This window comes from Trichogramma pretiosum, unplaced genomic scaffold (genome assembly GCF_000599845.2).
Source record: "Trichogramma pretiosum strain Unisexual culture from Peru unplaced genomic scaffold, Tpre_2.0 scaffold1, whole genome shotgun sequence".
Taxonomy (NCBI): Eukaryota; Metazoa; Arthropoda; class Insecta; order Hymenoptera; family Trichogrammatidae; genus Trichogramma; species Trichogramma pretiosum.
This window is the reverse complement of record NW_019641703.1, coordinates 4,774,728-5,052,347: the sequence shown is the minus strand read 5'-3', so window position 1 is coordinate 5,052,347 and position 277,620 is coordinate 4,774,728. Positions and strand designations below refer to the sequence as shown.

Genomic DNA, 277,620 nt, shown 5'->3' with positions numbered 1-277,620 from the left:
CGCCGTGGGTTCAATTGTCTACAAATTACCAAGATTTTTTGTTCATTTACTCGTAAAGTTGTGATTCTATAGACATGCAATTTTTAATAAAAACAACATACCCATTAGAAAAAAAAACTTTTTCATTATGTCCAATTATTTAACATTTCATTACTTGATATCACGAATAAACTAATCAATCGTTGAACTTTAATTTTTCCGTAATAATCCTTGTCGTGAATTTTAATTTCGTATCTGGGGGTAGCAAAAGCTATTCACGGTATCACCAGGCCGTATCAGCATGGCGTCACGCATGCGTGTTCTCATCTACTTTTTTCAAAAGTGTTTAGCGCGGGCCGCGGCAGCGCGATGGACTTATCAATTCTTGGTCTGCAGTCTGCTCATTGATTTCAGTATCCCACGTGCTACTCCGCGTGGCTCGTACCGGCATCAGTTCCGTAAAAGTTTGACCGTGTTGGTAAACGTTAGATGCATCGAACAAGTTTTTATTTGAAAACTAATCGAAAAGGATCCACCGAATGACAGTTTGTCGATGAGTTTGTGAGTCGAAATGTTGAAAGAGAGCAGAAAACGGCAACGTAGCGAGTCCGTGGAAATAGTGGATGAAGCGACTAGTACCAAACAACCATGTTTACATGATTCGAATGAAGTTGAAACATCCGAAAATGACAATCTACTAAAATTGCAATATGAAGCTGAAAGTCTCATGCCAGCCGCGGGGAGTTGTGACTACTGTACACAACAAATATTGCTGTACATGTATAAACTAGACGTCTCAACTTGGTGTTACCTGAAGAGACGAGTCGAAAATAAAAAGTTGGATGGAGTTGGATTGACATTAGACAACAAAGATGTTGACAAGTTTTCCGATATAGTTATTAGGCAGAATGACGAGTCCATTCACGTGAACGTAAACTACACCGTAAGTCTATTTTCCGACAAGTTTATCACATACCTCGATTTGTTTGGGATAAAAAGTCCGTATTCTCTGAAAAATTATTTCAATAGTTGGGTCAGTTATGAGCTCAATAAGCCAAAGTACCAAACTTCGAAAATTAAGTATCTCGTCGTATTTTGTAACGACAAATTGGAATTATCGGAGGACAATAAGTTGACCATGTGCAGTTCGAAAAATTCTTACCCATTTCAATTTGAAAGTGTCGATATATGTCAAATTCCGGTGCTTCAAGATATGTTAGTAACAAACACTTCATGTAAATTTTATAAATTTGCGACTGATGATCTAACCATTGACCAGTTCTGTCAGCGTTTGATGTTGTCAAGTACAAATAAAAAGATGTTTAATAAGAAATTTTTAACTTCAGAGTTCGAAGAAGACTTGAAAAAAAGCTTCCTAAATAAGATTATATTTTTGGATAATCAACCTTGCAGAGAAAGTTTGAAAATAAAATTAAAGGATGAAATTGAAAAAAATGAAAAAGATTACTTAAAGTTACAAAACAGACTGATAAAATATACCTCGATAGCTAAAAAGAGTATCAGCAATGAAAATTTTCAATTATTAATGTCTATATTGAATGATATGTTTGTTCATATGAATATATCAGCAGTAAGTACAAAAAGTTATCACACTAGCAATGTAATTAATATTTTGTATAAAAAAAAAATTACATATCTGATAAACGTAGGCTCTGCTAATAATGCAAGGATCACATTTGATGATTTTTTCCCTAAGAAAAAGAGAGAGAAAAGTAATTTTTCATTGGATGACTTATACACTTTTTTCTGTAATGAGTACAGAAAAAATTCAAACATCAAATTTTTTATTATTTACACTAATTCAGAGTTGAATTTGACCAATAATAATCAAATTCAAAATAACAAATCTGAGAAATACTTTCCATTGAAATTGAACAAAATAGATGTAACTAAAAAAAGGTACAAAATATTTAAAAATTGCGCCAATTTAAATGAATCAATGTTATTTGAGTTTGCATCTAAAGATTTAGATACTCTTTTGGAATTGTTCAATCCTCCAAATAGTAATGAACAAGAGATAGATGCAGAGGAAGAAAACAAAATGAAATTATTATTTTTGCATACTCTTATCATTGCTACCGGACAAAAAAAAATTACAGATATTCCCCTCCAAAATGAACAGCAGCAACTTCCTTACACTTTTGACCAGTTACAAGAAGTAACATTACGATGGATAGAATATCAGAAGCATCAAATAATGACACCAAGAAGTATGAGGCTTATTTTAAGTGATATAGAAAATAGTAGATCAAGTTGCTTAAACTTGAATTATTTGAAGCTTTTAGATGAGTGGAAACTGTCCAAGTCTCTTAGCCGCTTCATGCCTAATCTAAGAAATGAAATATTTTATTATTTAACAAATGGTAAAGGAAAAGAAATTACCCAAAATTTTAAAAACGCTGGAATTGATTTAAAAAGTCTAGGCAATGTCATGGATAGTGTAACTAAGTATAACTTCTATAGTGCTATTGAAGCAATACACAAATTTTGGTTTGATGAAAAAGGAAATAAAACCAAAAATTTTTTACTATTGGAAAAAAACCATATGAGTATTAAGACAGTCTTATATATGGCTGTACGTGCTAATATTAGAGCAGTTAGTATTATTATGAGTCTATATGATTTATGGTTTGATAATTATGGCAATAAAACTAAGTATTTGTATTGTCTGGAAAGAGTAGGAATAAATTTTTCTATATTGGGAGCTATGATCAAGGGCTCTGGTTATGACACTCGATTAGCGCATGAAAATATTTACAATTTATTGTTTGATGAACAAGGTAACCAAACAAAGTATACGATAAATTTTCAAAAAAATAATTTACGTCTTTCTAAAATAGCTTATATTGCACTTGGTGGTGGAATAAGTGCTGCACAAACTATCAAAGATCTACACGACTTGTGGTTTGATGCAGAAGGAAATAAGACCAAGTATCTTTTAACTTTACAAAAGTATAATATTGATTTTCACAAGTTTATACCAGTCATATACGAAACTAAAACTCAAGCTGTTGTTTTATATAAAAAATTGTATTATTCATTTTTTGATAAAGATGGTAATCCCACTCAGAATCTTCAAAATCTAAATAATGCAGGAATTAAATTCACTACAATATCTAAATTGTTGCAAGGTTCTAGAACTAATATTTTACAAGTGTTAAATGAATTTTGCAATCTGTTTTTTGATAAAGATGGCAATAAAACAAAATATTTGGAAACTTTTGATAATCACAACATTAATATTGATGATATTTCTTGGATTCTTTGGGGACAGCCAGTCAAGGCATCTACAATTTTCAAGGATTTGTATAACTTATTATTCGATGCAGAAGGACAAAAAACACAATTTTTGAAAACTTTTGAGAATTATGGCATAAACGTCAAACATTTAGCAAAAATGATACGAAATTCAAACATTCATGCTACCAAGCTTTTAAAAGATCTTTTTGAGCTATGGTTTGATGATAATGGCAATAAAAGTTACTACATTAAACATTTTGAAAATGTCAACATAGACCTTATTAGAATTTTGAAATATTTACAAAATGCTCATAGTGGAACAGTTAGTTTTTTTAAAGCATTATATGAGTTTCTTATAGATGAAAATGGTACGGAATCATTCCATTTAAGCACTTTAAACAAATATGAAATCAGTGTAGATGATTTTTTGAGATTTCTTCACGGTACTGCTATTGATCATGTCAAGTATATTAATCGTGTCTTTTATATGTTTTTTGATAAGGAAGGAAATAAAACTCAACTTTTGTACAATTTTGAAAATAAAGGAGTTGATTTTGAATTGCTATCACTTCTTTTTACTAAGTCTAGAAGTAAAGGAATTCAAATTTTTCACGATTTTTTCTTTGATGAAAAAGGTCAAGATAGTGAAATACTACAAATATTGGAGAAGAAAAATGTATGTCTTTTTGATGTATGTAATATATTTCTTTCATGTAGCTCAAACACTCCGTTATATTTCAAAATGTTGTTTGAATTATGGTTTGATGAAGACTTTAAAGAAACTCAATATTTACAAGATTTAGAAAGGAATGGAATAACGTTAAATTGGCTGTGTCAGATTTTAAGAGGAGCAGGCATTTATGTATGTGAAGCATTCAAAGGAACACATAAATTATTCATAGACGAAGACGGACGTGCCAGTCTTATTTTACAAACTATGATAAAATACGTGGATTTAAAAAAATTACAGAATATCTTTCCACGTGGGGGTATGAGTTTTACGAGCTGTTTTCCCAAATTGTTTAATTGTTGGTTTGACGATTCAGGCGAAAAAACTCATTTCTTACTTACAATGGAAAAAAATAATTTTGACATCGATTTAATTTGTGACATTTTAAGAGATCGTGGTGGATATGCCAGTACATTATTTATTTCACTTTACAAACTGTTTTTTGATCCTGAAGGAAATCCAAGCTCATACATAACAAATTATCTCAACAACCCATCTATAATCAAGAGTGTCTCTAAGATCATTTTTAAAACTCGAGGAACATTTATACTTTTGATAAAAAATTTATATGCTTTGTGGTTCAATAAGTCAGATGGCAGCAAAAAAAACTATTTGTTAACGTTAGAAAATTATGGTGTAGATTTTGCGACTATACATAGAATGTTGATTGGCGTTTCAGTTGCAATGAGGAAGCCGTTTGTGAATCTATTTAAATGTATGTTCGGAAGCATATCTAAGCCAACAGAATCAGTCTACCTAAAATCTTTGCTAGGAATTGGTTTCACTGTACCCGATATAATATCACTACTAAGAAAATCAGGACCGAATGCTGCTAGGAACTTTATGAATCTATATTATCTTTTCTTTGATGAACAAAGGAAAATGACGAGGTATGCTGAAGTTTTGATCCAAAACCAAGTCGATATTGGGTCGTTTGTTCGAGGTTTAAAAGTTAAAAATGGAAATAAATTAGTGGACATCTTCAAAAGCGCATTCGAATTATACTATGATGAAAATGGAGTGAAGATCGACGTGGATGATGTTGAATGCATACCTTGTATAATAGTAGAATAAAAAATTGAATGTAAATGTGATATGAATAGAATGCAATATAAAAAGTTTATATTTTTTTTACAATTAACTCACGACTGTACACAATAAAACCTTACTTGTTCAAGGTAATCAAAAGACTCAATTGTAAAATTACTCAGTTGTTAAATTTATCACATATTTATATTTTTTATATAAATTAAAGTAAATTTTTCGCAACACTTGAATTTCTGTTTGTAAATAATTTTTTAAACACTTTTTACATATATTTTAAAATAAAAACGAACTTATTTCCAGAAAGAAGTTCTTTGGCAATGAAATAGCAGGGGATTATTTTGTTAGTAATTTTTGTCATAATTTTTTTCGATGAAATTACGGTTTTTTTCTACGGTAGTGAAAAAATTGTAGTTGTAGCTGATATTTGTGATAATACAATCTGGTCAGCAAAGTAACGTTGATTAATTTTATGGTATTTTTACTATTGATAAAGGAGCAGAATTGACCATTGACAACTGAGGTAAGTGAACGAGGCCGATTGGTCATTCGAGCGCAAAATCGGATGATCTACCATGGTGGTGGTGTTAAATAATATTGACAGCTAATTCTTTTCTTTAAGATTGTTATTAACATTTTATCGATGTCCATCCCAAAAAGGTTTGAAAAGTTGTTGGTATTCAGACAAAAATAATTATTTCTTTCAGTAAATGTTTTTTCAAAGCGAAAAAACCGGCACTTTCGGTAAATGAAAATTTATCAATTTTATAAGAGTTAAATACTTAAAAGAATGTAGTACTGTAATTCCGAAGTCTAATCGCATTTTGATTTTGACCTTTTTTAGATTTGTGAAAAATATCGTCGAGATCAGATCGACGCTTTTTACGAAAAGTAGGAAGTTTACATTTAACTTAACACGTAAACTTCCTACTTTTCGTAAGAGGCGTTGAGATGGTGTAGAGAAATGTAGTCTTATCGTGTTATCTGATGATTCTGGACGATAAACATTGTCGAGAGAAAAGAAAATTACTTCTTTTGCATCTTCACGAAAAGTTTTTATAATAACGATGTGGTATTTAACAAAATTCCAATAAAAAGTAACCGAGGGGTTTAACTCATAAGTTTTGCCTGCTCATTCGGTTTTATTCGTAGCGGTGCTCTATTGACCTGTATGTATCACTAGGAATTTCATGAATCTTTATCATCTTCTTTTCGATGAACAAGAGTAAATGACTAAATATTCTGAAGTTTTGTTCGAGATTTAAATGTTTAAAATTGAAATGAATTTACAATACAGAATGTACATACTACAAAATACAGAATTATCAGACAAAACGAAATTTAAAAAGTCACTCTGCAAGAATTAACCGAAGTATTTAGATTAACAAAGAAACTTTATAACAATTAAAACTTTGTAGTTTAGCTTTTTGTTTATTATTATATTTAAAAATAATGTTTAATTTTCTATACATATATTGCTAACGTTTCATTTTTATTATTCATTTGTTATACGTGTATTTACGTAGTAATTGACGAAAAAATGTTGAACTCTTTTCAATACTGTGGTTAATAAATTTTTCTATTTTGGTCATGTACAATCAAAAACATTGACAGAAAATATGTTTCTTTTTAGTAAATAATATATTTATATATAAAATTCTGGTTCAAATTTATAAAAATATATATAAATCCTTGTATAAAAAGCAAAGAACAAATGCGATATTGATAGACAAACTACTGCTTATAACACTCTTATGTAATAGATAATAACATTGATACAATTCATGTAATTACTCCCATTTAAATTTTGGCATCGGGGTGTCTTTCCATTAGCATGGCGATTCCCTGAAAAATGAATAAATAGTTATCAAAATTGGTATGAAATAAAAACAGAAAGAATGAATTTCCAAATTCGCTAGTATTTACCTGTCCACCAGCAGCACATGCAGCGATTAAACCAAATTGTTGATTTTCCTTGATCATTCTATTAGCAGTATGTGTTGCTAATCTAATGCCTGTAGCAGCAAATGGATGTCCAAGAGAAAGTGAACCTCCCCATGTATTCCACTTACTCATGTCTGGAGTACCTACTTTACTTGAACGCTTAAGGTAAGTTTTAGCAAAATAATCAGAATCTAAAGCCTTCAAATTGGCTAAAATCTGAGCAGCAAAAGCTTCATGAACCTCCCAAACTCCAATATCTTTCAAAGAAAGACCAGCTCTGTCTAAAAGCTATAAAAAATACATCAATTATTGTTATTGCATATCATAAAAGTAATAATATGAGAATCAGGGAAAAAAATGATTTTTACTTTTGGAATAGCATAAGCAGGTCCAAGAAGAAGTTGATCCTTTGGATCTTGAGAAACATATGTGAATGCTCTCATGAAAGCTTTAGGTTTTAAACCAAGCTGTTTAGCTTTGTCCTCAGTCATGATTAATCCAGCTGAAGCTCCATCAGTCAAATAAGAAGCATTAGCTGCTGTGACTGTTCCGTAAGGTTTTACAAAAGCTGGTTTCAACTTAGCCAATTGTTCTTTTGTTGAGACTCTTACTCCATTATCTTTGTCTACTACATTTTTTAGCCCAGGAACTAAATAATCAAATTAAATTAAATTTAAAATATTGAAATTCAAAGATTATTTAATTCTGTTATTTTTATTATTAAGTCAACTCACCCACAAATGGGATCATGTCGGTAAGATGACCATCTTGATGGGCTTTAGCAGCTAAAGTATGAGAGCGTAAAGCATAATCATCTTGCTCTTGGCGTGAAACATTGAATGCTGCAGCCAATCGATCTCCACTATGTCCCATAGTCTCATTCGTTGAAAATTCAGCTACAGCTGGCAACTACACAATAAAGATTGGTTTTTAGTTTAGATATAATTCCAAAATATATTAAATTTTTGTAAACTTACATCAGGAACAAAGTGTCCAGGTCTTATCGTGGCAAGTAGAGACAGTTTTTGCATTGGAGTTTTAGCTTTGTTAGCTCTCAGCATCAAGGATCTCATAGCTCTGCTGTGTCTGATTGGAATATCAGACATAAACTCAACTCCACCAGCAACTATTGTATCGTAAATACCAGAGTTTATCAGACCAATACCAGTGGTAAGGGCTACATTACTGCTAATACATGCCATTGTGACAGTATGAGCTGGAGTATGTTCGCTGTATCCAGCTGATAAAGCAGCCTCTCTGGCAATATTAGAAGTGCGTACTTCTTGCATAACAGTTCCATAGCAAACATAATCAATAGCGTCGGTCGGGATGCCGGTTTTCTTCTGCAAATTTCTGTAAAAAAGTCAAAGAATTGTCGTAAATCTATCAAGTACAAAAATCCTTTAAAACGACGATTAGACAGTAACTCACACCAAAGTTTCTCTAGCCAAGTCATGAGCCGTGAGCTTGCTGTAATCGGTATTCGATACTAAAAATGGAGTTCTCACTCCGTCGATGTAAACAATATTTTTGCCTCCTTGCGGCGATGGCTTTGATACGGCCGTGGCGTAAGACTTGCGATTGAAGCGAGACGGTTCCCAGACGCAAGCAGCTGAAAAATAACATCACGTTAATTTGCAGAAATCGATTTTTTGGCGTGAATAAACAATGAAGAGCAATCGATAGATCGTGATTGTTGCGTTTCAATAGAAAGCTCAACAAATGAACAAAACTCGAGACATCGATATTGTTGTTAATAGAAAATATGCATGACGCGCTATTGCTACTTCACGATGATTAATCACTTTTTCAATTATTTTCGAACGAGATGCCTGATACAGCGAGGACAATTGGGATATCTTACTGTCCAATACAGCCGCACAAGGGCAAACGATTGGAAAATTCATTCACGTACCTGGTGGTGCTATGTGATGAAATCTGGGCAGATTTTTTGCGACAAGGCCTGACATTTTGCTGCTGAAATTAACTCGACGGCTGCTCAATTGCCACTTGAATTCCGTTCGATTAAGGTTATACGCACTCCACAATCTGCCAATTTGCCGTAGTCGCTGGACTTTCTACAATGCGAAGATCGAGAATATAATATTCGCAAAATGGTTAAAATAAAAATAAGCACGTCTATCTCGTTTATCGTATGGCGATAAGTGCGAAATATATAATTATGTAAGCACTCGAGCCTACATAAATACAAAAATTTCTAGTACTGACCTATCTCTATACGTATGTAGCGCAAAACTGCTCGAGATCTGGCAGTCTGCTTCTGCAAAAAAATATTATGTCGCGGCGGCGGCGTCGCAGACTTGAACCAATGCGCACCAACACATACGCGAATACTCAACTCAAAGCATGTGATGCTACGGTATATTAGCCAGTCGAGTAAGCTTCTCTATATTATTAATAGTCGCGATTTTTGCACATGTGTGTGTTTGTATGTCTGCGATTACGAGTCGATCTCTGCAGACGTTTTGCGCGCTTATCCGATTGTGTATGCGTGTTATGACGAACTGCCGATGCATATGAAATTTCCGTTCGATTCTCCAGACGATTTTATATGCAGCAAGTATACGTAATGCCGATCGGCCTTGGGGTGAAAAAATATCGGACGCGACGTAATTATGCTGAAATGAAAATTCATGGAGGATTAGGATCGTAAATGACGAGAGCATTGGATTTTTTTTATGAAATACGTGTTGTTTTTTTCTTTTATTCTCGATGATCAATAAAATGTTACAGAATGCATATCATTACAAATCGCAGGTGTGAATTATGACTTTTTACTCTCATTATACATTAAGTTTTCTTCTGGTTATAAATTTTCTGGCAATTGATTTAAACTTTTTGCAACGTGACTTTTCTTTATATAAAAATTGTCAAACTTTTAACAAAAAAACGTAACGATCTTTATCGTATGAAAGCTCTATTATTTATCTAAGTAGTCTAATACACACTTGTATCAACTCTGTTTCTGTAATTATTTTCGTTCATTTATAATTTAATTATAATTTAATTTTAGTTATATCTTTTTCATCAATATTTTTACATAGCTTAACTGATCACATTAATTTTAATAATTTTTTTTGTATTGATAGATCTCGAATAAAATATTGCAAATCAAATGAAATGATTCTCTGATGACTTTTATTCATTATTTCATGTAGCAAAAGCTTCTTTGTTTGAGCAAAGAATAAATTTTGATTCAAATAAAAATTAACTTAGCCTTTTCATATGTATATCTATCTATTAATAATCAAAACAAAACAATAAATAAATAACCAACTGAGATAAAAAGAAGATAAGAAACTAAATTATAAAAAGTAAAGAAAAGTAAATACTGACTTGTTGGCCTATCTGAAGAATCAAATGAAATGTTTCTCTTTTCACTTAGAGTAAACTTTTTAATAACAATTTTTTCCTTAAAATACACTAGACAAACAATTTAAATTGTTTCAATTGAGTTTTCAGTCAAGGCTAACTTTTATATGCAATTAAAACAAGTAAACTACAATCATTTTACAAGATCCAACGATTCTATACATATTTATAAAATACAATATACTTTTGTATTAATTTTCTTAAAATGATAATCAAATGCCTTATAGTTGTTTGACTATGAGCTTTGGTTATCATTGTGATTTAATTAACCACAACCAACCAATATGTATAAAGTCGCGGAGATTCATCTTATTAAAATCTTGGCCTCGATTAGACTCTCTTATATTAAATTTTAAATACAGTAAATACAATATATGACATTATCGGATCGTATAAAACATGCAATTTACTTTCTCAAATACATAATATTCATTATAATATTAAGCATATTTTACAAGCCAAATAGTTAGTAAGGTTTATAAGAAATACGCTTTTACACAGTCGAAAGTTTAAATTTAGCTAAGGACTAGCGTTACTTTTCATTTATATTCGAGTCAAAGTTACGCTGGTCATGGCTCTGCGGTAATTTCTTATTACTACTTTACATCACTTTGTTCATCATTGCATCAACTTTAAACGATATATTTCGATTTTCATCCTTAAATAATAACTATACTCGTGTCCAAAGTAATCACATTTTACATAAAAAAACAATGAACCTTCGACTGTATTATTTTCCTTTTTTCTTTCTTTTTTTTTATAATATTAAATTACGACCCCGACCTTTAAAAATCTACTGGGTCAACGAGATCATGATCAATAAGTTAACTGCCCAAGTGTGTGAAAAATAATTTTCATGTAAATTTAATCATAAAAGTACAAAAAAAACAAAAATGTATAACTTTCATCGTATTTAATAATTTGCAGTTGTTTTCTTTATATGCGCTCTGTTGAACAAACATATTTAATGATACCAATATAGAAATGACTATTATACATTTTTCATAAACGTAATTATATGTATCAACGCATATAATACTTATATTTCTTTATTTTATTTAAATAGAAATATGTTTGCGGGTTGGTACAGAGTTTGGGTATCGTCAACCATTATCACTGTTGATTTGATAACTATTTTCTACTTATTCATTTTACATTAAAATTACATTATAAATAATGAAGAATTCATACAATATACAGGACTCGAGCATGTCTTTTAATACACATTTTTCTTAAGGTTTGTACACTAATTTCTTGCACTATACAGAAAGACTATGCCTCGAATTTTTCAGTAAAGTATCTCTTTTTTATATAAATCTAAACACTTATCGAATAACTTTGTTGTTTATCGTCAAGACTTGGTCAGTCTCAGTAAGACTATCTGAAGATTCAGTAATAATGTTATTTGTGCTGTCGATTGGCGCTGCGAGCTTTGCCAAAGTTTCTCGTTCTTTCTCACGGAAATATTTAGTCAGCAATTCTCTGGTCTCGAGCCACCCAAAGGTTGCGTGCTCATTGCATATTCTCGAGCATAAAGCGTCGATGTCGTTTTTGTATTTTACAAGATCTTCATCGGTAACGACAAGCACTTCGGATTCTTCGCCCGTTCCATTCGCGGGTTTGTACTTGCAGACCCCCGTAGACAGATACGTATCGACTAGAGGACTGCTGGGAACTTGTGCGGAAGGTATTGGAGTCTGAGGTGGCGTCGCTTGGATTTGATCAACCATAGGATTTTCGATTCCTCGATTGTTTGTACAGGTCTCGTAGTTCGGCGATAGACTGAGCATGTTTAACAATTCATCGTCCGATTCATCTCTACCTACAGTGACTTCGATGACGTTACCAGAATCGGGAAGTTGGTCTTCGCTGAGAACCACCAGAGATTCGCTGACTGTGTCGGATTTATCACTAGTGAGGTCCATCGTTGTGGGTAACAAATTTATTTCCGAAAATGGTGCGTTGATGTCCATGAAGTTGACTTTAGACAATACCATCTGAGCCAGGGAATGTGAAGGTAGCGATGGATCGAGATTTAGTCCCGTGATGATGGACGAACATAGACGCTGAATGCACCACAAGTAGCCGGAGATGGATGTGTGCTTCGTAACTTTGTGTTGATAACCGCTCTCTTTTAATCGGAATTCTTCGTCACATAGGAGACAGGTGATATCGTGCTCCCAGACGTAGTGATAACGGCAAGTATCGCGACTGGCCAAGTAATTTGGACAAATGTGACAGCACATCACTGCGTTACAGGATTTTCCCTCGAAATCATGATAAACCATGAGAGATTGTAATCGCTCTTTGCCCAGCAACTGCACAAGTTCTTCGACATCTTTGAGCGTGACTTCTTCCTCGGATGTAACGTTACTGAGGAGTTGAGCTTCTAACTGCTGTTGCGCTTGTTCTTCAGTCTTGTCGTCAAACATTAAGTGTGATTTAAAATTAGATTTTATGTGCGCGTCTATCATGTGACGTATTTCGGTGACATCGACGATCAGTTCATTGCAGCACAAACAGATGAAAGCTTTCCGGCCGTGCTCGCGTTTCAGGTGATTCTTCAAGCTGACTGAGGACGAGCAAAGCTCGTGACAGATGAAACACTCGAGCAATTTAAAATCCTCCTCTTGCGACTCCCGATTGTCCGACAGATCCTGCAATTTGCTCAAATCGTTGAGAGAGTCCTCTCTGTTGAGCGAGACCGAGGCGGCGCTTTGGTCCTCGTGATCGGCGATACTCTCGACGGCAGCGATGATCTCGGACGAGCTGGTCTCCGTCGTCTCGTGGCTGGCTTTGTGCAACTCCAACGTTTCGCTCGTCGAGAAGCAACGCTTGCACTGCTCGCAGACGTAGATGGTGTGGGCGGTCGAGTGGAAGGTGAGGCGACAGTGCGCCTCCATGTCAGTCGCGCTCGTGAATTGTTCCGTGCAGCCACCGCACGCGTAGGGTCCGTTGTCCGTAGTTGTTGGAGAATTGCTCAACGACTGATGCTGCTGTTGCTGCGATGAGTTCAACGCCGCTGCCTTGCGACCTCGAGTTTTTGGTAGTGGATCACATACCTCACAGAGAGGGTCCGGTAACTGTCTCAATGATGAGCGAATGTAAGGATCTGCGAAAAGTCAAAAAATCGTGTAAAAATTTTGTTTTGTTTTTTTTTTCGTAGAATTTAAAAAAAAAATACTTCATAGCATCTGTTACGGGTGAAAAAATTAGTAATATTATATTAAAATCACTTTATAATTTTTTTGAAAAATTATGATCACTTACCGATCGACACGGGTCGTTTGAAGTTTGATCTACACTTCGAGCACTCGACTGTCTCTTCTCGTCCCGACTGAATATTGGCGACGGCCGCTGCCTCTCGCGCCTCCTCCCTCTCAAGTGCAATCTTCTCCTCCGGCGTGAGTTCTTCTTCTTCAATGGTAACTATCTCGACGAGGGACATACCGTCGTTGTCGTAATGTCCCATCAGCATCTTTCTCAGCTCCTCCAGCCTTGGCATGTCGGTCAGGCCGTCGATGTACATCTTAAGCAGCTCGAGAGCCAGTAATCGCGGTCCCTTTTCGACGTGCGCCAGATGGTCGGCGATGTGATCGTGCAGGCTCTTTCTGTACGCGATGCGCTTCTGGCACTTGGGACAGGCGCGCTTTCGATGCTTGCCACCGATCATGTTGATGATCTTCGGTCGTTTGGCGGCTTCGAGCACTTGGCCATTGACGCCATTGCGACGTCGCATGCCGTTCTTACCCGAGGAAGCGGCCGCGGCCGCAGCGGCGGCGGCCTGCAGCTGTTCCAGCTCTTTGTCCTGCTCTTGCACGGCGGCAGCAACGTTGACCGGCAGAATGGCCACGTTCAGGAGCTTCTCCTTGCCGGCTATGGTGATGCCGCAGCACTGATGAACGTCGAGCAGGTGGCGAGTACGGAAGCAGAAGAGGCACCTCGGGCACGTAAACTTGCAGGCCACGGTGTGGGTGGTCTGCAGGTGCTCGATCACCTCCATCTTGTGCATGTACGTGTTTTGACAGATCGTGCAGGAGTATACCTCGTAGCCGGCCGATTCGACCTTCTCGAGGCGACGCATCGCGTTGGGACAGCGCTTGATCATGGCCTGGCGCTGCTGCGAACTGGCGCCCTGTCGCAAGCCCACTCGGCACACGCAGTCGGCCGGACACTGCATCAGCAGATGACGATTGAATCCGTTGTTGAAGCGCACGAGGATCTTGTGCTTCTGCTTGACGTGCTCGTTTAACTCCTGCACGCTGCCGTGGACGAGGTAGCAGCTGCGGCACTTGAGCGACGCCTGGAAGTACGTCGTGCGATCGGGCGACAGGTTGTGCTGGGCCATGCGCGCCCGACTGCCGATCGAGTACTGGCACTGCTGGTCGTTCTCGCACCTCAGGTGCTCCTGCGTGAGATGGTGCTCCATGCGAATCATCGGATGGCACGTGATCGAGCAGTACGGACAGCAAATGTTGGTCTTGTCTTCCTCCATGCTAAGATCGCTCTCTAATCGGCTCAGAACTTCCACGAGCTCGACGCAGATATTGCACGTGTACGAACCTTTCGTCGGCGACGTTGTCTGTTCCAATGACTTTGCCACTTTCGTCGGCGCGGAATTGATGAAGCCGTTCATACCTATGGTCGGCGTCGTCGGCGTTGGCGAATTGAAGATCAGCTGTTGCTTATTGGCAGTGGGCATCTCGGCGTCGGGCACCGGCTGAAAGTTCACCAGAGTAGCCGTGGGCTGCGCGTCCTTGCTCAAGCTCGTCTCGGAATTGTACATGGTGTCGGGAATGAACAGTATGCAGAACTGTTGCGGCGGCGGTAGCCCTTGGGCTTGAGCTTGAACTTGGGCCGTAGCCTGGACCGGTGCGGCCACCTGTTGCTGCTGAGCTGACTGAGTGGGTGGCACGACCATCAGTAACGGCTGAGCCGAAGCTTTCGCCGCTGACATCGCTTGAGCTTGCGGACTTTCGGAGCTCAATAATTGAGGATTTATTGGCAGAGCGTGAGACAAAACAACGTTCGAATTCTGTCCGTTCTTTCTGTGATTATTGTTGTGCTCCAATGCTAGCTTGCAATGGTCCAATGGTGGTTTGTAATACTCCTCGTGCAGAATACGAGGTTTAGCCTTTGGTCGTGGTTGCGGTGCGACGACCGCGGCTTGTTGCAACTGGTCGGTCTCGTCGATTTTTCTCAGCTGGACTACCAACTCCTTGGTAATGCCGTACTTGTTACTGTCCTCGGAACCCTCGGACAATCGACGCCTCTTATCGGCTTGCTGATCGAAAGTCGCTGTGTGCAGTTCACCGTTCATCCGTTCGTTGGCAGACATTTCATTGGCCAAGGCATTTTGTCTCGTTTTCACGAACTCGGCAAGGATAGAAGGCACATTTGGATTACTACTCGACGTCGTTGCGGAGGACGCGGACGTTGACGTCGTCGTGGTCGATGTTGCGGCGGCAGTCGGATCCTCGCGCTTGCGCTTGCGAAAAGCTTTCAAGGCTTCTGTGGTGGTGCTGGAAATTTTCGTCGACTTTGGCTGAACTACTATGGACTCGACGGGCTCGAAGAGCGGCTGATCTCGCCCAGGCGACGGCAGCCTCGGCGCGCCGTTGAACAAAATCTGCGCACTGGACTCGATTGGCACTAACGGTGGTGGATCCGAGGTATTCGGCGCTGGACTCACGGTGAAGACTATTTGCGCTGGTCCGATGAGCGTTGGCTGTTGTTGCTGCTGCTGCTGTTGTTGCAGATGTTGCGGAGGGACTTGTTGCTGTTGGCTGACGACGGTTGTGGAGCTCATGGTCGACGACGCGGCTGCTGCCATCTGCTTGGCCATGAGCTCGGATTCGGTGAAGATCGGATACTTCCTTGGTCTGCCGCGCTTCCTTGGTTTGAGCGACTCGTCGACGTCGGCCAGCCTGGTGCTGCTGTTGCCGCCCGACGAGCTCGCGGGCGACTCGCTGGGCACGCGATTCGAGCTGCCGTAACCATGATCCGATCCCTTCGGGGTAATTTTCACCTCCTTCAGGGGCTGCACGCTGTTCAGATCGTTGCCCATGAACTTATTCAGATCTCCGTTGGCCGTGGGTGGCAACTGATCCGGATACAGCTGGGACGGATCGATCGCTATCAGATTTTCTTCCTCCTCGTCCGCCTCGATTTCGTCGCGCATCGGCATGAGCGAGATATTGCTCGGCGCGATTATGTGCATGTTGTCGGACGTCCTCGAGATCCTCATGACGATACGATGCTCGCGGAGTTTGCTGAGATCGGCCGATTTCGACAGTTTGTCGTCGAAATTGCGCTCGTGATCTTGGACTAGAGGGCTCACGGCATCCACGCCGTCTTCCTGGCCCAACGTCGTCAAGCGATCGGCAAGATTCTGATCGCTATCCGTGTCGTCGGACATGCCCGAGTTGTAAGCGTCGTCCTGCTCTTGACGCTTGGTAAGATTCTCCTCGCACTTCTTCTTGAGGCCGAGCAACAGTTTGTGATGACGATCCTTGACGACCTCCTGTGATGCCGAATCCTCGCTGTTGGTCATCGACTCGCTCGTGTCCGGGCCCATCTTTTCCAAGATTATCGCCGTCTCGGCGAAGATGTCAGATACGTGGGTACTCGTCACGATCTCCGAGGGGAACGTGATCTTGTTGATGCGATCCTGCCTCCTGGCCATCTCGGCTTGATCTCCGGCCACGGTCGTCACGAGATCCTCGACGCACTCGGACACGTCGTTGTTGATCATGTCGTCCGTGTCGTAGCGACGACCGTTTGCTCTGAATCTGTGCGATTGTTGACTGTTGGCTGTCGCATCACTGTCGTCGTCGCTGTCATCGTCGCTCTCGTCGTCGTCCTCGCGCTCCTCGCGCTGGGTACGGAGAAAATTGAGAAAGGCGCTCTCGAAGGCACCTTCGGGACGACTGTCCGCGATCTTTTTCTGCTTCTTCGCCAATTTGGCGCGCTCGCGTTCGCGCTGCTGCTCCTGCTTTTTCAGCTGTCTGTCTCTGTAGTCCGCGAGCTTTTGAAGATACGGCGGCAATTTCAGGACCGGTCGTTCCCCGGGAGCAAGAATAATGGGTGCTGGTGGTGCTGATGGAGGTGATGGTGGTCTAGGATTTTTCGGAGGCCGGCCTCGTTTCCTCTTCACGATGTTAACGTTATCGGCGATAGGCACCAACTTGTTTTTGTAAATTTTGTTGTACTTTGATAATTTCAAATTTTTCAGTTGCTTCAGCTTTTTGATACCTTTTTCCGGTAGAGCTTGAAGCTGTGGAGCTTCACCGACGTAGCGTGTTTTACTATCATCGGCACTGGGAGCTTTATTTGTTTCTTGCAGTTCTCTCAGCCGAGCCTCTTGATCTTTCAGCCACTGAGGTTTACGGCCTCTTCGTTTTGGAAAAACAACCCCGTTGACCAACTTGAGATGATTTTGCAATTTTTTCACGACAAATCCATTCTTTATTTTTCTAATACCATTGGGTTTAATTGTGTTAATTCTATCATCATTGTTTTTAGAGATTAGATGTTTCCATGGCTTACGACCTCGTTTCTTTTTCACGACTTTTTCTGGCTCTGTATCTTCGGCTTGTTCTGTGGACGTTGAATCAGACAAATGCGAAGATTCATACTCAAGTAAATGTTTGGGTTTTCTTCCTCGACGTTTTGGTTTGTCTGTGTCCACCCCAATCGGTAGAGCATTTGAATTTTTGTTAATTAATGACTCGTTTTCACTCTCTGATTTGCGAGAATTGTCCAGGTCGCTTGAAGCAAAAATCTTCTTCTTTCTACCTCTTTTCTTAGGTGTGACAGAATCATCTGAACTTTTATTGAGCGTGTTATTCAATAATTTAAGTTTATGAAGAGAAGGTGGTCTGCCCCGCTTTTTAACAACTTTAACAATATTTTCACTGGTATTTACACTGGTACTTTTGTTTGCTTCATTGTTTTCAGTAATGCTCTCAGTTCTATCATTTTCAATTGCATTTTTTTCAAAAGTTTTTATGATTTCATTGTCTCCAGATTTGATATTAATTTTTAATGTATTTGCTACATTATTCAAACGAGGAGGCCTTCCTCGCTTCTTAGGAGAGATTTTTGGCTCAGCAGTCTCAATATTTTTTACCAGTGGAACTATTTGTTGTTCTGTGACAATTTTCATTTTTTCAATGCTATCATTAGGTAAACTATCATCTGCAAAAATCTTACAATCACTTTTAGCTAAATCTCCATTTGATTCAGATAAATTATCTATTTTATCGTCTTTGGTAAAGCTGTTGTCTTTGACAACATTTTCAGAGACACCAATTTCAGAACTTTTTTCTTGCTGGTTATTAATAATTTCTGCAGAATGACGTCTTGTGATAATTTTATTTTCAACTATTACTGCACTACTTTCTTCAGATTCTTTTTCATTAATTGAATCAGACAGAAAGTTATCAGTAGCACTTTCATCGCCTTTAGATTCCTCTATTTCACTATGAATATTTGTCAAAAGTGCAGGGACATTTAATGAAGGATCAAATATCTTTAAAGTAACCTGTTGTTTCTCATCACTATTGTCTTGACAAGAATCAGCTTGTGGACGATGATTTTCATTGATGGTTGAAGATTTAGCATTATCAATTTGTTCTAAAGAAATATTCTTTAAGGAACCATCGGTTGTGTTGTCTACCTGCTCTTTAATTTCTAAATTTTGACTACAATCAGAATTATGAAAAGTGTCACATTTTTCCTTTTGGTCATCTTGTTTAAATTTTTTTTGTATAAATTTTTTAAATCTTTGAACTTTATTAGCTATAACATTAAGTGTAGTTTGTTTTTCTGGTTCATTAGAAACACTTGAATTTAAAGAACTTACTGTTGACTGATCATCTATATTTGTTTTGTTATTTAGAATAGTTTGTCTAGTTGTTCGGTTACCACTAATACAACTATTTAGTAAACGGTTATTTTTATCAAAAGGCTTACTATTGTTTATTTTCTTATCACTATGTGGGCACTCTGTTTTTGATTCTTCATTATTTGTATCAAAATTTTTAGAAACACTCACATTTGTAGATAAAACACTGCAGTTATTAACACTTTCTATATTATTCTTAAGTTTTTTGGTATCTACATCACCACAATTCACTTCACCATTATTTAAAATGTTTGTATTCATCACATGTTCTGATACACTTATAGAACGTTCATTTCGGATTTCCTTGTTGCATGAGTTGAATTTTTCTACACTGCGTGTTCTTCTTTCATTATGGCTACCACTTTTTGAGCAAAGCTCACCTTGAATATTTTTATTCAAAGATTCATTATTGCTAAATGTTTCTGATTTATCATGACCTTGACTCATAGAAAATTTTCGATTTCTATTTACTTGTGATTTTTGAGTAATAATATAGTTGCTCAATTTACACCTTTCAACCCTTACAACAGCTTGATATTTTGTTATCTTTGGATCAGAATTTTTTGATAATAATGATACATCTGAAACTGTAGATACCTTTGGCTCTTCAAGGGTTTTATTTCTTATTTCCATATCATTAATTTCCTTACTGTCGCTTATATTGAGGGCATCTTCTAGTTTAGCATCAATTACTCCTGTACAACTATCTTTTCTTTTCTTAATTTCTAACCTTTTGAGTATCACAACACACACTCTATTATTATCTAGATGCACACTCTGTTGAAATTTATTTATAATCTGTCGTTTTATCTTGGGACCTGCAGGTGGTTTCTGGATGGCATTCGGTGGTTTTGATACTGGCGGCTTGAGCCTGGACTTCTGACGCTGTTTTTTGTGTTGTAGCTTATTGCTTACTGTACTGCCGCTGCTGCTCTCCATTTGTAAAGGTTTATCCAATGATATTGAATTTTTGCGACTCCCTCCAAAGGAGCGCTTACTATCCATTGAGCAGCTATTCATACTCATGGTGTTGGCAATTTTTTCACATTAACTCGGCAATTGAAAAGACTGAAATAAAATATTAAAATTTGATTAATTTAATGTAATATTATGCAATTTAATAAGAAAGTAAGTATTTAATAAAAGAATCCATCGCAAATGAAAGAAAGAACATTGAAAATTATATTTTTTCATATAAGCGTTACTTGTATGATGAAAAAATCAATAATTTTTACCCATGAATGGTCCTTCATGGTAAAACCTCCATTAGAACATGTCTACCGTTGTTGCTTTTGAATCTGTACATCAGTAATAGTTTGGAGGCAGCCATCTACACACAATAGATATTAATTAATATTCATTTCAACCGATCAATAAATACAAATCTTATCTAAAGTTATGGAAATGTTCAAACCAATGTGAAAATAAAAAATTTCAACTTCTCTTTGTTACAAAAAAAGAATCTGAAAGGGTTTGAAAATTTTCATTTTACAAACATGGTTCTATTTCTCCTTATTCTAACTCGTCCATTGTTGCAATGATAATTAAAACAATCGTTCAAGCATGGCACTAATAAAAGAATGTTCACTAATAGAAGTTTTTTGAAAATACAGGATCCCACTAACTAAGCGTGATTATAACCATTGCATGACACGTTTCACGCAGTCGGGAAACCGGAAAAGCCAAAAAAAAAAGTTCTAGAAGCACGAATGAAGAACTGCTTACGATCGACGCCGAATTTTACACCTAAAACGAGTTCACACTTTGATCCCTATTATTAACAATATCGCATCATAGTTTTACACAATGCTACTGTTTCAGTCTATCAAATGAGATGAAACTTCAACGAGACAACCTTTGAATCACGAGCGAGTCAAAACTGCGTAATGAAAGTGCATAATGAACACAGCCTAACCTCAAATGCAATCGATCGAATCAACAAAAACTCGAGACACTTGTCGAAGTACCGAATGAAACTCTTGCCCTCAACAAGGTCGTAGTAACTACTCGTCCATTCCAACGAATTTTACCTCAGCCGTTTCGTGTGTGTTGTATATACAAAATTGTTGATGCTACCGCGAATACCCTAGTACAGAAACGCCAAGCGTAAATAAGGCACGTACATGTCATTCAGAAAAGATACACGTTATATATAGATATAACGTGCTAGTGCAAAGTGTCAAAAGTAGAACGTAGAAGGAATAGAGTGAGAGGGAGATAGATAGAGGTATTTACCTAGAGCCAAAATTTGTTGTAATCGTGCACAATCCTTTGAACTATGCGATGAAAGTGAGTGATCGTAGTAGAAAAAATTCTGGCAACGGCGAATTCCAGCCTTAAAAACTCTTACACTTGTACGGGCATTAAGACCTAAAACTGACACGTTGATCGAGTTAAAACGCTAGCTACATTAAGATGCAGCGTACATGTGTCCGAGCTCGTATCAAACTAAAGAATAAGGCGTCCGATGACCAATGTAATAGGCGCAGTAGCACTCACGCATGTATGCACATGCGCTACGCACTATATAAAACATAGGCCTATTGGAATCGAGAAACGAGAGAAATAGATAAACTTTCACAATTCACGCCTCGTGCGTGAACACGAGGATTCGTGCACCGAAGATGACGACGACGTTAAGGAACGACGAATTAGATTATGAAATGATTCTCTTATAAAATTTGAATCAAGAATGACTGTTTAGAGTATAAGCCGCCGCTGCTACTATGCACTATTTTCATTCTCCTTACAATAACACAACTCGCACGGCACTCACACACGCGCGCGTGTTTGGCAATATGATCTCGCGCGGTGCGCCATGCCGAAATATGACACATAAGCGCGGGGATGTGCGGAGAAACGTCGCGAAAAGTTAAACAGAGACGGAGCGACGACGAAGACGATGTGTGGATATGTTGGAGATTTAAAGGTTTTTCTCTCCGGTCATTAGGTACACAGGTGTTCTCGTGCTATATAGGCAGTGAACGAGTGTCGAGGGAGAGAGAACTTGTATCTGCGCTTTCACTCGTTAAAAGATACTTATATTATACGCGTACGCAGTCACGCATTTGAAACAAAAAAAAAAAAACATAAAGGTCAAATTGAAGTTTCGCGTATGTATGTACTACTATGCGTGACCCCCCCGGGAGGCGTTAGTGATGCGACACCTCTTATGGCCGACCAGAAAAAAGATAGTAGCTGATTGTATATCGAGATGCTATTTAGGAAACTAAAATAAGATGATGCGACGATCTCTCTAGACGCGCATTTTACATACAAATGGTGGACCTGAGTCGTGCCGTTGACACGTACGGCCGAGCGAGACAGATAGATAGATGATCGCTGAGCTAATGCGTTGTTGTATATAGATATAGACAAGACAGCAGCAGCGTTTTAGCGCATGTACGGAAGGTGACGATACGACCGACTTCCTAATTGTTCCGAGCTCAATTTCTAACCCTACTACATGCGTGATGTGTGCATGTGAGTGTGTGGGTATATCGGGTATAAGTTACAACGGTCTGTCATAATTTCATCTATTTCACTGTTTTGCACGAATGTATACTCGCATTGTGCATGCCGTTTTGTAACGTGTACGAAATAATGGGCCTGACCAGAACGGTACATTTTCACCTATACACGCGACAACACAACGACGAAAGCATACGCGTTTTATCGAGGGCATTCGTTACACCATAAGCAAGATATATACTTACATTTTTTGCGCTACTCCGCGTTCGAATCGTGTCTTTTCTCCATGAGAACGAATTATATTATTAACTATAACAAATGATATGCACACAGCACACAGACGATAGAGCACTAAGACTGACACGCACTCGCTGCCGCAGTAGTAAGACACACTGAGCTCTGCTGCCTGTGTAGTAAGTAGCGTAATCGAAGCAGCAGCGCAACACGCCGCTGTCTGACTTGAAATGTATAGGTATAGATATACTACGTTGCGTCTTCGGCGGCTCCGATGTGTCCGTTGCTGCTGCTGCTGCACTTCAATTTGGGGCTGCTGCTACTGCGCTGTTACTACTGATGCTGTCGCTGTCGCCTGCCTTACAGTCGTGCGTGCTCTGTATAACATAATAATAGTATTGTTAGGGAAAGATTAGTTATTGTAAGCGATTACGAGATTATGAGTTTGCGTTATTACAGGTAGAAAAGATAAAAAAAAAGCCGAGTGGCATGCACCGATAGTAGGTAGTACTAATACTACTGTTGTCCGTACGTAATCGCGCCGCGACAATGGAGGAATCGAAGAAGGAGAGAGACACTTTCTCCGTGTGGCTTGATTAATTCTTATTTTTTTTTTTTATAACATGTATTATATATGTGTGTATAACATGTATATAAGGCAGCGAGACCAGCGGAGAGCGAGGAGAGAGAGAAAGAATACACACACTCACACACATGCACGTTGAAGTCGCGCGACCAAAGGAGGGGCGCGTCTTCTCTCTCTCTTTCTCTCGCTCTCGCGGTCATATAGAACTTCACGTATATATATATGCACACACAAGTAGTAGATATGGATGTGTAGGTGTACGTCACGTACGTTTTGTTTTTACCAGTGCGATTCGGATTATATAGAAGTGATTTCGGCGACATTTGCGACGAGCGTCGAGATTAACTTTTCGACGCACTTTTTTTTGTACATCATCGAACTAACAGCGAGTAATATAGCATCGATGATAAAATAACAACGCGACAAAAACAACGATAACAAACAACAGCACCAACACAAACAGCGCAATGACAAGCTACGAGCGCGCAGCGGAGAGCAAGCACACACGAGGTGGACTGACTCACAGTGGCTATATGGCGTCCGGTTTAGTGCGTCTTGACACGGATTTCTTTTTTTTTCTCATTTATACTTAATTATATAAAAAAAAAAAACAACCACGACTCGTCGATGATAAACCTTTTACGGGCTGCTGGCTCGTGTGCACTTTGCGTTCTCTCCTCTCCTCTTCTGTCTCACTCTCTAAGACGGCTGGGGGGGCACCGAGATAATATAATCCAATATACAAGAACGTTATGTTTATTTATTATTATTACATATATACGTGTATCACATGCGCTGCGCTGATATGTTTATAACGTTAAGTTGTCCGTCCGCGTTGCGTATGTATATTTATCTTTTATAAAGCGAAGAGAGCACGAGTCACTGTATTAACACTGCGTGCTGCACCGCGAAAGCTACTGCTCTCTGCACGCGAATTATGCTCGCGTTGTGTTTTGCCCACTCAGTACCACCGCTCTGTGTTGGCTTGGCTCGCGCACAGGCACACAACGAACGCTTATACGATCTGGCAGCAGCAGCTTGGACTGCTGTGGCAGACAGCAGCAGTACAGCAGGCTTCACCGTATAGCATAATATAGCAGATACGACGACACACAGCGAAATTCTCCCGGTGATGGCGCTTCGCTAGCGGCTTTTTAGCACGAAAAACGTTGCATCGGTGTGCGTTCGTATATATATATGTGTGTGTATATTATGCGTTTAAACGCAAGAGATGCGTGTGGTTTTCATTACCAGCTGATTGATAACTGCCGCTGTCACACGTGTGTACATATAGTAATATCAGCCAATAAAAGGCAGTGGTATATTACGATGAAAATGAGGCGACGTCGAGTGTGCTGTTGTAGCTGTATATAGTGCCCGCGCGCCGAGGTGCGAATTAGGGGTAAGTCGCGTTATAGGTAAGAGAACGAGAGCCGTGCAAGCAAGAGGGGTAGTAGTCGGAGCGAGATGATGACACAGTCGATGCGGGCTTATTGCGACGCAAAAAAAAGATGTCTATTTAGGCAGTTGTTATTCCTTTGTCTCTGAGTGAGTTTATTATACTCGCATTTGTTTATTTCGTTTGAAAAAGTGCAGGGGCTCGATCGTAATCGTTTTATAATAGTCTCGAGAGGAAAGCGATGAAATTCTGCACCGCTGCTGATCCGTTAATATAGACGTTCTTTTTTTTTTGTTTTGTAATTAATCTCGTGCGTCGAGCGCGAATGAAGCAGTTACTAGCCAAGCTATATATCTATAGGCAGGGTGACGACGATATGATGACACACAGTAGACGCAGGCTGGCTGGCTGGCTGACAGACAGCCTCGAGGCGGTTAATTAGGCCGCAAAAACGCCAGCGGAGCGGCTTGGCCTGCTACTATACCGCGCGCCGCTGAACTCTAATCGGTCGTTAAACTGCGCCGCGCTCGCGCGCCGCGGATTTGTATATTGAAACGCGATTAATAGGCGATAGATTACGCCATCCGCGGGGAGAGAGAATTGGATTTCCGGCTGCGTATATATAGTATAGATTGTGATACGAGTTATTATTATACAATTAAGAAGGCTGGACAAATGTTTTTTTTTGTTGCATTCACGTGCGTCGAGTCACGAGAGCTCGAGGACGATAAAAAAAAGCTAATCGCGTATCGCGTGCAAAATATTAAAAAATGACGTAATTTTATCAGGTACTTACGATCGGGCGTCGATGCGACGTGATTTCACGTAATATACGGAAAAACTTGAACTTGTCGGACGCGCCGTGAAACAAATCACAACGATGGTGGTGGTGGTGGTGGGCTTTTTTTGCACTGGCGCCAGGTGCAGTTTTACAGCATACGCGACATTCAACCAGCGGAGTCTCTATTTCGGATGCGGGTGAGTGACATTGCACTTCTTACGCAGCACAGTGACAGCAGCAGCAGCATCACGAGCAAAGTCGGGGGGGGGATGTCGGTGGTTATGCGCAGGCGTGTCGACGAGAATCAGACAAGTGATATTTACTTGTATATAATACATCTGGAGGGATGCTGCTGGGGTAAAGGGAGGTGTGTGACGGCTGACTATATAGTCTATGCTCATCAAACGAAGATGACGACGACGACGACGACTATTAAATCGAGGGGTAGAAGGGGTGGAAAAGATATAGAAGGGAGAAGAAGAGCTATATATTATAGGAGGAGAAAATTTCTCGCGGCTGATTCATGAATGGTATGCGCGCGAATTCCATAGACCATATACGTGCGATATATATGGGTGAATAGCATAAATCACACATTTTTAAAAATAATTCGGCAATGCGAATCTTTATAAGCCGCGAATATTATTATTATCATTATGCAGTGGAGCGTATGTACATTATAAAGCACCTCGCGAACGCGATTCGCGAAGAAAGTAAAAGTCTCGTACGCGCCGCGTGTCCACGAGTAATGCGAAAAGTGTGTATATATGTATACTTGATGCAGGTTGACATTCACTTTTGCCGATCACGTGAACACATATTATACGCATATCCTTTGAATTATTGCGTATTACAACGCACGATTCCTCGTTTTTTCCCCTCCCTTTTTTTTTGCTCGCTATAGAAAATTAATCTGTTTTCGCGTCGTTATATAGAAGAGACAAAAAAAAAACATCGCATACATTGTGTGCCCGCGCGCGCGCGTGCATCGTTGAAATAACACCGCTGCGCGAGCGCCGCTTTATTATTATCGGTTTTTAGCGAGCTGCTGCGATCGCTATACATACAAATACAAAGGTATGCGGCGGCGGCGGTGTATCCGCGAAAAGTCACTACTGTGCTTGGATCTCTGGTATATAATACGTATATATATTCGGGTTGACCTTGTGCGCCGAGTATATGTTTTTGTTTTCCGGTGTATGTATAAAAATGTGTATATGTATATGACACGAATCACGATGTTGGTTGGTTTGCACCGCTCGATTAGCTGTACCTGTATACATATATACGGATGGCTTTTACTGGTAAACCAAATCGATCGCGACGAAATAACTAGATCACTTTTGTTTTCTATCCCTTTCATATAGGCATCGAGAAAAGAATGGAGAAGCGATCGAACGAGTCGCACGGCTAGCCTCGCGTTTATTTATTTACGTTTTTTGCAAGAATATCGGTAGCACAGGCAAGGCATCGAAATTTCAAAACAATAGTCATGCCTCAATTTTATCTAACCGGAGATGACAGTGGTGTACAAGCAACTCCAGTATAAGCATCCACAAATACCGATCGCGCAAAAACTTTCTTTTCGCGCGCGGCGGCTACTTCGTTATAATGATAGCAACAACATTGGTCTCTCTCTCTCTCGAGAGCACAGCTACAATGCGCACAGCGACTTTCTCCGTTTTCGCGTGTGGCCCGCCGCCGCGCCTCATTGGAGTTGAGAGAGAAAAAGAAGAGAGGGAATCGCGTTGATTATACTCGCTGCGGACTCGATCGTGGACTTGGAAAGCGAAAATATCGAGATATGCTGTATACGGAAAAATAAGGTGTATGTTCGACATTAAAGCTGCAGCTACGACAGAAGCCGCCCTCCTCGCAGCTTCGATATTATTGTTTATCCGCAGAAAAATTTAGAAGTATGTCGTTGTTTATGTATACATAGCAGGTGTAATCGGATTGTACTATCGTGACGTAACTCTCGGACGCACGTTGCGCGCTATAAACCATTTCCTCCTTCCCGCGTATATTAACTATATAAAACTCAAAACCGGCATATACTTCTGCCACTCGATGATTGAATAGGTGTGTTGTACTTTGCGTTGTGGTATAATACACATACAATACATGCATATGACGCTCGTTATTATTGGGTCACGGTCGACGCGTGGCTCTCTTTTTATTTTTTTTTTCTCTTCTTATATATTATGTACGACGAGCTGCATGCTCTTCTCTCTCTCTCTGTGCAGCACAACAACGAAGTGCGAGAGAGAGAGAGAAAAAAAGCTCGCGCACACATTGTATGCTATACCGGTGCGCGCGGGGGCGGACGTCCCATTGTTAGGCTGTTGCTACTGATGCACTTCGTATTCGTAGAGTGTGCTCAGTGTGTGTGTGTGTTGTGCAACTTGTATGCACCGAGATTTTTTATATACACGTCATACGTAGAAATAAAAATATAGTTGGCTGAGCTTGATTCGCGTATATTGTACATTATTCCGGAACAATTTTACAAATTGTTTCGGAATTGGGTATTTGATGTAATAGTCAAGAAAAACGATGCCTAGTACATAGCTCATACGCCATACGGCCTCATACCGCTATAATTTTGCACGTCGTACGTGTTATATTTGAAAAATATATGTATGAACAAAATTACATTGGGCGCCTCGTTCATTTTCGTGTTACATCGTATACGTAAAATATTACAGTGTTATGGGCGCTCCCCTACACACTCCGACTTTTTTACTTTCGAAAAATTCGCTCGTTCGCTCGCTCAAGTACTTACTTGCAATTATAAACTTCGTTACACTTTTTTTTTTATCATTTTTTTTTCTTTTTCCATACATTGCGATATCTTAAGCGAGGAAAAGAATCGGGTCAGTCGCTTATGTGCGTATCGCAAACAGGCCTCTTCTCTCTTTCTCTCTCTCTCTCTCCTCCTCGTCGATGCGGTGCATACGAGCGGCAAACTTTTCATCGACTGTAACTGTTGTTTCTCATTCGCGCTCGCATTATAGGATATAGCAGTCTACGAAACCAATCGGCTAATGTTCATTATGGCCGTTGGAGAATTCGAACGCTCGTATAACTGCTTTACTCCTGCCGATATCGGGTTGAAAAAAGCTGAACTTGCAACGTGGTACATGCCTGCCGATCTTTTCAAGATCGATTAGAAACTGTGTCTATTTACCGATTTCATTTATCTTTCTTGCCGACAAAAGAGGCGTGAAAAAGTTGAAAGTTTGTTTAAATGCGTCTCGCTCGCGAGCTTTTTTCAATAATTTTTACTCTTACACGGATTCGGAGTCACGCGCAAACGTTCGAGCTATTATCCCTTTAATTGAATAATGACTTTTCTAAAATCGGATCGCGGAAATTATTCCCTCGTTAAATCGCACTTACGAATAATTACGCTTTTATAGATTTGTATGATCGCTCACAACCTATATCTAGCTACATACACTAATCACGATAATATAATTTACGTGCGGTCTAAACGATCTCCTATGCACGCGATGAAGCGCGCACAGCTCGAAACGAAAAAAAAAAAGAAAAAAATGTGTTACTATTTCACGCGAAACCACCAGCACGGACTTAATACAATACATAACGAATATATTTTTTAAGATGTGTATATTGTGCGCCTACTTTGTGCGGTAGTAAGCGTGTATTTTAGTTGCTTTAAATGCGACGGCGCAGTTTAAAAGCCACGAAACAAGGCCGCGTACAGTACGTTAACGCGTAATAATATGAAAATGAAGAGAGAGAGGAAAATTTAATATAACGCACTTAGCGGTCAACGGACGGCTATATACACAGCATTCTCAACGATATACAGTAAGTATTGTATATGTGGCTTATGCTAATAATATATTTTAACACGTATACTACTACGATACACGCCCACGAGATTCATCCGAAAAGCATCTCGCACTCGAGCTCCTCGTCAACGTTCTTATTCACATGAGTTAGGGAAAAAAACGCTTCCTCATTCCATATCAGTAACGAAATTGAGCTGAAAATTTTTATTCATTGTACAAAATCCATACGTAATTTGCACCTGTTCAAATGGTACATATTTAATGACGATATAAGGCGTCGCGCCCACACGTATGCATACACTATACGTACACTCTGGAAACGGACGAGAGGGGCTTTTCTCGACTCCCCCGCGCGCGTCGAGACCCTTTATGTAGCGCGATGCAGCAGCCCCCACTCGCGCCCGGCCGCAACAACTCCACGCAGCGACGCCGCGACGTGTGTTATACTGGCACGCACCTCGGTCGCGGGCTGCTGCATCGCGAGCACATTCGAGAGGGGTTGATCGCGCGGCCATCGCCCTTGTGTATACGTAAGCAGAGCTTTGAGCCCGCTGCAGGTGCGGCGACGCAGGTCCGCGTCCACCACTGCAGCCTGCTGTCATGTCGCTCGAGACCGATGTCTATATGCGTCGACGACGTCTATACTTCGATACATGGCGCGCGGCGGCCACCATTCGGCGCTGTCGGACACGAAATAATTATGTAGGTATACGCGAGTTTAGAGAGGCGAGAAAGAATTAGCAGCCTATCCTTTCTTTTCTCCAAGCGTCTATGATGGATTTCGCACCTGCACAGCCATAGACTGCGCTATAGTTTATGCAAATCTTAAGAATGACATACCTGATCCGTTGAGTTTATTTGCCATATCTCAAGGCGAAGCATCGACGTCGCACGCTTGACCTTTGTCTTCGTTCGATACATGTGGCGAAGCCACGAGGATTGAAGTTGCGGAAAATTTTTCAACATAAATAAAGATGTACGATCAGTATCTTTATTATTATTTTTTTTTGTTCTTCCAAGACAGCGCAAATGTTTTTCTTTTTTTTTCTTTTTATCTTCTGAGCATTTGTCATGCTTGTATATTTATGAGTAGTTTTACTAAGTACCTCTCTTTACCATGGACATGGCTGATCTAAGATGAGTACCTTTATTATTAGAGGTGGTAATAAATGCGAGGCAATCAAAATTTGACTATGATTTTACATAAAAATATAATTTATTCAATCATCGATGTGAAGCATACAATGATCTAAAAGATGCCATGAAACCACCAAGTGCCGAGCATACTTACATTGAAAGCAATAATTGCCAGGGCAAATAAATACGTAGAGCTTGAAAAGGAACACAAATATTCAAAAAATCGTACACATATAATAATTGTGATGTAAAACGTTGGAATGGAATGTGATGGATTTATTACATACTCCATCGATTTTTGATGTTTATGAATTAATTTTTTTAGCTTTCCGTAAAGAGGATCCATTGTTTTCTTTCCAGCTGTCTGAATCTCATGTTTAAATTCGATATCTATTTTTTTCATGTAATATCTATAAATATAAAAGAGTATTAATATATCAATTTTGAGATAGAAGTTACAATCATTAATCGAAGCAATAGGTACTGAAAACCGTAAAGACTGCCGATAAAAAATCCTGTGCCCATCCAAACGAAAGAATTTACGAGTACAAAAAACATAAGGCAAGTTGTTGAAAGTATAAATTTAAATGTCGGAATAACGTAGTAGAGACGATCATTTTCATTCATGAAATATACAGAATTAAATTATAAAAGTTTCGGGTGTTGATGTATTGGAAATATCCATGATTGAAAAATGGGAAAAAGTACAGGAAAAATGACGATGCTGTCATTAAATGATATAAAAAAGCCACTGTAAAAAAAAATAATTATAATTAATAATTCAACATTGACTGGCGAAATCATTACCAATATAAAAACGGCTGATGATAACCGAGTTTTTCACATTTTTTAAAGTTCTTTGTTGAGCCTGTATATCAATGTTCAAGATCACGAGCGAAAAATTTGAAGTTAAAAATAGAGATTTGACTACAGCAATGCCGTTTACGTCAACCTTATTGATTTCGCTAAACGATTTTAAACCCTGAAAATATACTTGTTCTCATAATTGAGATTAAAATTAATTCAAAACATTCACCATACATATACTAATAAAACTATAAAAAATAAAAGATAAGTGGAAGGAAAAACCTTCTACTAGACTTTATTTTTTATTTTGGAGCGGCCATAAAATGCCAATAAAATTCCAACGAGAGCAATATTTCCATCTCCTTAACGGTCTCTTCATTAATAGTATCTTCTCGTTGCATACACATTTTCGAATTTGAATTGGCAACTCATGATTTCTTTTACATTAGTGGTGATTTTTATGGATGAAATCGTTTGCATAAAATGTTAAGTATTTTTGTAATTCAGGCTATAAGAATGTGTTTAAATAAAAAGTGAATGTATTCATGAATAATAATAAAGAGAACGTTCTTTGTTGTCATTTCTTTGAAAAAAATAACATCAATCAATGTGGTATCTATGAAACTTGACATTCAAATTAGGTAAAAAAATATCTTGTAATTTCATACAAAATGCTTATTTTATTTGAAAAAAAATTTGGTTTGAAAAATCTGGTTTGCAATCTAGTTTCATATAATTAAAACATTCCATAGTTTCGGTACTCATTCTTCAAACTTGCAGTTGTACAATATTTTTCAAATGTAAAACACTCGTGGGCATTTCTGATCAATCATAATAATTCAGCTTTCTTAAGGGCTTACATACACCTTAAATTCAAACTTCTTTTTATTCAATTTTTGAATAGGATTTTTTCTCCCCTTTCCATTGCTTTTTTCGAAATTCCAAAATTTTGATTTTGCTCTGAGATACAGCTGTTTCCGTGAACCCTTTTCCTATACTTCGCGTGTTAAATTTTTTCTTCTTTTGCGTTTTCTGGCGAGTAATGTTTTTGGTCACTTGTCGTAATATTCAGAGGGTACCGATTGAGCTTTCTGCACCAGGGTCGCGTACACTTCTTCAGGACATGAATGGTTACGGACACTACCACGGGTGAGACGATTGAGCTCATAGATCATTTTCAAAACGTACTTTTATGACTTAAATTTTGGCAAAAACGAAAAATAAAAAAAAATGTGTGTTTAACTGTTCATGCAGAGCAACCTGTGTGTTCGGTCGTCTCACCCGTGGTAGTAGCCATAACCAGTCATGTTCTAAAGAAGTGTAACCGACCCTGGTGCAGAAAGCTCAATCGATACCCTCTGAATATTACGACAAGTGTCCAAAAACACTAATCGCCAGAAAACGCAAAAGAAGAAAAAATTTAACACGTAAAGTATAGGAAAAAGGCTCACGGAAACAGTTGTATCTCAGTGCCAAATCAAAATTTTAGAATTTCGAAAAAAGCAATGGAAAGGGGAGAAAAAATCCTATTCAAAAATTGAAAAAAAATTTTTTTGAATTTAAGGTGTATATAAGCCCCTAACAGAACTTTAAAATTCACTCATTAATTTAGAATAAATACTACAAGTACTTAACTCGTTCTTAAAGTACTAAACTCGTTCTTTAAAAGAAAAAAATTAAATCTATAGATATTGAAATATAACTTTTAAAAAGACAAAAAATAGAAATGACTGCTCAAGTAACATTTCAATCAAATGAAAACAAAATGTTGCTCCATCCAAAGAGTATTGGTGTTCCACATTGGATGTTCCACAAATGAAATTGATAGTAGAATTTTTCATTCAAAAACTTTATTTTCTAAAAATGCAAGAGCCACTGAAACCAAATAGCGAATTTATTTCATTGTGTATGTTACCAACATAATGCATACTTCGAACCTTATAGAAAATAAAGTCAATCTCTTTGGATGGAGCAACATTTTGTTTTCATTTGATTGAAATGTTACTTGAGCAGTCATTTCTATTTTTTGTCTTTTCAAAAGGTATATTTCAATATCTATAGATTTAATTTTTTTCTTTTAAATAACGAGTTTAGTACTTTAAGAACGAGTTTCCCTCTCAAATTTTCATAATACATGTATCGATTTTCTTAAGATTTTCCGATGGGTTGAGCTCTGAAAGATTTATTTATCCACGCGAAATATACAATGATCTAAAAGCTGTGATGAATGATACTGAATTGTTGAAAAACTGTGGAATTGAATAAATTAGTATAAATTATTCATTATATGTGGCAATATTTTACTCACGTTGCTGAATGTTTCGAAATTTAAGATGAATATTGGTCCCCCCACTAGCACAGGAATTTTCATTGCTCCATTCATTAACAATACCAAAGCAATCCTTGATCGTGGTGGATAATTATACCAATTGATCCTAAAGCTTAACAGTACTTGTAAATTTATTATGGTTAAATTTGCAAATATTTTGGTTGAAATAATTTGGTACTATTTACCAGTAATTGAAAAACTCGTACCCTGCATTACTCATCAACTGGCTTGGCATGCACGAAGCCAGAACTCCAATCAGAATAGAAAAGAAAAGTGATAAAAAATGTGCAGCTTCTTGTAAGTCTTTTTCCAACAATATCACAATCTAAAGGTGAATTCGCATAAAAATTTTCAGAACCTCACAAAGTTGAAGTTATTATTAAAAATATATTTTATGTTAAATAAACAGAAAAATATATAATTTAAATACCTTTTGTATGAAATTATTTATAAACAAACATAAAAATTAATTTATTTTCAAAACGATATAAGACGAAATCATAAAATATTATATTTACCCAAGTACCAAGCATAATTATGTTGAAGCCATTAGAAACAAGACTTATCATATATATAGGTCTTGTAAAAGAACATAAATATTCGAAAAACCTGCAACGTGTAATAATTTTGTTACATAAGGTAAAAATATTTATTGTCAAAATCAAAATTGAATTGTTTTTGGACAATAAATTTGACTATTGTGTTCAAACATACAAAAAAATACCAAAAAAAGATTAAAACCAATTAATACCACCGAATTTTCGAAAATAACTTTTTGAGCTCATACAAAGGAACATATTTTTTCTAGAAGATAAATACAGTAGCCATTTCATTACAATTGCTAATCAAATATAATGAAACTACTATTTTTGATGTGTTCACTTCGAAAATTTTTAGAAGGATTTTTTGATTCATCTATAACGTACTCCATCAATTTTTGATGTTTATGAATTATTTTTTTCAACTCGTTGTAAACCAGATCCTTGGCATTTACTTTAGAAGAATAATCATTGTGTTCGAACTCCATGTCGATTTTTTTCAAATAATATCTGAATTGTATTAAAAGAAATATTTATTTAGATTAGACCATATTAATATGTTATAAATGTAAGTAATACTCACTGAAAGCTGCAGAGACTTCCGACGATTAATCCTGTTGCTAACCAAACAAAATAGCTTGCAAATGCAAGAAATAGACAGCTAATTGTTGAAAGTATAAAATTAAATGCAAAAATAACATAGAAGAATTGGTTTTCATCCAAAAAATATAGCAAATTAAATTGTGAAGAAGATTTCGGTTGTTGATGTTTTGGAAATGTCCAAGATGACAAAATAGATAAAAGGACAGGAAGAATCACTGTACCGATATTGACAAATAAAAAAACTACCGCTATAAACAAATAAACGACACTTATTAAATCAAATCACGTTGAAGCAAGTAAAATTATTACCAATTTGAATGCGGCTTATAAGTAGAGAATTGTTGACTTTTTTTAAAATTATTTGTTTAGCCTGGTCATCATTGTCTTTCAACACTTGAGTCATTTTTATCAATATTGCTTTCATCTAAAAATGGAGTCTTGTCAAATTGGTGTATAGTAGAATTTTTCAAGTATGTCATAATTATATTTTAGGCAAATAAAGTTACGCACTTTACCATCGTTCAGGATTAAATAAGCATAAGCAAAGATAACGAGCGAAAAATTCGAAAATATGAATAAACATATGACCACATTACTGCCATTTACATCGACCTTATTGATTTCATTTAACAATGTTAAACCCTGAAAACATACTAGTTTTCATAAATGAAATTTTAATCTATTTAAATCACTTACCATGCATACTAATGAAACTATAAAAAATAAAATAAGGAGAAACCTTCCACTAGATTTTATTTTTTCATTTTTGAGCGACCATAAAAAAAATAATTGCATTATTCTCTTGACGCAAAAGAATAATTTTGGTCCAAGCAATATTTCCATCTGTCTGCTGAACTTCTCATCGAAGTTATTTTCACGTTGCATAGCCATAATTGTATTTCTATTGAAAACCGGTAATCTCTTTTGTGTCAAAGTGTCCAGTGTTTATGAATAAAATCGATACGAAAATATGTTGTTTCTGATATTGTTAAAGCTTTAAGCATTTATTTAAATAAAACATAAACGTCTTCGTGAATAATGAAATTTATATCGATTTTCATGGGTAGTTCTTGAAGAAATAATGAAATTTAAAAAAGTGACAATAGAACTTTTTATTCAAAATATGTCCATGACGAATCTTTTTTTTCTATGAATAAATTTTTTCCTTCTATTAAAAATGTTGGGGTACTACTATGAAAGCATTGCACGGAAGTCTTACAGTTCCTCAAGTTATACTATGTTTATCATGCTCAAGACCAATTGTGTTAAATCACAGAATTTCTGCTTTCTTAGTGTATCTCGAGAATCTGCTTATATCAAATATTTATGAATAAATATTTAAAAAAAAAATTATCAAAAATGGAAATCGGATGTCATTGCAAATATAGTTTATAATAGAACAAAAAATCAAAAACTCGCAAGTAAACTTTCAATCCGATAATAGTCAAATAAATCTTTATTAATAAAAGTTAGATGGTAATTAGGTGACGGAATTTATTTTTCAATAATTTTTATTCAAATTTTTCTTAGATTTAAAATTCTTTTTTTTCCACAATTTCCAGGTACGCTCAACTTTCAAATGAATGCGAAATGTACAATGATCTGAAAGCTGCCATGAATGATACTGAACTTTTTAAGATCTGTAAAAATAAAATACATTTACATAAGTATAAGTAATTTATGGTAGATAGGTATGGTCCAAAAGTATAAGTAAATATAAGTAAGTATAAGTAGTTAAGTAATATATGGAGAAAATTAGCTCACTTTGCTAAACAGCTCCAAATTTAAAATAAATATTGGTCCTCCCTTTAGCGCGGGGATTTTCATTGCTCTATTCATTAACATTAACATAGCAAGCCTAGATTTTGGTGGATAATTGTACCATTTGATGCTGTAACTGGATAAAATTTTTTAGGTTGAAATGATCAATTTAATACCTTAAGATATAATTAAATCATTTTTACCAACAATTGAAGAATTTGTACCCAGCGTTACTCATCAACTGACTCGGTATGCACTCATTAAAAACTCCTACCATAATAGTAAAAAACAATAATAACATATAATAAGACTCTTGTGAGTCTTTTTCCAGTAATATCACAATCTAAACAGAAATTCACAAAAAATCACCAGAGCCATATATTATATTTCAAAAAAATTACCAGAAAATATTTTAGGGACAAAATACCAGTAGATAAATATTAAATAAATGCAATTTTTATAGATATTTTGTCAATAGATAAAAAATTAATTGATACACAAGATAATATTATAAGAAATCATACAAAGTTATATTTACCCAAGTACCAAGTATAATTACGTTGAATCCATTACTAGCAAGAGTAAGAAATAACGTAGGACTTGCAAAAGAACAAATATTTTCGAAAATGCTAAAATAAAAAACATAAATTATCAAAATTGCTATGAAATCGACTTCGATTAATGATAAAATTTCCAATAAATTGAAATAAATTTAGTTTTACTAATACTTTTCCAGAAATTATTAAAACTAATAATTACTATTTCTCAAATAATTAGAACAATTAGGCGACTTGAGCTTATACGTGAACATATTAGTTATAAAAGTTTTCACATCGAAATTGAGATTAATTTTGTAGCCCAAATTTAATTATTTATAAGTATCACTTGACGATAATTATCAACCAGAAAATCTTAAAGTAATAGTATTTACAAATTGTTAATTTTAAATTAACACTTCAAGAGGAATATTATTCATTCGTTACGTACTCCATAAATGTTTGATGTTTATAAATTATTTTTTTCAACTTTTTGTACATCAGATCCTTTGAATTAGCTTCCGAAGAATGAATTTTATGTTTGGACTCTATGTCTATTTTTTTCAAATAATATCTAGATTGAAAAAAGATTTAAAATTCATTAATAAGAACAACTGTATTGATTAGATATTAACATAGACAATACTTACTGAAAACAAACTAGATTGCCGACAGCAAATCCTGTGGCTAGCCAAAGAAAAAAACTCACCAGTGTAAGAAGTAGAAAAAATATTGTTGAAAGTAAAATGTTGAATGATACAACAACATAGAAGAACTCTTTTTCGTCCAAGAAATATAGCAAATTAAATTGTAACGAAGATTTTGGCTGTTGATGTTCTGGAAATATCCACGATAAACAAATGTGTTTAAGCACAGGAAAAATTGTGGTGCTGACATTAAATAATAAAAAAACTGCCACTGTAATAAAAGCTTGTTACAAATTTATTTAAATTATTTTCACGCTTGTAAAAACATACCAGTTTGAATGCGGCTAATAAATAGAGAATAATTTACTTTTTTTAAAATTATTTGTTTAGCCTGTTCATCATGGTTTTTGAATACTTTAGTCAATTGTGTTAGTATTGCTATCATCTGAAAATTATATTGTATCAAATTGGAGTATCGTTGCCTTTTCAAATGTCATCATTATATTTTAAACAAAGACAGTATAACATTACGTACTTTACCATAGTTCATGATTAAATTAACATAAAAAAAGATCACGAGTGAAGAATTGGAAATTAAAAATAGAAATTTTACCACCATACTGCCATTTGCGTGTACTTTAATGATTCTGTCTATCATCATTAAACCCTGAAAATGTATTACTTTTCATAAATGAGATTCTAATCATGTTGAATCACTTACCAGACATACTAATGAAACAAAAAAGTATAAAATTAAGAGAAATCTTCCACTAGATTGTTTACTTTTACTTTGGAGTGGCCATAAGAATAAGATTTGCATTGGTATCTTGATCCAAAGGAAATTACACAATAATAATTTTTCCATACCCTCTATTGTCTCATTGATTATATCATCTTCTCGTTGCACAAACATTTTTGTATTTAAAATGCAGACCTACAATCTCTCTTACATGACGGAATGATCATTTGAATGAAAAAGCTTGCTGTGAAAAAATGTTACGTTTAATATTGTTAAAACTGTACGAGTGGGCCTAAATTAAGAATGAACGCCTTTATTAATAATAATACCATTTGTAAAGTATTTTTCACGGTCAGTCCTTAAAGATAAAACAATTGAAAAAGTAACAACTATACTTTCAATTCAAAAAAAGTACTATAGTGTCCATCAGTCGATTAAAAAATATTTTTTGTAATCATTTTTATCACAAAGTGCCAAATATGTCTTGACCTCTTGCGGATTTCAGAAATTTTTTATTATATTCGTCCCTTACTCCATGGATACGAGGTAAAAACAACACACATTTATAATGCAAAGTGTGATGTTATATTAAAATCAAAAAAACGTTGATACGTGCAGGAACAAAAAGAAAGCATTCGACTTTATAAATAAGTAAAATGTCAACATTCGTCGCACAACTCACCCCCTCGATCGAATTTCTATTCATAGTTTTTCGATGTTCGCACGCGCTTGACGCTAACGACATTGCTTTTCATTCTGTAACGGTCATTTTTACCACTTTTGATGTATGATCGGGACTCTTTCTCCGCTCGCACCGGGCCGATAAAAAAATGCAATACGCGCGCACACACCAATGACCGCGATTTAATCATGTTCATTCAATCGTTTGTCGGAGGCTATTTTTAATATTGTATATCAATTAATTGATCTAATGCTACCTGAAAGTCGAGATCGTCGTACTTTCCACTATAACATAAGAGTAACGTGCACTTGATAATTGTTTATCGCATTAAAATCACGATCACGCAGTGCCATAAAATAACTAGAACCTGCTGCAGTTTGACATTGCTCCGTTTATTCTATGACTACTAAAACAATTAATGCGCACGTCACATTGGGATCGTCATTGAAAATGCCGTACACTCGTTCGTGATACAAAGTTTTAATTGAGACAAAATAAAAGTTTTATCGTGGTTCGAAAACAAAACAATAGTCATCATCTCTTTCCCGAGTCTCTGGACAGTCGTAGAAGAAGAAAAAAGGAGGACGAATAAATTATCATCTTGTGAAAATCGTAACTTGGATCAAGCCATTACGGTCAGTGCGAACGTGTATATCGACAGTATGTAATTCAGGGTGACGCTGTACATCTGCATGTTGACTATCATGTTCGGCGAGTACTTGATTTTCAGGCTGCAGCAGCTGCGCGCGTGCACGATCTCGAGGAGTTTCAGGTATTTTCGGTCCTTGCGGCGATCGAGAAAATTGTCCAGAACGATGCAGTCGCCCAGTCGCGTCGACAGATCCTGGATCAGATCGCCGATGAAGCACATCAGGGACAGGCTGCTCGCGCAAACGATCATCGTTATGATGTTTCTGATCGCCAAGCCACCGTGGGTGCTCCAATTTATCTGATGTAAAATTATTATATGGAAAATTAAATGAAAATCGTCGTTTCGAGGGGTAAAATTACAACGCACGCGCGCAACAACGTTCTATATAATTTGAAGCTAAGACCTCTATATACTCGTTCTAAATTCATGTCGCTTCTTTACTCGTTGTAAATTTTAATATATTTTGGTCTTGATAAATTCATACAAACTTTACATAGACAATGCATTACCTGAGTCATGGCTATCGTTCCGAAAATCAAAAAAACGCCGTAAGAAGCGTGAACGACTCCGAAGGAGTAGCTCACGATGTCGCACACCTCCATGCCGTACGTCAAAATTCTGCTGTGCCTATCGATAACTCGATACAAATAGGACCTGTCTTTGTCACGTATATTCTGCATCGCGTCGTAAAACATGTCCAACTCTCGGCAGAGTGTGCACAGAAAGGTACAGACGTAAAAATCGACGGATATCCAGGGAGGTATGAATATGCACGCGAACAGCAACTGTAGGAAGTATATCGCGTAGAACCTGAACACAGTAAAATGTCATTTTTGGCGTAAATGAAGTGCATGGAATTTTTTCATTTTTCGTGCGATAATAAGTGAAGAAAAGAGAAATTGATTGGGGATAAATTAAGATATTTTTGTTCTTTGGTACACTGAAAAATAATTGGACACGGAAAGAATTTGTCGATAACAGAATATCACGATACCATCTGAAAAAGAAATCAATCCCTTTATTCGAATGAACGATATGGATTTATTGAAAAATATCTTACTTAGATTCTTCAAGTCCTTTCGTCGAGTAGCCAGGAAAAGGTAGCTTCGAAAAAAATATCGGTGGGATCAAGTACATCAAAGCTCCGACCCACACGCCGTAAATTGAAAACTTGGTCAGTTTATCGTGAATGTTTCGCCATTTTTTCATTATTTGACATTGGATGGAGCTTAATTCATCGGCTCGTCTCGTTTTTTCCATTTCAATCGTCTTTGAGACCAATGCGTGAATTTTCGGTCTTCAAACATTTTTCTCGTATCAGTGAGCTGGTAGTTGAAGTAAATTATCGATAAAGAGAATTTTACTAACTTCGTTAACGCAAGTAAGAAATTTCTTCCTGTTGCCGTTGTAAAGACCGATACAAAATTGATCACCCTTGAAACAAAATATAAGATAATTTTATTTGAGTAACTAATTTTGTATCAAGTATCTCTACCAGTGCTAAAACTTGAGAATCTATAAGAGATACATAAAAATCGATATTACTCTAATATATCTTCGACAGTTCTTGCTGTCATAAATCCGCTCAGATTATAAATGTAAAGGACGATACAGATGATCGGTGGCGACACGTGCAAAAATTTTCTCAGGATACCGTGCCGATGATTTTTTTCGTCCGGCGGCCAACTCCTGGCTACCTTGTGCAACAGTCGAGTCATTCGAAAGGGATCGTAATTCTCAAATTGGCCGTTATCCTCTCGCGGCATATTTGTTTTCACTTTGGCGAAAGACATCGTTGCCGAGTCGGTAGCAAAATCGAACTGTTCGCACGATTTTGTTACGATTCATCCATTAAGAATATTCGTGGCTCTAGATCGTGCAAAATATAAATGATTAAAAGTATAGACGCGCGTTTGACAAAATTATCAAGTAGCTGCGGATAAAAATTCGACATTGAGAGCGATAATGTTTCCACGAATTCTCCACGAGTGACAATTTTCAATATTCGTTATTTTGTCGCAACCTCGAGAGCTGGTTTATGCTCGAAGACTATAATTTGACGCGACAATTGCGTACATTAATTTTTCTCAAATATACTCGTCGCAGCGTTGATTCGACGTTAAAGTCGTGCCCTGCTTTCGTCTCTTTATTTTCTAAATCCATTTCTCTACATTTTTCTGAAAATAAAAGTCAATTATTCCAAACAAAACAATTTATCGCGATTCATCGTGTAAAAACTGATTGAAAAGCGTCAGTCCGTTGGGCGCCTATTCATTATCAAGAGCGAACGCTTCCATTTACATTGTACGCATGAATCGTGCCGGCCAGCAGCAGCCGCTGCATCAGCAGCTTGCCTCGTTTTAGCCGGCCGCTCTCGGCTTACGTAACACGGATACGGCCTATTGCACTTGCCACACATGCACCAGAGCTCTGCGGCGCACTTGCAATTCATGTTTATACATCAGCATGAGCGCAATGGATCCGAGAAGCTCGCACGTACCGCACAACGTGTGAGTCATTATCAACAATGTGTGCGCGGCATGCTTGCTTGCTCGCACGAGCGGCCGCGTGCATATTTATACACATGCATAAATGGTATACTACTTGTTGGAGGAAAAATATGAGCGAGGAAATGGAAAAAAATCTCGTCGAGCACGTGCCCACGTTGTCGTGGGTGTGTGTGCAGTGTGCGGTCGCGGCCCTCCTTATATCATATACAATTTATATATACGACGCATACGATACATGTGTGCACCGGGCAAAGAGTCATCGATCGATAATAATGAGGTTCTCTCTCTCTCTCTCTCTGGTGGCAACTGTGTGCGCGTGTGTGCCCATGTGTGCCAAGCCAGCAACAGCGCACAATTGTGTATTTTTAATCGATGAGTATACAGTCGCGTGCACTTAAATGACTCCGAGAGAGCTGCCCCGAGTAGCCGACAAATCTTACGTTGCATGTATAGACGAGCGTACGGATTATGTATGCACATTGGACTCGGTGCGACTTGTATTATTATACGCCATGTACATTATAATAACTGCACATTTATATATTGGAGACCGCGCGCGAGCTAGTGCAGGGTAGCTGTTTAAAAATTTTATGATTACCACCGCGGCGCGGCTCGGGTGGTCGAGGCGAGATCTGTGTCATAGAGTATCAGTCGCGAGCAGCTCGAGCCAATTGACAGTGCGATAACACACGATCGCGCGTACAATATATAGGATACGACACACATTTAAATGAAAACGATCGTCGCCGCCGCCGCTGCGGACCCCGCCGGCATGCGTCCATCGATTTTTACACGTAAATATAGCGCCCTACATTAATTCAGTTTTAAATGTGCATTTACAAAGATCGTTATCTCGTTCTCGCGGTGTAATGCAATGCAAATAGTCGTAAACGTCTACACGCGGCTCGCGAAATAAATAATCCGTGTGTATAAGTCTGACAATTTTCCTCCGTCTTTAACGATTACTATATCGTCGCGGTCGCAGTGTCCAAACACATCCTTCTCGTTCTCCTCTGCGCTCTCGTACATAATATACACGGCTCTTCGCACGACGTTAAATTGCTTCTTGTTTTTTTTTCTCTCTCGAGACGGAATTACTGGCGTGACGTAACATTTATATATATACCGCCGTCTATTTACCAAGCATTTACATGTGACAGCGCATTGCATTTGAACTTTCGAAGTGCACCGAAAATGACAGAGCGTTCACTCGCTTATGTGTGTACTGTGTGTTATGTACATAGTTTTTACGCAATTCAACTGCGATGCGCGAGATCTGCTCCCGTACATACAAATGTATAGTATACCAAGCGTGTGCGTGCATGTGCCTATAATGCACACACAGTCCGGCCGACAATGTTAATAATTATAATTGTACTCGAGAAAACGACTAACGTATTCATGAGGCTCGTCGTGTGTCCAATGAGGGGGGGCCCCTCGCAACATCATGTCGAAACTCGTGCACGCACTGCAGCGGAGCGAGCTCCGAAATACGCGGCATTCACTTTTTGCACGCGGCGTATTATCTCTGCGCCACCGCGAGTTTTTGCGGTTCGTGCTTCATTAATGCCGGTCGCGCGCGAGCGACGAAGAGAGAGAGAGAGGAGTCGCAATCCTGACTGCTGATAGTAGAACGGTCCGATTCTGCTGCGACAGAGAGATTTCATAAATGTGTGCGAAGAGTTCGCTCCGAAAAATGCCCTAAATGCCAAAAAAATTTTGAAATGATTTAAAATGTACGAGAAGAAATTAAATTTTCGATTACCCTTGACTCGAAGCACTTGTCGATAAAAAAAATAACGATTCGTGCTGAAAGTTACGAGACAAGCGCAGCCATTTGACATATGTTCGGCAACGGTCTGTCTCGGGACTCGGCGATCACGTGACACTGTTTACATTGAAGTAGGTAACTGCGGGCCGGATCACTGCAGCGAGACGCCATCCGGCGGACGATTTCAATACTGTCGCGAGCGGTCGGAAAAGAAAAATAGAACTCGATTACCTTTTCTTGTCAATGCATTTGAACTTGACTTTATTTGAATGAAATATCGTTTGAAATAATTCTTCTACAAACTAATCTACAAACAAAGTTTTGAACATCAATTCACAATATGCTTATACCTTATCGTTAGCTTAAATATAATTAAACTATATTGTTATACTCCTAATTTAGTTTTCTTTGTATTAAGCAAAGTCTTTTGTTTAGTTAGTTGCTGAATATTTGTCTGAATCATTTTATTCTCGTTCTTTATTTCTTGTATTTGTCTTTCGAGCTTCATAATTTTCATTGTATTGCCTTCTTTTTTTAGGATCAACTTATTTTTCTGATCTACAACTTGTTTCAGCTCAGTATCAATTTCTTTGATAGTTTGAGTTTTCCTTGTACCATTGAAAGTTGCATCGAGCCGTAACAAATACTTTTTAAATTTTATATCAATCCCTTTCAAATTATTTTCATCATTTGAGCGAGAAGATTTTCGCCACCTTTGCAAGAACTGAAAATACAACATAAATAAAGTATAACGCAATGAATAAAATAGTAATAACATTACATACCACTTTCCATGCATCTATGGACTTGACAGGTGTGAGACGATTAAGTTTCATTGTCAGTAATTCCCATAATACTTTCTACATAAAAAAAGATGTGAATTTGTATTAACTTAAGATATGACAGTTAATTATAAGTATTTAATTAACAAAATTTACCTCTCGTTCAGGGGTTGAATCATGTGTTATGATTTCTGGATTGTCCATAACAAACTCAAATATACATTGTTTTTGTTCAGTTGTAACTCTCTCTTTTGGCTTAATAAAAGCCGAAGAAGATGGTGGTGAATCACCACCGTAACCACCGTAACCACCGTACTGCATTATGAAACTACAAAACATTTCAAACAATGAATTTTATAACACCTATGTTTAAATATGAATCAACTGAGAATCGTTTTAAATAAAGAGATTTTTTAAAACCGAACGCGCTAGAATGTCGTTTTTCTTTATTTTCGCGACTACAATGGAAGACATTTCTTTAAAAACTTACATCTTAATATTTGTTTCTTTTTTATTACAAAAAAGTCACTATTACAACTTTAAGAAATTATAAATAAATAGATGAATAGTTTGCGAATAAACAACACACAACTCACATTGATTACAGAAACCTGGAGCAACGGTTAACGAATAAATAAGCTGCTGCTGCTCAGTTCAAACTATTTGCACGATATGAGCAGCGTTGTTAGAACGAGCCGCAAACATGGCTGCCTCACTGTTTTATCGACTCGACTTCGTTGACTTTCTACGTGTAGCCAACTTTGAGAATCACGAACATGTGCAGGTGTATATACACGCTCTTTTGGAAACAAAAGTTTAGAAATAAAGAAAACTCTTTGAATTCGTTTCAACAGCTAATTTATTTTTTTTTCATAGATTAATATATAAGCATCATTTTCAATGATTGTTTTTAACTGTTCAAAATTCTTAGTTTCGACAGTATCGTCATTTGCGTGATACCATACGTTTTCAATATTTAAAAAAGCCGAATAATGTCCTTCATTTATGGTGTAACCGTCGCTTGCGCTTTGAATTTTACTTTTTGTTTATACTTATCCCAAATAAAATGAAAACGAAACATTGTTTCTTGTTTAATGATAAAATTGTTGCATCCTTTATTATTCATTTCAGTTTGATAATTACAAATCCAAGTAGATCATAAGCAACGAAATAGTCGCGTGTACATGTACAAGTTATAGTGTATGCTTTACAAAGTATATTTGAAATTGCCCGCACTCATAAGTTGGCTACACCGAAAAAGTCAACGAAGTCGAGTCGATAAAACAGTGAGGCAGCCATGTTTGCGGCTCGTTCTAACAACGCTGGATATGAGGTGATCGAAGTTTGAACATCGAACACGAACGAACGAGTTTTGCTGATGGAAACAGTTTAGGCTAGCTGCAGATCGGCTTTAACTCGCCAACGGTTGGACTACCTTCTTATGTTTTTTGATGGCCCTGTGCGTGCACAGATAGAACTTCGTTTCGCGCCAACGGTTTTTATGCGACTTATTTTGAATTTTGTAATTTGTTGAGATTGGAACTGTAGTTGGTAAATATTATAATGATTGTGGCAGTTGTGCGCGTTGATTGTTAATCCATAAGTTTTTAATTTGAATTTTGAAGTTTTGGGTTCTTTAGTAATCTTCATTGAATGAGCCAAGAAATATTGAAAGGTATTTATAAAATAATAATAGCCTTATGAAGAGGTAAATTGTAGTCAAATAAAAATCACTTTTTCGTCAGAGTTCAGTCATTTATTTTACGTATGATAATTACTTTTACATAAAGTAAGCAAAATCTCACAATCGTTTCAAATCTTATACGGGTAGAAAACGAAATCCCTGCCAAATATCAAAATATAAATACCTTATAGACATCGGGACGTGCGTAGAATCTTTTTTATTGGCTATCGCAGTGCAATAGCTTACAAAAATGGACGGAGTGAAAAATCATACGATCATTATTGAGGTATATAAGTACGGACTCGGATTGAAATAGTGTTATCATTTCGTTCAATACATACGTTCGATGATTAATGAAATTATTTAGATAAATTGAAGCAAGAAAAGATACTTAAGCTTCGTTGTTATTTGAAATGTTTCAATTTACTCCAATTTTTTATCAAGACTCATCGTCGATTTTATCGTTTCTTCAAATCTTCATTCATTTCAAATTATTCTTTTGGGTTTTTTGTGCTTTTGAAATGAGCTGGATTTGTAAAAAAGATTTTCTCAGTTATGCTTTTATGCTGATTGAACTTTGATAATCGATGCAATATTACTTATATTAGAATGTTTAAAAACATTTAATATAATTTTTATATTATCACTTACAAATTTAAAGTCCGTGCATAAATAAAATAAATATTTCTCATTCAAAACTCATTAGGTACTTGAAAATGAGTTTTACCATAATTTGCATTATTTTGGTATTGCATTAATTACCTATGGCTTTTAAAAGCTTGCAATGACGATTTTCTATTTTCCTACGGTTGAGAAAAAGTAATTTTTTTTATAAATCTTGCAGTGCTCTAATGTTTAACAATTGGTGTATTGCATATTTCTTTAACTTTATTGTACTTTTGAATATTCAATTGAAAATTTATTTATTTTCAATGTATTGATATTATCTTTGAAAAAAGTTCCTACTAATTGTGAATTAAGAAAATGTTTAATATTAGTGAACTAGTGGAAAACTGTTCACATAAGAGTACTTGCAATCAACAATGCTTACACTGACTTTCTTGCACACCCAAAGATCTTGATTGTCTCAGCTGGATATAGCTCAAATCATGTTATTCATTACCATGTACTTCGTTACCCTAATTCATTTTATATTAGTACAAAATTATTGTTTATCAACTTGCGCTTACCAGTGAATCTTGCTAAGTTTATGCATTTGTCAATGGTTTTATAACTTGGGTGTTCTTAAATTCTTTTAAATACTTTTTGATGACATAATTTTTAAGATCATTAAAAGGTTCCTTTGTCAATTTGTAGTGCTCAAGATAATTAGAAAAAGCTTAATTTTTATAATTTTTTTTATTTATAACATTTACGATTATTAATTATGTTTATTCAAAATCTAAAATATATATTTTGAATCTCCTAAATTTAATTGCATATGCAAGATGCAAGTGTATACTAAATTAAAAAATCTTAAATCTAAATTTTTTCGCACTTGCAGAATACTTGAGATCTATACATTACAAGGTATGCAACTATAGAAATATATCTTTCGTTTATTCCCTAGTAAATATAATACGTAAATTCATTGTTTATTTATATTTGAATAGACAAATTTTTACATGCTAATAAGTATAAAAAAATTTAGATACATCAAAATAAAGTTATTCTACTTAATCGTGATTATATATTTTTTATTTAACGAGTACAGGACGTAATTTTTCTCGTGTTATACGATAGTATCAAAGATGATACATTATAATATAAATCAATTTTTACTTTAAGATATCTGTGTAAGATATATCAATAATATAATTAAAAAAGTTTTTGTTGACTAATTAGGATATAGATAAATCATTTTTATATACAACAGGCTAAACAATAACCTTCCCAAAAAAATTGAAAGTAAAAAATTGTATTTTTCACAAAGTAATTGTTAAATTTATCAAAATAATAAAAAATCTAAGTATTTTATTAAAAAAAAAATGCACATTTCTCTCTTAAAAATAGTTGATCATTTGATCATATTTTCTGTACACTTGGTTAAAATTGTTAAACAATAATAATTTCTCTGCAACTTAGATGACTACGGCCCTGTTTTACTTAATGCAATATTTGACAATATCTATAATGTAAGGTGGGATAGTTGCAAATTCATAATGTTATATTTTTGAGCATAAGCAAACAATAGGCGTTCTTGATTTTTTAAAACAATAAATTGCTTATTGCATGCGCATTTCCCATTCAATCTTTTTTTCACAATTTACAAACTTGGCACTCTTATCTGTGATGAAATTATATTCATCATTCCAGACGAAATTCATTCGGTGTTAAAATAAATAAATTATTATATGAAAATTCTTTTTGAAAATATCGTTCTCTAAAATATAATTTTTACTTGCAGCGCAAATGTATTAATGTGTTGCGGTGGTGGCCTTGGGTATCGTCATTATGTATAATCGTACATATAATCGTCGTCGAGTCGAACAAATCCACTCGACGCGCCCCAATCGGACTATCAGCTGTAGGGCCTATCGGTCAATGTCGAAAACAGAGGCAAAAAGAGATTGACCTTGGCGTCAGCCCTTACTCAGCCTGGTATTTGACCCGCAATGGTGCTTGGTCCTCCTGCTGGTTGCAGCTGAACGTCGTCCATTAATGTATGGGTCTCTTCCTCTTGATCGGACATTGGCAGGGCAGTTGAGACCTCGTCGATCTTTGACGCTTTCATTTGGCTTGGCAGCTCAGTTAGTACTGGCCCGTACTGCGAAGTGGAACCCACCAGCAAGTCAGTTGATGGATTTAACCCGCCCAACATCTTAGGTAGGTTACAATAGCAACAACGCGTTTTTCAAAACAAAATAAATAAAATAAATTTGGTGACAACTTAAAATGTAGATAGGAAAATTTGGCGTGGATAAAGCATGCGTGAGTTTTTAAATTAAAAAAAGCAATACGAAATCAAATTTCAAATAATGCTTGCAGTTACGTATATTGCATTGAAAGCGGATGATTTTTCATGACTTAAAGTTTCCATACTTGGATTTAATTTGTTATGATCAGTGATGATTCATGAGAAATGGTATTAGTTTATGAATTGCAATTAATGATGGTTTTTTAGTAAGTCATGAAAATCTAGAGTTAAACATACCTGACCACTGTTGCCTGTCATTCCTCCTCTAGGTAATTTACCATGCCTAAAGAAACGCATGTAGCCCCAAAGTATTCCCAAGCCAATACCTAGAACCATCATTGAAGCACCAGCTGCAATCGATGCTCTGCCTTCATTCTCATGACGTTCTTTTACTGCTGTTTCCGAATCTTTTGGTGTTTCATCATCAACCTAATATAAAATTAATTAAAATAAAAACAGTAGATATTCATCAATTGAAAGACAATTCTCCATACCTTCTGTGGCACTTCCTCTCCACTGTGAAATACATTTACAAGCATCATGGTGAGTCCAGCTGTAAAAGCTGCCAGAGCTACTGTGAACAACACCCATTCCAGCCAACTCCTTGTGCTAAACTTGTGCCTTGCCATGATCCTGGAAAAGCTTCTTCTGATTCCAAGACCGCCATCTCTCGTATCATAAGAATATCCTACAGTTGTGGGTTGATAAACTGCTCCACTTTCAGGCATCTTTCAAACTGTATTCTGAAACAAAATTTATTGCCAATTATGAATTACGATTCAAAAGTCAAAGCTGTCAGCTGACGTTACAAAGCGACGTTATAAATAGAAGTACTTTTAAAGACATGCAGATGGACAGTTCAGGCATGACTCACATCCTCGCACATAATAAAGCCATGCCTGAATGCAAATCAATTAAACATAAAGATAATCTTATCAATTTAATGAAATCAACTTCTAGAATTCACGCCTAAATAACTACGGAATTTCAATTGAGAAATAATTATCTCGAATTTTTTTTACCTGCGTACGAGAGGAGAAAAAAATACGCGATACCACACGAATGCGCGCGGGGACACAGCGATTTTGCGCGTCACAAAATTTTCATCGAGCGCCGTGCATTACGCAGGCAAATTATTGAATGAATCAGTTATCCGCGCGAGCTCGCTCGCTCGCGGGGCATTGTGTTTCTCTTTCTCGCTCTTTTCAAAGACACATAATCAAAGTCTCAAGTATGTTACATGATCGAAGCCTCTAGTTTACGAAGGCGGTTTTAGTTTTTTTTTTTTTTTTTTTTTATACACTACATCTGCTCGCGCGAGCTCGCGTTATGCACACCTGTTCTGCACCTATATACCTATGTATCGCTTCCTCTCTTCGAGTTGTTGTTATTTTGCAGAATTAATAATCGCGCGAGCCGTAAGCGTATTGCATTTAGCGTATATATAGAGATATTAAAATGCGGCGAGTGCACAGCAGCTCGCGTGTGCACCTTTTTTTTTATATCGAACGCCTTTGTATATAACACAGCAGCAGTAGCGTAGACACACACAAGGCTCGCTTATCGCACCTTATCACACGCTGTGTGCCGTGTGTCGGAACAACTCCGCGCTTGACCTTTAAAGGCTCGTTGTGTGCACACAGACACTTACACACAAAAACGTCGCGTGGTATACATTATTATACATACAACTTACTCATCGATATGCACACACAATTTCGCGTGCACTTTACATTATTATGCATGCATTAGACGTATAACAGAGGATGCGATAAATACAGCAATGCAGTTAAAGCAGAATAGAGATAGATAGATAGGTATAGACAGAGACAGACAGACTAGACACCTGAACGCGATGCTCCGCTTTTCGAAGAAAAAAAAATAGACGAGAGAAAATTAATCGCGTTACGATAACAAACGCACGTCGTCGAAAGAATGGCGTGCGGAAAAACGAACGATTGTTCGTTTCGCCTATACTACCTACTGTGCAATTGCAATGTGCGGGGGTACAATAGAAGGGGCCGCACCTTTAAGGTTATGAGAGCAATCGATAATTCCGTAAAGCGAATGCGCTATATATAGGTATAAAAGATAGAGAACACACACATGCTTATTACACATGCACGCGGTGCACACACGCTATATGCTACTACTCTCCATGTAACACCACCACCACCACCACTGTGCAGCATCGTGCAATTTTCGTTTTCGAGCGTTCGATATACAAACGCTCGAAAGCGTTGCCTTTTAACATGCCTTTAGAAAATATTATTGACCTCTCGTGAACTTACTTATTTGGACAAAAGGAAGCAAAAAAAATAAAACGAAGCGCCTCTTCTCCTCGATATACACACGAGACCGCGTTCACCCAACTCGTTTTCTTTTTTGGTCACTGCAGTCTGTCTCTCTCTCGTATACACACACGTCACACACAAGCACGTTATAAACAAGGGCTAGGAACTGTCGCGTAACACGCGAGAAAGTGTGCGTTTTTTTCTCTTCTTTTACGTATAAATAGTATAGATAGCCTCACATTTACGCCAGGCTCTGCCAACGATATAATAATATATATACCGTCCGCGCTCGATGCGCGATCGACTACGACTAGTGCTGCGCCAGGCCTTATCCGTATATAGTTGCGCTTTCGATGCGAGAATTATGATGATTGTTATTTCGCTCCAGCCGAGCCAGTATATATACCGTGTACGAATGACGTTGCGTCAACGACGCGGCGCGCGATGTTTGCAGCTGCTGCTGCTCATGCGGGCTGCCAGCGCACGAGGCGCTACTATAGAAGACAAAAGGCAGCAGAGCAGACTTTTGGAAAGTGTGAAACTCTCTTCTCCGCGATGCTCTCGAAGTATGCTTACACCTATTGTTTCGACGGTTGCACGCGCCTATAAATGCGCATGCATAAAAAAGCCCCAAAGTCTGCACGCCGCTGCTGCATGTCTGGATAAAAACGTCGCCTCTCTTTCTCTGTCTTCGTGTGTAGGTGGCGCGTTTCGTGACGTGCAGCCATATATTATATGTATGTAACGTTCAGGAATCATATTGCGTTCTTCTTCCCTTATAGACACGGCGGGGGCGCGCGGACGACATCATCGCGTGCAGTGTCTAAAAATGTGCACGTTTCCTATCGATCGGACTCATTGATCGGCTCGCCGCTATACGAGTCGGTTTATTTTCGAATGCATCGATGCCTCGGAATGCCGTGCGCCACTTGGCCTGTGCATGCATTGCTCTCGTTTCTATATAGACGGGTGGCGGCGTATTGTTATTTTATTTATCGGTTTTTTTTTATTCATTTTCATTTTCATTTTAAAGATGGGTTTTGCCTTTGTTTATTTCTCGCGTACAATAAGTTAAATGAACGAGCGCGTCGTTCGCACGCAAAAGAGGAAACGCACACTCGCGCGAGAGAGAGGAGATAAGCTCATGACTGGCGGGCGCGGGTATTTTTGGGATGACAATCGGCGGGCGGACGAACGAAAGGCGGAAGCGCTTTTAAAGAGCGTTTATTCACAATTATGACTAATCGAGCGCCCGCGGACTTATTCAGTAATTCCAATCGAATATGTGTATCGATCGGTGCGTCGTCGTCGTCGTCGTCGGGCGAAAATCGGCGAAGCGTAATTTTTGGACCTTTCTCAATTTAATTATATCGGTACGCTTTATACGTTGTATCTGAAACGAGGGAACGATGGGGCATCGATTTTCTTCGAGCTGTTTTCCAATTGGCTGGTTCATTTGGAATTATTGGTGGCATTGATCCAGTTGAAAATACATTATGTGCCATACGGCGCGAAATACCTATTTTTACGGAAACAGACAGTACGAAACTCTGCGTCTATATCTTATCAGCTTTGCTATATAGTTCGTGCTGTTTCCTCGTAGTTTATATTTATCTTTTATTATTATTATTATTTTTTTTTTCTTTTTTTCATTACATATTTTGGGTTTTAAACGACGTAAGATGCAACCATATCTATTCTTCTTCGACTGCGGAGATCTCACGCTTAGGTAGTCTGTTGAAGCAGATTGAATACCGAATAGGACGTTCTCAAAATCTGCGAACAAGCAACGTACAATTCATTACGTTCCGACCAATTATAATCTCTCTCTCTCGTTCCATCTCAGTCTTCCTCTATTAATCGAGATTGCGAGCAATCAATCCTCTCTCGTTTACAATATGCGACGACGACTTACTCGGCAGTAGGAATCGATGGACAGCGTAACGAGGAAACTGCTCGTAAACACGATCGGCCTGCGCACGAGCATCATAAACGTAACCAGCATTTTTCTCTCGTCGATCGGCATTTTCGGCCAGTTCACCTGGTACAGGGCGTTCCTCACGCTGATGCTCTGATGCGCGCCCGCGACGACGACGACGACGACGACGATGATATAATTTATAATTATTAACAATTCGTTGCGTCACGCGCGTTAAAATGGACTCTATATTATATACCTGCAACATCACCTCGTTGCCGTACCAGCAGAACAAAAAGATCTGATAGAGCATGCAGGACACGTAGAGCGACAGCGACATGAACTGCACGCTACCCATTCGCATTTTCGACAGCAGATAGACCGAGGAGCACAGCACGAGCGAGCTTATGGCGAACTGCACGAACAGCGTGACGTTGAACGTTCGGTTGAGCTTGCGGCAGAACCTGCGACATTACTATGGTTATTCGAAATTTTTGGTTTTTTATTTTTCGTATCGATACGACTACTACTACTACTACTACTCGGTTATTTTTCGATGATGCTCGAAAGTCTCGACGATCAGGCGTCTCGATGACGACGCGCCATCGCCACCGCCGCCGCCGTCTCTTTCATCCGACTCGCGGGCCCCGAGACTCGCCAGGCGCAGCTTGAGCAGCTCCAGCTGCGAGCAGGCCTGTATCATCAGTCCGCAGACGAGGGTCTCGTTGGCGATCTGCAGATTGGCCGCGCCGCAGTGCGCCACCGTCTGGTGGGCGAAGGTGAGCCAGTAGCCGGCCAGGCTGGCCCCGGCGTCGTACGGCATCCAGGCCTTGAAGGGCAGCGCTCGGCTGGCCGCGCCGAAGAACGTGCGCAGAGTTATCAGCGTGCAGGTGGTCTCGGTCAGGCCGCCGTAGCACAGCGCGACGAATCTATATATAACGTGCGCGCGATCGATTCTCGTGACGAAAAATATTTAATGATCATGCACTCCGGGATACAATTATCGCGATAAAAAATTTTCGTTGAAATTTTGTCGATTTTCGAATGCTTTTATTTTCGACAATTTTGATCGTATCGAGACGAGTTTTCGTATGGTTTGGGTCAATATCGAGGTTACTACTAGTATTTGAGCCCGACACTAAAAATTATTGAAAAAAAAATCGATTTTTTAAACGTGTACCTGGGCTGCACAGTCATTCGTTTATGCAAATCAAACATTTACCATCACAAAGTACTTTTTCGACTATAATAAATTTAAAAAAATCGTAGAGAACTCTGTTTTTTGCTAAGGCAATATCTTAAAATTTTTCTTGGAAAATTTAGTGTCTTTTTTTTGGTGAGTTAAAAATTGAGCGATTTCGCTAAATAACGCCGCTTCGACGGTGTCGATGAGACAGTTCAAGAATTTTGCACCATGTATGGCTTTGAACTATAATAAAATTTCCAAGAAAACTATAAAAATCGTCTCGATACGATCGAAATCGACGTAAATAAAAGCATTTGACAATCGATAAAATTTCAATCAAAATTTTTGTCGCGATCATTTTGTTACTTAGTACGTACTTGGCTCTCGAGTGAAATTTTTCCTGTAACTCGAGCTCTCGATCGTCCCGAGCCTTGCAACGATCGGCCGCCAGTATGGCCAACAGATCCAGAATGTCGCCGCGAAAGTACAGGATGTTGGTCATTTTGCAGCACACGTTGAGCATCGACAGGAGCATGAAGCAGCTGCCCGTCAAGCTCTCGAAACTCTCGGCGGTGATCGCGATGTCGATCAGGTGGCTGAGCGTGAACGACCAGATCAGCACGAACATGAGGCCCGAGTACAGATCGTAGGCCGTCTTGGCCAGCGGAGATTTCAGCGAGACGGGCCGCCAAAATCCGCACACGGTCAAGATGCCAAAGGGTATGGGGAGCATTTTGCGTGTATGATAGAGGTGTTTTATTACTTCGCGAGAGCAAAAACTTCTCTTTGTACTTACTTGTTCTACATTGTAATATTTTTCGCGAGTTTTAAAATGTATTCGTAATAGGGATCTATTCGAGCGGAGAGTTATTACCTAATTAAAGATAACTGAATAAGTGGAGGGTGAAAAGAATAATAGCCCCGCTGACAATTAAAGTGCATTAATGGCGAAACTACCCTCATTACGTCTGCATACGTCCACTTGGCAAAATGAGGTTTCGCAAAGTCATAACTCTTTGCGTCGATTCAGAATAAAGAACGAAATTTTCTCGCTAAAACGATCTGCTGGATAAAAACTGTTTATTCAACGATAAAAACATACTCGACGGAATCTCAGTGCTCGAACGAACGAATCAATAAATCCGTCAATTTATCGAGAAAAAAAATATTAACCAGTGCAATCGTTGAGTAATACTTTGTGTCGTCGCTATACATCGATTTCGTAAGAGTTAAATAATATTATAAACACGATAAGAGGACGTAATCTCAATAACGTCGTGCTGCGGGTATTACTGCATGAAATTGTATGCCGAATAAGCGGCTTTTAATATCTGCAAATAAAAAAAAAATATATATGTTTATGTATCGATTCGGAATTTCGTAATCGAACGTTGCGGAACTTTCTCATAATGTCGTGTATCGCGCGTCTGTGATCGAGATGAAATATACCTTTGCGAACGAAACGGTCGACAAAGTGAAAATGCGAGTGGTTTTTAATTCCAACGGCTTCTGCGATCTCAATTGAATCAACTGAAGGCTCTTCTGTATTTTCGTATCTAGCTTAGTCCAATCCATGGCAAATACGGCGTCGGTTATCTCTAAACTCTAACGATTTCAAAGAAATACGAATTGAAATCATTATTTGAAAATCGTATTTGTTTTAATCAAGTTTTTTGTTCTCCTTACTTTCAGAGACACAGAATTTCCGTACCAGCAGTAAACGAATATCTGAACGAGTATACAGCTCAAGTACAAGAGCAGCGATATAAAATCTGGACTGAAGAGGGACATGCCTGACAACAGATAAACGCTCGAGCAAATTACCATCACCGATATGAAAAATTCGGCAGATAACGAGATCGAAAAGACATCGCCCACGTCTTCGGCAAACCTGAGAAACCAAATAAATTCATCATTAATCGACAGCATCGACGCATGTATACGTATCGTACTTCAATATCGAGTTATGGTGAACCACGGCGGACTTCAATGATTCGTAATCGCCGCCGCTATCGTTGACGGCGATCGCTCCGAGGCGACACTTGAGAATCTCGAATTGAGAGCAAATCTGTATCATCAGACCCATTACGAGGGTGTCGTTGGCCACGTGCAGCAGCGCCGTGGCGCAGTTGGCCAGCAGCTGGTGGGCGTAAGTCAGCGCGTAGACGTTCGCGGAGCCGGAATAATTGTACGGATGCCAGGCCGGAAAGGGCAGACTGCGCCGGGGCAGGTCGACGACGAGAGACTGCAGCGTTATCATCGTCACGCTAGATTGAACCATGAGCAGATACAAGTGCGTGTTCGATCTGCGACAAGAAGAAATTCGTTTCGTCGTCTTTCTTGGCTCACTCGAATGAAAAATTTGATCGTATCATGCAGTGGCTTACTTCGCTTTTGCGTCGTGGTCCCGTTGAATCGCGGCCTCGTTCTCGTTCGTTTGAGCCAGCGGCTCGCGCACGAGTCGATCCATCAGCTTCAGTATGCCAGTCCTGCGCGACAGTATGTTGGCGAGTTTGAAGACGCCGTTCACGATCGACAGCGCCATGAACAGATTCATCGTGAGAGTTCTCACGTCGTCGATGGTCATTATGAGAAGCATCTCCGACACGGCGAACATGCAAACCATACCGACCATGACGATCGTGTAGACGCTGTAGATGTTCGTCGCGACTCTCGATCGCCATCGATTCGGCCTCCAAAATCCGAGGATTTCGAGTATTAAAAACGACGATCCCAAGAGTTTCATGATTTTCGTGAAAATGAGAATTAGTATATTATTCCAACGGTATTCTACTTTTCCAATGACAACTTATTGTTTCGAGTGTTCGGACGTATTTTATAATGACATGTTTGCAGAATGATCGATTTTATGGATGACGAATAATTACTAGTGTCATCTTGCGTATTATAGAATGAAACGACGATTCTCGTGCGACAAAAGGGTAAATTATATTTTAGTTACTGATAATTTACATATTATATTGAAAGAAAGGTTGGTGTATCAACGTATAGGAAAATAGAAGATTAATCGTAGAGCAGACAAAATAATTTATTAATATTTTAAAGATGATCCTTGAAATGTTTTTTTAAAAAAAGGGAGAACATAACATAGATTTACGCTATGAAGTAAAACGTTTTGAAGCGACCAAGTTCCCATACATAAAGTTTGCAGAATTTTAGGCGTGTAAAGAGCGTGGAAAGTTACAAATATTACAATTAAATTGACATAAACCTAAAGGTTGATTAACTTTATACTATTAATATTAATAAGATAATATTAAAGAAACTTATAATATTTGTTGTAAATGAAAATATTTAAATTAATTTTTGGAACATTTTTATGGAATTTCATAAGTTTATCAAGTTTAAATTCTTGCAAGGATGATCACTCATGAGTGATGCACCACACCTATGTGGAATTTCAGGTAGCTTTCACGTTCATATTTTTTGTCGCACGTATCACATGAACCTTGATGATGTGAAGTTTCAGATTACCCGTTCGTTTGAAAATCTTTCCGCACATATCACATGTATGTGTGACGCCATTGTGTACCACATCTGTGTGCGTTTTGAGACTACTTTTTGCGGTAAATGAGTTGCCGCATTTATCGCATGTGTGTTTGACGCCATAATGCGATGATTTCACGTGCCTTTTTAAATAGCTCTTTTTTGTAAACGTCTTCCCGCATGTATCACACGAGTGAACGATACCTCGATGCGCCGATTGATCATGCTTGTTTAAATGACCCTTACATTTAAACGTCTTTCCATATATTTCACACGCGTAGTTAATACCATTGTGCATCGCGTCCATGTGGATCTCGATGTGTATTTTGAGATAATATTTTTGGGAAAATGACTTTTCACAAATATCACAGGTATATCTGATACCATTGTGTACCGTATCTACATGCCTTTTGAGAAGAGCTTTTTGTGAAAACAATTTTTCACAAGTGTCACATTTATATCTGATACCATTGTGCATCCCATCAATATGGATTCGAAGTGTGTGTTTTTTCGTGAATGTCCTCGCGCATATTCGGCATGTATGCGGGACACCATTGTGCGTCACTTCGATGTGGCTTTTGAGATACCCCTTGCGTGAGAATGTATTTTTGCAAATATTAGATGAGTGGGTTGTACCATTATGTACCGTACGCGTATGTACTTTGACTCTATGGTCGTTATTTAATTTATTTGTAATTTTTCTTTTTTTCTCTTGTTCAACCAATTCACACCCGAAATTCACATTGGATTCTTCTACAGCGTCACCAAAAAATTCCTTTTTCAATTCCTTTGAAGTTTCTATTTTAACTATGTTTTGAGTTTTGCAACCATCGACATCTTTTACATGACTTAAAGAATAATCTTCAATTTTCTTAATTGCTGATGAATTCATTTTGGGCTTTACATCTTCACATTCAAAAACTATTTTCATATTGTCTTCAAGTTCACGTTCATAATTTTTGTCACATTTATGAAAGGTCTGTCAAAATAATCAATGAATGTGAAAATTTGCATAAAAATACAACTAAAATACCAGTTACATTCAATTATTAACACTTACTAAATTTTCTGGTGGAAATGCTAAGGGTTGAAAGTTTTTCAGATCGGGTTTCTCGTCCATCGTTCCAGAATCATTTTCATTAAGCGCGGCCGCATCGCTAGGCTCCTCTTTCACTCTGAAATAACCCCAAATTAGCCCAAGTATTTTGATGTAATATTATTATCCTTTAATTATTATAAAATAAAAGTTACCTGATAGCACAATTAAATAAACCACTGGAATCCATTTTTCTTACATGGAATTTTGTGATAACTTTAGATAACTCATCAATCGTGTACGAAAAGACTGGCGAAGACTGCTCTGCTCTGCTCGCTGTATTTTGGAAAACTGCCTTCTAAACAAGGAGTATACTTACGAACCTATGCTCGACCAGCTTCGTAGCTCAGTCCCGCACTACGTAACGTACAGCGCAAAACACCTTGCCGGACAAACACGGAGGTCATGCACGCGACGCACGACGTAAACAACGAATCTTGCACCGCTCTCCATCTTCGCTGTATTAGCTTTATAATTTCATGTTATGAAATTGCAAAGTTATTCAATGTAAACGAAGCAAAAGTAAGTCATTGTAATTATTTTATATTTAACGAATGAACAATGAACATTTTTTTTATCAATGATAAACTATTACAAAAAATTGGGAAATTAAAAAATGATTCTACAGTGCACGAGCGCATGATAAAAAAAGAAGGTGTTCATTAATTCATGATTTTTCTTTTATCTTAAAATTGGAAGTAAGCTGATGCATTAAAATGAATGCGTAAATGGGCCCAATGATGAATTATTGAAAATAGTCAGAGAATTTTGATCTTCAAAACTCGACTAGATAGTGTACTTAATTGTAATATGTAACTAGTAAATGATTGATAAATTAAAATGTTTTAGTTTCAAACATATACTACATACTCTTTTACAATTATTTATAAGTCTAAAAAGTCTAAAAAAAAGTTCACGAATAAAGATTTTTAACGTAAACTTTTGTTGAAAATTATTTACACCGTGAGTACGTTGTACACGGAGTAAGACGATTTACAAATCTGAAATAAAAAACACGCATTAATCATACTTCGATCTTTTCAGGACAGTCATAGGAACAATATTATCGATCATAAAAACCACGAACACTGGTGAATGCCAAATTCGAAAGGGTAATCACGTGTCCAGCGCTCAAAACAATGGGTTTGGTTGTGCGCAGGGCTATCATCAGAAGAAATTTATGCCCCTGAGGTGTCAGCGATCTCCAATCAATGAGAAAAATCTTATTGCCCAAATCGCTGTTCTGCAAATTGAGTAACAAAAAAAATGAAACGCAATAACGTAATGTATAACCATTTAATATGATAAATGAAACATACCCTTATAGTGATTTCATTTCCGTACCAGGTGTAGATGAATATTTGCAAGAGCATGCAGAGAATGTACAAAAAAATGGTGAGGAAATCTTTGAAGTTCTTGGTCAGGGCCAAACTTAAGGTCGTCACGCACAGAACAAATATGCTCGCGATGAACTGCGACAGAATGATGAAGAAGAAGATGTCGTTGAATAATTGGGTCAGTCTGCGAATCGACGTGAAGAAAAAAAAACCGGAAAAAATCAAGAATTGAGTTTCCGCCGACAACACGTTGACGCGCGCTCGCTCGCAGCTCACTCGTAAAGGCGCAAATGATTCTTCACCAGCTTGACGATGAGCCGCTTCTCGCGCAGCCGTAGCTGCTCCTCGTCGGCGCCCTCGGCCCGGAACTCGTTCAGCGCGTCGGGCAGTCGCTTGAAGCGCTCCTCGATCATCTCGAACTGGGCGCATATCATCGCCATGAAGCCCATCATGAGGGTCTCGATGGCGCCGTTGGTCGTCGCGGCGATCGTCACGGCCCAGCTCTGGTGCAGATAGCTCAGATAGTACTTCCAGTTCGTGTCGATGACGTAGGGCCTCCAGCCGCGGTAGGCCAGCACACGGGCCTCCACCGGGTTTATAAAGAACGGCATGTAAACGACCATTACCACCGAGGTCGTGTAGAGGCAGAACAATCGTCTCGAATTTGCGCTGATTTTGTACATAGTTCAAGTATAGAAGTGAGGATTTTTTTAATACGATCTGGACGATTGATTGCTTTTTACTTTACCAGGACTGATCGTCGGTTTTCTTCTGTATGGCCTCTTCTAGGGGCGTCGAAGGCGCGCAAATCTCGTCCTCGAACAGGTCCATGAAATCAAGGATTCTCTTGCGCCTGAAGATCATAGTCAGGATCTTTTGCGACACGTTGACGATATTGACCAGCTGGACCATGTTTTCCGAAATCTGTTGGACGTTTTCCGCCACCCAAACGATGTCCAAAATTTCCGAAATCATAAACAAATAGTACACGATCATCTGGATAATGGTGTAGAAGCTGTAAAGCGTGATAATCCATCGGCTGTCCCAAGAACGGGGCCGCCAAGTTCCATTGGCGCTCAATATGCCGAACGAGTACGTGCGCATTTTTCTAATATTTCGTTCGCGCGACAACGAAAACTAATGCTCTTTTCGACGAAGTATTATTTTTTAGCGAGTGCTTATTTAACTGTAAAACTAGCGCACCGCGCGCAGCACCCCTTTTAGAATCGGCAATTTTTTTTACACGATAATTATTTGTTTATAAAGTCAACTTGCTTATTAAATTGCTTATAAACTCTACGAGGCATGTAATGAGAGCTTTGATCTGCGTAATTTTTTTCTTTTTAATTATCGTTTGCGACACAAAATTACTACCATTCTAACGTTTTTCTACTTTTTTTGTTGTTATTGTCGTTCAACTATATATTCTCATTCGTATATCGTTTCAGAATCATCGGTTTCGATCAAAACATGCATCGTAATAACTCAAAACATCATCGAAGTTACAGGTCAAGACTCTCAATAAACTATCCGATTCTTGTGATTGCGCTAATGAATGATCAATCGCGCATACACGTGAATAGTCGCGTATATAGTATATCAAATCATAAATGTCATGTTGACTAGGAGTGTAATTATAAACATCTCCGAGAGCGATAATAGACCGACGCGCACCTGATTTTCCTCGAAATATTACGCTAATAACAAAAACGACTTTGGCGACGACAACGCGCGACCTAATAGGCGCACAATTTATAATAATTATTTTTCCCGTTTTTAAAAAAATTACAATGTATATATTGGATACGAGCTGAAGATCTCTTGTCGAGATTAGGAGCTATGTGCGACTCGCGAGCACGAGCGGTATATAACAATTCGATGAGCATCGCATAATACACGAGGAGAAAAATAAATAAATATCATTTTGGTAGACTCGCGCGCGGTCGCGTTTGCGGCAGCGGTGGCGGCGGCGACGACGACGAACAATGCGACACTTCATCAAAATTAGTGTCATACACTCTCATAACAGAGATAATTCACGTACGTACTGTTCTCGCACGAGCGAAGAGTAATCATAGATATGTATGAACGTGTATGTGTACACGCGGTTGCGCAATTAATGTGTAGCAGATCGTGTGTGTATGCGCCATAGATAGATCATAAAAAGAGTCGCCGCCGCCGCCGCTGCCGCCTCTGCTGCTGAAAAGCATCGAGCAGATAACGGAAAAGAGTTATAAAAACTAAATCTCCTCTTGGTGTTACCTGCGGCAACGCGTAGTATGCGTCTATGTGTGTAATTTGATGATACGAGACAAATATTTGCTTCGCGAGATCGCGCGAACGCCAAATGCATGCAGCGTTATAAAATTGTGCGCGTATAGCTACGCGCGAATCCGTTGTGTCACCTTTCGGGCGACGAATTGTATACGTATATAGTATATTAATGCCGTCGTTTCGAGAACAATTTTTCAAACTAAAGATTTATCGTTACTAATTGCGACTCGCGCTCGGTTTTTAGTGCTTTTATATACGCGTCGTCGTGGTCGTCGTTATGCACGCGAGCGTGCAAGAGAAAAGAGACTCGCGCATTAAGCACATCCGCTTGAAAACAATTCCATCCCCTTTGGTCTGTGTTTACATTACAGAAAAAAAGAAGAAAAAGAGAAAAATGTATATTATATTTATAAACATGCCTGAAGATGACTAAGCGCGAATGCCTCGGTGTGCTAATAGCGATAAAATCCCCATCATTCACTCTCTGCTGTGCTTTATATGTATACTCCGATCCCGATCACTGCTCTCTGTATATAACGAGAAGAAAATCTCGACTTATTATAAACTCCGGCTCTTCGCGCTAAGCTCGTACACATACGCGCAGGATGGGTATAGCTATAAGCCATAAATCTCTAATTTTTTTTCTTCTTTCGACGCGCGCGCGCTCGCTCGCTCGCGCGCACGTGCAAATCCGCTTCCTTGAATGCTGTATAGAACGTATATTCTTCTGTTCCGGATTTATTTGTTTGCAACGATGATTATATTATGCGCGCTTAGAAAATCATTGAGTTACTTGTACTGATTTTTCTTTCGACGCGTTGCACGTACGTGCGAGGGTGAAGCTCTAACTTTTCAGCAGCAAAATGATTGTTCTCGATGTATTTACGACGTGCGATATATCATCGATGAAGAATCGATTTCGAGAATACTTTTTGATTTTGTTGCAGTGCTTCATTGCAGTGCGCAGCTTTGAGTCATAAGCTCTCGCGAGATGTGCTTTGACATTAAAATGCATAATGCTCTTCTCGTAAACTGTCAGGCGTTTTTGTTTGCTTTAATGCCTTCGCTGAAAAAACTTCTGTAACAGACGTTGTCGAGTTCGCTCATTTTTCATTTCTTTCAATTTATGCGGACGGTATAAGCGACTCTCATTGTTCAAACTTATGATTTACCGTGGCTACGAAAATATACTCTCGCGGTGATTGTTAATTGTCGTCCTTCCACAGCTGAAAGCCTCCGATCGTTGTGATAATGCGATTATAATAATGTATGTCGCATTTATTTCGACGAGGCTACGCCCGAACTCGGACGATAAATAAACGGTTTGCGCGTGGTCCAGGAAAAATGACAGGCTCACCGGTCTCTCTCTCTCTCTCTCTCTCTCGTCGCCTCCGGGGTTTTTTCGCACTCGATACGCAAATATCGTCGCGGCGTCGATCACGTGCCACCGCGCCGCCGCTGCAGTTGCAACGGATTGTCTTTTTCGAAGGCGACGACGAAGAATGCCGCGCAAAATCGATATTATTTTTACCACAATAGAGAAGAAACTCTTGTGCGCGCCGTGCAGGAAAAATATTTGTACAACCGCGAGGATGAATAATGGATGAGGATAAGGTTGCGGCATCGCGATCGTTTCGATGATTTTTATTTTTTTTCTTTACTTTTGCATTTTCGCTAGAAAAATCGTTAGGTAATGGCGGCGCGTAGCTTTTTCATTACTACGGCTCGCTCGGCGCTTTGTTGACTTTTCTTGAATGAAAATATCGTGACAGAACGATCCACGATAGTAATTTTTTTTCACATTGTTTTTATCATTCGGAGCTCTAAGAAAGCTTCTCGAAAAATATGTATCTCTCTCGCTCGCGTTGCTATATTCGTCTTCAATGAAAATAATGCGACACTATGATCAACGCGATAGTAATTCTTTTTCTCAAAAATCACAATCTTCTTATTATCTAGAGCTTTAAAAAAGCTTCGCGAAAAATATCTATCTCTCTCACTCGCAAGTCCATATTATTTTCAGTGAAAATAATGCGACAGTAAGTTCTACACGATAGTAATCTTTTTTCAACCAAAACCACATTGTTTTTATCATCTATAGAGCTCTAAAAAAGCTTCTCGATAAAAATATCTATCTCTCTCTCTCGCTCGCGCGGCTCTATATTCGTGTGCCCATCGAAACATAATTAAGATAATATTTGCTCTCGACTGTCAAATAGGCGATTGGCGCGTGAATATAATAATAAAGAAGCTGCCGCTGCAGCCGCCGCACGGTGTGTCGTGCCATGCACGATGCGCTCATAACTCATTACGTTTCACGAATCGTGTGTTTGTGTTTGTGTGTGTGTGTGTGTGCGTTTGCGCGCGACACGATGCGACTACTCTAGCTCCAGCAGCAACAGCAGCCACAAACCTGTGCACCGACACATGTATAACACATACCGATCTGCACGCGATCTAGAAGTAATAAGTGTGTACGTGTACGTGTATGCATATAAGTATATATATATACGCAGCGGGAAATACGAGTTTCTAGCGCTTTTTTTTCCAACGTACATATCGGTAGTATGTACCGCGATCGAGCAGCAGCAGCAACAGTTGCAGCGGCAGCGGTGGCGGTGCATGCAGTGCTTGGAGCTCACTCTCTCTCTCTCTCTCGTCGTCGCACAGATGTGTGTGCTTGCGCGTTGCGCGCGATTCGTGGCTCCAGTCATCCTGCGACTTTCGACGACGTACGTACGTATACGTGTCGCAAGCGTGCAGTAGCGTATTGTTATTTATCAATCTCTCCGGCCAAAAAAGCGCGCGAGATCGGAGAGCAGCCCAAAAGAATTCCCGTTATATACGTACTTGAGAAAAGCTCGCGAGTGAAATTGTGCCCGTCGAAAAAAGCGCCCACGCACATGCCTCGTCGTCGTCGTCGTCGTCGTCGTTGTTGTTTATGTTGTCGTGGCGTATTATGCGCCACTTAAAATGCCACGGCTAAATTCGTGAGTCAATGAGTAAGCCTATAAGCTCGTATACGCGACCGCGCCGAGCTGCTACCGGTCAACGCGCATCGCGCGTCGTGCATAATCAATCGATGGTTGCTTGCGCGCACCGAATCTTATGTATGCAGTAAACAAGTGCGCGCGTGTTTGCGTATGGAATAAAATGAGCAGTGGCAGTAATAACAGTGAAAAATCTCAACGAGATGAACTCATCGACTTCGTTGTCGGGAAATCATTATCATCGACGTCGACTTCGTTGCGAGCAAGAATTCGACGAATTTCAATATGCAAGAGCAGTGAGCAGCAGCAATAAGCTGTATTATCGTTTTGTTTATTATTGCGACGAGACGATTGAGCACAGCGATCGATATAATGCGTAATATTTTACGTTAAACCCGTAAAATTGTACGAGATATATAATTTTTTTAGAAATCGATAGCGAGTGCCGAGCGTGTAGTGTAGCGCCTGCTGCTGCACGTGTGCGCGCATCGCGGTCAAGATTTATTATCGATAGTGCGTCTTGCCGTTTACCACCTGTTATTATCGACTGGAGTGCGTGCGGTGCCGTGTGTACGATTCGAAGGTCGGCTTTCTGCATTGAGAATCAAAGAAGAAAAAAAAAGAGTCGCGTACGCGCGCGTGTGTGATTATAAAATTTGGTACTGTGTATCAATTGGTCGCAAGTGGACGAGATTCGTGACACCGTTGTTTGTGTTTCGTGCAAAATTTTTTTTAATGCGGGCTTCGTCGCCGCTATGCTGCCGTCTGCGCTATTCAAATTGACAAAATGACGAGCAATAATAATAACGCGCCGACGAGCACGGAAGCGGCGCATCAGAATAACAATAATAATCTCGCCAAAAGCAAAGAGGCGTTGGACGTTGAGACGGCTACGATCAAGACGACTACGACGACGAACGATCAGCAACAGCATCAGCAGCAGCATCTGCACAAGCTTCAAAATAATCAAAACGCCAGTAAGGCGAGATCCATCAACAAGGGTACGCAATCGGATGGCTCGCACTGGAGATTGGCCGCAACAGCAGCCGCTGCTTATCACGTGAGGCACAGCTCAATTACACCTCTTGACTTTTTTCCCTTTGTCAGTCTGTTTTCTTTTTCTTTCTCTTTCATTCTTTGGCTTCTCGTGATAGAATTCGCAGTACGGCATCTCTTTCATGAATTATAAAACTTTGTGTAGAGTTTTTTCCCCGTTCGTCTTTGATTGTCGATTAATCTCTGTCTTTGAACTTGCGAGATCTTGTATCGATTAATCCTAATATTTAGCCAATTCGACGTCGAAAAATTCATTTGCAAGTCGAGCGAGCAATTAGCACTGGTCTCGCTCGCAATTATCGATGCACAAGGTGCTAAAAACTATCGATTAAGTCTCACTATGTAGTTGTTTCTTTTTTTTTTCCTGTAATTTTTTTACAAACTCTTTTAAATACTAGTTTCGCGTCGTTAAATCGGTACATAAATTCCGTTTATACGAAATAAACCTTCGGCCGATCTCGACGATCGGTATACATACATCGAAAGAATAACCGAACGCTCGAAGGATCGTCAATGACATTTATCATAAAAGTTTAATAACAATGCACCCAGAAATAAGTGGAAAAAGCCCATCTCGCGAAGAAGCCTTGAGAGAATTTTTGCGAGAGTATGATTTGCGGCGCGATATTTGCATGTTATAAATAAACGCGCGCGCGCGCTCGATGCGTGCATTAGTGCGTGCGTGTCTTTGTTTATATATACGCGAGAATCGCGCGCGGCGCCGGGGGCTCGCGATCAGCGATTAAAAATACAATAACTCGTTCATTCATGAAAAATTTCTCTTTCTCCCGTTGTTTGCATAAACACTCGTGTACGAGTATAATATCGATCGATGTCTCGTTGTCATATCCGCATCGCGTTTACATGTGTTTTTTTTTTTTTTTTTATTGCAACAGCAGCATCGCACGAGGCCGCTATCCTTGTCGCAACAACTGACGCGCGCCAGCGTAGCCGATCTCAGCCATCAACAGCAGCAGCACCATCAAAATTCCTACTATCATCATCCGAATCAACAGCAGCAGCAGCTTCACACGGGCTCGAGCGGCTCGCCCACGAGCGGTCTCAGCCTGTCGACGAGCCAGAGCGAGATGGTCCTGTCGGCGGCGTCGATCAGGCCTCGCCTGGCCAACGGCGGCCTGCTGCCCGCGAGCACCTCGCACCTGCTGCTCGGCAACAATTACAGCAACAATCGCCACACGAGCATCGACATGATGAGGATCCATCCGATACCGTCCTTCGTGAATCTCAATGGCGGTCTTGGCGGTGGTGCTGGCGGTAATAATCCAGCCGGCGGTGGGTCGTATTCCTCGTGCGGCGGCTGCTGCTGCTGTTGCGGAAGCAACAACGCGTCCGGCCAGCAACAGCAGCAGCAGATGATGATACCGCTGCACGAGCAGGACGGACCCGAGAGCCTGTCCTGGAGGAGGCTGCACATGTGCCGGGCCAAGCTCAAAGCCACGGCCACGACGTCCGAGCTGCTCAGCGGCTTCGCCATGGTAAGGGACCGAAACAGTCGTACGCAGAGAGCTCGAAATTGCCGTCGTCGTCTCATTACAAGCAGCAGCACGCGACTCGCGAACGAAAAATCCGCGGTTTCGAGCATATTATGACGATAATGTCGCGCGCGCCCGCGCGTCTACCTCCCGAATTACGTAAATAATGTATGCATCATCTGGACACACGTACAAACATACACACACGCGCGCGCGCACGGATTATGCATATGCAATGCGGACGCGACGTTGCGCTGCTATCGCGTAGACTCGAATACGTTAAAGCCGAACACACGAGCACACGCGCGACACGCGAAGCATGAAAGTGCAATATCCTATCACGTTGTATTCATGCCTACTACGCGAATATATGTACGAGCTACAGCTGAAGAAAAAATAAAATGAAAAATTTTACGTTAGATTTCGTCACAGCGCGTCAATTGCGTTATTAGATAATCCTTGTCGCGCGCGCAAAAAAATGTGCACCTATTATACGAACGTCGTCGACGGATGTCCGATTTTATCAACTGTCCCTCGCACTTGAATCTGCTTCGAGTGCCATATATGTACTTATTTTATTTTACAATGTATATTATAATATTACAGGTCGCGATGGTCGAGCTGCAGATCAACGAGCCCACCGCCGTGCCCGAGTGGCTCTTCGTCATGTTCGCCGTCTGCACCACCGTCCTCGTGAGCGTGCACATATTCGCCCTCATGATCAGCACCTATCTGCTGCCCAACGTCGAGGCCATCTCCAAGCTGCAGGTGTCGCGACTCGTCAACGAGTCGCCGCACGAGCGTATGCGCGGCTTCATCGAGCTCGCCTGGGCCTTCTCCACGGTCCTCGGGCTGTTTCTCTTTCTCGTCGAGGTCGCCATACTGTGCTGGGTCAAGTTCTGGGACTACTCGTTCACCGCGGCCACCGCGAGCACGGTCATCGTCATACCCGTGCTCGTCGTGTTCATCGCCTTCGCCGTGCACTTCTATCACTCGCTCGTCGTTTACAAGTGCGAGGCGTCCGTGAGCGACATGAAGGAGCTCGAGAAGATCAAGAGGGATTTGGACAACGCGTCGATCGGCAACAGTCGAGTCTGACGCGCGCGGATGTTATGATGCATCATTATTATTATTATTATTATTATTATTATTATTATTATTACTTCTTCGTTTTTTTTTACGCTCGCTTGATTACTTAGGTCAATGCGTGATAATTATCATTATTATTTCTTTTTTATGTACCAACGCGCATAAATAAGTGAAAATTTTTTTATACGTTATGCGCTTCTGCGTGTACGCGAGCAGTAAATATATTTTATAACGATGCGCGTTTCGCTAGAGATAGCTCCAAGTGTACAGGTAGTTTTTATGATTTTTTTTCTGCTACGATGATTACTGTAAAAATTTTGCGACTACGAGTGGTGCCACGACGCACGTACTGCTACTGCTACTACTCTTCGTTGTTAACTTATCAGAAAAAAGTGAGCATCAGCGTGAAAGTAAATTATGTACAACGCGCAGAGGCTCGAAGAATAAATTGCGAAGAGACAGCGTGTAGTCGCTTATATATTTTATTTGTTACGAAGAGGTAGTGAAATGAATAGAGAACGCTAGTTTATTTCGAATTTCAAACCCGTATCTCAATGCCAGCGTATGTCATTATCGCGCCGGCATACCGAGAAAACGAGTAAATTTGTTTATTTGTTTTTTTTCTCTTTTATTTTCATCAATTTTTCTGCTTCATGTTTATTATTACATATAAAAATGTACAGGGCTGTGTACAACATGCAAGTCCGTAATTGCAGCGATACAAGCATTAAAGGTGCTTTTTTATAAATTAGTCATTAATATATATTGTTTTTTTTCTGTCTTCGTTTAATTAATTTCTCGATTTTTCTTCTACTTATGATAACGAACATAATCTTCTTTTCTCTCTTAAAAAACCTGTTTCTTTTCAATTTTCGAGCATAATTGATTCTCGTATTTTTATCACAGGTCATGAGCTGTAATAAAACGTGTGATTTTTTGCCGTGATTTGTACTTGAAATTATAAAAAAATGCAGAAAGAAACTTGAATGAAAATATTACTCTTCAATATAAATTTAAAACAAAATTTAATTTTTATGCTGTAACATTTTTAACAATTTCACCAAGTTTTTATTTATTCAACCTCATTGAATATACACTTTTTGCACATGTAATTTGAAATCACAAGCCTTTTTATACAAAAGAATTTCTCACAAGTCTGATTAAGTTTTTTCGTTTTTACATTAGAATTACGAATAACCGTCGCAATTTATCTATAGTTTATGAACTTGTGTATAAATTGAAAGAAATTACAATCGTTTGTATGCATGGATTAAAATTTTAAAATTAAAACGCAGTATAAATCAATTAATTTTTTTATCGTCTCATTTATATCCTATAATATTGTAAAACATGCTCTTTTGGTAAACAAATAGTCAATCGTGCTATGAGCAGCTCTTTGTACAAAAGCATTAACTAGATTTCCAGTTACATTTTCACAATCATATTCTTGAATTTTTTTTCACATTCACGCTCACATACATTATATGTATAATAAAAATCACGCGATGAAAAAGGTCAGTATTTACAACTTAAAACTACGAATAAAGTAAAATTGTATAAGTTTCTTTTGTTTTAAATATGTGTAAGTGTAATCTACTTTTTTAAACGACGAGATGTGTTACGTGAGTGCCATGATCGATAAATGTATACATTCAATTATACGAATGGCATTGCATGAAAGTGTGATTAATATATAATGTATTCGCACACGTATATGATGCAAGGGGTGGTTTTTTTTATACTCATGATCACTTTTCGGTAGAACTTTTTGAACTAAAATTTATGAACACAGAATTGAAAATATGGTGTACGCTCGAGTAATACAACTGGCAGTATCGAAAATAATAAAATCTTCCACGTTCATTGTTAATATACATTGTAATATATGTACATGAATTGTTTTTTGAATAATCCCCTTCATGCAAAATACCACAAGTCTTCCATTCGATTTTACATTAGAGTTAATATGTATATAACACAAACGATTATTACATTACACACATTACACAGAGAAATGAACGATAACGCACAGGCGGGCGTCTCTCAATTACTTGTGCTATGGACGGGAAATTATAAAAGAGGGAAGAAGTGGTTTACTTAACCGAAGCACAATAGAACGTAAACACACATTTAAATATATAGCAATCGAAGTACAATTACAACTGCTGTTCCATATCATTTTCCGTAGATAGCAGTTAATAGAGAGCTCTATATATCCATTTTTTTTACATCGGAATTGTTAGTGTTTTGTTACATCGATTTTTGTATAAAATTGTTCTCTGCATAATTTAAAGCTATTTGCAGTTATACAGATCCTTGTTTGCAGATGTGTGCAGTTTTATACAATCTACTTATCATTCAACCTAATCCAAAAACTGCTCGTGTTCACGTTGTTTTTCTGTTCAGATGATGTATCCATTCACATAAATGTACTACGGCTGTATGACTGCATGCGCTTTATACTAGTTTGTGATCGACAAAAATGAAAAAAAAACTGTATAAACGTATGTTTATGGTTTTTTGTCTTTACTTGAAAAACAAATGTGGAAAACCTTGAGAATGATTCTTTATATGGTTTTATCAGTTTTTCAATAGAAATGATTGCACATTGTAGCCGATTAAATCACCCATTTCAATCGATACCATTTACCTACCATCTAAAAAAGATCTATATTATACAAGACATCAAATGAATAATATTAGCATCACTTTGGATTAGTATTTATGTACTATACTCATTTAATCCTAGTAGCAATATTCTATACAAAAATATTTTTAATAAATAACTCATGCATGAACATAATTTTAATCAATATATTTCTGAATCAGAAATTTATTTCCTTTATAAGAACAATATGTGTAGACATTTTATGCTTGCAAATTTTATGAATAGCGACATTTTTTATTTGTTCTTTCAGTCTTGTTCTTTAATTAAATAAAAATTAGTCTTAGAGGATTCTTTATTCGGAGCTAATGCTTCGAAACAACGCATCCTTTGATCTTAATTAAAAGTTCTCAAAAACGCTTGATTCGTAATATTGAATGAAAGTCAACACAATATTTGCATAAAACCAATTTCGATAACAATGAATTTCAAGTGTGCATGAAGGAACTGCATTTTTTCGAACAAAAGTGTTACTAAATAATTTATAGTAATTATCTTTTATATGTACAACAGTATTACTGTTTACTTAAGGATAAAATTTAAAAAAATTCAACGTATTTCATTTAAAATTCAAATCGAAGACATGCAATTACAACTGTGTAAAATTACTCATTTAAATTAAATTTTTTGCATTGCTAACTCGGAATTCAATTGATTGTAATGATGATATTAAAAGGTCTTAGTTTTTGCCAAATGCTATGTAAATGTAATGACTTCTAGAAGATGAAACGTTTACTTCCTCTTGATTTCATTGCCAAGTCAAGTATATCAAATAATGAAGTACATGAACTTTTACTATTAACATATAACTGACTCGCAAAAAAAATTGATCGAAAAAATTTAAAAAAAAAGAGAATTATTACTTAGAGGGTTGAAGCCTTAACTCATACAATTAATTTACTTATCTCGACTTAAAAGTTATTTTTTTACAAGTTCTTTGATTCATACATTTTTCGAAAGCGTACAAAGATATTTAACGATGTCGCGTAAATTTAAAAATGTATTTCGAGTACATTAACATAAATATTAACATAAAATTATTATTTTTTTTTACGAAAAACCTTATTAAAGATTAATACTGCGCAAATTCGTGCCTGCTTTCTCGAATTAACAAATTTATTTTTTTCATGCTAAAACTAAATAAATGCAAACAATATGGCGTGAATCCATCTTTACGCGATTCACCGAAATCATATTTTTGTTTGTATAATTACAATTTTTTTTTCATCATTTCATCCTAATAATACTACCATACGACAAAGTCGAGATAACTTTGCTGATCGTAATTCGAAATATGTATACATTTATTTTTCCCTGCGGTATTTTCTCCGTGAAGAAAAATTAAGGATGTGCCAAGTGATACGAATCGATTGCACTCGTTGCAGCGCAGTATAGTAGCTGCTGCTGCTCTTCGGGTGTCGTTCGATCATTCGAGCGTAGTGGAGCGCTTCGTCGTCCTCGTCGTCGTTATCCGAAGAAAATCAACTTAATCAATCGAAACCGTGGCCGAAGGCATATAGCATACATCTACATTAGGATTCGAAGAAGGAGAGCAATCGTCCGTGCGCCTTGGTACATGCCTTATATACTACGGAGCTCTACAGTAGTAGGCGCTCCGTGATCCGTAATAGAGCGAGTCGGCTGGTCGTCCAACTGGATAGCTGTCAAACTTCCAAATGCTTGGACTGTTGCTGCACTATAAACGGCTCGCTCCACATGCGACGTAAATCACCCTGCGCACAACGGGAAACAGACAGAATTTTAAGAAAGAGAGAAAAAAAAACACAGCAACAATACTATGGGCTTAGACTCGAAGAAAAAAAAAAATATAGATATATGCGCGTGTATTTGCGAGCTTTTAGAAAGCGACACTTGGCTCGAAACGTTTATAAGATGGATGGTATTAAGGTGTTGATTTCGTTTATCCGTATACGTAGAGCAGCGGCGGCGGCGGCGACGACCGTGGGTCGAAGAGAGGAAGAAAAAAAAAAGTATGCAGGGCTTCGCGGGTCGTTGGACTCCGAGAAAGTCTCTCTGTATACACACGCACCGGCTTATTATTTCGCGCGCGCGACGTTTTACTTCGCGACGCGCTTACACCACTATACGGCAAATTGGCTTTTCGTCGTCGCGTGGATTTTCAAGAAAAAGGAAGAAAAGAGAAAAAAACTTTTGTTCGACGTTAATTTTATAACGAGCTATATAATATTCCCGAACGATAAAGTATATAGCGATATTAAAAATGAATATTATCGTTGATTTATCTGCGATCGCGACAGCGCCTCGAGAGTCGAATTAGCCGCGCGTTGTAAAAATACACCTTATGTATACGTTCAATTAAACGAGAAAGAGAGAGAGAGAGACAATAACGGCTCATTGTTTTGTCCGCAACGACGACCAGCGGCGGGGAAAAGGGACAATAAAAAAAAAAAAAAATCAACACCGCGCGCGCACAATATTATAGACACAATGGCCAATCAGGAATTTTTTCCGCGATGCAGCTCGATCGATACAATAATAACAACAACGATATTTCTATGGAAAAGAAAAGCGAAAAATAAAAAACAAAAAAAAGGCTTTGCACACTGCGCATACCTTGAGATACGCCATGGTGAGCAGCGGTAGCAGCGTGAACGGCACCAGGTAGAGCAGCGCCGGCTGGGCCGCCTTGAATATCTCCGAGCTAACGGTCGCCGTCAGCAGTCCGAGGAAGTAGCCGATGAGCGAGCAATGGAAGTAGGTGATGCGATTGAGGTGTCGCGGCGGCGGCACTCCGGCCTCGCAGCCGCCGGGCAGCGGCTGCGACTTCTTGTAGGCGTCGTAGCGCAGCACGAAGCAGAGCAGGAGGCCCGGCATCACGACGTCGCCGAGGCCGAGCATGGAGAAGTGGCCGCTGCGATGCATCGAGGGAAACACGAGCTTGCCGGGCAGCGAGAGCTTGGGGGCCTCGCGGGCCACCTGGCCGCCGAGGTGCAGACGGCGGGCCACGAGACCCACCGGATTGTCGGCGGCTCGAGTCGCTACCTAAAGTGCGAAGTAAAAAATAATGAATAAAAATAATAATGTCATCGAGTGAGCGGCGAAAGTTGAGCGACCTATAAAGAGAGAGAGAGAGAGAGAGAGAGACGCGATGACTACTCGATCGAGATAAAAATAGTCTCCTATATACAGTATATAGCTTTTATATAGGCGCTTGCTCCGATTTAGAATTGCATCGAGGCTTCTATAAAGCGCGCGATTAAATGGTGCAGCGCGCCGATCGAGAGCTATGAGCAGCAGCAGCAGCAGCAGTAAAAAAAAAATAAACAAAACGATATAACGAAATAGGCGCAGCTTTCACTTAATTAGACACGAAATCAATCGAGTGTGATTATACAGGCAGATACACATACAGGAGAGTTGCATGTGTGTGTTTATAACCGAACACGCAAAGACGATAATAACGCCCCTTATAACGCAAAACAAACGGTGAAAGTGTTGATTTGCTCTGCTCGTTTTGACTTTCGATCGGATTATGTATGTGTGTGTATGCATACCTGCACTGCTAGAGCGAGCTGATTATATTTATAAGCATCCCATTGATCTTGGCACGATTTGCTTCCCTTTTTTTTTGCTTTTTTCATTAGTCGGCAACCGCACACACACATCCAGATAACGTGTATATCGCGACGCGCGCGATGTTAGTACATATATATAGGTCAAGTGCGAAAACGTCGACGCGCAGCGAGCACGACGTGCTCACGACTTTTCAAACTCTAATTAAGATTCGCGCACATATATGCACACACGCGCATATTATAGATTAAGCGCTCCTAGCTCGGATTCTCTCTATTAATGCATCGGGATATTCTCTCTCTCTCGCTATAGATATGAAAAGCCTAGTAGCTATGAGCTGCGATCGAAATGTTTTTTCGGTCTCGATAATACACCTATATGTGTGTATACGCGAGCTCTCTCGAACCGTGCAATTTTCCAAGATTGAAATCACGGCGCTCGCATAATTAGATATATATGACTGCGGCTCGCGAATCGAAAAAAAAAAATAATAATAAACGTCGATCGCCTGCCTGTATACAATATATATAATGCAGCGTTAGCTCTGCCTGCACCGCGTGTTTGTAATCTTTCGAATTCTCGTGAAAGCGATCGGTCTGCATAAATATTTTTCCGAGCCAGCAGAGTCGCTCGGGTGCATTTATTCAAGTTCATCGAATCAGCAGATAGTATATGCGCCGCGGTGTACTATTATTATTTCGTGTATCGCACGCGTGTATACACAGCCGCGCGAGCGCGCGCGACACAGCACGTGTACTTTTATGCTCCTACATCGTATAATATATTTATTATAAATGCGCATTGCGCGACTCGCGACTCCAAAACTCGCGAGCATCGACACTTTTTATAAATATATATACATCGTAAACACAATTTTGCTCGACGCGCTCTATACGGTGGTGGTGTTGCGTTACGTCAAGAAAAAAAAATACGAGATCTGCTTTTCGACTTGGAAGCTTCCAATGTATCCGATGTTGTGTAAACATAACGTCGATATACAGAGAAAGGCGTTTCATCCGATTGTACACGGGTCGAAGCTCCTCGTCGCTCCCCCTACCTTCACCATGACGTTCGTACTGAAGATGTACGAGCTGAAGAAGACCCAGAAAACGTCGTAGATCAGCAGACCGGTGAGCAGCAGCGTGGACACCTTGAGGCTGGGCAGCCGGACGAAGGCGATGAAGGCCACGCACAGGCCCATGCCCATCGCGTCCATCAGCAGCCAGTGGCCCGTCAGCACCCAGATGCAGACGATGCTGACGCTCAGCGAGAACGAGAGCAGCTCGGCGCCGGTGAAGCGGCCGCAGACGCCGAACGATATCTTGGTGCCGTCCGAGCACGGACGGATTATGTATTGACACATGGGCAGCAGCAGGAAGGCCAGCGCCACCGTAGCCATGACTGCGGGGTAATAAATGTCATCGTTATTGCATTATTTTATTGCCGTATATCAAGTATATATATCAAAGTATATCTCGACTCACTGGCCGTACAGATGGCGAACAGCATCTGCATGCTGTCGAAGAAGAAGAACATGATGAGGAGCGATATGGAGGCGCCGAGCGGCAGACAGAGCACGTGCATCGTGTCGAGGGTCAGTATGCCCTTGGGCTGGCTCTCCGTGGCCGCGGTGGCGCCGTTGCTCGGCATGCCCGTAAGCAGATTCGCCCGCTCCTTCTCCTTCTCGCGCTCGCGCGCCTCCTGCTCCATGTTGAGCGAGCGAAAGCTCCCGTAGACGATCAGCAGGATGGATATCAGATAGGTCGATACCCGCGACGAATCCATGATGGAATATGCCCTATAAGACAGAGACGGATGATGATTTAAAGTTTTGCTTTAATTTTTCCGAAAAAGTACCACGAACTTACCACTGATACTCCACTTGACTGCTGGCCATGTTTGGAGGTGAAACTAATGGCCTCTCCGATTGGCTGCTATAGAATTAACATCTATGCGACGGCGACGCGAGCAACGACACCGTGACGAGCAGCTGCTGCTACCGTGGCTGCTGCCGTATCCTCGTCGAGTTCGAGCTTGATGCGCTGCAGTCGAGATCATCTGCGTTCGCACCTGCTGTCGCTGTCGCTGCTGTTGCTGCTGCTGCTGCTGCTGCTCGGGCGATGAAAACAGCGATAATGCACACAGCACGCGATCGGTTATGATATTTCTCGAGTTTTTATCTTTCGGCGGCGCGCGAAGTAATAAAAGAAACGCGTCCTTACCTTTTGTATTTACTGAAGAACATCGTGTATCGGCGAAATTCGCGTATCTCTCTGGCTTCTTCGAAGCGAACTGCTGCTTATCAGGGGGTTCTGCAAAAATAAAAATCGAACGCATCGGTTAAAAAGTATCCTATCATAGACGAAAATTGTATAAATGGTTTATTATTCGATCGATCGCGAAGGATAAATTGGCTAGTTATAGAGTTCTCTTAACGAGATACCGGAGAAAATCCCAGAGATATATTCTCGATTAAAAAACGTCTACTTAATACTGCCACGACTTCTCGCGCACATTTTTTCCAACTGCCATTGCGTTCGCAACCTAGATATACTTATATATACGTACACCGTAAGAAATCGAATCTTTTTTTTTCCCTCCCGAGATGTAAATTCATGCGCTTCTCTCGCCATATCTGATTAATAGGGCGGTACATAAATCAAGTGCAAATAGCATTTCTCAGCTGTGCAGATAAACATTCGGTATATATCTCTACCGATCCTCGAAGGTTGCGCAGATACACATAATTTTTTTTCTCTCTCTCGTCGAGTTTTACAGGAAAATAATGAAATGTTATTCAACAAAGCAGAAGAAGCATCTGCGCATTTCGCAATGGATAACGAGCCGAGTGCAGTTAAAAAAAAATATCTGCCACGTCTAATGAAAGACAACAAAATTAATCAGGTATATAAGAAGTCGTGACGATAAATTCACAGGTCGCGCACGTTTCATCGGTACATAACGACAATTTCCTTTTCGGAAGTACGCAAAATAATGGAATTATATAGGTACTCGTATGTGTGCTGTGATTCGCGCGCGCGGTCAAGACCTTGAACCTATTCTCTATATACGTACAATATATATAACACTCGCGAGTGTCGCACTCGACCGATATTATGCACGCATCCGATGTGCCGATAAATCATTCCATCAATTATATCAATCTTTTCCCGCTTAAATGCGCGCGAACGTTAAACGCTCGCCTTTACAACTCCAAGACGAAGTTATACGTAATTGCAAATAGTAACAATTAGCCGCGCCGTAATTTGTTGGATAATTCGCTCGCACCCGAGCCGTGTGACTCGTAATTATGAAGAAAAAAAAAAGAATGCTCGGTGTATATAGCTACTCGATCTAGTTGAAGAAAGCGATCGAGTTACTGTATCTAACGTACTCTGTAAAATATAATACTCGGAATTAAAAAAAAAAGGCTCCGAAAATTCGTCCTGCTCGTCATCGCAGCTGCCGATATAATGTAATGTTCGATATCGCGCGCGCGACGTCCATAAATCACGCTTTCATCCGGGTTACTTAGTGGTATAAACGAAATATAATAAAAAAAAAAAAAAAAAAAAGAGGCATCGATCAAATGACACACGGTACACAACATGTGTACTGCGCGCGCGAAAGAATACCCGGCGCGAATACACGATCGCGCGCGCCCAAATATCAACCTTGACTCATCGTCGTCGTATACACGAAGCCGCCCCCCTCAAAAAAGACAGGAAAAAAAAGGTAAACAAGCTCGAAAGCCATTAAATCTACAATAATTCCTGTATAGTACGAGGCGCGTATATCGCTCCCGCGAACAGAGCGAAACGATGATAAGTGCAATCTCATAGCGCTGATCACGCACACACATACACATCCTACGATTCTCGTGGTATATCAGCAGCAGCTTCTCTCTTTCTCTCTAAGCGCGCACACATACATGCATGACACACGGCTTTGCTCCAAATCCAACATCGCATCGGATAGGTGCACCTATGTGTATATATACGTGTGCTACTGCTGCTGCTGCTGCATGAATTTTCTACCACCACATGCAGCAGCAGGCGGCGCGCTATTTTTATTACTGGTCCCCACCGCGTGCACCTTATTATTGTTGCATCTCTATGTACCTATGTAAAGTGCATACAAGCCCATACACAGGTAAACAGCCCAACCATCGAGTATTATTGTAACTCCTCAAAACGGAATAGACCCATGGCAGCGATGTTTACTATGTATATATATACGTGCGCATGTGTATATGCATATCGCGTGTGCATGTGCACGAGTATGTGGTACTTTCACTGTGCACTCTATATAAGAATATTATAGAGAGAAACGAGGCAGGCACACAGCTCAGCACACTGCACACGGCTTATAAATTATATACCCATGTCTCGTGCCACACACAACGGGTACCTTTGAAAATCTCTCTCTCTCTCTCTACGCCCGTTAAACGAGAGATCGCGTAGGCATCTCTATATGCAATAATATGCGTGCGTAATAATAATGCGATGTGTATACACGAGCGAGAGACGCGATATCCTATGCATGTAAAGTTGATGCAGCGGCGGCGGCGGCGACGTTAGATGTTAGATGTGTGTATATCAGGCGTATTTATACGAGCGCAGTGCACACATAATCGCTAAAGTCATCTCTGCGTCGTCGTCGTCGTCGACTGCACGTATATAGCATGAGGCGTGTTGTGTGCATCGAGCGCGCGCGAGAGAGAGAGAGAGAGAATACGATAATAATGCAATAAAAGTTAGACAGCTCTCTTTTCTTTCTGTCTGTCTGTCTCTCTCTCCATTTTGGTAAACAGTGCGCCGAAAGGGTCACGTGACCCCCGTAACAGCAGCAGCACCACCAGAGCGAGAGACAAGAGAGCTCGCGTACATATATATATACGATATTATATAGCAGCGAGTCTATATAGATATACAATGTAGGTATATATGAGAAAAGTCGAGGAGAGAAACACCTTGTACATTTGTATTTTAATATACAAGTGTATGTATGTGTATACAGCAATTGCGCACCAACACATATATACACAAACACACAGCTACCCACGCACTTGGCAGTCTCGCGTCTATATGTCTATAGGCGATTTTCTATACATAATACGAAAGAGGTAATGAGCGAACGGTCCCTCCTGTTTTCTCTCTCTCTCTCTCACTCACTCTAGGTATTTCTCTCTCTCTTTCTCGTTGCCTCCGTTAAGCCTTTCTCAACCTGGCACGTATACACATAGCAAACAGGAGGCCTATACAACTCTTTTCTCTTACGCGGGGATCTCTGGGATAATCGGGAATTTCGACAACGACGATGATGAAGTATACCTGTGTGTATGTACCTGTATGTACGTCTATCGGCGCAGGTACGAGTGACAGAGCTGCTGGACAATGTCACTACCACCACTGCTTCTTCGACGCTGCTGATCTCGTCGAGGCAGAGTCCTTCGCATCCTTTTTCGTCCTCATATCGATGCTGTCGACCTCGTGCAGCGTGCAGCGCTCTCTTTCATCGCGTAAACGAGAAAATTCGGAGTCCGGTGCACTTGCAGGCGCCTAGGTCGATGACAGTGCGACGACGAGCTACATCGTCGTCGACGACGTGCAGCGCGCGGGGGATTGATCGCGAGTCTCGAATTATTATGCTGGTGCACGATGTATATAGTCGATGACCCCCGAAGAAGACGACGAGTCGCGAACACACGCACGCAGATAGACAGAGAGAGAGCACCGGTGCAACGATGCGCACACTATATATATAATAATAAATATAATAGAAACACGACGGGTGCACGGACGGACGGTCGACGCACAGTTATTATACTCATATACAACTCACTCGCGTGTGCACGGATGCAGGATCAACACACTGCGCTACGTATAGAGGCGGCGGCAGCGCGTTGTTGTATCGTTAACGGATAAATAACAATTATTTATTATTATTTTTTTCTCGCGAACTGCACGCGCACACGTACACACACAACTGCACACTCGTCGCGCTGCACATGAAGATTGCAGAACACGACGACGACTGTGTATACGACTACTACGCGAGGCCGTGGGCTGTTGCTGCTGCTGCTCACTGCTACTGCAGTTGTCAGAGCGATAGAGAGAAGACTGCGAGACAGATATTATTCGGAGTCGGAGGTGTATATGTATATATACAGTATACTGTACTATAGGCTACACAGTATATACATCAAGCGCGCGGAGCAGCGGAGCGCTGCAGTGCAGCACACACGGACGAACGAAAGGAGAGTTTCACTCTATTGGGGATTAAACGATGCACGTCGCGCCACCATCGGTCGGTTGGTGAACCCTCGAGCCGCCCGAAAATCCACAAAATAACACGCAAAAATGATGAAATTAATTAATTGCAAATTATCCCGAGTGATATATGCATGAAATTTAATTGAAAATCAAAGCTTATGTGATAACAAATTTATATAAAAAAAAATCTCATTGTAAACTTTTTCCAATTTTAAATTATCGTATTATTAAGTTACGATGACAGTCCGCGACCCGACGCGCCGATTCAACTTGATGGACGATGTGCAATTGTTTTTGCTATTGTTGCAAACGCGAGGCAGAGAGAAAAGTAAAAATGAATCTCCCAAAGTTAGAAATAAGTTTATTTGATATATTAGAAATATTGGGTGACTATAGAAGGCCTTTCATCGAAGCTGAGCAAATTTTCTTGGCGGATCACATTGTTTTATGTGGATTCAAATACCGTACCGATCAAGAGATCTTAATTGTTTCCTATGTGACACAAACGTCAAAAATTAATGATATACCACATGAAGTTACGTTAAAAGTTGAAGTTTCTGAATGTAAGAAAGTTATTTGCTGTCATTGTACGTGTCCAGCTGGGGCAGGTGGAAAATGCAAACACATTTTTGGCTCATTACTTTATGTTAACAGGTAAGCGGTGATTAATGAATGTTTCAATTACATGTGTAAACTTAATGTAATATTGTTATGTTACACTTATAAACAATATATCATTTTAGATATCAGATAGAAAATTTACAAGAACTGAGTTGCACTGACGTAAGACAGAAATGGGGCAAAGTTAAGAAACATTTAAATCTGCCGTATCAAAAAATTATTCCCATACATCAGTATTGTCACTTTAATACACCAAATGCAAAAATTAAGTATCAAGTCTCAGATGAATTAAAGAAGATATTTTTTGAAACATTGACTTCAGGTAAGAGTTTTTTGATATGTTAATAATTTCTGTGTTTTCATTTAACTCACTTGCATATATTATTTTAGCACAACCAAACTCTGAAAGTGCAATACATATAAGTAGAGTACGCCAAACAACAAAATGCATGAATGTCATAATAATTAATAATAATGAATTCATCGAACTCGCCAAATCTTTATTGAGTGAAAATAAAATTTTGCCAGATCCACCCACAATCAACATCTCATCGGATTTTTATTGGAAATGTGTTACAATTACAAATGAAGAAGCTGTGAATATTTTTGTTAAAACCGTAGGACAAAATAATTCTGTGTGGCACGAAGAAAGGAAAAAAAGAATTACTGGTAGCATTTGCTACGAAATTTTCACTTACTGTACAAATAGAAATCCTGATTGGGAAAAAAAAGTATTAAGAATTTTCAATTCTGATTTTAAAGGAAATGACAACACCACACATGGAATCGTCAATGAAAGTGTAGCATTGAAAATTTATAGCAAACAATTTGGATTTAATATTTCCAAAGCAGGTTTTTTTGTACATCCTAAAGTGCCTTGGCTGGGATATAGTGCAGATGGCATAAACGTTGAACAAAATTGTTTGGTAGAAGTTAAATGCCCTATTGATGGGAAAAAAATGTCTGCAAATCTGTTGTTACAACATTTGCCATTTTTGAGTGTTCAAACTGATGGTTCAATAATTTTAAAAAATAATCACAAGTATTATGGCCAAATCCAGCTTGGTATGTTACTTTTAGGGCTGTCAAAATGTCATTTTATAATTTTTTCTTCCTTTGACGATTCCATTGTTGTTTTAGAAGTATTGTACGATAAGGACTTTGCTTTGAATATGTTTTATTCGTTACATGATGCTTACTTTTTAAATATTTTACCAGTATTAGAGAAAAGTATATTTAGTTGAGAAGTTTGTTCAGTTAACCAAACCAAAGAATAATGAATTATGTTTGTTCATAATATTTTAGAATAATAAATGAAAATAAAAATACAAAATAACTTTTGTTCACATTATTTTTAATTATCATAAGCTATAAATTTATCTGCACTCAAAATAGGTGTCTGTAAATTTGTGAGTGCGCATACAACATTCATAATTAAATCAATATAAGGTATGATTGTAGTTTCTAGAGGTAATCTTAAAATATTGAATTGTCTGATTCGTTGAATTTTTCTCTCTACATGAACTCGAGCTGAAGCTATATCTCTATTTGATGTTGACTGTTGAGGAGTAAATTGAGAATTTTTTCTGAGAAATGGAGGTCTAATTAACTTTATGCCCAGCTCAGCGCATTCTTTATCAATTAAAAATCCTTTATCGACCATCACTGCATCCACACCTCTTTTAAGTCGGTCCAAGAGTCTTGAGCGTAGAAAGATTTGTTTATCTGACACTCTTCCTCCATAAGCTTTACTTACAAATGTAGTCAATCCAGACGGTGCNACATTGTTTTTTTTCGACATCGTATTTGTTTACTCAAACCTGTGTATTTTATACGAACTCAAACACGAGCTTGCGTATGCTTCAGCTGCGAGCAGACGTCTTAGCATATACCTACTCTCAAACTTCAATCTCCGACGTATACAGCTTGATTTACAGTATACGATAATTCAAAATTAGAAGAAGTTTACAATGAGATTTTTTTTATATAAATTTGTTATCACATAAGCTTTGATTTTCAATTAAATTTCATGCATATATCACTTGGGATAATTTGCAATTAATTAATTTCATCATTTTTGCGTGTTATTTTGTGGATTTTCGGGCGGCTCGAGGGTTCACCAATCGACCGATGGTGGCGCGACGTGCATCGTTTAATCCCCAATACCTCCGAAGCGAGTCGGGCTTATGCGCGCGCGCCACCAGTCGGCACTCGGTCTATGCTGTGCTGCCTATATGTAACATGTAGACTGCACACATAGCGCATGCAGGCCGAGCATATAGTATGACGATGCTGTATATCTATGTATGTATAGAGAACGCTTAGCTATGGAGTATCGAGGAGACTGAAAATGTATATGTGAGCGCGCAGCTTGCACAGCGCAGCCAAGCGCAGAGTTGAACGCACACACACACATATACACGCGGCACATGCACACTTATATTGTACTACAAATACATGCCTCTGAGGCATTACCGAAAGATTATTAAAATGTGACATACGAGAAACATGGACTATAGTTAGTTACTGAAATAATTGAGATATTAAAAAAGTGCCCGTTCTTTTGCACTTCGATTCGGTTATTTTGAAAAAAAAAGTATTAAATTTGGAATTGATACAGAAAGAAATTAATACAGTGCACAATGGTGATAAAGCTAAAAATCATTTGCAAAAATTCGTATTATTTATTTAATCCACCTCAATCTTGAATTCGGGTGCAAAAACATTCAGAAGAGAGAGTCGTCTTCATAAACCTATAATGATAAAAAAGCATCGCTCGCGTATGACAATTTTACAAATCTACCTTTCCGCAAGATTGTTGCAATGGTAATTATGAATTCCTCCAATGTTCTCTCATCGTGTATAAAAACGACGATTAAAAATAAATTCCATTTTCGAAACAAGCACATTTGAAAAAAGGCGCCAGATGTATGCGCTGGGATCGACCGATTCCAACCGCGCGGCGCGCAGCGATCCACCACGTGCGTCTACTGCAACCGCAACTGCTCTCTCAGCAGTCTCGACTCAACGTACGGTAGGTACTAATTTTGTTACTTGTGAAGGAGGATATTAATCACAGGGTGAGTTTTAGCGAGAAAATTAATTTTTGTAAATTATTAAAAGAACACCGATACGGCAATGCGGTGAAAGTTACATTCGAAACCATTGATTCTTTTTTTTAAGAAACTTTGCCACTTTTCGCGTGTCCGGTTTTAGGTTAGAAGTATCCCTGTCATCAAAGTTAATATTTATTTTTTGTATTGCAGTAAACCATGTCGATCCGACCAGTATACCGCCCGACGATTGTCAAGAAGAGGACAAAGAAGTTTACTAGACATCAATCTGACCGATATGACAAACTTAAGGTTGGTTCAACTTGCACTACTTTTCTACAGCACCATAGTTGCGACACATTTTAACGCTGAATTGTTTTACAGAGAAACTGGAGGAAACCCAAGGGTATTGATAACAGAGTTCGCAGGCGTTTTAAGGGCCAGTACCTAATGCCCAACATTGGTTATGGATCTAACAAAAAAACTCGTCATATGCTTCCCACCGGCTTCAGAAAGATGCTCGTTCACAACGTGAAAGTAAGTTTTTTCATAGATTGATCTAACGTCACTTTTTCTAAAAGTGACCTACAATGCGTATTTCTCCTTGGTGCTTATTGTATAATTTATATCTAAAATAAAATTAACTTTTGCAGGAATTGGAAGTGCTGATGATGCAGAATCGCAAGTATTGCGCTGAAATCGCCCACGCTGTCAGCAGCAAGAAGCGCAAGGCAATTGTTGAAAGAGCTCAACAACTCTCCATCCGCGTTACTAATGCCAATGCACGTCTTCGCTCTGAAGAGAATGAATAATTTTACATTTGAATTATTCAATATCGTGTAAATATGAAGATCATATATTCCAATCAATCATGTGTTATTATTTGTATTAAATACATATTTATAGCACTTGTTGATTCGTAGAAGTAATACATTCATTGCAATGTACTTACTTCTAGGCAAAACGTAAGCAAAATAAAAAAACTTTATAAAAATCTGTTTGACTCATTATTTACATATGACATTCACAAATGATGCTCTATGATGTTGCATTGAATTTCAACTAAATCTTTAATTGTAATGGTAATAACAAAAAATAGATTCATTTTTCAAGTTGAGTTACAATTCTATTCCTTTTTATTTATGATTTTAAATTATGGTAAACGTAACATACATTCAGTCAGGAGGACATTTTATTTTTGTGTGATATTGATGAAACTTAATGTATCCTTCATCTCTTTTCATACATTAAAAATAAAAATTAGTATATTCTAGATAGATGCTTGATTGATTTGTATGAATCATAAATTAACATTTTTCATCGTATACTTAAGACATACAATTACAATTTAATTAATATAATATTCTACTTTACCTCTCATTACTCTATAAAACACAATTTTTTTTCTTTCTCTTTTTAAATTATGAATTTTCATTAGTCATTCTATTCTATGATTGACATAAGTTTGTTTAATACATAGAACAATGATTTACATAACTGGAACGAGAATTTAATAACTAATAATTTTACTCAACTTACATTAAATTAACAAACCATCAAACATATAAACTAACTTTTCAAAGAAGACTAGATTCAAAATTTTCAAGCTTAGTGATTAGTATCAACTCAAATAGCCAGAAATACATTTTTGAAATTTTCAATAAATTTCTATGAGGCCCTGAAAAATCTAAAAAAATTCAGAGTTTTTTGGACTATTTAAAGAAACCTCTGCCAACTTTTTCAGAAAAATCTTTGACTGTCAGAAGAAGTTTCTTATATCATTAAAAAATATGTGGGTTAAAATTTCGAAGAGGCTGCAGTGCGACCATTCCTCTTGCTCATATATTTAATCAAACGGAACCACTTGTCGTGCCCGCACTCTCTACAGGACAAGAGCCTTTGTTGTTGCTGTGCGTCGGTGCACCATCGCAATACGAATTGCAGCTCGTGAACACATACAGCACAATTCCTACTATACTATGAACATACAGCAATTGCAATTGTGCAGCAGTATACATACGGCCTATTGCCGTAGGCGCTCCAATATCCTGCGCGCTCCTTTAGTTGTGTACCCATTGTTGCGATTTATGTATACACAGGAAAATTGTTATATATATTTTATGCACGGATATTAACGACCGAAATGACTTTTATTTTCATTCTTCGCGTGCGCGTGTAGAAATATGAGTTTTCTCTCTCGCTCGATCTCTTTCACTTGCATTTCATAATAAATAGTTTTCTGTATAAAAAAACAATAGTTGCTCCACGCTCGATCGTACGTAATTGGCGTGTGCACGCACTAACAATTACTGTATATAAATAAACGCAGCTGAGCAAAGATAAATTTTCCTTTTTAGAAAATGCCTCGACTTTTTACGAGAATCGAAGACTCGCTATTAATGACCGCCTACATTTGTTTCGCCGTTATCTCTTGGACTGCGCTGAAATTAAACTACAAAAAAATGTAAAATTGTATAGTCTATACGTTGGAGTTGCTCATTTTACTCCAAAAATGTAAAAGGACGGTGCATGTCTTTCAGGAATTCTAACCATGTGTCATAAGAAATTTGATATTCGAAAATCTTCTCTTTATGCGTTGGCCAAACTGACTATGTAGAATGCTCTCTTGTCGCGAATCGACGTTGGCAGCAGTGGGCATACACACAAACATTGTCCGGCAGTCGGCTTTTGATTGACACATAAGAATTAGTGAGGTTAAATTCTGTTGTAATTCGCGTATGAAGTTGATTGTGTTGATTTGTTTTGTGTAGTTTTCAATAAGCAAAGAGGATCTTACACTGGTGTAAAAAACTCTGGTAAGTGTTTCAACTCGAAAACACAGATGATCCCGCAGTAGCCGATGATCTTTGTTAAGAATTTTACGTGTCGTTATGAGGCTCAAGTAGATTGACAAATGATTGTTTTGTTATTCATTGAAACATTGATTAAGGTAATTGTTGTTCGTACTTGTAATCGATTCGTTTGTTATTTTTTTCTAGCATTTGTTGATAAGGATTCCTTAACATTTCGGCTGTCAAAAATGGCTCTTAGAACTTACGGCGACAAGCCTATAAGTTTTCAAGTTGAGGAAAATGGAGAGTACTATTGCATTGGCTCGGAGGTCGGAAACTATCTCCGACTCTTCAGAGGCTCTCTGTACAAACGATATCCTGGAATGTTCAGGAGATCAATCACAAATGACGAGAGAAAAAAGCTCATAGAATTGGGTCTGAGCCAGCACGTACTTGCATCCAGTGTATCGCTTCTCAGAGCTAGCGAAGTCGAAGACATCATTGAAGGTAACGATGAGAAGTACAAAGCTGTGTCTGTGCACTCTACCGAGCCACCGGCTCCAAGAGAAGGAAAGCAAAAAAAGAATATGTCATGGGTACCCAGTTTGCCCAACAGTTCACACTTGGACGCAGTTCCGCAAGCTACTCCAATCAATAGAAATAGGGTTCACAACAAAAAAGTTAGAACTTTTCCACTTTGGTAAGTTACATTATTCATTTTTAATTGGTATTTACTAACTTTTGAATGAATTCATCAACTTATTTTTTCTAGTTTTGATGATACAGAGCCAGCTGCAAATTTAGAAAATGCAGGTCAAAATGAACATCTTGTGCCTATCCGTTTAGATATGGAAATTGAGGGACAAAAATTGAGAGATACTTTTACATGGAACAAAAATGGTATGAAAAATAAATAGAATTTTCGTATGAATTACTTGACACATCATGATAATTAATTTTCTATTTCAGAAACTCTCATAACTCCAGAGCAATTTGCAGAAGTTTTATGCGATGACTTGGATTTGAATCCATTGACATTTGTTCCAGCTATTGCCCAAGCAATTAGGCAGCAAATAGAAGCTTATCCACCAGAACAAGTAACAGAAGAACAGTGTGATCAACGAGTAATTATAAAACTTAATATACATGTTGGAAATACATCACTGGTTGATCAAGTTGAATGGGACATGTCTGAAAAAGATAATAATCCAGAAAAATTTGCCATGAAGCTTTGCGCAGAGTTGGGTCTTGGAGGAGAGTTTGTTACAGCTATTGCTTACAGGTACTAATCATGTTAACATTCTTTTCATTATATTAGTATCAATATTTTTAGTTAGTTACTTGACATTAATACAAAAATATTTTACAGCATAAGAGGTCAATTATCGTGGCATCAGCGTACTTATGCTTTCTCTGAAGCTCCGCTGCCAACTGTTGAAGTTCCATTCAGACCACCATCAGAATCTGATATTTGGGCTCCATTCCTTGAAACTTTGACAGATGCGGAGATGGAAAAGAAAATAAGAGATCAAGACAGAAATACCAGGTAGATTATTTATGCACTCTACAGTTTTGTAATAGATTTTTTTTTCATGAATTTTAAATATTAATCTCATTGTCCATTCAATTATTTACAGACGTATGCGGCGATTAGCGAATACAACTCCGGGTTGGTAGAAGCAGGGGTGAATAGGTGCTTGTAATGGAAATATTCCTTGATAAGCCACCTCAAATCAACTGAAATGATTGAAATTGTCTTGCATTCATCAACTTTCATGTCTTTTTGGGACTGCCACAAATATAAAGTAAAGATGGACAAGTATATGTAAATACTATGTGCAAACATTGAACGATGATCATTCGAGTCATCAATTTTTTATTGGAGTTTCTATTGTCTAATTAAGTAAAAATTCATTTTGAGATGTATTTTTCAATTCGATAAACGTGTAATTTTTCTATAATGACAAAGTCTTGAAAATTAGTTATTATGTCCAAGAGTTTTTTGTATTAAATATGTTATTGCAATAGCTTAAAAAAACTGTCTATGGCAAACAATATTGCTCAATTAATGGATAAGCGTTGGACATTCGAATAATGTAATGTAACGGTAGCAACAGATGAAACGAGTAACATTATAATCTTGAATCTATTAGTGTAATTACAACTATACAATAATCATTGGGACGATTAATACGAGCATCTTTCGATGCCTGTTAAGAGAAAAAAAAGAATATTGATGTATTAGAAGTTTCGAGGTGAACAGCCTGCGAAAAATAATAATGCTAAAATGTCTAGTTGCACAAAAACTTTGACTCAATTGTCGATTGCATAAGTTTTTGTATGTTAAACACGTGCGGCGCGCGCTCGAGCGCACGTCGCGACTTTATACTGCTATTCAAACATAGATATATACTACTACTTATTGTGTACCGTTCATTAATCGGTCTCCGAGACTCTCAAGGCGAGGAACAGATGGTGTGTAGACGTTAAATAATTAACGAAAAAAAAATATTTACATATAGTGCGGCACTACGATGCATAAGTACGAAACGCTATTGTATAATGTAAGCAACGCGTCAAAATCGAGCTTCGTAACGAAGCTCACGAAGAATAATGTAATTTCTAAAAAGTATGTTTTCGATATGGTATGCACAAGGATTAAATATAAAATGATAATAATTTTTAAATGGTACAAGCTGTCTATTTATTTTTTTTTTTCATGCTTTGAAAAATTTCCGCTAACATCTTTGTTCACGTGATAGATGTGAGTAAGTCGAGCGAAAATCTCAAAAGCTCGCCAAATATTTGTTTGCACATGCCGATAATGCGCAAGATGACAGATAAGCAGACGGCACGAATCAAAGTGCACTCGAGATTTTTTACAGACGTGACTTGTGAATGACGAGAGGCTTACAGTAAGTAGCCTAATTTACAGATAAATTAATATGCGAATTGACTCCAATAAATTCGCTGATTACCACACGCGAACTTCATCATCGACCGAACTCGGCAGTTCCGGTATGAATCGGTGCTTCTCGTATACTATATCAATAATGCATATATCGCTATATACAGTGGCTATTTTTATAAATAGGCACACGTCGCTGCCGCCCTCGCGCGCTCGTGTTCATTTCATACATTACTTCTAACGCACGTTCTGCTTTTCTTTATTTTTTGATTTTTGAAAAAGTCACCCGACGAGAGCGCACCGAAGAAGAAAAATCACGTCGAGAAACATATCACATATACTTTGGAGTATAATGATATTTTTATGCGGTCCCGATCGTACGATACACACGCCCTGGCCTTCGGGGAATGCACTTCGTTAAAAATAACGAGAGATCTGATTTTCCAGAAGTCGCGCGCGCGTGCGACGCATCGAAGAAAGTATATTACGTATCTCGTTAGTATACAGGGCGTCGAATTTGAATCGATGAGAGAGAGAGAGAGAGAGAGAGAGAGAGAGAGAGAGAGAGAGAGAGAGAGAGAGAAGAAAAAAACATGGCTTGATAATTTTCTCTCTCTTTCTTCAACGCATAAACTCTCGATTCGAGTTTTTATATTTAATGTTACGCGCGAGATATTATAATACATACACAAACACACGGACACAACAGGTTGTATCTACTTACGCACTTGCGGTTGCGTAAATCAATTTACAACGCGGCGTACGGACGCGAGAAATAACATTGCATCATCTCCTTATAGGAGTGTGTGCGTGAGAGGGAGAGAAAAAAAGCGAAACTCATCGTGGCATTTATAATCGATGCACGACGCGCGATAAGAGCGCTTTACAAGCGATCGGCCTGGCGTGCAAGTCGGAGTTCTTTTTTGGGGCCCCTCTCTCACTCTGTGATCGACAGCCTCGCGTTGAAACCGCAGATCGAGCGCTTCATAATAATCTTTGTTTTTTTTTTCACCGAAAAATCGAAAAAAATAAAGAAGAAAACCTTGTGATATTTTCTCTCAGAAGTATCAAAGTCATTCGTACGATACACATTGTAGATATGTGTATAGGTGCGATGTTGCAATATACACATTCATGTGATGGCGAGTTCTATGGAGGGGCCATAAACGCATACAGCCACACCGATCCATACTACCGGCGTTTATGAACGTAGCACGCGAGAAAGCGGCTGCTCGTTGTTGTTTGCCTGCGAGCTGCAGCAGCAGCAGCAGTATAGCAGCGGACTGCAGAAGTCTCGCCTGCAGATCCCGCGGCCACCTCTATCCATACCAGCCGCAGTAGTAGTATGTGACAAGGAGGCCGGCGCATCGCGTCGCGCGCGTCTCGTCGTTGCAGCAGGCCTTATTTTTTATTATTATTATACTTTTATTTTGCGTCGTATATTAAAAAAACAAAAACGGAGTCTACTTCATTGATATTGTAATCGTTTGGCGCGCTAAATAGGTAGGAATAGAAAAGAATCCTTGCATCACACCTCGTACGTGCGTGTACTTTCTCTCTCCTCTATATATGTGCCGTACGTGTGTCGCGCGCTTGTGTGTGCGTGCGTTTATACAGTAAAAAACAGCCGATAGATTAATAGTCGTACGATACTCGTGACGACAAATCCCCGAGCTGCTGCACAGGCACCTAACGCGGAGTCTGGAGTCCCCCATCCCCGCCACTATACATAACCGGAGCTAAAGAGAGAAAACCAAACCCCCTCGTCGTACGGTAGTCGATGTCACAACACACGCGGACTTGTGTATACGGCGTCGCGGCTTTTGCGTTATAATATAGCCCGCTGATACAGCAGCACCGACCAAGTAGTCGTCATACGCGCACGAGCCGCGAGTGCTGTAGAGAGGAGCAGTCAGTGAGTGTGTGTTTACAAAAGCGCCGTATAACAACTACACTATATATACGCGGCACCACCGTGCGTGCGGCTTATCGTTATATACTCTTCGGCTCGCGATATATTTCGCGTTCGGAAAATTTTGTTGAAAAAAAAAAACAGAGAATATAATTAAAACAAGATGGACGTGTCCTGGCTGGTTAAACAAACGGAGGCGAGAAAGCGCCAAGGATCCAATTCGCTGCTGTATCCCAGCAGGCCGTGGATGGAAAACAATGCTGCAGCTGCCGCTGCTCCCGCTGGCAACGTCGGCCTCAAAGGCATCATAGCCGGTTAGTACTATGCGGTACATACTTTTTTTTCTCCCCTCGAATCGTTTGAGTACTTGTCGTAGAAAAAATTACTTTTGTGCACACGTGTTTCTTCGCGAGCCGATAAGTTTTTTTTTTCTTTTTGTTCTAACCCAAACAAACTACGCGAGTTTCGGAGCATCGCGGCTTTCGTATATCGTATCGTAGGCTGCGCGCGCGCGGAGAAGGGAGGGAATATCGATCGCCGATAAGGTGATACATGCTACATCGCTGGAACGGAGCCGCGTGTAATTTTTTCAATGGCTTTTTCCATTCATTTCCATCATTACCATAGCTTGCATAAAAAATAAAAATAATCCTATTTCTTTCATCGAACAATTTCCGCACCCACGCAATGAATCGCATTGTGGATTATCATTCCTCTGACACGCTCCTTTAATATGCTATTATTTCTCGCTCTCTTTCTTTCTCTTTCGTTTACTTATATACACACCTACGCACACTGACGCACGCAACACACACACGCATGTGCATACAAAACTGCATGCTGCAGCACACACACGCGCACACCACACTTTGCACATATATACATACATCAGGCTGTCAAGCACTTTTCTTATAATACATTGCATGTTTACGACTGTTTAACCTCTGACCGGTACACATAAGCCGTCTGCTGCTGCTTTGTGTTCGTCGCGGTCGCATTTCAAAATAAGAAACCGATGCTGCTCCGTTGTATAAGTATATAATATAACAAACACGCGCGTTTCGGAGGATATAATAAAGTACGCGCGTATCATCGTCGTCGTCGTTGCATTTTCCAAATAAACTTTCTATTTTTGCGCTCGCGCATGGAACTCTTAAACTTCGTTTGGAATTTGTATTATTGTGTGCAGCTGTGCACAACCATCAACGGGACGATAAAATGTTTGTTTTAACGAGAAAGACCTTGCGCCTATTTGCGCGCGTCCGGCGAAAAATTTCATCGCAGTCGCCGCCTCGTTATGGACGATGACACTGGGAAAAAAAGAAATGAGAATAACAAAAAAAAAAAAAAAATAAGAAAATAACATACTTTTTAGAGATAAAAAAATTGTCGAGTTCTCGAGTACAATAATTTGCCGTCGTTTCGTAATTACACGTAAAATTATGCGCGCTCGATGTGCCCCTTCCTCGCTTCGCTAATACAGCTATAATCTGAATTTATTGAAAAAAAAAAGTGAAGCATACAACGAGTACGCGCGAATGTACTCGAGAAAATGTACAGTTACTGATTAGAGGAGGCCAAAAATAGATGCTGATTTTATGCGTGAATGCGAGGCTCTATTTCAATAGAAAGTATATCGAAAGACCGTACGGATCTTTTTCGTGAATATAACGCGAGAGAAGTACTTTACTTACACGAAATCAAGAGGTTTTATTATATACGCAGCCGGAAACAAGCTCGAACGAAACGCAGTAATCGTCAAAAGTATAAATGCTCGAATCAACGAATAGAGAGCTTAGAAGCGCGAAGCTTGAAATACATTTCACGAAGACGCGAGAAAGAATTCCAAAATATTTGCGCCGGTAATAGTCGCGTGCCGTTGAACTTGCGTTTTGATGTTTAAAAATAAAGAGTATTGCTCATTCTGCGCTTGGATATAAACGATTTTCTTCGCTCCGCTTTTGCAGGTGGCATTACCGGTGGTATCGAAATCTGCATCACATTCCCCACCGAGTACGTCAAAACGCAGCTGCAGCTCGATGGCAAATCCGGAGCGGGTAAACAGTTCAACGGGATCTGGGACTGCGTCAACAAAACCGTCAAAGGCCACGGTTTCTTCGGTCTTTATCGAGGCCTATCCGTACTCCTCTACGGCTCCATTCCCAAATCCGCTGTGAGATTTGGATCTTTTGAAACGGTCAAGAAACAACTGGTCGATTCGGAGGGCAAGTTGAATGCTCAGAATCGACTGCTCGCTGGTTTGTGCGCCGGCGTTTGCGAAGCCGTTTTAGCAGTGACTCCTATGGAGACAGTTAAAGTTAAGTTCATTAACGATCAGAGATCAGCTAACCCAAGATTCAAAGGCTTCTTCCATGGCGTTGGAATCATTCTTAAAGAACATGGTAAAAATACATTGAAAAATTATTTTAACAATGCATTCGATTTAAAAATATTCAACCATTTGTTTACCCTGCAATTGTGATTTAGGTTTCAGAGGAGTTTATCAAGGTTTAGGACCGACAATGATCAAACAGGGTTCAAATCAAGCCATTCGATTCTTTGTTATGGAATCGTGTAAAGATTGGTACAAAGGTGGTGATAATAGCAAGCCTGTTCCTAAGTTAGTGGTTGGTGCCTTTGGTGCGATAGCAGGAGCCGCTTCAGTTTATGGAAATACGCCCATTGACGTAATCAAAACAAGAATGCAGGTTTGTAATCAAGTTGACACGTGAATATTTATTTTTCGATTTTTTCAAGCCATTTAATTAATCATTCCAATATTTCAGGGTTTGGAAGCTTCGAAGTACAAAAACAGCTGGGACTGTGCCGTGAAAATATGGCAGAATGAAGGTCCACGAGCATTCTACAAAGGAACAGTGCCAAGATTGGGCAGAGTTTGCTTGGATGTAGCTATCACTTTCATGATTTATGATTCGTTCATGGATCTGTTTAACAAAGTCTGGCCTTAAATCAAATGCATCAAGATCGTCGTCATCATTATCAGTTTAAATTTTTTTAAACTTTTAATGATAAATATTGGACTTGGTATTTGCCGGGATTTCAATTCTAAAAGAAATTTAGGTATAGAATTGACTGCAATAAAAATAAGAGTAATATCATATCGTTAAATCTACCGATAGTTCTCCGAGAAATTGTAACACGTGAATATTTTGTTTTATGGAAATCTTGATTTCGTTTTGAAATTTAATCCGCGTTAATACTAATTGAAAATATCAGATTTTATCGCTATTTTACTCAATGAATTGAATCAATCCAAGAAATTCGTTAAACGAATCTTGGATTGTAAAAAGTCATTTCTGTTATCAATTCATAGTTTTTAAACGCACTATTTTGACGATAACTAGATTTTTATAAAAGTTATAGGTGTTCGAAGTATTTACATTGTTATATTGATTTTGGTAAAAAAAATGATGAAAATATAGATTTCTTTCGTGATTAAATAATAATATAAATAAATGAACGCATATTATATATTATTATAAAAAAGAGAATTGCATAGAGTCCAGAAGTGAAATAGTTTTTATAAAGAAAAACAATCTGAACTTGAATCGATGTAATTTTGATTGTGTAGAGTCGAATAGTTTCACATACGAGCCTAATGCCGCGAACGATGAATAGATTTATTTACAACGAGAATAACGTAGGTTTATACATAAAAAAGAAGCGTATCAATATAAAAAAATAACAATCATTCCAGCACAATAATTGTCACGTACCAATGAACTTATACCAATACACAAAGTCTATACGATTTCAAAATTATCGCAAGATGAGAAGGGATTTAATGAAATTATTTGATGTATTATCGTAGGATTTCATTGAATGATTTTTTTCTTACACATTCCACCCTATAATTTTTACATCAGAGAAAGTATATTTTGTAAATAAGCGTCTCAAAGTGTTAAGCATTTGTTTAATTTTATTTTGACGTTTCGTCTATTGTTGATTAAATTGCTATAGCTAATAATATTGTACATTGAGATATTTAAAAAAAAGTGTATATTGTATTATTTAAAAGAAAAGAAAAAAACCAAAATATATTGATATAGTAATGTTGGAATATTGTCACATACTTTTATTATTTCGTCAAGCGAAAATATGAAAAGGAAGAAAGAAAACGAATTGTAAATGAACTATTGACAATAAAACTTGAAGTCTATGTATAAAAAAAAAGCAAAAAAGCGTTGATGGTCTTCTGAAGTGTACTCCTTCACCTCTTCAACGCGGTTATTCGATACGCTTTAAAAAATTATACACAATGTATCACGATTTCAATGAACTCCGCAACAAATCACCAGCAGCATTGAAGGGCTTACAATATAATGTATAGCGCGATATGTTTGTGTGTGTGTCGTCGAATACCCACATACAGTAGCTGAACTCAGCGAAAAATATTCATTGTCCCTTACAATGCTCCATTATATGGCGAGGCTCACATTTATTTTCCTTAAAATAACAAAAATAAATAAGAGAAGAAGACGGCAACGGGGGGAGAGAGAGAGAGAGAACGAGCCGTAACTCTGACAAGATTAAAAACAACAAACCGAAAACTCACGACCAACGTGGCAAGAATATACTATACACGGAAGGAGAGAGAAGAAGAAGAAAAAGGAGGGTAAAAAAAAAAATAAGAAGAAGAAAAAGAAAGAAGAGAATCGAAAGAGAAAAAAAGGAAGAATTTTACACGACACGACCAAATAAGAGAGAAGAAAGAAAGAGGCAGGCCAAGATTGACGAAGGACGAGGCGAAAAAAAGAAGACCGCGACGAGGACGAGAAAGAGAGGAGTTTGTTCGCGCGCGCGCATGGAGAGCAACAGGCAGAAGAGCAAATGATAGAGTATAAAGTGAAAGAAGGGAGGTAAATGAAGAAGATGAAGAAGAAGAAGAAGAAGAAGGAAGAGCAGCAAAAAAAAGTGGTTTTGCGCGAAAGGAGAATACCGAGAGAAGCATCAGAGAGCAGAGAGGGGAAAAGGGAGCGCGATTCCTTCTTCCGCCCACCGGACGTTTTTGAAATAGACCCTCTCTTTTGTTTAATCATTTTCAGAGACGAAAGAGGAGCGAGCGAGCGAAAGAGAGAGGTAAAGCCAAGCTCTCTTCGTAGGGTCTTCGTATATTTATAAAAGAAGAAGAAGAAGAAAAAGAGGACCGAGAAGACGAAAGAAAGAAAGAAAAGGAGCTCGCGTCTCGAGTTTATAAGCCTGCGCTGCGCGCACAGGGCAGGCATCGAGGCTCTTTTTAGCCCGAGCAGCAGCAGCCTCGTGTCCAGCCTTAATTACCTTCTATATAGGAAAACGAGTTTCTCTCTTCATCTCAACGGGCCCAGGCCTCAGAGAGAAAGAGAGACTGACTTCTCTCTTTCTCGTTGCGAGAAATCTTTTTCTCATAGAACACATACCCTGCTGCTGCAACACGTATATATATTTCTGCCGTGTCTCGCGCGAGCGCCTACTACTACTACTACAAACTTGTGCATCATCATAATCGCAATAATAATCATCATCATCGTGATGCACGCGTGATCGCAATTTATATTAAAAGAGAAAGAATTTCTTCAATTAAAAATCATGTCATTCCGCGTTCTCGCTCGTGTCTGTGTCTGTGTGTGAGGCATGCGGGGGCCCCCGCGCATATACGACGATGATCATGATGTATATCCCTCGCGCGCCCGAGCGGCTATATGTATATGTATATAGGATACAAAACGACGTAACACGCGCCAGTCACGCGAAATAATAATTTTTTGCCCATCATCGTCGTCGTCGTCGTCCTGTGCCAGGCTCTCCTCTTCTGTTTCGACTCGGTATATCTCATCTTGTTCGTCCTCCTCCTCTTCTCCCTTTTTTTTTCTTCTATACACGGTACTGCATATATATACGAGTTCTCTCTCTCTCTCTTGTGCGCATGCCATGCAAGCGCGTAATACTTAAATGTATGAATAATAGACCTCTGAGGCACGCCGTCGGGTGTTTTCTTCGGTTTGTGGCCCTCGTGTGCAGTGCGAGTGTGTAACAGAAAACAGCAGCAGCAGCAAAAACGAAGAGGGTTGCATATCGGCTAAAACACACCGAGAAGAGAAGAGAGAAGAGAGAAGCTGCTGTGCGCGCGTGGACTACCGGTATTGACGCGCTCGTGCATAATCACGCGGCCTTTCACCCAATAATTTTTATCCATCCACGCGCGCGCGTGCATCCGATCAAGATGTAAGTGCAAGGGATCTCTCTCTCTCTCTCGATCTCGCGAGCAACGTCTCGTCGGGCTTTTATTTATTCATTTTTTTCCCTTCCTTCTTTCTTGTATTACTACTCTACTCCTATGAGCTTGACGTTTAATTGCGCGCTCGTACATGCTGTTACCTGTGTACATCTTCTTTTTTCTTCTTTAGCCGCGCGTTGCTTGATATTTACGAGAAAATCGTTTTATGCCGAGGAAAGAGCGAGCACCGGTTCGCGCGCGCCGTGCGACTTTTTTCTCTCTCTCCATCCACCTGCCCTCTGTATAGCCGTTATATATACCCAATAATTATCATACAATTTTTTTCTCCTTCTTTACTTCATTATTGCTTAGACGTTGTATTATGCATGTAAAAGCGCAGAAAAGGAGTTTCTAGAGAGAGAAGATTGTAAAAAGGAAAATCATTGCGCGCTCCATAGCTCTCTACGACCGACTCGTTTTACACTCCATACGGATGTGTATAGCAAAGTAATAATAACAGCTACAGTCTATGCAGCGAATCGTGCTGCAAGCTCGTTTATAAGTTGCAAGAGAATTTGCTAAAAGGAATAGTTACAATATATACTGAAGTGGTAATGAAACTATTTTAATATAGTTCACATCTTCTCTACTCCTTTGTGAGCAGTGGATGGTTATTGAGCACGCCAATCATGTCATAGCGTGGGGGTGGCAACTTTTTGAATGAATATTCGAGTGTATGAGCATGAATTGAATCGACACGACAATGAATTTTTTTAAGTGCTTAGTTTTTTAAGGATAGAAAATTTCTCGAAGAAATCGTCGTCAAGTTAGACTTTCGAACTGATTTAAATATTGTACGAAAGATGTATCAACAGATAAATCGGTAACATAATTGTAAACAATATCATCATTGACGATTTTGTCATCGTCTCTCGACACACTGATCATTTTTATTGTAAAGAGAAATTAGTTTGAATGTTGCCTTTAGCGACGAAACAACCCATAATTCCAGAAGATTTTCATAAAACAAATTGAAGAATCTGTAGTTTAATTCAGAAACTAAAATGGATAAAAGTGAGGAGAAAATTGGAAAAGTTGTCTCAAAAGATAATTTAAGTGAAAATGACATTGTTGTTTCAAACGACAAGAAAAACGTTTCCGACGTTCGTCTAGAGGCATTTACACTAGAATCAAGCACGATAACACACCGAGACATAATTCACAATGAAATAAAAGATTATGCATGCGACAAATGCGAAAAGAAATTTGAGTTCCGAAGTCATCTGAGTAGACACCAAATATCGGTACACAAAGGCAGCAAAAATATTGCATGTGACAAGTGCAAGAAGAAATTTATAAAAAAATCGAGTTTGCTTACGCACCAAAAATTAGTGCACAAAGATCGTGATGATTACTCATGCAATAAGTGTGACAGAAAATTTGAAAGTAAATCAACTTTACTCAAGCACAAAAAGATATTCCACGAAGTTTTCAAAGATTACTTATGTGAAAGGTGCGCGAAGAGATTCGGAAATAAACAGAGTTTACTTGTGCACATAAAGATAGTTCACGACAAGTGTCAATTGAAATTGATTCGACGCGAAAAGATAGAACACGAACGGCGCAAAGATTTATACGCATGCGACAAGTGCGAGAAGAAATTTACACAAAAATCGTATTTGCTCTATCATCAAAAGACTGTACACGAAGGTTGCAAAGATTATGCATGTGACAAATGTGAGAAAAAATTTGGACTAAAATGTAGTTTAATCAAACACCAAAAAGTCGTACATGAAAGTCGGAAAGATCACTCATGCGACAGGTGCGAAAAGAAATTCGGGCACAAACTACATTTACTCAGACACCAAGAAATAGCCCACGAGGGTCGGAAAGATTTCGCATGTGACACGTGCGAGAAGAAATATGGACGTAAAGAGCGATTGCTCGTTCACCAAAGGACAGTTCATGAAGGTCGCAGAGATTACGTATGCGATAAGTGTGAGAAACAGTTTGGACTAAAATCGGTTATGCTCAAACATCAAAAGTCAGTACACGAAGGTAGAAAAGATTACGCATGCGACAAATGCGAGCAGAAATTTGGACAAAAATACAATTTGCTGTACCATCAAAAAACAGTACACGAAGGTCGGAAAGATTTCGAATGCAACGAATGCTCGAAGAGATTCGGAAATAAACAGAATATGCTCGTGCATATAAAAACAATTCATGAGGCTTGCAAAGATTTCGCATGTGACAAATGCGAGCAGAAATTTGGACGAAAATCAAGTTTGCTGTACCATCAAAAAACAGTACACGAAGGCCGGAAAGATCACGGATGCGACAAGTGTGAGAAAAAATTTTTTTATGAATGGATCCTGATTCAACACCAAAAAACAGTACACGACGGTCGAAAAGATTACGCTTGCGACAAGTGTGAGAAGAAATTTGGACGCAAAGCAGATTATCTTGTGCACCAAAAGACTGTCCATGAAGGTCGTAGAGATTATGCGTGTGACAAGTGCGAACAAAAATTTGGACTCAAACAGAGTTTGCTTTTACACCAAAAGGCAGTACACTACGGTCAAAAAGATTACGCATGCAATAATTGCAACACAAAATTTGTATACCCAGCCAGTTTAAGAGTACACCAAAAAGTAGTACACGAAGGTCGCAAAGATTTTGCATGCGAAAAATGCGAGAAAAAATTTTCGCAAAAATGTCATTTGCTCAGACATGAAAAAACAATCCACGAAGATCGCAAAGATTTTGCGTGCTACAAGTGCGAGAAGACATTTACAGAAAAAAGGAATTTGCTCGCTCATGTAAAGGCAATCCACGAAAAAAAGGAATGATTTCACATGTGACAGGTGCGAAAAGAAGTTTGGATATAAACTAAATTTGATCAACCACCAAAAGTCAGTCCACGATGATCGGAAAGATTTTGCATGCAACAAGTGCGAGAAGAAATTTGGACTTGAACATCATTTGCTTAACCACCAAAAAGCAATCCATGAAGGTCCGGAAGACTTTGCTTGAGACAAATTTGGAAAAAATGATTATTCACAATTGTAAAATTTCAATAAAGATTGTGCTGAAATGATTATGCAGTACCTGAAACGTGGGTGTTCTAATATCATTACACCTCAGTTTACCGTCGTAGAGGTGTTTTATTGTTAAACTCAACAAAATTTAGCGAACTGCTAATTATTACCTACGTACATTCTTTGACTACGAGGATCCTGCAGATCCGCAACGATTCGATCACTCGAAAGTTTTTGTACACGTCTTGTTTTGGAGCTGTGAATGGTTCGAACTTTTAGTTGAATATTGGATTTTTGATAAATCTCGTACGTATAGATATGCTGAATTTATCAAATATGCGCTATTGAAAGATCTCGATGAAAATACTGCCAGACATTGATTATTTCTGCCAAAAGAGACGTGATTGATAATATCAAAAATGTTCTACCTATAAAGCACGACAATCATGTCATGGCGTGAGGGTGGCAAATTTTTAAATTCAAGTGTATGAGCATGAATTCAATCGACACGACAATGAAATTTTTAAAGCGCTTAGTTTTTTAAGAATAGAAAATTTCTCGAAAAAATCGTCGCCAAGTTAGAATTTCAAACTGATTCAAATATTGTACGAACGATGTATCAACAGATAATTCGGTAACATAATTGTAAACAATATCATCATTGACGATTTTGTCATCGTCTCTCGACACACTGATCATTTTTATTGTAAAGAAAAATTAGTTTGACTGTTGCCTTTAACGACTAAACAACCCATAATACCAGAAGATCAATTTTACTCGTTAAATTTCTGAGCACAAATCAAAAGATCCGTCCGTCTTATTCAAACATCAATATGGATAAGAGCGAGATAAAATTCGATGGAATTGCCTCAAAGGATAATTGGACTAAAAAAGACATTGCTGTTTCAGACGACAAAAAATATTTTGGTGATATTTGTCAGGAATCATTTGCACTAGAATCAAGTATGATAACACATCGAAACACATTTCACAATGAAAAAACAGATTATGCATGTGATACATGTGAGAAAAAATTCGAGTTTAGAAGTCACTTGAGTAGACACCAAATATCAGTTCACAAAGGCAACAACGATTTCGCATGTGACAATTGCGAAAAGAAATTTGTGAAAAAATCGAGTTTAGTTACGCATCAAAAATTAGTACACAAAAATCGTGACGATTACTCATGTAACAAGTGTGAGAAGAAATTTGAAAATAAATCAACTTTACTCAAACACAAAAAAATATTCCACGAAGTTTTCAAAGATTACTTATGTGAAAAGTGCGCCAAGAGATTCGGAAATAAGCATAGTTTGCTCATGCACATACAAGCAGTTCACGGTGATCGCAAAGATTTCACGTGCGATGAGTGTGGGGAAAGATTTAGAAAAAAATCTAATTTGCTCTTTCACCAGAAGATAGTCCATAAAAGTCGCAAAGATTATGCGTGTGACAAGTGCGAGAAAAAATTTTGTAGTAAATCAGATTTGCTAAGGCACCAAGAGGTAGTACATGAAGGTCGTCAAGATTTTACATGCGACGGGTGTGAGCAAAAATTTGGACGACAAAGTTCTTTGATCAGACACTGGAGGACCGTCCATGAAGGTCGCAAAAATTATGCGTGTAATAAGTGCGAGAAAAAATTTGGACAAAAATCAGTATTTGCTCTATCATCAAAAGACAGTTCACGAAGGTCGGAAGGATTACGCATGCGACTATTGCGAGAAGAAATTTGGACGCAAACCAGATTTGCTTGTGCACCAAAAGACTGTCCATGAAGGTCGTAGAGATTATGCGTGTGACAAGTGCGAACAAAATTTTGGACTCAAACAGAGTTTGCTTTTACACCAAAAGGCAGTACACTACGGTCAAAAAGATTACGCATGCAATAATTGCAACACAAAATTTGGACACCCAGCCAGTTTAAGAATACACCAAAAAGCAGTACACGAAGGTCGCAAAGATTTTGCATGCGAAAAATGCGAGAAAAAATTTTCGCAAAAATGTCATTTGCTCAGACATGAAAAAACAATCCACGAAGGTCGCAAAGATTTTGCGTGCTACAAGTGCGAGAAGACATTTACACGAAAGTTGAGTTTGCTCTTTCACCAAAAAACAGTCCACGATGGTCAGAAAAATTACGCGTGCGTCAAGTGCGAGAAGAAATTTACAGCAAAAAGGAATTTGCTCGCTCATGTAAAGGCAATCCACGAAAAACGGAATGATTTCACATGTGACAGGTGCGAAAAGAAGTTTGTATATAAACCGAATTTGATCAACCACCAAAAGTCAGTCCATGATAATCGGAAAGATTTTGCATGCGACAAGTGCGAGAAGAAATTTGGACTTGAACATCATTTGCTTTACCACCAAAAAGCAATCCATGAAGGTCCGGAAGACTTTGCTTGAGACAAATTTGGAAAAAATGATGATTCAAAATTGTAAAATTTCAATAAAGATTGTGCTGAAATGATTATGCAGTACCTGAAACTTGGGTGTTCTAATAACATTACACCTCAGTTTACCGTCGTAGAGGTGTTTTATTGTTGAACTAAACTAAAAAAAATCTTGTGAATTGCTCATTATTGCTCTATGTACATTTTTTGACTCGTAACCTGCAGATACTACTCATGCAACGCTTAGATCAGTCGAAATTTTTTGTACATGTCTTGATTCGAACCGTAAAATAGTATCATTGACGATAGGAAACTTATTATATTCATAGAAAAAACAATTGATTCGAATAATGTCTTTACCGATGAAAAGAACCATTAATAACAAAAGATAAATTTTTTCAATTGATTTCCTTAACACTAAATAAGATGGTATATAATATAATCATGAACGAGTTTGACATCATTCCTCAAATAAATAGATCATGTTTACAGTATAAACAAATTAGTTTGAAAGTTTTCTTTTCCGATGAAACAATCAATAATACCAGAAGATAAATTCTACTCATTCAGTTTCCGTGAAACAAATTGAAGGATCAATAGTTTAATTCAGAAACTAAAATGGATAAAAGTGAGGAGAAAATTGGAAAAGTTGTCTCAAAAGATAATTTAAGTGAAAATGACATTGTTGTTTCAAACGACAAGAAAAACGTTTCCGACGTTCGTCTGGAGGCATTTACACTAGAATCAAGCACGATAACACACCGAGACATAATTCACAATGAAATAAAAGATTTCGCATGCGACAAATGCGAAAAGAAATTTGAGTTCCGAAGTCATCTGAGTAGACACCAAATATCGGTACACAAAGGCAGCAAAGATATTGCATGTGACAAGTGCAAGAAGAAATTTATAAAAAAATCGAGTTTGCTTACGCACCAAAAATTAGTGCACAAAGATCGTGATGATTACTCATGCAATAAGTGTGAGAGGAAATTTGAAAATAAATCAACTTTACTTAATCACAACAAAATATTCCACGAAGTTTTCAAAGATTACTTATGTGAAAGGTGCGCGAAGAGATTCGGAAATAAACAGAGTTTACTTGTGCACATAAAGATAGTTCACGACAAGTGTCAATTGAAATTGATTCGATGCGAAAAGATAGAACACGAACGGCGCAAAGATTTATACGCATGCGACAAGTGTGAGAAGAAATTTACACGAAAATCGTATTTGCTCTATCATCAAAAGACTGTACACGAAGGTTGCAAAGATTATGCATGTGACCTTTGCGAAAAGAAATTTGGACGGAAATGGCTTTTACTTGTTCACCGGAAGGCAATCCACGAAGGCCTCAAGGATTACGTATGCAACAATTGCGAAAAGAAATTTGGACGAAGATCGGATTTAGTCAAACATCAAAGGACAGCCCATGAAGGTCGCAAAGATTACGCGTGTGACAAATGCGAGAAAAAATTTGGACTAAAGTGTAATTTAATCAAACACCAAAAAGGCGTACATGAAGGTCGGAAAGATCACTCATGCGACAGGTGCGAGAAGAAATTCGGGCACAAACTACATTTACTCAGACACCAAGAAACAGCCCACGAGGGTCGGAGAGATTTCGCATGTGACAAGTGCGAGAAGAATTATGGACGTAAAGGGCAATTGCTCAGACACGTAGCATTAGTCCACGAGGGCCGCAAAGATTACGCATGCGATAAGTGTGAGAAACAGTTTGGACTAAAATGGGTTATGCTCAAACATCAAAAGTCAATACACGAAGGTAGAAAAGATTACGCATGCAACAGATGCGAGAAGAAATTTACAGAAAAAAGGACTTTACTCATACACCAAAGTAGAGTCCACGAAGGTCGGAAAATTACCCATGTGACGAGTGCGAGAAAAAATGTCAGTGTTTTATCGCCCATCAAAGGATAGCCCACGAGGGTCGCAAAGATTTTGCTCGCAACAAATTTCAGAAGAATTATTATTGATAATTGTAAATATGTATACACATAGTCATACATATGTTTTTTTTTAAATTTTAATAAAAAATCTTTTGAAATGATTGTGCATTACCCAAACCTTGGATGTTCTATTATACCTTCATTCACTGTCGTAATAGTGCTTTATGTATGATTGACTAAACAAAATTTTTCCAACTGCTACTTATTACTCTATTCAAATGTTTTTCATGTTTCACTACTCATGCAACGATTAGATAAATTGAAAGTTTTTGTACAGGTCTTGTTTGGAGCTGTGAAAGGATCGAACTTTCAGTTGAATACTGGATTTTTAATAAATCTCGTAAATATGATGATAAGCTGAACTTATCAAGCTTGCCCTAGTGAAAGATTTCGATGAAGTTGCTGACGGACATTGATTATTTAAGCGCAGAGACATGATTTTAACCCATTAATTGTTCTCTATATTTTTTCGAATCTGCCTCTGTTTTCGAGTCTTTATAATAAAACTATTTCAATATATCTTGCCACTTCTTTTCTGCTGTAAGAGAAGTGGTGACTTATGGAGAGCGGAAATCATGCCATGGCGTAGGGGCGGTAAATTTTAGAATAAATATTATAATTTTTTATGAAACATGTGTACATAAACTCGTTATTGTAAGTTGGAAGTTTTTTTGTAAATATTTAGTTTTAAAAAGCCAAAAGATTTCTCGAGGGAATCATCACCAAGTTTGAATTTAAAATTGTTTTAAATATTTCAAAGATAGAGTATAAACAGATAAATTGGTAATGTAAACAATAGTATCATTGACGATTGAACGCTGATTATGTTCATAGGAAAAATAAATTAGTTTGAATGTTGTCTTTGCCGACGAAACAAGCCATAAATAACAAAAGATAAATTTCACTTAACTCATTTCCTTGACACTTAGTAAGATCCACCGTTTAATTCAGAAACTAAAATGGATAAAAGTGCGAGGCAATCCGAGGAGGTGGCCTCAAAAGATAACTCAAGTAAACACGAAATTACAGATTCAGACGTTTGTGATATTTCTGAGAAGGCAGTTACACTGGAATCAAGTATGACAACACGCCAAGACACGTTTCACAATGAAAAAACAGATTTCGCATGCAACAAATGCGAAAAGAAATTTGAGTTCCAAAGTCATTTGAGTAGACACCAAATATCGGTACACAAAGGTCGACACAATGATTTTGCATGCGACCAGTGCGAGAAGAAATATGTAAAAAAATCGAGTTTAGTTACACATCAAAAATTAGTACACAAAAATCGCCACGATTACTCATGTAACAAGTGCGAAAAAAAATTTGAAGATAAGTCTACATTACTGAAGCACAAAAAAATATTTCACGAAGTTTTCAAAGATTACTTATGCGAAAGGTGCGCCAAGAAATTTGTAAATAAAAAGGGTTTGCTTTTGCACATAAAGACAGTACACGACAAACGTGAGAAAAGACATGAACAAAAAGCTTATTTGCTCATCAATCAAAGGATAATCCACGAGGGTTGCAAAGATTATGCATGTGATAAGTGTGAGAAAAAGTTTGGATTGAAATCTAAATTGATCGAACACCAAAAAGTCGTACATAAAGGTCAGAAGGATTTCGCATGTGATAATTGCGAGAAGAAATTTGGATATAAATCGAATTTGACAAAACACCGAATGACAGTACACGAAAATCGCAAAGATTATATTTGCGACAAGTGTGAGAAGAAATTTGGACGAAAAGAACATTTGATCAATCATCAAAAGACAGTCCATGAGGGTCGAAAAGATTTCGCGTGCGACAAGTGCGAGAAGAAATTTGGTTTAAAACTGTATTTGTATTCACACCAAAAGACGGTACACGAAGGTCGTAAAGATTACATTTGTGACAAGTGTGAGAAGAGATTTGGACAGAAATCGCGTTTGCTTGGCCATCAAAAGTACGTACACGAAGGTAGGAAGGATTACGCATGCAACAAATGCGTGAAGAAGTTTACAGAAAAAAGGAATTTGCTCATTCATCTAAAGACAATCCACGAGCGTCTGAAAGATTACGCGTGTGGCCAATGCGGGAAGAAATTTGGAAAAAAACCGCACTTGCTTCACCACCAAAGGACAGTACACGAAGGTCGCAAAGATTATGCATGTGACAAGTGCAAGATGGCATTTGGATATAAGTGCATATTGCTCTCACATCAAAAGACAGTACACGAAGGTCGTAAAGATTATGCATGCGACAGGTGCGAAAAGCAGTTTGGAAATAAATCTAATTTGGTCAAACACCAAAAAACAGTCCATGATGGTCGCAAAGATTTCGCATGCGACAAGTGCCAGAAGAAATTTGGAACTAAATCAGATTTGTTGAAGCACCAAAGAACAGTCCATGATGGTCGGAAAGATTTCGCATGCGACAAGTGTGAGAAGAAATTCGGACAAAAACAGCATTTGCTCAGTCACCAAAAAGCAGCCCACGAAGGTCACAGAGATTACGCGTGCGACAAGTGCGAAACAAAATTCGTACATAAATGTAATTTTCTCTTGCACATAAAAACAGTCCATGAGGGTCGCAAAGATCATGCATGCGACAAGTGCGAAAAGCAGTTTGGACATAAATCTAATTTGGTCAAACACCAAAAAACAGTCCATGATGGTAGCAAAGATTTCGCATGCACTACTTGATAGACGAAATCGGAGAAAAAGTTAATTAGCTTCTCCGCCAAAAGACGGTACACGAAGGTCGCAAGGATTTTGCTTGAGACAAATTCGAGAAAAATGATGATTGACAATTGTAAAATTTCAATAAAGATTGTGCTGAAATTATTATGCAGTACCTGAACCTCGGGTCTTCAACTATCATAACACCTTCGTTCCCTGCCTTAATGGTACTTTGCTGCTGATTGAGTAAACAAAATTTCTCGCACTGCTAGTTGTTACTCTATACGTAAATTTTTTGGCTACTTGCTTGCTGCAGCTATTCATACAACGATTTGATCGATCAGTCTCTACGTTTCCTCAAAATACGTATAAGCGCTCGAAATTATTTCATCCTTTTCTGAGTACTTTTATCCATCCAAATCTTACATCGAAGCTCTTCGAGCGGCGGCACCTTTTCCAATCCAACGCTGTTTGCAAGTCTATATAGAATCCACATACCCTCGTCTATGCACACACGCATAATAATGATAATAATACGTCACGAATGCATCCGAGTACGCGTGTGTGTGTGCAGTCTTCGATCGCGCTTTATAACGGTACGATATTATATGCGTATAGTCGTGTGCCATATATCGTATATATAGCTAGTGCACACGTGCGCATTACGTACGGTCGGGCTATAATAATTTACAAATGGACTTTCTTTCGTTTTTCCATCGTTAACTTGTGCATACATACACACATATGCGCGCTCCTTATAATGCATAAGAGCGTAACAGTTTATCGGGTAATAATGTCGAGGCCGAGACGTTTTGCGATCCGATATAAATGCACGAGCGTATTATTTAACTGCCTAGAGCTCTGTTGTGTCCGGTGCGTGCGCAACAGACGCGAAAGAAAAGAAAAGAAAAGAAAAGAGAAGGAATCGGTTAACCCGCCGATCGTACTCCGTACCGATTTCCTTGTATATTTTTACGCGCGGGCACGTATACGGGAGCCTGGTTCCTTTTCGATCAATTCATAGAATTAGAAACGCGGTACGTCGCGCCGCTACTTGCCAATCGATACATTTATATTATTATATACGTGCCACCCGATCCAGCACATCCTTTCCAAATATACAATAAAACACAAACCCACGCGGATTCGCGCGCGGAGGGATATCGGCTTACCACTCGACTGCTACTTCTACTACTGCTGCTACTGCCGCTGCTGCTACGAGTCCTCGAGCGACCCCGTGATATATAAGTATTATACGTTACATACGTTACGCGTATACCCTATACTCGTCATAGATTTATGTTGCCTCCGAAAATCGCTTCTGTATAAAACCCTTTCGCGCTGCTGCTGCTGCTCTAAATACGATATTATATATTGAGAGGGCTGCTGCAGCGCCAGTAGGGCCCCCCTCGCACAGCACTAATTTCGTGCTCCTCTCTCTCTCTCTCCCCCGAAAAATAATAATTCGTGGCGCAGTGGAGAACACTGAGAGAGAGAGGCGAGATGTTGCCGATGCTGCTGCTGCCGTTGAGCCGAGAGTTGGTATAATGTAGTCTGTTATTATTTTTCACGTGTGTGTGTGTATATTACGAATAATGAATGATATGCGCGCGCGCCTGCATTTATTATATTTGCGTATATTTTTCTTTCAACGATCATACGCGTGGGTAACTGGGTTGAAGCAAAAAAAAAAAAAAAACACGAAATAAAATAAGCAATTATTTACCGTTGAGCCCAGCCACAATGAACAATATCTTTATCCGCTAGCTCTCGATTATAATTGCGATCGAGAAAAGAAAGAAAAAAGGAATTAATAACGGAGAAAAGGAAGTCTCGAGTTAATCAATCACGCGTCACAAAAATTTCTTCTCTTTTTTTTTTTTTTTTTTTATTTATTTCGTGCGCACGCGCGCGCGCGTAAGTAAGTACAGCTCGCGGCGATTGTCGCCGTATTTATACATATATACCTGAGCGCACAGCTCGCGGGCATCTTTTTTTCTTCTTCTTTTTTGTTTTCTTTAATCAACCCTTCATCGGGAGGTATATCAACGCGGGACGGTAGCTACAAAGAGTATGCGGCTCGACAACAACAACAACAACAACAACAACAACAACAACGACTACCTCGTGCGTGTGCGTATTATATATTTACGCGGGCTTGTACGCGAAATTTCCGGATGGCCCCCGTGGGCTGCTCCAATAAAGAGCAGCAGCAGCGACCAACGAAAAATCCTTACGTCATCCGTATTACATACTGTTAAAGGTAGGTATAATAAAACACACATATACTCACACGAATTGCCTCGCTGAGTACCGCAAAGTACGTACGTACGTACGCGCGTCTCCTCCTTTTTTTTTTTGTACATATCGTGTCTGTCAGTGTGTCCCCGTCGTTTTGTGTGTCTTTTACCATGACAGCCCGGTACGCCGCACAGGCCTGACAAGCAAGGGTGTCGGCATACATTATATATAAATAAAGAATACACAACGGAGGTAGAAAAAAATGAGGGCTACGTGTGTACGAGAGTAACGAGAGAAAGAGAGAAAAGGCGCATACTCGGAGACCCTGTGTGCATATGTAAGTCAAGCTCGTACTCTCACGCATGCCTGTATTATATATATGGGTCAAAATAATACTTTTTTACAAAACCGTGCGCACGTATGTCACCGATCTTGACGCGCTTTTGATATGTTACAGTACATGGTAAAAAGGTCCCAAAAAAAAATTTTTAGACCCCCTCCCCCCTCCTACCCCCCACTTCCGGTATAAACGTCCATTTTCGATCTATATTTTTTCTGAGGACATGAAGCAATTAAAAAATTTGAAAAAATTCACAAAAATACTTTTCAACAATCCAAACAACCTTGAATTTTTTCAGATTTTTTAAGTGCTTCAGGCCTTCAGAAAAAATCATTGAAAATTTTGAAAATCGAGATACGGCGATATGAGCCGATATAGTAAACGGAAATTTTTTCAGTTTTTTATTGCATTAAAAAACATAACCTCAATTTTTTTCAGATTTTTTCAGATGACCTAACGCACCTTTTGAAGCCAAAAACCGCTTTTTTTGACGAAAATAATTTTTTTAAGATGGTACGGAGCCTCGAAAAATCTGGAAAAAATTTTTTCTTTATTTTTCATCAAAATACATTACCTCAAATTTTTTCAGATTTTTTAATTGAAGGCGATAGTTTCTAGGGCCGAAAAATGCTATTTTTAACAAAAAAAGGTTCCTAGAACCCGATGGTTCCGGTGAAAAAATTTGAAAATATTTTTTTTGAAATCCTTGACAAATTTTAATAAATTTTGACCGTTTCAGAATTCCGATTGAAGCCTCCTAGCTCAATCTAGAGCAGGACAAAGATTAACGCAAAATTCTGAAGACGTTTCTGAAGACACATTAAGATATGACAAAACTATTTTGATGCTCTAGATTGAGCTAGGAGGCTTCAATCGAACTTTTAAAACGGTCAAAATTTATTAAAATTTGACAAGGAATTCAAAAAAATTTTTTTCAAATTTTTTTACCGGAACCATCGGGTTCCAGGAACCTTTTTTTGTTAAAAATAGCATTATTCGGCCCTAGAAACTATCGCCTTCAATTAAAAAATCTGAAAAAATTTGAGGTTATGTATTTTGATGAAAAAAACAAGAAAAAATTTTTTCCAGATTTTTCGAGGCTCCGTACCATCTTAAAAAAATTATTTTCGTCAAAAAAAGCGGTTTTTGGCTTCAAAAGGTGCGTTAGGTCATCTGAAAAAATCTGAAAAAAATTGAGGTTATGTTTTTTAATGCAATAAAAAACTGAAAAAATTTCCGTTTACTATATCGGCTCATATCGCCGTATCTCGATTTTCAAAATTTTCAATGATTTTTTCTGAAGGCCTGAAGCACTTAAAAAATCTGAAAAAATTCAAGGTTATTTGGATTGTTGAAAAGTATTTTTGTGAATTTTTTCAGATTTTTTAATTGCTTCATGTCCTCAGAAAAAATATAGATCGAAAATGGACGTTTATACCGGAAGTGGGGGGTAGGAGGGGGGAGGGGGTCTAAAAATTTTTTTTTGGGACCTTTTTACCATGTACTATAACATATCAAAAGCGCGTCAAGATCGGTGACATACGTGCGCACGGTTTTGTAAAAAAGTATTATTTTGACCCATATATATAGTATAAAACAGTATGGATGCAGTTTTCGCGCGCTCGCGCTCGCACAAACACTGCAGTCCACGGGCACGAGGCAGAGGCAGGTGCACCCCCTCTCGTGTGTACATGCGTATATATATATACCTATACCTTCTCTCCTGTATATTATATATTATATATACATATATACAAGGCCCCGGCGTGCGAGAGGTAAAGTATAACGCGATATACATACGCATACATACTCATTATTATACGTGTGCAGTGCATACATACACGCGCATGCAAGTGTGTATATACCGCGAGTCAATCGAGCCGGGGACCTTTACCTGTGCGTGAGCTACGTATGTGTGTTGGTGCTGCATATACGTATACCCATTTAGAGTCAGTTGGGACTCTCTTTCATCGGAGGGCCTTATATATATACCACTACTGCTACTACTACTGCTCGTTCGCTCGCTCGCTCGGGCTCGCTCTTCCTCCTCCCCGGAGGGGGGACCCGGGGTCACATTCCAAGATGGCTGTGCCTCAGGAATGCAGCGCGCGGCCAATGCACATTACATTATATGTATATACCTGTATATTCCTTCGCACAGCTCGCTGTATATAGGTATATAATATAATACGATATACACGAGCTTGGGCCGTATATACATCCCTCCTCTCTCGTTCTCTCTCATTCTCTCTCTTCTCCTCGGCGAGTTCCTCTCTCTCTCTCTCTACTCACCGTACGTTTTGTACTCGCGGAGAGCAGAGCTGAGAGCTGAGAGCTATCCTCGAATTCAGTGTATCCCAGCAGTCTCGAAGCTACGGCCTCCGCGAGAGGGACCAAGTATTATATTTGTACTATATACTCACGCATTCACGCACGCATCGGAATCGAAAGAGTCGAGGTTTGCCAAATCGTCGAGGAGCTGCGCGAGACACGGCAGCAGCAGCAGCCGCGTGCTCCAACGTGTATGTCACATTGTGTCAAATCGGTTATACGAAACAGAGAGAGAGATCGGTAACTAATAAAATGTGACGCGATTGCAAAAGTGTTTGTGTCTGAAGGGGTTTAATATTGTGAAGATAATCGAGTGTAATTCGTGCGTTCATAAAGTGCTTGTGCTTGTGTGTTTGTGAGTGTGCGTGCGTATATGGGGCCCGATGATGCCCAACAGGCTGCGGCAGCCGCAGCCGCTACGTAACGGGCAGATAGCAGCAGCAGTAGCACAACGACGACGAAGACGTGCAGCAGCAACAGCAGCAGCAGTGCAGTATCATTATTATTGTTGTTATAATGCCCGATGCTCCGGCTCGCCGGCTTAGGCCATTATGTCTCACAGAGATATATCCGAGGTAATTATGCGCTTCCCAATTCTGACACTTGTTGTATATATATATATATATATATATATTGTATACTTGAAAAAGTAAAGGGGGGAAGAGAAGAAAGATTCGGGGAATAAATTCGGGGCCTTTTGCGCGCACCCAAACGAACCAACACCGCAATTGTATAATGACGATAATAAGTACAATGCGAGTGTATATATAACATCCCCTTTGCCTCTTTCACTCTCTCTCTCTCTCTCTCTCGTTCTTTCTCGCTCTTTCTCTGTTATAATGTATAGTAATATAATAAGAGCGACTGCCTTTTTGCCTATATCATCGCGCCTCTTTGTGAATGAGAATAATCCAGCCCTCTCTCAATATAATGAAAAAATCGGCTCAACCTAAAAAAAAAAGAAAGGGTCAATGCATAATTCCAAATGCAGCGCGACAGAGTACTCGTGTGCTCGAGCGGCTTTATTATCCTCTCTTATAAGTTTATAAGACAGAAGCAGCAGCAGCAGCAGTACTCTCTTGAGTTTGTGTATAAGTGTGTACCTGTGTGTGTGTATAATATAAGGTACAAGAGAGTCCGCGCGCGTTCTCTCTCTCTCTCTCTCTCTTCCTCGCTCGCTCTCTCATCGTCGAGGTAGCGTATAGTATATAGGGAGTGTCTTTTTTCGACGTTTTGTGTCTCTTTCGTCGGTCGCCGCGACTGCCGCCACCAAAGCTGCTGCTGCATCTCGTGTACCTACACACAGACACACACATACATAAGTATCGCAGGCTCGATGTGCAGTCCTTCGTATCGTCGTCGTCGTCGCCGCCGTCGCCGTTGCATTGTCCGCGGAGCTCGATCGCGAAGCTACACACACACACACACACACGGTGGAGCCTTCGATGTGATTCTATATATAGGACGTATAGTATATATACCTACACGCGTTTAGCGGCGATATTGTTCCAAAGCCGGAGAGCGCAGAGTTGGAATATATACTATGCAAGGGTGGTTAAGCGACTAAGCGCGATATAATACCGAGGTCTCTTTCCAGGCAGATATGCATGCGAATCGTGGGAGCGAGTGTCCTGCATGCGCGCCGCGATCATACATATACGTATGTATAGGCACAGGCTGCTCTATATATCAGCTTGGAAATGGGGAGTGAGGCAGGTGTGCAGCAGCAGCGGCGGCGACAGCAGTATGTGCATGGGTATATTCTATCTATAAAACAAAAGACACGTCGATACATCGATGCGTACTTATGTATACGTTGCATACGCGTTGAGACTCGATTCCGATCGATCAAGTCGATCATTTTTTTAATCGCGAAACTCCACCAGAGTATTTCCTCGTGATGATTTTCGCTTCGATGAGCTTATACTGCGCGGCACAACTCGTATATATATACACTGCACGAGCAGCAACCGATCGATTGGCTATATACGCACGTATATCGAGAGAAACTTTCCATCCCAAGGAATCAAGTTTCTCGAATATCGAACTGCGCTCACACACACACATACGTACGCGTTAATATCGAATAATCGATAAGGCACCAACTACTCTCTCTGTGAAAGGGCACGAAAGCGCGGATATTTTTCGAATGTACGCGTGTGCGGAAAAACGCAGATCTGCCGTCTGTATAATCTTTATCGATACGTGCACGCATGCACGCGTGCATAAATACGAGTACGAGAGCGAACGAATTTTTTCCTTTTTCGTCTTACTTCTTCTTCTTACTCGGCAAATGGAACGCGTGAGCAATGATATAAAAGTTTATTGCCACGCTGCATCGGTAGTAGTAAGTAGTATGTACTATGTATGTATAACAGCGGTGCTCGCTCCGAACGTGTATCGCAGATCGCGCTACTTCGCGAATACTCGCTAAATGGATATAATGCAACTTGGCGCGCGCGCGAGCAACAACGCGCCGCTTCTTTTATTCTTTATTTTTTTTTTCTTAATTTTCGAGCGCAGCGCGGAACTTTTAATACGCACGCACGCGTTAAATGGAAGAGAGAGAGAGGCTCGCGATCCCATATTGCCCATATAAACGCGCACATACACATATAATACGGAGCAAGCAGAGGCCGGGCTCGAATTTTTTCACATTTCTGCTGCACTGCAGCGGCTCGAGATACGTGTGCTACGTGCGCGCACACAGACACACACACACACACACACAGGGGCGAGCGCGTTATTATTAGTACGTATATACACTGCACTATACAGACGGTGCGCACGCCGCGTACTTTCACCTCTCTCTCGGTGCGCGCGATATTATAATGCACGTGTAGGCCCGCACCAAAGTTTAACGCGCTCGATGGGTAAGTAATGCGTGCCCCGTATTATATACCGATCGTATTTAACGCCGTGATTATCCTTGACGTTATCATCGAGAGCCGAGATATCGGCGGAGGAGACGAAAAATCGAAAATATACTCGATATTATGAGTGCTATTCTACCAATTTTTTTCCTATATTATGCGAGCTTGACCGATCGATCCCGAATATACAGCTATTTTTACGAGGAACAGGTTGAAAGCCGGGAACGATTCACGTGTATAATATATACGAGAGATCGGCACCAACGCTTGCGTATACATTGCGAGGGGTGTGCGCGTACCTAAAAATCGGATTATCCGAAGTTTTAACACGACGATCATCGGGTTTCGCAACGGCTAATTGGCTAAATTAGAAAAAATTAGATACGTTAAAAAAGCGAGATCAAAACTGAACGACGTCGAGACATAAAAACCAAAATCGAAATTTTCGAATTTAAACTTTATGTAGACTACGCAATCGATAGTGAGTTAATAAAAAACGAGCTTAGTGAGTCTGCGCAAAGGTAACCAGGCTTTTTTCCCGGCCATCACTACTTGTCACTTTTCTGATTTTCCTGCCTCCAGTCAAATCAGTAAAGTGACCAGTAGTGACTCGACTGTGAAAAAGGCTGTCCAGTGTCCACCAATCTTCCGTGCGCTACACGCGTTCGTGTGGATCGCTCCGTACTCGATCGAACGAAAAAAAATAAAGTTATTCCGTGTGTATACGTACACGTTGCACGTCGTCGCAGTACAGCGTGAACCAAAAAGTAAAACTATTTCATTGTGTAGTGTGTGTATGCGCGCGCGAGTGCCCAGAACCATGTCCTCGTCCGACGAAAGTATCGACGATCACCTCTACAACTATAATTATAACTATAGTTATAACAAAAAAGCACAAGATCTCTCTAATCCCGAAAAAATAGAACGTTTAAAGATCAAACGCGAACGGGTCGATTGGGACGACAGAGAGGAGCTGCGTAAATTTCTCACGCACGTACTGTATCCCGTAGCCATATTTTGGCAAGGCCCACCACCCGATCTCCGAGAAATTTTCAGCGCGAGAGAGATCGAAGCGCTTCTCTTGGATTCCGTGACGTACAAACGAACGGAGATCGACGCGATTTATCAGCATGGAAGACGATTCGTCGAGTTCGTGGCTCGCGCGGGTTACAAGCACGAGCCCGACGACGTCGACGAGCACGGCCGGCCGATATTGTGTCGCACGACGGCACTGAATTACGGGTCTTACCTGGGTCCCCAACTGGCCAACTACCTGTTTCAAATTTACAACAGATTCGACCTCAATTACATGGACGACGCGGGTTTGACGCATTTTCATGTGGCCTGCGAGCATGGCTCGGTCGACGTCTGTGAGAAGTTTCTCGAGCTCGGACAGAACCCGAATTTACCGGCGCGAGAGTACGTCCAACCGCCGCTGATTTTGGCTACGAAGTACGGAGGCGCAGAGGTGTTCGAGTTACTGCTGAGGAATTACGGCGCCAATCCGAATTTGGCCGATATAGAAGGAACGACGTCTCTGCACTTTATCGCCAAGGATCTCGATCGAGGCCAAGATTTGATGAGGATATTGTTCGAGTTCGGCGACAACGATGATCGTTCGGTGAAAATCGATGCCCGGGATAATTCGGGCGACACACCGTTGCAATGGGCGGTGCGCTATCAAAACCGACCGATGATCGCGTCGCTGTTGGAAAGAGGCGCGAGTCCGAATTCTGCCAACGCGGAGGGTTTTACACCTCTGCACGATATCTGTCGGAGATGCAGGGACGACGGATCGATCGAGCTGTTCTTCGAGATCAACGCCAAACTCCATCGGTGGGTGCGGATCAATGGGCCGCGGCGAGGTTCTTGCCGCGCGCGCTCGACGCGGTCTTGGATCGTGGCGCCGACTTGTCCGACTTCTTTTTTCCCGACGAGGATGCCTTCGTCGAGAGACGATCTTCCAAAAATACGTTCTGTCCCGCGGATCTGAGACTGGCGGCCGGCGCTCCGGCGGTGGTCGATAGACTGACGAAAAGAGGATACGAGCCGAGCCGAAGCGACTTGCTGACAATCATGAAATTTTTCGCCAAGGAGGGATTGCTCGAGAAGTCGAGCGCGGATCATCCACTCGACGAGGAGTCGCTGAAAAAAGCGGAAAGCATAAGGTTGAGTCCGAGTCTGTCGCTCGACGAGCTGGTTCGCTTGCCAGCCGGCGAGGCGGAGAAACTCACGTACGAGTACTTCGTGGAGTTCACGACCCACGGTCACTACTTCCCCGAAAACGAGGCTTGCGTCGCGCATCTCTGCGAGAAGATAACGAGGCGATTTTTCCGGCGCTGGACACTGCATCCTTTCTGGGAGTTGATAGGCTATCGGCTGCCGATTCTCTGCTGCGAAATGATCATCGAGAAGCTCGGGAACGAAGATTTGTACAATATTTGTTTGGTGGCTGCGGGTCAAAGCCATGAAGATATTAAAAATAATGTAATAGTAAATGTAATAGAACGTCGCAACAAGAGACCCAGGAGAGCTAGGAAAGCTCCAAAGAGGCTACAAACTGCATGGCCAGTTAGGAAAGTTCCACAGAGGCTAACAATTGTATTGCGAAAATTTTAAAAGTTCTTTTTGATTCTAGTTATTAAAATGAGAGATTCGTTGCTTTTGTATTATTTTTCGATGTTTAGTGCTGATAAGCGTGAATGATTTTTTTTATCAAATGAATAAAATAAAATAAAATATATAAAATAAAAATTGAATTCATTGATTTGTTCGAGTTTTAACTTTTTTTATACCTATTTATATACATATTATCCACACATATTCATCTATGTAAATATAAAATAAGCACAAATGCCCCCGTACACGTAACTCAACACGCCTCGGCCGACAGCCGATATACACTGCACATTCGACTTGTTTTTCCCTCAATTATCCTCGAATTCCAAGCTCTATCATACACAGGCAGGCCCGAAAAATATATCCTACGCCGTACGAGATCGAGAAAGATCCATGTCTTTGAATTCGCACCGCGCACATAATATATCGCGTACTTAATATAGTGCTCGCGTACATTAGCTCTTCTGTAAGATGTGTGTGTGTGTGCGTGCGTGTACGATATACACGTGTACACACGCGCGCGAGATCATAATCTCCGACCGCGTCTTACGGAGCTCGATCGCTACCGATCGGCCGATCTTTCAATCCGATCTCGTACCGATATATAAACTCGATCGAGAACGAGACTCGCTCCTCGGCGAGCTAGCCGATCCCGGAAGTTTCGCGCTACGTGACTACATTATAGAATTTATATCCTGCATAATAGATACGGTTACGGCTCACGGCTTATACGGCGGCTAAGTAATGGCGATAATGTATCCCATAGCATTTATACGAGCCTCTTAATTAGCCACCCCGCGCCGTACATATATATGAAATAATAATTTTCTCTAATTTTTCACCTATCGCATCTAAAAAAAATTATACGTATATGTTGGGGATCTTGTATATAGGTGGAGCCCGAAGGCACATCGGCCCTGGACGACGAGTCGCGGGTGCTGTTCCTGGACACGGTGCGGCGCAGCAACGCCGCCTGCCAGGCGGGCGACTACGGCCTGGCCGCCAGCCTGTACACGGAGGCGCTGGGCCTCGACCCGGCCAGCCACGTGCTCTACTCGAATCGCTCGGCGGCCCGCCTCAAGATGGGCATGTTCGCGCTGGCGCTGCAGGACGCCGTGCGCGCCACCGAGCTCAGCCCCACCTGGCCCAAGGTACGCGATAATATTACAAAGATCATTGGTATACGCCGTAATAAAATAATAATAATTAGTGGCTTTTATCTCCGTACGGCGAGTATACGCCATATCTATTTCTCGCTCTCTTGTTTCTTTTTCTTTTTTTCATCTTATGTACTTACGCACGTACTCCACACCGCGCGCAGTTTATTTTTCATCGCGGATAACTCGTTCTCTCTCTCTCTCTCTCTCTCTCTCTCTCTCGCTCTGCATATCGTATATACACGTATATAATAATATATATAAATACACGGCTCACGCGCGCGCGCAAGCGTGTTACATAGGTAGCAAACCTGAAATCTCTCTCGGGTCGTATATATAATATACTCGTGTGCTGCTTGCAGCAGCGGTAGCAACAGCCGAGCGAAGAATGAAAAATGAAGATACCACTTGTCACCGGTAATACCTTTTTTTATTTCGCGCGCCCGAGCGAGCGGCAGGTATTATTATTATATATAGCCGCTGCTGCAGCGAAATTCTTCTATTATATTGGGGGCCTCGTCGCTGGGTCTGTGTGCAGCGGGTCGCATATCATGCATTCCCCAATACGAGATCGTTGAACTTTTATAATACATAAAACGTGGGCTTTGTATACCGCGTCTGACTGTCTGTGTGTGTGTGTGCGCGTATCGCGATATATAAACATACCGATCGTCGCACAACACGCGCGCGCGCGCGCGCAGGCGGCAAAAGGCCAATGGTGTATATATAGAAGGTAGAAGCAGAGAGAGAGAGAGAGGAGAAATGACAGAAAAGACATTTGTGTACATTTTTATGTAGGAAAAAAATTTGCGTGCGCGTATAGCTACGTATATAAGATCTCCAAAGCGGCATCCTTTGATGAGATTCTCTCGCTCTCCGTGGTAGTGTGTGCCGACGAGGAACTGCCCGTTGCCGCTGCATCCTGCGCGTATATGACGTCACAAAGGACCGACTTTACCGCGAGCAGCATCGACGTTTGACCAAATTGCCAACAAGACGTTTCCTTTCTTTCATTTTTCTATGCTGCTTTTTTTCCTCTTCTATTCTTGCTTTTTGATGTTTTTGTTTGATTTGACTCAACTCGGCCTGTGCCGCTGCGACACGCGTATACACATTAATAAAATGCGTGATCGGCAATCTAGTCATTTCGGTAATATATTCGTTTGTATCGGTAATATAACAGGAGCTGCTACTGCTACCGAGATGAATTAATAATAGCTGTGTGAGCTTTTATATACAAAATATCATGATATAATATACACGGTTGTATATAATACATTTAACTGGCTGAGCTTTTTGACAAGATTATAATGCCTCCAAACCGAAAAAGTGACTCCTCTTATAAGCCTTTATCTTTCTCTCTCTCGCGCGAGCGCTCGTTTTATTTATCTTATTGCGTCGTTTTAATAATTCACAATCCTCGGGGACTTCCCGTCTTACGCACTATAATACATTAAATTACACGTGTCCTCTCCTAGATTTCACACTATCACCGCGATTTATAAAAAAAATAACATTCATTTACAGGCGTACTATCGTCAAGGCGTAGCTCTGCAATGTCTCGGCCGCTACGCCGACGCCCTCGTCGCTTTCAGCCTGGGACTGGCGCGCGAGCCCTCCAACGGCCAGCTGCTCTCGGGCCTGATCGAGGCCACGCTCAAGTCGCCGCTGCGGCTCAATCTCGAGCCGACCTTTCAGCAGCTGCGGGCGATGAAGCTGGACGAGTCGCCGTTCGTCGTGGTGTCGGTGGTGGGCCAGGAGCTCCTCGGCGCCGGCCAGTATCGCGCCTCGGCGCACTGCCTCGAGGCCGCCCTCGCAATCGGCTCGTGCAGTTTGAAGTTGCGCGGCAGCGTATTCTCCGCGCTGTCGTCGGCCTACTGGGCCATGAACTCGCTGGACAAGGCCATCAATTACATGCAGCAGGATCTTGGTGAGTCGCATTTTCGAGCGTACGCGTCAGGTTTTCGACTTTTGAAATTTCGTTTCGTTTAGGCCTGATATAATGAGAGACCGAAGTTGAGAGAAAAAAACATTTAAGAAATGAATTAATGTGGAATTTTGTCAATATTGCCCTCGTGCATTTACCTAGGTTACTTAATGTACTACAATAATGAACGAAAAGTCTAAAAAAAATTAACACGAATCAGACAAATAAAAACCTTCTGTATTTTAACCCTTTAACGCCTGAAATGATCATTTTTGGACAACATTTATAGCGATGAATAACACCGACTAGAAATTGTTTGAAAAACTTTTCAGACATGATTTCTCACGTAAAATTTGATGTACTTTTCGAATCCGGAGTCAGAATCTAAAAAAAAATTATTAGATAAAAAGTTATAAACAATTTTGTAAAAAAAAACATAAAATTTCGAGAAAAAAATCTCGTTTAACTCAAATTTCAACACGGAAAAAAGGTTCGCTCGTGCGTCTCACGCATATAAATTTGGTCAATGGCTTGTATACTTTATTGTAAACAGTTATAATTACGAAAATCAAAATGGTGATCATAAATTTGACTCCCGAAGACCTGTATGTCATAAAATGATTTCGACAATTTTTAACTCGATAACCATCAACTTTAAAAGAAAAAGTTGTAGAATAAAAAGTGTTTAGAATTGATCAAAGAATATGCCTGAATTTTTTCAGAATTTTTGGAGCGATTTTTGGATTTCTGGATAAAACCATTTTTTCAAAAATCCAAAAATCGTTCCAAAAAATTCTTGAACGTTCTCAGTCCAAATCAAAAATTAAAAATGAAACCTATCGTGTTGAAATTTGAGTTAAACGAGATTTTTTCTCGAAATTTTATGTTTTTTTGCAAAATTGTTTATAACTTTTTATCTAATAATTTTTTTTAGATTCTGACCCCGGATTCGAAAAGTACATCAAATCTTACGTGAGAAATGATGTCTGAAAAGTTTTTCAAACAATTTCTAGTTGATGTAATTCATCGCTATAAATGTTGTCCAAAAATGGTCATTTCAGGCGTTAAAGGGTTAATATAGATCTGTATTTCTGTATCCGATCCGGACTTACGGTGCGATTCGATAATGAATTTTGTTTCAACACTTCTTTACACAAAAACCCAAACGCAGCATATTTGGTTGTTCATTGTCACTTTATTGCACTTTTTAAAACAATAATCGAGTTTCAAAAATTTGATTTATGCACATCTGCATATTTTGTACGTGTATATATAGGTGCCGTGATGCACCTCACGAAAACACTTGAAATGTCCTCATCATCATCGCGAGCTTTGACTCAGTTAGTTTACGCTCGTTCGTCGATTGGCTGCTCGACGATGCGGTTGTTCCCGTTGTGCAGTAGATCGAATCCCCAGCGCCGGAAAAATCCTCTCGACAGTTTGTCGCACAGATGCCGAGCGCAGACCTGCCGATGCTCGGGGTCGCGCAGCCACGTCAACTGGTTCGTCAGCCCGAACCTCCAGTAGTCCGAACACGTGAGCGATTGTTCCGCTTCCTCGGGTCGCAATCGCACCAGGTCGTAGAGCGACAGGCCCGGAACGAACGTTATCCCTGGCGCGTCCATCGCGAACTCCTCGTTGTCGTACCAGGACAAGTCTTCGGGGTCCAGCGGTTCCTCGAACAATCTGTTCCTGGCGAAAAAGTTGTGGACCGTCCAGACGTTGTCCGGGCTCATCTCGTATCCTCTGGCCTCGAGATGCTCGACGACGAGCAGAGCACTCGACGCCTGTCTCAGTAGAAAATTTTCCGGCGATTCTTCGCATCGCGCCGCGCAAAGATCGCCGAATTGGCGCTCGCTGGGGAAAACGAAGTTGGCCAGGCTGGCGCCGCGAGCGAAGAGCAGGTCGACCAGGCGCGGCTTGAGATTCGCCACGGCCCAGACGAGCGCCGTCCAGCCGAACCTGTCTTTGGCGTCGATCTCCAACGGGTGCCGGATCTCGTCGATCACGTCGAAGAACAACTTGGCCGTTCTAAAATCGTCGTTTCCCATGCAAACGTGGTGCACGGCGTTCAATCGATCGTCGTCGACCTGAGTCGGATCCGCGCCGTGTCTCAGCAGCGTCGCGGCCAGCTCCCTCTTGCCGTGGTACAGAGCCCAGTGCAGCGGCAATTGACCCCCCGGCATTACGGAATCGTTGGGATCCGGCCCGGCGCCGTCGACCGCGCGGAGCTCGAGAAATCTTCCAACGTCCGAGTGGCAGTCGGCCAGGCAGGCCACCTGGAAATGCGTAAGGCCCGACGCGGGATCGACGTAATTCACGCTCTGGCCGTATATCGCGAGCAGATTCGCAACGAGCTCTTCTTGGTTTTGCTCGCATCGAGCCGCGTGATGTATCGGAGTGGTGCGAAGCACGAGTGGCGCGCCGTTTTCGTCGACGGGGGGGACGTCCTCGTAGCCGCTGCGCGCCACGAAGTCGACGAACGCTTCTCGATCGAGTGCGTCTTCGACGCTCTTGAGTGGATATTCGCATTGAAGATAAAAAAAAAATACTATTTTAGAACGAAATTTATAAAGGGAAAAAGTTGTGCTTGATTACTACATTTTGATGTTATTAAAGTGTTTTTTACCAATGGCAATGGTGATGTCCTCTGAATAATGTCACTGAGAAGCCAATCGATTGCTTCGGGACGAAATATGTCCCGGAGATTTGGACGTTGGCCTCTGTAATTTCTGATCAAAGGATAAAGTTGACGAAGAAATTCGTGACTCTCTTGTCCGATCTCCCGATTCTGGTTTTGGTTGTCTTGGGCCATTGTTCAGCACTCGTTCTTGGTCGAAAAACACGATCGCTTGTTAAGTACAAAAAATAATTTTACTCTCGATCACTTGCTGAGGTCGACGCGTCGCTTCACTGCTCGCGACACTTTGCTGTTTACGCTCGGGTGTCACAACGTGTTCTGATAATTATATACAAATTTATCACACTGAATCATCACTGAATTTATCTAAACTGAAAATATAAAATTGTATTGTTTACGAAAGCACTATTGTAAATCCAGTGACTTACAGCAATAATAACTGCTACTAGATTTTTTAGTCGAAATCAAAAGTCTTAATAATCATACTCCTAAGGCGACACATTTGTATCAATTCCTGTTAATTATATGGGTGTAATTTACATCAAAAACAAAAAATTACATTATTAACATTAAAATTATGTTCTTATACGAATCTTTTTACATCAGAAAATATGTTACTCGTACCTTTAATTATTTAAATTAGTTCAGGATTTATTAATGATGTCTAATGATTTCCTGTGCTACATGAATTAGAATGCAATTCTTTACCCCAGGGGTCTCAAAAGCTTTTCATAAAACATTCTCCTCCACTTAAGTTGAACAGATGTTTTATTCAATTATATATTCAATCTACCATATTCAAAAACTAACAATAAGTGTTGAAAAAAACCTACTTTTGGCATTTTTGTATGTAAAAACACTTCCCAACCTTTCTGAAAATCATGCTCCATTTAAGGTGGCTCATCAGTAAAACGGGTCGACAACAGATGTTTATGAAACTTTGCAGAAATGTCATTTGAAGTTCCCTTGATATGTTGTAGAAATTTCAGCACGGGTTATCGAACAAATTTTTGGGAACGAAGCTGTTGAAAATAGCAAATTTAACATCTCTTATGGGAGGCCATCATAATTTCATACATTTTACGCCATAACTTTTTTATTGAACAACAAATCTTAACCAAAAATGAGTATGTTATGCTTCGAGTCACTACCTTTCGATAAGTATGTTAAAAATTACCCCTTATCGAACTAACTAATGAGTAATTAAACAAAATGTGCGTAAAATCATTGATTTCGATAAGTGCGAGCGGTTACTTGCCTAATGCGAGAAAGAGACAGACATACGCCTCGCTGTACTAATGTTATGATTACTGACTAGCCACCTTAAATGGAAGAGAAATCTATAATAAAAAATTTAAGACCCCAGTTACCGAAATTAGTCAAAAATTGCATTCAGATTCATGCAGCATAGAACTCTGCCATTCATAGTCATTATAGATGAATTCTGGACTAATTTAAAGCATGAAAGGTACTACAGATATTTTTAGACGTAATGTACGCCCCCCCTCATATGAAAAATAATAAGTGATCTTCACTAGTCGGCAATAGTGATGGATACTTTTATCGCTGTACTATAGAGCGCTCTAGTAACCACCTCCAGAACTCATAGTGCCAAGAACGATTTCATATTTTCAGTGTACCCGTAGCACCAGGGTGAAACAACGAGAATGTATTTGAATCATTGAATTACGGTGACGATTAAAAAGTCCAGCGTAACTGAGGAGCCTCTCGCGTGTTCCTTTAGCGTATGCGTGGGGGGGACTACGACAATAATAACACATGACCATAGGCATAATTGTAGTTCCTATACTTTAATTTTTATACTATTACAACGACTCCAACTGTGTGCGTGTGCGAGTTTACACGGCGAGTAAAAAGTCAGATGTACACGACATTACACAAGACGCTGTAAAACATAGAATCTCAATCAGCAGCTGCGACCATAGAACAATGTTTGAACGTCATGCATCTTATCTGTGTGTGTTTATATATAGTTCGTGCAAGACATGTGCTTATCTCTCTCTCTCTCCACATCTAGATCGTAGGCGTGTGGATTTTTTTTTAGTACACGTTACGAAGCCGTAGCGTCATCAGCTTGCCTGATAGGCAGAGATCGCATCGATATAAGTGATTTTTGTGTAAAAAAAGATGTAAAAATTATAAGCGTCGTCTGTGCCGTTGTGTTGTGAGTGCGTGGGACGATGTCCGCTAGCGACGAAGCCGGCGTCGAAATCGACGAAATCGATTCCGACCGCGTGGTGGATACTCTTTATCAACAAAATATCGACAGATTGAAGCTCGCGCGCTCGACAGTCAATTTCGAAATCAAAGAGGAGCGACACGATTTGGTGTTCAATCGACTTTATCCCTTGATTAAAAATTGGCAGGGTGCCTATCCAGATCTTCGCGAGGTCTTTCGATCCAACGAGATCGAGCGTCTGCTCTTCGATTTCATCGATCACTACACCATCGATGGAAATATACACGACAACGTTCGTTACAAAAAATGGAGAAAATTCACCGTGTTCGTGATCGAGAGCGGCTACAAAGACGAGCCCGAACTCGACGAGGACGGCAAGCCACTGGTGCGTCGCGTCACACCGGCGCTCGGAGCGGTTCGTCGAAGGCCCTACCACTGGGTATGGATGTTGAATCATTTCTTCAAGATTTACGCAGGGCGCGACGCGATCAATTACGTGGACGCAGAGACGGGCTTGACGCATCTGCACCTGGCCTGCTTGGTCCGCGACGGCGGCTTAGAGCCGGCTAGACGATTCCTCGAGCTCGGCGGCCGAGAGGACGCGAATCGCGTGGAGCGCGACGCGGGCGAGACGCCGCTGCACAAGGCCGCGGTCTTGGATCGCCGGGAGATGGTCGAGCTGCTGCTGCGACACGGCGCCGATCCCGGCGTGGCCAACAAATACGGCCTCGCACCGATACACGCTTCGTGCATGCCGGGTTGTCAAGGGGACGGCGCGCTGAGGACGTTGCTCGAGTTCGCCGACGGCCTGCAGATCGACACCCGGGACAAGCTCGGCAACACGGCGCTGTACTATGCTCTGCTGAGCGGCAACGAGAGGGCGGCCCGACTGCTGCTGCACCGAGGCGCCGATCCCAACGCGATCTTCCACGCGGGACTCACGGCTCTGCACCTGATCTGTCAGCGAACTCGCGAGGATCTCTACGACGTCGCCGTGTTGCTGTTCAAGCTCACCCGCGAGAAGCAAGGACGGCCGTTGCGGGTGATCGACGCGCGAGACAAGAAGGGGGGCGACACGCCGCTGCTGCTGGCGCTGAAGAATCGACACGCGCGGCTGGTGGAGCTGCTGCTGCGACAGGGCGCCGATCCGTACGCCGCCAACAGCGAGGACGGCGACACGCCGCTGCGTCATCTGGCCCGGAAGAACACGCGCGAGGACTTGGCCATGCTGAAGCTGTTCCTCGACGTCACCGAGCGCACGGAGTTGCGCAGGCTGAACGTGGACGTTCGGGACGAGTCGGGCTGTACGCCGTTGCAGCTGGCTCTGGGCTGCGGCAAAAAGGCGACGGCCGAATCGCTGCTGAGACGAGGCGGCGCCGATCCGAACGCGGCCGACAAGAACGGACGCAGCGCTCTACACTGGATTTGCTGGAGAATCGAGGACGATGACGACGACGACTTGATAGAGGCGTTCTTCCGGATCAACAATGAATTGAATCAGCTGGTTCGGCTCGACGCCCGCGACAAGTCGGGCGACACACCGCTGCACTTGGCCATGCGTCGCGGCAACAAGAGGGCGGTCGAGTCGCTGCTCCTGCGAGGCGTCGATCCGAATGCAGTTAACGAGCAGGGCACGACGCCTCTGCACCAGCTCGTGACGCACCGAGTCGAGAACGGCACGCTGGAGAAGTTCTTCGAGGTTTGCGCGGCGCAGGGCAGACGGGTGCTGGTCGACGCCCGCCACGGCGATTGCAGGGGCCACATGACGGCCTTGCATCGCGCCCTGTACGACGGCTCCACGGGGCTGGCCAGCCTGCTGCTGAGCGAGGGCGCCGATCCCGGCCTAGCCACTGCGGACGACGGATCGACGGCTCTGCACTTAATGTGCGCGAGGGCCGAGAAATTCGTGGACGAGGACGACGTCGCGTTCGAGGAGAAGTTCTTCGAAATCTGCGCGGAGCGGGGCAGGTGCGTGCGGGTCGACGCGCGGGACGCGTCGGGCCTGACGCCGCTGCAGTTGGCCGTCGCGAGGTTACATTCGCGCATGCTTCGCGTCCTCCTGGCCAACGGCGCCGACCTGTCCGGCTACGATTTTGCCAACGACGGGATCGAGACCTATCGGTCCCCGACGGAGGACCCGACGCATCCCGCGGCCAAAGCGAGACTGGCCTGCCGGCTGCTGATCTGCGTCGAGCTGCTCGAGGAGGCGGGCTACCGGCTGAGCCGCGCCGACGTCATCAAGTTCATGCGATACTTCGTCGAGTTCGAATTGTTCGAGAAGGCCCGGCTGGATCCCGAGGACGACGCCGCCTGGTGCAACCAAGAGGAGTTCGCCGGCATGGCCAAAGAGACGATGATCAATCCGGATCTGTCGCTCTACCAGCTGGTGCGAATGCCAGCCGAGGAGGCCGCGAAACTGCTCACGTTTCAGGGCTATTATGACTTGATGCGCTCGACGATGTTGTATCAGTGGCCCGAAGGGCCTTTGATCGAGGCCTGCGCCGTTCATTTGGCCGAGAAGATATCGAGAGGATTTTTTCGGCAACGGGCGCTCGATCCATTCTGGGAGTTGATACGGTATCGGCTGCCCATCGAGATCTGCGAGATGATAATCGAGGGGCTCGACAACGAACATCTGTACAATATCTGCTTGGCTGCTGCCTTGCCCGAGCCGAAGAATCTTCGCGACAAAATCATTACACCATTGAAGTGGCTTGTATATACCTATTGTCTTCAGTTTTTTCAATGTAGTATACATATAATGTTATCAGGATTGGACGTTGTTTTATTTTCCGGTCTCTGTTTATCTATATTTATGGTCGGTATCTATTTTATTGGCTTATAATTCGGGACACCAAAAGTGCAGCATTTCTTAACGAACTGATTTTGTTTTTGTTGTAATTAGTTTACTTTAATTTTTTGAAATGTTTTTTTATTAACTTGTACTCAAAATTTAAACTTAATTCTTCTACTTGCAAGGCTTTACTTGTAAAACAAGAAAACGTCAAAAAAAGTTCAATCGACCGATCTTTGTTGATAATTTGCACTTCCGTGGTTGCGGAAGGTGGTATTAGGCTACGATTATGTCCATGTCCGCATACGACGTGCGCACACCATTCACATTAACACACCTGAAGGAAATATAATTCTTTTATATTGTAATAAGTATTTGTTCATAAATAAATTTAATAAAAAAAAAGAGTTTCGTTTTATTATTAATAAACAAATAGTAGATTTCAAATTGTGTATTCATTGACCATGACACATCAACGAGATAAAAGTTATTTTTACACGTATCAAAAATATACATATTAAAAATAAAAAAATAAAATAAAAAAACATTCGCATGTACTCGAATTTTTCTGACTTGACTTGCATATTCCTTTTATATGTATGCGCGAGGATCGAGACATTCCACAGCGGATTATTTCGTACATAAATATGTACGTCTCGACTGCAACTAAGGCTTAATGAGTATATTACACGCGTCGTACATTACAAAATTTAAACGCATATGTCACTCGTAATAACGGTTAATTAATACACTACGATGCTTCACACATCTATTTATATTAATAAGTACATCGTCTTGAAGAAAAATTTACAATTTTCTCTCTCTCTCTCTCAATGTTCTTCTACGCCGCCATCAGAGGTTGCCCGCTCGCTGGCCGACGTCCCGGGCGAGTGTCGCGCCCACGGCAATCTCGGCTCGGCCTACTTCAGCAAGGGCAGCTACAAGGAGTCGCTCACGGCCCATCGCTATCAGCTCGTTCTCGCCATGAAGTGCAAGGACGGACAGGCGGCGGCCGCGGCGCTGACCAGCCTCGGCCACGTTTACACGGCCATCGGCGATCTGCCCAACGCCCTGGCGTCGCACAAGCAGGCCGTGCAGCTGGTCAAGCAGCAGGCCAACGACAAGCTGCAGGAGGCGCGAGAGATCGGCAACGTCGGCGCCGTTTATCTCGCCATGGGAGAGTTCGATAGCGCGGTTAGTATATATTGCATATGTATACATGTTTAATGACTCCGATGAAAAGATTATTTCATTTTTGAAACTTGGATTGGTTATGATAAATTCCTTTGTAGTTTTTTGCTTCCTGTATTTAAAAATTACATCGTGAAGAAAATAAGGATTTGTTTTTATTTTTGAGAAATTTTAGTTTTTTCCATTGGGTTGTATTGTTATTTATTCATTGTTTTTTTATTTGAGATGCGATTTTGAAAAATGAGCAGGCAAGCATAAATTCTAGATAGAAAACGTTAGGATTCATAGATTATTTTAAAAACTACATCGTGAAGAAGAAATTTTAGTATTTATTCGCTGGGTCTAAGTTTGAATAATTGCTTTATTAGCATTTATAATAAAATTGAAGGGATCATTTTTTTACGAGGAAACTATTTGCCAATGAATTGGCAGCAATTTCGATTCGGTAACGGTTTGTAAAAAGGACCTCCCTGCCTGCAAATTTTCATTTGCTGCTCGCGCGATTCAAAAATATTACTAATTTTGTAGAAAAAAAATTTTGATTTGATTAAGCAAGAATGATCAATGTCATTTTTATCAAAATTTATAGAAATCTTTCACTTAAGCGCCTTCGATCGATTCTGGGTCGCGTGTCATTTGTAGCTAAATTAATCCTCGCCCCAGTTACAGTTCCAAGCAAGTAGTGAAAACAACTCTCGGCTGATCTTTGTATGAATATCTTCAGGAAACAGGCTGCCAAAAAATGAACATAGAAATTAGTACGCGAAATTTGAAATAATCATGACAGTGTACCAATAGTTAAATGATAGTTGAACGTCCGAGGTTTCGGTAATACAGATTTTTTATTCAAATTGGAGAACAACATATGTATTTATACATATTTACAATTGTCAATCATCATTTTATCTCGCGCTTGTGGCACACGTAAGTTTACTGACCTTCGTGGGCTGCCTTTTGGTGATAGAGCAAATTCACTTTTTGTTTAAATTTTTTCTCGCACTTGTCACATGCATAGTCCTTGCGATCGTCGTGTGCTGCCTTTTGGTGGATAAACAAATTAACTTTCTGTCCAAATGTCTTCTCGCATTTGTCGCATGCGTAATCTTTCCGACCATCGTGCACTGTCCTTTGGTGGACGAGCAAATACTGTTTATGCCCGAATTTCTTTTCGCACTTGTCACATCCGTAATCTTTGCGACCTTCGTGTACCGTCTTTTGGTGTGTGAGCAGATGATGTTTAAGCCCAAACTGATTTTCGCATTTGTCGCATGCGAACTCTTTCCGACCTTCATGGACGGTTTTTTGGTGTCTGACCAAATCTCCTTTTTGTCCAAACTTCTTTTCGCAATTATTGCATGAAAAATCTTTGCGACCTTCGTGAATTATCCTTTGATGCCTTAACAACTGTGATTTTCTTACAAAATTGTACTCGCAATAGTCGCATGCGTAATATTTACGACCTTCGTGTAATGTTTTTTGGTGTCTGAGCAAACAGGATTTTTCCGCAAATTTTTTCTCGCACTTGTCACATCCGTAATTTTTGCGACCCTCGTGGACTGTTTGTTGGTGCATTGTCAAATGGCTTCGAAACCCAAATTTTTTCTCGCACTTGTCACAAGCATAATCTTTTCGACCGTCGTGTACTGAGCTTTGATGAAAAAGCAAACTCTGTTTGTGCCCAAATTTTTTTTCACACTTGTCACAAGCGTAATCTTTGCGGCCCTCGTGGACTGTCTTTTGATGTAAAAGCAAAATGCATTTGTATCCGAAATTCTTCTCGCATTTGTCACATGCAAAATCTTTGCGACGTTCGTGGACTGTCTTTTCATGTATAAGCAAATGTGATTTTTGTCCAAATGTCTTCTCGCAATTGTCGCACGCGTAGTCTTTCTGACCTTTGTGTACTGTCTTTTGGTGTTTGGTCAAATTACTTTTATGTCCAAATTTCTTCCCGCACTTGTCGCATCCGAAATCTTTTCGACCTTCGTGTACTGTCTTTTGGTGATCAAGCAAATACCATTCATGTCCAAATTTCTTCTCACAATAGTCGCATGCATAATCTTTGCGACCTTCGTGAACTGCCGTTTTGTGCTTAAACAAACCGTATTTTTGACCAAATATTTTCTCGCACTGGTCGCATGCATAATCTTTCCTACTTTCGTGTACTGTCCTTTGATGGTCAAGCAAGTGGGATTTTTGTCCAAATTTCTTCCCGCAATCATCACATAAGTAATCTTTGAAGACTTTGAGGGCTAAACCTTTCTGACGTTCGTGTACTGTCTTTATATGCAACAGCAAACTATGTTTATTACCAAATCTCTTCGCGCACCTTTCACATAAATAGTCCTTAAAAACTTCGTGGAATATTTTATTGTGCTTGAGTAAAGTTGATTTGTTTTCAAATTTTCTGTCACACTTGTTGCATGAGTATTCGTCGTGATCTTTATGTGTTAATTTTTGGTGCGTCATTAAACTCGATTTTTTCACAAATTTCTTCTCGCACTGGTCGCATGTATAATCTTTGTTGCCTTTGTGAACTGATATTTGGTGCCTACTTAAATGACTTCGGAACTTAAATTTCTCTTCACATTTGTCACACGTGAAATCTTTGTCATAATTACTCAAATTATCTTTTGAGACAAGTTCTTCGGATTTCTTCTCACTGTTATTCATTGTAGTATCCAAATCAAACGATGGATTCTTCTAGTTAGTACGACGGAGAATAACCGAGTCAAATTGATGTTCTCGTAGTATATGTTGTTTCGTCGGTGAACACAACTTTCAAACTAATTTATTTTTAATATAAACATGATCACTATGTCAAGAGACGATAGTAAAAGCGTTAATAACATTGTTTACAAATAAATTATCCATTTATGTGATCATTCATTATTCTCACAAAATTTGAAATTATTTATAATTTAAAATTATGGAAAATTCGTGCAAGGAATTTTTGGGACTCCTAAAACTTGATACGTCCAAAGAAACTCCGACAGACAACACCGAAAAAAACAATTCTACACATTTGCAATAAAAAATTTTAAAATTCATTTCAAAATTTGTCTCCCCTACGCCATGCCCTCATTGACGTACTCCATAACCCTCCACTGTATTTAAAACAAATAGATTGGTAAAAAATTTAAAGCCAATCGAAGTTTTGCTATCATAGTGGTCTTCGCTGAAGAATCCTCCCATATTATAATCTTTTTCATTTCAATATAGGCGAAGCGATAGTATTTCGTTTTTATGTACATCTCAAATATTGGTATAATGATCGGTATCGTTCACCTCCAACTCTGTCCACACAAGTCGATTGTCACACTCAGCTCTTGCGCATAGCTCGCCGTCTCGGCGACAAGGTTTAGGGGAATCAAGCCACCTTGAAACTTAGATTGGTTATAAAAAATATTTTTTTAGTTTTATTTTTATGGTGAATTGGAAAAAGTCCTCGTCCCCTTCACTCAAATTTTCATTTGTCGTTCACGCGATTCAAAAACATTTATCACAGCTTAGATTTTTAGAAAAAATTTAAAAAAAGTTTATCGATTTAAATTAAATTATTAAATAGTTTCCACGTTGATTATTTTCAGATAGAACATATGGTCGTAGCAGAAATAACCATTGTTTACCGGCAAAAATTTATCAAAATCTTTCGGTGTCATTACGCGAGATTTAGCAGAAGTCCAGTAGCTACATGAATACTTGCCTTATTTACAGTTCCAAAAAAACGTAAACAAAATTCTCGGCTGATCTGTACATAAATAGCTGCAGGAAGCAAGTAGCCAAAAAATGAACAAATATTAATAATTAGTAGTGCGCGAAATCTGAAATTATCACGTCAGTGTACCAACAAAGGTGTAATAATAATTGAACGCTCGAAGATTAGGTAGTACAGATTTTTTATTGAAATTTTAGAAAAACATATGTATTAATACATATTTACAGTTGTCAAATATCATTTCATTTCGCGCTTGTCGCGCATGTAATCTTATACTGACATTCGTGAGCTGCCTTTTGGTGATAGAGCAAATTCACTTTTTGTCCAAATTTTTTCTCGCACTTGTCACATGCAAAATCTTTGCGACCTTCGTGTACAGTTCTTTGGTGGGAAAGCAAATTAAATTTTTGTCCAAATTTCTTCTCGCATTTGTCGCATGTGTAATCTTGGCGATCTTCGTGTAACGTCTTTTGGTGGGTGAGCAGATTCTGTTTATGCCCAAATTGATTTCCGCATTTGTCGCATGCAAAGTCTTTCCGACCTTCATGTACGACCTTTTGGTGTTTGGTCAAATTATGTTTAAGTCCAAATTTCATCTCGCACTTGTCGCATGCAAAATCTTTGTGATTTTCGTGGATTGTTTTTTGATGTGCGAGCAAATGCGGTTTTTGTCCGAATTTCTTCTCGCATTCATTACATGCGTAATCTTTTCGACCCTCATGGACTGTTTTTTGATGTACGAGCAAATGCTGTTTTTGTCCAAATTTCTTCTCGCACTTGGCGCACGCGAAGTCTTTGCGACCCTCGTGGATTGTTTCTTGGTGTCTGAGTAAATGCTGTTTCTGTGCAAATTTTTTCTCACACTTGCCGCATTCGTAATCTTTTCGACCTTCGTGGACTGTCTTTTGGTGATTAAGCAAACGCCATTTCTGTCCAAATTTCTTTTCGCATTTATTGCATACGAAATCTTTACGGCCTTCGTGAACGGTTGTTATGTGTAAAAGCAGAACCGATTTATATCCAAATTTCTTCTCACAATAGTCGCATGCATAATCTTTGCGACCTTCGTGTACTGTTTTTTGATGTACGAGCAAATGCTGTTTTTGTCCGAATTTTTTCTCGCACTTGTCGTGTATGTAATCTCTGTAACCTTCGTGGACTGTCTTTTTATGAGAGAGAAAGAGGGATTTTCGTCCAAATTTCTTCCCACAATCATCACATAAGTAATTTTTAAAGACTTTGAGGGCTAAATCCTTCTGAATTTCGTGTACTGTCTTTATATGCAACAGCAAACTATGTTTATTACCAAATCTCTTCGCGCACCTTTCACATAAATAGTCCTTAAAAACTTCATGGAATATTCTTTTGTGCTTGAGTAAAGTTGGTTTATTTTCAAATTTCTTCTCACACTTGTTGCATGAGTAATCGTCGCGATCTTTGTGACTTAATTTTTGATGCGTAACCAAACTCGATTTTTTCACAAATTTCTTCTCGCACTGGTCACATATATAATCTTTGTTGCCTTTGTGAACTGATATTTGGTGCCTACTCAAATGACTTCGAAATACAAATTTCTTTTCGCACTTGTCGCACATGAAATCTTTTTTTTCATTGTGAACTGTGTCTCGGTGTGTTATCATGCTGGATTCCAGTGTAAATATCTCCTGACAAACATCACAAACATATTTTTTGTTGTCTGAAACAGCAATGTCGTGCTCACTCAAATTATCCTTTGCGACAACTTGCTCGAATTTCTTCTCGCTTTCATCCATTTTGATGTTTGATTAAAACGATGGATCTTTTGATTTGTGCTCCGAAATTTAATAAGTAAATTTCGATCTTCCTGTATTATGGCTAATTTCACCGGTACAGACGACATTCAAACTAATTTACTTTCACAACAAACATGATCAGTGTATCGAGAGACGATGACAAAATCACGAATGTTAATATCGTTTACGAATGAATTACTGATTTATCTGTTTATACTATATATTGTCCGTAAAATACTGAAACAGTCATAATTCAAGCTTACTGACGATTTATGACGAGGCGTTCGCAAGCAAAGCCAAAGAGATGATGATCAATCCAGATCAATCGCTCTACCAGATGGTTTGATTGCGACCCTAAGAGACTGCGTACATCTGGCCGATAAGACAGCGAGAGGATTTTTTCGGCAACGGGCACCGTATCTATTTTGGGAATTGATAAACTACACCCGCTGATGAAAAGATTATTTCAGTTTTTGAACTTGGATTGGTTAATTAAGATATTTTTATAGTTTTTTTATTCGGTAACGGATTGAAAAGGCCTCTCCCCCCCCTCAAAAAAAAACATCATGTTCACTAATTTTGAAGAAATGCAGGAAACATTTTTTGGTTTATATTAAATTATTCAATGCCTCCCACGTTTTTTTTCAGATTGAACATATTTTTATTACTTAACAGGAAAAATCAATGTCCATCAGCAAAAATTTATCAAAATATTGCACTATAACGTGCGTTTGATCGATTTTGGGTCGTTTTTCATTACGCGCGGTTTATCACATGTCATGTAGCTAAAAAGATCCTCGCCCAATCAACAGTTCCAAGCAAAACGTGAACACAATTCTCGGCTCATCTTTGCATAAATAGATGCGGGAAGCAAGTAGAAAAAAAAATTAACAAAGAATAGTAATTATTAGTACGCGAAATATGAAATCACCGCGTTAGTGAAGCAGCAAAGGTGTACTAATAGTTTTACGTCCGAAGTTTAGGTCGTACAGATTTTTTATTGAAATTTTAGAAAAACATATGTCGTTATACATATTTACAATTTTCAAATATTTTTTGCTGCTCGCCCTTGTCGAACGTGTAATCTTACTGACATTCGTGAGCTGTCTTTTCGTGATAGAGCAAAGTCACTTTTTGTCCAAATTTTTTCTCGCACTTTCCGCATGCGAAATCTTTGCGACCCTCATGTATAGTCCTTTGGTGGATAAACAAATTAACTTTCTGTCCAAATGTCTTCTCGCATTTGTCGCATGCGTAATCTTTCCGACCATCGTGTATTGCCCTTTGGTGGACAAGCAAGTTAAATTTAAGCCCGAATTTTTTCTCGCACTTGTTGCATGCGTGATCTTTGCGATTTTCGTGGACTGTTTTTTGGTGGTTGGACAAATCTGATTTTTGTCCAAATTGTTTCTTGCACTTATCACATGCGTAATTTTTGCGACCTTCGTGGACGGTCCTCTGATGTCTGATCAAAGAACTTTGTCGTCCAAATTTTTGCTCACACCCGTCGCATGTAAAATCTTGACGACCTTCATGTACTACCTCTTGGTGCCTTAACAAATCTGATTTACTACAAAATTTTCTCTCGCACTTGTCACACGCATAATCTTTGCGACCTTCGTGGACTGTTTTTTGGTGTCTGAGCAAATTACTTTGGTCCCCAAATTTCTTCTCGCAAATGTTGCATGCGTAATCTTTTCGACCGGCGTGGATGGTCTTTTGGTGTAAAAGCAAATGTGGTTTTTGTCCAAATTTCTTCTCACACTTATCACATGAATAATCTTTTCGACCTTCGTGTACTGTCTTTTGGTGTAAAAGCAAACTCTGTTTGAGTCCAAATTTTTGTTCGCACTTGTCACAAGCATGATCTTTGCGACCTTCGTGGACTGTCATTTTGTGCTTTAACAGATCTGATTTCTGACCAGATTTTTTCTCGCACTGGTCGCAAGCGTAATTTTTTCGACCTTCGTGGACTACTTTTTGGTGGTAGAGCAAATTCGATTTGTGTCCAAATTTCTTTTCGCATTTGTTACATGCGAAATCTTTGTGACCTTCATGGACTATTTTTTGGTGTCTTATCAAAATGCTTCGAACTCCAAATTTCTTCTCACATCCATCACATGCATAATCTCTTTGACCTTCGTGTACTGTCCTTTGGTGGTGAAGCAAGTGCGGTTTTTGTCCAAATTTCTTCTCGCATTTGTCACATGTGAAATCTTTCCAATTTTTGTGCACTGTTTTCAGGTGGAGGAGTAAATGCGATTTTATTCTAAATTTCACTTCGCACTTATTGCACGCGAAATCTTTGCAACTCTCATGTACTGTCTTTATATGCACGAGCAAACTCTGTTTATTTCCGAATCTCATCGCGCACTTGTTGCATTCGAAATCTTTCCGACCTTCGTGTACTGTCTTTTGGTGATCAAGCAAATACCAGTCATGTCCAAATTTCTTCTCGCATTTATCGCATGCGAAATCTTTCCGACCTTCGTGAACGGTTGTTATGTGTGAAAGCAGAACCGATTTATATCCAAATTTCTTCTCACAATAGTCGCATGCATAATCTTTGCGACCTTCGTGAACTGTCTTTATGTGCAAAAGCAAACTATGTTTATTACCAAATCTCTTGGCGCACTTTTCACATAAATAATCTTTGAAAATTTCGTGGAATATTCTTTTGTGTTTGAGTAAAGTTGATTTGTTTGCAAATTTCTTCTCACACTTTTTGCATGAGTAACCATCACGATCTTTGTGTACTAATTTTTGGTGCGTAAATAAACTCGATTTTTTCACAAATTTCTTCTCGCACTTGTCACATGCAAAATCGTTGCTGCCTTTGTGTACTGATACTTGGTGTCTACTTAAATGACTTCGGAACTCAAATGTCTCTTCGCATTTGTCGCATGCGAAATCTTTTTTTTCATTGTGAATTGTGTCTCGGTGTGTTATCATGTTGGATTCTACTGTAAATGCCTCCTGACAAATATTACAAACATATTTTTTGTCGTCTGAAACAACAATGTCTCTCTTGGTCAAATTATCCTTTGAGACAAGTTGCTCGAATTTCTTCTCGCTTTTATCCATTTTTATTCGAGGTTTGAACAAAACGATGGGTCTTTCGATTCATGCACAGAATTTCAATGAGTAAAATTGATCTTTTGGTATTATGGTTTGTTTTCCCGTTAAGACAACATTCAAACTAATTCAATTTTACTATAAAGTGTGTAAGTGTGTCAAGAGACAATGACAAAATCATTAACAATACTTTGTTTACAAACGAATTACCGATTTATCTGTTAATATACTATTCGTTGTCCGTACAATATTGAAACAATTCATAATTCAAGCTTACCGATGATTTCTTCGAGGATTTTTTTGGCTTACTAAAACTATTTACTTCCTACAAACTTCCAACGGAAAACATCGAGTAAATAAATATACGCATTTACAATAAAAATTTTTAAAATATATTCAAACATTTGATGCACTACGTTTCCGTAATTCGCCACTGTCTTTGAAAGAAAATAAAAAAAGACCGGTATATTCCGTTTGATTTCATGGACCGTGTAACTAAAAAAAGAGTGTCGCGACAAAATGTCAAGTACATAAAAAGTCTCAGAGTATTTCTTAAATGGTTTTTTCGACACTTAATTTTTACAGGTCGACTGTCACACGCAGCACCTGCGCATAGCCCGCCGTCTCGGCGACAAGGTCGAGGAGGCCCGGGCCTTCAGCAATCTCGGCTCGGCCCACCACTACAGGCGCAACTACGGCCAAGCGGCGGCCTATCACGAGAACGTGCTCCAGCTGGCCCACGAGCTCGGCGACAAGTCCGTGGAGGCGCGAGCCTACGCCGGCCTCGGGCACGCCGCCCGCTGCGCCGGCGATCTCAAGTCGGCCAAGCTCTGGTATCAGCGCCAGCTCGACATGGCCCTGCAGACCAAGGACAAGGTGACGGAGAGCCGCAGCTGCAGCAATCTCGGCATCGTCTATCATCTGCAGGGCGATCACGACGCCGCCCTGAAGCTGCACCAGGCCCATCTGGCCTTGGCGCGAGCGCTGGGCGATCGGGCGGGCATGGGCAGGGCCTACGGCAACATAGGGAACGCCTACAACGCCCTGGGCTACTACGAGCAGGCCTGCAAGTATCACAAGCAGGAGCTGGCCATCAGCAAGGAGGTGAACGATCGCTGCTCGGAAGCCAGCACCCACGGCAATCTCGGCGTGGCCTATCAGGCACTGCAGAACTGGGACGCGGCTCTCAGACACTATCGCGCCCACCTGTCGATCGCTCGAGAACTCAAAGACGCCCAGGGCGAGGCGTGCGCCCTGCTCAACCTCGGCAATTGTCTGTCGTCGCGCGGACGCTTCGACGAGGCAGTGCCCTACTACGAGACGTATCTCATGCTGTCGCAGGAGCTGCAGGACGTCGAGGGCGAGGCCAAGGCCTGCCACTTTCTCGGCTACGCGCACTACTGCTTGGGCAATTATCGCGAGGCCGTGAGGTACTACGATCAGGATCTGGCCCTGGCCAAGGATCTGCAGGACAAGTCGGGCATGGGTAGAGCCTACTGTAATTTGGGACTGGCGCATCTGGCGCTGGGCAATTTGGACACGGCTCTCGAGTGCCAAAAGTACTATCTGAGTAAGTTGAAAAAAATATGATTTCTCCTTGATGATATCCAAGGTGAAAAATATAACAAAAGATCTTTCAATATATATTAATTAATTCCATTTCCTTATCGATCATTAGCCATCGTCCACATGACCAAGCAAGTATCCGGCAAATTCCGCGCCCTCGGCAACATCGGCGACTGCCTCCTGCGCCTGGGCAATCACGACGAGGCCATCAAGATGCACCAGCGTCAGCTCCAGCTGGCCCGCCAGTCCGCCGACAGGGGCCTCGAGGCCACGGCCTACGGCGCCCTCGGCGCGGCCCACCGCGCCACCAAGAGCCTCGACAAGGCGCTGGGCTATCACACGCAGGAGCTCACTCTGCGCCAGGAGTCGGGCGATCTGCGCGGCGAGTGTCGTGCCCACGGCAATCTCGGCTCGGTGCACATGCAGCTGGGCCAGTTCACGCACGCCCTCAAGTGCTACCGGGAGCAGTTGGAGCGAGCTCGCGAACTGGGCGACTCGGTGGTGGAGGCTCAGGCGCTCGGCAATCTGGGCATCACGAGGGTCAATACGGGCCACTACGAGGAGGCGATCGGATACTTCGAGCAGCAGCTGTTGACTCTCGAGCCGCAGACCACGCAGACGGCCATGCTGGACAAGGTCCAGGCGCTGGGCAATCTCGGCGACTGTTTCGAGGCGCTCGGGGACACGCACGAGGCCGTCAAGTGTCACGAGCAGGAGCTCAACGGAGCGGTGCAGCTTCGTAGTCTCAAGGACCAGGAGAGGGCCTACGGTGGACTAGGCAGGGCCAAGGAGGCGGCTGGTCAGCTGCAGGAGGCACTGGTCTGCTTCGAGAAGCGACTGTTGGCCGCCCACGAGGCCGACAGCCCCTGCGGTCGTGGCGCGGCTTACGGCGATCTGGGCCGAATACACGCGGCCATGGGCAATTACGAGCAGTCCATCGGCTGTCTGCAGCATCAGCTGGCCCTGGCGCGCGAGACCGGTGACAAATACGCCGAGGCCGAGGCTGCCGCTGGTCTCGGAGCGGTGCATCTGCTCAGAGGTGAGCCGCAGGCGGCGCTACAGCAGCATCAAGCCGAGTACGAGCTCGCCGAGAGTCTACAAGCAGTGGGACTACAGGCGCGCGCCTGCGGCAATCTCGCGGCCGTGCACGAGGCCCAGGGTCGCGTCGACGAGGCCATCAGACTGCACGAGAAGGCACTGAGTCTGGCGGCGGCTGCCAGTGGTGCCGATCTGGGCCAGCGCGCCTCGGTCTTCGCCAGTCTCGGGAGGCTGCACCATCTCAACGGCGATCTGGCTCGAGCTCTGAGCTATCTGCAGTCGGGCCTGTCGCTGGCCGAGGGTCTGGGCCACGCCGAGGAGACGGCCAGACTGCGACATCGTCTCGGCCTCGTGCACTGGGACAACGGCGACTGGCCCGGTGCCGCCGAGCAGCTGGAGAAAGCCGCGGCTCTGCTCGAGGCTCAGTCACCCATCACCGGTAGTTCCACCTCCTGGTGCTCGGCAAGATCGTCTTCGCCCCGACTGGCCCAGAAGCCCAGCAAGGCCGAGCTGCTCGGCGAGACGTATCGCGCGCTGCAGCGCATCTGCGTGCACCTGGGCAAGCACGAGGAGGCGCTCTGCTGGGCCGAGCGCGGCCGGCGCGGCGCCAAGGACGACGTCGCGGCCTCGGTCACGGAGCTCGTCGACCGCCAGAAGGCCCTGGTGCTGTACTTCAGCGAGCTCGAGGACGAGCTGCACGCCTGGTGTCTGGCGCCGGGTCGGGGTCTGCTGCGCTTCCACTCGAGCCAGCTGCAGGCCGCCTCGCTGGAGAGACGATCGCAGGAGGCGCGAGAGTCGGTCATCAACGCGGCCGATCAGACCAACAACAACAACAACAACAACAATAACAATTTGGACGCTATGAACGAAGATCAGATCGGCAACGGCTCGTCGGCGACGATCCTACCAGCGAGAAATCATCATCTGAACGCGTCGAGCTACAGTCTGAGCAGTCTGTTCAGCGTGGGCTCGGTCAGCTCGAGGGCCGGAAGTCAGCGATGGACCGCCGCCCAGCAGCGTGGAGGCGGTGGATTGCTCGAGGACTGCTGGCACGTGTTGCCCGCGGCGCTCCAGGGACTGTACGAGCTGCTGATCGGGCCGTTCGAGGATCTGCTGCCGGCACCCAGGAAGGAGCTCGTGCTCGTGGTCGAGCGGGGCTTGTATCTGGCGCCGTTGCCCGCGCTCAGGGCCGATGTCGGTGAGTGGTTGCTTAATTTATAATTATATGATAATCGCAAGAGAGGCAATGATTGTTTGATGTGAAAATTATTTTAAATTAAGTATAATTAATGAAGCAATCAAAAATTGATTAAAATTCCCTCTCACGACAAAAACTAGATTGAAAATTAAATTCAAAATTTACAAGTTACACATATTTCATTCGTCGTACTTTTTTTCCTCTCTTATTTCAGATGAAATATTATTTTCGTTATGTTTCGGAGAAAACGAGTATCGAAAAAATGATGTAGCGTAAAACATCTCGCGTTCTCACATAGTGACTTAATTTGGTGGATAAGATTTTGTATTTTTTACAACAATTGGGTGCTTTTATTAAAAAAAATTAAAGTGTTCTCTTTTTGAACTAATTTATTTAAATGACATGGAATATCAAGAACTTTGAATAATATTGAATATTGTAAAGTACTGCAAATATGTTCATCGTAATCATGAGCTTTGGCCTAAAGCTGCCAAGCAAATCCGTGACATATTTTCGTTCATTAGATGGTCCATGATCTTTTCACAGCAGAGAATCGGCAGCTGATGGCTTGTCATCTCCGAAAAAAATTCTATTGCCCAGCATCGGAAAAATTCTCTCATTTTAACCTCGCACAAATACGCAGCACAAACCTCTTCGTAGCAGCTGACGTCAGGATCGTAATCATAATCAGTAAATGCTTCGAGCAAAAAGTAGTCTGTGTACGTGATCAACTTCATAACTTTTTCAAGTGGCAATTTTACTAAGTCGTAAACCGACAGGCTCGAATTCAAAGTTGTATTTTTGGCCCAGTCTACGAAATATTTGTTGTTACGCAAACATTCGTCAAGATCCGTCATCGCCTTGAAAAATTCGTACTTGATGAACAATTTCACTACGGTCAAGAAGTCTCTTTGTTTGAATTCGTACCCTTTTTTCTCAATGTGCTTGACCATGATCGGCAGTTGAATTAAAAGACATTTGTTGGAAAGGCCTTCAAAGCACTCTTGGAAGTGACTCTCCGTAGGAAAAACGAAGCTGGACAGATCAGCGCCACGTTCCAAGAGTATATCGACGCTTTCCAACTCGAGACACGCTACGGCCCATTGCAGAGGTGTCCGACCCAGCTTGTCCCGAGCGTCGATCTGCATCGACTGATTGAATTCGTCGATGATATCAAAGAATAGCTTCAAGTAGTCATAATTGTCGAGTTTCATGCATATAACGTGCAGAGCATTCCATCCCTCCTCGTTAACCGAGTTCGGATCGGCACCATTTTTTAGCAGCACTCGAACGATCTTTTGGTCATAAATTACGCCAACGGCGTAAAGTAGCGGTGTATAACCAAACTTATCTTTGGCGTTTATCTGCAACGGACGAAGTTTGCTATTGCTGGGCTCGAATAATATGTGAACTAAGTCATTTTTAAATAATGTCCCCATCTTGCAATAAACGTGTAGAGCAGTTTCTCCTTTCTCATCAGCTATATTTGGGTCGGCGCCGCTTTCCAGCAATAATCGTGCCAATTTCGCTTTGCATTCGTACAGAGCCAAGTGTAGCGGCGGACGGAGAGATTCTCGCACTGGGAAATTGGGATCCTGTCCCAGCTCGAGGAATTTCTTGACGATTTGATCACGATCAAATTGACAGGCCACATGAAAATGTGACAATCCAGATTCGTTGATGTAATTTACTTCGAATTTGTCGTATATTTCGAATAGATTATCAATGAGGTCTTCGTGATATGGTTTAGCCGCATAATGCAGTGGTGTGGTGCGACGCAGAATTGGCTTGCCGTCTTTATCGACTTCGGGCTCATCTTTGTAGCCGGTGCAAGCCACAAACTCAATGATAAATGCTCCGTTAAATCGATATTGGGGTGCATACCTGCGGCATATAGAATCCGAGAGAAGAAACTCAATTTCTTTCGTCCGAAAGATTTCTCGAAGGTTAGGCAGTGGTCCCTTCCATTCGTATATAATACTTGCAACTCGACTCAAAAATCCACGACGCTCTTGTTCGATCTCCCAATTGATATTTGCATGCTTCTTCAATTGTTCCAATTTATATTTAGAAGAAACGTCTTCGTCGCGCGAGAACATCTTTCTGAGCACGCACACGCGAACACAGTCGTTTGAGGTATATGAAATACTTTTTACGTTACTCCTCTCGACGGGAATCACTTTGCGCTCGGCGCGATATTTCTTTGTTTGCGGTGCGGCGTTGTAACGCGAACTGGACCGAACTATCCGATGAGCGGCGGGGGACTACCTAATCGATCCCTCACTCCTTCGTCCGCGCATTCATAAACTAACGAACTGCACGACAAAAAGCGAAATGTGAAGTTTTAGAACGCGTCGAGTCCGATGCTTGATATTATTTCGCCGTCGAATGTTTTATGTCGTACTCGACACTCAGCTGTCAGCCTACAATGAAATTTTAGGGGCTACAATGAGAGTTGCTTTTTTTTGAAGCTTAAAGATTCAAAAAAAAACCGTAAAGACGAAAAAATGTAAAAAATCGTTGAAAAATGTTTCTTTTTCTTTTTATAGCTTAATTTAGAATTTAATAATTTTAATTTCTTGCTTGTTTCTGATTGCATGAATTTTTTTTTCATATATTTTGTAAGTAAAACACGTTGTCTCTTTTTGCGTTTCACACATTTTAACATTTTCTCAACTTTTCGACTCAACGAAGAAATTAATATTTTAACTAAAAATCAGTAAAGCAACTTGCGTACCAGCCCGCTGACTTCTCCAATTTTCTCAAAAGAGATTTTTTATTTTGACAATAGTTTGCTCAAGAAAATCAAAACTGTTTCTTTTTTTTAAATTTTATTTATTGAATTATATAGAAAATCTGTAACATCAAATATTATCAAACATAAAAAACGTACCACAAATATGTTCATCGCGATCACGAGCTTTGATCTGCAGCCGCCAAGCAAACGCGAAATAAATCTTGGTTCATCAACTTCTCGATAATTATTTTACAGCAGAGAATTGGCAACTGGTAGTTCGTCAGCTCGAAGAAAGAATCCAGTGCCCAGGGCCGAACAAATTCTCTCATTACGATCTCGTTCATGTGCGCAGCAAAAGCCGCACCGGGTTCTTCGGGAAAATACCGAAATTCTTGCAAGCACTCGAAATCGTCCTCAAATTTGAATAATTTCTCCGCCTTTTCTATCCGTAATTGCATCAATTCGTAAAGCGACAGGTTCGAACTCAACACGACAGTTTTGGCCCAGTCTACGAACACTCCGTCCTTGCGCAAACATTCGTCGAAATCCATCGTCTTCTTGAGCAGGTCGAACTTGGCAATTATTTTCATTATCGTCAAGACGTCATTTTGGGCAAATTCATATCCTTTTTTCTCCAGGCTCTTGACGATGACCAGCAAGTGTGATAGTCGGAACACTTTCCGTATATGCCGTTCAATCGTTGTTGTGAATAATTTTTCAAGCTCTGTTTCTGTATGACACTCATCGAAATGTTTCTCGGTTGGAAATACGAATGCAGATAAATCAGCGCCACGATCCAAGAGTACATCGACTACATTCGACTTAAGATTCACCACGGCTAATTGTAACGGTGTACGGCCCAAATGGTCAAGAGCATCGATTTGCACCGTCTGCTGGATCTCGTCGTTCACGTCTAAGAATAACTTCGCGAAGCTACTATTGTGGTGCCTCATGGCACAAATATGGAGAGGAGTCAATCCGTCTTCACCGGCCAAAATCGGATCGGCGCCGTTTCTCAACAATAATTTGGCTACGTTTATATTGACGAATAGCTGCGAAGCCAAGTGCAATGGCGTATTACCCAACTTGTCCCGGGCATCGACCTGTATCGTCTGCTGGATGTCGCTGTTGATTTCGAAGAATATCTTCATCAAATCATCGTCTTCGTTTTCTCTCCAGCAGATGATGTGCAGAGCTGTCGATCCATCTTCATTGGTTAAATTGGGATTGGCGCCGTTTCTCAACAATAATTCAACCACCTTTTTATGTTCGCCTCCCACAGCCAAGTTTAGCGGCGGATCACCTGTTTCTGTCACGAGGCAATTGATATCAACCTGGCCGAGTTCGAGAAATCTCTCGACGACGTCGTCCAAGCCGGCCAGGCAGGCGGCATGAAAATGCGTTAATCCAAATTCGTCGGTGTAGTTCACGTCGAATCTGTCGTATATTTTAAAAAGAATACGTACGGCGGTATCGTTACCGCGTCTAACCGCACGATGTAACGGCGTGGTGCGATGCAACGATGCCTTGCCGTCTTCATCGATGTCGGGCTCGTCCTTGTAACCCGTCTTGATCGCAAAATCGATGAGCGATATTGACTTGTTCTGGTCGTCATCGGTTTTTACGGATTCCGTGAGAATCCAATCGATTTCTTTCTCTTGAAAAGTTTCCCGAAGATTCGGAAGTTGACCCCTCCAATTGTCAACTAAAGACTGAAGTTCGAGGAAAAATTTCTTTCGCTTATCTTCGACCTCCCAATTGATCTCTGCTCGCAAAGTTTGCAATTTTTTCAAACAGTTTCGGTCGTTTTCGGCCATCGTCCAGCACACTCGCATAAACACAATCGCTAATATATAAGTTATTATTATAACCAGTAAAATAAGAAAATATTGTTCTTTTCACAAGAAACACTTGCAACGGTCGATGCGAGATATTTCTTTGTCTGCGCTGTGAAGACGTTATAAAGACGTGTAGCTGAATTGGACGACTCGACGTGCTGGCGTGCAACGTGTAACTGACTTAGACTTGTCGGCGCTTGACTCGACTCTGCTCGAGAGTCGAGTCTAAACATCGAATCCGACTACAAAGCGAAATATGAATTTTTGGAATTTGACTGTCGCTTGATATTATATTTACAGTCGAATACATTTCACGCTAAATTCGGCACTAAAGTACAAGTCTACAATTCAAGCGTAGCCTGCTTTCGGTAGGGTCAGATTTTGTTATTTTTAAGGGCAAATTTAATGAAATCTTCGTACAAACAAGAAACTTAAGAATTCAAAAAATTCATCAGGCGAAAAACTCTGGGAAACATTGTCTTTCTCTTTCTAAAGTCATTTTCAGGAAAAAAATATTTAAATTTCTTATCTGTTGCTGTTTGCGTGAATTTTTTTGTTGTATATTCCGCATGTAATACGTTTTTTTCTCTTATGTTTTCATTGTAAGATTCATCTCTTCATGTACTTTTTCTCTATGCAATTTACTACTTAGTAAGGACGAGGGTTTTTCAATGAGAAAATCGAAACTGTTGTTTTTTTTTTAAATTATTTATTTGAATCGTATGGAAAATCAAGAACTTTAATCAACACTTGATATTATAAAGTACTGCAAATATGCTTATCGCAATTAAGATATAGAAAAAATGATTATCTCTTTCGCTCATTTATTAGTTTAATAACAGGAGGTAAAAAGAACTTGTATAATCTTCACCACTGAATTTGTAGCCTTTGGGGAGCTTTCCTAGCCCTAACTGGTCTTTTGTTGTTACACTCTATTACACTCGATAAAACATTATTTTTACGGTTTTTATGGCTTTAATCCTCAGCCATCAAGCAAACGTGACATAAATCTTCTAACATAAGCTTCTTGATGACCATTTCACAGCAGAGAATCGGTAGCCGGTAGCGCGTCAGCTCCAAGAAAGAATCTAGCGCCCATCGCCGAAAAAATCTCGTCATCATTAATTCCAGCAGGCGCTGAACACAAGTCTTCACGCTTGACCATTCGGCCATCGGCCAGTGTAAGAACGTACGACCGTACTCGTTTTGGTCCCAATGTTTGATATGTTTCTCCGCTTCTTCGGGTCGCAATTGCATCAAGTCGTTGAGCGAGATGCCGCACCTCGCCAAGAACTTTGTTTTCGCCCAGTTCACGAACTCCTCGTTGCTGCGCAAACGCTCGTCGAGATTCGCCGAATTCACGAGCAGTTTGTGCTTGGCAAATAACTTCATTATCGTCGAGACATCACTTCGGTCGAATTCGTAGCCTCTTTTCTCTAGTTGCTTGATCATAATCGGCAGATCCGATGTCAGTGTAAACCATTGTTTATCCGTTCGTTCTTCGAGAATTTCAAAGCAATCGTCGAAATGACTTTCGCTTGGAAAATTGAAGCTGGACAGATCAGCGCCATGATCCAAGAGTTTATCGAACGCCTCGAAGTGTAGATTCGCCACGGCCCATTGCAAAGGTGTCCGACCCAGCTTGTCCCGAGCGTTGATCTGTAACGGCTGTTGTAATTCGTCGTTGAGCTCAAAAAACTCATCGAATTCATACACGAATGAATTTATGCACATTTTGTGCAAAGGCGTGAATCCTTTCTTGTTGATTAAATTTGGGTCGGCGCCGCTCTTCAACAGCACCTCGATCGCGAAACTGCTGGCGTGGTCCACGGCCACGTGCAGCGGCGAATCGCCCGTTTCTGGCACGAGTAGATTGGGATCCTGGCCGAGCTCGAGGAATTTCTTGACCGCGTCTTCGCAGTCGTATTGACAGGCCACATGAAAATGCGTCAGGCCGGACTCGTCCGTGCAGTTCGCGTCAAACCTGTCGTATATTTTGAAAAAGTCCAGGACCATGAGCCTGCCAAGGTCAAATTCACTTCTAGCCGCCCAGTGCAACGGTGTGGTGCGATGCAAAAATGGCTTGTCGTCTTGATCTAGCCTGGGTTCGTCCTTATAGCCGCTGCCAGCCGCGAACGAGACGAATTGCTCTGCTTCTTCGAACTTCGAAACATCGTCGGACACTTTGATCGCGGAATCCATGAGTAGCCGATCGATTTCTTCTTTTCGAAAAACATTTCGTAGATTCGGGAGTAGTCCCTTCCAATTTTTGATCAAAGGATAAATTACATGAATGAATTCGCGTCGTTCGTCTTCGACCTCCCAATTGACTCTTCTTCGCAACATTTTTAAGTTCTTTAAACATTTCTTGTTGTTTGCCATCGTCTTACACACTTATATATTTAATAAAAACGAGTTTACACTTGCTGCGCTCGATGCGATCTGTCTTGGCAGCGTCGTAACGTGATACTGAACTGAACACGACTCGTCGTCTGCATCGACACGCGCCGTGTAACTGCCAAAAAGAGCGGCTTACCGTTCGCTAATAGTCTCCGTGTCGAAACTTGTATGGAATGTTCTACGGCGTAAAATTCGAGCGCTTATGGCGTGTAAAGTTTTTTTGAACGTTTTTGAATCCATGAAACATGAAAGGTTTCTTTAACGTTAGAGTAATTGAGTAAGAGTAGGGATAAAACTATTAGCATAGATAAAGCTATTATTTCTCGAATCGATTTTCAAAAACAAAACTAACGCAACTGTCTTATTTTTTTTGTTTTCGTGCACTCAGGCGAGGAGTATCTGTGCGAGCGATTCTCGCTGCTGGTCGTGCCGGCGCTGGGCGCTCTGAAGCGTCGCTCCTCGTCGGCGCGCGCACCCGCGTTGACCACCACCGAGAACGGCAACAATAACAACAACAACAACAACAACAACAACGATGGCGGCAGTGGAAACGCGGCTTCGACCATAGCCGCGCTCGTGGTCGGCAATCCGCTGCTGCCGGAGAAGGTGCGCGACGAGCACGGCTGGAGCGAGTCCGTGGCGTCGGCCGAGACCGAGGCCGGCATCGTGGCCGAGCTCCTGGAGACGAGGCCTCTAGTCGGTATGTATACAAAAAAAAGAAAAAAACATTACACTTATCTCAAGTTTTACGATACGCTATATATTATAATTAATAAAATGTGCACAGGAAACGAAGCCACTCGATCCGCCCTGCTGCGCGACCTGTCGGACGCCGAGTGCGTCCACCTCACGGTGCCGGCCTTCTTCGGCTCCTCGCCGGCCCTCGGCCTCTCGCCGGAGCAGTGCGACGAACCCGGCGACGATCCCGAGTACCTGATCGATCCGTGGCGCGACCTGCCCAAGATCACCGCGCGCCTCGTCGTCATCTCCTGCAGCCACTGGAGCCACGACTCGCTGGACGCGCGTGGCGTCGAGCGTCTCGCCAGGTCGTTCCTGCTCGCCGGTGCCCAGTGCGTCCTCATCGGCATGTGGCCGGTGCCCTCCACGGCCAGCAGCATACTGCTTCGGGCCTTCTACAGCGCCATGCTCCAGGGTCAGCGGGCCTCGCGCGCCCTCGCCGAGGCCATGCAGACCGTGCAACACACGCGACACTTCGCTCGGCCCGTCAACTGGGCCGGTTGGTTACTCTTAGGCGGAGACACTCGTCTGTCTAACAAGGTGGCGCTGATGGGCCAGGCGCTGGCCGAGCTGCTGCGCAGCGGACCCGAGGAGTGTCGCGACGCGCTCCGCGTCACCCTGCACCTCGTGGAGAAGTCGCTGCAGCGCATCAACTGCGGCCAGAAGAACGCCATGTACACGACGCAGAAGAGCATCGAGAACAAGGTGGGCGGCGCGCAGGGCTGGCGCGAGCTCCTCATGTCGGTGGGCTTCAGATTCGAGCCAGCGGGCAACGGTATCAGACCCTCGGTGTTCTTTCCCCAGAGCGATCCCGAGGAGAGATTGACGAGGTGCAGCGCCAGTCTGCAGGCACTGCTGGGCCTGGGCCAGGCGTCGCTGCACGCCCTGGTGGAGCTGCTGCAGTCGCCCGAGGCTGCGGAGGACGTGATCGCGGCGATGCGCAGGGCCAGTTGCGCCAGCGAGGGACAGGAGATCAAGCTGCCCGTGAGGGTCTGGAGGACGCCCGGATCGCACGAGCTCTTCGCCAGTCTGGGCTTCGATCTGATGGAGGTCGGACAGCTCGAGGTGGGCTTGAGGACCGGAAAGATGGTGTCGAGGCGTTCGGTGCAGTTCGCGCTTCAGGCGCTCTTGGCTCTTTTCGGTGAGTATTACAATAACAATCGTTGCGATCGGTATGTATCTAACGGTTTGTCCTTCAATTAATTGCTGCAGATACGCAAGAGGCGCCAAAGAGTCTGAGCCTCGACTCGAGCAGTTCCATGGAGAGTCTGTCGTCGTCGACGGCCGCGGCCGCGGCAGCAGCAGCCAAGAGCGATCATCGTCTGGACCGCGTGCGTCTGGGTGGGGCCTTCGCCTGCTACGTACGCGCGCGTGGCGAGCCCGACGGCAAGACCATGGAGACGACGCCGAGTCTTTCGCTGTCGCGTCTGAATTTGCAAACTGCGCATCGTAAGTTTATATACCAAAGTCGTTATGAATAAAAATAATTTAAGAACGATGATTAATTGGGGATGTGTAATTTTATTTTAGCGAACGACAACGATACATACTCGTCGCCGTCGGTGCTGAGCGCGGAACACCCACCGCCCGCGAGACTGCGCAACCTGTTCCCGGACAGCAAGGCCGCCGCAACTTCCGGCTTGACCCGGCCAGGATCAAGTTCTAGTGGATCGGTTACTGATTGGGATTCGAATCTAGGACACAATACTGTTCTACGTAGGCATCATCATCATTATCAGCTGCCGATCTTGCCCTCGAGGCTGAGCATACGCTCGGAGTTGAGCAGCTGCAGCAGCGGAAGCTCGAAGAAAACCGGCGCAACTTCCGGCAGCAACAGCACTCAGGGCAGCGGTAGCGTCGCGGCATCCACGGCGCCCAAGCGCAAAGCCGCGAGGAAGAAGAAGATGATGCTGCTCGACGAGGCCGCGGGTGGTGCCGGCGGTGGCTGCTCGATGAAGACCGTCGTCGAGCTGCACCACGTGCCGCCGAGTCAGCAGGCAATCAACAACGGTAGCAACAACGCCGCGGCCACGGGACAGCAGACGCAGACGCAGTCCCATCGCAGCTTGACCAATCGCACGAGGGACCTGACGCCGAGCATCTCCGACGTCTATCACGAGCGCAATCTCGGCCTCGGTCTGGCGCCGTCGCTGTCCAAGCTGCTGGGCGAGGACGGCCTCGGCGCGGCGGCCTGCGGCGAGGAGGAGGCCGCCACCGCGGCCATCATGGTGAGGAACAACATCGTCGTCGGCCACAGCCAGACGACCAATTGGCTGCAGACCGAGCAGGAGTTCCACAAGAGGGACGAGGGCGACGGCAGGTCCATCACCGGCTCGCAGTGCAGCCAGACCAGTGGCTCGAACAAGATCAGGAGAAAGGCGCCGCCGCCACCGTTATGAGACTTATTTTTTAGATATTAAATACCGATGGATTCGAGTATAATTCAATTGTTGTACATATAGTGAGAAAATGATAAAAATGTATGTAGTAGAGAACGATTGAAATTAATAATTTGGATTATAGTTTTATAAATTGTGAAATTGTGATATTTTGGATTACAAAAGTTAGTTAAATGATTTTTTTCGATAAAAAAAAATAATAATTTTTGCATAGCAATGAGTACGAGAAAAGATAGTAACATTTTAATACTTGTAATCACATCTTTGTGTGAAAGTGATGTACGACTGTGGTGTAGGAAAAAAGAAATAGCAAATCTCTTGCAACCGATAGTTTACATTTGCAAGAAATCGAATCATCTTTTTGTAATAAATAACTTGTATTAAATCAACTTGTACATTTGTAACACGTGCCGTCCGCAATGTTTTAGTTGAAATGTATTGTAATTTTATTGAGCCAGAGACGTTCGATGTAAGAGGTATCTATAGAAATGTAAGTAAAAAATGAGCTCGTAGTTCATTTTTGAATCCTCAATAAAGTCTGATTCATGAATTTGATAAAAAATAACGACATTTATTTTCTTACTTTTTCATTTATCATAACGCTTCGCATGATTTATGTACAAATTTGTACATTCATAATTTATGAAGTTTATGTTTTATCGCAACATAGATTCTTTGTACATTATTTTGATTTATCTATTATTAAACAATACTTAGATGATTAAAAAATGACAATGATGAGATGGTTGTTTGTCTAGAAGCCTTAGTTTCTATAGAAGTCTTCATCATACTTTAGTAAAGTTTTAAATGGCCTGTGATTTGATCAATTTGGTCAGCTGGTCCAGGTCCAATAGCACAAACAGTTTTACTGCCAGGTGCCACTTGTGTTTGACCCGCATCACGAACAACATGAGATATCAGTCCAATTGCTTTAGCTGTTTGATGGAGTTCCATCATTTGTTCCTCAGAGTCACACTGTAAAAAATTAAATCCATTAGTATTATACATACTTTTCAAATACATTCTAATATTATAATGTGCAATGAAACTCACTTTTAGTGTGATTTTTGTTTGCCCGCAGGCTTCCCATGCTTTGAGAACATTTGGACGTTTTACAGCTAATCTGTATGCACCAACAGAGGCATGACCGCACTGTGCTGCAACCTTGCCTTTGCCCATTTTCAAGTCATTTCTGATAACTAAGACCAGTTTAGAATAATTTTCATGATCCATATCTGAATCGTCGTCTGTCTCAAAATCACTTGAATGCTCTGATAAGTTACTGTAAGATGTATCCACAGGTTTATCCTGAAATTTAAAAATTTGTTCATCAAGTATTATACCAATTTCAAGTTCAACTTGTACTATGATTACTAATTTGATTACACAGATGCAGCATTTGAGTAATTTTTTAGATGAATAGTAAAAGTGAAGAATAAAAATACATAGTGATTCGATAATTAAAAAGTTATCATAAATGAAGTAAAATATATAAGGTGTTTGCAATGACATTCTTTGACACTAACTGATTTGAACTAATTTTAAATATTTTATCCACCTTTACGTTCACCGTTACTTTTGTAAAACGTTATCACTTAGAAACACTTACAGATGATGCACATTTTTCAGATTTTCCTGCATATTGTTTAATCCATTCTTTTTTCATGTGTTGATAAACTTTGTAATAAACTACCAATGATAGTGGCAATGCGACAACTGAATATTTCAGAGGTTCAAGAAATTGCAGTATTTGATCCATCATATTGAAATATATTGAATTAAAAAAATTACAACAAGCCTCGTGCTAACACTGTTTGTAACCAACTCGCGTTTTGTATGCAGTTCGTGTCTGCTTCTATTTGACTATGTGTATTACTTACTTTGATTGGAGCTCACCTTAATACCAGGCGAAAAAGCGCCACTGGGCCCTATATATAGTCTATAACCAACGCTATATGCACGAGGAAAATGTTTAGTTATTGTATGCGGACGTCACTGAAACAATCCAGAAATACACTAGCTAGGTTTGAGGTTCGAATGCGCAATGTGCACGTGGCATTGGCGCTTCATTTGAAATCTTTCGAGCCAGACAAGAGGAAAACTTGATTAAATTAAAATTGAAATTATAGGTGTTTAAAAGACGTATATTGAAATAAAAGTAAAGATGAAGTCTTCAAAATATTTAAGTGAAACCATATTAAATGTCTTGGGAAATGAACATTTTTTTTATGAAAAAATGAGGTATACTTTTTTTATAATTTGGTAGCATGAACAGTTTTTATTAAAAATGAATATCTAAAACTAGTTTGACTGAGTTTCAGGAATCAATAACTTTTAACTATACATATAATTTATAAGATAAAATTTATATAAAACTTTATGCATCACACTCTTTCACTCATTCAAGTCATTTTTCACTCATTTTTTATGTTACGATTAAATAATGGATTAAATAATGGATCTAAAGTTCTCACAAACTCTTTCTCAAAATTTTCTGTTGAAAATCTTTGCACTGAAGCTCGAGCTGCATTCCTGATGGTATCTTTTTCATTAGCACTCATCTGAATAATGTGAGCCATGATTCGAGCATACTCTTCTGGTTCTTGTGCCAAAAATCCATTCAAAGATGTAGGCTGTTCTGTAATGATATCTGTTCTTGGACCACCAGAAGCATGGGCTACCATTATCAGACCAGCAGCCATGCATTCCACTATACCTATACCAAAATGTTCATTCCACATAGCGTGCAACCCAATTGTTGCCTGCTGAAAAGCTGTCATAAGTTCATCATGAGGAACATTCAATTGAAACTCAACATTTTCATCTAAGGCTAAATGTTTTGATAGGTCAATCATATCTTTAACTCTGACTTCATCTTCTTGATTTCTTGTGGATCCTATTAATACTAAGCGAATGTTTTTCCAAACTTCTTCTTTTACCATGGATCTAAGTTCGAATAAGGCTCGAAGTAAGAGAGGATGATTCTTTTCAGGCCTGAATTGGCCAACTGAAATTATACGAATCATATTATTTTTTTCCTCTTCAGTTAATAGTGGTAAACTGACTAATTCCTCAATATTACAAGGAGGATAAATTTTAAAGGTACGTAGTGGACATTTCCAAAGTGAGTTAATATGATCTTCAGTCCAAGTGGAATTGACCATTATGATGTCAGCTGTTCTACCAACAATACCGTACATAAAGGCAAATATTTTATAATACAATATTTTGCCAGCTGTCAAAAATGGATTTCTTGCTATCACTCTGCGATTGTTATGTCTAGTTTTTCTACGATATACATGTTTCAACATATCCGTTGATATTGTTGGATAATGTGTATAACTAGCTACTTTGCAACCTCCGATGTACCTGAACAAAGGATAAGTGAAGGCATAACCCATGGTGTCAATATAAATATCTGGTTGAAATTTACATAAAGCTTCATAACCCAGCCACACAGATCCCAAGCTCTGACCCAGTAGAGTAAAGTAAGGGTACATATCACTTTCGACCCACTTTCTTTGGAATAAGTACACAAAATTGACATTTTCTACTTTGATGTTGAAAATCTTCTCGGCGTTGCCAATGATTTTTCCGTGGTCGGCATCAAGATCCCCCGTGTAGATGTATATCTTTACATTTTCGTACTTGGACTGCAGAGCTTTTACACCAGCCCACAGAACTCTTTCACCGCCGCCACCAGCATTGCAGTACGGATGAAATATGCCGACCGATATCTCATTTTTAGTTCCCTTTCGTCTTCTGAATATGAATTTGATTTTCAAGTATATCGCCACAAGCGACGGTATGAAAACGAACAGAGTCAACAGCACCGACAAAAGCAACTGTCCGATGTCGAGAAACTCGGTGAAATAGTAGGCCGTAATCATTTTCACGACTTTTTTTTTACAGAGACTCAAACCGTTCGATCACAAGAAACTGTTGAAAAATCCCGTGCCATGACCATTCACTGATAAAACCCGATTATTTATATCCCATTGATCATTTGACAAGTAACACGTAGTCAAGCTTTTACGCAAGTGTTGCAGTACTTCAAAACATAACCCCCCGAGCGAGCGCTATTTTATATTTCTGCAGATAAGACTTCATTATATACTGATCGCAGTTTGCAGAATGTGCGGGGAAGTTCGCGATCTGACGCGTAGCGGGAAATTTTGGGTTTGTAAAGGCGTGTGAAAAAAGTAAGACGATTTTTTAAACAATTTAACGATTCTATCTATATATTATCTACAATTGTCGTTTTATAAAAAAAACAAATTTACAAAATCATTAAGATCGTGGACTCATCTTTTGGTCATACTTCGAAGCTTATTAAATGCTTGACATTTAAAGCTGATCCATGCTTTATGTTGAGCAGTATAATATCTTCGATTTCTCTTTCAACGATTTGGATATCCGAATTAAAAACATCTGCTTTGATCTAAAAGAAAGAAGAATTTTTTTTTAATTATACTCTACTTCTTGTACCTGTATTATTAATGCTTCAGAAACGTACCATAATTTGTCTCAGTCTCAAGCGCGACAAAAGGCGCAATTTTAAATTCATCAATCCGTGTGGCATAAATGTGTTTTTTAAACAAGTTGAATTATCCAATACATCGATGTGATAAATTCTACGGAAAAATAAAAAAATTAGCTGCTTTTCTATATAGGTGACTGTAGAGAGTATTTCAAAGAAGAAATCCATTGCTCAATACGCACTCTTTTTCGGTGATCAGCGTCACACCGGGAATAACAATCGCTTTGACAGGGCACTCGATTATCATCTGACTGATCAGTCCCCTTGCCACAAGTTTATTCGCTACATTTTTTACAATTTCTAAGCGATCTGAAATTCTGTAACCAACTTTCAAGGGCTTTACGAGTGACTTTGGCACTCTCATCTTCATTTCAAGAGAGATTTGTGCTATTAGTAACTGAAGCTTTGTTTGTATTTTCCAATGGTATGATCTCCTAATGACTGGTGCGAATAAGTTTTCCGATAAACAAATTTTCAATAGCTGGATAAAAAATGAAGTCATTGTAAAAAACAATCTTTTGACACATGAAATTAGATATTATGTTGAAGAAGAAATGGAAAAAATCCATTTCATTTCGAATAAAAGAAAATTGATAAAATTGAACATGCAAAAATTGATTTTTTATTTTAACTAAATTTAGAGAGTAATAGAAGAAAATACTGCACCGAATAATCAGATTTTTAACTTTTTTAAATAAAAGCATATCTTACCTTTGTACTCCAACACCTAAGCATATTTAAACTTAGCATACTATCAACTAACATTCCAAGATTATCTTTTGATGTATATTCTGTCCATCTGTGTTCAACAAAACTTCTCACAATTAATTTTTCACTCAATGACAAAATTGTTCCTAGGTGACTCAAACTCCATAAAAATGTATTTACATCAGAGATTTGCAACATATTTTTATTTGTATTCATATCATTTTGAATTGCTTTTACACCCGTTTTGACAAGTGAATCAACAACTTTTGAGTCCATAATTAAAGCATCAGCGTACAGAGCTAAAGTGTGAGCTACAGCACCAAAATTCAAGTTGTTTGTTTCTTTGTTTGATGTCAAAATAGCATCACTCAATTTTTGTAAACATAAACTATCGCTTGCCTCACTTATAATAACACTCTTGCATATTGGAACAAATAATTGAGGATCATCAATGATACTTTTAAAGTCTTCTTCAACAACTTTTTCCAACATTTTAGCTTGTCTTAGATGCAACTTAATTGATGATTTTTGCATTACCCAAGCCACTATGCACTTTTCCATTAAACAGAGATCGTCAATATCTGGTAAGAATGGCTTTAGATTCTCAATCTGTTCCTGGTTATGACTTTTCAAGGAAACAAAATACAACAGCTGAACAAGTTCATGATTATTCAGTGTACCAGTCATTGCTAACTGAATCAAAATTGCCATAGCCTTTTCATAAAATTCCATGGCTGTCAATTCCAATCTGGATATACTACTGAGAGATGCAAGAAATCTAAATATTTCATGCGGTTTCAAGTGAATCAATATATTTGAAAGTTTGTAATCCATGTTTATAAGTTTTTCTCGTATAACGACATTATCGCGAATTTCTTTAAAATTCGCCAGAGCCACTTGACATTGCTGATATTCTTGATTGAAATTTTCCGGCCGTGGAGCCGGTTTGTTGTCCGTCATGAGGTGGTCGATTCTCGTTGACACAGCTTCATTCTTTTCTGGCTGTTTTTTTAAAATCTCGTCAAAATGCTTCTGTATGCGATATTGAAAGGTTCGCTTCACGCGATCTTCGTTCAAATGACGAACGAACGTCGTGCCGGTGTTCCGTTGAATCGAGCGTTGCAACGTTAACAATGAGCGTAACATTATTGCACTGTGTGTCCACTCGACACGAGTTACGGTCGAGTGATTTTTGTTTTTTAATAAATGATAATGATAATAATAGAAAAACGTAAACAGAACGAAAAATTTAGCCTCACTTTTTACGAGAACAAGTGCGACACACAAACGCAAATTCGTCTGCTAGATTCTAGGCACGTTTTGTTTGAGACTGCATAGCGAGAGCGAAACTGCACTGCGAATGCGCCGCAGATGTCGTTTAAGTCCGCTACGCGCGCTCGGCTTCGATATTGCCGTATGAGTAACGTGATAAATGACGATATCTTTATCACATTTGCAATTTATATTCGTTTTTATAATTACGTTATATTAGAAAATAAACTCTTATGCTTCATTGTACTTGTAAAAGTTACTCAGTCCGGCGATACCTAATAATAATAATTGCATTATCGTAATAATTAAAATTTTGACACTCGGCATACGCAAAAAACTAAATCGGAAAAAATGTTTGTTTATATCATTTGTAAAGAGGGAACGTTTTCATCATACTTCAGAAGATTTCTCACGCGTTGCATCGGAAATTTCCCGGAAAAGTTTTATTGATACTGACAGTGCGAGTTTAAATATTCAAAATGGCGTCTGCACCAGAGAGACTTGTTGACACGCCAACAGCTGGCGTATCAAAATAATAGCCAGCTGACTATTCCTCCGATCTGTCGACTCGTTGTTTTTGTATCTGTCGCAGGATCATAACTCGCGTTAATTCGAGGCAACAACTGCTTCGTTATTCGGGCGCCGTTACTGCGTCAGTGCGATATAGGTGTTCGTTAAACATGCCATAATTAATTTGCTCGACGTTATAAGGGACATAAAACAGTTCAATCATGGAGAACAACAACAGCGATAAGTTTTGTTACATATACAGTTGCTCCTTGGAGACCAAAATACAGATTAAAATCGGAAATCTGGAAGGTAAAAGTATTCGGCCGGAGTACGAGAAGTTGCTGACCGATCCTTTGTTGAAATATTCCGGATTGTTCGACTCTAGCAATGGCAAGGGTGACTTGATGGCTTCTTTTCAAGTCTTCGACAACGGCCGAGCTCTAGCATTGCCAGTATTTACGGCCTACAAACACTTTGCTTCGAGATGGAATTGGAATCAATGGATCACATTGCCAATCTCGTACTCGGATTTGCCTCGAACAGCTCAGCTCTGCATCAACCTGTACGATTGTGCAGGTCCCATGAGAAAGATACCAGTCGGAGGTAGTACTATAAGTCTATTCGGTAAGCATGGTATCTTTCGACAAGGCATATTGGATTTGAAAGTCTGGCCCGGTGTGGAAGCAGATGGAGATTTTCCATCTACGACACCAGGAAAAACTCCTGACAATGGCAAAGATCAAATGCAAAGGCTGGCCAAGCTTGCAAAGAAGCACAGAAATGGTCAAATCAATAAGGTAGATTGGCTAGACAGATTAACTTTTAGAGAAATAGAGTTGGTTAATGAACACGAGAAAAGGGCTTCAGACCATTTGTATCTAATGTTGGAGTTTCCAGAGGTGGTGATTAATAACCAACCTTATGCCATTGTTTACTATGAAAAAGACGGCGATGAAGTCATTCAACATAGATCCCAATCAGATATTGTCACTCTACCGGATCATGAGATACTGCAAGAAAATTTAGTAGAGGCTAAGCATCATAAATTAGCAAGAAGTTTAAGAAGCACTGGAATGACAAGAGACTTGAAACCTACCTCTGGTGTGAGAGATGCTTTGAATGTAATTTTAGCTTATCCACCAACTACTGCTCTTACAACTGAAGAGCAAGACTTGATATGGAAATTCAGATTTTATTTGACCACACAGAAGAAAGCTTTGACAAAATTTGTAAAATGTGTAAATTGGAAAGTTTTTGTAGAAGAGCGGCAAGCTTTAGAAATGTTGACTCGTTGGGCACCACCCGATCCTGAAGATGCCTTAGAATTGTTAGGCCCTGCTTTCACTCATCCAAGTATCAGAAGATATGCCATAGGACGTTTAAGTCATGCGCCAGATGATGACCTTATGTTGTACTTTTTACAATTAGTGCAAGCATTGAAGTATGAAAACTTTGATAGTATTAAAGCTATAAGCAAGAATTTTGATAAAACTAAAGTAACACCAGAACAATGTGATAAGTCTGGCAAAGATCTTCTCATGAATAATCTTTCATCTTCTGCATCTATGTCTTCTACTGAATCTGAACAGAATAATATTATATTATCTCAATACAGTGAGACAAATTTAGCTAGTTTTTTGGTAGCAAGAGCTTGTGAAAATTCAACTTTGGCTAACTACCTATTTTGGTACTTATCAATTGAGTGTGAAGATCAATTAGACCCAGTGATTACTGTCAAACAAGATACTAAAGTTAAAGAAATGTATCTCACAGTTATGAATATGTTCTTGAATGCTCTTTCTTCTGGTAATCATATTTGGCAAAAGAGGAAGGCTTTCTTAACTAGACAAAAAATGTTCATTGATCAATTGGTATCTCTTGTTAAAACTGTTGCACGAGAGAGTGGGAACCGTAAGAGAAAGACAGAAAGATTGAGATCTTTGTTAGCAGATGCAGATGCCTTTTTCAAAATTAATTTTGAAAACTTTGAAGCCATACCTTTTCCACTAGATCCAGATATTTCAATTAAAGGCATTGTTTCTGAAAAAGCTAGTTTATTTAAATCAGCTTTAATGCCTTCAAAGTTAACATTTTTGACTACTGGTAATACAGAATACATTGCTATCTTCAAATATGGAGATGATCTGCGTCAAGATCAGCTTATCTTACAAACAATAGCCTTGATGGATAAATTGTTACGGCGTGAAAATTTAGATTTAAAATTAACTCCATACAGAGTTCTTGCAACAAGTACTAAACATGGTTTTGTACAGTTTATTGAATCTACTACTGTAGCTGAAGTGTTGGCCACTGAAGGATCCATTTTAAACTTCTTCCGTAAACACCATCCTTGTCAAACAGGACCTTATGGGGTTGATCCAAAAGTTATGGATAGTTACATTAGAAGTTGTGCTGGATATTGCATTATAACATATGTGTTAGCAGTAGGAGATAGGCATTTGGATAATTTACTTCTTACAACTTCTGGAAAACTATTTCACATAGATTTTGGATATATACTAGGACGAGATCCAAAACCTTTACCACCTCCAATGAAACTCAGCAAAGAAATGGTAGAAGCAATGGGTGGAGTGGGATCAGAACATTATTATGGATTTCAAAAACAGTGTTACACAGCCTTCCTTTACCTGCGTAGACATGCAAATCTAATATTGAATTTGTTTTCTCTTATGGTGGATGCCAGTGTACCAGATATTGCATTGGAGCCTGATAAGACTGTAAAGAAAGTTCAAGATAAGCTGCGTCTAGATCTCAGTGATGAAGAAGCTGTACATTATGTTCAAAATCTCATAGATTTATCTGTGAGTGCTGTAATGCCAGCTTTAGTTGAACAGCTTCATAAATTTGCTCAATATTGGAGAAAATAATAACATTTCTATGCTTATTTAAAACTGTACATATATGCATGAATTCTTGAGTTGTGAAGTAATTTTTGAGAGATTGAAACAACAGTCTTACAATTAAATTAGAATTCAAAAATATTGACGACATGTTTTTATATTTGATATTTTCTACTTGCAAGAATAGTTGAAAAAAAAAATGTTTGTTACAAAATAACACTAAACCTGTAATGTTTGATAATTTTGTATAGTCTTAGAAAAATATTATTTATCGTTATCTTTTATACAAAACAATGTATATTATTGTTTCATTTTGTAAAAAAAAGACTTGTATAAATAATACAAATGTATCATAAAATTTGTATAAACAGCATAAAATACGGATGAAAAAAATAAAATTTCATTAGTACTTAAAATTAAACAATTCGTTTCAATAAGAAATTTCAATGTTTATACCTTCTGTCAAAAATACAGAGGGCGTACCGCAATTTGACAGATAGAATGCGGCATGCTTCTGCATAGTGCAAGATCTGTCGGCCTTTGTGTATACATGAAAGCATGTTACACCGTCATCTTTGTTGACGATCCTTCATCAGTGAAAAACATCGGGAAAAAGAAAGAAAGAAAACTCATCATATCAGTTTTCCAATTTTTCATTCATTCTTTATTTGCAGCAACATTTGGTTTCTCTGATAATTTAAAACCGGCTGATTATGTTGTTCTGAATAACCTCTTGAAGAATTTTGACTGATTTTACTTATTTTGACTAATTTATCAAAAACGTTGTTAAATTAAAAAAACAAACATGCCTACGGTCATAGCTTTGGATGTTTCCTTGTCTATGAGAAGAGTGGTTGTTGGGACAACAGCTTATGAAGGAATACCAGGGGAGCAGCTCACCAGGCATCACTTAGCTCTTCAAGGAATTAATACTATTTTACACTATCTACAAAACAATTCTAAGCTTGAATTTGTTGCATTAGTATGTACCAATGATTTATTCAGTTATGACTGGCTCATATATGTATTTTAATTTATTATTTAATAATTTTTAGATGACGTTTTCTTCTATGTATGAGATACTGTGCCCATTTACAAGAGACTATGAATTGATTAGGAGTAAATTGCAAAATATTGAAGAGTGTGATAAGACCAGCATTGAAACAGCTCTTCACGGAGTAAAGACCTTAGTGATATCGGAGTGGGGCAGCAGTACGCCTTGCCAAGTAATCTTGGTCACAGATGGAAATCCTGGTGTTGGACCGATGTCCTTGCGAGAGTCTTTACTTTCAATGAACTTCCCTCGAGAGGGAGGAATACCCTTCCCTGTGCCTTTCCCATTTCCAGCAAGACTGTCAGTTGTATGCTTAACAAATCCAACAGGTAAATAGTTTTGGTAGATTCATATTGTTTATCAGTTGATTCATGATAAATTATTTTTAGACCCAACTTTTGTAAGCAACATGCAGCTTTATCAAAAATTAGTTGACTTAGTTGGTTCAGATGGAATGGTTTTGGCACCTGAAGGATCCTTGTCAAAAGCATCTGTTTCCAATTGTTTTAAAAAATTATCAGAGACAAATTTTACTACATTTAAGGGGTATTTGAAGTTTGGTAATCTTGGATCACGTATTTTCTTATCACCGGTTCCACTTGTAAGTCATAGCATATGATTATTTTCATATTGCAAAAATTTATTTTCATTTGTGATATATTTTCAGCCTCAAACAAAAAAAACAGATTTTGAAGTAGTGCCTTCTTTAATGATCTCTAAAAATATTGAAATATGTGGATTCATACCAATAGCAGATGTTGGAAATCCAGGTGCTATCTCCAGACATTTAATTTTACCCATGTCAACAGAAAAAAATTCAAGCATGCAAGGAATAGCTGTCTTAGATGAAGATGATGAAATTGAAGAAGTAATTGATGAAGGAAAAGAACCTTCGTTCTGTGTTTTACTCCATGGAGCCTTAAAGGTACTACTATTAATAACCAATGAAGATTTGAATATTCAAACTAAATTATCTATTGAAAACTTTAGGTCGAGAATATGGCAGCATTGTGTTTACTGAATACTGATTGGTATGGTTTCATTTACTCATGGGCAGATTCAAAGAAAAAGTCAAATCTTATGTTGACTGTACTTGAGCATGGATGTGAAGTAGTTCCATGGCTTGGTAATCTTCGAAATTTGGGATCTATTTCTTTTGCTAAGGATAAAACTTTTGAAGCCCTCACTTTCCCAATACGACCTGTGGAAAAAAGAAGTTACGCTGCAAATACTCCATCTTGGATTAGAAATTCAGGCCTACAATCGGATATTCAAAAAATTTTACGTCAGGCTAGAAAATTACCAGAAAAAACTGCTAATTTCTATAAAGAACTTAATCGAGTGAGACGGACAGCTTTAACTTTAGGATTCTTAGAATTATTAGAAGGTTTAGCACAAATTTTTGACAGAGAGATTACTTTATTACCTCCAAATGTGAATCCTGAGTGTGCGATACAATTGAGTCATTGTTCTGAAATGTTACGAAAACCATATTCAAAGGAATTGAACGCAAATATATCGCCACTCCGGACAAAATATTCTGGTGCAGCAGAGTAAAACTTACGAATTTTTTTCAATAATTAAAATAGTTTTAATAATTTAACTAAAAATGTACAATTGTAAATATACAAGTATTTTTTAAAATTTTTGTAAATGGAATAACTATTATTCTTTCTTTTGAGACCTTGCACATTCAATTAAATGAATAAGGACATCAAGTAATCCTTGTGCAGTTTTTTCACTGGAATATATACTCAGTTCTGGAACATGAACAAACAAAACGAGAGGTTCCTCTAATTCGAGTGACTTGTAGTAAATGTACTCGCATAAGTATCTGCCTGCTCGGGTTGAAGTACATGCTGTGCAATTTGTTTCTGTTGAATTTTTGTTAACAATTTCACAAATTTTATGAGGGTCACATTTGGTTTTTAAAATTTTATGATCCGCACATTCATTTGGATACTCATTGTATATATCCGGATGATTATAGCCTTTACTGTTTGCTTGACACTCAACTGTCAAACAAGTTGCCATATTTGATACACCCACATGTAAAATTACCTGAAATTTATTTTCAAATCTTCTATTTATTCAAGACATCATGATAATTCATAAGTTTGAAATTCAAAGTAGTTGCTTACAGATGGTTTATGTTTTTTATATAACTCTTCAACTTTTTTGTCAACAGTTTGATATGCAACAGGTATTTCCTCAATAACCAAGTTGATTTCTGATGAAATTTCAGATTTAGAAAATAATTCTGGTAATAATTTTACTGCTTCCCAACTTGCATTAACGTCATAATCTCTAAACAGACCGAATCCAGTCACTAATACTGTTTCCTTTGGTTTTGTTTCCATATTTTTATGAATGGATTGTTGTTGTATAATTTTTTTCTTAAAAATTCAACAGTACAATTTTTCCACCAATACTTCCAATATGAGTAAGAAAATAAAAAGACTGAATGAAATTGTAATTATTTACGAAATTTATAAAAGAATTAAGTCTAAAACAATGACTTTCATCGAGAAATTGATTTTTTATTGAAATTTTCGCACAAATTGATAAGTGCAAAGTAGTGTAGATTCCAACGCGTCGCACACAATCTCTCAGCAGTCGGCAGATATGAAAATAAATAGAAGTACTGAGCAGTGTAGTACTCAAGTATACATGGATGGTACACGGTACACACAGACACAAACACACAAACCCAAGGTTAGCCCCTCCTCCACAAGTGATCCCAGATAAAAAAAAAGGTGCATTGCAATCAACGTTCGTTATCTACGTACGCGTGATTTTTTTCGATAAAAATGCAGAAAATAATAATATTCGCAGAAAATACACAGTCGAAGCGTTATATGAGACAAAAATGAAAAAAAATGAAAAATCAATTTTTATTTCTGAAGCATAAAAAAATGAATTTGAATGATATATAGTCAAAACAGCAATGGATTATTGTTTGTTAAGTTTTATTGTACCAAAAATTTCATCTCATTTATATATTTTTCATATATATTTATATATAATATATTTTTTTTGTATCTATCATTAACTGGATTTACTTTTATGCTAGGTAAATATTTGAAATCAATAATTTCGTTTACATGGATATATTACAGTTAAAATCCAATATTACAATTGCCATGGCTGATTGCATTAAATTATGCGACAATGCTTCGACCGTGGGGTGTTGTTATATATTCTACAGAAAAAACATTGATTATCGACGTCTATTTTATTGAAGTTCATATACTTGTTCTGTTTTCCATGCAATTAAATTTTATTATTATGTATATTTATCGTTATTCCCACACAATTATCTTATATGCTCAGCGACTTTACTCGTGCATCGAATACATCAATCTCCGTCGGGACTGTCTGCCTTGATTTTGCCTATAATATTTGTTTGTTTTTTATTCAATTTTTACATGTATGACTTTTCTCTCGAGCTCCACAGTGCGGTATACTTATGTGTAATATCGTTCGTTTTTATCTTCATTGAGGACTTTTTGTTGTATTTTTTTTTTCATCGTTATTAAAAAATAAATTTTTATCCTTAACATTAACGGGTAGATTCGCTTCAGCTAGAAATTGTTGTTGCTTTTTTTGTAAGTTGCAAAAGAAATGGAGTCTCGATGAAATGAAATTGACGATCGAAAAGATTTACTTGTGAGAGATTGTATTTTTTTGTGTGTCGTACGAAAATATGACATTTCTTGCACCTCCCACCGCGGTAATCACAAGTGCGTGTTTTTATGTGTTTGCCAGTGATGTGTGTGTGTGTGTGTATGTGTGTTGGTGTTGGATCAAGGAATGCAATAATCGAATGCAATGAATTATAAATTTATATTCAATATAATATATATTTATATTGAACTTTTTTTTTAATAAAGTATTTATTTATTTTTTTAACTCAATAATAAAAAAGTATTGTAATATATTTATATAAGTGGAAAACAATAAAGAATGTCAGCCAAATCGAAAAACAAATGATATGTTTAAATCATATATATTATTTATATGCGTTATAACGGATTCCAACAAGGAATCCTTTAAAACTTTCTACAAGTGTTGAATGTTTTTTTTTTGGTAAGAAATCATGTTGGTTCTGCTTTAGGGCATAATCAAAATTAGTAATGGATTTTTTGTTGTTTTTTTAATCGCAAACACGCATCACAGACATCTTTATATTATTATTAAATATTATTATTTTTTTATCCTCATCTTTTAGAATCGCAATTAATAACATGTATCGCCTAATTATACACATCGAGCAACCTCGCGACAAACATGATTCTACAATTAATCAAATTCAAAAGTTTTACATTTACAACCATACTTTTTTCCCTTTACTTCAGTTTATTATATTATGTAAATATTTTGCTCGTCGTTTATAAGTACTTTTATTATTGAAAAAAATCATAATGGCCGATGGGTGATTATAACGTGTTTATATCGATCACTTGTTAAAATGTTTAATAATTACAATTGTATTAATAATTTTGATTAATCCACTTATTTTTTTCTTTAATGAACACAGGTAAACAATAATTTGGTCGAAATTCTGTTCTTAGTTTTGGTGCTTATTTTTTACAATGGAAGTTGCTGAATTTCAGAATCTGGTTGAAAATTTGTGTATCTCTTTACAAACGAGTAGGCAGGTGCGATTCAATGATTCTTTAAAAGCGACACAACCAAATCACACAAGCATATTCGGATAATTTTGATAACGGACAACTCGATGGTATATATCGGTTTGAAAGTAATTGTGTCGGAAGTGTGCGTGTTAATTTTTTTATGAATGATAACTCGTTAAAAGCGATTCTTTAAGAATCTTAAAAGTACAATTTTTTTGTTAAAAAAAATATCATTTTTCAAGTTCAAAACTTGCTTTAATATTGGAGCTATGTCACGTCTCTATAATGAAATGTTACCTCTTATCATTAGTATATATATAATATTTATATATAAAGGGAGTCATTTCTCCATTTTTGTATATATCCACATTACTCTACAGGCTACAACAATGCTTTAACTTTTTTTGACATTTTTTTACACACAGTTATTGCATTTGAGAAATCGATGGCTACAATAATATTGTGGCTATATGAAAGAGAGAAGAACAATGATTTTTTACTCTACTGATTTTTTTCAACAATGTAGCTTCTTTTATCGTACACGAAGGGGGAAAAAAATAAAACAATGTAGAAAAAAAATAAAACAAAAAATAATTTATATAATTAAAAACTATTACATAAATCTATTGTTTTCCATAAAGTTAGACAATCGAAATTATTATCAAATACATCGCTCGTACTGATTCGTAACAAACAAATTCGTACGCACACGATTTCATTAATAAATACATAACAGCTAAATTAAAAATTATTTACAGCGCTATGCTGTTAGTATGTATTATCTAATATTCTCGTACATATATTAATGCGTGAGATCTGAGAACACAAATTCATCTCGATTTGTCCTATCTGGAGAATCGTTTGCCCTCTTAAAGCACTTTTATTTAATATTTTTCTTTCATGTATTTTTTTCTCGCATATTCATAGTAATTATACTAGAATGCAAACCATTGCTTTCAAAAAACGACGGTTTTCGATACAACGAGGAATTAGGTAATAATCAAATTTCGTACTTATACTTTCTCAAAATAATTATAACGATAGTTCAATCTTAAGAAAAGAATTGGTCATTGGCATCAGCTTGGTTTTCAATTTTAAATGGTATTGAAGATCGTAAAAATCAAGCACGGATTCACGTGTATTTATCCTTTTTTTCGGCGATTTCATCAAATCGAAGCGCACTTACAAACTTACTTTTAAAAAAAACTTAACATTCTTTACTATCACTTCGTAAATGTAAGAAGTACGATACAATTTTTTGCAAAGCAATACTGTTGATTCGAATCCACATGTAAGAAAATAATTGATAGCTATTTTATTTCAATAATCTTAAATTATTTGTGCTTGAAAATCCATCATCGTGAATCGCGTGCCAAAATAAAGAACTATCGCCAAGATTTTTGAACATCTGACACTATCTGTAATAATCAACTAACATTCTCTCCCTTTTGTTTCCTTTTTTTGTTACGAACGACATTTTATTTTAATAATAATAGATGTATCTTTAAACTTCTTTTTATAATCGATGCTTCATGTACAATCTTTTAAGACCCACTGTGACAAATCAAGCCAAGTACTTATTGACTAACAAAAAATTCTTTTAATCAAAATTGAGATGCAAATATAATCAGATTCGGACGTTTTACTATTTCTGGTTTATTGGATTGGTTGACTTTTGAAAACGCGAGATTTATTTTCATGTGCAAACTTAACAATATAAATATTCGTACATTTTTTTAATGTTTCACAGCCAATCGAGATTACATCAAAGATTTTATTGCAAGGAGTAAAACGTCCGAAGCTTGCTGAACTATTTTGAAACTCATTTTTAAAATTTTTTCATGCGCACTCTTTATTACGACGATTAGCTGTTTTATTTTCAAAGATCTCTTCATCAACTATGCTTAAGATAATATATGAAAGACTAAGCAACATTATATAAAAAATTGAGTTCCGTTTATACGTTTTATTTTCATTTACACAACTCATTAATTTCGTCTCCTCCGTTATTTCTGAGAATTTTTAATTCAAAAACAGGAATCAGCGATTTTTAACGAATAATAATTGATACTTTTGAAGCATATAAAAGAAATAAACCAAACAGAACTTAACAGCAATACTTTATATCGCCAGATGATAATATTCATTTTTTTATGGACGAATTTTCGATGATCAAATTAATCGAACTAAAAGAGGAAACAAACAAACAAACGCACAAAACATCCCAACATTACCCATCAGCTTCATTGTCTGTCGCCTCTGTATGTAGCGCAGATTTACAATAGAAGAAAAAAGAGCATAATTCTTTTCTGTTATTCATTTATATTATATATATATCAGCATCTCTATGCGTTTTTTTACTTTTGTTTTTCCGTTTAAAATCTGCTACCCACATTTAAACTTTAAAAAACTAATGTGTATACATATCATATGTAATAATATATATATACATATTGCGCGGTACGCGCCGCACACGAATACGCGCGCACATATACTTAAGCACGTACACGCGTACACGTACTCGTATGGTTCTATGCGCGTACCGCGCTGTAATTAATTTAACACATCGGGGGGAGGCGGGAGGGGGGGGNGGGGGGGGGGGGGGGGGGGGGGGGGGGGGGGGAGGAGGGATTCACCACAGAGCAGCAGTTTCACCAAGGACTGTGTTGGGCCGCGCGAGGCTTTAGTTTTCCATGATTTATGTCAAAACCACGCTCTCTATAACACGTTGTAACCCGTTATTTCTCACTCAGCCATGTCTCTCTCTCTCTCTTTCTTTGAGCCTGACGTTTAAACTAGCTGTACAGGTATAGTTTCTAACGCTATTGACGTTATCTCTTCATCCGCGAAAGACGTATAATATATTGTTATTTTTCATTTTCTCAGATCGGTTGGTTACTTGGCTTCGCTTATAAATACGTCATCTCGTTCTCATTATCCAGCGTTGATATTTTTTGTCACGTTGCCGTTGTTTCCCATTACTTTTTTTTCTTACAAAATTGAGATTTATAAAGCTCGTCATTGTCACACACATGCGCATTCACGAGAGAGAGAGAGAGAGATTCGTCGTTGTTCTCGTTGTATTTCTTCTATTCTACGGCTGTCGAGTGGTCGAGTAGTGCAATCGTCCGTTGCGCGTCGGTTTCGGAGTAGCAGCAATCGAGGAGCGTTGCGCTTGGCCGCCACTGCCATTTGGTTACAATTCCATGTCCTGGGCCTCGTCCTCGCTGAAGTCGCTCATCGAGGACTCGCTGTCCGACGACATGCCGTTGCCCGTGGCGCCGTTCTCCTGGTCCCGCAGCGCCTCCTCCGTCGCGTATTTCCTCACGTAATCTGTGGATGGTTGTCGGGCAGGAGAGAAACAAAGCAAAATAACAAAATGAATTACGTGTACAGAGAGATATTTCAGGAGTCTCGCGAGTAATGTTTTTTGTGTGTTTCGTTTCGTTTTTTTTTCTTTTTTTTTTAATGGACCGATAAAAGCGTGGAAAAGTTCGCTACTTGTCGCGCGCGCGTGGCACACAAAAGGCGATAAACACAGTCGTAATTGTTTTCGCATACATACTGCATTGCAAGTCGTGTGGCGAGGTAATTTTTCATACATAAACCAACCGTTATGTCTGTGTGTGTATGCATAGTATACGCGTTAAGCTCTGTGCTCATCGATGAGCAATATTTTTGTTGAAACAGAGAAGTTAAAGGAAAAGAACAAAAAAAAAAAAAAAAAAAAAAAAAGAAATAAGTCATGCGCTCGCTCGTGCCGTAGTATGCCATTGCTCAATTTGGAGAATTATCTGTGCACGAACAATGCCGTGCAAGTATTACTACTACCTTTATACACACGGCCGCCGCGCCGCGGATACGCTCGTTAAATCGGTTAATCTGTACGGCACGCATACATTATCAATCGTATTATATGTATATTGTGTATGTTGTGTATGTGTGTGTCGAAAATTGTTGTTCCCTTTCTATATATACTCCATCTTACCCGCAACTTTTTTCTTATATTCCTCTGGTTTGTGAAGATACATCGCAGCTGCGTCGCCATTCAACGGGTCGATGGGATTTGGATATGTTAACAGTTGAGGAAGGAAAGACTCGAAGATATTCGACAGATCTGTGGAAACAAAAAAAGAAACGAAAAAATAAGAAAATGAATAAATTCTTTATTCATCGTGTATACGAACGGCATTAGGATGCGCGGTTTCCGTATATATTTATCGCGCGAGAGGCTATATTTATGCACGCGCGTAGAAATAAAAAATAAATAAAGTGCCGATATCGGCATTGTCTCACATCGCGACTCGCGCAATCGACGACGACGACGACAGCAACAGTAGCAGCAGAGGTGAATCACCTCTTATACTTCTGCCACTCGGCCGATCGTGTGTAAGTGTGCGAATTTCAAAATAAATAATGTTATAAGCGCGCTATCACCGATGACGACCCGAGATCTCGTCGTAAAACGACTTTTTTTCTCTCTCCTCTCGCTATTTTTTCGTCTCGAGGCAGGTTGATTATTACAGGCGCGATCGCGGTATGGTAAAAAACAAAAAAAAAAAAAAATACATCGAAGAGCTTACCGTACAAGGCCGTCCAAGCCTGATTGATGACGTCGAGGCACACGGTGCCCGAGACCTCGTCGATGTTCGGATGGTAGACCTTGTTCATGAAGCCGATCGACGGCGATTTGAACGGATAGTGCTCGGGCAGATGGACGCGCACCTTCCAGATGCCACCCTCGTAAGGCGCTGCGAGAAAAAAAAAGCAAATGAAAAAGACGTTAGTCGTTATTATTACGTCGTTACGTACGAGGCAAAATAGTGGTCTTTAATGTATTTGTCATCAATATAACGTTTATACGTAATGTGTGTGCGAGTGTGTATAAACTTGTCAACGCGGCCAATTTATTTTAATATATTCATCAAGGACGTGCGAATATAACAGAGCTTCTCATACACGTTTTTTCATTTGTTCTCTTCGCTCGCAGAAGTAGAATAGAATGGAACAAATACATATATATAAAAATCAATGCATACGCTTCGCGCGCATCTCGCGCGTTACATATTACACCGAAGCGCAATTTTTTCCTTTTTCTCTCTCTCTAGCTGTCTCTCGCACTATATACCGTGCGTCACGACGCATACGCGATGGAGGCGAAAAAGAAAAATAGGCGAAATTGAACGTCGTAACGGATATATATATCTGCGTATATACCCTCACCCTATATACGTCGCAGAAGAATAGATACGAGTATCTCTCTCGGAAAATTCGCATAGCGCAGAGGCAGGAGCAGCGCGCAGGGAGCAGCAGCAGCAATGGGAGAATGAAACGAAGCCGCGCGCGCGAGTAGAAGTGCATTATAAACAGCATATATACTATAATACCAGCCAAACGCGCTGGGGCTTTATAAGAGAGAGAGAGACTCGCGAGGCTGCATCCTATGATTTTTTTTTAAGCAACTCTTATACAGAATGAGAGAGAGGCTCGCCCCGTTACTTTCTAATGTTGCCTCTCACACACAAACACATATCTCTCATGGTGCAGCAGCAGCAGCATGTGTGCAGCATGCCTTATATATATTCATATACAGAAGTTTGTACCCGTAATATTGCATGCGCGCACGTCTCTTATAAGTCCACGAGCTCTACTCCGACGTCGCCGTCCCCGTCGCTGCTGCTGTTGTTGTTGTTGTTGCTGCTGCAGCACACATATAGTAGTAGTACATATCGTATCCTAGAGGCGCATATAATATGCCCATTATGCGCGCGCGCGCGCGCGTGTGTTAGAGCCTATATAGCTAGCTAAGCCTGTGCGCCACACAGCCTCTCATTTTCGCCGCGCGCGTCCGCGTCTTATATCTATTCTACCTGCGTGCAGCGTGTACTAGCTCCGCGGCTCTCGTAAGTAGATATACGATATATGTATATATATGATGTTGTGTGTGCATTAAACAAAGCGAGAATGACCTCGATGCCGCCGTTCGCCGCCGAGTGTAGGTACGAGTGGAGCGAGCGATCATTCGTTGCGCGTGCCTGTCTATAAAGACGTTCGCGAATTCGAGTATCTGCTGCTGCTGCGGCTGAAAAATTGCCGTATAGCGCACCTATATATCCACGTTATTTATTGTAATTAGGATGTTTGCGTTATTACTGTATATCGATGCCAAAGAGACATCGAGATTCATTATTGTTCTTCGATTCCCTTATTCGATCCGATTTCGTGCGCAAAAAGCGACGACGACTATTTCGTATGTACCTGCCAACGATTGCATTTACCTTGTATACATAAACCAAAGGAAAATACTACTACTGCACACGTGCAGTGCTGGAAGGAAGCATCGGCAGCAGCAGCAGCAACCTTGCGACCTATAATACATCTTATACGACCGTCGCCGCGCGCATCACCAGCAGCAGCAGCGAGAGAGAGAGAGAGACACGTGCGGCAGAGCTAAGCGGGCTACGCGCTCAATTTTTAATGCAAATCCTTGAACTTCGTATCGTACGTATACGTAAGGTTTGTATTCGACGTTTCACCGCGCGCCGAAGCGCATACACGCAGGATTATTTTCGGGCCTCGGACGCGGTCGTTAACGAGAGGTGGTTTCTTTCCTTATTTACATTTTTTTAGAAAGAAAGAAAATATTTATACCTTACATACGCTGCTGCTGCACGCGTGCAACCTGCACAGCTATATAACGTCAAATCAATGAAACGTGGGGGAGAATATAAGTATGGAGAAAGTATGCTGCTGCTGCGCGCGTCACGTCAGAAATAACAATGTAAACAATAGTGGATAGATAGATACACACTCGGCTTGAGAAACAAATGAGTCTCTCGAGGAAAAGTGCGGCGCGCGGCACTGGCCTGCTGCAGATGAAAGTTTTTCGTCCTCTCTCTCTGTCACGCACACACACACACCGATCATCGATCGGCATTCGCGATAGTTGATAATTTAGTTTATTAGTTCCCTCCGTACGTCGCCATGTCCACGAGAAAAAGTCAGTATCGCGTGCGTAAGATTTATACACACATATAATATTAATATTTGAAATATAATTTCGATGCGACATTTATTGAGCTTATAAATCGCGATTATAAATGGAATTATAACGTCTATACGATTAAAATCTGCCACTGCTGCGGTATTGCCGCGCTGCGTTAATAATACGTTATATATATTTTATATAGTTTCGTTAACCGATACATATATAATCAATCGTCGATTATACAGTACGTCATCGCGATGAAATGATTATGAAGGAAAGTCTCGCGCAGTGATCGCGATGACGCATTTATAAACGCGAGACGCCGATTTTTCTGCATCAAGGTTCTCAATTCGCAGCAAAGAGAGATAGATCCAAGAAGCGATAGAGACGGCGGCGGCGAATTATAGAAAAACAAACGCGGAAGAGAGGAGGCTAGCTTTACAACGTATGTACGGCCGAGCGAGCGAGGAGAGAATGAAACATCGATTCGGAAACTTTTCAGCGTATTATACGTACGCTTCGTGTCGATATATTATAACGTTTTTCGGCAACACAGAGCTCGGAGTGGAAGAAGAAGTTGAAGAAGGCGAGGAGGAGCAGCAGCAGTCTGGCAGTCCGACAAAGGCCATTGAGCTTGCCTTCTGCCAACTCGTGTGTGTGTATAAAAGCTCTCTCTGTCTCTCTTGCGACGCGGCGGCCGATATCACATGTGTGTGTGCGCTGTTGTAAATGTGTCGGTGCGAGCGCTACGTTTGCTCTATATAAGAGCGTGAAGTATCGTATGCTTTAGCTTTTTCTTCATTCTACCGCGTAATTTGCACACTTTATCGTTTTCTTTCTCTCTCTCTCGATCTCAATCTCGATCTATCAAGTTCAGTTCTTCCTCGATCGTGTCTTTTAGTAGCTGTTTCATCATTTCTTTTTCCTTTTTTTTTCAAGCTAGAGAGAGTTCGACCACATTTTCGCCGTCTTATGACGCATGCAGGTCGAGTATACGAACAGGAGGAGACGTCGCGACGCCCCTGGATCAGCGCACCCCGGTATTTGCCCAAGAGCTTGCAAGCTCGAAGTACCATCGTCGTCGCAGCTTCCAGACGTGTCTCTCGATGACTATGTACTTGGTTGATTCTACGTGCACCTTTGTGATCGTGTTTATCTTTTTCGTTTTTCTGCTTCTTCTAATGTATTTATAATGTTTTCATATAATGTTTTAAAATGTTTGAATCTTTATGGATGTTTTCTGTAAGGCTATACAGGACGATTAAGTCTTTAGCCTCATAATAAATCTATCTACATCAAGTTCAGCCCTCTCTATGCGCATTTTTTATTTTATTCTCTTCTCAAGATTTCTGGAATATACTGCCTTCGAGATCTACGTCGTATTCGTCGTACTTACGTAGTTTTGTTTTTGAAACGCGAGGAAGCAAAATGTCGAAGAAAAAAAAACGAAACGAGGCGATAAACTACGCGACGACGCGGGGTTAAACGGGAAAAAAATCAACCGTTGCTATGTAGTTATAAGTAGTTTTGCAATCTTCCGCGACGAAGATGTTTTTCTTCGCCTCGAGACATCGCGCGCGCGCGCGTGGACGTATTTACGAGATATTATTATTATATTAAAATTATTCGACGCGCACTGTACCCTGGTATTCGGTATCGATTCGCGATACAACACACAACGTCTCGACGACACGCGCTCAATTCGATATCTGCAATTATCGCTGAAAATGTATAGCGCGCGAAGCCAGACTTCGACAGTGTATATCATACGTTAATTGATGCCTGTTGGAAATTGTGCGGGGCCGCGAAAGAGAGAGCGTGTGTCAAAAATTATAAATAAATCATTTCGACGCTATACCACCACCGCCGCCGCCGCCTCCGTTTTCACCGCTGTTGCTGCTGCTGCTGTTGCAACTCAGCAGCCACGATGATGCACGAGAGGCTCAGCTGCTCTTCGCGTACGGTGTGCAGTGCAGTATGCTATAGGGACCGAATAATATGTAGTATACACAAAATCAAGTCAATTTCGAAACACACATCGCGAGCGAGACGTATTCCGTCGTCTCTCGACTCGTATAACAGACACTATAACAATTTTTAGGTCAACTCTCGTATATATGTGCCTTTTTCCTCTCGCTTCCCCCGTAATACTCTCGGAGTGAGGCCGTATACAGCCAGCGGAGAGAACAATAATAAGCTCGACTCGCGACCCGTGCCTCGGCGCGATATATATAAAGCGCGCGGAGCATGAATTTTCCCAAGCTTTTATCGCGCGGCGCGGCGCGGCTCTTTCTGCATATAATACATAAAACCGTATGTGTGCGCGCGCGGAGCTGAAATATCTTTGTCGCGCGCGTATAACAAACTCCTGCCTGCCTGTGCACCACCACCACCACCACCCTTTTTTTCCTCGTTTCATGTGTGTGTGTTACAACGAGCCTCATAACTCAGTGAGAGAGAACCCCGCTGCCGCCTCGAACTCCTGTGTATAAGAATATTTCATAATTCAGTTTACGGAGCTTTTTTTTTCATCTACATCATCTTTGATCACCCCCTTTTTTTTTTTTTAATTTTATTTTTTAATATTCGCATTCAATTTTTTCGTTATTACGCGCGCGCGATGAAAATTACAACGAGCGAACGGGCGAATGTCTTTATGAGTGCACGCGTAGCACTGATTGGAAATTGTTTCGTTAGCCGAGGAATGAGTAAAAAAAAACCAGAGTATATCGAAAAAGCTCCACAGAGAGATAGCCCTTTGAATTTCCTTCTTTTTCCTTTCTCTCTCTCTCTCGATCGGGAAAATAAAGTTAATCGAATCGAGCTGCTGTTGCTGCTGCTGCAGCACAGAGATAGAACCATCTCTCTCTCTCTAGCTGCGGGCGGTAAATTCTAATATATAAATCCATGTAACATCTCGAGCAAGAAATCAGTCGAGGCAATATAATTCTTATCTAATTTTGTTGCAGCGCGCGTGGCTACGCCAGAAAGAGCCCCATAAATACATGTAACACACACACACACACATTAAAGTCACGCATCGAGGCACCAGAGAAGATACTCATCTCTCGGCGAACCATCATCAGCTTGCGTATACACCACGCCACACCACACTGCTGTATATGCATTGCAATAGTCTCTCTCTCTCTCTCGCTTTTGCGCCTGGTATAGCCAGGCGCACGAGAGTGCCGCCAGAACTAGGTCAGCAGGTCAAGCGTTGGCTCAGATGTGCGCGCACACGTATATATACGTACTCGCACACACTCACTCAATTTGTGGCTCTACGTGTATATACCTATGTATATACCTACTGCACATGGATATAGTATATAATATATATCTGGCCTCGACTGAGAGGGCTGCTATATAGCGTATAGCGATGATGTACATGGGTTTAGAGATGAGAAACGCAATTCGACGAAATTACGAGAGGATAAGAGAAAAAAAATCGTCCAATCGGCAACGATCGAATTAATCTCCGTGAGCTCCGATACGAAAATAAAAAGTATCCGAAGCGACACGAGGGTAAAAAAAAAATGGGAAAAAGAAGAAAGAAGACGAGGGAGAATCGTCGCACGGGCGGTGCAGTGCAGTGCAGAGGTAAGAGAGGTCGCGGCCAAGGACGTTCGACGCGTTGCTCGCGCGCCTCGTATATAGCGTTTGGGTCAGTGTAGCACAGCAGTAGCCTATGAGAGCTCTGCTGCAGCCGCGGGGGGATGAATACGACGACGACGACGACGACAAAGGTCGTGGCTAAAATGTTTCATTTTTTATTCGCTCTTTCTTTTATTGTTATTATCGCTCTTCTTTTTTTTTCTTTTTTTTCCTTTTTTTATTTTGGCCAAGAATCGAGAGCTGCTTTGCTCGAGGCGTAAATAGGCATCGTCGCGTGCGGCGGTGGTTGAAAAGAAAAACTAATCGCGCGAAATGCGATATCGATATGCTTTTTTTCAGCAAAAGTAAATCCCGGGGATTCGGTTACAGATCATCGTCGTCGTCGTCGGTCGTCATCGCCTGACGACACGACATTTCGTTGTTATCTGTACGGGCAGGCACGAGCAATGTATACACGGAAAACCATGAAGTAGACGTACTTCGCGAGGCATTTTAAGTACATCGTTGCGCGAAGTGAGTCGAATGGATAAATAATTGACCTTAATGATATCAATTTCACGATTGCTAACGCAGCAGTAACAGCGCTATAACAGCAGCGATAGTAGAGAGAGCATAAGCATAAAGAAAGAAAGAGAAAAATGAAGCTGCCGCGTTAACTGGAGTGAAAATCGCATTATATATAGTTTAAATAATCACCTGTTTTATTACTCGCAAACAGGCGAGAGAGAAAGAGAGGTAGATAAGAGATTAAAGCAGCGGAGAGCAACGTAGCAAAAAAGAAGTAAAATATTATTTTTCATTTCAATAATCCATTGAAAGGTTGCGAACGAATGAATAATAAAGAAAAGGAAGCAGAGAGAAAATTAAACGCGTGCCCCACGAACAAGAGCGACGCGGCGAACAATTTGTTCTTTTTTAACACTTTATATACCCCGCTCGTCGCGCGCGCGCGTTATTTCAAGCATCGCTGATTTACTGATTGAGCTTTATCGCAGGCGAGTAGGCGGGCAGATCTCTTTATATATATTATATTCGGGGGGCGCAGAGAAATGGGCAACGACGAACGAACGAACGAACGGGGGAAGAAAAAGGAAAAAAAAAAGAAACGAAAAGATCCGCACTGCAATTCTGGGCGCGCGCGGTGAAAGCTGCAGCACACGTTCGCCCGGGGACAGGTGGCATGTGCGCGCGCAAGCGCCCAAGTAAATTGGATAATTGGATTGGCCGTTTGACGAACGACCGACTGAGAGAGAGAGAGAGAGAGAGAGAGAGACGTCCACGTGCATTTAATTCTAAAACGCATACGATAATAACGATAACGATAATTTTCCAAGTCGGGGCACGCACGCGCGTCACCTTACGATGTAAAAATCGCGGTTTAGCCCAGCCGCCCGCGGCTGAAAAGGCAAAATCTCTGTGCATAAAATGATAGCTAGCAGCAGCCGCACGTGCGCGGCACGCACGCAATTTGCGAATATCGTGCATTGCGCCCACCCCCGTTCATACGCGGTGGAAAAGAGCATAACGCGGGAGTATTGGCACACGAGTATTATAAGATCTCTCTGTGCACCGCATATCCTTGAACTAAAGTCTTTCTCTCTCTCTCTCTCTCGCGATGAAGGGCATTTCCGCCATCAATTTGTGCAAGCTCATCTCTAAGAAGACGACACTCGATACTCTGCTTGCTGCTGTTGCCTATCTTCTTCCCTTCCCCCCGCTTTTGGCTGCCGACGAGCATTGCAGTCTCGTGTGCAGTCGTAGCCTCCGTTGCTGCTGCTGCTGTTACTGCCTTCTTGGTGCATTTGCCTGGCTTCAAACAGCAGCAACGGCTGTGACGCGCATGCCCGAGACGAGCTTCACTTTATACTTCTTTTACTTCGTTCCTTTTTACTTTTTTTTTTGTATCATTTAGCTTCATTTTCATCAATGTTCGCGAGCGAGCTCGAGTAACGATTTCTCTCTTTCCTTGAGAGAGAGCCCGAAGTTTCGACTACTAAAAAGCTCGAATTTCTCCCATCACGGCCAAACAGTACTATTATTATTTTTTTTTTTTTTTTAAGCCGAGCTCTTCTCTTCTCGCTCCGATCTCGAACGAAGGCTAGTTCGAAAACATCTCGCAACTTCGTTTCAGAAATTATAACGAGAGCCTCTTTTCCTCGTATTATATAGGCTACCATAGACGTTGATTATGTATCGAGTGCTTTGTTTGCCGCTCCTATATAGGCATCGACAAAAAACAATCATAATACTATGCGGCGCTAATTATGTATCTCTCGCGACTCTGCGTGCACAGCTACGCGCGCACAGATGAAGAAAACAGAATCTCGGTATTATAAAAGATGTTTGACGAGTTTACTGCAGCAGCAGCAGCAGTAGTGGTACATTGTACTATAATACGACGCGCTAATTAGGAAGCAGCGTTACTTACACGGGCGAGAGAGAACTTTATACACACACACAGATACGCTTGCGAGCTTGATTCGTAATAGACTTGACCTTACGCGCGTCTCTATTGCGAGTGTACATAGGGGCACTTTTCAGGCCATCGCACAAATACATACACACGCACACAACTATTACACCGAGGCAAATGAAAAAAATATTGTCCCTCGAGTCTCGTTTTCCAAGTGCAGAAAGCCAGGCAATGAAATTCTCTACGTATAATACGCGCGCCTGCTATTGTAGCATAGTTGCGCCAGTTATTTCTTCTTTTTTTTCCTTTTTATTCAAAGCCGTATAGGCGATCGACTCGCAAGCTCGAGATGTATGTTACACGCGCTTATCAACACAATGTGTATAAAACTTGTCAGCGTGCCCTGTCGGTCTCGCGTAAGCGCGCGTGTGTGTTTTTAAACCGAACGAATTGGCGTGTTACATATACACGCGCGCGTCCGTGATAGAGGAGTTAAATCGATCTCGATGAATACATTTATAAACGCACACGAGGAATCGTGTATAAAGCTCGTCGGAGTGAGAAAGAGCTTTAAGTACGTAGGCGCGCGCGCTCAAAAGAGCTGCGACGACGATTACGTTTTCATCTAATTAAGGAACAACGGGCAGCAGCAAAAGCAGGAAGAAAACAAAAGGCGACATAATAATAATCGATCTCTCGGCAAGTAGCGTGTGCATATTACACACACACACACACGACTAGGATGGAAAATATATTATTACACACGATATGTACTTTAAGATGCGTGTTTTTCTCTCCCTCGCGTGAGCCTCGTATTATATACATATGCCTATAGTGCTAAGAGTGTGTATAATATACGTATGTGTCTGGGTTGTTCTCGCAAGGCGTATGCGGAGTGAGAACTGCTGCTGCTGCTGCTGCTGCTAGCTCGAGCGCGAGGAAACCCTTATTTACCCATAAGCCATTCTACCCTGTATAGAATAAATGGTTACTATAGAAATATCGAACCGACACGATAGTCGTCGTCGTCGTCGTCGAAGCGCCCATGCAGCGCACACAGCACACACACTGCAAAGCTTTCGAGAATCAACGACCTTCTTGCTTTGATGTATGAGTGTGTAGATGTGTGGCTGTGTGTCTGGTGTATATACACATACGCGCGTTTGTACTTTGTACACGTCTATCCGTGCACGGATATAGGAGGATGATCGCCCGCCCGAGAGATCCGATCGTGACGAGAACAATGAGAAAATCATCAGCCGAAAAAGTGTTTAGCGTTGCGCCGCCGGGTATATCATTTCGCGTAGAAAAAAAATTGCTGGTGTATTATAAAACACGCGCGAGTCGATGCGAGCGGATTATTCGAGCTTTGGTTTTTTTTCGTCTTTTATCGTCGTTATAGTTTTTTTCTTTCCTTTTTCATTTAGGAGTGTCACCGCCCCACATGACCATGAGATCACTTGGCATTGAAGATTATACGAGCTGCCGCTGCTGCTGCTGCTGCTGCTCTGCCGCGCGACGTGTGGGAGTGTGTCAAATATCCTTGAGCTTAGATTTTATTATTAACTATAAAGTGTTTGAGCTCGTGTGCGTGCGTGTACTAGTAAAATTTTCCTACTTCTTTCTTTCTCTCTCTCTCTCTCTCTCTTTCTCTCTTTTCAGCTGATACGGCTCGTTGGGTACGTAAATTGCATATTTACACCTGCTTTAAAGCGGCACGTATAGGCGAGACACGAGAAAAAAAAACTACTTTTTTTAAAGGCGAAAATCATCGATCGAGCTTTTTTCGCCAAGGGGATGATGGAGCGAGGCCAATTTCGACGTGTCATTGCAGTGGATCTTTGTTAAAGGACACGAAGCTTTTCAAAGTTTCGATCGAATTAAAATAATCCAGTTGATTTAGTTTTTGCTATAAGTATACAAGAGATGTGTTCCGAATGAAAAAATATGTATAAAAAAAAACTTAATACTCACTTCCTCGAGGTCCGTAGAACTTGACCGAGAACTCGTTGAGTCCGCCGAGTATCGTCACTTCGTGCTTGCTCTCTATTCTGTACAACGCAAGAGCGGAGGAAAATAATCTAGTTAAGGAAAATATATTATACGATATATATATATACTTTGCACCTAAATAATGAATAAAAAATCTCATTAAGATCGATGATGCGTGCGAGTGTGCTTGCGAGCTTTCATCGTATACGCGATCATCAATTTAGCGAAATCGATCGACTCGCGTCACGAAAATGAGCATAATAAATATAATCTCTCTTCCTCGTCTCTCTCTCGATTTTCCATGCGCGCATACACACACGAGTGTGCTCGAGTACATATAGTCGCGCGGCGTATATACGCGTGCCCCCGCGTGTGCATGTATATATATAATAAAATATCGAGCGAAAAACGGGTCCTCGGATTTTCCCGTTATATACAGGCCGCCGTTGCTTCAAGTACCTTCGGGGGGCTTGGTGCCTGCTGCTGCTGCTGCAACGCAGTATTCTATACGTAGCAGTAGTAGCACGCGCGACTCTCTTTCTTTCTTTTCTATCGCATAGAGCGAGCGAGTGAGAGAGAGAGAGAGAGGATATAGAATTTGTTCTTATAGATACGTACAGTAGTGCCGCGCGCGGCGCGATAAAATCGAACGAGAGAAACCTTGCGCCGTTTCCATATACACGCGCGTGTTAAACTGCGTATATGAAGGGCGTTATATATATAAAAGAGGCAACGACGACGACGACAACGACGACGGAGAGAAGACGACGCAGATCCGCGAAAAATTGAAAAAGAGAAAATAACGCCGAGGGAAAAAAACTCAATTGCCGCTGTGCAAACAATTACATTATAATATAGAGACTTCTTTGCATTAAATGCGTCCGAGCGAGCGAGTGCGCAGGTAGGTAGGTGGCTACTACTACAGAGGCTGCTCTAGCTTATATCCCACTACTCCGCGCAGCACGCGACATTAATGCTGCATTATGAAAATGAGGATTGCATCGCGCTTACGCAAGCTGGATAAGATCTCTCTCCGTCTCGCTCGTTCTCTCGTGAATTAACGTTTTTTTCTTCCTAGCTTTGGTCTTTTTTTTCCTCTTCTTCGTCTTCTGTTTTTATTTTTCCTATTAAAAAGATTCCTGCGTCTCATCGTCGTGGTGCGTCCCCGGCTATATCCTCCTCCTACTTTTTTGCACACGTACATGCGCGACACGACTTTGTATAATTGCACTTCGTTGAAGTTAAAGCGTATGTAGTAGTGTAATGTGGCAAGTGTGTACTTCTATTACCACTACTACCATCTTCGACATTATTATATCGTTACAAAACTACAGCAGCGGAGCTATTAAAGAGCTGCACACTGTATATATAAAGCACAGCATTGGGTGCACACGCGTATAGACGAGTACGTACATACGTACACACAATCGCGCGGATGCATCGAATGCTTCAGCGAAGAGAGCTGCCGCTATACATCCAACAATTTTCATTTGTTGAAAAATAAATAGAGGAAAAGAGTTTGAAAAGTAAAGAAGGCACGGTAACTTCCGCCTAATGCAATTTATGTATTGCAGCACACACAAACTCGGTACTGTATCGCAATGTTGTATAGGCAGCTCTCTTCCATTGCCTCTGCTGCCGGTGCTGCAGTTTTTTTTTCTCTCTCTTTCTATAGCTGCGCCTATTCTTTTGAAACAGCGATGCGCCGTACGTAGTCGCGAGCACACGTGTATTACATAAAATGAAAAAAAAAAAAAAAAAAAGAGGGGCACCTATGCAGAGAGCGTCGAGAGATGGCTAGAAAATGGTCGTCTCTCGCGGGAGACGATTGCAACAATAAAAAAAAAAAAGCGAAAAAAAACGAACGTGCGAAGGATGATAGAGAGAGAGAGAGAGAGAGAGAGAGGGCAGACACGCGCGCGTGCACGTACAGTACACAAGTATTTAACGCTGTGTGTTTGTGCATAAGGTCGATCAGCTGGCTCGCGCGAGGTAACGTGCTCTGCTGCAGCAACGGAGCTCTCTGCTCGCTGCTCCGCTCCTCCGCGCTCTGCGGTGGCGCAGAGTGATGATACACGTACCTATATAGTCATAATACAGCGCACACTCGTCGTCGCACAGCACATGCATCGGTCGAACGAACAAAGGAAGAGAGAACTCGGTGCAGAGCTGCTGCTGTCGCTGCTGCTAAGTAAGCGTAAAGCCGAGTGCGGAGCGCGGTACTAATGTACGACAGCTATTGCTTGCTGCTGCTGCAGTACACGTGTGGCATTTACGAGCTCGTCGATTGTGTGTGTGTGCCTCGAGCCTCTAAGCCTATACGATGATGATGACGACGACGATGTGGATCCGCACGCGCGATATACCACGTAATCAGCTGTTTTTTGTTTAGAACGCCTGCGTGTGCTATAGCATATATAGCAAACGTCAAATCCCGAAGTAGGGGGGCTCGATTCTCCCAGGCAGTGTGTGACAGCCTGATTGGACGTAATTGCTGCTGCTGCTGCTGCTCTACGCTAGTCGGGAGCTTTTGTTTTGTATTTATTATGATTCTTTTTTAAAGCCCGCACCGAGTATCGCTCTCTGATAGCAGCGATTATAAATTTGCTTCTCGATCCGACAAAAAACGAGCTCATGTGCCAGCGAAAGATGAGTATAGTAGCGCCGAAGAAGAAGACGCAAAAAAAGAAATAAGAAGCGAGAAAGAGAGAGACCAACGCGAACGAAATCTGTTTTTTTTTTTTATATTGACATGCGAAAGCAGAAAACTCCCCCGCAGCAGCAGTAGCAGTACGCCAGGGAGGGTTCCCTCTCTCTTCCTCCTCGCTGTATAACGTGGCTTATTTTTTATTTCTCTCTCCCATAGCTTTAATATCCTTTTTGTCCCTATATATATACGTACTCTCTCGACGCACTGCACGTCGCGCGCTGCGCATGATAAATTGGATTCGTCGATCGAGTGTGAAAATTGATTGGCCGCGCTCGCGCATATACATACATATATCCTATATATACGCGTGCACACGCGCGAGCTGCCGTTGAGCACATGCATCGACGACGACGACGACGACGACGACGACGACGACGACGACGGCGAACCAAACAACGCGATGAACTCGCGCGCGCATTGCATTTTCATTGTTTGCTGTCGTTGCGTCGGGGCACACAGCGGCGCGACTTTAACTTTGAATATTCATACGCGTAATGAAATAAATATTCTTAGCCTTCGCTTCGTGGGCTGCGTTACGCGTGTTACGCGCGTGCAGCAGCAAGCTATAGCATAGACGAGGCAAGCGTCGCAAACTTTAACTCGTGCGTGGTGTGTGTGTGTGCGTCGATACGTAAACACAGCGGCAGCAGCAGCAGCAGCAACAGCTAGCGTATAATATATATATATAACGAGAGACCAAAAGCTTCGCCAGAGAGCGAGGCATCAAAAGCATTGCTCCATTTTCGCGCGCGCGCGAAATATACCGTCGGTACAGTGCGTGCGCGTTTATATTAAAATGTAATAATGACGATGCTTCGAGCGAGCTATAGCGCAGAGCAAAACGATGCGTTCGCAGGCGTGTAATTTAGGAGCTAGTGAATTTCACGTTTGTAATAAAACGCAAGCGCCACAGCGAGAGCGAAAACTCGCGAAAACTCACGGGCGCGCGCGCGAAACCTGAGATTAGCTAATATTTATACGGCTCTTTTTTAAGAGAAACTTTAATTAAGAGAAACTGAATATATCGCGCGCAGCTTCTCTATGTGTATATAAAAAAAAAAACACACGCACACCCACGAATATGTACGCCGCAGTTTTGTAAACATCTCGCTCTTGCTCTGTACTCGACGCTGAATTGAAATAAAATTCATTCCGCGTTGATTACGATACCGCACGTTTTTAACGTTGTATGTATGTGTGTGTGTGTGTGTGCGTGTTTATAAGTACGCACCGAATTCAGACACGTAATTTATTCGCGTGTACTTGCGCGCTTCGCGCGCGAAATTACGTGCGCGAAGGAGAAACAGAGATGCAGATAGAAATATACGAATGGATACAAAAAAAAAAAAAAAAATGAAATAAAATTTTCTGCCCGCGATAAAAGCGTTAAATATTTCAAGATTGATGCGGTTCTTACGATTATTATATATTATATAGCGTCGGCGAGAGGTTCGCTTACTCGCGCGCGCGCTCACCACCACCACCACCCCGCGGAGTTCAATTGAATTTTCGATTTCCATGATGTGCGTAGCCGCAAGCGCACGAGCCAGCTCCAACGAGTACTATCTACCTACTGTAATACTGGTAGTATACGGGTAGATTCTGGCCTGTTATTTTTGCAGCATTAACTTGTAATGAGCGAGCTCGCGTGTATACGTATGCGCGCGCGCGCGAGCAGCAGCAAAGTTAGACGGACAAATTTTCCATTTGCCTTTTTAAACTTTCAACGAGCGCGTGAGCAGTAGCAGCAGCGCAGACCTCCTCCTCGGGCAGCAGCAGCAACTCTTTTTGAATTATATACATGAAAAAACACCTGAGCTTGAGTCGAAAGTAAATAAGGTTGCAACAGTAAAAAATATATTCGTGATGGTTGGGCTCTATGCGTATTTTTTCAAAAATAATCACGAGACGAGAAGAATATCATCGACCTTCGAGTTTCTGTCCATTCGGAAGAAGAATCACGAGCGAGCTTTAAAACTCGTTTTTGTTTTTTATTCTGGAAAGATCACATCGACACGAGACCGCTCTGCGCAGCGAAGATTACAAAAAGGCAAGAATAAATTAGAAAGAAATTACTCGAACGTTGACTCGAGCTTGCTTTCTTTCTCGCTTTATTTTATTTTTTCTCAAGTAAAGCTCGTACCTATGAATATTTCATTCATCGACAAATGAACCTTCGCGAGGCAAAAAAGAAACGGAAACGTATGCAACCAAAAACTGAATTGATACAGATAGCGAAAGAATAAACGCCCGTGAGTCAAATTTTGTTCAAAGAAACAATGATATATAAGTATATTCCTCGGCGTTTGCCCTTTTTATCAAACTTTAGTCAGGCTTCTATGAAATTTTATATCGTTTCGCTCATAGAATTCCGATAGCGGAATCAGAAGCTCATTACGTATGCCGAGAAAGAAATATATAGGCGTAAGGAGAGAGAGAAAGAGAGTGAACTTTGTCGAATCTCTTCATAATGCTTGGCGTGCAAAATCTTTAAATAGAAAAAGCCGATTATTTTTAGTTTTTTCGCGAAATCTCGGAACAAAGCGAGCTGCTGCTGCTGCGTTTACAAAAAAAGGGCCTCTAATGAATTCATTCGGGTGCAAAGGAAAAAAAAATCAAAACAAAACAAAAATCCAATCCGCGCTCCATTCTTTATTTCTCTCTCCGAGACTTGCCTATTATTCTCTTCTCTCTCTCTGCTCGGCGTCAACAATGATTACAACCCGTTGCTATCGATGCGGACGATCAATAATAGCCCCGCACCGCCGCGACGTACTGTATATATATATACGTACACCATGCGTGCTGCTGCTGCTGACGATGCCCCAAGACTCTCTCAATAAAGCTTCCGATTAAAAGAGCGAAACCAAAGATGCAAGTGGAAAGTTTCGCAGATGTAAAACTAGTCCTCTCTCTCTCATGCTCGCGTAAAAGTTATTGCCTCGCTATACACGCAGTGATTTGATAAATTATATCGTTTCACTCGAGCGTGTGCGTTAGTATGTATATGTGTGGCTGCTGCTGCACGCGTCGGTGTATCATATAGTTATGAAACGCGAGTTTTTCCTAGGCAATAGCCAGCGACGAGGTCGAATTTTCACGGCGAATATTTAGAGAGAGAGAGAGAGAAATATCTAGAGGTGGTGATTATTTTTATCGGAAATCGCGCGTTATATCTCGTCGCTGGTGCACACAGCAAGTGTAGAATTATATCTCTCTCGCTCTCTGATGTGCCCGAGATAAACGAGTGTCTGTGTGTCTGTGTGTGTGACGTTGTAAGCGCATTGACGCTCTTATTTGGCAGAGAAACAAGATCATTACTTTTGCGGCTGCGGATGAGGAGGAAACGAGAGTGACGAAAAGTAAAAAATTCTCAAAGACGGAATTCGAAATTATTCGCTGCGTAGTACAGAGTAATTAATGCGCAAGACCAAATCACGCGGCTAATTCGACTCGATTATGCGTTTTCCTTGATTTTGTATTTCCATTAAGCGTATGCTAAAAACTTTCCAGAAGTCTACATTAGTTTTGGTTAGAGAGATGTTTCGTGGCTCTGAACTAGTATCTGTAACTACCCACCTACCTACATGTTCCTTTATACAAGTTAATTCAAATGCTTCCCTCTCCCACTGGTGTCCCAGTGGTGCACTATGCTCTTTTTAAAGCCACAGCAAAGAGTAAAATGGTTAGGAGAGATCAGCTGGTTTTTGAGGCAACTGTCAGACATTTGAAGTTATATATGCATCTGCAATGCATGACATGTACACGTATGACCACAGCTCAATTCGAATCTGACTTGAATATTCATATCTACCAAGTTTTGACCACTTATGGGAATTTTGAAGTTTCAAATGCTCATGCGATAAAGCTTGTTGAAAGCACCACATAGAGATATGGCATATGAGTAATAAAGTAAAATTAAACAAGCTAGAAATGGAAAATTATTAATGCAATGTCTGTACAGCAACAAATTGAGTTTATATCAGGTGAATACTCGTATTCAACTGTTGGTATCATGTTTCGAGTGCTGGTAAACAAGGTTGTTCTTTCAAATAAGCAATGTACGTATAGCTTTGCGAATTAACAAAGTTTGTTTCAGACTGCCCTACCTTAAGCATACTCAATGTAATAATATTGAATGATAATTGTATGATATAATGATGTATTGAAAAAGGATACAGTTTTATGACATCAGTGTCCATTCGTCGCTTTCCTGCACTTGGCGAAGACATGGTGCTTGCAGTTCTTGTCTTGACTGTTCTTTAAACGATAGGAGGTTGTAGTAACCTCTCTCTTGTAACACAGTAAACTACTCTCACAACAACAATTCACCACACTAATCAATCTGCTACAACAGTGTTGATGTTGTCTTGATGATGAGGGGAAACCGCTGCAGTCTTATATCTCCAGCGAAGAACAGTCCTTGCAGGAGACCAAGACACCAGCAGCGGGTTCCTCGTCGAAACCGCCTCTTGGGGGGCTACGTCGTGGCCAAGCGTGCTCTTGGTTCACCTTGGCACAACAGCAGCAGCAGCAGCACAACCTCGGCCTCGGCGTTCACAGCTCTCAGCTTCCGGGGTTGCTGCAGGTCTCGTGGTGCTTTTATTGTTCGCACACACAGTAGAGAGACTGCAGTAACGATCACACCAGCAGCAGCAGATATATAGACCCTTAGCTCGACTTCACTATGGTAACTGTCACGAAATCTCCCCGTCGCAACAGCTGCGGCTGGACTTCCTGCTTCTTTGAAAATCACACAGAAACAACAATATTTATTATCATCACGACCGCTTGTTACTGTGGTTAATGCGTGCGCGCTATATATGTATATATATCAACAGCAGCACTATATATATATATCAATTACTCGTCAGCTCGTCGGAGCTCTCGCGCACAAATACAACACATGTGTAATTCACACACACACACAAACATACACTCACACGGAGCAGCAGCAGTCAGCAGCTAGCAGCACACGCACAAGAAAGAAGAGCCTTCGACGACGACGACGACTACCATATACAATCAACGGGGAATAAATATTCGGTTGTTAGGTTTTTATGTATTAATAACCGCCGTCAGCTATTAAATTGGCTCGTAACAACAGATACTACAGCAGCAGGAGCAACAGCAGCGGCAGCACAACTATCGTAACGATAATGACAAAGAGTCGAACTGGTGTCGTCTACGAGGAGGAGATGATGCTGGCGATCGTCGACTGGCGTGCAGCAGCACATATTATCCACACCCGCAGTAGTAGTCGTGCTGCAACGCTTTTTTTACAACGACGCTCGCTAGTGGACTACTCGTGTATATTATCGAATGTAACGACATGTATACAGGCTCTCTCGCACTACTTCGAACACGCGATCGTGTGTGTGTGTGTGTTTGTACCTATACAGCAGCGCGAAACCTACTGCTGCTGCTACAACTGCACAGCACTGTGGTAACAGTATCCATCAAAGGTATGCGTGTGAGTGTGTCTCTCTCTCTGCGCGTGTATGTATACATATATGGCAACAACAAAAGTGCAGAATGTGTGGTGCTGCTCCGCTATATATGTATATAATAATAATGTGCGCGCGCGACGGAGGCTCGATCAACACTGGCGCGTCGCGCGAGCTAGTAGCTGCCTGCTGCGCTGCTGCTGCTCCGACATTTGTCTATGTGTGTGTGTGTACACGCGAGAATCGCGCAAAAGCAGCGCGCACTGCTGCTGTCTATATATATGTTTTGCATTTGTGCCTCGCACGGTGCGCGAGGCAGCCTATATGCTAGCTAGAGGGACTCCCTGACTCTCGTGTCCGTGAATGGATGGCAAATGGGCACTGCTGCGCTGCTGCCATTGCTATACATGTAAACACACAGAGACAGACATACATACATACAGCAGCAGCAGCAGAGACTGTGCTGCTGCTGTCAGTGTGCTCGCTCGCCTGCCCTCTCTAATCTTTCGCGAAGCTTTGCCAACAGCTCTACACTGCACCAGCAGTAGAGTAGAGTAGATAGATATAAGCCCGTCTCGCTCGCACTCGCACGCGCGCGGGCGCCTCCGAGAGAGCCCTGCCTACTATATATGCTGTGATTTTAGCGTTCTTTGTCCTTCTCGCGCATGCAGTAGCAGTTTCGAGCAGCTCCGCTTGTAATGCGCACGCATATACGTAATAATAAATTTACCTATTATAAGTCTACGTTAAAGCGGAGCTAGCTCCACTGCTGCACCTCTACTATATACACGCGATGTTAATGAAGTCGAGCGCGCGCGCGTGTTTTTGCTCTCTCGAATAGACGTCAGATATTATTTTGTCATCGACGTAGCGCGCGGCTGAGAATATCGTCTGCAACGCGATACACATACATGCACAGATGGATGCGTACATGTATGTGTGGGAGATCGCGTGCTACAATACGTAACGCGGAACTTTGTCCCTCGCGTTTTGATTCGGTCGCGCGACTGTCATTATATACATATATTTGTATGTATGCATCCATGTGCATGTGCAATATTTTCCGCTCCTGCTGCATAGACTATATTAACACAAAGTCGAGAGGAGTAGTAGTGGTGCTGCTGCTGGTGCTGCTGCGCCTGCCCGTGCAGTTTCTCTACTGCTGCTGCTGCCTTTATGTGCGCGCCGCGACGTGTGCAGTCGATCAGCGTGTCTGCAACGCTATACAGGCAGCATAGTCTCGTCTCTCGATAAATTTCGTACAATATATCAAGTATTTTGAGGCTTTTGTTTGAATATATGTAGATGTAGCACAACGTTCGATACGCGGATCGAAGTCGGATATAATTTAACACGGAGAGTTTTTGCGTCATGTTTTTTTGCCTGAAACATTTTACAGCGGACCGTATAAGAATGTATGGAAACCGGGGAAACAACAACAGCAGACCATAGAAATCGACAAAAATTACATTTTGCATGTCCGTTTATTACAAGCGATAAGTAAAATTTCGAAGCAAATGAAATCGGAGTCAAGAAGCAGCAGCAACAGCAGCAGCAACTATTCAGTACTTGAAATTGGACTTTAAATTAAAAAAAAAAAAAAAACAAAAAAATGAGCGATCGATTAAATACCTTTGAATGAGTTATCAATAAACACTGAGATCTCTTTAATACGTAATTTTTCAAAACTGAATGTGTGCACTGGAAGCGATAGGACATGTGCAGAACTTCGAGATCGTAACAAGATTGAAACCCACGAAAACCTATACGATGATGCGGAGGTTTAGGCTGACGAAACGACTACAAACTACTACGCACTAATTTTTAACCGAGAGGAGCCATGCTCGCGTGTGCTTCCCATATAGTTGTATTATTACACGTGTGTGTATGTGTGCTGCGTATATGGCGATCTATATACATGCGATGTAACGGGTAAGAGAAAGATAGAGAAACATATTTCTCTCTCTTAAACCCGAACGTATGTTTGTGTGCGTGTGTCTGTGCGTGGGTCGACGAGCTGATCTCTTTTTTTTTCGAGCACAAAATAATAATATCACACATACACACACGTACATACACGAGCCTCGGGATTGCTAAGTGTGAGTCTCGAGCGTGGCTCCCCCATAAACACGACCACTACCGCACCACTATATTGAAACATCGTATTATTCGGAGAGCGTAATACACTTGCACACGAACAACAACGACACACATACACACACACTCTCACTCGTCTTGTATTTTCTTATTAAAGCGCCTATAGTATAGCGAAACCAGGAAAATTAACGTGGTATATTTACGAGTGCAAGTGTGTGTGCATGTGTATATATCATGCTCACATGGGTGTGCAAGTACGTGTGAGTGTATACAAGCACGCACTCGCGCTTTCTAAACAAAGAAGTATACACTCGCTCGACGCGTGCTGCAGCTGATGCCTATATGTATATATAATATTGTACACTTGCGCGATAGTAGTATACAAATTGTAGAGAGAAAGATCGCGCTCCGACACATATATACCTGTACGCTACTTGTTATTATATATTTGCAGCTCGCAAAATTTATGAACCATCGTCACGATCACTTACCTTTCGCGACGACGGCGGCGACGGCGGCGGCATTAAAGTACAAAATTTAGCTCGTTTCGTTGTTACATCAACCGAACGAATCAATCCCTTGAGTCGAGCCGAATATAATATTCACGCGCGCACACTAACTATTTATCGCGTTAATAATTAACGTAACTCGAGCGGTGCGTCATCGCCGAGTCGTTCATTTATTTTTATTTCATTTACATTTTTGTTTACGTTCGGATTATCCTTTTTTTATCGAGTAAAATTTTCTTTCGAATTCGGAGCAGACACAGTTTATATACTCTCTTTCTCTCTGAAACAAAGTCTCGGACTCCTATTTAGTACATGTAACACGTCCATTTACACGATCCGATATATGCATATAGGCGAGGGAGAGAAAGAGATGTCAGCGCGCGTGCTGTATTTTATTGCGTTCAAAGAGCCGAGAGCTGTGCAGTCGAGCTGACGAACCCTTTTACGCTCGACAATGTTTTTGTATACATTTCTGCGCGTTGCTATATGACTGCTGCTGCTGCTACTGCGAACAGCTGATGTCGACGCTATTATATACTACTCTTTACAAGAAAAATTTTCTCGTCCTCGAATACAGATCTAAGAATTTGTGGAAAAGTTTTTACCCAAATTTCGATAATCATAGAAGACTCCCAAGGTTTTTTTTTTGAGAAATTAAAAGGCCAACTGGTGTATCGAGGCACGATTCACCTTTTTAAGGAACAACAGCTGCTCTTTGTATACACGCGATTCTGACTAGACTTTGTAGGTATACCTATAGATATCTCGACACCACCACCACCACCGCCGTCGAAGACGACAACATACACACGCATCGAACGCTTTCGAAGTTTTATACATCGACGAGGGGGGAAAAAATCAAAAACGAAATCTCACAGACGCACCTGCGGCTATTGTCTAATATAAATATAGGCCACTTATATATTGCGATTGGTTATAAAAAAACATGCATATCATTATACTCACGCGTTCTCGATTGTCGTATGCATCTGCGATATTGTATTGTATATATCAAAGCAGAACCTCAACGGCTGGAGAGACCATGTAACTCTCTCTTTAATGTTATCGGCATGCGAGCGAATGCGCGATACACGCGAATTTGCAATATTATTTACTCGCTAATAATATAACGTACTAAACGACGCACTCCTCGGTTATATGTGTACAATCATCTTCGCGCAATCGCTCCTCTTCTCTCACTGTCTGTCTCTCTTTTATTTTTTTGTTGTTTATGTACTGTCTGCGTTGTTTTGACGCGACGCCTGATACTCGATGGTGTTTCCCTCACTCTCCTATATCTATCTATCTATCGTCGTGCACGCCAACACCGACACACACTTGTCAGTGTGCTCGAGCGCGCACACACACACACACGATTCAATACTATACTAATCTTTTGTGCTTCACACATGCCATGGGTCATGCCTCGTGCTGCACACAGCGCAGACATACAGAGAGACTCGTCGTAACTCTTGTAAAAATCGTCGTGATGCACTCTGCACTGCGCGCGCGCGTGTTTATACATGTAAGTACGCGACTTTTGCATTACACAGGCGTCCGCGCGACGTCGTTATAACGTGCGAGTTCGACTCCGCGATCGAACGCGCGCATTTGCTTTTCAAATTGCGCGAAGGGGGTAATTATTCATCGTTTCAATTTTTCATACGCGTGAAGCGGCAGATCGAGAGCTCTTGATTGTCGAAACAGCACGCGTTACGTGTGCATATGAGTATATACGAGGAAATTCTGCGGACAAAACTCTATCATCGAGTAACAAATTCGTTTTTATTCAATAAAAGGAGAAAAAAAGACGTTCGGTATAAAAGTTGTAATATTAAAAAAAAAAGTTGTATCTACAAGCTACATTATATCAGTATTTCGTAGTAAACACTTAAGTACTAATACTTTTTTTTTGCGAAACGACTCGCTTGTAAAAGCGATCGCGTTATCTTGACTGCAGTCTGGTAAAATAGAATATATTGCGCATCGCGTTAAAACTTTTTCTTTGCAGGTTGTACAAAAGATCGTTATCAATATGGCAAAATTTAAAAAATCATAATGTAAAAAAAGTTACATTGAATTATTTTCAGTATACAATACAATTCTTAATAGCTAGGGCAGACTATTGTTATTTGAGATTAATTATTATAATATCTATATTCAAGTATTTGAAATTGGTTCTCAAATACTTCAGTCGTTGTTTGATAACACATATTGTTTTGGCCAGTTCATTTGTTCGATTATTGGATAGGCTAATCACATTTGCACATTTATATAATATAATAAATCTTATAAAATATATGTTGAATAATATTTCATTCAGAGATCTCGCGCAGCTGTATCCAAATGTTTTGTTTATCATCGGTATTCTTTTTATTCTTCTACAGATAACTGCTGCGTCTTCTCGAAATAAAATCGTTATTCAATTTTTGATTGCTACTTATTGACTCTTAAATATATAATCTACTGATACAGTTACAACGAAAACTGCCTTTAGTAATACTAGATGCACAGTATAAATACATGAATTTTTTCGAAAGAAAAGATAGCAATGGAATGGTTGGAATATATTCTTCAAAAATCTCCGAAGTTCTGCATAAATATTCTAAGATTCGATGATATATTGCCAATAAATATGGATTATCTAATCTATAGCCGTTTTTCTGGAGAAAGCTGTCAGTGACAGCATTTCATTGGGCTCTGTTGGAAGCCTTGAAAATTCAATTTCTTCGCTGACGCTGTTTTCTGAAATGTTAAAATTAAGTTTAAATATACTTCAATGCAGTTACATAAAATTAATCATTAATTATTTACCAGAAGGTTCGACTGGCCATTGTTTGTGTGATGGCGCGTATAAACAAAGAAGTGCTATAGTATAAATATTCCACATTCCATAAACTCCAGTAAAGAAAGCTGAAGTCATTTCTAATTCGATGTCTTGATCCCATTTCCACTGTCCTTCAGCAACCTAAAAATTTTTAATTTATTGATTACCATTTAATTTTCAAATTCAATAATTTTTTTTAACATCAAATAGTAAGTACTTGTCCAAGAATAAAACCAATGACTGTCAATGATGCACACAATAGGGTGGCGACCATCAAGAATTTAAAACGGTAAATTACACCTTCATAGTGTAAACGTCTGGCAGAGCTCATACTTGGTAGAGCAGCTCTTTTAATACTTATATTAGTGAATACTTTGTAAATCATATAAGTTAAGAATAAAAGGTATGATCCGGCAGAAACTCCAGCTAAAATGATGAATGATAATGCTAATTTGGCTCCTATGTTGGTCACCCAGATTGAATAAAATGGGTTTCGCAATTGTACACCGCGTTCGCACATATCGAAAAAGAGCAGCGACAAACATCCGACTCCGACGGCTGATAAATGACGCCAATAGCCTTTGAGTGATGTCTTTTGATCGCCATCCTAAAATGAAAATTTATTTAATAAATTAATTTTCTCGATGCAAAAAACGTTGGTAGCATGCTGAATACCAACCTGAACCATGAGATGTTCTCCAGCAAACACAAGCCAGAATGACAAAAGCGTCGCATAAAATATACCTTGCCTAATATCTTCTAATAGAAGCATGTATGGCATATCAAATAATAAAGTAAGATATTCCAATGGCACTGAAACAATTAATACATCATTACAAGTTTTTTAAACTTTTTTTCAAAATTATTTTACAAATTAATTTTTTAATTTCTTACTATTGAGAAGACTAAGAGCACATCCAAGTACTAGTAACATGTATTCTAAAAGTGCAGGTGATCTAGACAGCATATGTATTCTTCTCCAATACCAGCACAGTACTAATAAAGTAATTGGGAAAGAAACCGTTTTTAGAGATACCCAAACTTTTGTGAATCCTCCATTTTGGTTAATGACCTATCAAGAATATTTTAAGAAGGATTAAATTTCATCTTGTATGGGTATCTATTTAATTTAATTATTTTCAACTAACTGTAACACATAAGTCAGTAATGTGTCCTAAATCTTGATTGGTCTTTTTAAGAGGATCATTTGGTAAACGAATATTCAGCAAGTAATAATCATGAAATACAGAACCCAGTTCGAATAGTGATAATGTACTGCAGTTATAATTATACTCTTCTCTGGCCTAAAAATAAAAAATGGAAGATATAATAACTGAAAAAAATATTAATAAATACAATAGTTAATAACAAACATTGTCTATTGTGCACTCCAAATTTCTTTCCACAATCGAAGAAGCATAATGTTTCCATTCATCTTCAGGATCACCTTTATTTCTGTAAGCTAGTCTTGCATCTATAGTCAGTTTTGTAATTGGAGCTAGATAAAAAATTTAAAATTGATTATCACTATTTTTTTGACATCATTCAAAAAGACTATAAAAAGATTACTTACGAACAACAATATGATTGTGATACATTACTTCAATCTGTAAAACTCCAATTAAGCTATGTTGCCATCGAGAATAGTCTAAGAATTTACCATTTCTTGGTGTTGGCATCTAAAAATGTAATTTATTATGAAATTTAGTTAAATAGTGAATGACTTTATCAGTATTTGCTTTATGAAAGCAGAATAAAATTACCTGAAAAACATAAACTAACGGTATGATTGTCTCACTCATTTCATGAGTATCAACATGTACACATTTTCCTGGGGGTCTGAAGTACATCCAATCATCCAAGCCTGGTGGTGTTCCATTCACATTGAGTTTATCTCTACATGCAGTTCCTAACATATTTTGACTATTCGATGGAGGGGGTGCTGAAAATAAAGTTTGTTAATAATTATAACGATCATTAAAAAAAAGTATAATGACAAAAATTTTAGAAAAAACAGAGTCAAGCAGAGAGATTCAAGAGAGGTAATCAAGAGAGAAGGATAAAAAAAAGGGTACACAATGGTTGCAATAAGACCCACTTGTCAAAAGAAATATCGGAGCAATGATGTCTCAAGTAGCTACTTCTTTGTTAGTCTCCCCCTATCGCAATATACACATGTATGTGGTTATAAGGGTAAGAGGGCAGAGGAATAATTGAAGAAACTCCCCCAATATAAATTTGTGAAATTTCAAAAGCACCATCATGAAAACTCGTGCGTGTACATTCGACAAAGAACCGCGTACAGTACATTTGACTTTACAATCATCATTAGCGCAAAATCAAAACGTAAATATAAAAATGATAAAAAAGTGCGTAAAATATTTTACGTAAAAACAACAACCAATCGAAGTTGGTGCTGTTACTAAAAGAGATAATTTTGAAAAAAAAAAGAAAAAAAAATCATCGATGTCGGTCCGCTTTCCTACACTCATATCGAAAATAGCGAAATCACAGGTGTCAATAACAAGTGTTTTAGTCAAAGGGTTGACTGCGTATTCTTAACCTTTTCACAAGCAGGTAAATTTCGCACAGTCGAAATAAAATCCTTCACAAAGAAGCATACAAATTTTCCGTAAATTTCGATTCAATGAGTCATTCTCGCGTTTCGAACGTAATTATTATGCACGCGACAAACTCAAAATCGTCCGTACAGGTATTCGTTTCGAGTAAACAAAGATAAAGTATATCGCGGAAAGAAAGCGCAGCCTATCCTTCGATAAGAGATGCATGCAAAAAAAAAAGTGAGAATGCAGCTTACCAACGAGACCACCGATGAGAAACGATACAATTTGTGCGACGACGAGCAGAGCGACGAGCACGGACAATTTTTTGCCGCTAAGATTCTCGATGATCGTTCCCTGCATTTTGACGTTTTGTTGTTTACGTATAAAATTATTATTAAAAACGCTGCACTATAAACGGACGATTATCTCCACGGGTTCGCGCGCCGGTGCTGCGTGTATAACAATACTCCTCTTCTGTTCACCTCCGCTGCCGAGATGTCGAGAACTGAGCTCCGAAAAAAAAAGGACAACGAATATCTCCGGTGCGTGTATATGTGTTTTATATGCGATGCTATTATGCTCTGTGTGCTGCACGGCACGGACGCCGGGACGCTAAAAGCTTCAGCTGCGTAGGTAATATGCCTGTATGTATATGTAGAAAGCCGCGCGGCGGCGGCTTCTTTGTTTCTCTTCCGCGCACCAGCCAGCCAATCTCGCCCGAGTTCCGATGAAATGTAATACCTTATACATGTATAGCGCTCGCACGCATACACGTATAGACAGGTATACGTGTGTGTAATGGTGCAGCGCGACGAGAGACTGCGATTTACTTTTCCATATCCATATAATATATAGCGCGCGTATTATATCCTGCTCCGGTGCGGGAGGGTTGACATAACTCGGAGGGGTATTTGGGGTAGGGATATAAGAGATGGTGCCACGGCGCGGATTTATTATGACATGGGCGGTATATTATGATCCGGTGAAACTGTGAACGGGCATGACAAAATATTGTTATTGTTCCTCTTCCGTTTTTTTATTTTCGTAAGCGATCTCTGTGAAAAATAAAGGATTGCGACGTAAGTAAACTGGAATGTTGTATGGGACGGATGTGTGCGGTCCATCACGATTTGTAGTACGCGAAGTATCAAGAACAATATTTTTAGTTGCGGGTTTCCAATTTTTATTTCTCGAAATTATACGATCGTTGAATAATGTATTATTATTTTATGAAGAAAATTAATGGACTCGGTTAAATGTTAAAAAGTTAAGTACTACACATTTTATAAGTTTCATTAATTGTATTTTTTTAGATTATCTTCGATGTTTTTTAAATAAAAAGTAATGAAATTCTATCATCAAACTAATTGATTATTTAGGAAAATTGTAATCAAGCCATTCGTTTATCTTAATCTCTTAATGAGGTATATGTGATACTTCATCTAAGTGACAAAAACTATCTCTGTTTAATTAATTCTTTACTTTTTTTTATGCTTGATCAAACTGCAAAAACACATTTTACCTCATACAATTTCAAATTAAACCGCTCTGAATAATCGGAGCTCGCTTCCACAGATTATGGCGCCGTATGCAGCGCGTAGACTTTCCGAAGAACGTGTTTCTCCACCGTCATAACCTTTTTCTTTACGGCGATCGCACGGGTCACTACTCAGTAAGTCGCATTATTTAAACTTTCAATAAACCATGAGGTTTAATTAATCTATAAATGATTACTTAATCAAATTACGCGTCTGTGAATGTGTTCATGAGTTTCTAACAGACATTGCATTTATAGTACTCTAAAATGGATTTTTTTTATGATTTCAGTTCAAGATGGGTCGTCGCCCCGCAAGATGGTTAGTTTCAAAAAAATCTTATATCTGTTACTACACGTGACGAAACTTAATTATTTATTAGCTGTTTATGATGAGCTGACTCTGACAGTCAAAGTAACATTTCGTAACATATTTTTCATTACCTTACTGATGGCTTGTCATTCTTTTCTTATAGTTATCGCTACTGCAAGAACAAACCATACCCAAAATCCCGTTTCTGCCGTGGTGTGCCAGACCCTAAGATTCGCATCTTCGACTTGGGCAAGAAAAAGGCCTCCGTAGAGGATTTTCCACTATGTGTACATTTGGTGTCAGATGAGTATGAACAGCTCAGCTCGGAAGCTCTGGAAGCTGGACGTATTTGCTGCAACAAATACCTGGTCAAGAACTCTGGTAAAGACCAGTTCCACATCAGAATGAGAGTTCATCCTTTCCATGTTATCCGCATCAACAAAATGTTGTCGTGCGCTGGAGCTGATAGGTAAATAATAAATTTAATCTAACTCCACAGTTAATTGATTATACTTGAACTTTTGTAAAATAGTCAAAACACAGTAATACTGTAGAGTCCCTAATAACTGTGTATTTTGATAGTAAACCTATGAAATTTGCTATATTTATATCATTTGTTACAACAATTAGTAGAATCGAAACAATATTGATCATCAGAAATAATAATTAAAATCTTGTATTTTTAATCAAGGCTTCAAACTGGAATGAGAGGTGCCTTTGGTAAACCACAAGGTACTGTTGCCCGTGTCAACATTGGACAACCCATCATGTCAGTCAGATCCACCGACAGACATAAGGCCTCAGTTATTGAAGCTTTGCGTCGTGCTAAGTTCAAGTTCCCAGGTCGTCAAAAGATCTATGTCTCAAAGAAGTGGGGATTCACCCGCTACAACCGTGCTGAATACGAAGCACTCAAGGCCGCTGGACGATTGGCACCCGATGGATGCAATGTTAAATATTTGCCAGAGCATGGACCTCTGGACCAATGGAAGAAGTACAGAGAATTGCTTGGTTAAAGCAAATTTTTAAAAAACAATAGTTTTAATAAAAGCAAATAGAACTATAAAATATGTTTTTTTCTTTACCATTCTTGTTATAAATTTTCTTACATGATTTAGTAAATACCATAGTAAACCATTAAATGAAATTATTATTTCCCCTTTTTATAAGGAAAATAACAAAAATGCAGTGATAACTGAATATTTCGTCATTGTATACATAAATTGTAGATCATGATAATGTGTTGCCTTCCATCGTTAATTGACATTTCGAGTTGTTGACATTATCATAATTAAGTCGTAAAACGGAAAAACTTAACAACGAACACCCTATGAATGACACAATTTAAAATAACGATCGTTCGAACCATCGAAGGCGTCGCCGCGCGAAATTTACCTTGCCGACTGCTAGGCCGCCTATAACCTGCGAATCGCAAGTGTATTATACACTTGCATATAGCTTTAGCAAAAGCAGCGCAGCGATTGTAAAATCCTCAAGAGACGAGCGAGCGAGCGTATACGTAAGTGTCGAGCCCCGCAAGTGTATATGGTGTCGTTGAATTATACGATGACAACATTTTGACTAGGAAGCTGCTCGTCTCGCGTATTCGCACGCATCGCTGTCAGTTTTTGAGTTTTTTTTTTGTCGAATTCATCAGATGCAAGCTCCGGTTGATCGGGTCGGTTCTTCAGCTCTTCGAAATGAGCTTTGTTGACACGGTGGTGGTGCTGCTGCCGATGGAGGAGTGTCTCGTACACATCAAGATTTTGTACTCGAGTGTTTTTGCTTGAATAGTTTGTGCGTTCTCTCGTTTTCAAGATATAATTTTCAAAATGGTGAGTTTCAACTTTATGGTGAAAATTAATCTGTCGTTGACATCGAAACTTGTGTAGCACGAGAGCTTTATATCATCTCTGCTCCGAATCATTATCTGTTTAGAATGTAAACATTTGGAATGCTTTCATTTTAAATATGTGCATGATTTTGAAATCTGTTTATTTACTATCTTCATTTGTGCTTCAAGACAATTTTTTTGTATTATCCAATAGCATTTGATTCCGTTTGGGATAGTTTTGTTAATGGTAAAAGATCTCTGCACCCTACAAAAGTGTGTTTTTCTTATAGGAGAACTGTTCGTCACAAGAGCTTGACTTTGTGTACGAGGACACGGATAGTCATGCCAATGAGATTGCTGAATTATATAGTTACACTGAACATTGTGAATTACAGCAAAATGTCAAGGTAAAAAAATATTAAATTTATAACTTAGAATAATCATTTTGTAATGCTGAGTATCGTCTGCTTAGGTTTTTGAGGATCAAATGCAGATGTATGATTTGCGCCCAGTCTGGCAAAACTTGACCAGAGAACAGCAAAAATCAATAATATATAAATTGTTGGATCAACTTGAAGTTTCAAACAAAAATTTGAGAATGAAGGCTGCAAGATGTATTTTGTACCTGGCTCAGGGCTGCTGGGCAGAAGTGCAATCTGATAAAGAGCAACAAGACCAGGAAAAAACCAATGTTATGTTACTTTATGAGTGTGGAACATTTCCAGCTTTTATTGAATTGTTAAATATTGAAATAGAGTAAGTTATCAATATTATTTAAAAAATTTATATGATTCTAATTCATTACATTATTTTAGAGCTAGTAATACAGACAATACAGCTATGAAAAAATTAGCAGTAAGTCTTGCAGACTCAGTTGATCTTCGTGTTATTCTATCTGTTTTATACATTATTACTGAAGTGATGAGAGAAGAGATGAAAATCTTAGACTCAAGTCCTTATAGAAAAAATGTTGAAGCATTCAAAGAAGAATTGAGTAAGAAAAATTTTTTAATTTTATTTTTATCTATAACTTTTCACTTTTTAATACAACGATAACTTTTTTCTTAGTGAATGCACACGAAGAAGATTTACTTATAATCAAATTATTGGGAATGGTAACAAGTTTTTGCAGCGGGTCTGCACCACACTTTCCAATGAGAAAAGTTCTTCTTCTACTATGGAAATTAATTTTGGTTTCCTTGGGTGGAATGGAAGAGTTGAGAGAACTTAAAAATCAATATCGCAAACAAGCTGGTCTTGATAACATTAAGGAAGACACAATAGAAGTAGCAAAAGCTATGAGGCCAAGTTCTCCTCCAACAAATGCAGCTGATCTGTTGGACAATCAGAATATGAAGAAAAATAATCGACCTTTTAGGAGGGTAAGTTGAAAAGAAAAAAAAATTTATTGGAAAAAATGTACGAAGCTTTTATCATCTTTCATTTCTCACAGAGCTTAATGAAGCAAAGTTCTTTGGATGAACCAAATTTGGAGAATGACGTTCCAAGATTGCTCATTACCAATGAAGGGGGTGTGGAATCGGGAGAAGGAGACGTCGACGAAGGTGTTTTTGTTAATCAACCAATGGGAACTTATCAAAATTATTATGATAATCCAAACAACCAGCCCGAAATTCGTCCAGATACACCGCCACCTGCCAAGCCTAAAGGATTGCCATGGGTCCCAAAAGTAAGACAGAAAGACGTCGATTTATTTTTAGACGTGTCGAGAAAAAAGTTCGTTGGATACAAGTTGCAAGGTGATCGCGAGAGCTTAGCAGGATTGCCACTGCCCATTCACGAAGGATTGAGCACTCTCAAAAAAGTTAGTTGAAAAATATCATAAAGCTTTCAGAGTTGGAGAATTTTTTTTCCATAAACTCCCAATCACTTTCTTTTAGCATATGTATACATCACTTGCCGAAGTTCAAATTCTAAAGGAGGAGGAAATAGCCAAGAATCCATTAAGCACAAAGGAGCCTTTTATCAGGGACACACCCACTGAAATACTGTATCAAGCAATGCTACCCAATTTGCCTCAGCACATGATTGCCCTGCTGAAAATTCTTCTTGCCGCCGCGCCTACGAGCAAGACCAAAACCGACGGTATCAACATAATGGCCGACATACTGCCCGAAGAAATGCCAGTCATGGTACTGCAATCGATGAAACTTGGGATTGACGTTAATCGTCATAAGGAGATAATCGTCAAAGCGGTTTCGGCTATACTGCTTCTCTTGCTGAAGCACTTCAAGCTGAACCACGTTTATCAATTTGAATTCATGTCGCAGCATCTAGTCTTTGCCAACTGTATACCTCTTGTACTGAAGTTTTTGAATCAAAATATCTTGAGTTACATCGAGACCAAGAACGTGTAAGTACTTCGATCTCGTACTTTTCGATACGTCAATTTTCCCCTCAAAAATCGGTAATAATATTAAAAATCAAATTCTTCTTTTTCAAGTATTCCTATATTGGATTTTCCTACGTGCGTTATCGGTGATCAGCCCGAATTGACTGCAGATAATTTGGAACTTGGTGACAATATGAATTATTCCTGGAGAAACGTTTTTACCTGTATAAATCTTCTGAGAATACTCAATAAATTGACCAAATGGAAACACAGCAGAATCATGGTCAGTACGATTATTGATGGATCGATTTTTTCACGACCATATTTTAACGATTTTTTTCTCTTCCAGATGCTAGTTGTTTTCAAATCTGCTCCAATATTGAAGCGCACCCTTAAAGTCATGCACGGTATGCTGCAGCTGTACGTACTGAAACTTCTGAAAATGCAAACCAAATATCTAGGTAGACAGTGGCGCAAAACTAACATGAAAACGATTAGCGTCATCTACGCCAAGGTCAGACATCGTCTGAACGACGACTGGGCATTTGGAAATGGTAATTACAGCATTTGACTCAATCCCTTTTTGCATAATCCGCGCCCTCGAGACACCCGTAATTTCAATTATCATAAACACCCCACAGATCTAGAGGCTAGGCCATGGGACTTTCAAAACGAAGAGTGCACGCTGCGCAACTGCGTTGATCGCTTCAATAATCGACGCTACTCAAACGCAGTGCGCGACGAGGAGCTCGAACCCGTCGACACGTCGATCACCTCGGTGCTCGGTACCAACGTCGAGCTCACCGAGGAATTCAAGCAGCACTACGAGCTCTGGCTTCAGCAGGAGGTTTACAAGACCAGTATCGATTGGGACGAGCTCCTGGGTCCGAGTCTTGATATATAGGTTTGGGCCGCTGCTCGTGGACCGTGAACTTTGATATTAATATATAATTAATGCCTCTTTGTTGGGTCAATGAAAACGCGTTGGTTCGATCGTTTCCTGAATTATGTGTAATATATTTTAACGAGAATCAAGTCCTATTGACTTTGGGGAATATTATATACGTTTCGTCAACTAGCATTGCGTATTTTAAGCTCTGCAATACAAGTATTATTCACTTTTTATTACCGAGAAGCAAAGATTTTTCATTGAAAAATTCATAATATTACACGATAAGATATTTAAAAATTGTCGAGTTGTACATATTACTGACTTGCGTTTCTTACTTTTTCGTTCGAGTCGTTGCGTGTGTCATTTAATTTTAGCAATCTAACTCATTATAGAAAATGTTTGTGATAGTTCAAATGGAATCAAATTAATTAACCAGGAAGTAATCTTTAATTAATTTCGAAAAATTTATTTACCTTTAATTGTACAAAATGAAATTTAATCATTTCACTTTTTCTACTGGAAAGACTGAATTCATAATTTTTGCAAGCTCTTGTTTATATACTGTATATCATGTCAAAAGATTTTTAGAATTTGTTTTTTGTAAGCGATTCAACATGAATTATTCTCATTCAATTATTCGATATAATGATAACGAAATAACTGTAGATATGATTTTCTTACTCAATTATGTTTTTCTTTTTCGATTTAAGTAAAGTATGAACGATTACTCTACGTAATAAATGTAAACGAGGTTACTGTTTAATTTAAACAATTAGTCATGCTAATATATTAGATCCATACATGTAACAGAAGTATCATGACCCAGAATTGTTATTATTATTTACACTCTTTTTTTATATACAGAATGCCATCTCAACTTACATATGTACATAGTCCGGCTATTTCTGTAGGCTTATGTTAGCTCATCATGATTTATCATTAAACAAAAGTTCGTATACTAATAAACATTAGTTATAATAAAATTCACCGAAGTACTTGTAATATCTGCGCATTAATTCATAAATAACATCCCGTACAATTTCTCTCTTTTCTTTTATCAAGTAACTATACGTATAAATTTTATATAAAAAGTTATATTTCTCGCTCTCAAAAAGCGACTCGAAATTTGGCTCTCGTACGTTTGGTTTTTTTTAAATCTGTAAATCTTTGAAGTAAAAATACCTTACTCAATAAGGTAGTTACATATTATAATTATTGTCAATTGTAAAAAATTGCTTGTGTTGGCCAAATAGGTGACATTAGAAACCATGAAGATTTTCATTTACATATTATCTAAAGTACTTCTAAAGAGTAAGATTCGTATAAATGCTATATACTTTTTGTTCCCAGTGTTTTGTTTAAAAAAAAATCGATCACAGTTTTTGGGTTTGTGTGTGTGTGTGTTTTCCGTATCGTTATTTAGTGCGGGTGGCTCGGTCGGACCCACTTGTAAGTACCGTAGTAATTGAAATTGTTGCGTCTGGCCATCTCGTTGGCTTCCTTGGGTCCGCGCGATCCATACCTGTTTGCGAAACAAAAAAATCGTTTGGTTCAAGTTTTTTTTTACACAGTTTTGTAACGTTCGCTGTATTATTACTCACTTGTACGGTATCGGACGCACGTCGCCGTGCTCGATCCTGTGCAGCAGCGGGGTGAAAATCCTCCAGGCCTCGCTGAGCTCGTCGCTGCGCACGAAGTGCATCTGCGAGCCGCAGAACACGTCCAGAATGAGGCGCTCGTAGGCGTCGGGCAGCTTCAGGCCCTTGTAGCGCGAGCCGTAGGTGAGATCGAGCTCGGTCTCCTCCATGTCGAACGTGATGCCCGGCGACTTGGTGTTCATCTTGACGTAGAGAGCCTCGCCCGGCTGGACCCTGATGACGAGCTCGTTGCGCTTGGCCTTGCCGTCGAATATGTCGCCGGGCACGTCCTGATACTGGATCCTGACCTCGGCCTTGCGCTCGTTCAGGGCTTTGCCGCAGCGCAGAATGAAGGGCACGCCGTCCCATCGCTCGTTGTTGATCTTGAGCACGGCCATGGCGAAGGTGGGCGTGTTCGAGTTCTTCGGCACCGTCTCGTCGTCCAGGTAGCCCAGTCTCGCCTCCGGGTCCTCGGCCTCGGGATCGCCCACGTACTGGCCCAGCACCACGTCGTCGAGCTCCAGCGGCCTGATGCTCCTCAGCACCTTGACCTTCTCGTTTCTGATGTCGTCCGGATGACACGAGGCCGGCTTCTCCATGGCCACCAGGGACAGTATCTGCAGCAGGTGGTTCTGCATGACGTCGCGTATGATGCCGAACTCGTCGAAGTAGCCGCCGCGGCCCTGGGTGCCGAACGGCTCCTTGAAGTTGATCTGCACGGAGGCGACGTGCTCGCGATTCCAGGTCGGGCTGAAGACCCGATTGCCGAAGCGCAGCGTCATGAGGTTCTGCACCATCTCCTTGCCGAGGTAGTGATCGATGCGATAGATCTGCTCCTCGCGGAACAGACTGGCCAGATGGGCGGAGAGCTTGGCCGAGCTCGCCGAGTCACGACCGAACGGCTTCTCGATGATGACGCGTGTCCAGCCCCTGCGATTGGGATGCGCGCAATTTTTTGATTTTCGTTCGGGTTTTTTTTTTTTTAAATTCGATATATGAAAAGGTAATTACTGGTCGATGACGCATTTCTGCCTGATGTGCACGGTGCAGGTGTCGAAGACGGACGGCGGCAGGGCCAGGTAAAACAGCCGATTGGCCTTGGCGCCGGCCAGCTCGTGACCGAGGATCTGCCGATTGAGCTCGACGAAGCCCTCGGGCGAGTCGTAGCCACCAGCCACGTAGCGATTCAGCGCCCAGAACTCCTCGTAGCGCTGCTCCTCGCCGGGCTTGACCTTCATGTAGGGCTCGCACTTGGCTCGGAGGGCCGACACGGTGAGCTGACTGCGAGCGTAGCCGAAGAAGCAGGTGGCCTGGGGAAGGAGATTGTCGCGGAACAGCCACCAGAGGGTCGGGTAGATCTTCTTCTTGGCGAGGTCGCCCTGTTTTTTTAGCGTTCGACAAAAACATATATATTCGACGTCACTCATTGTGCCTCGAGAGAACGATGCTTTTTTTTTTATTTATCATAAGGATGGATCGTATACCGATGCGCCGAGGGTGACGAAGACGTGGGGGTATTGGCTCTCGAAGTGCGTGCCCTCCATGTGGTCCATCTCCTCGGATTTCAGCGACTCCCTGATGAACTGCAGACTCTCCTCGGTCGAGGCCCCTGCACATAAACACGTATTTTCATTAATTTTTGGCATGGTAAAAAAAACGCCAATTACTCAACATTTCAATCGGTGCTTTTTTAAGGGAATTTGAATTTATAGTGGATGAAATTCGATGCTTCCCGTGCATAGTTTTTTCGCCTCTTCGTTTTCGAATTAATGTATTATACATAATGATCGGTCAGGAAGTACAACGTACATCATTCGTACGTCACGCTCGGCTCGCGTAAATATATAATACGGACGCGCGTTGTACGTCGATTTTTATTTATCAACGGTCGAATCATATGCAACATAATATAAGGATCGCGCTGAGCGCAGCATTGAACTTGACATTACATGCCATCTCTCGCGCTTCCGCGCACACACATGATAAATTCAATGAGAATACCAGCTGATTAAGCGGTATTTTTTTCTCCAGCTCTCACGCTCTCTCTCTCTCTCTTTCTCGCGCGATCGCATAAGTCACATTAAGTGTGTTTCGATCTATTGGCGTTATACAAACGTATGCTATAGTACTTCGATAGAACAGGAAAACTATACGAGTGTATAAACGCGTGCATCGCGTGATTTCGAGATAACGTCACTACTTCTCGTTTTTACCTTATGAATGCGTATGCGTACGTGACACATACATACATACATAGGAATACACGATTGCGTCGCGCGGCTTTGAAGTTTTTCGTGCCCGAGCGCTCGTTTCATAATTTATGGAAATTGGCGATTGAAAGTTTTTTTTTTTTTTCATTTTCGTAATCGATGGTTCGATGATTACGGATTTCAGCGAATCGTAGCGAGGAAGTATAGAAAAAAATGTGTAAGAATGCGAAGGCTCGTGCTATTATTAGTAAAATGAATTCGGTCCCAAGGTTTTGTAAAAATTCACCCGATTCTACGTTGTGATAAAATAATTCACGACAGCAACTTTGTTCTAGATGAATTTTCAAAAGTATAATGCGCAAACCATGCATTACAGGACAGAATCGATGCACGGCGTTTACCGCCGAAAATAGCGCGAAAGGAGAAAAAGTGTCGAAAGCCCGGAATTATTCATAGAAACTATTTCCGTGCGTGTGCGCGTCTTTCCGACCGAACGGATGATTCTGCGTTTTCTCTGCACCGCGCGAGCAAGTGTGAATGTTTACGATCGATATTCACTTTGACAAAAGAATCCACGAGAACTCGATCGAAAATAAATAAGGACACTCATGGCACTCGATGATATATTTTTGAACGAGGTTGGTAACCCTTGATGCACAATCGTGCCCTCTTCTGCTGCACTACATCGAACTACCTTTATCTATATGAAAGTAGCCAGTTTTTGGCGGTTTTACGACTAAGCCAATTACAGATAGAAAGATTGTACACTCACTTATCACCGGCTGATGGTTACCATTCGTGTTTCCGTTCGTTCGTGCGTGATCCATTTTGACCTTCTGCATCGTGCCTCGTACGAAATTGCAACTTAATACTCCTTTTCTCTGTGTCTGTGTGTGTACACAACAAACGCCGCGCACCGAGGCACTTGGAACTACGTGAGTATATTTACGAAAAAAGGAAAAGGAGCTACTCTCTGGTTACTGCGTGAGACTACCTCGAGCGATGGCGCGGCAAGCTAGACTAAAAACGTGCTCCCGGTTCTCTCGGTACACTAGGCCGCGATCCGCATTATGTGCGCGCGGCGCTTCGTTATATTATTTTATCCGTTAGTGTGTGTGTGTGTGTGTAAATACAACAACGTGCCGCGCGGAGCGGAGGGAAACGTCACGCAGGATCGGCCCCCCCGAATTATCGCGGGAGCATTGGCATATATAGCGCTATATAAGCGCACACATCTCGCGCTATTTGGTGCGCAGCCGCGTTTCATAATATTGGTGCACACGGTGCTCACACAGATGTACACACACGTGCTATTATATATATAGGAATGTTTCTCTAATTCTTCTCGCTTATATTATGTGTGTGTGGGCCTCTCGTAGCAAAGTGGCGAACATTCCTTACGATAGACACGCACTTACAGCTAAGATACCACTTGCGAGAGCCACAGGCCCACACACACGTTATTTTCCTTCTATCGAGATTTGACTAATGTATAGTACGGATGATGAATTTTACTTCGGCTAAACTTGCGCGAATATCAGTTTGTCGCGCGTGAAAGTCTACTTCCGCTTGGAGCATTTTTGACAAATTTCTATCGAGTCACTCGAGTTAACGTAAGATTCCACTCTTACTTCGATTGTAATTGTAACATCATTGTTCGGTATATCTTAGTATGGAATTTTACGATGGGCTGATGTGTGTTACATGTTCTATTCGATGTGCAAAGTAGTGAGCTGATCGTTAAAAAATGAATAATGTAAATTTGGCCAAAAAAATTTTAAAAATTTCAACAGGTTGAACCTCAACTTTATCAATCATTACGACCTACTTACAATGTTACAAAGATCGAGAATTTAAGAATGAATACCTTGCGATTTATTATATTACAGTTAGCAATGATGATCTATCGATTCGATCGAATATTCGAATGATATTCTATAGACGACATAATGCGCATTTATTATATAAACGATAAGAGCAGGTCGGCTTTTTTTAAGAACATCAAGTACGTAGGAAAGAACAAATCTATCTTGAGGTGTAGTAAGTGCGTACCGATCGGTTAAACTAATAATCGACGAGCGAGAATCGTCGAGAGGCAATTTACGCGGTATTTATTTTGCCGATTTTTCGACGAAACCGATCATACCCGTTGTAATGAGCGTGGATCGAAAAGATTTACGGAACTATAGCGCGAAACTACGTGAGAACAAATCTGAAGATTGATTAATTTGTAAAGAGTAGTATGAACACGCGAAAGATGTTCACGTATACACAAATTGATCCGGATTTCCGCTGAAGCAGCAGCTGCGTGTATAAAATTCATCGTGTGCCGTTTGTATAATCCCGCGAAACGAAATTCGGAATCTCGATGAAGTTTAGTTTTTTACAGCTTATTGCTCGCGGTATAAAATCATTTGTAAATCACAGTAATCGATAGAACCGATATAATATAAGGAGCTGATTGTTCGAAACGAGCTGAGATGGATTGCACCGGCAATTGAAATCGCTTACCATGATTGCACCTCACCATTATAATGTAATATCTTTTTGTCGATCAAAATCAAGTTCTTGATCCGGAGCAAAGCCGAAGGGAATCACATGGTCACTCGCGCGGGAATTTCTCGCGCCCTAAAACAATTATGCACACATCCACGACACACAAAAATATGCTTGCACTACTGCGCGACATTACAGAAAATACTGCGCGTCGTTGGCAATGTATCAACATCGAAAGCAAAAAGGTAATTCGAACTCTTGGACATTGTGTAATCGATAGTGCAGCATGAACTATGGTATATCACCTTTATTGGCAAATCATATGTGTACGCTGTACGTCGACGACGGATCGGCAGGTGCAGGTGTCTTGCTCCGTTTTTCCTCGAGCTCGGAGGACTGACGGGCAAGCGTCGAAGCTCCGTCGAATCGTCCGCGACGGAGTCCATTTAGGCTGATCCCGCCGCTCGCGCGCGATCATTATCAAACGGACTCTCGAGATGCACCTCGCGAGGAGTTCGTCGTCGACGTACCGCAGGTGGGGATAATTAACGTCGTAGTTTCTTTTTTTTTCATTTCGTTTACACGTCGACGTGTCGCGCGAGATCTGCAACGTACGCGAGATTCCTTTCATTATTCTCTTTTTTGTTTTTCGTTTGTATCGTTGCAAAAATCGCGACTCGTGTCGCCGTAATATCGCAGTCCGAAAATACACGGTATATATTGCACCTGTCATTGTTTACGAGAGTATATTTTTGACGTCTCGATCGGGTGTTACGACGATTCATCAGAATAACGTGTCAACCGCGCGACTCAATTGACACACGAAGCTTTAATTAATGATATACGTCGTGTACTGTTGCAGCATCACCTCGTCGGACGATTTCTATCGCCCGAGCCCGCACACACACGCTTCATTAATGACAATACGTAAAAGACGTACTCGTACTCGTACGTGAATCGCAAGTCATTATCTGACATTGACATTGAAAATTTTACATCCTCGAGTTATGCTGTATCGCAGCCCCATATATGTAGGAATATACAACGAAGTTTAGATCATATCGCTGTCACATCGGTGTCAATAATTGATTATAAAGAATTATATAAATACGCGAGCCAGTACCGAAATGTCAACGCTCACGCATTTATTTTTATCATCGTCGAGATTATTATTTTCTAAATAAAAACTCGCACGCACCGAGATAACTCGATGTGTCATAATACAGCGTAGACGAGCTTATCAATGATATACGAAAACTCACGCTCTGCACTTATCTCCTGATCATCGTCATTCATACGCATTCTCGCATTTCCATTGCGTGCACTTTTTCGTTTCCTTTTCTTCCTTCTCATTCTCATCGTGCATAGCCTTTCCTCATTTGAATTGAAAATTTTTTCGGTACCACGCGCCACTCTGCACTCTCGCGAATTTACAAGAGAGAGAGGAAGAATTGAAAAAAAAGTCATCGCACACGTATCACGTGAATCGTGCGATTAGTTCGCATGACACATGGCGTGACAGCTCTCTCTCTCTCTCTCTCTCTCGAAACCGTGACGTAATAATCGGATACACGTACATTTGTAAAATACACGTTTCCCTGCGCGTTTAAGCATGTATTGGTCATTTCTTTTTTTGCATATACTTTTTTACTCGCGCGCGCGCATATCTTAACGTCCATTCACACTATTAAACGCCGCGCGAGCTCGCGCGCGGCGTTATTAAATAGCTCGCGAGTTTCCTAACGATGAATGGTTTTTTGGGCTATGTAAAAAATTACCAATATCCGCTGGAAAAAAATTTAATATCGACATTTTTCCTCGTGCCGCTGCTGTTGCCCCACTTATCTTTGCTAATTTCGTACAAAACGACGTAATTTTTCCTACTCGGCGCGGATCGTTTACGAATATCCTCGCATTATAAATCTCAAGGATCCTCTCACTTCTCTTGCAGCTAGCTAGCACACTTTGCGTCGTTGTTGTTGTGCTAATTGTAACCGAGTCAAGTATCTACATAGCTCCGAGCGACTCCGAGCAACAGTTGGTCAAGGTGATTTATGCGCATAATGACAGGCAATGCACTCGCGATTGTATTTCGCCATTGTATTTTCGGCGTTTATACAAAATTCAGAAGGGGGAGTAAGGGGGGGAGGCTATATTTTCTACCTCGCGATTCAGGAATAAATTACACGGGCGCAAATATCATCACAACAAATGCTAAAACATCGTAAACTTTATGTACCTTGGACGCGCGCGCTCATGCAAATTAACGTATAGTAAGTAACGCGTGGGGAGCGCGTGGCCTGCACGATCGGTTGTACAATGGCATACACGCGCGATAATACGTATACGATCGTCGTAAGTATTCCCCCCCCACTTTGATGCGCGAGCACATTGCATGGTAAATTCATGACATTTCGGAGTTACGGGTTCGATATATAAAATACTCACTTCGATGCTTCGTTGCCATTGTGCCGTTGCTTTCTGCCATCGTTGTCAATCAATTATTATTATTATTATGTCACTCGAGCAGTAGCGGTTGTACCTTTCCGCGCGTCGTTATCTCTGAAAAATAATTGTACTTTTTTAAATTATAATAGTATACACTATATGCGATGCAGCTATCGTCGTGCGAGCGCTACGAGCTACTTTGTAGAGAAAAAAAAATATGATACGTCATCGCGCCGAGCCAAAGTAGTGGCAGCGCGTCCACTTGTATATCTGCGCGCGGCCTATTACATATATAAACCCGGAGAACTCCGTAAAGTAACTCGTAAATAATAATCTCGAACTTGGCGAGGAACGGACACGAGTGTCCGGCGTGAGAACTTTCAAAAGATATTATATTGTTGCGTAATTTTGGGAAGGCTATATAAATACGCGTATCGATGCATAATGTAACCGATCGATCGGTATACGAAATACAGTTAAAAATTGTTACCTTATGTATCGTTTAAACTATCGAACTCGGAGTTATAGAAAGAAACCTATATCACTGCACAGCGATATCGAGACTGCCACATGAGCAGCGGCGACGACGCGTATATAAAAACTGACGTTTTCAAAAGTATATAAAACGCACACGGTACGCACCAACGTACGACCGGTGCGTATACACATATAATAGTGACGTCATATTATATACTTACTATACTATATGATGTGTAAATCCGAGAAGCTATGTCACGAAGACCTGCAAGGCTGTATACGCCGAGATGTACTACTTTGTACGGTGTATGAGAGAGAGAAAGAGAGAGAACTTCTCATGGGTCGCGGCCGCATACGCAACGATGGCGGCAGCGAGAAATCGAATATATACATCGTTATCGACTGCGTTCGAAATAGCACGTAAAATGTATTTTCTCTATCGAACGATCGCCCACCCAATCCGAATTGAGAGAGAAAAAATTGACGAGATAAGACGGTACATTACATTCGTACTCTCGCTTCCGTAACGGGGGGAAAAAATCGAAAGATTTCAAACGTTCGCGCTCGCGCGATCTTCGAACGCACGATAAGATCGGATATATTAATTTTACCGATTTATTAAATGACCCCTTGTTCCAATAAACTTACTCGAATCTGCAACACTCGTATTTCAACAATTTGTGCTGCACAGTCCTGACGCCGCGTGGCCGAAACTGCAACTATACACATCTCACACACAATAACAATAATAATAACGGAGCAGCAGAGCAGACGCCACGCGGCTGCGGCGGCGGCAGCAGTGCACTGCTGATATGCGCGGCGCATGCGACAAAAAAGAGTATGTGCGAATAAAGTAGAGATCTTCGATTGACAATTCGCGCTCGCGCGCGTCGCGTGACCTTTACCTACATATACCTCTGTGTGCATATATGCAGCTATATAGCTGCGTGCGAGCTTCGGTTTCAAGCTATACACCTACAGCAGCAGCAGCAGCAGCAGCAGCATGTGTATGCAGTTGCACCTATCTATATAAGTACACACACACACAATGTTCATCCCTACTGCGCCCCCGCGTCGTTGCCTTGGTGTTTACTTTTCAGGGACGACGTTAGCTGCTGCTGCTGCTGCGAGTGACAGCAGTCTACGCGGAGAACGTGGCAGCCTGTGTGTGCAGTCGTTCGACGGGGGGTTGTCCATGTGTGTAATATAACCAACGATAGACGTGCAAAAGTGCATTTGTAATTCCGTCGACGACGACGATGGCGTCTGCTCGCGATAACAACAACGGCGTCGTTGCTGCGCTCCATCGTTGATACATCCTCAAAGGCCCCCCGCACACGTTGCACCAAAACAAAGAAACACCGCTGAACAAATGCTGTAAGTATAGTAGCTCGAATAAAAGTGTGACAGTCGCATGCCCACGAGTGTACACGTTGTTTGTTTGTCTCTGTCCTTGACGCAGCTCGCACTACAGCAACACGACGATGGACGACGGCGCATCGTCGTGCGTTACCCAAAAGTCCTCCGCACCCATACCCAACAAGTGGGACACGACGCGCATGGAGATCATACGCTACAAGTACATGTGGACCATCAGCAACTTCAGCTTCTTCTGGAACAACACGCCCGGGGCCTACGTCGACTCGCCCGTCTTCTCCACGGGCGCCAATCACAAGATCAAGTGGCACCTGCGACTCTACCCGAACGGCAATTATTACGCCTCGGATTACGGCCACATCGCCCTCTATCTGCATCTCAAGTCGTGCGACGCGCCGAGCATCGAGGCCAAGTGCAAGTTCTCGATCATCAACGGCAAGCGCGAGGAGACCAACGTCAAGAGCTCGCGCTACTGTCATCGCTTCGTCAAGATGATCGACTCGCAGCGCTTCACCGGCCTGGCGAACTTCGTCAGGCGCGACTACGTCACGGACCCGGCCAACGGGCTGCTGCCCAACGACACCCTGACGATACTCTGCGAGATCCGCGCCTGTCGGGGCATCATCAACATACTCGGCCTCAGCATCTCGGATCAGCAGCTGAAGCTGCCCAAGACGCAGCCCGACGATTTCGGCGCTCTGTTGGAGAGCGAGGCCTTCAGCGACGTCTCGCTGATAGTCGGCTGCCGCGAGTTCAAGGCGCACAAGGCCATACTGGCGGCCAGGAGTCCGGTGTTTCTGGCCATGTTCCGGCACGACATGAAGGAGAAGAACGAGAACATCGTGGAGATTCACGACATCGACGAGAGAGTCATGCGCGAGGTGTTGCGTTTCATCTATGCGGAGAGGGTAGAGAGAATACAGGATCTGGCCAACGATCTTCTGGCGGCGGCCGACAGATACTCCCTGGAGGGCCTGAAGATCATGTGCGAGGAGGCACTGTGCGGCAAGCTGACGGTCAACAACGCCGCCGACGTGCTGGCCATCGCCGACATGTACAACGCCGACTGCCTCAAGACCCAGGTGATACACTTCCTCGTGGCGCACGGCAAGGATCCCTCGCTCTGGTCCAGATACCTCAACTCCGGCAACAAGTCGTCGATCTTTTGCGGCTTCTCCGACGTACTCGGCAATTACGTCAAGCTGCTGGTGATCTCGACGCTGTGCGCCTTCATCGCCATACTCCTCGTGCCGTACGTGTCGCTTCTCGTCGACCCGATGTGCGACGTCACGGCGAAATTCTGCGCGCCGCCCAAGGAGGTGGTGATGGACAGTGACACCATCGCCACGGTCCTCAAGAAGATGCAGAAGAGCGCCTCGGTGTTCGTCGACGATCTCTACTCGGTCATCGCCTACTTCTTTCGGCTGTTCTTCAATCTCGTCACCAGGCCGTTCTACGTGGGTAGTAGCAACGATTATCCCGCGCAGACGGATAAGCTATAATAGAGATATATACATTTAGGCGTAAAGAAAAAAAAAACATTTATATTTATTATGTCGAGAGTAAGGAGACGTAGAGTTGTATACTGCACTTTCGTAGAGGTAACTTTACACACGACTATTGCCAATTCACGCGACACGGGTCGTGCACCTTTTTAATATCGTTGAAGTATAATAAAATGTATAACGCCGAGGCAATTTTAAGATAGTTCGATAAACGAATAACGCTTGTAGACACACGTTTATATATCAAAGTCCAATTTATAGTTAGCACAAAAAAAAAGGTGGAATATATCGAGAGAGAGAAAAAAAATAATTAAAAAACAAAAGTGAGATTACAATTAGATAACACAGGGATGAAATATTCTTCTAGAAATATTTAAACTATTTTTATAGATGACATTAATCATCCGAATGAGTATTCCTTTTAAACTCGTTTTTAGAAGATGAAAGAAAAAAAAAACAATTTCACGAGACGTAATGCGGTCTTTTGAAAGAAAAGGGACGATAATATGTAATATTTCGGATCGATACGATACGATACGTAGCGAGGCGAATATTTTTATTGAAAACTTGGCAAAGGTTCCTTTTTTTGCATATAATAATATTATAATACGAATATGATTTACGTCACGAGTGTGCGAGTGTGTGTAATGTGTGTGTTATGTGTACACGAACACCTTCGAAGTAATTATTCATTAATGAAATAAGTCAACGTACTGCATCAAATTGTGTTCTATATGGTGCATATATTTCACCATGTGTGCTATAATAATGTAATAAACAGCCATTCGATTACCGATCGTAAAACAAAAGTATTACATTCCCGAAGGAATTCAACGAGATCACAAGCTATACCTGACAGTATTAACGTAGTTCGTAGGAGTAATCGTAGTATTTAAAAATAATTTACGGACCAAAATATGACTTGTTTGAGTTTGCCAGCACAATTTATTCTTCGTGGACAAATGATGTGTTTGCAGAAATTGGAAAAATTTTATCGATGCAAACTTTTACCCAAAATGAACCCACGAGTAAGAATTTTCATGTTAACAGGTGTCAAAAAGTGTTCGTTATTGTTTACCAAACTGAGGAATGATTTATTTTACTAGCGCTCAATGTGTAAAGAAATTTTCGGAGATTAAAAAATTTTTTATAATTTTGCATCGGTTTAAAGAAAAAAGATATCTCACGCGAATTAATTTACTTTCTCTCTTGCACGCATTAGTTTGTATTAGACGCGTAGCGGGTGGTTCCGTAAAATCTTATTATACCGGTTAATTCGAAATTATAAGTTCAAATCTCCTGCGTAATTGGACTACAATTTTTTGAAAAATTCTGATTACAGCGATTTAGAGTAGCGGACGTCATCTCGAATAACTGTGACAGTAATCATGACATGATATGAATGATGCACTCAAAACATTAATTTCAATTTTTGTCAGCTCAAGTTCAGGTCAAAATGATTTAAATGAAAAAAGACTTTTAAATAATAATTAAAATTGATTGAACGTATTTTTACGCCAGCTATCATGAAAATTCTCCTTGGTCCACGCAGCTTAATTAATTTGTTTTCGTAAAATATTTTCGGTCTAACTTGCGAGTTTGCAATATGTGATGTACATTTTGATTGAAGCTACATTCCGATTTTTCATAAATGATAAATCTAACAGGCCTCAATTACGAATCTCCGCCGTACAATCATTTCAATCAATTCGATCGGATGATTTTGTTTTGCAGAATGTCTGAGTGGCACAAGTTTTTTCGCGTTGATCGCGTTAATTATTTTCTTTTTTATAAGGCCACGTCGCGCCTTCACGAATGTTTTTTCATGATACATTGCTGCCAATAATCGAACTATTCTGTGCTACTGTATAATATTTAAATCAATATATTTATTCAAAAGTTATAAAAATAATTGAAAACCCAATGGGCTGTGATTAAAACGAAAAAATAAGAAAAAACATGATATCGAAAACGTACACCTAATTGAAAAACTAACGGAAAAATGGTTATTTACTTTTGCCGGTCACTCTGTTGAAAGTAAAAGAGAGAAGAACAAAAAAAACTAACTATTTTTTGATGATGCAAAAAAAAAACGTCAACAACGCAACGTTAAAAGAAAATCCGTAGTTTATGAAAAAAAAATTGATTGATCTGTAATAATTATCTAATAAATAGGGACCTCGAAATTATTCAATTAAAGTTTTAACTACCGCATAAAAGTGTACAAAAAAACTTATTTGTGAAAAACGATTTTAGCAATAAAGCACAGTACAAGTGATCGTCTTAATCTTTCGAGTACAATATTTTATTATTATTATTATTCTTATTTTGAGCCTCTGGACCGAGTTGTACAAATTTATATATAAGCATTTACAAAACGTTCGACTTTTCAACTAACAGCGCAATAATCAATGATACTTCAACGTAATTTGGTCTTCGCCTTGGACCGTCGCACCGACGCCTGTCCGGCCTTCTTCTTCTTCTGACCGGCGTTGGTGCTCTTCTTCTTGGTCGGGTACTTGCTGCACTTGCGCTGAAACTTCTTGACGCCTCCGGCAGCGGCGGCCGTCCCGGCCGCGTTGGACTGCTTCCGACTGTCGTCGAGCGCGTTGCTCTCTTTTCGCGCGTTGGTCTTACTGGCGTTGGTGCCTTTGCGCACGTTGAGCCGGGCGCCGCCGCCGCCGGTTTTTTTACCCGCGAACTGCGTCTTGCCCTTCTTCTTCTTTCCAGATTTACCTTTGTCAAATGATGCATATTATTAAAAAAATCCATTCGATTACTCTCATAGTCATTGATTATATCGTACCGGCAAGATGACTCGTGTCCATGCCCGCGATGATGGCCGCGGCGTTGGCCGTGATCCTCGGCTTCTCCTGTATCTGGGTGACGGTCACGCGTATGAACGAGTCGTAGAGCACGTCGCCGCACGACTCGCCGGCGCAGAACTCCTCGCCGCAGTCGCCGCATATCTTCACGCTGCTCTCGACGATGCCGGCCCGATTCTTGGCCCTGCGCACGGGACTGACGAAGCTGCGACGCTCGCGGGCCCTCGTCCTCGCTGCCAGTTTGCCCATTTCCACCTGTTGTTACGTATATCGTTTTATAAATTAAAAAAATGTACGCGAGGCTTTGAACGTTTTTTTTCCGATCTGTACCAATCGCGAGAACATATCCTCGTCGGCGCGCAGCTTCGGCCTGATCGGCGTGAGCATGCGCCAATCGATGCCGACCTGCTGCAGCTCCTGCAGATCCAGCGATCTCATGTCGGGCGGCACCGGGTCGCCGTAGCACCACTCCTTGCCGATCGAGCGCAGCTCGCGCTTCGTCGTCTTCCAGGTGAAGTCCTTGTCGCGCACTCGCGCGTCCTCCTTGCGCACCTTCTCGGGCTTGATCCGGAACTCCGGGCAGCACTCCATCAGGCGGCGAAACTCCTCGGCGGACTCGCAGGTGGCCTTGCTCAGGTCGGGCAGCAGATTGTCGCGCTTGTCGTCCTTGAGCAGGTCGTCCAGTTGGATGCCCGACATGGTTGGTTTTTTTTTTGGATTTTACTTTGTCTCTCTATCTCTCTATAAGGCCCAATTTTTTGTTTTTACGTGTATCAAAACTCCATCGCCGATCTGGAATTAATTTCAGTCTAAAGGCGAGGGGGGTAAAAATTATTTTCGGCGCAGCGGAGTCTCCCACTTATCGTAAGCGCCAAGAGCCGTGTGCTCGGGGGGAATCTCTCGTAGCGATCGTTAACGATTTTTTACGTTGCTTTTACGCGACGTGCTCGCAAGATGGCGTTTATGTCTAATTTTTATACAAAACTATGATAAATCGACGAAGAAGCGCGCGAGCTTTCGAACCGGAGCTACGATTGGCTCATATACATCGGAGAGAGAGACGAATCAGTAAAGTTCCGTTAACGGAGTGACTGGACACTCTTGCAGGTCCCATTCTTTTTTCTTCGCCATGAGGCCCTGCGTATACAAAAAAAGAAGTACAAAAATTAACGTATTCGTAAGTTTGTCCATTCTGTGACGCAACTCACGTTTCTCAACGACGTCAGATGCGACAATAAATCGGAACCACCACCACCACCACCACTGCCACCGCACCAAACATTTCGATCGTTCGTATTGTTATTGTAAGACGACGAGTCGACGTCGTCGAGCCTCTGTATATTGATCCTGCCGTTCTTGTCCGTCTGCAGCGGCACCAGCGACGTCAGGCTGTCCATCGAGTAATCGTCGTCGACGTTGTCGTTCTCGTTGTCGTTATTGTAATCGGCCACGTTGCGACGAACGTCGTCGGATCGTCGCTTGTTATCGCCGCTGCGCCGGGCGAGCACGGAATTTCGCGACAGCTTGGCTTTGACGATAGTATTGTTATTACCAACGCCGCTGGAATGTTGTTGCTGTGGCTGCTGCTGTTGCTGTTGCTTGCGGAGAGGACGACGACTGCTGGCAACGACGGGCGACGGCGAGCGACGATAAAAGTCCGAGGAGCAGCCCTCGTCGCTGGTCTCGGTGCGGCGCGATCGGTGGTGCCTCGTCATCAGTCGCATGCGTCGCTGATAGTGCGGGTCCTTCTCGCTCTGGGTACGGTAGCGCGTGCCTGGACTGTCAGTTGAAATTGCATTTGTTATACCTAGTACGGATGAAAGATCGGTAAACGTAATATGATTTTAAAAAATTGATATACCGATTGGCGTTCCAGCGTGGCCGAGATTCCAGGCTGGTCCGCTTCTGAGCCTTGGCCCGGCTCGGGAACGATTTTGACGCTGCCGCGGTCGAGTCCTCGTTGCCCGTCGTGCTCGTCGATCTGTATACGAAAGTCAACGACGTTAATAATAAAAATACCATCTTATTTACAAGAAAAATGAAAAAAAAAACGAACTTCTCCAGCTCCCTGCGAGCGGTGTTATTTCTCGCGTCCTTCCTATCCTCTCTCTCCTCGTCCTCGTCCTCCTCCTCCTTGATCCCGTAATCCGTGCTGCTCGGGTCGGCCTCGCAATCGGTCTGCGTGCCGCACTCTCGACCTCCACCTCCACCTCTGCGTCTGTGATGACCCATTCGATACTTGCTCGGCGTCAGTAATCTCGGCGTCGTGCAATTGCTCGCTCCACCGCCTCGGGGCGACAGCGGGGGCGCGTGCAGGATCACCTGGCCGGCCTGGCTCAAGCCCTGCAGCAGAGCACCGAGGCCGGCCGTGCTGCCGATCGCCGATCTGGGACTGCTACCTCGGGGCGAGGAATTGTTGTTGTTTCCGGCGTTCAGCACGAGATTGACGAGTTTCAGGGGTGCGTTGCGCAGCAGCAGCTCGGGGTCGTCGATGCGGCCGCTCAGGACGATGGTGACCTCCTGGCTGACCGGTAGATCGACCACTTGTTGTTGTTGTTGTGGTTGTGGTTGTTGGCTTTCCTCGGTTTTCTTTGTTACACCATTGCTGCAATCATTCGAATCGTCATCTATCTCGGCCGATATACGTGTCACGTTTTTAGCAACGCGCGCGACATGCGTATAGCGTATATCATAATCACGTATCTATTATGCCATGCACGTGTCTCGTTAATAACGTCGCGCACAAAAGAGAAAAAAATTTTTTTCCTCCGAGTCGTATTATGCAAATGCGGCATGACTCGACGCGAGATCGTTATGTATATATCGCACGGCCTATGTAGCAGCAAGCGATGTAACAAAAAAACTCACTCTCGCGTCGAGTCCAACGATACGGCCGCCGTCTTAACCGACGACGACGACGACTCGTTGGCGCCGCTGCTCGTTTGTTTGTCGGCGGCTGATTTATCCTCGACATTGACACGGTCTTCCTTATTGTTGTCCGTCACGGATTGCGACGACGACGACGACTTTCCGGATGTTTTGTTGTTGTTATCGTTGCTGGGCCCATCCTCCTCCTGCTGCTGCTGCTGCTGCTGCTTGCGTCTGCGCGACAATTGTTTGTCCTCCTTGGCCTGACGCTCGGCGGCCTCCAGCACCTCCTGCATGGCCTTGCTCTTTTTCAGCTTGGCCGCCTCCCTCTCGCGTTGCACTCGCTTCTCCTCTTCGATTCTGCGTTACACACATCCCACAAAATTGGCACATATGCTTCGAACGATCGATTTCGGTTATTATATAATAAGTATACCTCTGCTTCTCGAGGCTCTGCTGTCGTCTCAATCTCTCCTCCTCCGCTCTCTGCTCCCTCAGCTCGTTCTCCCTCTCCTCCATCCTGCTTCTCTCCCTGTCCTCGAGCTGCCTCTTGATCGCCCGCTGCAGCTCCAGGGCCTTCTGACGCTTGGTCTCGCGCTCCTGCAGCACCGCCGCGTCGATCGGCTGATTCTGCCCTCGTAAGTAAGTGCTTCTTGCGCCGCCGGCTTCGGACGAACTGCTGCCGTACGAGCTGCCGGTCGACGATTGTCCGCCGTCGGACGACGGACTCGAGGCGCTGTCGTGCGTTATCACCAATACCTTCGTAGAGAAAGAAGATAGAGAGATGGAGAAAAAATCGATCGATGTATATCATAATTGTAGCAGGCATTTAGCCGGTATAATTATAGCGCGCGAGTACCTGAGAGTTGTGATCGAGACGCGATAAGCCTCGCTCGAGCCACGAAGGCGGCGGCGGATCCTTGGATACGTCTTGACCCCAAACGCTACCCCAGCGCTGTCGATTGAACTCGCCGCCGCCGCTGCTTCGATAAGTCGGCAGATTTCTCGACGTTGGCCTGGCGTTCTCGTCGACGTTGCAGTACGGATTTCGCCAGGTTTTCTCGCTCATGCTCGAGCTCTGGTTCACTGCTTGTATATATAGAATTATATAGAAGAAAGAAAAAAAAATATTACGGGTATACATGATAAATCGCGTGCAAAAAGATATAGACATGATATATAGCGACGGGAGGGCACGATGACTCACCGTGACGAGGTAAAACGTGATCCTGATTCTGTTGCTGCTGCTGCTGCTGCTGCAATCGCAACGAGTCGTAATTGTTATTGTCACTGGCGTAGCCGGACGTCTCGCCTTCGCGATCCTCCTCGCCGCTCGTCCGAGTCGTCGTCGCCTGCGTCTGGGACGACGACGTCTTTTTCTTCTGATCGCTCGTTACGGGCGTGCTCGTCGCGTTCGACGCGGCCGAGGAGCGATGCCTGGCGTTGTTGCGCGAACACCTGTGTTGTTGTTGTTGGCTCGACCTCGACTGCTGCATTCGCCGCTCCTGCGATTGCTCGTACTCTTGCTTCTGCTGCTGGGGTTGTTTCATGTATGTACACTCGAGCGCACGTTTATTATGGCGTTGTTGTTGTTATTACGACGATGATTATTATATATATACGTTCCAGAGCCTGTAGCGAAAGGCCGATAAGGGCAATCGTTCGCGTGACTGCTGTATATGTTACACGGAGCGCACATAGGTGTGGGTGGGTGGTATAGGTGGTGAATGTACGTACATGAAGGGGTTCGAGTAGCCTAGTGAGCTCGCGACGTACATTATGTTGTACAGCGTAAAAGAGAAAGAGAGATTTCCCCCTCGAGATTTCGCTCGTTCGCCGAGCTTTTCTCTCACGCGCGCACGCGGGTCGAAATAATTTACGCGGCGCTCGAGATGTGGGTCAAAAAATATGATTAATTCGCGCTCGAAAAAGTAATACAATAATAAGCTGCGTAGGCACGTGAATGTTGGATCGATTACGAGCGAGCGACGATCAATTTTCCGAGGGGTAAATTGAAATTTCGAAAGAAAAAAAAAGTAGAGATAGAAAGAACCATTAAAAGCTCTGATTCATAGCCAAGTACAAAAGGTACTATAACGTGTATGATATAGTAGGTATATCGTGCCAAAGTCGAGAGCTTGCGGACGCCGAGGAGGAGGTCGATGAACGCGGCGCGCGGCTGACTGTACATACGCCGGTACTACGTCGACTATAGGTCGGTATAGGTGTTATATATAATACAGCGTATATGAACGCGGAACCGACTGTGCAGACTCGCTGCGCGCGTGAAATCGATATGCGCGTCTGGTACAACGCAAATACCTGCACACTTACGCGTTCAAAAGTACGTCTTCGAAAATGAAATATGAAATGCAGTTTCGGTAATTGTTGACTCGTTAGTTTATTTTTTCATTTTTTCCCCCCAATATAGTATAAACAATATGATCATGCGAAAACAGCCGAGCTCGATATCATTCGGATTCGGATAATGTACATACGTATATATATATACGGACAGGATTCCTTCGATTTTGGAATCTCCCTCGGTTCATACTGCATACGTATACACCGCTATTAAATCGCGTTCGTGCGCTGTGTTGTTGGCACGAGCGTTTGCAAGACGAAATCGGTGCGCGCGGATAATATATTTCGTGACCCGTCGTTGTAGTTGCGGCAGCAGCAGCGAGCAAATGCCTTTGTTGTTGTCGTTATTATCATCATTTTTTTTTCCCTCCTTTCACGCGAATCACCTACTTTTGGTGCCTGCAAATTCGATTGTATGTATACCCTAGGATTTTGCGGAACAGACGCGGCACGCCACGTATATACGCGAGTGTATATAACTACCGCTGCTACCGATCCGTGGCACGCGCGGCAATAATTTTGTTCCCCTTTCTTGGATTTATATACCTCGAGGCAGTATATGATATATTTTTTTACGATGATGCCTTTTCGAGTCTAAAATCGTATAATAAAAAGCAGTACAATAACCCAAAAAAAAAAAGTGAGTCGTACCTGGCAACGCAGCTCGTCCTTATAAATCGGCGGCAGATAGCTGAGTCGATGACGATGACGATCGTCGTCGTCGTTGTGGCCGAGATCCAGCAAGCTCCTCGCCGAGCAGCAGCTACCGCTCATCATCGTCATCGCGGGATGACGATTTGCATCGTTATTGCCGATCGTCGCGCCGCAACGATCGAGATCTCGCAGACTCGCGAAACTGAAGTCGGAATTCGCGAGGCTGCGTAGACTCGTCGTGCTGGCGTAGCGCGAATGATACCGACGAGGATCGTCCAACGATGACTTGAGGTGCAGATGACGCAGATGTGGATCGTTGGCGCAGCACTGCAGTGGCAGTAGCTGTCCATTGCCGATCGACTCGCTGGCGAAAGATCCTCGAGTACCGTTGCCGTAGGCGCTAAATTTGTGATCGATTTGTGATGCGATGCGCGTACCAATAGGTAATTGAATAGTTCGATGATACTCACCGATGGTCCGGCGGATACGAATTGCGATTGCCCATGAGTCTCGCTATTTCCTCTGCGCGTTACCAAAAAGTTTGTCGTGTTTATAATCGCGATCGAGAGAAACGCAATGTACGTCGCGTCGAGTAAAGAGAAAACGAACCTCGCTCCTTGGCCCACTGAAGACGCTTCTGCTCGACCAGGGACGTTCTCGCTGCGGTCATCTCTCCGATTTTTCAGCCATCGACGAATCTCCCCGACTCTCTCTTCTAATATTCTTCCTCGTCGAGCGGAAAAAAATTACATACGCTCGTACATTGTGCAAAAGTGAAGGGAAAAAAACGTAAATGGTCAACGATCGGCACGAGAGATCCGTGGGACGCGATAAAGACGTACCAGCAGCAAGGTGCAGCTCTATTACTGGTATGTGTATATTATAAGGGGGCAAGAAAAGAAGCGATTGCTGCTATACCGCTGCTGCTGCACGGCTTTATAATGCGCTCGACCCAAGAGACCCCGTTACATATAGATTGGCTATAAGATTTATTAGCGAGACTCCATCGCTGCTGCCCGATGCTATGTATTATCGCGACCAGCAACTTGTGGTGTGTGCGCTGGTTCGACAAACATGTAATACGTATAATAATACAAATATGCGTGTTCTCGTTTTTGTATTAACTTACTTTTCAACGGTTACTGCGATTGCTTATATATACTAGTTATCTCGCTTATATATGCGGAACTTTTTTCGCAGCGTCGCGTGCGCAGCTGCACTTTTCATTTTACGGTGCACATTTGTCGAACGTAGTATTACACACAAAAAATTATTATTAATTATTATTTATCGTTATTATCAATACCACTCGAAGAATAATAGTACTCGAAGTTTTCTTTTATACGGCGACGATGACGCGAGTGCAGCCGCTTATCGTTTGCACACGGGTCGTTGAGCTTTCGAGCACGCGCGCGCGCGCGGAAAAATAAACACACTGCCGAGTATAAAGGAAAGGCGCGTAAAGTTCAAGAGTAACGGGCGCTGCACGTTTACAATACACTATTGAGCTTTTCCCGCTTGTGCGCGTATGTATTATACGGAGCCGGTCGTAAACCGATGTCCTGATACGTACGATAAAAATCGTATTTGATCACGAGGACAATATAGTTACTATATATCGCAGCCCGGGGCTCGCTCGGCTTCGTTCGGCGGTGCTTCGTCGACTGATTGCCGCATGCCGCGGCACAACATCGCTTCGGGGGTAACTGACTCTCGTCGCTCGTCCGTTCGTTCGTCCGTTCGTTCGTTCGTCCGCGCGGCGAAAGCACGCGAGCGATGAGTCGTATATACCTGTACGTATAATGTGTAGAGAGTAGGGACGAAAAGCTCGGCTCGAGGTTCGCAGCTCGTGCACCAGAGACAGAGAGAAGTATACATACTATAGCATGGGTGTTATGCACACGAGAATCGGCTGTACTCATGGCTGGTGGGCCCGTGGTAGTTTCGATCGCAGCCTATAAGGATACTACCTATTGTCGTAGCTATGGTGACTATCGTGTCTGTGTGTGCAGGCCTCTTTTACTCTACATGTACGCGTACATTCTACAAGTGTGTATGTACGAGTGTGTATCGATTTCGTTCCGCAGCTTATATACGTACACCAGGTCGTGTGTGTATGAGTGTGTGCTGCAAGCTCTCTCTTTCTCTCTCTCTCTATACACCGTCTCGCGGACGATAGGGATATTGACCTCGACTGCTGCTGCTGCTGATGCACGTCCTGCGTGGACGCGGCGCGCGGACGTACACATGCTTACTCATCGCCATGTACGCGCAGGGTACGAATTGTCATTAGCCGGCTCTTGCATCGTATATGTATGAAAGTTGCAGACGGAGGCGAGCGATAAAAAGAAAAAAAAAGGGAGCTTTGACCGTCAACTTGCGTCTGGCTGGTGCTGCGCGTTTACTCGATATCGCGCGTATGAAATGGTTTTGCAATCAATGCGGAATTCAAACGCTGAATTATATTTATGAGAGCGCGGATAATACGACAAGTTTAATAGCGAAATGCATTTGCAGTGGCGAACTACTACAATTCCAACTAATTAAGCGTGATCATCGTAAGTAATGTTTTGAGAATTTTCTTTCGATGGACATTTCAATTGATATACATACGATGACACATGCGAATTGTAATATTTTGAGTTATCGTAATCTGCGCGAGACGCCTCGCATTACTAATTGAATTGTTTCGCCCGTCGGTTTTCTAACGAACAAATTCGATAGAAATTATTAGACGTCATCTCGTACTGACAGTTTTATTACGCACGTAATAACGAACGGAACTAATTTATCATCTTCGCCATTAAAATTGAATAAAATTACTCCCAAGTATCGAGGCCGATCTTACTGCTCGTTTCAACTTTAGTTCTTGCCCGTAAAAGGAAGACGTAACTTTTGAAAGCTCGTACGAACGTAAAAAAATATATAGAAATCGTATTAAAAATATTTAATTCAATCTTAAAAGATAATGTTGAGAATACCAAGATAATGATTGTAAAAATTTATAACATTCTATATCAATGAATTTCATGTTGCTTACAACACAGCGAGTTATATCTAGAAGTTCGAACTTCGAATACATAGGAACATTATAATTACCAATATTTTTTCAATAAAACAATCAAAACTTATTTTCTCAAACTTATTTATTTGAATTTAGACAAAAAATTGCAAATTTAACATCTATATAACACCAAACATGATCAAAAGTTACTGCAAGTGTACTAATGAGGTTTAGAACTTTGCAGTGTAGCTGTCAAGCAAATGTGATATAAATCTTTGTTCGTCAGCTGCTCAAGGATCATTTCGCAGATTTCAAGTGGTAATCGTTTGTGAATCAACTCCCAGAAAGGATCTAGAGCCCAGTGCAGAAAAAATCCTCTTGACAATTTCTCACACAGATGCAAATCACAAGGTTCACGATACTTTCCGAATAAATAGTAAGACAACTGAAACTTCCAGTAGTCTGTGTACGTGAGTAGTTTTTCCGCCTTTTCGGGTGGTAGCCGAGTCAGATCGTAGAGCGACACACTCGGACTTATCATCACTTTTTTTGTGTCGTTAAACCCCACCTTCTTCCCCTCATCATACCAACCAGATTTTTTAAGTTCGTCCGACTTCTCGAACAATCCGTGTTTGGCGAAAAATTTCATAACCGTCTGGACGTCGCTCCGATCCAATTGGTACCCTCTTTTCACTATGAGCTCGACAACAGCCAGAGCTCTAGAAGCTAGTTGGAATCTATATCCTTCCAGTGTAAGTGTATTATATTTCCACGAATTAAATCTCTCGGCGAAATAATTTTCAGTGGGAAAAACGAAATTGGACAGATCAGCGCCATGTTCGAAGAGAATATCGATGCAATCTGGCCAGAGATTTGCCACGGCCCATTGTAGGGGTGTCCGACCCAAATTATCTTTAGCGTCGACCATTACAAGCTGCTGTTTTTCGTCGCAGATCTTGAAGAATAGATCAATCGTACTCGAATCCGAACCCAGAAGCTGCCAATGGTAGAAATGATGCAGAGTTGTCCATCCCTCCTCGTTGGCCAAGTTCGGATTGGCGCCTTTCCTCAACAGAAATTCAATCATTACCTTGTTTACCAGTTTCGCGGCCACATGTAGCGGTGTGTTGCCCAACTCATCTCGGGCGTCGATCTGCACTGGTTGGTATTTTTCGTTGCTGACCTCGAATAACGTCTTCGCCAAGTTATGAGCAAAGTAAGTCCTCGTAACAGTATCAGTGTAGTTACCACTAAAGCTCAAATTTTGACAAATCATATGCAGAGGCGTCGACCCGTCCTTGTTGACTAAATTTGGATCAAAATCTATTCTACGAAGCAATTCGACCATCATATTCTTTCCATGTTTCAGAGCCAAGAACAGCGGCGGATCAAATGAGCTCGATTTATCAAGAAGACAATTGGGATCATGTCCAAGTTCAAGAAATTTTTTGATGACATCGTCAAAGCCAAATTCACAGGCCACATGAAAATGCGTATGTCCCAACTCGTCGGTGTAATTCACCTCGTACTTGTCGTATATTGTAAAAAGCACCATCACGATGTCTTGCCGATGGTATCCGAGTCTAGCCGCATGATGCAATGGTGTAGTGCGACGGGACGATGGCTTGCCGTCTATATCAACTTCGGGCTTGTCCTTGTATCCGATGCGATGCATGAACCAGTAGAACGCACACGATTTACTGTCATATTGCTTTCGTTTAAGATTGTTAATGGAATCCAAAAGAAGACACTCAATTTCTTCGGTTCGAAAAATATCTTGGAGATTAGGATATGGGCGGGGCCAATCACTTATTAAAGGATAAATTTTACGGCGAAATTCGTGTCGCTCGCCTTCGACCTGCCAATTGATATTTTTTCGCCAGCTCTTCAATCTTTCTATTCTTTGTTGGCTATTCAAATTTTCAACGGATGCGTCGTTGGACGTGGTCATTTTTCTGCCCTCTCACACACAGCACACAATTGTTTGTAATTTAGAATATTTTTTAATTTTTTCACAAAAATTACTCGATGAAAACAACACGATATTTTTTCTGTTCACGCTGCGGCGTCGTAACCTGTACTGAAGTTACATGCACCACGATCTATATAGAAAGTGAGAACACATGAGATACAATTAAAGCAGCGCGAGCTATGTACAGTTATTGGAAGTAAAATACGTAGTGGAGGCTGCTCGCTTCTCGCTGGATTTACACTTTCTAATCATTACCGAATTCAAAGAGACTCTGACTTCACATGTGGTAAAACAAGAGAAAACAAACGCAACGAGATAGAAAGAGAGACGAGACAACTTGGATAGATAATGTTACGTAGAAGTTGCAATAATCTCCTATTACTCTCTCTCCGTCGATGGCATTAAAAAATATCGTTAACCGGTGTGTAAACAACGATGAAAAATAAAACTAGCGACGTTCACTTCTTCGCTTTGGGCTGACGCTTGCGGCCGCGTCGATCCTCCGGTCTGTAGGGGCCCAATTTGTGCCTGACCATACAGCCGTGCCACCAGGCCTGTATACTCAGGGCGCAACTCTGGCGGTGGTCCTCGTGCTGCAACCTCCTTCGCTCGGCCTCGTGCTTGAGCTGCGTAAATAATCGGGGATAATTATATTATTAATGAGCTTCATTGATTCCGGCGTACTATCAAACGTCACGTCAATGCAGTATACATAATCAGAATTAGAAACCCTTCGAATGTGAGATTTGTCACCATTTGGATACCGGAATGTACGCAAAAATCACATTGTGACAGTACACGATCAAAGCAATCCTTACAAGTATGAATTTATTCGAAAACATTTGGACGCAATGAAGAAATTTGCAATCAAACGGGCTATACGCTACGTAATTTTTAACAACCCTTCTCACGAAAAATAAAACAAAACAAACAATAAAACATTTCAGATTGTTTTATGATTTCGTTGTGACTGTGAAAATCTATTACTCACCTTTTAAACATGAACTCAAATATCTACACGGTTTCGTTGTGTATTCGTTCTTTGAAATACCGTCATTGGAACAAACTTTTGACATCCCATTTACCGGCTGAACTTTTCTTTCTAAGTAATTGCTGCTTGTCAGAAAATCCTCGCCTCGAAACTAGAATTATTCTGACCGGCCTCCCGCTGTTTTGATTGATTTCCGCATGCATGCAAAGATTTAACAGTTGCAAGTCTTCCAATAATACGTGCACATTTTGTAATAAAAGGAGTCATAATTCACTTAATTGACGAGTCGAGTCGGAAAGATTCGAGTACTCGAAAAAAAAAAATCGATTCGAGCTTTTTTCGAGTAATAACCCCTAGCAATCGGTTGTAAATATCGTTGCCAGTGTTTCAATAAATGTTTTAGACGCGATATGCGTTCTGCTCGACTGTTTAAACTTTTTTCGTGTTTTCTTATAGGAAATTTATGCGGAGCTAATATGAGAAAATGATTCATACCAATCGAGCGGATTCATCGTTCGTTAACATTTAGGACGATTTGTCAATAGACAAGATAAAAACGTATAACGGCAAACCAAATCAAAACTGCATTTCCAATAGTCTTCTTGACTATTTTCCTTACGAGGGAATAAATTACGAGGGCGCAAGGGATATGTAATGGATTCAAAATAAAGTATAAGTCAAGAGACACGAGAATCTTTCATCATTTATTTCTCTTTTCGAATTTCACGTAGACGCCGCCCTCGGGGGCCTGGACCACGGCGCACTTGGAGTAGCCGATCGGTATGGGCGTCTTGTCGCACGTCGTGATCCTGAAGTTCATCAGCAGGCTGATCAGCGCTATCTTCGACTGCAGCACGCCGAATCGCGTACCTATAATGTCATACCAACGTAAATACATGTAATAAATACGCAGAAAAACGAAACGGTATATATTTTATATATAATCGAGTCGCTCACCTATGCAGACTCGGGGACCGTCGCCGAACGGCAGATAGACGTAGGGATTCCTCGCTGCTACCGCCTCCTTGGTGAATCGCTCGGGATCGAATCGGTCGGGGTCCGGAAAGATGTCGGGGTCGCGATGCAGCCCGCTCACGCAGATCATCGTGGCCTGGCCCTTCTGCAGCTTGAGATCGGTGCCGGGCAGTCGCGTGTCCTCGATGCAGACGCGATTCAGGAACGGCACCGACGGATGCTTCCTCAGAGTCTCTGTCCCCCCCGACAAAGACGAAAATTATCCCTTCTCCGTTTCTATCGTAGTTCATATAGTTATATAATTGCTCATTACCGTTGAAGACCATGTGCAGATACTCGAGCTCGTTGATTATCCTCTCGTAGGTGAAACCGCCGGGCAGCTTGGAGGCGGCGAGCAGCTCCTCGTAGAGGCGATCCTGCAGCTCGGGTCGCAGCGCCAGCTCGTACAGGCAGTAGGTCACCGTGGACGAGGTCGTCTCGAAGCCCGCGAGAAAGAAGACGAAGGCTTGGGCCTGGGCCTGGGCCACGCTGATACGTCCGTCGTCGGACTTTTCCTGCTGCTGCTGTGGCTGCTTCGCCGAGTCGTTGCAATTACCGTTACCGATTACCTTCTCGTCGGCCTCGATCACGCCCGTGTCGATGAGCTGAATCAGCAGACTGAGAAAGTCTCGCCTACCGGGATCGCGTCTGCGTCGCTCCATCATGTCGCGAAACGTGCTCGTGAAGAAGTCGATCACGTCCGGATAGAAGAGGGGCACGCGCAGCGCGTCCAGCACGACAGGCGCGAACATGCCGAGGCCCTGGCGCACCGGGCTGTTCTCGATGGCCTTGCGCCCGTAGCGCTTGAAGTCGCTGCCAGGATCGTCGAGGCTGTTGCAGTTGAAGCCGAAGGCGATGGACGATATGCTGTCGGTCGTGTATCTGCAATATACATAGCGCGTGATATATAGGGATGATGAGAAAGCGAATACGAGCTAAAAATTTAAACCCTATAGGATAACTTGAGAATTTAATGTGACGAACAAAAATTGAAAAACATGACAACTATAATATAAGTGAAACGAATCCTAAAGAAATCATTGATCGGACAAGTATACGTATTTTTTCGCAGTATTGAAACTTCAATAATAGCAGTGCCGCCGCGACACAATACGAAAAGTTATTCAGAACAGCTCGCTTCTACCGAACACTTTAATGACTCATGTATCTCTGTCTCTGTCGCGCTCGCTTGCTTCCGCATCTGCACTCAGCGTGCGCGTGTTGGTACGGGTTCGAATCGTTGGTCAAACGACTTAATACGCATCGGCACACATGCCTCGTTCTAATTGAAATTAGCGTCCGGTGTTCTGAACGTCGCTGAGTGCCTAGAAAAACGAGGATACGAGCTGGACCGTAGCGATGCCATAACGATTATGAACGTATTCGGAAAGTGGAAATTGTACGAGAAACCGGAGGACATTAAAAATCGTTGGTACGATAACGAGGAGTTCGCGAAAGAAGCCAAAAGATAATGATAGTTCCGATGGTGCTTTACGACTTGATCCAGTTACGACCCAAAGAGGCGGCGAAACTCGCCTGAAGTATTCGGACTACGACGAGTTGGCGTGCTCGAGAATTTCGTGCAGCCTCCCCGAAGGACTCAAAGACGTTTGCGAGCTGCATCTGTGCGAGGGGATTTTTCCACGGCTGAGCAATGGATCCTTTTATGGAGCTGGCGCGCTACCGATTGCCGATTCTCTGCTGCGACACGATCATCGAGCAGCTGTCGAACGAAGATTTGTGGCGTATATGCTTGGCGGCTAATACGGGCCCGAGCTCGGCTCAAAGTGTCGATCAATCGCAATAAAAAATGTGAATAAAATTTATACTTTGAACTCAAACTTTCAAATCGCATTTGTTGTTTCATTTTTATCAATTCTTTAATTTTACTTGAAACAAAAAATTTTCGTCGATTTATCCATTATTACCTGCCGATGAGATCCTTCAGCTCGACGACGGGGCTGCGCTCGACCTCGAGCCTGGCCACCTTGGCCAGCTCGTCGCCGATCTCGCGCAGCAGCGGATACATCTGCTTGAGCTTGCCCGAGGTGAAGGTCGGCGACAGCTTGGACCTGAGCTGGCGCCACTTCTCGCCCGGCAAGAAGAACAGATTGGCCGACAGCGGATCGACCTGCTCGTTGTGATAGAGGCCCCGATCGCGAAACTTGTTGAAGTCCTTGATGAGCACGTGCTTGATGAGGTCGGGCTCGTTGATCACGAGGATCGGCTGATGGAACATGTAGATGCCGTGATACGGCCGGTGCTTGTGACGCTCGTACGAGGCCTTCACGGTGTCACCTATGTCGCGGATATCGGTATATTTTAAGAGCGAAAAATATTTAGTTATTTCTTCATTGATATAAATATAATAATGATTCGAATTTGCCTAATTTTTATTGATAAACTTTATCGAAATTTCGTATTGCGCGGGATGACTGACTGACATTTTGAAAAACTGCGTCTATGCGAAACTCAGCTATACATAGCTCTTCGTTATATCATCATGATAAACAAGGCGTAAGGTCACGTTCCGAGTTAACGCACGTGTAGATCATAAAAGTTTTCCCTCTCGGTTCATTGTTGTAAAATTAGTTAAAATTTCAAGCGACAAAAAACTCATGGAATCCAGTGCTTTATTCACAGGAGCCGTTAGGTAATTTGGATTGCACGAGAATGAAATTATAACGATATCTATAATTACAACGAATTACTTTATCTGATCGAGGTTATTTCAGAGTAAAAGAGGAGCCTAGCGATGTGTCCCACAGTGAAAATGATTGCGACGAGAAACCCGATCTGAAAAACTACCAACGCCTACCATTTCCACAAGAATATTCGGTAAGTGATGATAATTACGGGTTACTTGTATCGTTGTTTTTGTAAGAAAGATCTCACGTAGCTTTCATTTCTTCGATAGACCTGTACTCTTCGAAAATGTGACGTAAACCATGGAACTGAATTTGACCATGATGTGGAAGTAGTCGTTGAATGTGAAGATGTCAAGCCTTTTATGGATTTATTAAAAGCTAAAAAATTTGACAACGATTCTCAACAACTCGCGAAATATAGCGATGATTATGGAACTCGAAATATAATTAAAATGGAACCCACGAAGGAAGTAAAACAGGAATTTCCCGATGGCTCTGTAGAAGAATCGAATGTGAATTTCGACCGTGAACTCAACAAGCAGAATGAAAGAAGAAAAATCACAAAAATGCCTTACAAAGTACATAAAGTCAAAAGATGCATCGGTTCGATGAATAGTAAAACAATCCACCCATGTAAAATATGCGGAAAGAAATTGTCAAGTCAGAGTAGTCTCAACAGGCATGTCAAATCATTACACTCGTGTCAAATGTACGACAGGACATTTTCATTTAAAGGTAATCACCAAATGCACGTTGCCTCGATGCACAATGGGGTCACTTATGAATGTAATGAATGTGGAAAGTCATTTGTACGAAAGGACAGCCTCAAAATCCACATGGATTCCGTGCACAATAAAATTACGCATGCATGTGATATTTGTGAAAGAACCTTCTTCCACAAACGCAGTCTCAAAAATCATAAGGATGCGATGCATAACAGTATCACATATGCATGCGATGTGTGTGGAAAAACGTTCAAGTACCAAAATATACTCAAATTCCACGTCGATGTAGTACACAATGGTGTCACTTATGAATGTGATAAATGTAAAAAGTCATTTGCACGAAAAGATAGTCTCCAAAGACATATCAATGCGATGCACAATGGTGTGAGCCATGCATGCGATATGTGCCCAAAAACATTCTGCTCAAAGGCTTATCTTAAAGTCCACATGGATTCCGCGCACAATAAAATTACATACGCATGTGATATTTGTGAAAAGACATTCTCAACTAAAGGTAACCTCAGATGCCACATGGATGCGATGCATAATAGTATCACACACGCATGCGATGCGTGTGAAAAAACGTTCAAGCGCAAATTTGAACTAAAATTCCACATCGATGCAGTACACAATGGTGTCACTTATGAATGTAATAAATGTAAAAAGTCATTTTCACGAAAAGAGAGTCTCCAAAGACATATCAATGCGTTGCACAATGGTGTTGCGTACGCATGCAATAAATGTGAAAAGACATTCACAGAAAAGGGAAGTCTCAAAATCCACATCGATTCCGTGCACAATAAAATTACGCATGCATGTGATAATTGTGAAAAAATGTTCGTCCACAAACGCAGTCTCAAAAACCATATGGATGCGATGCATAATAGTATCACATATGCATGCCATGTATGTGAAACGACGTTCAAGCGCAAATATGAACTCAAAGTCCACGTCGATGCAGTACACAATGGTGTCACATATACGTGCGATATGTGCGGAAAGGCATTCACACTAAAAGCAAATCTCAAAAAACATATTGAGAAGATGCACAATGGTGTCAATTATCCGTGTCATACGTGCGAAAGGACTTTCAAACGAAAGGATCGTCTGAAGCTCCACATGGAATCTGTGCACAACCAAATCAGACAGTCGTGCGTATTTGCAAAAAGGAATTCCTAAGCAAGGCCAATCTCAAAAAGCACATGAATTCGATACATCGCTCAGGCTTCCAAAACTTGAAGAACGTATAAAATTTATTTTATGAAAATCTCGATTTTCTTTAATGTTATCTCATAATGTATCAATGTTTAAATTTTTTAAAAATTCAATAAATTTTTCGAAGAAAATGAAGCACATTCTTGCTGGTCAACACCCCTCGATTCGATGGCGATTTGTAATGGTCACATTTCGGCTCGAGTCAAAAGATAAAAATAAAAAATAAAAAAAAAACAATAGAATCAAGAGATCGGTAATTACCCAACGACGCCTTGCCGAGCAGGGACGGCAGCATGTTGCCCAAGGGCACGAGGGGCTCGTCGTGCGGCACGCCTCGCCTCTTCCAGTAGGTGAACACCCAGAGCTTCAGGTAGGCGTAGATCGCCAGGGCGATCGCGCCCAGCCAAAACAAGATCATCGCCATCGTGTTGTGGTGCTTTTCGCGCGCGTTACTTGCACACGCGTATCAGTTGTTTATATGGAAAATGCGTAGTAGTACGCGCGATCCTCGCAGAGACCGCGACAAAACTGGATAGCTCGGCATGCTATTGATATAATTTAACTGCGCTCCTCTTTTACGACGACGACGACGACGACGACTCCGCTTCGATCGTCGTAATAAAACTGCATCATGTGTATTATTATCCGCGCGTTGGAGAGCAGAATTTTTCTGCAAGTCGTTGTGCGATGAACAAATTGCCGTGTGTGTGTGTGTGTGTGTGTGTGTGTGTGTAAGCGCGCGAGCCGCGGCTGGAGGAGGAGGAGGAAAATCGACTTCGTACGTGTAAGATGACGAAGTGGAAAAATCATTTTCTTTTTTGTCGTCGCGTTAATATATTGTCACGCATCGTGAGAAGTAATTTTTTTTTTGTCATAAAAGGAGACCGCTTCTGAACGATACGTCTCTAATATTATGCATCATGCGTGTGAGTTCGTAACAAGATGTTATCGGATTCGTACGTTAATAAATACTAGCGAATTACCTCGCTCGCTTACGCTCGCTCGGTATAGTCAGGGTTTTGTAAGAATTTTGGAGAAAGCAAGAAATATAAAATAGGTTTCCACAAGGTATATGCCAGGTATATAGAATGTATATACCTTGTATTTACAAGGCATGTACCAGATATATATATATTAGGGTGTACCCCTTTTTTAAATATTTTGAATAAAAAGAATAAAATAAAATATATCTCAGGAGCCGAGTGAAAAACTGTAAGATGGTATATTTTTGCAGGTTTGTGCACAACATGGGTGCTGAAATCAAAAATTTTCAGCTCGGAGTAGCATGAGGCAAATAAATACTAATTTGGAAATGAAAAGCTTTGCGATTTTTTTTCTCCCATAGGAAGGGTTTGGCGAAAAATTTTCTTTGAACAAAAAGTGCTTAATTTTGATCAAAGAATGTGTGAATTTTTTCAGATTTTTTTGGACCATTTTTGGATTTTTGGCGTTCGTCAATGTTTCCAAAAATCCAAAAATGGTCCAAAAAAATCTGAAAAAATTCACACATTCTTTGATCAAAATTAAGCACTTTTTGTTCAAAGAAAATTTTTCGCCAAACCCTTCCTATGGGAGAAAAAAAATCGCAAAGCTTTTCATTTCCAAATTAGTATTTATTTGCCTCATGCTACTCCGAGCTGAAAATTTTTGATTTCAGCACCCATGTTGTGCACAAACCTGCAAAAATATACCATCTTACAGTTTTTCACTCGGCTCCCGAGATATATTTTATTTTATTCTTTTTATTCAAAATATTTAAAAAAGGGGTACACCCTAATATATATACCTTGTAAATATATAATAAATTTATTTTTTTTTTTTTAGTCATCGGTTTTCCAGAGGCCAGAACTTTTAGCGCGAGACTCATTCAACGCGTAATATATAGATTACGTATTAAAAAACGCCTCGGCGGTGTTAACTTGGCGCGCATAGTTTCTATATGCGGGAATGTGTGTGTGTGTAGCTCAATCGAATGGCACAATAGTTATTTATGCAATAGTATGACGAAAAAGGTCTTTTTTCGCACATTTTTTAGTTCGCAAAAAGCGTTTTTGGACACTTGTGTGCGGTAAAGCGCCTCATTTAAGTGAACGTATTTTTCGCCTACTATTGCATAATAGTTATTTATGTAACAAGTGCCCAAAAGGCGTTTTTGGGCACGAGTGTGCGGAAAATGACACGAGTTTCGGCTATGCCGGCACGAGTGAGTGTTTTTTCCGCTAACTGTGCGCAAAAAGCTGGGCACGTGTTGCATACAAAATTTTATGCAATAGTAGGCGAAAAATACGTTCATTTAAATGAGGCGTTTTACCGCACACCCGTGTCCAAAATGGGACATTTTACCGCACACAAGTGTCCAAAAACGCTTTTTGCGCACTAAAAAATGTGCGAAAAAAGACATTTTTCGTCATACTATTGCATAAAAGATATTTTAACGGCATCAACGAGGAGAGAGTAACAGCAGCTTATTGCAACTTCTACGTAACATTATTTATCCAAGTTGCCTCTCAAACTCTCTCGTCTCTCTTTCTATCTGTTTCTTTGTTTCCTCTTGTTTTACCACATGTGAAGTCAGAGTCTCTTTGAATTCGGTAATGATTAGAAAGTGTAAATCCAGTGGGAAGCGAGCAGCCTCCACTACGTATTTTACTTCCAATAACTGTACATAGCTCGCGCTGCTTTAATTGTATCTCTCCTAGCTGCGACCATCTGTTCTCACTTTCTATATAGATCGTGGTGCATGTAATTTCAGTTCAGGTTACGACGCCGCAGCGTGAACAGAAAAAGATCGTGTCGTTTTCATCGAGTAATTTTTGTTAATTAAAAAATATTCTTAATTACAAACAATTGTGTGCTGTGTGTGAGAGGGCAGAAAAATGGCCACGTCCAACGACGCAGTCGTTGAAAATTTGAATAGCAAAAAAAAAATAGAAAGATTGAAGAGCTGGCGAAAAAATATCAATTGGGAGGACGAAGGCGAGCGACACGAATTTCTCCGAAAAATTGAACCTTTACTAAGTCATTGGGTTCACGAATATCCTAATCTCCAGGAGATTTTTCGGACCGAAGAAATTGAGTGTCTTCTTTTGGATTCCATTAACAATTTTAAAGGAAAGCCTAACCGTGAATTTTGTGAGTTCTTCATCTTCGTGATTCACAGCGGATACAAGGACAAGCCCGAAGTTGATATAGACGGCAAGCCATCGTCCCGTCGCACTACACCATTGCATCATGCGGCTAGAGTCGGGCACGTGGGTATCGTCTACCATCTTTTTACAATATACGACAAATACGAGGTGAATTACACCGACGAGTTCGGACATACGCATTTTCATGTGGCCTGCGAGTTTGGCTTTGACTATGTCATCAAAAAATTTCTTGAACATGGACAGGACCTCAATTGTCTTCTTGAAAAATCGAGCTCATTTGATCCGCCGCTGTTCTTGGCTCTGAAACATGGAAAGAATATGATGGTCGAATTGCTTCGTAGAATAGATTTTGATCCGAATTTAGTCAACAAGGACGGGTCGACGCCTCTGCATATGATTTGTCAAAATTTGAGCTTTAGTGGTAACTACACTGATACTGTTACGAGGACTTACTTTGCTCATAACTTGGCGAAGACGTTATTCGAGCTCAACAACGAAAAATACCAACCAGTGCAGATCGACGCCCGAGATAAGTTGGGCAACACACCGCTACATATAGCCGTAAAATGGGAAAACAAGGAAATGATTGAATTTCTGTTGAGGAAAGGCGCCAATCCGAACTTGGCCAACGAGGAGGGATGGACAGCTCTGCATCATTTCTACCATCGGCTGCCTATGGGTTCGGATTCGAGTTCGATTGATCTATTCTTCAAGATCTGCGACGAAAAACAGCAGCTTGTAATGGTCGACGCTAAAGATAAGTTGGGTCGGACACCCCTACAATGGGCCGTGGCCAGACTCAGGCCAGATGGCATCGATATTCTCTTCGAACATGGCGCTGATCTGTCTAACTTCGTTTTTCCCACTGAAATTTATTTTGCCAAGAGATTTAATTCGTGGAAATATGATCCACTTCCACTAGTAGGATATAGATTCCAACTAGCTTCTAGAGCTTTGTCTGCTGTCGAGCTCATAGTGAAAAGAGGGTATCAATTGGATCGGAGCGACGTCCTGACGGTTATGAAATTTTTCGAAAAATATGGATTGTTTGAGAAGTCGGACGAACTCAAAAAGTCTGGTTGGTATGATGAGGGGAAGGAGGTGGCGTATATAGACACAAAAAAAGTGATGATAAGTTCGAGTGTGTCGCTCTACGATCTGACTCGGCTGCGACCCGAAAAGGCGGAAAAACTACTCACGTACACAGACTACTGGAAGTTCCGGTTGCCTTACGATTTATACAAAAATTATTATAAACTTTGTGATTTGCATCTGTGTGAGAAATTATCAAGAGGATTTTTTCTGCACTGGGCTCTAGATCCTTTCTGGGAGTTGATTCACAAACGATTACCACTGGAGATCTGCGAAATGATCCTTGAGCAGCTGACGAACGAAGATTTATATCACATTTGCTTGACAGCTACACTCCAAAGCTCTAAACCTCATTAGTACACTTGCAGTAACTTTTGATTATGTTTGGTGTTATATAAATGTTAAATTTGCATATTTTTTTATAATTCAAATAAATAAGTTTGAGAAAATAAGTTTTGATTATTTTATTGAAAAAATATTGATAATTATAATATTTCTATGTACTCTCTAAAATTATGTATTTAGTTTCTATTAAATTTTCCGGCATGTCACGCTAGACGTAATATAACCCGTACTAGTAGACTATAGACATGATGTATAGAGAAATTTTAGTCCGAATTTCTTGATATAAGCTGATTTTTAAGATTGAATGCAATATTTTTAATACCTGCATTTTATGCACTACGATTTCCTCCATAAAATTACGATAGCAACTCCTTTATTAATACTTCAAACACATCTAGCGGTCCTTTTTTTTTATATAAATCGCGTTTATGATATTAATATCAAGCAACTTTTGTGCGGAAGCGAATTTTCGTGGACAAAGAACCAGGTGAGAGCAGAATTTTGTTGTTAAGTGTCATGAAAACGCGACAAATTGCCGTGTGTGTGTGTGTGCTAGCCGCGGCAGGAGGAAGAAGAAAATCGACTTCATACGTGTAAGATGACGAGGCGGAAAAATCATTTTTTTTTGTCATCCCGCATCGCGAGAAGTATTTTTTTTTTATAAAAAAGGACAGCTTCTGAACGATACGTCTATAATATTATGCATCATGTGTTTGAGTTCGTAATGAGACGTTGTCGGATTCGCACGTAAATAAATATTACGTATTAAACGCGTATTACGTATCCTTATATAGGAGGTATTGCATATCTAAATTCTCGCATACTTAATGTATTATGCGCGATACAGTTTAAGCTTCGAACTCGAGATGACGATGATCGAGTGTGAAGAATTACTATTTATTTATTTATTTATTTTCGTCTTGGCTCCTCCTTGTACTGAATAATATCTAGGACAATTTTGGTACTGGAAGTGCAGCAGCGAAAGAAACGCCTGCCGAGTGTTGACCGTCGACTCCTCGGTGCTTTGCAATCTTTGCGCCTGCCTCGCGCTATGTAACACCAATATTCTACTGCGAGAAGAAAACGTCAGCTGTGCATTTGTATACATATTTATATTATGTGTACATAGTCAAGTCAGTGCAGCTGCGAGCAGAAGGTTAGGTTTTTACCGCTGCGTCGAGCGAGGCTTTGTTTTCATTGTGTATAAAACTCAAAGAAGGGTGTCGTTCTTTTCCCCGAGGGAAAAAGCTCCGAGTTTTGGCCCTCGTGTCAAATGTCGCTTTCGCACGTCGGTGGCTCGATCGAAGTTACGCAGAGCAGTGCGAGTGCCGCGATCAACGAGAGCTTTTGATAGAAAATCCCGCGACCGAGAGTTTTCACGCTTGCGAATCTATGATTCGACTTTTACGCTCCGCCGACTTTGATTCATTCAAATTAATCGCAGAAAAATTATGGAAACCAAGAGTCGCGTTGGTGACAGAATCGAAAGCGATGGTTACATTGGCACGGTGAAATACGTGGGAGCGGTAGGCGTCACGCCAGGCGAATGGTTGGGAATCGATTGGGACGATCATACTCGAGGGAAGCATAATGGAATTTATGAGGGAATCAAATACTTTGAGACCTGGTACGTCTTTAAAAACTTACCCTCCAATGACGTAGAAGAATTGTTATTTATGAATTATAAACCGTTTTGCAGGCACAGGACATCAGGCTCTTTCATAAGGCCTGCAAAAGCAAATTATGGCTTTTCGTGTCCAGAGATGATAAAGTCTCGCTATGGCTTTGTGGACGATGAACTGGCTGGAATCGACAGAGACACTATAGCCATCGTACAAAAGTCTTTCAATGCACCCTTTGTTGAAATGGTTGGTTTTTCAGAAGTCAATAGAAAGCAAAGTACATTTGATCAGCTCAGGGTTGTGTGCTTGCGAGACAAGCTTGTGAGCAGTGCAGGTTGCCCTAACGAATTGGCTACTTTGTGCCCCATGATTCATGAATTGGATTTGTCTCGCAATCTCATTAATTCTTGGAAAGTTGTAGCTGAAATTTGCTTTCAACTGCAGTATTTGAAAAATCTTAACATAAGGTTAATTATTACATTTTAATTTTTAAATAATATCAATCAGAATGATATTTATAACATTCTTTCAACTTTTTTAGTGAAAATCAATTACCTGTAGAAAATCAAATGGATAATTACAGAGATGCATTTTTAAAACTCACTCATTTAACCATGGGAAGAATGAAGTACAATTGGTTCGATATATCCTGCTGCTTAAGTGCGTTTTCTTCTTTAGAAGATTTGGTGGTTTCATATAATTTGATCGAAAGTATCAGTGATATCAAGAGTATTTCAAAACTTGACCAATTGACAGATTTATCATTAGAACATAATCTTATATCAGACTGGAATGAAATCTTAAAGTTAGGAAAGCTCCCTAGGTCAGTATTATTTTCAATTTCTATGATACTAAAATAATCATTATGTATACTTACCAGTTATTTTTTTTTTAGTTTAAGAAATCTTAATGTGAACTCCAACCAAATTGAAAAAATTGAATTTCCTACAGTTAATCAAACAGATAAAACAGAACTTTTTCCTTGTTTGACACAGCTACATATTTCAAACAATAATATAGCAGAGGTAACTTGAAAAATTATCAACAATAATAATCTCTATAAAACAAAATTTATAATGATTCTAGTGGAGATCAATTAGTGAACTAGAAAAGTTAAATCACCTTGAAGATCTTAAATTTCGAGAGAATCCCATTTTAAAAGAGCATAATGTTGACACTTCAATGCAATTAGTTGTAGCTAGGATATCAAGTTTAAAATATTTTAATGGAACAGAAATACTTCCTTCTGAGAGGAGGGGAGCTGAGTATGATTACTTAAAACTATACTCCAAAGTATGGAAAACTATGGAAAAACAGAATCTGCCAAAAGATGAATTTATTTTGAATCATCCAAGGTTTCCTGCGCTTGCAGAAAGTATGTAACTTCATTATTTTGCTATTATTTTTAGATTCAATTTATTAATGAAGAACTAATGTATTTTTAGAATACGGAGTGCCGGACACTTCAGATGCTGTAAAAAATACGCAGTTGTCGTCAAATGTTATAACGGTGGAGTTTATATGCCCTGATATTCCTAATTTTCCACCAGTAAAGAAAAAGTTACTGAAAAATATGGATGTACAGAAACTAATGGGTATTGTTCAAAGACTGTTTAGACTTAATGGTAAACTTCCGACTCTCTCATTCATTCGACCTAAGGTAAATAAAATTGTTCATTTTTAACATAATACGATTGTCCTACAAATAATTGTACTAATAAATAATTTATTTTCAAGGTTTCCGACGATGAAATACCGTTGGATAAACCACTTCAAGATCTTAATTATTACCTTATAGACGAGGGTGATTTAATTGTCGTGCGTTGGTGATAATGCAATTACTTATAGTATTTATAGTTATAATATATGAGCTGTATTTTTACACTGTTACAATGTTGATGATTCACTACCATACTTTGTTACTAAAATTTTTTAAATATATTTTGAAAAAAGCTATTTTCACGCAATTACTATGGTTGAAAATCATTTCAACGCTTTATTTCTATACAAAATATATAAGTATTTGTACATAAGCTAATTATTTTCAAAGAATTACGTCGAATCTCAAAAAAACAAACAAAAAGATAAAACAAAACTATAAACCTCGTTAGTTTTCTCGAGCCATCTGATCGAGCTTTTCCTTTTCCTTGTTCTGTAATTGCTCGAGCGTTAGGAGAGACAGACCAAGCTGGTCTTCCCGGGAAAACGGCTGAGCCATTTGTCGCAACCATCGCTTGCAAATCTGTACAGCTTCCTCTGTTGATAAGTTGCAGAGACCATCCGTGAGATACTCCTGTATCCACTTTGGCAACTTGCTCCTCTTATCGATCCTCGAAAATCTCTTATCGGCGAAAACCATAATACCGTAATCGGTTTTTCCTCTGATAGCGCGACCGACGCACTGAGCTGCGTGCCTCATGGCGTCGAACGTAAGGAAATCATTTTCCTTGATCTAAATGGGAAATCATAAATTGATGAAAATAAAAATTTTGAAAAATGAATTTCAATCGCTTCGAAAATTCTTACCCCAAATTGATCTCGCAGATACTCCAGGCGCGCTTTGAGTATCCTGGATTGCGTGTAAACGTAGGGTATGCCAAACATGAGGACGGCTCTACCCAAGTGATGATCGAAATCCACACCCTCGGAGACTTTGCCACGAGCGACGGACAGAAGAACGGCACCGCGTCCATTGTCGCAGGCTTTGTTGTAGTAATGCAGAGCCAGGCTCGTTTCCGCCGCGTCTTGCGTCTCGATGAAGATGAGCTTGTAACGCTGAATCTGATCGAGTATGCCTTGGTCGTACCTGTCGAGTATCGATTGAACAATCAAGCAAAAATCTAAATTTTCTTAATCAATAGGTCGACTTAGGTAAGTGGTTTCGCTTACCAAGCTGCTACTACGGATTCCATGTACAAGTACGATGTGAAGAAACAAACGATGCCGTCGGGTACGTTAGCCGATAATTCTACCAACAGTTGACCGTAATTTCTGATAACGGCGACGTCGTCTCGAGTTTCGAACTTTGACGATATGGCTACTTGATCATTGCCTTTCGAAACGATCTGTTGAGGAATAGGTAAAATTTAGTACAGGAATACACCCTACAATAACGAGTTAGAAAAAAATATATGAACTTACCATTGGCAATAAACACGGCCGAGCCAGTGTCATAGTGAACGACGACATGACGACTGGATTGAAATTTAAAATTTTAGGGTACATATCTAAGGGTGACAGAGTTCCCGATGTAATAACAACTGATTGAAATCTGTCGAAGATCGGTTTCATGGCTATCGACGAGTCCATGCACGAGAAATACAGTATGGGATTGTGCACCGTTGGGGCTTTATCGTCGAACGGCTCGATGATGATGGTGAAGCCCTTGACGTAGGTCGACACCAACGTGGCCAGATGCGAGACGAGTATGAGCGGAGAAAAATCCGTCAAGTTGTTGATCTCCAGGGTACGCAGCAGCGACGACAGCCTCTCGGCGCAAAAACGCAGAGGTTTGCGCTCTATGCAGATCTTCGTCTGGATGTCGCGCAAGAAAGTCACCGGCGTTTCTTGCACGACGTGCTGGATGCGCAGTCGCATCTTCAGGTACTCGACGAAGCGTTTGAGGAAGGCCACGAAGTGCTCGGCTTTGCGAATGTTGCCCGGTACCACGTCTGATGATGAAGCGATAATGAAATAGTGAGATTGTATATAGTGAATTAAAATTAAAAATTAGATGAAAAGTCGTGCAGTTGTACCATCTAAAATTTCGTTGGGTAAGACAGGATTGGCCAGGACCATATCTGTTTCACGATTACTTTGTGCATCCTTCAGACCTTCTACGAGTTTATGATATTCGTCTTTCAATTTATTCGCGTCATCGTCGCGCATCCTAGAAAACAATTACAAATAAAAGAAATTTTGTTGCATTTCATAAAAGAATTAGAAAATCCATGAAAACTCACTCTTGAATTGTTTTTTCTAAAATGGCTATATTTGCACAACTTTTTTCCATTATTCTTCTATTTACTTTAACACTTAACGAATCTATGCAAACATTATCTATAAAGAAAAAGATATTTAAAATATGATGATATGGTTTTATAAATGATGTATTTTAAATTCGTTATTACCTATATTATGGGCCTCATCAAAAACTACAACAGAACTTTTAGCTAATTCTTTTGATACTGCTTCCGCTATCTTAGGATCTAATAAGTAGTGATAACTGTACACAACTATTTGAGCTTTCATTAACTGCAATGAAAATAAACGTCAGGTTTGAGAACAAGAATTAAAATTAATAATTAAATTCTTACAGTGTAACGAGCCAAAAAGTAAGGACACCAGTTCTTTTCTCTGCCAAAGTCTTTCATATCATCAATGGAGTATACACCTGATGGAATGGTCATTTCTCGTCCTTCTATGTCATATGTTTCATAGAAACTACAGACTGGGACAGAATCATCGTAATTGTGTCTGTCTCTAACATAAGATGCAGTTAATGCATGACAACGACTGTCAACGATTTTTCCTTCTCTTTCTTTGCTGACCTATGCATAAATGTCAATGATAAAGAAAAGTCCTCATAGAATTGATAAAAGTAAGAAAATAAATGTTTACTTCAGGATGTATACACATATTTTTTCTTGAACTGAGAACTAAACCAATAATATTAGGTGTGACTTGGGTCTCCTTTTCAATATAAGCTATCAGCTTCTTCAACTCTTCGACAACTTTTTCAATTTCTGGAATTGTACGAGAGCAGTAAATCAACTTTGTGATTTCTGTCGGATGCTCCATCATGTAGGCAACAATGAGAGATAGCAGGGTAACTGTTTTACCCGTACCTGAAGGCATCTCCAGTAGTATGTGACCCTAGCGAAAATCAAAATTAGTATGAATGCTTCTCAGTGAACAAACACAAATAATTTAATGTCAAGTGCACCTTTGCATCGAGTCCTTGCTTGAGCTCCAGCATGTATGCATATTGCTCTGGATATATGTAATCATAGGGAAAGTAAACAATCAAACCGTCCACGCTTATCCTGAAAAGAAAACAAAAATGAATCGCTGCTCATGCAATTGTCGGCATAAAGTTTCTAGCAACAAGTATTCAACAAGTATTTATTCGCCGAGTAACCTAGAGTTTTACTCAAAAGCACAAGACAAACGTGGAATAAACGATTGTTGAAGAGACACACGATGTCGCGCAACAAATCAAAAACTCACTTCATTTTGAATCTTCGATCGTAAATGCAACCGTACCACAATTACATTTAAAAATATAAACAGTCAGTCTCTATCATACAGAGCGCTTGAGGCTCTTTTCATGCGGCTCCGCGCTGCGCCGTCTGCTTCTCGTTCCCGCATGCGCGGTTTTGAACTCCATCTACGCGATTCAGCCTGATTTCACACCATTTTCATACTTCCTGTCACGAACCTTCGAAATGGCAATAAATTTTACAAATAATCGTGGATAAAAGTCTTAAAATTATTTTTAAAAAAATCCTCATCGTTGGAGAATCGATCGCGTATAAAAAATTATGAGCTAAAAATTGTTACATCGTTGAAAAAAAAATTTGAAAAATCCATCAACGATGAAATTGACGTCGCAGTACCGCGAGACGCTCGCTAGACAAGGACAGCTCGAGTCTCGACTGCGTTTCGCTGCGAGAGGGCGCGCTACGGAAACTTTCGGTGCTAGCTACGCACACGTGCACGGCGTAACGCTCTCCCACAAGTACACGAGATTCGACTTCGCCAAGCTGCAGTTGTGTCTCTCTCTCTGCTCTACAGACTCTCAGGCTTCTACTAGCTTTCGTTTCGCTTGCTTCACGAAGTTCTTCTCTTCGACAAAATAATAATGGGTAAACCAGGTAACTTTTTACAACATTTATACTTGTCCACTGTAATATTTTATATCCGTAACACTATAAATTATTGATTTTATATTGTTGTTTCGATTGAAATTGGTGAGACCTGCAATAATTAACACGCGCCGGGCCCCCCATGTGTCGGTGTTCCTAACCTCGCGCGCGGACAACGTGATTGAGTTTTTTTCACGCGATAAGTGAACCCTTGTTTAATAAAACGTAACGTTCGGCTGCTTTAATTTGATCAAAAAATTACGAAATTTCTGCTAGTACCTTTTTTTTCAATAATGTAACCAAAGTAAACAATAGTTTCTGTCAACGTGTAGTAGGTAGCCCACGTGCATTTGATAGCCGGTAACCTCCAACCTTACGTACCAATTGTTCTCCCTATAATTACAATATTTCAATATAAAGAATAACTTGTCGATGAACCTTGTACGCTGAAACGATTTTAAAATAATTTATTTAACATGTGAACTTGGAATTAGACGTAATCAAAGCAAATCATTAGAGCCAATCTGGAGTTTTTTACCAGCTTGGTGTTGGAATTTTGCGATAGTAACTTGTTGCTCTCACACAGTGCAGCTTCCATTATGGATTCGGCATTTCAACAGGAGCTCACAATTGACTTATACAATTTTTTTCTAGACGAATATATTTGATCAAGCAGGGTAGCAATGAATTAATTGAAAGAATTATTTAATTACCAAAGTATTTGAATTCATTTTCAATTATTAATTAAAAGGACGCTACAAACTGCCAGTGAAAATTGGATATCACTCGATGTGTCTGAAATTTTGGGAGTGAATTCTTTAAAACACATGGTTTGAAAGTGACTTTCATATATACATCGATATGCATCTTCAGGGACTAAAATACATGGTGATATGTATGCTCACATGCACTCTAGTCCCTAACCATGCATACCGGTGCATTTTAACGTATTTAAATGCACATGCATTTATGAAAGTTACATTTACCCATGGTCCATGTGGTCTGAAGATTTTAACCCCATATATTCAGAAACATCAAGTGAGACTCAATTTTCACTTAAAATATACAGGATCCTTTAATTATAAATTGAAATTGATTCAATTTATAATGAATAATTGAAAATCAATTAATTTTTATTCAATTAATTAAAATTTTTACAACTCTGCCACAGAGACTTCAAATGCTAAATAATTTTCTCTTGTTTCAGGTTTCTCTCCAGGCGGTTTCGGTGGCGGTCGTGGTGGCGGCGGCGGCCGTGGTGGATTTGGAGGTGGTGGCCGCGGAGGCGGTGGCGGACGTGGTGGATTTGGAGGTCGCGGTGGCGGCGGTGGCCGTGGAGGTTTTGGAGGTCGTGGAGGCGGCGGTGGCCGAGGTGGCTTTGGAGGCCGTGGAGGTGGCGGCCGCGGAGGCGGTGGCCGTGGAGGTCGTGGTGGCGGCGGCGGTGGCTTCAAGGGAGGCAAAACCGTCGTGATTGAGCCCCATCGTCATGAGGGAGTTTTCATTGCCAAGGGCAAAGAAGACGCACTAGTCACTCTTAACTTGGTACCTGGTTCAGAAGTCTACGGAGAGAAGAGAATCAGCGTTGATGTAAGTTTACAACTTATTTAACTTTTCAAAAGTATTCACGCATCGCGTGAAGCTGATGTAAACAATTATGTTTATCTCAGTGAGACCGCATGCAAGAGAAATGTTATTGCAGTATAGGTGTACTTGCAAGAACTTCATTGCATCTTGCAATTGAAATTAATTGCAGACATTTGCATGGCATAAAATTATTCTTATTTTATATTTTTATTATTCAATCATTAATTCTCTAAATATTTTTACAGGGAGAAAATGGTGCCAAAATTGAATACAGAGTTTGGAATCCATTCAGATCAAAGTTGGCTGCTGCCATTCTTGGTGGTGTAGATCAAATTCACATGGGCCCTGGTAGCAAAGTTTTATACCTAGGAGCTGCATCTGGAACTACAGTCTCACACGTTGCTGACATTGTTGGACCTGTAAGTTTCATCTTAAAGTATTTTTTGTCAGCAGGCATTAGAGCCAAGTTGGTGCATTTTACCAGTTTGGTGTCGAAGTTCTGCAAGATTAATATTGCAATTTATTACAATGTCTGTTTTTCTACTTTAACAGAACATTTCGCAGATTGTATACATTTTATTCAATTAAGAAAAAAATATCAATCATTTTTCACTCCTTGATATATTTGCTAAATATATATTTGTCATTTTTAGGAGGGTCTTGTGTATGCTGTTGAATTCTCACACAGATCTGGCAGAGATCTCATAAATGTTGCCAAAAAGAGGACAAACATCATCCCCATTATTGAGGATGCCAGACATCCACACAAATACAGAATGTTGATTGGTTTGGTAGACACAGTCTTTGCTGATGTTGCTCAGCCCGATCAAGCCAGAATTGTTGCACTCAATTCCCAATATTTCCTGAAAAACGGAGGACACTTCGTCATCTCCATCAAGGTAAATATCGTGAACAAATTTATATAATTTTGTGCATGTACTAGAGCTGAATGAAACCACTTACGTTTCATTCGGTGGAACAGGCATGCTAAAGCAAATTGCAGTATGTTTTTAAAAGTTATTATCTATAGAAGATTATAACAATACACAAACTGCACACAATCACAAAATGAAATGGAACAAAATGAACTTTATCAAGTAATATATCAGAATCAGTGAATAACGATTTTTCTTTCATTCTTCAGGCCAGTTGCATAGACTCAACAGCACAACCTGAGGCAGTGTTTGCTGCTGAAGTCAAAAAACTTGTCGCTGACAAATTGAAGCCCCAGGAGCAGATCACGTTGGAGCCTTATGAAAGAGATCACGCAGTCGTAGTTGGTGTCTTCAGGCCACCACCCAAGACCACAGCGTAGACGCAAAGTATTTTTATTTAGCTCTTAAGTTTAGATAAGAATATTTATAGAAGGTATTAAAACCGGCCTCTTCAAGTTATAAATGTGACTATCTTTTGTAACAATTTTTTTGTTAAATAATTATTTATAGTAGGTTGATGAACTCGCAAAAATACCTTGAATCAAAGGTATATCATTTGACAAAGGCCATACCTTTAGCAACATAAACCATGTCTTTTAATTACACAATTTTAATGTATATATTTATTTATTTAAATAAATTTATGACCAAAACACAAAACTCGACTATATATATCATCCAAACACATCCAAACCTGTATACTTGTCAATCTCGACGAAGAGAGACGAACAAAAGAGCGACGTTTCAATCTACGGCTAGTTTCAAATCCTGCGTCACGCAGGGCACTATTGTTGACAGTATTGGTTTTTCCGGGCGTCGTCGCGGTCGTCGTTAATGATTTCCAAATTGTCAAGTATCGATTCAAAAAATTTTCAAATCTCGGACCGCGCGCGACAACAGTTTCATAGCAAACACGTAATATCGGCAGAGTTACGACGAGACAAAAATCAACGAGATGAGTGAAAATACGGATAAAGGTTAGCATCGGGGCATCGGTTGCGATCAATTTTTTTTTCTCGCCTCTCTTTCACGAGAGAGATTCTCTTTCATCAGAAATGGCGAGGACCATCATCGATCCGGACGAGTCGACGGTCCTCGACGGCGACGACGACGACAACGACGACGTGGGCGGTGGTGGTGGCAGCGAGCTGGTGGAGCGCAGGAAAAAATCATCGTCGACGCCGGGAAAGCATCATCGACAACGACGCGAGCGCAGATTGCGCGGCGGCAACGACGAGGCGCCGCCGGGCGAGCCCCAGGCGTCCTCGACGCCGCCCGCCGAGCCGGCCCAGGAGCAAGACTCGAAGATCGTCGCGGGTCAAGCGGCGGACGGCGTCTCCATGGCTCCGACGGCAGCCGCTGCTGGTGCTGGTGGTGGCGTCGGCGAGCCCAGCCTTGCCGCCACATCGATGGCCACCAAAGCCAACGCCGACGGCTCCGAGGAGGATCTCGACTCGACCGTGGCCGTCAGCACCATACTGGAGTGCAGCGGCGCCAAGGGAGCCACCACCGGGTAATTAACGGGGGCCGAGAGATTGACTGAAAAAAAAAAAACAGGAAAAAAAAGATAATTACTTTTGTTTGCACCTCGCGCGCAGAGACCCGAAAGTCGATCAGCTGTTCAGGGCGACGCTGGCCAGCCTGAGGTCGGCCATCACCGGGCTCAAGGATAAGAACGACGCCTGCGAGTCGCAAATCAAGGTGCTTAATAGTAACGATAACGAGGCGGACTGCGACGACGACGACGACGACGACGACGACGACGACTACGAGGACGAGGACGATCGTCGGGCGGAGTCGGCTCGCGACGTCTTTCAGGGCTATTATTACTTGAAATACAATCATCTGCCGAGTCGCAGCAGCGCGAATTTTCTCCTGAACAAGGGTCAGAACAGCCGAGCTCTGGCCGCGTTGCTGCGCACCTGCAACAAGGGCTCGTCGCGTTCCAGGGCTCGACTCTTCTTCAGGCCTTGACGCGATGCTAGAAAGATAACTATTTTTATACGATAAGATTGAAATAAAAATACGATCGCTCACCCAACATCAAATGGACTCTGGCGATGATTATTTCAATTATTAACATATATGAAATAAAACGCGGCGAATAACGAGATCTTTAACGATGATCGGTATGATTAAATCGGTTGGCAGCTGTTCGCCATGGACTTTATCAAGTTCATGAGGCGCGACTACTACTTCGTGGACGGCCGACTGAGGCAGACCGAGGACGAGATGTGCAAGATGCGCCGCGAGCTTGCGGCGAGGAACGACCAGCTGTCGGAGAGCCGCCGCGAGTCCATGCAGCTGCGCGAGAAGCTCGCCGAGGCCGAGTCGTCGAGCAGGAGCCATCATCAGCTGGGGGGCGCCGGTGCCCATCAATCCGGGGGCCGTCCACTGGGCGACGCCAAGAGCGTACACGACAGCAAGAGCATACAGCACGGCGGCGAGCTTGCCAACATCAGCGTCGAGGAGCACAAGAAGCTGCTCCAGGAGAAGGACAAGCTCGAGAAGACGATCGATTGCGTGAGTGGAGAATGTCGAAGATGACAGAGAGGAAAGAAACGTGGAGGATTTATCTTTAATCGTTTGCGTTCGCAGCTGGAGGAGGAGCTGTACGAGCTGCGCAGGGAGAACATCAGGCTGACGAGGGAGCGGGCCGAGTACGAGAACGCGATACAGCGCGCCCTGCTCAAGGGCGTGTCGTCGCTCAACGCCGAGGCCCTCAAGGTACTCAAGTGCACGCCCAAGGACGAGTCCAAGTGAGTCACAAAAGCAGCAAGTACAAAGTCGAACGTTTGGATACATCATGCTTCGGTTAAAAATCCACGCACAGCGGCGGGGGCGGCCCCTGCAACAAACAGCAACAGCAGCCAGCGACGCCGAGGCACAACAAGTCGTCGCACGGCGGCGGCGGCGCTTCCGCTCCAGCGGGTGGTTGTGGCGGCGGCGGCGGAGGCCGTGGAAGATCGTCCAGTCGCAAAAAGTATCCCGACTGCGGCATCACCCAGGACGGCTTCATCAAGGCCCTGTGCGACACAGACAGCGAGGCCAGCGACATGGGCTGCGGCGGCTGTGGTGGTGGCGGTGGCGCGTCGCGTCCCTCGCGTCATCATCAGCGCTCCTCGATGCCCTGCAAGTCCAAGGATCAGCAGAGGAACAAACCGGTGATAATGTTGAACGAGAGGGACGCCGCGGACTGCGGCATGATGAAGGCCAACAAGGGCTGCAACGACAACAACAACAACATGAGCAGGGCTGGTGGTGGCCATCATCATCAGCAGCGACGCAAACAGAACGACGATTGCGTCGCGTCGTCCAAGAGCGACCTGGGCGACCTCTTCCCCGACTTGGACGAGTGCAAACCCAGCAGCAAGAAGAAGAGCTCGAGTCGCCAGAATCCACGCCCGTCCAGCAAAAATTGTTGAGAGCTCCGACGACGACGAGTGCCGTTGTGGCGCGTGGTAGTGTGTGCGCGATTGTGGATTTCTCCCGATTTTAACTTTAAAAATATATTCGTTGTTGTGTCGAGTCGATTGAGTAATTTTTAACAAAGCGTCATTCAAAATAATAAATAATTAATATTCTATAAACTTTATTTGTAAAATTTTACTTTTACCGCAAAATTTACAATTAATCAAATACAGCAGAAGATCAAAATTTACTTGGAACTGCCCAAACGTTGTTATTATGTGGCAACCCCCTTCATATAAAAGCTCGAATAAGTTTTGCAAGTCTACTTTAACCTTCTCCACGGATGAATTTGCCGCAAACCGCAAATACTTCATTTTTTTCAGCGGGGGATATTTCGAATACAAAATTTTTCATATGACCATCTAGCAAGTTATCAAATTGCACAATTATTCCTTTTTCTTTAAAAAAAAGTTTAAATCAATATGTAAAGACTGTCTATGTTCTATTCAAAAGAATACATAGTATAATAGTTTCTCGATAATGTTTTCGGATGTGAATAGGCATTCTTTTATTTTAAATAGAATAGAGAGACACCTTTCTTTTTTAAAATATAATAAAATTTTTATTTTACATATACAATTACAATTATACATATACTTTTTATGTATACATCAGCAAAAAAATTGATTATATTAAAAGTTTACGTATTGCGCTTACATATACGTTTTGCACGTATATCAATGTAATAACTCTGTAATATAAATTGCGTACATTTGTCGTGTAAATTAAATAGAAAAAAAACATCGTAGAAAAAAACAAATCGAGCGATTCGTTTCGTGATGCGTGTGTCCGTGTGTGATATTTGTTTTCCTTTTTTTTTCAACGATATAAAAAAAGTGTTAGCGGGCAAACATAAAGAGAAAAAGATTGAAAAGTGTTTTTTCGACCTCTTTTCCCCAATCGAGAGCATCGAGAGCAGAGATACGAAGAAGAGAATGAAAATATTTAGGTTCATTTTTTTGTGGGTTAACAAAAGTGTATTTATTCGGGAAAATTAAAGAGCGCCTCTTGACGGTGTGTATAAAGTCACACCTGTTGATACATGGAAGCAGAGAATTGATTCAAATAAATCGGATTAATAAAAGATGCTCGTCTCGTGTGATTAACAAAAAGAAGTGTAAAAACTACTTCTTCGAGCTGCTGATTAAACTTTCGAGCGTGTGCCACTGTAGGGCATTACCATCGTTCAAGTATTACAAGTGGTGCATGAAATTTTTCGTTGAAACATTATTTCTTTATTGTTATTACTGTCCTCTCCACTGACGGATTACATAGTATAGGTGTGTGTGTGTGTGTGTGTGTTTTACATAATAGATAATAATAGTTGCAAGATAATGTAAGATAAAAATTAATTCGTAAATAAACACGAGAAAAAGAAGTTATTGGCAAGGCACAGTAAGTGGCTGTATTACTGTGCTTTCTCCGCCACGCACTGTTACAATATAATATAATATTTAAGCTTTAAAAAAAAAGGAATTAAAGTAATCGTTCGTCGTTGCTACGCTCCTAATGTATACCATTTTCTTAATCGTTTTTTTTTGCTTTTCCATTTAAACTAACCATAATAATTTTTCGTAAAAATTTCTTCCTTTTTTTGGCATAATCGCGTTGCATTTGATAAGATGCACACACATACACCCACGCACACGCGTATGGCTGACACGCGTGTACGAGAGCATATATAATTAACAATTGTGTGCTGCGTATACGGAAAGATTTTTCTCTAAGCTACTATGTCCCCCCTTTCGCGACCACCGCTCGCTTCCCGTCGTTTTTTTATTATCACCGAAAAAAGAGATACTTTTCCTTTTTGGTCGCCGATAGTCTCGATCGATTCGTAACTTTATTCAATATTTTCGGTAAAAAAATATCTTTCATTTGATTCATTATATTTGTATATATCTCTTATTTAAATATTAACACGTGAATTATAAATTCTATCGCATATAATACAATATATGCAATGTATCAATAACTTTTTTATATTTTTTACAGCCTAATCATTCATATTTTTCATTTTATTTTCGTCATTCCTCCCCTTCAACTTTCGTTCGCTATAAGCTTCTATAGCCATTTCGTCAAATCCGTCGCGCGCTTTTTATCGATAAAATGTTATAACGTAAAAATTAGTACCCTAAACGAGCTTTATTCGTAAAACAATTTTTTTTTTATCTTTCTTTCGTCAACAATTATTGCAAACTAGTCCCATTTGCGTCGAAAAACACAAAACTTTTTTTCTAATTCGAAGCGGTACAACATAGATAAAAGAAAAACAATTACGTCTTTTCAAAATAAAAATAAAACAAAGAAAACGACGCATCGTCTGGTGGGGTCGAAGAAAATATTCACTCTCCGAATACTCGCGGTCAAAGAACACATAAAATTGCAAAGGAAAAATGCAAGCAAAAATGCTCCACCCCATACGTAAAAGTTGTGGCAGTTGTGTCGTGATACGTTAAAAAATGTTTCACTTAAGAGTTAAATCGTCAATCGGTTTTGTTTTTTCATATAGCCCGCGATCATATAAGCACGTGTTTAATAATAAAAGTGATATATGTTAAATATTTTGTCGTGTAGCTTTTTTGTTTGTTTGTATAAGGCATCTTCGTTCTTTGTTCCCACAGATTCTCACCACCAACTTTATCATTATAATTATCATATAAGTAATATTTCGAGCACATCTCTCCTTTCTTTTCCATGCGATATGAACAACAATAATCGTTTCGCTTATGTGTGTGTTTGCTTTGTTGCGTTGATTCTTGTTGCTCATTGCTACCCCCGCGTCTTCTCCGCTATTATTAATCCTATTTATCGTCTACTGCGATTATCGCGTGTGCATTTCCGTGTTGTTGCCGTGTGTGTATGTGTGCCGCTGCTGCACCCGAGCCGTTGTCGTTGTTGAGGCCTTTGGATGATCGTTTGTTTGTTTTTGTCGCTCGTCGCTTACTTGGCGCGAACGAGATTGAGGAACTCCTCGCGGGTCTTGGAGTCGTCGCGGAAGACGCCCAGCATCGTCGACGTGATCGTCTTGCTGTTGATCTTCTGTACTCCGCGCATCACCATGCACATGTGCCTGTGGTCATCGCGAAGAAAAAAACAACAGAGAAATAAAATAAATCAAACCGATGTATATAATAAGTGATAATAGATATAAAGAAGCCTGGCTTCGGAAAAAAAAATATATCGATGGATTTGTCGATGCGATTTACGAGGCACAAATAAAAACTCGCTTGTATACGGTATATCGTGTCACGGCTGATTCTTTATATTCTTCTTATGTAAGTTAACGGCAATTGAATTGCGCAATACAATTACTTGTTTCGCGCGCGCGCGAACACACGCGTTATTTATCGCTTTGTATATACGTATACCTACTATTACACGCGCAGGATTCTTTTTACGATTTCAAAATTTTTGCGCGAAAAACGAGCGAGAAAAAAACAATAACAACGACAAGATCACCGGTTTGGTATATAAAGAAAAAGAAAGAAAAAAAATTGTCTCGACCGTGTGTGCGTGTGTGAATCGTACGTACGAAGATGTGGAGCAATGTCGACTCGCGGGAAAGTCGATACTCTCGAGCCGCGAAAAAAAAAGAGAGAGAGAGAAAAAGACAAGTGTAAAAGGTACGTGTGTGCACGTGTGCATAGATCCTCTCGGTCTGTGCTCCAAGGAAAGTCAGTGGTCACTCGATGCCCGTGTGTGTCAGCATGAGCGCGCGCGCGAAAGAAATCAAAAGGTAACGATAATATTGTATTATAAATACTCGTGTGTCACGCCGCTGTTGCTGTGATCATTCGCGCGTATCGATCTTACACACGGGCGTTCTTTTTTTTTTTTCGAGAAATCTCAGTCGCGTGAGATCGCGAGCCTCGAGAGATCCTTGTTATTATAAAAGTATAAAGAGTAAAAAAAAAATAAAGATAATGCTGCTACTCACACTCCCTCGACGACGACGGCCACGCCGGCCGGCTGGATGGCCTCGACCACGGCCTCGGCGATCTGCTTGGTCAGGCGCTCCTGGACCTGCATTCGCCTCGAGAATATCTCGACGATGCGGGCCAGCTTGCTGAGGCCGAGGATCTTCTTGCAAGGCAGATAGCCGATGGACACCTTGCCGTAGAACGGCACGAGATGGTGCTCGCACATGGAGAACATCTCGATGTCCTTGACCACGACCATCTCGTCGTGGTCCTCGTCGAAGATCGCGTCGTTGATTACGTCTGTTTTTATGTGGGTTGTTAAGAGAGGGAAGGAAAAAAGCAACAGGTCAATTACGTAATTCAAAATCTTTCAACGAAGGCATAAACGCGCGCCTTTTGTATATCGCGAGGCGGTATATAAGGTGGGTGGAAGCTGCAGCTCGAGAAGCTCGCAAAGAAGAGGACGGAAACATATTATACACCTATATAGCGAGACAGAGAGAAAATCACGGCCGATATCGACCTGCGCTGCGATCATGGCGAGAGGGAGAGAGAGAGAACGCGAGGGTTGCCGGGGCAACCTTTCACGAACCAACTCAGAGTCTCTCTCTCTCTCTCACTCTAGCCGTATATCACTCTGTGCTTTACTGACCGCTTGCGCTTGAAAGCTCTCTCGAGCACTACTGGCATACACTCGTACTGCCACTACTACTACTACTACTACTGTCCATGTGTGGATGTAGGTGTGAGCACGGGTAAACTTTGACGCGTGCGTCCGCGTATAGGTGCGCAGACGGTTGCTTAATTTATTATCATTTATTCGGAAATTATAATTGCTGATTTTTTTTTTTTATCAATTTGATGAAAAACATAATACGCGTGCAATACGAGAGCTAATTCATCATTCAGCGACTCGTGATTTTTCTCCTCTCACCGAGCTCAAAGCTGTATAAGTGTATATCGGCCACTTATAAGCAGGCGCGCGAGCAATTTATATACGACATTTAACCGACGCTCGAAGAATCTCATTGGAATTCAAAGCGCCACCCTCCTCTAACTCGCGAGCTTATCCTCGAGCTGTGTCGCAAGCACCACTGAATAAAGCTTTCATTATTACAGTGACGCGCTTGACTGCGTGGGACGTAAGCTGAGCTTTTTATCATTATACCGCGCTAAATCGAAAGTTTTTTCTTTTTCTTTTCTTTTTTCGTTTCGTATAACTCACCGTCGAGACTCTGATCGTAGCCCTTGGTGAAGAACAGCATGGCCTTGGCGGCGCGCTCCGGCGTCTTGAGCAGGCCCTCGCGCTCCACGTTCTCGCCCAGGGCCTTGAGCAGCAGCTTGTAACTGTGCGACATCTGGGGCAGCAGCGCCTCGCGGGTCGGTGGCCTATGGTCCAGCTCCATGTCGTGATGGAAGGTGCACTTCTCGTGACCTAGAGCGAGCGAGAGAGAGAGAGAACAGCAAAAAATTAAATTTGGCTATTGCTTTGTTAATTAAATTACTTTACACAAAATAATTAGTTCACAACACAGTTCGATTACGAAGATGCGGTTTTAAAAATCGAGTTACGATAGCGTACGCCTGTGTTGCGCTCGAAGCTGCAACATACGCATTGTTTTCTCGTTTATATACAATCATTCACATTTTGTACATATTATTAATTGACATGAAAATCGCATATCTCTCGCATTGTAACAAGTTTTGCGATGAATCGAATGGGTCGTCGTCGCCGTTGTCGTGCACACCACTACCTACTGCTACACACATGCATGTATCATAGGGGGGCAATATGTGTACGAAGCCAAAGCCGCTTTTACATAATCAAAGATCGGTGTGTTGTGTTATCACATTTTTTTTCTCTTTTTTTTCTTTTATTAACAAGCGGATACGCCATTATCATAGCATGAATTAATCATATTTTTCAGCCGCGATAATAACGAGTATTAAGAACTGCCCGAGAGAGTGCGGAAAATTAAGAGAGAGAGAGAAAAAATTTTCTCCCATATAAGCCTAGTTGTGCGATCGAAATGACAGCTTTACGTAAGATATCGTTTTGTAGGACTGATGTTATATTATAAAAATCTTTGAGCTAGATTCCAATTTTTTTTCCTTCTCTCTCTCTCTCTCTCTTTCTCTTTCTTCGTATACTATACAGACTGCAACAAGTTAATTGGACTCGAAATACGATTCCCCGACGACGAGTACAAAAGAAGCTTTTTCAACTTAATATAGACACGTTTTAGATGTTATACACACATTTATGCAATACAATCGGTGCAGATACGTGCGAGGGAGAGTATATAGGATTCGGAGCGAAAAAAAAAAAAGAAATAAAATATTTTTACACACACTCGTGGAACGGGAGAAAACAAAATGTTAAGTCGAGTCGTGCGTGCCAAATGTTTTGGTGGCTCTATTTTCACAGCGCGCAGCGCTACTCTTGTGCAAAAGTAGCAGCGCAGCAGTGAAATTTTGGGGACCTCGTGTCATTATTACACGCGCGCAGGACACTACGCGCTCGGCTATAACGAGGATAAAAATCTAAACGACGTCGACGTAGTCCCAACACCACGTACCAGGCAAGTAATACTACTTTCTTCGCTCGCCTCGAATTCTCACGATTTCTTTATTTTTGTTGTCTGTTTTACCTTTTTTTTTCCTTTCGCGTTACAACGATATTGCGCTCGGTCGCGTAATTAGTCATCGCGCGGCGCGTTTTTGTTTACTCGTTCGCTTTTTTTTTCTTTCTTATATTTCGGCGCGTAACACACACACACGCTGCCGCGCGATAACGGCAAAATCATCTCGAAACGCGGATTAAATATTGCAACGGTACGTCTTGATTATTAATAAAATGTATAATACGTGAGATCGCGCGGCTCGACACACAATCGAATCTTGATTTCCTCGTCGCGAATCCGAGTCGTATTTCCGAAATCGATCGTATCGACGGCGATTACGACGATGTCAACATTGATTATGATTATACAAACACAGACACAGAGAGATGAAGGAGGGGCACAGGGTGCGGGTGCGGGCGGGGGGGTGTACCTGGAGTCGTGGAGGTTCTGGGTGTTTTCGCTAAATCGTCGTCGTTGCCCTCCGCGCTCCACGAGATCTTTCTCAGTGGGCAGGGTCTGTTGCCACCAGCCGCTTGTTGCTTCTTCTCTTGTTGCTTCTCCGGCTGTTGCTGCTGTTGCTGCTGTTTGTTGGATAATTGCTCGGTGGCAACTTCCTCGGATCCACGTGTATTACCGTTCATGGTTTTTGTTTTTAATTTTAACTTTCGTTCGCTCTTTCGTTTTTAACGCTTAACTATATATGTAAAAAACACGCGCACACGATTTTTTCTCCGTTAATATCGAGTAAAAATCTTAAACTTGTATTGTTATGTACTTTCTGACGCGAGATTTGTCTGGGCGCACTATACTTTGTGAACTGAATGAAACCAAGATGAGAATTGAAACGAATTCACCGGCAACGAGCTGTATTTATACGGTTGAGATATCAAGCTTTCGAGTATACAAGATTCATGATGCAATAGACGAGTACGTCTATCTCACACGGGCGCTAATGCAGTATTAATTAACGAAAGTAAAAAGAAAACCTCATGCCTCTCGTCAAAATATTAAATGTAACGTGCTGTGTACACTCGAACGTACGATTAACCAATTCTCCAAACAAAGACTCACCGAAAAATATATATATCATTTCCTTCTCGCTCTCGTGGCTTTATTTATGTGTATGCACAAGATTACAAGCTCATGCATACCATAAACTTTGAATTTCTTAATTTATTCATGAGATTATTTGCGAAAAATATTAGAACCGTACGATCGATTCGCGTACGTATGAAAAAAAAAAAAGGAAAACGAAACCCGAACGCTGTGCACCTGTCGCACACGACAATTATAATAATAATCGCGTCGGTGGTGTATTATTCTACAATGTGCGCGCACGACGACGACGACGACGACACCCACAACTTTCCAAAAGCACGTCCACGATCTACGTACACGCGCGCGCCCGAGGATGCGCCGAGGAGGCACTCCGTCGTCGCTCGTATAATTGATGCATTTCTAATTGCCTCCTTTTTTTAGAAGAAAAAAAGAATTAATTCATTGTACATCGTTTTCGTGAAATTTATACAGAAATGACTGTAATCGTACCAAACGGCGATGACTTTAACTGAAAATTATTTTCATCGTCGTCGTTATTATTATTATAAATATTGCTTCTGGTCTTCGAAAGAGAAATTCGAGAGATAAGTTAAATTTTGTGTGAAAACATAATCACGGAAGGTAAAATTATGTTATTGGATCGATGTCAATGGCAACCGAAACGAAAGCTCGGCGCTCTCGACGCGAAAGCTCGAGCGAACGAGTAAAGAAAACTTGGATCCATCGAGAGTGGATTATCAATCAAAAATTTCTTTACATATAGCTGCGCGCAACAAGTGGCATGCAAATATAAATGTCTCAGACAAATCTCGAGAGAAATGAAAAAAAAAAATCTAAAACTAAGTTTCTCATAGTATACATCGGCAAAATATAACAAACCCCCGTTTGTACTCACTTAAATTATTTCAGGGAAAAAAGCTCTTGGAAGCTCTCGTCGATTGGATATCACGAGAAAGAAGAATTTCGAAGATTCTGTGTAAGTTCACGTCGTTGATTGTCGTCGCACCACTTATGCTCTTTACTCGCGAATCCTTTTGTATTATTTCTCGATTATACAAGTATATGCAGAGTGCCAGAGAGAGAGCGCAGAGATGCTGTGCGGAGATGTTCTCGTTCGAGTGACGCGCGACGACTGAACTGATCCCTAGTGCTCCTATAGCTATTAGTCTCGCTCTCCTCTTTCCTCTCTCACTCACTCACTCGCACTCGCACTCACTCTCTCGCAGAGTGTGTACCTAGTCCATATTATCCTCTCTCTCTCTTTCACTTCTGCACGCAGAAGCATAAGAGCGGCTCTCTCTCTCTTTCTCTCTCTCTGGCTCTCTCAGCGCAGTCGCATTTTGCCAGGAAAAAGGAGAGAGACGACGGAGGGGAGATTTTTATGTATACGCTTGTAACGTACAATACAAGTACGCGTGTACATGCACGTACCCACCACCGTATAATAAATACGTATCATTCAAATATGTAATGATATTTTTCGCGCGTATAAGTGCACTTGCATATTATTGCAAGTTTCGCACTTCTCTTTCTCTGTCTCTCTCTCTCTCCCTTTTCCTCTCATTTTTTCCCGAGATACATTGGCAAATAATTGTGCAAAATTGTGTAACTCAATTCCATCTCGCGTATACGAGTATATTAAAATGACAAAAAAACGTGACACACATACACGCGATACACGTCGACGAGCTCGCCGAAAGTCAAAATAAACAAAAATACGTCAGTACTTAAGCGATTAAAATCTCAAACGTGAGATTCACGTGTATTGTGCTTTTATCGGGCCGACGACTCCCTTACATACGTATATACGCTTACAAGCGAGACGCGGATTCAATTTTCAAGAGTCATTCAATGTTCTCTTTTTTTTTTTTTTATCATTTTGGAAGCTTTTCGACCGGACGTTTACCCCACGGCATAACGGGCCAAAGATCAGTTCGATATGTATCTAGTGCTAAACAACGAAAAAGAATGAACGAACGACAAAAATAAAGCGTGTATCGCCGTAATCGTGCACCCGTAACGGTGTAGAGAATTGCGCGTACTCAGCATTGACCCGTAAGCCGAGACAACGCGCAGCTATAAAAGAAAAGAAAAACATGAGAAAAAAAATCTCTCGATTTTAGCAAAATCACCGTGTGTAAAGCTGCACTAGTTTTTCGAGCATCGTATAATGACACACATAATCATGAGTGCCTTATATAATTCCATGCATCGTAGCGAGCACCGATATTATATTTATATTATTATACACATATCACCGAGCCGCACCGCGGCCTCTTCAGCAGCTCGTATCGATAAAAACCGATTTTTCACGTCGAATCCTTCGAACGCGCGCGAACTTTGATGATCTTCGGCATTGGTGTATATAACAACAATAATTATTGTTATCATCGAGGCCTATTGAAGTCCATTATACTCGATTTCTCTCTTTCTCTCGGATATTTCTCACAGCAGCAGCAGCAAGTGCGGCCGATGCGTGTGATGATGATGATGCGCGAGTGTTGCATCAGCGCGCGCGCGTAAATCCATTAATACGGCCTTTTTTTTCTCTCTCTCGTCATAGATAGAGATGGATGGATGGATGCAGCACGCGAGAGAGAGAGTTTATCGTATATCGCGTGCGCGGCGGCATTGTATCGAACTTCGTTTATATGGAAACGTGAAAAGTTTTCATTGTTCTCTTTCTCCCCCTAAGTTTTTTTCTGTTTCGTTTCATCTTTATCTTTCTATATACGGGGATGAGAGTTACGAGTTAATTTATTCTCCGTATAACGATAATCGGCGACGGTGGTTACATTATGTACACGACGGATCGGATGTATTATAGACATTATGGATATTAATGCGTAAGTGTAAGTTAGATGGATGCCAATGATGAAAACGTCCGATGAGATTTCGTCAGGATACACGAGTGCGTGGTGTCTGTGCACGTACGGTTGTTAATAATCGGGGGAACATTATTTTATCTCTATCGGCCGTTAACGATAATAATTATACATTTAATATCGCGCGCGTATATTAATGTACTCGCGACGGCCGCGAGAGTGAGAGCTGTCGCCGACGAACGTATACGTATTCACGGCATGCAGATTATTATATATTGAATAAAAGATGATGATATAATAATACGTTGTGTGTTTATGCATGTGTGTGTATGTGTGTGTTTTTTTTGTTCTTGCCTAGGCCAAGTATATACGTGTTATATGCCCATACCATATATAACCAGCATCGGTACATATATCGAGATAGCGTAATTAAATACTTGTCTATTTAGCGTCGAAGGCTATTTACACCTGCGCGACTATATACGGCAGTTTTTTTTTGCTTTTCTTGTCTATACGCGCTACTGCTACTGCTGCCGCTGCTATATCGTTTATTTATATATATGTATATCTTTCATCGGCCGAGCGCGGTCGATCGCTCGGCTGATTCATTAACATAAATCGAGCTCGCGTATTCGCAAAATTCCACTCACGCACGTGGTGGTTCTCATAGCATTATACACACCCATGCCTCATTCACGTGCGGTATATACAAGACGCGCGACTCGTTTTTTTTTTTTTTTGTTTCCTTTTCTTTTTTCCTCTTTCATCTATACGGATATTCGTTTACGCGCGCGCGTACGCGTGCCGGGACTCCTACGTCAGAGAGGACTCGTGCACCCGCGGAGCAGCAGCACTCGAGGATGTAGAGAGAAACTGCAAAACCCCGCCATCATATAGTTTCAAGCTGTAAAGCTAATTCGTTGAGATTGGGTTCCTCTGTCATCGAGGGAATTTTGACGCACGCGTAAACGCGCAAGCAGATGCGATTCGGAAAAACCTGCGTAGACGCATATACTGCATACGCACATCGTGTATAGAGATGCGGTTATAAAAGACGCGAGTCGAGACAAACATTTATGTAAGCGATATCGAAGAAAAATCGTTATTGGTGCCTGCGTATAGTTGCGCACATCTATTATTGTTATTATTATCAGAATCATCTCCTTGATGCCCATCTCGATGCGTGTTATTAAAATTAATTGATATATAATCTATGCTTACGCATTGAACGAGCGTAAAGAGCCGTTTAGAAGACGCAAGCGCGTATACCGGTATTGCTTTTTTCCCCATTTTTTTTGTTGTGCTTTCAATCATGGTATAATTGTTAATAGATAACATTAACAAGTACGACTCGGGCATAAAAAAAAATTTTATTTCAAAATGTTGTACCGATCGAACTGTGTATACGTAATATAATAATCACTGTCGACCGAGCGCGTTCGAGGGACCAAGGGCACGTGGATTATAAATTGAAACAAAAGGAATCCTCCTGTTTGCGGTTGCAAAGAGCCTCGAGCGAGGCACGAAAAGCTCATTATTAAAGAAATTCGAAACTGCGATATACGTGACGGACGCGCTGCTGCCTCGGAGGCATATAGTCCAGGAGAGTGTCACGTGTCACCCTTTAATCCGCGGTCGTCGCTGCGTCGATGGATCCACCCCGCGCGCAAGAGTGGCAAAAATCGGTAAGCTTTCATCGGTGTGTATGCGCGGTCGAAAAAAAAAAAAGAACAACGACCCAAAGTCGTGCAGCAAAGCTCGAAGATTCATACGATACGCGCTCGAGTATGACTGTTACAAGATCGCGCGCGGGAATGCGTATGGTTTTACAATGTCGACGAGAGACAAGAAGAGAGAGAGAAGCGAGGCTACTACTACCTCTCGTGCAGCGGCAATCGATACCTCGCTCTGCGGATGGAAAACTCGTTTACATTGTTACGAGATGCCTAATACATAATACAACAACAACAAAAAAATAGTAAATAAAAATACCGTCCCCGAGGATTAATTACATATATTATTTTTGTTGCGCGGCGATATACCGGAGCAAAAAAGTGACAATTTAAACGTTTTAATTATGTTTTACCGTCGATTTGTCATTAGTATATAGCCTGCCTGTTTACAATAATATAGCGACTAAAGGCAACATTGATATACATTGCACGCGTATATTACACGCGCTTGCACAACGTGTATATTTTGCAAGCGACAAAACGACATTTTACGCACACACACACACGCACGAAAAATATCTACATATATTTATCAATCAACTAAGAAAAAGGGAAATAATTATTATCTAATTACATCGGGCGTTCGGCAGCTGTATACGAACGCATATAGTCTGAGAATTTACGGTGCGTGTCAACGTACCCGCGGGTAATTTAATAGTCGCACGAGGGACGTTTGCACTTCGACACGACATTTCAATTTTCAACGATATACAGGCGGGGATAAGAGAATTCACGGTATAAACTTTTTTAATTATCTCCGATTACCCGGTGATTTTTTTCCGTTAACAATCTCTCTCTCTCTCTCGTGAGAATATCTCGATGCCGGATCTTTCATTTTTTTTCTTCTAAAAATAGTCTCTGCGGAGAAAAACGATAATATTCATATATAATGTATAATAAAATAATGATGATGTTTCGTCGCGGTGTGCGTGTGCGGCGACGACAGTGACGACGACACACAGCCCCGCGCGCGCGACTCGATCGCGCGTCAAAATCTCTCGGCGCGGAAATCGATACCGATCGATAATTATAAAAATATTATCCTTGGGACACACATTGTTTTGTTTTTATCGCGATCGCCACCTTTTTCTTCTTCTTCTTCTTCCACTGATTCTTTTCGTCTCTCGCTCCGACGAGCGTATCGTGTATATTATAATAATAAAAAAAGTATATACGATATACACGTAAGAATTCGCAAGTTGATCAAGGTCGTGCAGCACCTTGGTTTATTATATACGCGCAGCAGCATACCGATCGTATACTGTGTATACGACTCACTCAACTACTTCGGTAAAACCGCATCTCTCCCCTTACTTTGACTTCGTAATCGAACTATATCTCGATGGTTAATTATTCAATGAAATACAGATACAATGAATTTCGAGCATAAATAAGTGTGAGTAAAAAAAAGTGGCCACCAACCTAGTAAGCATTTTCCATTGGACCCGTTCTCGGTATTGATAGCGGCCACGACGCTGCCGTTCTCGTTTTGCTTCTCGGTCTTCATGTTTCTATTCTTCGATTATCGTTGCGCTTTCTTCTGGTATTTAGTACGTTGTTAATACGCACTCCTTTCTTCCTTTTATTATTGTTGCGTTGGCGAGCGAAACTTCGATTATATATCACTGCTGCTGCTGCTGCTTGTTCGGTCGACGTTGACGTTTGTAATGAACGAGCAATATATTAATAACACTCGAGTGATACGGCCCGAAGAACGTTCGTTAAAAAAAATGCGCGTCTTTTGCGGTCGATCGCGGGGCTCTTACTCTCTGGCAAAAACGATAAAACTTTGTCTTATATACTGAATATATAATTGTGTATATGCCAAAGGGACAGCTCGAGCGACGATGTGCAGCGCGTGGTTTTGTCAGCTACTGTGCGACACACGACGAGTGTGTGACTCGAGTCGAGAAGAAACGAAATGCGGCGGGCGAGCGTCAAACGATGTCGCGTACGCGCCGCTTAGCTTTTATAAGCCGCAGAAACCTTACGTCTTATACGCGCTGCTCTCTTGGGTTATGGCATGGCTCGCACACTCGGCTCTCCTATCTCTTTCTCTCGCTCGCGGTTACGATTTGAGCATTCGTCTTTTTTCCTTTTCTTTTGCTGCCTTTTTTTTTTGCTCTCTACTTTTGCCAGCTTGTGTCCCCACCTCGTCTGTGTTGTGCCCCTCTCTCGCTCCTCTCCTCCTTGTAATCGTCGTCGTCGTCGTTGTCGTCGTTCAATATCAACTTTATATAGTAATAATAATATATTAACGATATGCATGGCTGTGGACGCATTAATTGTCTGCTGTGCTGCAGTAGTATAGTACTCTCTCGGAGATTACCTTATATAATTTGTTATGATTGACGCCCCGCGTCGCGGAGAGAGAGAGAGACAGAGAGGTCTGCACCTCCTCATTGAATACTACGAATTGATACAGGCACGTGTGCGACATGGTGCATCATTGTGTAAACAGAAGAAAAAAAGTCGATACATTGTATTAATAACCGACGAAAGTTGCAGCATTGCCTATGTATTTCATGTACTTTTCATTCATTCTCTTTCTCTCTCTCTCTCTCTCTTTCTCTCTCTCTCTCTTTCTCTCTCTCTCTCTTTCTCTTTCGCCGATTGATAAGACCACCCGGGAGGTTGTATACGAATGCGCTTTACGAATTTTTCGTCTTTTTCGATGAGAGACGTTCTCAGACGCATTATAATATTCATCATAATGTTACGCGCGATAAGGGATGCTATAAATGAGAAAGTTGAACTTATAACTTGGCGAAAGATTTCCACTCGGATATCGATCGTCCTCGACGTCGGCACGGTTGATCGTTTTTCATTTCTTTTTGTTTTTTATTTTACGTACGTATACGCGCGCGGGAAAAAACTGCGACGAAGCTCGCGAAAGGGGCTGCTGCTGCTGCTGCGCGCGAAGTTTTCGCGCCAACGTCAGCAGTATAAACCCGCGTGCGCAAGCACCGACTACGGACGCGGGATGCGGTCTCCTCTCTTCTTTTTTATCCTGCACGTAAGAAAAAAAATACAATAAATGCAAAGCGATTTATTATAGAGACGAACTTCAAAGTCTATATCGTACGATCCGCGCTCGGTGCGAGATCTGCGTGAATAATTGGCATTTATTTACACAACGCGATTTCGTGCAATAGTTCGTAACTTTGGCTGATTGTTACAGCATGCTATTTCTCTTTCTCTCTCTCTCTCTCTATCACTGATACCCTTCAAGAAAAGCGTGTGCGCTGATTTCAGTGCGAGGGAGAGCAAAAAATTGTATACGGTAAAAAATAAAAATGAAACGAGAGAACAATGGACTTCACGGCCACGCGAGAGCTTGCGCAATTAGTGGTAATGATAATTGTAAGATCTGTCCCATTTCGAATTCGATCTTTTTGTGTATGCAACAGAAAACAACAACGATAACAACGCGTACACACGTGTCCAAAAGAACATTGCACAGCAGCGGTATTACACGCGCACTCGTCGTGCATTGCTCAATGTTTATATGTATTACAACGCAATTTACACCACTATATAAAACTATTATCAGCCTCTCCGTAGGCGACATTCTTCGGATAGATCATCGCAATTATTTATAAATAATTATATCCAAGCGAGAATAGAAGTTGAAATTGAAAAAAAAAGTAAGTAAGCAAAACTAGAGATATATAGCTGCTGCTGCTGTTACTACTACGCTCGGCAGCGAGACAGAGCGAGCGAAAAAAAAAAAATACACAGAGCGGAATAGAAAAAAATGTGTTTTATCATTACCACACGCGAGACGTTTGTATAGCATAAAATCACTATTAACATTTTTATCCCAAGATAAAGAACTAAGCGTAACTTCATCTATTTCTCTCTCTCTCTCATTATAGAGACTTTATAGAGATTATAGAGACAAAACATTTTTTTTTCATCTTTTTTGATACATAATATACATATTAAAACGCGTGCAGTCCGTTGTCTCGTCGCGTCACGTGTAGTATTCAACGCACATTACATTATACACGTAATAACAATCATATGTATACGTAAACGTATATGTATTTATATTTGACGAAAACGAGTGAATGAGCCGCCGAGACGGATCAAAAGAAGAAGGAAAAAAATGGGAAGAATTTTTATAATCGGTTCGATCGAGTTTTGATCATTTTTTTTTTCGCATCTGTGTGTGTGCATTTGTAAATAACCAGTATGCAGATATATACGCACGAGCGCGCGTGCGTATACGCATATTGCTCGTACGCGCCTGCATTTACCCAAGTGCGTAAGTATGTTGTACTTTTTTTTTATTCAAGAAGTATAAACTGATTTATTCCGCTCGGATGTTTGTGTACATAATATATATTTCACGTGCATCGACGACCGAGAGCGTTACAACTTTTTTTTTTCTTTCCTCGTATACACCACTCAGTATAGCGAGTGTAAACGAAATTTTTCCTATATCAAAGTCACATAATTAATTCGTTATGTATAAAGTATCTACGAATCGGTGACAAATCGACTCGTTGTTGCTTGGGATATACATTGATTTATCGGCACGCGTTAAACGATAGCCAATACGGATTCCATTAACGGAAAATTAAATCTTTCTATAATATACATTCAATTGTCACCTGTCTCGTGTCATAACGACCATTTATCCATCCAGCGTGGCAAGGAGGGCAACAAAAAAAATGGATGCACTTGAGCCTCGATCAAGCGAGAAGCCGCGTGTATATAATAATCACGCGTCTTTGTTGGCGCGTTTTACATAATTACAAACTCCCCGTACATTTTATGTATCGCTCTGGTCGTCGTCGTCGTCGTCGTAATTAATAATCGAAAAGCACACGCACACACACGGACACACACACACACACACTTTGCTATGGTAAACAGGCTTCGATCTCGAGAAAACCTTCTTTGCAGCACGCGTTATTCAATATTTTTTTTCCATATTATGCAGATATATCCGATTTCCACTCGTCGAGCACGTGCCTATGTACAAGAGACGATGCACCTATTATAAATGAAACTTAACTATTGAATAAGATGATTGTTGCTGCTGCGCGACCAAGTTCATCCGCGAGTAATTCGCCGACGCGACGATTGATACCGAATGTTCGATACCTGAAACTTTCTCGCGTACGCAAAAAAAAAGAGAGGAAAAATTGACTATATTCAAACATCACGACGATTGATTTATTGTTATCGGATCTTATCAAAAAACTTGCGTGCGTGTGTGTGTGTGTGTGTGTGTGTGTGTGTGTGTATTATAATATCGATATGGCTTGCGGTGTATACGCTTCATTGATTATGCGCGCGTGTGAAATGGTAAGAAAAAAAAAAGAAGAAGGAAGATTATAAAATAAATAAATAGTCGAAGGAAAAGGAAATATTTTGCTTCCATAGGAATTATACTACCTCCGTATTACACATCGGAAAAAAAACTTTAATTTTTCCATAACTTCTTCATCGGATATTCGTCACGTCGAAAATGTTTGATCAACCTTTCCTCGTAAGAATTTCGTGAGTCGTATACGGTGCGTCGCGCACGTGCGCGCGTACAAGATCGCATTATCAATAAAAAAGAAAAAGAGCGCACGTGATCAGTTAGATTCGTTATAGGCTTATAGATTGCGAATTATTATGCGCGTCTCCCGCGTGTGCGCTCTAATTGTGTGTCTGTGTGTGCATTTTTTTTTTATTATTTTTCAAATTAGCGTAATCATTGTGCCAATGCCAAATTCCGCGCAGGCTCGTATGGGTAATGATCAACCGGTAACACGGAGCACACACACACACACACACAGGTAAATACATTGTACGTATAGCTCGCGCGCGTGGCTATACACCAGACCAGTGCTTATAAAAGTTATAAGAATTAAAATATATAGATAGATATATATATAATGTGGGTCACGTAACGTCTCTCCTTTCTGCATATAAGAGTTCTGCAGCGAAGGCTAAAAGCCGATATAGTAGCAGGCGATGTGTCTATTATAATCGTAAAGCGAGCTTACTGATATTATTATGATATATATATCGTGTATGTTACGCGTAAGCTACACACAATATATCTGTGCAGCCGAGTATAAACGATATATACACGCGGTTACGTGCCATGTAAGATCCGAATCGTCCTTCGACGATCGGCGCGTTTTATTATCTCTGTGCTTTAGCTTTTCTTCTTTTTTTCTTCGATTTTTCTTCGATTACGATTTTTCGGGGGTGAAGCGAGAAATTTCAAAACACATTTCGCGCGAGATTGTGTATATTTATTGACAAATATAGGTCGATGATACGTGCGCACTTTAATATAGTAAGTAGCATATTTCGCAAAACGAGATATCCGCGCCTTTCGATCATTGCTCCGATAAGCGGGTGGCAAAAAAGCGGCTCGCACGAGAAATTTCGACGGTATACGCAGTGCGCGGCGCACTTTTCCATGCCGCGGGCCGATAAGAGGGATGCATTTACATACTCATTATCAGCTCTCGCGCGAGTTGAAAAAATGCTTTTCTAGATTAATGGTCCAGACACGTATTATATATATTCGCACAC

The 277,620-nt window shown here is 40.8% G+C and overlaps 37 protein-coding genes and 2 long non-coding RNA genes across 64 annotated transcripts in view; 16 read left to right on the top strand and 23 right to left on the bottom strand.

The window, feature by feature from the left end:
* LOC106657019 (double-stranded RNA-specific editase Adar-like) overlaps nt 1-117 on the top strand; it is a 5,334-nt gene extending 5,217 nt beyond the window's left edge. Inside the window, exon 2 of the mRNA XM_014378252.2 lies at nt 1-117. This exon is cut by the window's left edge and continues 2,918 nt beyond it. The gene's annotated coding sequence lies outside the window, so the exon portion shown is untranslated.
* A 6,455-nt stretch (nt 118-6,572) lies between these two features.
* LOC106654994 (trifunctional enzyme subunit beta, mitochondrial) lies at nt 6,573-9,485 on the bottom strand. The gene is made up of 8 exons (XM_014375181.2): nt 9,188-9,485; nt 8,874-9,036; nt 8,390-8,570; nt 7,936-8,311; nt 7,693-7,867; nt 7,327-7,607; nt 6,941-7,246; nt 6,573-6,859 (listed from the first exon to the last, which is right to left on the bottom strand). The coding sequence occupies exons 2-8, from the start codon at nt 8,926-8,928 to the stop codon at nt 6,815-6,817; spliced, it is 1,419 nt and encodes a 472-aa protein (XP_014230667.1). The 5' UTR covers nt 8,929-9,036; nt 9,188-9,485; the 3' UTR covers nt 6,573-6,814.
* Nucleotides 9,486-10,014: 529 nt separating this feature from the next.
* On the bottom strand, nt 10,015-23,982 carry LOC106657029. Of its 4 annotated transcripts, none has more exons than XM_014378279.2 (5): nt 23,821-23,982; nt 22,976-23,341; nt 20,495-20,589; nt 13,622-20,327; nt 10,015-13,463 (listed from the first exon to the last, which is right to left on the bottom strand). In XM_014378279.2, exons 4-5 carry the CDS (start codon nt 20,283-20,285, stop codon nt 11,677-11,679), a joined length of 8,451 nt encoding a protein of 2,816 aa, XP_014233765.1. In that variant the 5' UTR covers nt 20,286-20,327; nt 20,495-20,589; nt 22,976-23,341; nt 23,821-23,982; the 3' UTR covers nt 10,015-11,676. The 4 variants fall into 4 exon arrangements, with proteins under 4 accessions (XP_014233765.1, XP_023318645.1, XP_014233772.1 ...); XM_023462877.1 differs by lacking the exon at nt 23,821-23,982 and adding an exon at nt 23,422-23,615; XM_014378286.2 differs by lacking the exons at nt 22,976-23,341; nt 23,821-23,982 and adding an exon at nt 21,495-21,856.
* A 12,805-nt stretch (nt 23,983-36,787) lies between these two features.
* Nucleotides 36,788-37,340, bottom strand: LOC111694461. The gene is made up of 3 exons (XR_002763644.1): nt 37,266-37,340; nt 36,931-36,997; nt 36,788-36,863 (listed from the first exon to the last, which is right to left on the bottom strand). It is a non-coding gene; the product is annotated as an uncharacterized LOC111694461 (long non-coding RNA).
* A 2,431-nt stretch (nt 37,341-39,771) lies between these two features.
* LOC106655766 lies at nt 39,772-41,748 on the bottom strand. 2 transcript variants are annotated; one of them, XM_014376322.2, is made up of 6 exons: nt 41,529-41,748; nt 41,352-41,417; nt 41,044-41,280; nt 40,978-40,980; nt 40,493-40,793; nt 39,772-40,280 (listed from the first exon to the last, which is right to left on the bottom strand). In XM_014376322.2, the coding sequence occupies exons 1-6, from the start codon at nt 41,699-41,701 to the stop codon at nt 39,954-39,956; spliced, it is 1,107 nt and encodes a 368-aa protein (XP_014231808.1). In that variant the 5' UTR covers nt 41,702-41,748; the 3' UTR covers nt 39,772-39,953. The 2 variants fall into 2 exon arrangements, with proteins under 2 accessions (XP_014231808.1, XP_014231816.1); XM_014376330.2 differs by lacking the exon at nt 40,978-40,980.
* A 2,749-nt stretch (nt 41,749-44,497) lies between these two features.
* LOC106655707 lies at nt 44,498-45,706 on the bottom strand. Of its 3 annotated transcripts, none has more exons than XM_014376231.1 (5): nt 45,643-45,706; nt 45,203-45,374; nt 45,050-45,124; nt 44,656-44,988; nt 44,533-44,571 (listed from the first exon to the last, which is right to left on the bottom strand). In XM_014376231.1, the coding sequence occupies exons 2-5, from the start codon at nt 45,365-45,367 to the stop codon at nt 44,560-44,562; spliced, it is 585 nt and encodes a 194-aa protein (XP_014231717.1). In that variant the 5' UTR covers nt 45,368-45,374; nt 45,643-45,706; the 3' UTR covers nt 44,533-44,559. The 3 variants fall into 3 exon arrangements, with proteins under 3 accessions (XP_014231733.1, XP_014231717.1, XP_014231725.1); XM_014376239.1 differs by having other exon boundaries at nt 45,537-45,676; XM_014376247.1 differs by having other exon boundaries at nt 44,498-44,988.
* A 1,074-nt stretch (nt 45,707-46,780) lies between these two features.
* On the bottom strand, nt 46,781-52,283 carry LOC106654431. 4 transcript variants are annotated; one of them, XM_014374315.2, is made up of 4 exons: nt 51,939-52,283; nt 50,142-50,390; nt 49,885-50,076; nt 46,781-49,497 (listed from the first exon to the last, which is right to left on the bottom strand). In XM_014374315.2, the coding sequence occupies exons 2-4, from the start codon at nt 50,373-50,375 to the stop codon at nt 49,324-49,326; spliced, it is 600 nt and encodes a 199-aa protein (XP_014229801.1). In that variant the 5' UTR covers nt 50,376-50,390; nt 51,939-52,283; the 3' UTR covers nt 46,781-49,323. The 4 variants fall into 4 exon arrangements, with proteins under 4 accessions (XP_014229801.1, XP_014229773.1, XP_014229791.1 ...); XM_014374287.2 differs by having other exon boundaries at nt 46,781-49,551; nt 51,939-52,278; XM_014374305.2 differs by lacking the exon at nt 51,939-52,283 and adding an exon at nt 51,344-51,558 and having other exon boundaries at nt 46,781-49,551.
* Nucleotides 52,284-53,614: 1,331 nt separating this feature from the next.
* Nucleotides 53,615-62,030, bottom strand: LOC106653650. Its single transcript, XM_023462862.1, has 16 exons — nt 61,734-62,030; nt 61,262-61,654; nt 60,968-61,169; nt 60,715-60,891; nt 60,609-60,649; nt 59,613-59,727; nt 59,282-59,531; nt 57,433-57,853; nt 56,998-57,351; nt 56,732-56,936; nt 56,495-56,650; nt 55,423-55,700; nt 54,402-54,815; nt 54,093-54,323; nt 53,857-54,010; nt 53,615-53,717 (listed from the first exon to the last, which is right to left on the bottom strand). The coding sequence occupies exons 1-16, from the start codon at nt 61,979-61,981 to the stop codon at nt 53,667-53,669; spliced, it is 3,690 nt and encodes a 1,229-aa protein (XP_023318630.1). The 5' UTR covers nt 61,982-62,030; the 3' UTR covers nt 53,615-53,666.
* On the bottom strand, nt 58,076-59,980 carry LOC106654117 (zinc finger protein OZF-like). Its single transcript, XM_014373832.2, has 3 exons — nt 59,804-59,980; nt 59,613-59,727; nt 58,076-59,531 (listed from the first exon to the last, which is right to left on the bottom strand). Exons 1-3 carry the CDS (start codon nt 59,836-59,838, stop codon nt 58,467-58,469), a joined length of 1,215 nt encoding a protein of 404 aa, XP_014229318.1. The 5' UTR covers nt 59,839-59,980; the 3' UTR covers nt 58,076-58,466.
* Nucleotides 62,031-65,882: 3,852 nt separating the features above from the next.
* LOC106656708 (calcium release-activated calcium channel protein 1-like) lies at nt 65,883-70,325 on the top strand. 3 transcript variants are annotated; one of them, XM_014377826.2, is made up of 3 exons: nt 65,883-67,309; nt 68,205-68,801; nt 69,405-70,325. In XM_014377826.2, exons 1-3 carry the CDS (start codon nt 67,037-67,039, stop codon nt 69,894-69,896), a joined length of 1,362 nt encoding a protein of 453 aa, XP_014233312.1. In that variant the 5' UTR covers nt 65,883-67,036; the 3' UTR covers nt 69,897-70,325. The 3 variants fall into 3 exon arrangements, with proteins under 3 accessions (XP_014233312.1, XP_014233303.1, XP_014233322.1); XM_014377817.2 differs by having other exon boundaries at nt 68,202-68,801; XM_014377836.2 differs by lacking the exon at nt 65,883-67,309 and adding an exon at nt 67,330-67,351.
* Nucleotides 70,326-73,458: 3,133 nt separating this feature from the next.
* On the bottom strand, nt 73,459-82,267 carry LOC106656723 (signal peptide peptidase-like 3). 3 transcript variants are annotated; one of them, XM_014377848.2, is made up of 7 exons: nt 81,441-82,267; nt 78,330-78,419; nt 77,976-78,216; nt 77,592-77,905; nt 77,165-77,508; nt 75,148-75,576; nt 73,459-74,285 (listed from the first exon to the last, which is right to left on the bottom strand). In XM_014377848.2, exons 3-7 carry the CDS (start codon nt 78,002-78,004, stop codon nt 74,217-74,219), a joined length of 1,185 nt encoding a protein of 394 aa, XP_014233334.1. In that variant the 5' UTR covers nt 78,005-78,216; nt 78,330-78,419; nt 81,441-82,267; the 3' UTR covers nt 73,459-74,216. The 3 variants fall into 3 exon arrangements, with proteins under 3 accessions (XP_014233334.1, XP_023318465.1, XP_023318466.1); XM_023462697.1 differs by having other exon boundaries at nt 81,455-82,267; XM_023462698.1 differs by having other exon boundaries at nt 77,979-78,216; nt 81,455-82,267.
* Nucleotides 82,268-82,589: 322 nt separating this feature from the next.
* LOC111694471 lies at nt 82,590-84,247 on the top strand. Its single transcript, XM_023462861.1, has 3 exons — nt 82,590-83,036; nt 83,126-83,325; nt 83,394-84,247. Exons 1-3 carry the CDS (start codon nt 82,663-82,665, stop codon nt 84,245-84,247), a joined length of 1,428 nt encoding a protein of 475 aa, XP_023318629.1. The 5' UTR covers nt 82,590-82,662.
* Nucleotides 84,248-85,937: 1,690 nt separating this feature from the next.
* Nucleotides 85,938-87,050, top strand: LOC106654651 (60S ribosomal protein L32-like). 2 transcript variants are annotated; one of them, XM_014374621.2, is made up of 4 exons: nt 85,938-86,037; nt 86,270-86,368; nt 86,441-86,593; nt 86,710-87,050. In XM_014374621.2, exons 2-4 carry the CDS (start codon nt 86,276-86,278, stop codon nt 86,866-86,868), a joined length of 405 nt encoding a protein of 134 aa, XP_014230107.1. In that variant the 5' UTR covers nt 85,938-86,037; nt 86,270-86,275; the 3' UTR covers nt 86,869-87,050. The 2 variants fall into 2 exon arrangements, with proteins under 2 accessions (XP_014230107.1, XP_014230099.1); XM_014374613.2 differs by having other exon boundaries at nt 86,003-86,083.
* Nucleotides 87,051-88,618: 1,568 nt separating this feature from the next.
* LOC106655069 (SWI/SNF-related matrix-associated actin-dependent regulator of chromatin subfamily B member 1) lies at nt 88,619-91,235 on the top strand. Its single transcript, XM_014375270.2, has 6 exons — nt 88,619-88,872; nt 89,056-89,548; nt 89,621-89,748; nt 89,818-90,130; nt 90,218-90,394; nt 90,486-91,235. The coding sequence occupies exons 2-6, from the start codon at nt 89,097-89,099 to the stop codon at nt 90,523-90,525; spliced, it is 1,110 nt and encodes a 369-aa protein (XP_014230756.1). The 5' UTR covers nt 88,619-88,872; nt 89,056-89,096; the 3' UTR covers nt 90,526-91,235.
* A 1,882-nt stretch (nt 91,236-93,117) lies between these two features.
* On the top strand, nt 93,118-97,684 carry LOC106654794 (putative tricarboxylate transport protein, mitochondrial). The gene is made up of 4 exons (XM_014374820.2): nt 93,118-93,982; nt 95,636-96,070; nt 96,156-96,376; nt 96,455-97,684. The coding sequence occupies exons 1-4, from the start codon at nt 93,832-93,834 to the stop codon at nt 96,635-96,637; spliced, it is 990 nt and encodes a 329-aa protein (XP_014230306.1). The 5' UTR covers nt 93,118-93,831; the 3' UTR covers nt 96,638-97,684.
* A 17,728-nt stretch (nt 97,685-115,412) lies between these two features.
* Nucleotides 115,413-154,742, top strand: LOC106657725 (tetratricopeptide repeat protein 28). Its single transcript, XM_023462761.1, has 13 exons — nt 115,413-115,436; nt 117,988-118,023; nt 121,247-121,504; nt 123,038-123,440; nt 131,929-132,266; nt 141,414-142,398; nt 142,507-144,630; nt 151,994-152,084; nt 152,151-152,305; nt 152,393-153,484; nt 153,556-153,792; nt 153,874-154,232; nt 154,314-154,742. Exons 1-13 carry the CDS (start codon nt 115,413-115,415, stop codon nt 154,740-154,742), a joined length of 6,531 nt encoding a protein of 2,176 aa, XP_023318529.1.
* LOC106657735 lies at nt 124,620-126,388 on the bottom strand. Its single transcript, XM_014379400.2, has 2 exons — nt 126,067-126,388; nt 124,620-125,950 (listed from the first exon to the last, which is right to left on the bottom strand). The coding sequence occupies exons 1-2, from the start codon at nt 126,250-126,252 to the stop codon at nt 124,784-124,786; spliced, it is 1,353 nt and encodes a 450-aa protein (XP_014234886.1). The 5' UTR covers nt 126,253-126,388; the 3' UTR covers nt 124,620-124,783.
* LOC111694451 (ankyrin-3-like) lies at nt 147,530-149,459 on the bottom strand. Its single transcript, XM_023462762.1, has one exon. It carries the CDS (start codon nt 149,200-149,202, stop codon nt 147,544-147,546), a length of 1,659 nt encoding a protein of 552 aa, XP_023318530.1. The 5' UTR covers nt 149,203-149,459; the 3' UTR covers nt 147,530-147,543.
* A 585-nt stretch (nt 154,743-155,327) lies between the features above and the next one.
* On the bottom strand, nt 155,328-156,608 carry LOC106655401 (peptidyl-tRNA hydrolase 2, mitochondrial-like). Its single transcript, XM_014375780.2, has 3 exons — nt 156,352-156,608; nt 155,796-156,050; nt 155,328-155,717 (listed from the first exon to the last, which is right to left on the bottom strand). The coding sequence occupies exons 1-3, from the start codon at nt 156,502-156,504 to the stop codon at nt 155,535-155,537; spliced, it is 591 nt and encodes a 196-aa protein (XP_014231266.1). The 5' UTR covers nt 156,505-156,608; the 3' UTR covers nt 155,328-155,534.
* LOC106654879 (GDP-Man:Man(3)GlcNAc(2)-PP-Dol alpha-1,2-mannosyltransferase) lies at nt 155,972-158,976 on the bottom strand. The gene is made up of 2 exons (XM_014374980.2): nt 156,623-158,976; nt 155,972-156,050 (listed from the first exon to the last, which is right to left on the bottom strand). Exon 1 carries the CDS (start codon nt 158,630-158,632, stop codon nt 157,157-157,159), a length of 1,476 nt encoding a protein of 491 aa, XP_014230466.1. The 5' UTR covers nt 158,633-158,976; the 3' UTR covers nt 155,972-156,050; nt 156,623-157,156.
* Nucleotides 158,977-159,023: 47 nt separating this feature from the next.
* Nucleotides 159,024-161,309, bottom strand: LOC106654872. The gene is made up of 4 exons (XM_014374967.2): nt 159,994-161,309; nt 159,465-159,763; nt 159,259-159,376; nt 159,024-159,183 (listed from the first exon to the last, which is right to left on the bottom strand). The coding sequence occupies exons 1-4, from the start codon at nt 161,134-161,136 to the stop codon at nt 159,058-159,060; spliced, it is 1,686 nt and encodes a 561-aa protein (XP_014230453.1). The 5' UTR covers nt 161,137-161,309; the 3' UTR covers nt 159,024-159,057.
* Nucleotides 161,310-161,719: 410 nt separating this feature from the next.
* Nucleotides 161,720-164,894, top strand: LOC106654946 (phosphatidylinositol 3-kinase catalytic subunit type 3). The gene has a single exon (XM_014375111.1). It carries the CDS (start codon nt 161,994-161,996, stop codon nt 164,658-164,660), a length of 2,667 nt encoding a protein of 888 aa, XP_014230597.1. The 5' UTR covers nt 161,720-161,993; the 3' UTR covers nt 164,661-164,894.
* Nucleotides 164,895-165,118: 224 nt separating this feature from the next.
* Nucleotides 165,119-167,248, top strand: LOC106653633 (integrator complex subunit 14). The gene is made up of 5 exons (XM_014373152.2): nt 165,119-165,615; nt 165,689-166,016; nt 166,077-166,288; nt 166,355-166,612; nt 166,678-167,248. The coding sequence occupies exons 1-5, from the start codon at nt 165,439-165,441 to the stop codon at nt 167,242-167,244; spliced, it is 1,542 nt and encodes a 513-aa protein (XP_014228638.1). The 5' UTR covers nt 165,119-165,438; the 3' UTR covers nt 167,245-167,248.
* A 104-nt stretch (nt 167,249-167,352) lies between these two features.
* LOC106653624 (pyroglutamyl-peptidase 1) lies at nt 167,353-172,900 on the bottom strand. Its single transcript, XM_014373140.2, has 2 exons — nt 167,829-172,900; nt 167,353-167,748 (listed from the first exon to the last, which is right to left on the bottom strand). Exons 1-2 carry the CDS (start codon nt 168,045-168,047, stop codon nt 167,353-167,355), a joined length of 615 nt encoding a protein of 204 aa, XP_014228626.1. The 5' UTR covers nt 168,048-172,900.
* A 29-nt stretch (nt 172,901-172,929) lies between these two features.
* Nucleotides 172,930-197,492, bottom strand: LOC106656265 (ubiquitin-conjugating enzyme E2 H). Of its 4 annotated transcripts, none has more exons than XM_014377126.2 (6): nt 197,062-197,492; nt 192,222-192,785; nt 185,315-185,391; nt 174,908-175,075; nt 174,313-174,441; nt 172,930-173,657 (listed from the first exon to the last, which is right to left on the bottom strand). In XM_014377126.2, exons 2-6 carry the CDS (start codon nt 192,272-192,274, stop codon nt 173,521-173,523), a joined length of 564 nt encoding a protein of 187 aa, XP_014232612.1. In that variant the 5' UTR covers nt 192,275-192,785; nt 197,062-197,492; the 3' UTR covers nt 172,930-173,520. The 4 variants fall into 4 exon arrangements, with proteins under 4 accessions (XP_014232612.1, XP_014232621.1, XP_014232603.1 ...); XM_014377135.2 differs by lacking the exon at nt 197,062-197,492 and adding an exon at nt 195,122-195,473; XM_014377117.2 differs by lacking the exon at nt 197,062-197,492 and adding an exon at nt 192,986-193,635.
* Nucleotides 176,757-178,624, top strand: LOC106656284. The gene is made up of 2 exons (XR_001339480.2): nt 176,757-178,183; nt 178,256-178,624. It is a non-coding gene; the product is annotated as an uncharacterized LOC106656284 (long non-coding RNA).
* A 422-nt stretch (nt 197,493-197,914) lies between the features above and the next one.
* LOC106654737 (protein wntless) lies at nt 197,915-202,338 on the bottom strand. The gene is made up of 10 exons (XM_014374741.2): nt 201,741-202,338; nt 200,686-200,864; nt 200,496-200,601; nt 200,296-200,420; nt 200,071-200,226; nt 199,817-199,994; nt 199,602-199,735; nt 199,140-199,529; nt 198,910-199,063; nt 197,915-198,840 (listed from the first exon to the last, which is right to left on the bottom strand). Exons 1-10 carry the CDS (start codon nt 201,844-201,846, stop codon nt 198,740-198,742), a joined length of 1,629 nt encoding a protein of 542 aa, XP_014230227.2. The 5' UTR covers nt 201,847-202,338; the 3' UTR covers nt 197,915-198,739.
* A 721-nt stretch (nt 202,339-203,059) lies between these two features.
* Nucleotides 203,060-204,401, top strand: LOC106654886 (60S ribosomal protein L10). Of its 2 annotated transcripts, none has more exons than XM_014374994.2 (4): nt 203,060-203,158; nt 203,314-203,342; nt 203,497-203,802; nt 204,025-204,401. In XM_014374994.2, the coding sequence occupies exons 1-4, from the start codon at nt 203,075-203,077 to the stop codon at nt 204,347-204,349; spliced, it is 744 nt and encodes a 247-aa protein (XP_014230480.1). In that variant the 5' UTR covers nt 203,060-203,074; the 3' UTR covers nt 204,350-204,401. The 2 variants fall into 2 exon arrangements, with proteins under 2 accessions (XP_014230480.1, XP_014230490.1); XM_014375004.2 differs by lacking the exon at nt 203,060-203,158 and adding an exon at nt 203,192-203,235.
* A 409-nt stretch (nt 204,402-204,810) lies between these two features.
* On the top strand, nt 204,811-209,414 carry LOC106655790 (striatin-interacting protein 1). The gene is made up of 10 exons (XM_014376351.2): nt 204,811-205,168; nt 205,458-205,574; nt 205,640-205,923; nt 205,983-206,161; nt 206,236-206,549; nt 206,621-206,992; nt 207,069-207,541; nt 207,632-207,803; nt 207,870-208,074; nt 208,162-209,414. The coding sequence occupies exons 1-10, from the start codon at nt 205,166-205,168 to the stop codon at nt 208,422-208,424; spliced, it is 2,382 nt and encodes a 793-aa protein (XP_014231837.1). The 5' UTR covers nt 204,811-205,165; the 3' UTR covers nt 208,425-209,414.
* LOC106655801 (glucose-6-phosphate 1-dehydrogenase) lies at nt 208,858-218,431 on the bottom strand. 5 transcript variants are annotated; one of them, XM_014376379.2, is made up of 6 exons: nt 218,329-218,431; nt 217,204-217,317; nt 211,534-211,658; nt 211,061-211,428; nt 210,014-210,979; nt 208,858-209,934 (listed from the first exon to the last, which is right to left on the bottom strand). In XM_014376379.2, the coding sequence occupies exons 2-6, from the start codon at nt 217,241-217,243 to the stop codon at nt 209,832-209,834; spliced, it is 1,602 nt and encodes a 533-aa protein (XP_014231865.1). In that variant the 5' UTR covers nt 217,244-217,317; nt 218,329-218,431; the 3' UTR covers nt 208,858-209,831. The 5 variants fall into 5 exon arrangements, with proteins under 5 accessions (XP_014231865.1, XP_014231872.1, XP_014231856.1 ...); XM_014376386.2 differs by lacking the exon at nt 218,329-218,431 and adding an exon at nt 217,902-218,131; XM_014376370.1 differs by lacking the exon at nt 218,329-218,431 and adding an exon at nt 217,694-217,786.
* A 123-nt stretch (nt 218,432-218,554) lies between these two features.
* LOC106654443 (speckle-type POZ protein A-like) lies at nt 218,555-222,849 on the top strand. The gene is made up of 2 exons (XM_014374331.2): nt 218,555-219,057; nt 219,143-222,849. The coding sequence occupies exons 1-2, from the start codon at nt 219,053-219,055 to the stop codon at nt 220,557-220,559; spliced, it is 1,422 nt and encodes a 473-aa protein (XP_014229817.1). The 5' UTR covers nt 218,555-219,052; the 3' UTR covers nt 220,560-222,849.
* A 74-nt stretch (nt 222,850-222,923) lies between these two features.
* On the bottom strand, nt 222,924-230,514 carry LOC106654986. Of its 2 annotated transcripts, none has more exons than XM_023462742.1 (4): nt 230,403-230,514; nt 223,718-224,179; nt 223,369-223,642; nt 222,924-223,298 (listed from the first exon to the last, which is right to left on the bottom strand). In XM_023462742.1, exons 2-4 carry the CDS (start codon nt 224,084-224,086, stop codon nt 222,982-222,984), a joined length of 960 nt encoding a protein of 319 aa, XP_023318510.1. In that variant the 5' UTR covers nt 224,087-224,179; nt 230,403-230,514; the 3' UTR covers nt 222,924-222,981. The 2 variants fall into 2 exon arrangements, with proteins under 2 accessions (XP_023318510.1, XP_023318509.1); XM_023462741.1 differs by lacking the exon at nt 230,403-230,514 and adding an exon at nt 229,271-229,321.
* LOC106653616 (probable inactive serine/threonine-protein kinase bub1) lies at nt 224,432-229,943 on the bottom strand. Its single transcript, XM_014373128.1, has 11 exons — nt 229,883-229,943; nt 229,744-229,795; nt 229,271-229,673; nt 227,463-227,814; nt 227,115-227,341; nt 226,692-227,014; nt 226,256-226,615; nt 225,444-225,992; nt 225,249-225,368; nt 224,596-225,166; nt 224,432-224,524 (listed from the first exon to the last, which is right to left on the bottom strand). Exons 1-11 carry the CDS (start codon nt 229,941-229,943, stop codon nt 224,453-224,455), a joined length of 3,090 nt encoding a protein of 1,029 aa, XP_014228614.1. The 3' UTR covers nt 224,432-224,452.
* Nucleotides 230,515-235,923: 5,409 nt separating the features above from the next.
* Nucleotides 235,924-241,461, bottom strand: LOC106656787 (probable cytochrome P450 6a14). Its single transcript, XM_014377939.2, has 5 exons — nt 241,104-241,461; nt 238,183-238,552; nt 236,529-237,136; nt 236,198-236,449; nt 235,924-236,110 (listed from the first exon to the last, which is right to left on the bottom strand). The coding sequence occupies exons 1-5, from the start codon at nt 241,264-241,266 to the stop codon at nt 235,941-235,943; spliced, it is 1,563 nt and encodes a 520-aa protein (XP_014233425.1). The 5' UTR covers nt 241,267-241,461; the 3' UTR covers nt 235,924-235,940.
* On the top strand, nt 238,565-241,083 carry LOC111694481 (zinc finger protein draculin-like). The gene is made up of 3 exons (XM_023462895.1): nt 238,565-238,907; nt 238,990-239,092; nt 239,172-241,083. Exons 1-3 carry the CDS (start codon nt 238,873-238,875, stop codon nt 240,804-240,806), a joined length of 1,773 nt encoding a protein of 590 aa, XP_023318663.1. The 5' UTR covers nt 238,565-238,872; the 3' UTR covers nt 240,807-241,083.
* A 5,081-nt stretch (nt 241,462-246,542) lies between the features above and the next one.
* On the top strand, nt 246,543-249,017 carry LOC106655348 (tubulin-specific chaperone E). The gene is made up of 7 exons (XM_014375684.2): nt 246,543-247,055; nt 247,128-247,517; nt 247,592-247,873; nt 247,946-248,075; nt 248,137-248,425; nt 248,496-248,710; nt 248,788-249,017. The coding sequence occupies exons 1-7, from the start codon at nt 246,880-246,882 to the stop codon at nt 248,878-248,880; spliced, it is 1,575 nt and encodes a 524-aa protein (XP_014231170.1). The 5' UTR covers nt 246,543-246,879; the 3' UTR covers nt 248,881-249,017.
* Nucleotides 249,018-249,090: 73 nt separating this feature from the next.
* LOC106655087 (TFIIH basal transcription factor complex helicase XPD subunit) lies at nt 249,091-252,375 on the bottom strand. Its single transcript, XM_014375294.2, has 11 exons — nt 252,280-252,375; nt 251,996-252,095; nt 251,671-251,925; nt 251,367-251,600; nt 251,181-251,304; nt 251,013-251,109; nt 250,806-250,939; nt 250,192-250,721; nt 249,940-250,115; nt 249,577-249,856; nt 249,091-249,502 (listed from the first exon to the last, which is right to left on the bottom strand). Exons 1-11 carry the CDS (start codon nt 252,282-252,284, stop codon nt 249,158-249,160), a joined length of 2,280 nt encoding a protein of 759 aa, XP_014230780.1. The 5' UTR covers nt 252,285-252,375; the 3' UTR covers nt 249,091-249,157.
* A 396-nt stretch (nt 252,376-252,771) lies between these two features.
* Nucleotides 252,772-256,096, top strand: LOC106654843 (rRNA 2'-O-methyltransferase fibrillarin). Its single transcript, XM_014374921.2, has 5 exons — nt 252,772-252,926; nt 254,125-254,504; nt 254,747-254,920; nt 255,155-255,400; nt 255,646-256,096. The coding sequence occupies exons 1-5, from the start codon at nt 252,914-252,916 to the stop codon at nt 255,814-255,816; spliced, it is 984 nt and encodes a 327-aa protein (XP_014230407.1). The 5' UTR covers nt 252,772-252,913; the 3' UTR covers nt 255,817-256,096.
* Nucleotides 256,097-260,862: 4,766 nt separating this feature from the next.
* LOC106654179 (GTP cyclohydrolase 1) lies at nt 260,863-273,018 on the bottom strand. Of its 3 annotated transcripts, XM_023462753.1 has the most exons (5): nt 267,409-267,757; nt 265,885-266,148; nt 264,056-264,265; nt 262,848-263,130; nt 260,863-261,980 (listed from the first exon to the last, which is right to left on the bottom strand). In XM_023462753.1, the coding sequence occupies exons 2-5, from the start codon at nt 266,093-266,095 to the stop codon at nt 261,851-261,853; spliced, it is 834 nt and encodes a 277-aa protein (XP_023318521.1). In that variant the 5' UTR covers nt 266,096-266,148; nt 267,409-267,757; the 3' UTR covers nt 260,863-261,850. The 3 variants fall into 3 exon arrangements, with proteins under 3 accessions (XP_023318521.1, XP_014229413.1, XP_014229421.1); XM_014373927.2 differs by lacking the exons at nt 265,885-266,148; nt 267,409-267,757 and adding an exon at nt 272,494-273,018; XM_014373935.2 differs by lacking the exon at nt 265,885-266,148 and having other exon boundaries at nt 267,409-267,749.
* Nucleotides 273,019-277,620: the final 4,602 nt, after the last annotated feature.

Bases quoted from the DNA above. Each gene is read 5' to 3' on its own strand.
- LOC106655790 (XM_014376351.2), top strand. The intron at 206,993-207,068 runs GTTAGTTGAAAA...ACTTTCTTTTAG, and splicing joins GATTGAGCACTCTCAAAAAA to CATATGTATACATCACTTGC. The intron at 208,075-208,161 runs GTAATTACAGCA...AACACCCCACAG, and splicing joins CGACTGGGCATTTGGAAATG to ATCTAGAGGCTAGGCCATGG.
- LOC106655069 (XM_014375270.2), top strand. From the start codon at position 89,097: ATGGCTCTTAGAACTTACGGCGACAAGCCTATAAGTTTTCAAGTTGAG. The intron at 89,749-89,817 runs GTATGAAAAATA...TTTCTATTTCAG, and splicing joins TTTTACATGGAACAAAAATG to AAACTCTCATAACTCCAGAG. The intron at 90,395-90,485 runs GTAGATTATTTA...AATTATTTACAG, and splicing joins GATCAAGACAGAAATACCAG to ACGTATGCGGCGATTAGCGA.
- LOC106654737 (XM_014374741.2), bottom strand. From the start codon at position 201,846: ATGCAGGGAACGATCATCGAGAATCTTAGCGGCAAAAAATTGTCCGTG. The intron at 200,421-200,495 runs GTAAGTAATCTT...TTTTTTATCTAG, and splicing joins TCACAATCATATTGTTGTTC to CTCCAATTACAAAACTGACT. The intron at 199,995-200,070 runs GTTAGTTGAAAA...TATTCTTGATAG, and splicing joins TTACTGACTTATGTGTTACA to GTCATTAACCAAAATGGAGG.
- LOC106654117 (XM_014373832.2), bottom strand. From the start codon at position 59,838: ATGGATTCCAGTGGTTTATTTAATTGTGCTATCAG. The intron at 59,728-59,803 runs GTAACTTTTATT...GGGTTATTTCAG, and splicing joins TTATTTAATTGTGCTATCAG to AGTGAAAGAGGAGCCTAGCG. The intron at 59,532-59,612 runs GTAAGTGTTAAT...TTATTTTGACAG, and splicing joins CATTTCCACCAGAAAATTTA to ACCTTTCATAAATGTGACAA.
- LOC106655766 (XM_014376322.2), bottom strand. From the start codon at position 41,701: ATGACTCGACTGTTGCACAAGGTAGCCAGGAGTTGGCCGCCGGACGAA. The intron at 41,281-41,351 runs GTTAGTAAAATT...AAATGTTTGAAG, and splicing joins TTCTTACTTGCGTTAACGAA to ACCGAAAATTCACGCATTGG. The intron at 40,281-40,492 runs GTAATGCATTGT...ATTTTACATCAG, and splicing joins GAACGATAGCCATGACTCAG to ATAAATTGGAGCACCCACGG.
- LOC106654879 (XM_014374980.2), bottom strand. From the start codon at position 158,632: ATGATTACGGCCTACTATTTCACCGAGTTTCTCGACATCGGACAGTTG.
- LOC106653616 (XM_014373128.1), bottom strand. From the start codon at position 229,943: ATGACCGCAGCGAGAACGTCCCTGGTCGAGCAGAAGCGTCTTCAGTGG. The intron at 227,015-227,114 runs GTACTCGCGCGC...TTCTCTACGAAG, and splicing joins GTCTCGATCACAACTCTCAG to GTATTGGTGATAACGCACGA. The intron at 226,616-226,691 runs GTATACTTATTA...TGTGTAACGCAG, and splicing joins CAGAGCCTCGAGAAGCAGAG to AATCGAAGAGGAGAAGCGAG.
- LOC106655707 (XM_014376231.1), bottom strand. From the start codon at position 45,367: ATGCAGTACGGTGGTTACGGTGGTTACGGTGGTGATTCACCACCATCT. The intron at 45,125-45,202 runs GTAAATTTTGTT...TTTTTTATGTAG, and splicing joins ATTCAACCCCTGAACGAGAG to AAAGTATTATGGGAATTACT. The intron at 44,989-45,049 runs GTATGTAATGTT...TTGTATTTTCAG, and splicing joins CCATAGATGCATGGAAAGTG to TTCTTGCAAAGGTGGCGAAA.
- LOC106654794 (XM_014374820.2), top strand. From the start codon at position 93,832: ATGGACGTGTCCTGGCTGGTTAAACAAACGGAGGCGAGAAAGCGCCAA. The intron at 96,071-96,155 runs GTAAAAATACAT...ATTGTGATTTAG, and splicing joins AATCATTCTTAAAGAACATG to GTTTCAGAGGAGTTTATCAA. The intron at 96,377-96,454 runs GTTTGTAATCAA...CCAATATTTCAG, and splicing joins TAATCAAAACAAGAATGCAG to GGTTTGGAAGCTTCGAAGTA.
- LOC111694471 (XM_023462861.1), top strand. From the start codon at position 82,663: ATGTGCAATTGTTTTTGCTATTGTTGCAAACGCGAGGCAGAGAGAAAA. The intron at 83,037-83,125 runs GTAAGCGGTGAT...ATATCATTTTAG, and splicing joins TCATTACTTTATGTTAACAG to ATATCAGATAGAAAATTTAC. The intron at 83,326-83,393 runs GTAAGAGTTTTT...ATATTATTTTAG, and splicing joins TTTTGAAACATTGACTTCAG to CACAACCAAACTCTGAAAGT.
- LOC106654872 (XM_014374967.2), bottom strand. From the start codon at position 161,136: ATGTTACGCTCATTGTTAACGTTGCAACGCTCGATTCAACGGAACACC. The intron at 159,377-159,464 runs GTGCGTATTGAG...ATTTTTCCGTAG, and splicing joins ACGCTGATCACCGAAAAAGA to AATTTATCACATCGATGTAT. The intron at 159,184-159,258 runs GTACGTTTCTGA...TCTTTCTTTTAG, and splicing joins TGAGACTGAGACAAATTATG to ATCAAAGCAGATGTTTTTAA.
- LOC106654179 (XM_023462753.1), bottom strand. From the start codon at position 266,095: ATGAACGGTAATACACGTGGATCCGAGGAAGTTGCCACCGAGCAATTA. The intron at 264,266-265,884 runs GTACACCCCCCC...CGCTCGCTCTAG, and splicing joins CAGAACCTCCACGACTCCAG to GTCACGAGAAGTGCACCTTC. The intron at 261,981-262,847 runs GTGAGTAGCAGC...CGATGACCACAG, and splicing joins GCCGTCGTCGTCGAGGGAGT to GCACATGTGCATGGTGATGC.
- LOC106653633 (XM_014373152.2), top strand. From the start codon at position 165,439: ATGCCTACGGTCATAGCTTTGGATGTTTCCTTGTCTATGAGAAGAGTG. The intron at 165,616-165,688 runs GTATGTACCAAT...AATAATTTTTAG, and splicing joins AGCTTGAATTTGTTGCATTA to ATGACGTTTTCTTCTATGTA. The intron at 166,613-166,677 runs GTACTACTATTA...TGAAAACTTTAG, and splicing joins TACTCCATGGAGCCTTAAAG to GTCGAGAATATGGCAGCATT.
- LOC106655348 (XM_014375684.2), top strand. From the start codon at position 246,880: ATGGAAACCAAGAGTCGCGTTGGTGACAGAATCGAAAGCGATGGTTAC. The intron at 247,518-247,591 runs GTTAATTATTAC...CAACTTTTTTAG, and splicing joins TTGAAAAATCTTAACATAAG to TGAAAATCAATTACCTGTAG. The intron at 248,076-248,136 runs GTAACTTGAAAA...TAATGATTCTAG, and splicing joins CAAACAATAATATAGCAGAG to TGGAGATCAATTAGTGAACT.
- LOC106657725 (XM_023462761.1), top strand. From the start codon at position 115,413: ATGTCTCACAGAGATATATCCGAG. The intron at 115,437-117,987 runs GTAATTATGCGC...TATATACGAGAG, and splicing joins CTCACAGAGATATATCCGAG to ATCGGCACCAACGCTTGCGT. The intron at 121,505-123,037 runs GTACGCGATAAT...ATTCATTTACAG, and splicing joins TCAGCCCCACCTGGCCCAAG to GCGTACTATCGTCAAGGCGT.
- LOC111694451 (XM_023462762.1), bottom strand. From the start codon at position 149,202: ATGCGAGTGTGCTGGACGATGGCCGAAAACGACCGAAACTGTTTGAAA.
- LOC106656708 (XM_014377817.2), top strand. From the start codon at position 67,037: ATGACGAGCAATAATAATAACGCGCCGACGAGCACGGAAGCGGCGCAT. The intron at 67,310-68,201 runs GTGAGGCACAGC...TTATTGCAACAG, and splicing joins CAGCAGCCGCTGCTTATCAC to CAGCATCGCACGAGGCCGCT. The intron at 68,802-69,404 runs GTAAGGGACCGA...ATAATATTACAG, and splicing joins TGCTCAGCGGCTTCGCCATG to GTCGCGATGGTCGAGCTGCA.
- LOC111694481 (XM_023462895.1), top strand. From the start codon at position 238,873: ATGGAATCCAGTGCTTTATTCACAGGAGCCGTTAG. The intron at 238,908-238,989 runs GTAATTTGGATT...AGGTTATTTCAG, and splicing joins TTATTCACAGGAGCCGTTAG to AGTAAAAGAGGAGCCTAGCG. The intron at 239,093-239,171 runs GTAAGTGATGAT...TTTCTTCGATAG, and splicing joins CATTTCCACAAGAATATTCG to ACCTGTACTCTTCGAAAATG.
- LOC106655087 (XM_014375294.2), bottom strand. The intron at 251,601-251,670 runs GTAAACATTTAT...ATTTATGCATAG, and splicing joins ATATGTGTATACATCCTGAA to GTCAGCAAAGAAAGAGAAGG. The intron at 250,116-250,191 runs GTAAGTTCATAT...ATTCCTCAACAG, and splicing joins GGCCGTGTTTATTGCCAATG to ATCGTTTCGAAAGGCAATGA.
- LOC106654886 (XM_014374994.2), top strand. From the start codon at position 203,075: ATGCAGCGCGTAGACTTTCCGAAGAACGTGTTTCTCCACCGTCATAAC. The intron at 203,343-203,496 runs GTTAGTTTCAAA...CTTTTCTTATAG, and splicing joins GGTCGTCGCCCCGCAAGATG to TTATCGCTACTGCAAGAACA. The intron at 203,803-204,024 runs GTAAATAATAAA...TTTTTAATCAAG, and splicing joins TCGTGCGCTGGAGCTGATAG to GCTTCAAACTGGAATGAGAG.
- LOC106657029 (XM_014378279.2), bottom strand. From the start codon at position 20,285: ATGAGTATGAATAGCTGCTCAATGGATAGTAAGCGCTCCTTTGGAGGG. The intron at 13,464-13,621 runs GTAAGTGATCAT...GACTTTTCGCAG, and splicing joins CAAACGACCCGTGTCGATCG to ATCCTTACATTCGCTCATCA.
- LOC106654986 (XM_023462742.1), bottom strand. From the start codon at position 224,086: ATGTCGGGCATCCAACTGGACGACCTGCTCAAGGACGACAAGCGCGAC. The intron at 223,643-223,717 runs GTACAGATCGGA...ACGTAACAACAG, and splicing joins AGGATATGTTCTCGCGATTG to GTGGAAATGGGCAAACTGGC. The intron at 223,299-223,368 runs GTACGATATAAT...CATTTGACAAAG, and splicing joins GGACACGAGTCATCTTGCCG to GTAAATCTGGAAAGAAGAAG.
- LOC106657735 (XM_014379400.2), bottom strand. From the start codon at position 126,252: ATGGCCCAAGACAACCAAAACCAGAATCGGGAGATCGGACAAGAGAGT. The intron at 125,951-126,066 runs GTAAAAAACACT...TATCCACTCAAG, and splicing joins GGACATCACCATTGCCATTG to AGCGTCGAAGACGCACTCGA.
- LOC106654651 (XM_014374621.2), top strand. From the start codon at position 86,276: ATGTCGATCCGACCAGTATACCGCCCGACGATTGTCAAGAAGAGGACA. The intron at 86,369-86,440 runs GTTGGTTCAACT...ATTGTTTTACAG, and splicing joins ACCGATATGACAAACTTAAG to AGAAACTGGAGGAAACCCAA. The intron at 86,594-86,709 runs GTAAGTTTTTTC...TAACTTTTGCAG, and splicing joins TGCTCGTTCACAACGTGAAA to GAATTGGAAGTGCTGATGAT.
- LOC106656723 (XM_014377848.2), bottom strand. From the start codon at position 78,004: ATGGCCAGCAGTCAAGTGGAGTATCAGTG. The intron at 77,509-77,591 runs GTGAGTCGAGAT...ATTACCCCGCAG, and splicing joins GTTCGCCATCTGTACGGCCA to TCATGGCTACGGTGGCGCTG. The intron at 75,577-77,164 runs GTAGGGGGAGCG...TTCGCACTTTAG, and splicing joins GTACGAACGTCATGGTGAAG to GTAGCGACTCGAGCCGCCGA.
- LOC106655401 (XM_014375780.2), bottom strand. From the start codon at position 156,504: ATGATGGATCAAATACTGCAATTTCTTGAACCTCTGAAATATTCAGTT. The intron at 156,051-156,351 runs GTAAGTGTTTCT...TTTAAATTTCAG, and splicing joins CTGAAAAATGTGCATCATCT to GATAAACCTGTGGATACATC. The intron at 155,718-155,795 runs GTGAGTTTCATT...AATTTTTTACAG, and splicing joins AAACAAAAATCACACTAAAA to TGTGACTCTGAGGAACAAAT.
- LOC106654994 (XM_014375181.2), bottom strand. From the start codon at position 8,928: ATGTCAGGCCTTGTCGCAAAAAATCTGCCCAGATTTCATCACATAGCA. The intron at 7,247-7,326 runs GTAAAAATCATT...TATTTTTTATAG, and splicing joins CTGCTTATGCTATTCCAAAA to CTTTTAGACAGAGCTGGTCT. The intron at 6,860-6,940 runs GTAAATACTAGC...TTCATTTTTCAG, and splicing joins CATGTGCTGCTGGTGGACAG to GGAATCGCCATGCTAATGGA.
- LOC106653650 (XM_023462862.1), bottom strand. From the start codon at position 61,981: ATGATCGTGTACTATTTGTTTATGATTTCGGAAATTTTGGACATCGTT. The intron at 54,324-54,401 runs GTAGTAGTAGTA...GTAATGTCGCAG, and splicing joins CATCATCGAAAAATAACCGA to GTTCTGCCGCAAGCTCAACC. The intron at 54,011-54,092 runs GCGCGTGACGCA...CGCGCATCAGAG, and splicing joins AATATAGAGTCCATTTTAAC to CATCAGCGTGAGGAACGCCC.
- LOC106654431 (XM_014374287.2), bottom strand. From the start codon at position 50,375: ATGCCTGAAAGTGGAGCAGTTTATCAACCCACAACTGTAGGATATTCT. The intron at 50,077-50,141 runs GTATGGAGAATT...ATTTTATATTAG, and splicing joins GAGAGGAAGTGCCACAGAAG to GTTGATGATGAAACACCAAA. The intron at 49,552-49,884 runs GTATGTTTAACT...AACCTACCTAAG, and splicing joins TGACAGGCAACAGTGGTCAG to ATGTTGGGCGGGTTAAATCC.
- LOC106656787 (XM_014377939.2), bottom strand. From the start codon at position 241,266: ATGGCGATGATCTTGTTTTGGCTGGGCGCGATCGCCCTGGCGATCTAC. The intron at 238,553-241,103 runs GTAATTACCGAT...TCCGCGACATAG, and splicing joins GCTCGGCAAGGCGTCGTTGG to GTGACACCGTGAAGGCCTCG. The intron at 236,450-236,528 runs GTAATGAGCAAT...CGGGGGGGACAG, and splicing joins TCTGCACATGGTCTTCAACG to AGACTCTGAGGAAGCATCCG.
- LOC106653624 (XM_014373140.2), bottom strand. From the start codon at position 168,047: ATGGAAACAAAACCAAAGGAAACAGTATTAGTGACTGGATTCGGTCTG. The intron at 167,749-167,828 runs GTAAGCAACTAC...AATAAATTTCAG, and splicing joins ATAAAAAACATAAACCATCT to GTAATTTTACATGTGGGTGT.
- LOC106655801 (XM_014376362.2), bottom strand. From the start codon at position 213,101: ATGCAGAAGGTCAAAATGGATCACGCACGAACGAACGGAAACACGAAT. The intron at 211,429-211,533 runs GTATACGATCCA...CTAAAAAAACAG, and splicing joins TCGTCACCCTCGGCGCATCG to GGCGACCTCGCCAAGAAGAA. The intron at 210,980-211,060 runs GTAATTACCTTT...TCCCAATCGCAG, and splicing joins CAGAAATGCGTCATCGACCA to GGGCTGGACACGCGTCATCA.
- LOC106654843 (XM_014374921.2), top strand. The intron at 254,921-255,154 runs GTAAGTTTCATC...TGTCATTTTTAG, and splicing joins TTGCTGACATTGTTGGACCT to GAGGGTCTTGTGTATGCTGT. The intron at 255,401-255,645 runs GTAAATATCGTG...TTCATTCTTCAG, and splicing joins ACTTCGTCATCTCCATCAAG to GCCAGTTGCATAGACTCAAC.
- LOC106656265 (XM_014377126.2), bottom strand. From the start codon at position 192,274: ATGTCTTCGCCAAGTGCAGGAAAGCGACGAATGGACACTGATGTCATA. The intron at 175,076-185,314 runs GTGAGTATTAAG...TTTTTCTCGCAG, and splicing joins GTTCTACGGACCTCGAGGAA to CGCCTTACGAGGGTGGCATC. The intron at 174,442-174,907 runs GTAAGCTCTTCG...TTGTTTCCACAG, and splicing joins GGCTTGGACGGCCTTGTACG to ATCTGTCGAATATCTTCGAG.
- LOC106654946 (XM_014375111.1), top strand. From the start codon at position 161,994: ATGGAGAACAACAACAGCGATAAGTTTTGTTACATATACAGTTGCTCC.